At 39.8% G+C, this 220,694-nt stretch overlaps 2 protein-coding genes across 13 annotated transcripts; both read left to right on the top strand.

Moving 5' to 3' along the window:
* The first annotated feature begins 24,947 nt into the window (after positions 1-24,947).
* On the top strand, positions 24,948-192,314 carry ankhd1 (ankyrin repeat and KH domain containing 1). 12 transcript variants are annotated; one of them, XM_080201530.1, is made up of 35 exons: positions 24,948-25,397; positions 62,064-62,217; positions 84,634-84,657; positions 103,121-103,235; positions 105,848-105,995; positions 108,013-108,160; positions 108,255-108,488; positions 109,441-109,535; positions 110,048-110,285; positions 111,248-111,439; positions 112,493-112,602; positions 112,883-112,970; positions 117,158-117,285; positions 117,416-117,559; positions 126,809-126,911; positions 133,988-134,731; positions 142,755-142,903; positions 144,403-144,514; positions 146,797-146,942; positions 148,952-149,094; positions 149,822-150,035; positions 156,595-156,770; positions 156,875-157,037; positions 163,697-163,792; positions 164,526-164,642; positions 164,951-165,116; positions 165,199-165,649; positions 165,747-165,902; positions 172,374-172,538; positions 176,468-178,110; positions 179,955-180,146; positions 181,981-182,235; positions 182,349-182,524; positions 187,051-187,218; positions 191,794-192,314. In XM_080201530.1, exons 1-35 carry the CDS (start codon positions 25,212-25,214, stop codon positions 191,851-191,853), a joined length of 7,599 nt encoding a protein of 2,532 aa, XP_080057656.1. In that variant the 5' UTR covers positions 24,948-25,211; the 3' UTR covers positions 191,854-192,314. The 12 variants fall into 12 exon arrangements, with proteins under 12 accessions (XP_080057656.1, XP_080057654.1, XP_080057662.1 ...); XM_080201528.1 differs by having other exon boundaries at positions 103,112-103,235; XM_080201536.1 differs by lacking the exon at positions 84,634-84,657 and having other exon boundaries at positions 103,079-103,235; positions 142,758-142,903; positions 172,389-172,538.
* Positions 192,315-199,304: 6,990 nt separating this feature from the next.
* LOC145351838 (eukaryotic translation initiation factor 4E-binding protein 3-like) lies at positions 199,305-216,876 on the top strand. Its single transcript, XM_080201524.1, has 3 exons — positions 199,305-199,674; positions 205,596-205,772; positions 216,202-216,876. Exons 1-3 carry the CDS (start codon positions 199,545-199,547, stop codon positions 216,231-216,233), a joined length of 339 nt encoding a protein of 112 aa, XP_080057650.1. The 5' UTR covers positions 199,305-199,544; the 3' UTR covers positions 216,234-216,876.
* Positions 216,877-220,694: the final 3,818 nt, after the last annotated feature.

Below are 220,694 nucleotides of genomic sequence, written 5' to 3'. Positions count from 1 at the left end.
CTCACTTTTAAAATTCTCACCTTTGCTTTCAAATCCATCCATGGCCTTGCCCTTTCCTAACTCTGTAATCTCTTCCAGCATGACAAGCTCCCAAGGTGTGTGCATTCCTTACATTTTGGCCGCCTGAGCAGCCCTGATTTTAATTGCTCCACTTTAGATGCCTTAAGTTTTGGAATTCCCTTTTGAAATCTTGCCGATTCTTTGCCATGCTTTCCAACTTAAACACTGTCCTTAAAATCTTTGACCAACCCTTGAATTACCTGCCCTAACATCACATATGAGGTTTGGTGTTATTTTCTCTTCTATAATACTTCAGTGAAGCATCTTGGGATGTTTTATCACATTGAAGACGAAGTGTACAAATGCATGTTGTTACCGTTGTTGTAGATTTATTAGCATGTTATGAGGGATGAAGGTTTGCATTTATAAAGTGACAGTTGAGAACTGGGGATTTTCTTTCACCAGAACTAAGAAGCTGACCTGATAGAAGTCTTCAAGCTTAAAAAGGGTTAGAATAAAATAAGTAGAACATGTTGTTTCCAATATGGTTTTGAGGGAGCACAAATTAAAGTGGAAGGACAAAAAATATTCTTCCAAGGTGGATGGATTGAATATGGAGTTCACTGCCACAACTGGTTGGTGCATCAGAGTGTAAATTATTTTAAAAGGAATTAATTGTGTTTTTCTCAGGAGGAAAAGTTTGCAAGTGTAAGACAGAGTGTGGAGCAAATGTAACTGTATAGAACATAGAACAGTACTGTTCAGTAAAAGCCCTGCGGCCCTCGATGTTGTGCTGAGCAATGTCCAAACCCAAGATCAAGCTATCCCACTCCCTATCATTCTGGAGTGCTCCGTGTGCCTGTCCAATAACCGCTTGAAAGTTCCTAAAGTGTCTGACTCCAGTATCACATCAAGCAGTGCATTCTACACCCCAACCACTCGCTGCGTAAAGAACCTACCTCGGACATCCCTCCTATATCTCCCACCATGAACATTATAGTTATGCCCCCTAGTAACAGCTACATCCACCCGAGGAAATAGTCTCTGCTCTATTTATTCCCCTCATTATCTTATAAACCTCTATTAAGTCATCTCTCATCCTCCTCCGCTCTAAAGACAAGAGGCCCAGCTTCCTCAACCTTTCCCATAAGACCCTCCAAACCAGGCAGCATCCTCGTAAATCTCCTCCACACTCTCTCTAACACGACCCGACTAGCTGGCTTATGGAAAGGGGCAGTGGCACAGACCATGGCTTGTTTGTCAGTGATGTAACATGCTGTGTACGCTGTGTAATGCAATATTAGCCATGTGCATTTTACTTGTCAACTTGTAGGAATCGGAATCCTTTGACAGGACAGAAAGCATATCTTTCTCTCCAGCATGATATCTAAGTTGAATTTAAGTACAATTGTAGATTTGTTGTTCTGAATAATTTGTCAGTTATGTTATTGATACTAATTTAAAAGATTTTGAAATTGTTAACGTTTTTTAAATTGTTTGGCATGAATCATGGTTGTTTACATCTACATCTGAAGATTTTCAGTTTGATTAAGCTAAATATTAAATTGTGTTTGTTTCAACAGAATCATTAATTTATTGTGGTTAACTCTTGTGTTACTGTTTGTCACTCAAACAATGCTATTGCAAGGCAAGAAAAAGCTTGATAGTAGGGCTTTATATGGATCTATGTGACTGGGATTAAATGCGTTTTAATCTTGTTCCTGATTTGCATTCTTGATTTAATCAAATTAATAAAAACACCTATTGTTAATTTGTTTACATGCTTTGCTTAAAGCTTATGCTTAACATGCAAGAAGCTTATCACCATCCAAGACAAAGCAGCCAGCTTCATCAACACTCCATCCACCACCTTAAACATTCACTTCCTCCACTACCAACATACAGTGGCAACAGTATTTACCATCTATAATATGCATTTCAGCAACTCACCAAGTTCCCTTCAATAGCATCATGCAAACTGTATCCTTTACCACCTGGAAGGAAAAGGGCAATAAATGCATAGAATCACCAGCACCTGCAAGTACCCATCCTTACTTGGAACTGTATGGTGGCTTCTTTACCATTGCTAGGTCAATATCCTGGAAGTTCCTCCCTCACAGTGTTATGAGTATAGCTACATCACATGGACAGCAGTGGTTCATGAAGGAAGCACACCACCAGTTTCTTAAGGGCAATTAGTGGCCTTGTCAGCAATGCCCACATCCCGTGAACAAATTTTTTAAAATGTTAGAACTAAATCTGGCATTTAAAAATTAATATGTAACAACTTTATAGAGGTAGTTTTTCATTTTACCAAAAAATTCATCTTTCTCTTACCTCTCCCTTTCTGCTTCTGTTAACAGTCCTGGAGTGAAAAAATGGTGGGGAGGAAAAACATTCTGCATATTAGAAACTTTACTAACAATAAAAAAACCCCTGGAAGTTGCTGTATAAATTTACATATTCATCTGTTCAAATTAAAGATTACAGTCTTGCAACAATGGAAATGGGTTGTTGAACCAATTTTTCAGTGGATTGATTGAGGGGCAGATTTATCCAACTAAGTGTAGTCTCTACAAATTTCGGAGCCCTGCAGATCCGCCATCTGTAAATTCTACTGAGAGTTGGTAGTAAGTCTTTTCCAAATCCAGCAACAATACAGTGTCATTGAAGTTTAACCTTTGGCGGCTATCATTTTTTTCAGATAGGAATGGAATAAATAGTGGTTTTGTGAAAATCTGATTGCTGTGTGTATTAATCAAAATAAGGTGTGGGAAGAACCGCAAAATAGGGTTTCTTAACTTAAACACTGGAACACTTTATTATAGGTGTACACTGTCCCACAGTCAGAACCTGGAGTGCTTAACCATGTTCCACGCTGGGAGAAGCTAGCCCCGCTTCAGGAGTCACATAACTCACACTCTTAAAGGGCAGTGTGCACCCTAATCCCCAACATCGCACCATTAATTTAAGCTAAATTAACTTTTCATGCTAATGAAAACTGGAATGTCTAATAGCAGTCTCACATACTCATCCTTCAAAACAGCCCATTGTGAAAAGAAGTGCTGCAGTTTCATGTTGTTTTTACAAGATAAAATAAATCATTAGCCCTACCTGAATATGCTTCACTCCTTTTGCTCTCATGCCGGCAACAGTTCCTGTCATTGCTCCAAAATCTATGTAATAGATAAAACAATAATGGTAATATTAATAAAGTTGAAATATATGCTTTTTCTATTCTGCGGTCTTCTGCTTGCAATATATTCTATTTAATTCCTCGTGCCTTAAGAAATGGTGCCTGTATATTTGTACCCCATTTCAGATAGTTGTACCAGAGATAATGGTGGTGGAATCAGAGCTACGATGAAATAAAGAATTTTTATCTAAGATTTTGCTTGTTATAAAATGTTTTTTTTTCATCATACATGTTACGAGTTTCTAGGTATTTTCTTGAGTTCAACATCACTCTTGCTGTAAGCAGATACCATATTCCCTATGAGGATTTATCTTTGCTACACAATATCAAGTCGTAGTATAGCATAACTTGAGGCATGACAATTAAACTTTTTAGAAATGAACTGGATATTATAATTTTGCACATCCATGTGTTCTTCTCCAATCCTTCATAAGATGGACTAATTAACATCTTAGTTGATGGAGACAAGATACAAGTTGCTTTATGCATGGCAATGAGTAAAAACTAACAGATAAAGAAAATCTCACTTTTTACAACTTGTGAGATATAATAAAACATCAAAATATGCCAGATAAATGTCATGTATGTTAAAATGATTTAAAAGCACCAACCACTCATAAGGGATTGGATAAAGACAATGTAGTTCATTTATTGACACAAAACACAACAGAAGGATAAAGATCAAAGATCTCAGAGCTGCCCGTGAATTTTCTATTCCAAAATAAGTGAAACTGAATCTGAATCACATGACATACTTCCTTTCTAGTGATGTTATGCTACAATCTCTTAAACATATTTATACCATCCCCCTTTCTCTTTAAAGGTATCCTTCCCCCCTTACAAAGAACAATATCTATTGAAAATACATGTTCATGTTTAGTTACCATTACCTAAGACTAGTGAATCTCTGAGCCTCTAAAGCATTGAAGTAATCTGCTGGTACACCCAGGTCTTATGATGGTAATCTTTTCTGTAGCTTTCTTTAATTGTTCACAGTGAACTGTGGGATGATCATCTTGGATGTTGTTTGTGATTGCGTTTGGGATCTTATTCCAAATGTAATAGGACAGCACAGTGGTTGAGATACTGGAATGGTTATGCCTCACCATTGTGCCTTTATATATAATGACTTCACAGAACCTTAGTGCTGAGCACATTGTTGCCAACTTGGCTAGTTGAAACATACCTTCTGTAAGATCCCGGATGCAAACTTGTTCCAACTATAAACTTGGCAATTCTGTACCATGCATATTGTATATTTTCTCTTGTAGTTTTAACACTTTCTTTCTAGCTTCTGAAAGAGTAGACTGAGTAAAAGTAGGTAAGTTGCTATCCACTACTGCCAAACAAGGGCTCTGCCAGTGATGGAAACGTTGTACTTAAAGATTTCAATCTCAGACATAACATTGCAATATGTACGTCTTGTTTGATCTGTCTACATTTGAGAATTAGGGATTTCATCATGCAAAGCATTTGTTCCGCTAGGCTGTTAAGGGCTGCATGGTGGCACAGTGCTTAGCATTGCTGCCTCACAGTGCCAGGGACCAGGATTCGATTCCCGGCTTCGGTCACTGTCTGTGTGGAGTCTGCACATTCTCCCCGTGTCTGTGTGGGTTTACTCCAGGTGCTCCAGTTTCCTCCCACAATATGAAAGACGTGCTAAATTCTCTCTCTGTGTACTCGAACAGGAGCTGGAGTGTGGCAACTAGGGTTTGTCACAGTAACTTCATTGTAGTGTTAATCTAAGCCTACATGTGACTAATAAATAAACTTTAGTTATAGGATGGGGCTCAGTTCAGCTCAGTTGGCTAGACAACTAGTTTGTGATGCAGAGCAATGCCAATAGCACAGATTCAATTCCTATACCAGCTCAGGTTATTCATGAAAGCATGATTTCTCAACTTTGCCCCTCACCTGAGATGTGCTGATGCTTAGGTTAAATCACCACCAGTCAGCTCCCCACTCCCTCCGCCCCCAAAAGGGAAGAGCTGCCTATGGTCATGAAGGCCACCTTGGGTGGAAGGCTGCCAGTCAAGGTCATTCAGCCTCTGATTTTCAGGTAAGTGCTCTCCAAGGCAGCCTTCACAACACACGACAATGCAGAATCGCTGAGCAGAAACTGACAGCCAAGTTCCACACACATGAGGACGGCCTCAACCGGGATCTTGGGTTCATATCACACTATCTGCAACCCCCACAACTTGCCTGGGCTTGCCAAATTTCATCAACCATCCTAGCTGGAGACAATTCACACCTCTTTAAGCTGTGCTTAACCCTCTCTCCACTCACATTGTCTGCACCTATAAAGACTTGATTACCTGTTAAGATCGCATTCTAATCATTATCTTGTAATTGAGTTTGTGTCTCTATATGCCCTATTTGTGAAACAAATCCTGCACTCTCCTGATGAACGAGCAGTGCTCTGAAAGCTTGTGCTACCAAATAAACCTGTTGGACTTTAACCTAGTGTTGAGACTACTTACTCCACAAATATCCTGAAATGGCTTACCAATAAATTATTGACCATTATCCATAATAATCTCTCTCGGCACACCAAATAAACTGAAGAGTGTGCATGACAAATGTGCTTGACGTTTTGTGAAATTGTTGGATAATGAGGTGCTTGGTAAAGTAGCCAATGATGACGATGAAGTTAGTATCATGGACGTGAAAGAGGTCAGATGCAATTTTGGACCAAGGATGGGTAGGAACTTCCTGTGGAATCAATGGCTCTTTTGGCATTTGCCCTTGACACAGCTCACACCTATTGATAACAACTTCAATGCCATTCTTCACACATGGCACATCGACTGTCTCTCTTGCACGTTCTATTCTCTGATTATGTTCATATGTGAATGGTGAAGTTGAAGAATATTGAGTTGCAAAGATTCTGGTATGATGATAACCTGTCTGTCTTTAAAAATTACTCCCCGGGAGATGCCTACCACGGTCCAGTAAAGGCATGCTGAATTGAATCAGGCCATCCTTCAACTATGTTGTCGATCCAATGATATATCTTTTGATTCTGCTGGGTTAGGGAATCTGTTAAGAGCATCCAATGTGACCATCAGGTTACCTGGCTTGTACTTGACCCCACAGTCATAACCTTAACCTTTATAAAGAGATATTGCAATCATGGGTTTTCCACTAATCATCTCCAGTGGCATATGGTCAGTTTCTAACACAAATATTTTGCCAAAGAGAGAGACATGAAAGTGTATGATTCTAAACACTAGAGCTCATGTTTCCCGTTGGAGTAATCAGACTGTGTTACAGGTAGAGATTTTGAACAAAGTGCAATTAGTTTACCTTTTTGTCATGTGCGTGCTCCCAGACCTTTCTGTAAGGCATCTATCTCCAAAGTATTTGACTCCTTAGGATTGTAAAACTGCAATGACGATGTTGTTTCAGTGCTTCAAAGTGTTATTAATGGTCTTCATGCCAGAGGAAAGGCACATCTTTTCTCAATAATTCCCTTAAAATGGACAGTTTTTGAGTAAAATTGGGAATGTTTGGAGACAGGAAATTAAAGAGGCCTAGACACCTTCAAAGATTGTCCATACTTTGAAGAGTTGGCATGGCTTTATTGTCCTTTATTTTACTTGAATTCAGATATGTCCTAGCACTGGAATAAACAGAACCAAATAAATTGATCTGCTGCGCATTGATGATGCATTTCAGCTTGTTGAATACCAATCCGTCATTACGTGTTGCTTGCATTAATAAATGCAGATTATGGTCATGTTCTTGTTTTGTTCTACCCACAGTGTCAATGTCATTGATGACACTGATGCATCCTGGCACAGAAAGAATGGTCAGGTCAAGGCAACTTGCATGTGGAGATTTCACCAACTTTTGCTCAGATTTGTTGTTAGTCCACAGATTGATCAGTATCCCCAGCCAGTTCAAACTGGCCTCAGGAGCTAGAATAAATTGCAGAAAAAGCAAAGTCATGTTCTTTGGAAACTGTGCCAACTAGTCCTTTCTCCCTTCATTATTAGGTCAGGTCACTTGAAGATGCTGGGAATATGGTTCAGAGAAGCTAGGGTGTGCACCAAAGACTAGGAGACTGTGGGTGGAATTTTATCACAATGCTCACCTCAGAATTGGGGCGCCAGCGGATCCAGAATGGATTTATCTGTTGGCCTTGGATGCGATTTTACGAGCCTTGCCCGAGAGAGGTTGTAAATACCGGCCTGTATTACTAAAGTAAAATTAAAATTGGGTATGTAGGAGAAATACATGCCTCTTCATTGCAGTTAAGAACATGATCATCAGGTATGAGGTGCTTTTGATGTTGTTGTATATGAGGCAGGTCTGCCCTATATCTATTCATGTCACAATAGCCACTGAGCCATCTTCCATTTTATCTGAAATATGAAGATTGGCTGTGTCCAATGGGATACTTCACAAATCCTGAAATAAAGTGAGAAAAGACATTGTCAATGTTGCCCTCATCCCAATGGCCATCTTCATCAAGCTTCACATGTGCCTTGACCATCAATCCCACAAATATCACAATGCGCTGATGTTCCATAAGTAGAAGGATAGGAGAACATATGAAGGAATACGATGCAAATTAAGTTGCCCACAAAGTTGTCCCTAGTCTCCCATCAGCAACAACATTCGATCTCCATGTAGATTAAATTACTCAGTTTGGTAGATCTTATGCTGAAAGCTGGGCCACAATTTCCTTTTTGGTCTCACAAGATATAGGGAATGCCTAATCAGCTGCTATAGTGGATGATTTTTCAGAAGAATTCCAATTAGAGCTTGTCATTTTTGAGGAGATGTTACATAAAAGAAAACTGACTAAGAACCAGAATTGCCTGTTTTCCACAATGCCACCAAATGTTTATGCATACTCTGATGTACTTATTTGGCAATGATTGTGAGAACCTGGTTTTCATACTCTGGGTGGTCAGTTACAGAGCTGTGGCATCTACCACAACAACATCTGTCCCTACGAAGCATCATAGAATTGGCAAATTCAAGGATAGGAATTGGCAACTCTGGTCTGAAATATGGTTATATCTCCTTACTGGCACACTGCAATGCTGACCTGTCAGTATCGTACTGTGGCACTGCACAGAGGATAATCCTCCTCACAAGTACTTGATGCAAAACTAGCATGATTTCAGAACCAATTAAACAGGCTTGTGTTCTCAACTAAACAACTGCAATTTCATGTTTGCATCTAAGGTTCTCTTTCCCTTATTTTTCCTGCTATTACCTAAATCCCCCTGGTTTCAGTCAAAGCAAAGATTTCAAATAGGTTGAGATGCTTTTCATGGTTTATTAAAGTGTGGTACCCCTAATGTGGCACTCATCCTTTAATTACCTCCATCTCATTAAAGTGAACTAATATACAATTCTCCTCTGCCACCATAAAATGCTCCATAGATTCATGGAGTCTGTGCCCATGTTATGAATGGTCATGTAAAGTTACACTGGAAAATTCAGTATTATAAACAAATGATTTTTCAGACAAGATTGTCTTCAGTTCTTAATCATTTAGAACTGACTTATAAAAGAAAACAAAATCAGCAGTTGGTCTTCAGTTATTAACTGGGAACAGTTTTGACATGGGGCTGTTAGCTCGGTTAGTAATGGCATGCTGCTTGACGACAGTGTGGGTTTAATCCCTGTACTGACTAAGCTAGCTCTCGGACCTTGCATCTTCTCCATGCCCCATTGTAAAATCATGGCATCACTGAGCCATGATTAGCAATCCTTGGATAGTGAGGGTGCCACATGAAGAGAGATAGTTTTGATGTTGAGTGCTAGTGTGAAATGATTGATATTAACATCTCAATTGAAATAAAAATTGGGAGTGATGTAGCATCAGTAAATGATCTCCTGTTTTCCATGATTATTCAAACTTAATATGGAGTCATAGCTTTTCAAAATCTTCAGATAAATGGTGGATAATTTCACAGTCATTTTTATCATTTGGATTATTTTTGGTGCAGAATAGCTGTTGCATTTACCTGAATAATACCAGCCACTGCAATCCTAATATTGCCTCTCTTTCTGTTCCTGAGGAGGAAAAGAGATTCTGGGGTGTTAAACTATTTGAATCCAAAGTGCTTGCTGTTAGAAGTGTATTGTAAATAGCTTCTTTTGAAAAATGGGTAGCCAATAGTTTTGTTTGGTTTCATGAAGTTTGGCCTGAAAATGGGAGAGTAGCACACCTACCTGTTTCAAGCTAGAGGCTACTCAAATGTATACCTGTTTGCAAGTTTCAAACTCCTTGAGAACATTGACCAGAAACATCTAAAGAACTCTTGACTGAGTTATAGCAGCCTTCTATCTCCAATGTTACAGCAATGAGGGTGCGCCTTCCTGGAATACTAGAGTAGGTAAAAGAACACTTAAGACAGGCACTAAAGGTTGACAACAAAAACTGTTAATAATGTGTGGGCATATGTGTAAGATTGAAAACTAATAATCTTTTAAAACATTTCTGTATGCGGAGAGTACCACATGGTAGGTTATTGCATAAAGTTAAATCTCATGGGATCCAGGGTGAGGTATCTAAATGGATACAAAATTGGCTTCTGGGGGTGGTTGTACAGAATTGTTTTTCAAACTGGAGGCCTGTGATCAACAGTGTGCCTCAGGGATCAGTGCTGGGTCCACTGTTATTTGTCATTTATATTAATGATTTGGATGAGAATATAGAGGGCATGGTTAGTAAGTTTTCAGATGTCACCAAGATTTGTGGTATAGCTGACAGTGAAGAAAGGTATCTCCAATTGCAATGGGATCTTGATTCATTGGGCCAGTGAGCTGACGAATGGCAGATGGAGTTTAATTTAGACAAATGTGAGGTGATGCATTTTGGTAGATTGAACCAGGGCAACTGAGTACCATTCCTCAGTTAATGGTAGGGCATTGGGGAGAGTTACAGAACAAAGAGATCTAGGGGTACATGTTCATAGCTACTTGAAAGTGGAGTCACAGGTGGACGGAGTGATAAAGAAGACATTCAACATGCTTGGTTTCATTTGTCAGAACATTGAATGCAGGAGTTGGGACGTCTTGTTGAAGTTGTACAAGACATTGGTAAGACCACACTTGGAATACTTTGTGCAACTCTGATCACCCAATTATATAAAGGATATTATTAAACTAGAAACAGTGCAGAAAAGATTTACTACAATGCTACCGGGACTTGATGAATTGAGTTATAAAAAGAGGCTGAATAGACTGGGACATTTTTCTCTGATGCATAGGAGGCTGAGGGGTGACCTTATAGAGGTCTATAAAATAATGAGGGGCATAGACAAGGTAGATAATCAATATCTTTTCCTAAAGGTAGGGGAGTCTAAAACTAGAGGGCATTGCGTCCAACGAGGGGCATACACGCGATGGGTCGTACTTGGGTTGCTCTTGGTTGTTCGAGATTGGCCTAGTGCTTCATGTCGTTAGCGTGTGCCTAAACTGGACCAGATACTGGGCAAGACGACAGCTCAATGACTATCGCAGACACATGGATTTGGGCCGGTGTCTGTGGGAGTTTGCGCATTCTCCCCGTGCTTGCGTGGGTTTTCTCCGGGTGCTCCGGTTTCCTCCCACACCCCAAAGATGTGCTGTTAGGCTGATTGGCAGGAATAAATTGTCCCTAAATCAGTTTCCCTCAATCTGGATGGCCATAAAACATTAGACAAGGGTTGTGGGTGGAGAGGGGGACTGGTGGTGTTGAGATGGCGGTGCGGGCTCGTTGGGCCGAAGGGCCTGTTTCCTGGGCTGTTTTCGTTCTTTGTTCTTTCTTTAAGGTGAGAGGGGAGAGATACAAAAGTGTCCAGAGGGGCAATTTTTTCACACAGAGGGTGGTGAGTGTCTGGAACAAGCTACCAAAGGTAGTAGTAGAGGCGGGTACAATTTTATCTTTTAAAAAGCATTTAGTTACATGGATACGATGGATAAAGAGGGATACAGGCCAAATGCGGGCAATTAGGATTAGCTTAGGGTTTTTTTTAAAAAGGGCAGCATTGCCAAGTTGGGCTGAAGGGCCTGTTTCCATGCTGTAAACTATGACTCTAGGACCAAATGAAGTCACCATAGCCCCAGATGACAAGAGAGTGTTCATCCCTTTGAGGGGAGAGAGCTGATTGGTGGTGATTTGACCTGAGGATCACCAAATCTCGGGGGGAGGGGGGCGGTGGGGAGGAGGGTTAAAGTTAAGAAGGCAGTCCTTCATAAATAACCTCAGCCTATATGGGAATTGAACCTGCACTGTTGGTGTCACTCTGCAACACTAACCACTGTCCAGCCAACCAAACTAAACTGACCCCCAAAAGAATCATGACTTGAGGGCTCCATTAGCCTGCCCATCAAGAGATCTGTTTGAGCCATGACCAGGATTTTCAGGAAGTTATATTCTCCAGCATGTGTGTTCCTGAGAGGAGCCAGGGGATATTCCTTGTCGCCAAGAATCCAACCTCTCTTGCTTGCTGTTCAGAAACAAAGATTGAGGGGGAAATGGGGCATTCCATAATATAAAATTGCCATGGTGGCTGCCATGGAAGTGGGCATAGATCTACATGGTATAAGGGTGATCACATGTCAGTTACACATTGAGCAGAACTCCAGTTCTCCATGGATGAAGTGACGAAAATATTTTCTTTAGCACCCAAAACATCAGCCAGCTGCTTAATGCAAAATGAACAGCAGACCCATTGACGTCATGGATCTCTGCTGTGGCATCCTGTTGGGCCTCCTGTGGTAGTTGGCTTCAGTTCTTGATGAAGGAGGTGACACAACCATATTTTAGCCCCTCTGGAGGAGTGAAGCTTTCTAATGCACTGTTGCTTAGGATTTCTTTCGGATGGTACAATTTCTCGTAAGCAAAGTTCTTTCTATGGCTCTCTCTTCTGCTACTGCACTGTTTTCTCCTTCTTCCAGCTTCAAACTCTGGTCCTTCTTTGGCTCAAGTGAAATTCCCAGAAGTACCCTCATGAAGAAGAGTACAATGGAGAAGCTCTTTAAGTGTTCAGGATTTTCTACAGTGGCTCCAAGCATTTTCACAACTTAACTATGAGTAAAACATCATCACCTCATACAAACAAAATGTCTCAAAAACTTTCTTAAGGTTTACTTGTCAGCAGCGTAGGATTCTTTTAAATAATGGCCATTATTATTAATTTTAAACATGGCCACATCATGATTTGTAGTACCCAGAAGTTGTGGGTGAGAGCAGGAACCGATGATAGCAACAGACTGAGATGAAAATAGGATCATGGGTCATAAATACATCATTTGATTCCGATTTGCATTTATTAATGAGGCTCCCATCTGTTTCCAGCAGGGTGCTTTGACCTAGATCAAAGTGCACCTGAAAATCTGAGTAAGCAGAAACAAAGCAGTAAGCTGAACCTGGAACATACATGTTATATTTGTCTCGCTACCATATTACTTTTTATTGTGAAATAGGGCTAGAGGGACATGAAAATTGTTCCCAATAATTTTATAAGACTTGAATGTTTCGGTTGCAGTTCTAACGGATTATTTGAAAAGGCAACAACTATGCATAAAATGGTTGCTACAATGAGGTTTGATTTCCTCTGGTACATTATTTAGTACAAGCATACACATTTGCAGAAAATTGCTACTTTAACCATTTATTAATACCTGCTTTCAGTATTGAATACAATACAAAGGGTATAGTTACATGAATAACGGCACTGGAAGAAATTAAATCTCAAGGTATCATGCTCCTGGATTATGCATTCAACTCTGGATTGGGGTTTGAATCAATGCCTCTCTAATTCAGAAGACTGAGTGCCACCATGGAGCCATGGTGACTATTATTAACTTCTTCCGTGCAGTTTTCCATGTTTGTATTCACTCTGTAAATTCAAAATGCTAAACATATGCCAACATATGAAAGAAAAACTTAAGTGAATGCATAGGCTGTAACCTTTGAGAGATCTGCTGTGTGTTTCCAGCATTTTCTGTTTTCATATCAGAATTCTAGTGTATGCGGTCTTTTATTTTCTCACCTTTATTATTGACTATATATAAAGGGCCTGAATCATTCAAAATTAACTACTGTGCTCAATCTGAATTATTGAATGATGGAAGAAATATATAGCACAGAAGAAACATGTCGTACCTGTGTTTGCTCTTTAAAAGATCGATCGTGCTTAGTCCCACATCCAAACCTTTTCTCTGTAATACTGTAAGTTCCTTATCCTCAAATATCTACTTAGCATAGCATACACCTTGGACTCTGTCAGGATCATGCAGCTACAGAGTTCATTACAGCCTTGGTCCAAACATGAACAAAAGAGCTAGTTTCCAAAGATGAGGTGAGGGTGACTGCCCTTGACATCAAGACAGCATTTGACCAAGTGTGACCAAGTGTGACCAAGGAAGCCCTAGCAAAATTGAAGTCAATGGAATTAAGCAGGAAAGCTGTCCCACCAGTTGGCTGCTGTTGCATTAAGCAAGATAGGAAGATAGGCATGGTAGTTTGATGATAATCATCTCAGAACCAGGATATCATTCAGGAGTTCTGCAGGACATTGTCCTAGGACCAACTGTCTTCAGCTGAGACATTACCAATCTGCCCACTATCATAATGTCAGAAGTTGGGTTGCTCATTGGTGATTGCAAAGTGTTCAGTTCCATTCTCCACTGTTCAGATAATGAAGCAGTCTATGTCCGTATGCAAAAAGATCAGGAAAATATTTCAACTTGGGCTAAGTTGTAAATACCATCAGTGACATACAAATCATAGGTACTAATCACCTCAGAGAAGAGTATAATCATCTCCCCATGACATTCAATTGCATAAGCATCGTTGAATCCCTGACCATCAACAATCTAGAGTCACATTTACAAAGGTGGAAAGAAAGACATGCATTTATATAGTGACGATTTTCTGTCTGTTTATAAGAACATAAGAAATAGGAGCAGGAGTAGGCCATCTAACCCTTCGAGCCTGCCCCGCCAATCAATAAGATCATGGCTGATCTGAAGTGGCTCAGTTCCATTTTCCTGCTTTCTCCCCATAACCCCTAATTCCCTTGTCTGTCAAAAACCTATCTACCCGTGTCTTAAATACATTTAACGAGGTAGCCTCCACCACTTCAACGGGCAGAGAATTCCAAAGATTCAGCACCCTTTGAGTGAAGAAGTTCCTCCTCACTCTGTTCTAAACTGCCCTCCCCTTATCTTTAGGCTGTGCCCTCTAGTCCTGCTGTCCTTTCTGAGCGGGAAGAATCTCTCTACCTCTACCCTATCCATCCCTTTCATTATCTTACACGTCTCTATAAGATCCCCCCTCATCCTTCTAAACTCCAATGAGTACAGACCCAGTCTATTTAGTCTCTCTTCATAGTCTAACCCCCTCATCTCCGGTATCAGCCTAGTGAACCTCCTCTGCACTCCCTCCAAGGCCAAAATATCCTTGCGCAAGTGCGGCGACCAAAACTGCACACAGTACCCCAGCTGCGGCCTCACCAGTGCCCTGTACAGTTGCAGCAAGACCTCCCTGCTTTTATATTCTATCCCCCTCGCTATAAAGGCCAGCATCCCATTCGCCTTCTTGATCACCTGCAGACTGGGTTTTTGCGACTCATGCACAAGGACCCCCAGGTCCCTCTGCCAATAGAGCATCTCCTCCACAGGTTTCCCAGTGGTATGAAGTGCAGTCAATGGGAAATCTCATTGACATCATGGGGGAACCAAAAGATCCTGCCACTGGGTGCCACCTTCTGCCACAAGATGCCATGTGAGGACCAGAAAATCTTCCCTCCCAGTGTTTTTCCAAGATTGCCAGAAGTCTCAAAGTGCTTTAGAACCAAATTGGTACCTTTTGAAGTGTTATCATTGTGTAATGTAGGAAATGCAGCAACCAATTAGCATACAGAAAACTCCCCTGTGCATGGGAAAAGATCGACCTCAATAATGATTTCAACAACAATAATATCAATACTGGATTTAAAAAGAAGTTGTGGCCGAGAGTTAAGCATGCTGGGATTTTGGTCAAGCTATAGTCAAAAACAGACACAAGCCATAAAATAGCTTTGAGCCGTGATCTGGTGTGTGAGCTGTGACCTGTCACTTCCTCTGTTGGCCAAATATGGGAAGTTGTTTAACTTGAGTTAGACTTGATGACGTCAATAGAGGATAGAGCAATGTGTCTTAGGTGCAGTCTTGGATGAGTGATATGGAATCATTTACAAGTAACTCCTTTGGCTGAACAAATAATGTGATCGGTTTCTGGTTACACCATTGACTGAATGCCAGGGAACTTCTTGAAAGATTAGGACAGTATGAGGATAAAGGCACACGTTTTATCCCTTTGTCTTCAGCAATAACTCCGATCAACTGTTGCATCAGTGCCCTAAAGAACAGAATCTACATCAGAACCTGGCCAGTTTGTTCTAAACCAGATAGTATCTGTTTTCAGTTAAAGATTTAGAATTAATGTCCAATTAAAGAGTTAATGTTCAGTGAAGAGTTAATGTTCAGTAAAATAGTTAACATTCTGTAAAAGAGTTAAAGTGTTGCAATTGTTGTAAGTTTGAGTTTGGTACCTAAAGTGTTAAATAAATGGAAGTTTGTTTAAGTGAATCTGAGTTGACTCTTGGCTTTTGGTTTGTCATATAAAACTGAGTGCTTGAAAAGACTTTAAGCTAGTAGCCAGATAACACCCCAAACAGCAATGTGATAAAAACCAGATAATCTGTTCTTGGGATATTGATTGAGGGATAAGTATTGAAATATTGACCCATCTTCCGAGGTAGGAAACAAACATTTGGCGAGCTTAGGCCTAGAGTTTGGTCAGCCCCTCTTGCAGCTGATATAATGACTAGCATTGAATGAAGTTTGAGAATGGGTTCAATTGTCTGTCCTGTTAGAATATGTAACAAGGCAAGAGAGATTTAACTGCAATGGAGAAAATAACTTTAAAATGCTGTAAGCAGCAGAAAAGCAGGATTATCATATTAACAACATAACAAACAATGGGTACTGTAATGGTTCACTGAAATTTCCAACAGTGTTTATCCCCAGAGTTGGCAATTGGTTGGTAAGTCATGACGGAAGAAAAGATGTCCAAGAGTGCAAGACCATTAGATGAGACAATATTTAGGCCTGCTCTGTGCAGCCAAACTGTTTAAAGTGTGTCTGCTTAAAAACATTCAATTATAAAGTTTATTCACAATTTTTGTGAATGTTTATTGAGATTTTTCAATAAAATTGCTGTACATCAAAAAAGAACTGCACAGGGTCAACTCACTACAGAAAAACAGTATAGCCAATGTAGATATAGAACAAAGTAGGATCAACATGAATGGTGGTACTAACAATGAGCGTACAATAGCAGAGTCAATTGCAGCAGTAATCAGAATTTAAAGTTAATCCCAGGACTGCAAGCATTTTAGCATCATCACGATGGTTATAAAGGTCAGTCCTGTACTCTCTGGGTTAAAATGCAAATGTGTCCTAATAAATTTGGTCTCTGTGTGAACAGTGCACTGGGTACATGTGCGCCTTGTGTGACATTAAGTCATTCAAACCAGAAAACACCATTTTCAATCTGCGCAGAATTAGTTGAACTCAGTTAGACTTGAAATCAGGATGTTACAATTGGTGATTAAGGAGGGAGATTTTTTAAAAAGTCAAGTTTGCACAACTGATCATTATGGTCTCTATTCGTGCTATAAATTGCACGTATGGATATTGAGGAAAATAGAATTAGGCTCAGGTGCTATAGCCTCCACATTTAAACGGACTGCAGATAGTCTTTGTTCCAACTACTTGGGAGAGGCACCGATGTCTGCCAACAACAGTCAGCTGTTTCAGCAGATAAAAGTATGAGGAGAAACTATCCAACTCTACTACATTTCATATCCAGGAAACAACAAATTAAATTTCTTCCTGACAACTTGTGAATTCCAGAGTGGTACAGTTGAAGCTGCCTAGGAACGCAATGATCAGCAATCACAGTGGAATCATTCAGTTTATATGGTGACTTGTTTCTTGAATAAACATGATGTTTCTTGATCATCTCTCCAAAAGAGTCATAACCGTAATCAGTTATGGACTATAAATGAAAAATAGACACTACTTTTAAGGTGTGTTAAATGAGGGTTTGTTCTGACCTTCTGAGGTAACATTTAGCTCTTAGCAGAACAAATTGAAGAGAGAAAAATGCTTTACATATAAGCCCTTCAAAAATGTTATGGTAATCTTACTTTTGAATGCAGAAAGTAGCAAACCTATGACTGTTATATGATACATTTTGAGGAACAAAACAATGTTTTAGTTCTGTAGACAGCTTCTAATGTACAAAAGGGTCTTATAGTAAATAAGCCAAAGACATAAAGCTCTTCCTATACTAACCAAATAAAGTATGCACAAGAGGTTCCCAGTCCTCATAACATCAGAACCATCCCAAAGTGGTTTAAAGAAACTAATCACTTTGAAGTCCAGTGACTGTTCCTGGATATTGCACACACCAAGAATTTATATTTCTTTAAGGACCAGGAAATCTGAAGTGTTGTGAAGTGGACTGGCTGACTTCCACAGCAGGTTCTTCAATTTGAACCTCTTGTGAATCTGAGTTGGGAACAGATGCTAACATTTTTAAGGCTTGTGTATATGGATATTATACTTTATATGCTTAATTCTTTAATAGAAACTTCAACATTTTAACTGTGTTTTACCACGTTTACTATCATAGAACATAGAACATAGAACATTACAGCGCAGAACAGGCCCTTCGGCCCACGATGTTGCGCCGACCAGTTTTTTAAAAAAAAACACACTGACCCACTAATCTAAACCAATCCCTTTTCGTCCATAAACCTATCCACAGATCTCTTAAACGCCCCCAAACTAGGCGCATTTACAACCGCAGCAGGCAGGGCATTCCAATCCCTCACCACCCTCTGGGTAAAGAACCTACCCCTGACATCCATCCTATAACTACCCCCCCTTAATTTAAAGCCATGCCCCCTCGTGCTAGCTTTCTCCATCCGAGGAAAAAGGCTATCACTATCCACCCGATCTAAACCTCTAATCATCTTATATGTTTCAATAAGATCCCCTCCTAGCCTCCTTCTTTCCAGCGAAAACAACCCCAAATCCCTCAGTCTCTCCTCAGGATCTGTTTGTGTGAGTCAAAGTCAGGAATAGTCTTAAATGGCTGGCCAATCAAACAATATTTTTGGGTTAAGAATGTGAAACATCAGTGAGCACTGTCTGAAGATTCTATTTTTCTGCTCCATCTTTCCTATCTAAAAAAAATCTTGTGATGATCACATCAACGGCAAAATTTGGAACAAGTTTTTCATCGGTCTCACGAAATCCATACACATCCTCTTCATATTGATCGAATAAAATCAGAAGCCCAGATTGAGTAAGAGCAAAGGGAAATCCTGAATGCTGCAGATGAAACATTTCCCCCCAAAAAAATCTCATTTTCTCCCTTGAAAAAAATGTCTCCCAATTCTGTTCTCAGATCTCACCAAGACCTTATTCTGTTACTGCCACAGCCAGGTGCACAAATGGCATACACCTTTATGTTCCTAAAGGTCATATATCTTTATCTTTCTTCCCTTCTCTTTAGGTCCAAACCCAATCGCTGCACAATGCCACTAAGTCACTCTTGTGCTGGAGATAAAGATGCTTTGTTATGCTATTCTTTTACACTTTGATAGTGTAACTCGCTACACACAGTATTCAGTACAAGGCTATGTGATTGTAACGTGATCCAAGCTCTAGTTATTTTTGTACTAACCATGAATCAAGCATTTATATTGCACTTGACAGGCCAGGGGCATGCCTTCCTCCAGATCAAGGTTTGTGGGGCGGAGGTCCTGTCTACCAGCAGCATTACTGAATAGTTGTGCCACTGAGGAGGTAGTGGCTTTCTCTCTCACATAGTCTGTTGAAATGACGAAGATATTAGCCATAGAGCCTGTAGCAAGATGTGCACAGAGGGCCCGATTTTACCATTGCATTGCACCCAATTTCGGCGCAAAAACTTGGTAAAGTTGGGTGTGAGGTGAGTAGCACGATCCGTCCCTGCCTCTGCACCGGTTCCTCCTTTACCAAGGCCCGAAAATGGCCACGGTCAGGGCTTTGCCCGAAGTGGGCACGAGGGCCATTTAAATGTATCTGCATGCATTTAAATTGACTTAATGGGCTGCATGCCCAACATTATCGGTACCTCCCTCTTTACAACTGCATTTGTCCATCCGGAATCAGTGCGAAATAGACATGTTTGATGTAAGTCTGATTTGGCTGCTCGATCAGTGAGGGTTAGTGAGGAGTTAAGTGCAGAGCGTCCAATGGCTCTCTGCTTGAGATTGGGGGGAGAGGGGGAGAAGGTAGGCCCAACAGCTCTCTGCTTGAGATTGGTAGGGTGTGGGGGGGAGACAGGTCAGATGGTTCTCTGCTTGAGATCGGTGCGGGGGAGGGAGGTCCGCTGTCACTCTGTCTGTAATCAGTGGGGATGAAAGAGATCCATTTCCATTCTGCTTGTGATCAGTGGGGGGAAGGGGGCTCTGCTGCCATTCTGCATGTGATCAGTGGGAGCGAAGGGGGACCGCTGCCACTCTGCCTACGATTGGTGGGGGAGAAGAGGGGGAGGGGCTTGTGATCAGTCTGGATGGCAGGGGGATAAGGCAGTCGGTAATGTTGTGGGAATGGGGCAATGTCTGGGGTGCTGGGGGGGGGGCATTATCCAGCCCGGGAGGGATGTGGTAGCGCAGCAGCATTCTATCATGTTTTTTCTGCGCATGTGCAGTTGGAAGCGCCCATTGGAGCATGTTAAGACCCGCCTACTGGCTTGCGCAGCACGATGCAGATTCGCTGATATTTTTGCAGGCAGAGTGCATACGGGGGCACCTCAGAACGGATCTAAAACACTCCCAGTTTCAAGTACACCCAGCACTTAGAATCAAAATGGTAAAATAGGGTCCAGAGTCTTTTCACGTGAGGAGGTGTGTATGCTGCAACTACCACATGTATCTGGCTGATAAGGAGACTGTCCCCCTCTTAGCACCAGCCGTAAGCGTATTGTAAGGATTTACAGGTTTATAATCAACATGTTTGGCCAGATTATGAATGCATCTTCCATGGCCATCAAGTCCTTGATTTGGACTCGAACTTGGAACTTCTGGCTCACACTATGTTACGCACTTAAAACCACCCATGGAGGCAGTGGCTGCTGCTGGTCTGACACCCTAGGATAAGGAATGGATGCAGGCCACAGCTGAGTGATTATGGGAGGGGGTTCATTGGATGGGGATTGCAGGGTGGGGCTGTGGGGTTTAGGGGGTTAGCAGAAAGATCAGGTGGCTGGCTGTCAGTGAGCTTCTCTGTTCCTGATACTAATCAGGCACTGAGTGCCTTTTCACCACCACCACCCTGCCTCTGGCAACCTGCTGTTCCCCCCCTTCTTCAATGACCTGAGAGACAGCAAGCAATCCTACAGAGGACTGCTTCTGTATTACCTGCATAGGGAACACCTCATTGAATTAATATCAGCAGTGGCATGATGAGGCTCTTTTATGAGGCATTAGTTGCTCAATTATGGGCTTCATTTGGATGTGGCAAGGGAAGGCCAATCCACAATGAACTTAATCAGCAGCGTTCCCATCTGACACCCTCCTGTTTGATTAAATGCCCGCCCCACCTCCAAACTCCCACAGGGAAGAATATTAAATTCCACCTATATTACCATAAACTTTGGGTTAGCTAAGGAAAAAACAAGGAACAATCCAGAATAAAAATAATTAATTGTTGGAGGGCAAATTTCAGTGGGGCGAAAATAGACCTGGTCGCCATACTATCGGAAGGATGTTGATGCATTGGAAATGATGCAGAAGAGATTTACTAGGCTGCTGACTTGGTGGGCCAAAGGGCCTGTCCCTGTGCTGTACGGTTCGTTGTTCTTTGAAAATAGACCTGGCGCAGATAAATCAAATCAAAAACTGGTAGGCAAAATTGCAACAGACAATTGGCTGCCTTTAAAGAGATAGGATTTCCAGGATAAGGGTGTGCATGATAGATGTCAGGATTAAAAATACAAATGAGAACCAGCTGAATACAGAAAGATTGAAGGGAAAATGAGAAAAGAAATAAGAGAAGCAAAGACAGAGTATGAGAAGAGACAAGCAGTTAACATAAAAGGGAATAAAAAAATCTCCTTTGGGGTGTGAAAAGTAAAAAGGCAATAAAAGGAATAGTTTTTCCATTAAAGACCAAAAAGGGGATTTAAGCATGGAGGGAGAGGCCATGTTTGTGATACCAAATGACTACTTTCCACCTGCCTTTTTGTCAAGGAAGAAGTTGCTACCTAAGTCATTGTGAGATGGGAGGCAGTTGAGAACCTGGATGAGCTACAAATCATTGATAAAGAGGAGAAAAAAGACTGGTTGTACTTCAAAATGAAAAGCCACCAGAACCAGATTAGATGTATCCCAGAATACTGAAAGAATGGTGGAGATAGCAGAGGCATTGGCCATAATCTGCCAATCCTCCTTAGATGCTGCGATGACAGCAAAGGACCAGGACATTTCAATTATTGCAAAAAATATTGTAAGGATAAGTCCAAGACTACAGGCCAGTCAGTTTAACTTTGATGGTGAAAAAAATTATCAAAATAATAATCTTGGTCAAGATTAACAGTCACTTGGACAAATGTGACTTAGTGAAAGAAAGCTGGCACACATTTGTTAAATACAAATTATGTTTGACTAACTTGGTGAATTTGTGGATGAGGTAAGATAGAAGGCTAATGTGGCTGTTGTAGTGTACAAGGACTTCCAAAGAGGCATTTAATAAAGGACCACAAAATAGGCTAGTCAGTAAAGTTAAAGTCAATGGAATAAAAGGGACAGTGGCAACATGGATAGGAAACAACAGTGGTGGTAAATCAGTGAATCATTGTGTCTACAGGTTTGTAGTGGGATTTCCCCAGGGGTCAGTATTAGCACCATCTCTTTTCTTGATCTCTGTTAATGATCTTGACTTGAGTGTGCAAGGTACAACTCAGACCTTACAAAATTTAGAAGTATTGTTGAACTTTTACGAAGATAGTGATTGGCTTCAAGAGGACATAGATAGGATGATGGAATGGGTGGATAAATGGCAGATGAAATTTAATAAAGAGAAGTGTGAAGTGAAACATTTTGAAATGAAGAATGAGCAGAGGCAATATGAAATAAAAGTTACAATTCTCAAGCATTAGTTGGTGGGAAGTGGGTGGCCAGTGGCAGAACAAACAGAAAAATTTAGTGTATGTACAAATCATTCAAGGTGGCAGGGCAGATTGAGAAAGCAGTGAAGCCATATGGGGCCCTGGGCTTTATAAATAGTGAGAGTACAAGAGCAAGAATGTTATGGTGAACCTTTATGAAACACTGTTTTAACCTCAACTGGAGCACTGTGTCCAATTCTGGGCACCAAACTTTGGAAGGATTAAAGAGAGGGTGGAAAGGATATACAAAATTAGTTCCAGCGATGAGGTACTTCAGTAACTTGGAAAGATTGGAAAACTGTTCTCCTTAGAGAAGTTTTAGAGGAGATTTGATATAAGTATTCAAGATCATGAGGTGTCTGGATAGGGTAGATAGGGAGAAATTGTTCTCATTGGTGGAAAATTTGAGAACGAGAAAACATTGATTTAAGATTAATAGCAAAGAACCAAAACCATCATGAGGAAAAAACATTTTAACATAATGAGTTGCTATAGGGTAAGGAATACACTGTTGAGAATGTGGTGGAAGCAGATTTAAATATGACTCTTAAAAGGAATAGAATAATTATCTGAATAGGAGAAAATGGAGGGCTACAGGGAAATGATGGGGAGTTGGACTCCTGTAGTGAACTGAGGTGGAAAAATGGGTTGAATGGCCTCCTTCGGTGCTGTATGTATTCTATGAATTCCATATCATAGAATCCCTTTTGAGTCTGCACTAACTCTCTGAAAGAGCATCTTACCCAGACCCATCTCCCATAACCCTGTGTTTTTACCATGGCTAATCCACCTAACCTACACACCTTTGGACACTAAGGGGCAATTTAGCATGGGTAATCCACCTTATCTGCACATTTTGGACGCTCACAATGTCCTGTGTTAAGCTTCTCTTCCCCTCTATTCTTAATCTCTTATATTTAATCTTGCATCTGTGATTTTCTCCACTTCCCCAATTCTTGAACCCTAATATTGGAAAGTTTATTTCTTTCACTCTGTTATGTTTTATCATTTCAAACACATCGACCAAATTGCCATGTAACTTGCAACATTCTATCAAATAATTCCAGTCTTTCAAGTCTTCATTCCTATTAATTTTTCTTCCTGCCAAGTATGCTGATGAACCTGTACTGTATCCCTCCAAAACCACAAAATCTAGCCGATAATGTGGAGCTCAATGCTGCACAAAATAATCCAACTGAAGTCTTATTATGCTTCTGTTGCTTTTATATTTGATCCCCTGTGAAAAAACCTAGAATTCCATCGGCTGTTTTTACTGTCTTGTCAAACTAAGGTTAAATTAAATCCCACCAAGGCATGCACCTCCTTATTGCTGTAATCTGCTCCAGCTTTACAACCCTCCGAGAATCTTTGCTCCTCCAATTCTGGCCTCTTGTGTATTCCCTATTTGTTTGCCGTTCCCTTTAGACGTGTTGCCTTCAGTTGTTTAGGCCCTGAGTTGGAGAATTATTTTCCCAAACTGCTAATCACCCGCCCCTCTCTTCTCCTTTAAGACGCTCCTTAAAACCTACCTCATTGATCAAAGTTTTGGTTATTTGTTCTAATATTTGTTTTTGGTTATTTTTTGTTTGGTAAGACTCCAGTGCACCCTCTGAATTTTAGCCATGTTCAAGGCACTATCTAGATGCAGCTGCTATCTTAAATGTTCTCTGAACCCAGGCACTCAAATTTGCTCTACCACAACACTAAGCCTGCTTCTATTTGGATAAGCCTAGGGCCCTTGCAACCTGACAGCAGCATAACTTTGCATTTGATAAAGAGAACTAAAGTGCTGGATGTTTGCAGATTTCTTTTTAAAGAGACTTCTAGACTGACTTTTTTCCTTATGGTGATCACCTGTAAAGTCAACGTCAGCAGGGGCTGCGTATGACAGGTATGAAGGAGATGTCTGGGTGGATAAATAAATGTAAAAGATTCCTTTCAGGTAGGACTTCCTCCTGTGGCGCATTTCAGAGCAGCTTCGAAGCATGTAATTTGGGGCGGTGGGGAAGATGCGCTATTATGGAATAGCTTTTGATGATCGATATGGAAAAATGAGCCTTCAGGTTTGGATCTGTGTATGTGTGGACAGCACAAGTGCTGCTCATGTGAGAAGCAATGGGCTCTGAAGAAGGGCAATGACAAAATGGTGAAAGTTTTTTTTAAAAAAAGACTGATTAAGATGCCCAAGAGAAAGACAGTAAGTGAGATGATGATGAAGTGGACAGGTAGAAGTCCCAGCTGTGTAAATGAATCTTTGTCCCACACACAAGGCCTGCCCCCCCCCCCCCCCCCCCCGTATCCGGGTCCTTTTCCGAGGAGACATCGCCAACCTAACCTGATCCGAGCCCCCGCCAGCCCTTGTGATTGACAGCGGCGGTGGCCAATCAGCGCCCGGTCTCGGCGCCGTGACGCCGAACTCCGGCACGTCGGCCTCGCTCGCCTACCAATCGGCATCGAGCGGTTGGGGTGGGGCGGGGCGGCCGGGGCCGGATGTGCACCTATCAAGTTAGTCGGAGCAAGCGCACAGAAGTTAATGGTTCGGGTGGACTAATATTGGCGGGGCCTAGTCTGTCTGGTGAGGCGCGGTGGCTTTCGCTGTTCGTCGCCCCGAGTCAAACTTCGCATCGCGCGGGTTGGGTTGGGGGTGGGGGAAAGAGAGAAGAGAAGAGAGGAGATAGGGGGGAAGGGGAAAAAAAAATCCGAAACGACGCCGAAAACCCCGCACGGCTTCTTATAAAGTCAGACTCGGAGGCGCCCACGACACGGTAAGGATAGAGGGCCAAGAATATGCAGAATGAAGTGATAGCGGAGAACCGAGCGCTGGACACGATGACAGACGGCTTCGAAGACGAGATAGACTCCGTGACCGCCGCCGTCAGCACTAAAGTTCGTATTTTGGAGCCGACACCCGGGGATCGCCTGGATTTCAAGCTGGCTGTGCTCTCCGGCAGCGAAGAGGATGAGGTTTCTGAGGTAAAGTGACCCTCACTACACCATCGTCACTCGCGGAGCCCTTTTTTTTAAAGCAATCATTTTTATAAGCTGTTAATACGCGGGGAGGGGGGGGGATTCATTCCTCTTCGTTCCCCTCCCCCTCCCGACCAACCACCCCGCAATCACCTTTCCTCCATCGAATAGGTGGGCCCGTCAGCTGTGGTGGTGGTGCGCGCACAGATCCGGGTCTGAATGCGTACTACGAGGCCGAGGCTCGGGCGGCTGAAACGGTAGGCCGGAGATTTCGAGTTTGGGGGGGGGGGGTGGGAACAGAGGAGAGAAGAGAAAGAGGAGCCGGAGGGCAGAGTGCGCTTGCGCGGCGGCTGCCTGGCATGCTGGGAAGTGTAGTTTTGACTGTTGGTTCGGCAGTTTGAAAGGAATCGGTGGGGAAGGGGGCCCGGACTACAACTCCCAGCCAGCCGCGCGGCTCCCCTCCTCCCCGCTGCCTCGGGTTTTTTTTGGAATCCAGAAACTAGTTCTGGCCTGAATTGTCCTGAAGCCATTAGCCCCCCCCCCCCCCCCCCCCCCAGCCACTGTGTACATATGTGGATTAATACAGGTTGAACCGTACAGGGCCGCCGTGCCAAACGTTTCCCACAGTGTGTTAAACGCATCGAATAAGCAAGCTGCGATCAGCCGCATGATATGTTAACTCAGTATTTTTTTCTCAGCCCCATTTTCTGTAAATGTTTTTCTTGCGCACATCTGGCTACAAACGAAGTTGGAACGTGCCATGTTGTTCCCATTTGCCCTCAGAACCGCCTAACAACATAAAGGGAAATGGGCATAGTAGGCCTCGAGCTCCTAAAGGCTGTTTTCCCCCTCATTCGCACAAATCTAGTCTTTCGGGCCTTGTCACATGATGTAACCTCCGAGACGAAATATGGTTCTAGTTTGTGTCTCTCTCATAGTTCCAGCTTGATTTTGATGTTATTACCAGATCAGCCTGACAAGCCAGGTTTCACTGGGGAGGCGCATTTGGAGTGTTTGTCTGTGGCAAGTGGAATGTCTCTTCCATCTGATGGCACAGATAAAGCCAGTTCTATTTTTTCAGGTTTCTCAGCCTATTTTTTGGTTTGGACCAGGAAATTTTTAACGGTGTTTTAGATTTTGGTGCAAGTATGATATTGTAAGGCAGCACAGTGCTGTTTTTAGTCTGCAAGCGCGCACATTCATTTGCAGAGATGATCAAATTATTTCAATTTTCAGAATGGATGTGTGAAAATTATAGCACAAAGAAATGTCACAGTTTGTCTTTAAGTTAAACTCTGGAAGTTATATTTTTACAGTTGACAGATTCAGGTGCTATAACCTAAAGATGACAAAAGTTAAAACTAACTTTTGGTTGGTGACAACTTATCAACAGTTACAGAAGTATTGTGACATTGAAAATGAGGAGTTACTAGGTGCAGAGGCTAAAGGACAAATTATGCCTTAAAGTACACAGGGACAAAATTAAATTAGCTGGCCTGTTCATATGTCCTTGACTGAATTATGCTGAAATTGGGTTGCAGGAAAGGGGCGGGGGGGGGGGGGGGGGTCACAAAATTGGTTATTGTACATTCACATAAAATTGTATATAGTAGTTAGATGACTATGCGATAAGTTATGTAGAAAATGATTTGTTACTAGGAATTACTTGAAAATTTGATCAGTTTTGCTGCCAGCACAATTTGGATTACTCTTATTAATGTGATTATCGTAATCAGATAAACAATTTATTTTCATTTTTTTTAACAAATCCTGTTTGTATTATGAAGGTACCAACTAGTTGAATTTCCTTAATGACCAATAGCTCTCTTGTTTCCTGTTGATGTGATTTCTTTTTTATTGAGCTGAATAATGTTGGCACATAATTGAGCCATGTCACACCAAGGCATGATTGGCCCTTTCGCTTTGCACTTAGTGATTCCTCATTCCCAATGTCACAATACTTCTGTAACTGTTGATAAGTTTATTCACTTCCTCACTTTCACCTCATAGTTTTACTTAAGACAGAAAAACATTCAGATGTTCTCACCCTGCTTTGATATGAAATTGCCTTATATTGACTCCATCAAGACCAGGTTGTGTACCTGCTGCACAGCCACTTTAGCTATCACTAGATGAACACATCATGTAATTTTCATTTTTTTCTGCCAAAGTCTGTCAACTCATTTCTCCTGCCACCACACCGTTTAACAATAACTGCAAGGAGCTAATGGACTCTTTGGTGTGAAAATTGAGAGAATTTGTTCAGCTGTTTCGTTTACTACTACACCCTCCTCACCAAGTCAAACTTTTTTCCTCGACCTGAATTTGTGCATTGATCCAATCCCACTGAACTAATGTTTTATTGTCATATACTGTCTCTGTCCCTTTTCAAAATAGCTTTACATCATCTGTTTATAAAAGAAAACATTTGCCCTTGTAAACTACTTCCCCTCTGACTACTTTTCCTCTCTGAAGCTCTTGAATGTGTTGTTATCCAAATTACATAACCATGTTACCTACATTGCTAGGTTAGAACCTCATCACTCAGGTTTCTGTCCCTGGGCAGCATTAAACAGTTCTAACCAAAGTCAAAATGATACGTTGCAGTTCCATTGAATGTTATCCTGCTTCAGTTTTATTTTACAATCTTTGGTATGGTTGGTCATGCCATTCTGCTTCACATATCTTTCCTTATTCAGCTCAGTGGAACTATATTAATTGGCTACACTCAGCTATCCAATCATAGCTAGAAAGGCTCTAGAAATGATCCTGTTCTTTCTGGAACTCCCAATGATCTGTCCTTGACTCCTTCTTTCCTCAGTAATATTCTGCTTCTTCGTTACTGTTTGGAAAGAGTTAGCTCAAGGTGGCACTGCTACCTCACCATGTCAGGGTCCTGGCTTCGATTCTGGCCTTGGGTGATTATGGAGTTTGCATGTTTTCTCCATGTCTGTGTGAGTGTTCTGGTTACCTCCAGAATGTGCAGATTACGTGGATTGGCCATGCTAATTTGCCCCTTAGTGTCCGAGGATGTGCAGGTTAGGCGAATTAGCCATGGTAAATGTGTGGGCTTATGGGGATAGGGTGGAGGAGGCTGAGCCTGTGTGTGAAGCTCTTTTGTGGAGTTGGTGCAGATTTGGTGGATAGAATGTCCTCCTTTTGCACAGCACAGGATTCTGTGTTTTTATATGCAGACTTTAAATCTACTGGATCACTTCTCTTGACCCTTCCACTGTTTCTATGTTGAGAATTGTCCACCAGTTTTTAATTTTCTGCAATTTACTTTAATTAAATGTTGGGAAGACCTAAACCATTACCTTTGCATCCTTGGTAATAATTCTGCAATATCCCACCCCTTCCCTAACTTCCTGACTAGGATATTTACATCCTTAGTGTCCTATTTGGCCCTGAGCTGAGTTTTAAACTCTATTATCCTCTCCATCATACACTGTCTCTCTCTTGACCTGCATGATATAATCTGTGTGTCTCTGTCAGAACATTCTACTGCTGAAGACCTTGTCTAAACTGTTGTCACTTCCAGACTTGACTGTCTAGTTCTGTGTTGACCTTCCTCCCATTGTCCGTGATGTGTAATCTTCAGCTCCTTGATGCTGCACCAACTACCATTTGCCCTTCTTGACCTCTCCTTGCTGATCTATGTTGGCTTCTAGACTCCAATGTGTTAGAGAATAGGAATTTTATATTTTAAATCTCTGCATGGTGTTACACACACACATGCGTGCACACTTGCCCTCACTTAATTAGCAGTGTGGACAAAATATGCTTTAGTACACAAATTATTTTCATAAGTGCCTCCACATCTTTCTTCTGTAAGATCTACCTTTTTTGCAAAAGCTGTTGACTCTGTTACTTAATATCTCCTTTTCCCCAGTGTCCATTTTCTTTGTTTAATCCTGCTGTGAAGTGCCTTGGGATTCTTTGCTTGCTTTAAATTTGCAATATGATTGAGTTATTTGTATAAGTGCACTTTCCAGCAGAGGAACACGATAGCTGTCAGCAGCAGATATGTTGACCAGTTGATGCTCTGATAAGATCAGACTGAATAAATCTGGAACCATCTGGACTTTTGTCTTGGTATCAATGACCCTTTAAGTTATTTGGAGAAATCTACATTTTTTTTTCCCCCTGCTATTTGTAAATCTCCATTCCACCTAGTATTTGGTGGCAGTTTTGGTGGCGTGATAGCACTCAGAATTCTAGCCCTGTTGCTGTGCAGATGAGTGTTCTGTTCAGTCCTATGGCGACTGCTCCTGGTCTTCAAAATATTTGTGGTGTTAATAATAGAGCAGGTTTTTAAGTGACTGGCAAGGGAATTTTTATATTCTGTGCAATCATTGATCTTTCAGCTAGCCTAGTACTTGAAGCTTGGCTAGAATAGTACAGCACTTCATTGAAATTACACCATTTGGGCTATTTTGAGAGTTTTTGGTACACTGTAGATATGAGATATTTTGGGGCAAAATTGCAATATTCAGTATTGACACATGGTTTCATTACCACTGCTTTCACCAAGACAACTGATTGTTGACTTGAAACTTGGTCACCCCTGTCCTTTACTTGCCTGTGCTGTATAATCCCAGGCTTTTTTCCCCTGTACTGGCTCTCTGTTTGAATTCAAAATCTTGCCTACAAATTGACAACTTCATCTGCGTTATCTGTTTCATTCCATATTCCGGTCTGAACTCTGATTTTGCAAATCTGTATCACCATATATCATCCTTCACTCAATCATTGGTGACAGACCTTACAGCTAATATGTTCTGAACTCCTGAGTCCATTTCCTGGATCCATGTCTTATCATGTTCTTAATCTTGATTGCTGTCCATTCCTACTTTCTATTCTTGTAGTTCCAAGAATCTTCATTCAGATCTGGCCTTTTGCGCTCCATCATTGTCCATGCTTGCAACTAATTAAGCCATGCACTCTTGAATTCTCTCCCTAGAGCACTCTTTTTCTCTCCGCTTCCAGCTTCTTTTAAAGGCTCTTGTTAAAATACCTCTGATTAACAGTGGCACAGTGGTTAGCACTGCTGCATCACAGTGCCAGGGACATGGGTTCAATTTCAGCCTTGGGTCACTGTGTAATTTGCACACTCTCCCTGTATCTGTGGAATTCCTCCAGTTTCCTGCCACGGGGTAAATATGTGGGGTTACAGGGATAGGGCTTGAGCGGGATTGTTGTCAGAGCATGCTTGATGGGCTGAATAGCTCCCTATTGCACTGTAGGGAGTTTGATTCTCAGCTTTGAATCACCCATTCTTTGACTGGGTGTCCCTTTTTGTTTTTCTCCGATGTGAAATATATTTACATTGGGTGCTATACTAGTGCAGTTGTTTCTGGCACAGCACTTAGGGGCACATCTATGTTAAAAGAGCTTATGCTTGTGACTGGGACCCATTCAAGCCTTAACCTGAAGACAGCTTCATTGGTGTAATCTGCATTATTTGCTTGAAAGTCATCTCTTCCTTTAAAGATGACATGTCTTCTTTAAAAAATGTTTTGGAGTTATTGGTGTTGGACTGGGGTGGACAAGATGAGAGGTCCCACGACACCAGGTTATAGTCCAACAGGTATATTTGAAATCTCAAGCTTTCAAAGTGATGCTCCTTTGCTAGGTGAAGTAGAGCAAGGTGTGTAGTTGTGCTGGGCAATTTCTATATGGTTCTGTCTCCCAATGATGTAATTCGATGTCATTTGTTCAGGGAAAACTCTGGTTCTTTCTCTTGATGTAATAGAATGCCATCTATCCTAGTTTGTCAATCAGTCATTTAGTTTTGTTTTTGTTAGCATTAAATTACAAAGAGTCAGGATAGATAAAATGAGTGGGTGAAACAGTGGCAGAAGGATACCATTTATGCCAAAAAAGAATTGACAAGTAGTCTAAAGAGGGTTAAGAATCCATGTGTACACATAACTAAAATCTAGTAGTCAGATCCAAAAAGTAATCTACAAGCTAATGGAATGTCAGCTCAAGCTTACAAGGCTCTGATTAGATCATGTTTGGAGTATTGTGTGCAATTCTGGGCACTGCACCATAGGAAGAATATATTGGGCTTGGACAGAGTTCTGTGTAGATTCACCAGAAATTTACTTGGGCTCCAAGGGATAAATGATACATAAACTGAAATTGAATCTCTTTGGCTAGAGGTGGTAATGGGGTGATTGGCAGCACAGTGGTTAGCACTGCTGCCTCAAAACACCAGCTTCCCAGGTTGGTTCACTGTCTGTGCAGAGCTTGCATATTCTCCCCATGTTTCCTTGGGTTTCCTCCGGGTGCTCCAGTTTCCTCCCTCAGTCCAAAGATATGCAGGTTAGGTGGACTGGCAATGCTAAATTGTGCCTTACTATCAGGGGGACTCACCAGGGTAAATGAATGGGGTTGCGGGGGGGTAGGGCCTGAGTGGGTTGTGGTTGGTGCAAACTTGATGGGCCGAACGGCCACCTTCTGCATTGTAGGATTCTACGATTTGAAGGTTGGATAGGCTTAGGTTATTTTCTTTGAAGCAGAGGAGGCTGAAGGGGGACCTGATTGAGGGATATGGATAGAAAATAGTTGTTCTGATTAATTGAAGGATCAATAATGAGTGGGCATAATTTTAAGGTGAGTGACGAGGGATTCAGAGGCGATTTGAGAAAATTTCATATCACCTTGAAGGTGGTGGGAGTCTGGAATGCACCGACTAGGAGGGTGGTAGTAGAGGTGGGAAACCTCAATCTTTAAAAAGTACAATGATGAGCACTTGAAATGTCGTAATATTCAGGTGCTGGCGAGTGGGATTTGTGTAGTTTTGTCAGTGTGGACTTGATGGGCTGAAGACCTCTTCTGTATTATGTGACTCCATGATTATGAAGGGGTGATTTGATTGAGGTGTTTAGGGTTTTGAAAGGAATTGGTAACTTACGTGAAAATAAACATTTGCTGATGGGGGATTCGAGAATAAGGGGTTTTGACCATAAAATCTGAGCCAGGTCAAGCAGGAGATAAATTAGGGAACGCTCCTCCACATGGTGTGGCATTGGGCTTCATTTATACGGAGAAGCAAATGTTAGCCCGGTTAATTTTAAATCTGAAATTGGTAGGTTTTTGCCCATGTGGGACTGAAGAAACATGGAGCCCAGGCAGGTGAATGGAGTTAAGATAGATAAATCAACTGTGATTTCGTTGAATGGCAAACATATTTCTTTTACATAGTGAATAAAAATGTAGCACTAATCCATTGAGACTAAGTTCCTACTTTGATTTTTGGTGCTACTTTAGTTACTATGCAGGGAGAAATGTTTTGATTATACCTCTAAGCTTGAGGTGTAAAATTAGTCAAGAATTTTAGTAAAAATTAAATAAAAGTAGCTCCTGTTGGAAAGCGAATATCCAACTGAAAAGCAGATTGACCTTGGCTTTGAAATAGCTTGCCAATACTCTTTTTTTGTATTCAAAATGTAAGTATTGGTTGAGAGACTTGTGGGGAAATACCCTAGCAGGAGTTGACCAGCTTGATGAGGGGAGACAAATACAAAGTTATCTGAAGTATGAGCAGGAGATTTTTCTGATGGGATGGATACTTGATCAAAATCTTACGTACACATTTAATTTCACAATCAATCATATTAAAGGTCATTTAGTTTCCTTCAGATAATGCTGAAATCTACTGCTTTCTTCTTTATACCTGCTCTGCTACACAAATACTGGGACTGAGCAGAGGATGAACTGCTATGATTTCCCTGGCTGGCCTATTTGAACATAATGTACTTCGTTCACCTTAGAGCAAACTTGTGCAGGCCTGATACGTAAATACACTGTTGCAGTCAATCGTGCAACCACCCTGACGTTCCTGGTTTAAACTTCAGTTTTTTCTCCTAATTATCTACATCTGTCATAGTGCTGGGAATTTGCAATTGACCAGCCCACTAGGCAACATAAGGTGTGTGTGTGTGGGGTTTGCTGCTGGGACAATCAAGGCATCCTACTCTTGACTTATAAAATTATTCCAATAATTATTGCTTTAGGGAGAAATTCAGTGGTAGAGAAACAGTCTTGGTTCCTTTTCCTGTCCATTGCCTGTGACCCAAGTTAAACTATCTCAATTTAATCCACCCACATGGAGCTTAATTTCAATGTTAAATAGTCATTGTGAGCCTATGTCTGAATATATCTCCTTTGTTTAGACAGCCCAACAGGACTGCTTTGAGGGAAGTCCAAATACAAATGTTGGACAAGACTCTGACATGTTTGATGTTGTATTTATATTACAGCTCTAAGTTCAGTGGTGCTTCATTTTAAGTGAGGTATCCTCAGAGTATCATTTGGTTTTTCATACAGCATTGATGGAGGCAGTACCAGTGTGAATATACTGAAATAGGCTACCATTTTGCTGGCTGCAGGTGGAATGAGTTCTCCATTTAGTGGCCAGAACATTTGAAGTCACAGTTGTGATTTTTAAACTGTGATTCATGGCACAAAACTGTTAGTAGAACGCATGATTCTGCTTATAAACCATCTGCAGCATGTGGGAGTTTATGGAGGGTATTGTGATTTTGAGCAACCATGTCTGAAGTATGTTCCTTGCAGCTTTATAAGACCCTAGTCAGACCCCACTTGGAGTACTGTGTGCAGTTCTGGTAGCCTCATTACAAGAAAGACGTGGAAGCTATTGGAAGGTTGCAGAGGAGATTTACAAGGATGTTGCCTGGTTTGGGTGGCATGCCTTGAGGATAAGTTGAGGGAACTTTTCTCCCCGGAGAAACGAAGGATGAGAGGTGACCTGATAGAGGTTTATAAGATGTTGAGAGGTATAGATTGGGTGGATTCTTGGAGGTTATTTCCCAGGGCTGAAATGGTTGCTACGAGAGGACACAGGTTTAAGGTGCTGGGGAGCAGGTACAGAGGAGATGTTTTTCACTCAGAGGGTGGTGGGTGAGTGAAATCGGCTGCCATCGGTGGTGGTGGAGGCAGATTTGTTGGGGTCTTTTAAGAGACTTCTGGATGAGTACATGGGATTTAATAGGATTGAGGGTTATAGGTAGGCCTAGTAGGTAAGGATATGATCAGTGCAACTTGTGGGCCGAAGGGCCTATTTGTGCTGTAGTTTTTCTGTGTTCTATGTTCCTGTGTTTCAAAATGTCAGTCCCCACTTTGAGCAGGAATCCAAGGTTCAGACATTGCAGGCATCTGGAAGTGAGTTATCTATACACTTTGCTTGAAGATGGACTTACTCCCCTTAAGCTGGCAAGTGGTATGGATCTGGTTTGCAGTCATGGACAGGATGATGTGACAGTGAGTCAGTTAGGTAAGAGGGCCATAATGCAGAGCTGGAGAAGCCTTAGCTTATCGAGCCGTTGCCCTGGTTTGGCCCTCTCTCTGGGAGAGGTCAAGTTTTGTGGGGTAACTAAGCTATCTGACTGTGATAGAGGAGGCTGTCAACTTGTTGGGGGTTCCAAAGGAATGTCGTTGTACTGATTACAATATGGATCAGGTACTAATCTGCACAGTGTTGAAACAATCAGTGCTGAATATGTGCATCTGAGTGGTATGAGAGATCAGGGTTTTGGTACTGGCACTAGTACAGAGGAAAGAGGGAGCTGTCCTGTTATGACAGATTCTGCTTAAACTGTAGTGACTAGTGTCCTGGCAAGTCGATTAACTAAGGTTGTAGATAGGCCTTTCAACAAAAGATATCTGGCTAGTGCTGGGGAGAGGTGGGGGTGGTATTCAGGTAAGGGGAGATTTATAAATCTACTGTGAAAAAGCAAGACCTCAGAGCAGGACAGCGGCATGAGTAAAGATAAGTGGATGTTAACAGGAAGGGACAGAGTTTAATTAATAGTACATCAGGGACTAAGGTCAAATCTGCAAAAAAAATGGAATCCAACGTGCTTTATCTAGATGCATGAATTATTTCTAATATTGATGAATGAAAGTCGCAAAAAGAGATGGATAGGTGTGACCCAGTGGCTGTTAGAGACTGGGTTGCAAAATGACCAAGTTGGGACCTAAATATTCCAGAGTATTTGACACTTTGCATGTCGTTTCAAAGGAGTGGTGTGGGAAGCCCTGACGAAGGATAAATAGGGATGAAGATTGTAGCTTGGAAATCCAGGAAGTAGAATCAATATGGGTGCAGATAGAAAATTATATGGTTCAGAAAGAGTAGTATGCAGGCCTTCTGAAAGTAACCATACTGTCGGACAAATTATCAACGAAGAAATGAGAGGAGCTTGTGCAATATTTCATATTTTGCAATAAATATGCATTTTATTTATTAAGAATTCCATCTGAAAAATTATTCCTGAGTCATTAAGGAAGTTATTGATATTGCTAGATTAGAAGTTTGTAATGTTGCCCAGGAGAAGTGAGCCTGATGATTGGGAGTGTTATGGACACGAGCAGAGGTGAGATTTGTTAGAGGGAGAAAATAGAATGAGTAAACTAGCAAGAAATATAAAAAAATTATAAAAAGGAAGCAAAAGTGAGTGTCGACCTCCTCGGGGCTGACACAGGAAAGAATATAAAGGGGAATAAGTAAACAAACATGAAGTGAATATTTTGTATTTATCTTTAAAATAGAAGTCAAAAACCATAGAAGTATTGCAAACCAAGAGGGGAACTTAAAACAATATTATTAAAGAAAAATACTGGAGATATGGGACCAAAAGTTAACAAAAGCCTTGGACCTGATAATCTACATTTGAAGAGTCTGGAAGAGGTGGCTATAAAGTGGATCCACTGGTTGTGAACTTCCAAAATTCCTGATGTTTTGGAACTGTATCAATGGATTGGAAGCTCGCAAATGTAACACTGCTATTTGATGAGGAAGGGGAAGAGTAAACAAGGAATTAGAGGCTTTACATCAGTTATTAGGAAGGTATTGGAATCCTAAATTGTGGTAGGTGGGTTTTAGAAAATCAGACGATTTATTAGTGTCAGTGTGACTTTATGAAACAAATTGAGTTTGACAAATGTTAGTATTTTAGAATGTAATTGGCAAGGCAGATGTTTGGAAGTCTGGATTTTTAAAAGACATTTAATAAGGTGCCATATGAAAGGCATGGTAAGAGCTCATGAGTTTAGGGATACTATATTAACCCAGGCTAAAGGACAGGAAACAGTAGAAATAAGCGAGTCAATTTCAGGTAGAACAGGCTGTTATTATTAGGTGCCACAAGGATCAGTGCAGGGGCCCCAATTTTCAAACTATAACAATCTGTCATTGATATCCTATTTACATAAATTGGACAAGCAGCAAATCAAATCCATTGAGAAAAAGTTAGCTTAGTATGGTGTACTTTTATTTATGGCTGAAGTGATCAAACTGCGAGTCAGTTTCTTTCACAGGGGTCACATGAAGTGATTATTGGAAGTCTTTGTAGTTTGTATTTGGCTCTTGTTGCCTAGCCACTGATTGTCATGATGACACCCACTGACCCACAGTTGATGACATAATTCCCCAATGTCAGCTAGTGCTTCGCAGGTGCAATAATCAATGTTTAGGGCTTTGATGTCACATTTGCAAGTATCCTTGAAGGGAACTGGTGTTCTGACTCTGGGTACCTTATCCTAGGATTTTCTGGCATGTGTCATTCACCTTCAATACTACAAACCTTCCTGAGCCAGCAGAACTGCCTCTGCTTGATGAATGGGAGATTTGCCTTTGAAAAGACTACCACATTCATGATCATTGAGTTGTCCAAAATGTGCAAACAGATGAAAGCTGTGCACTTCCTTTCTTGATAGCTGCAAGTTGTTGATGTTTCACAGCCATAAAAGTTGCAGAGAACACAGGCCTCAAACTAACATCTTTGGTTGTGTGTCAGGTTGATTTTCACCATGCACCTCATGAGTTGATCAAAGATGGTGGCTATTTTCTCAATGATGATGTATTAAGTTGTAATCAAGATAGCAAAGTAGCAGAATTTGCAATCCTTTTCCAATTATGTTATTTAGAGTGAGCAAAAATGGAGCTATGGAACCCTGACCCATGACCATGGGTTTCTAGATGCTGGTAGTAAGGAAGAGGCTTAGATTGTCTTTATGATGTAGATAATCGTAAAATTTGATTGTACAAAGTTAAGTAGGGCAGTAAGCTTGAGGAGAATAAAAAGAGCAAGATTTCAATTGTGTAAATAAATGAGCTCTAAGTTGGTGTGTTGGCCCATCTGCTTTTGTGGGGAAAACGTAGTTTATTGGGATAATGGCTGGTTTAAGAACTAGGTTGTCCTAGGATGTGATTTCTTGCAAAGCACCTTGCTCCCAGTGACTTGATCATGTGATCAAATTGCCTGGCATATAAGCAACAGAATAACAATGTCAACTATAGGTAAGTAGATTGTGATGTGATTCTGTTCTCAAACAGTTGAGTTTTAAGTTTTAGGACAAGCTGGCTGCAGAAGAAAACATCTCTTTCGAATAAAGGTCGGTTGAAATTGTGTTGGTTAGAACTGTTTAAGTGAAGAACACTTAACAGTGAGCTGAATTTCTGGGAGAGCCAAGCTGAGAAAAACGCAAAAATCCAGAATTAAAGAATATTAAATGAGAGTTAAGATCCAAGATGTCAATGCTTAAGATGGTAGAGATGCATGTGTTGAATGGGGAATTGATAACGGTAGATTGGTGGGAAAATATTTGCAGGGACAGCCTTGGTAAGCCTTGGGTGCAGCACAAAATGTGATTTCAGACATTCAGTTTAAGTATCAATGTTCATTGTACTTCTAATATAGTTGGCATGTGTTTATTGAGTTTGTGTAGTAAAATTCTTTTGATTTAAATTGTGAACTTTGTGGCTTCGTTCTTCTAGTACCTTCTAAATACTGAGGTTTTCAGATTCTGAAAATAACTAAACTTGTTATTGCTCTCTACTGAGATCGTAACTGCCTGGGCTGGAGAGATTTAATTATGAAGAGATATTTGATAGACTATGGTTGTTTTCCTTGGTGCAGAGAGATTGAGGTGGGACATGATTGCGAAGTGTAAGATTATGAAAGGCATAGAGTAGACAGGAAGAAACTTTTCCCATGGTTGGAGTAATCAGTGACTAGGTGGCATAGATTTCAGCTGAGGGGCAGGAGGTTTAGAGGGGAATTTAAAGGAAATCTTCTCCACTCATAATGGCCATGTGGCCTTTATTGCAATGGGTCTGATCACAAAAGTAAGGAAATCTTGCTGCACTTGTTCAGAACTTTGGTGAGACCACATAGGAAATAATGTGAACTGTTTTGATCTAAGGATATACTTGCTTGGAGGAAGTACAATGAAGATTGACTAGATTAATGCCTGGGATGAGAGAATGAGGAGAAATTATTTTACTCAATTTCCATTGAATCACTATAGTGCAGAAGGAGGCAATTTAGTCCATTGGGTCTGCGCTGCACCTCTGGCGGAGTGTCCTACCATGTCCCCTCATGGGCTCCTGACCCAAAGCCCTACTGCTATTTTATAGTCGTTTGCCTGGTATTGCTTACAGTTGCCAGGAGTAGGCACTAATTGTTGCCAACCTTCAGTTATGTGCAAAAATATATTTCTGGCAAGTGTGGATGCTATGAGTTAAGAATTAGGATCAACTCTTTTAACCTCATGATCAAGTAGTTAGTACCTACATCCATTTATGGGGAATGATTTGGATTAGGTTCTGCATAGTTTCAGACACTGTCAGAAGTGTGAAATTTCACCTTGAAAGGTGTGGGGAAAAGTGGGGGGTGAGCACATTGCTATGAATAAAATGCTATGGTTCCCATTTCCTATCACTGCTCTTGCTACTAGGAGGCATGCTTTTATAACTTAGATTTGGGTATACAAGGGACAGTTTCAAAATTTGCAGAGCTCGAGACTTGGAAGTGTTGTGAATTGTGAGGAGGATAGTGATAGACTTTGAGGGCATAGACTGGAATGGGAAGGCCCAAGACTGATTACATTTAATGCAGTGAAATATGAAATTTTTTGATGAAAAAGTGGGTGGAAGAACTGAGACCTTGGTGTATGCTCAAATTGTTGATGGTGGCAGGGGCAGTTGAGAAAGCAGAAGTATATGGCTTGCTGCCTGGGCTTTATAAAGAGGCATAGAGCACAAAAGCAAATAAGATGTGGTGCACCTCTGTAAACACTGGTCTGAATTGTTGTACCAATTCTGGACACACTTTAGCAAGGATGTAAAGGCATTAGAGAGAGTGCAGAAAAAGATTTGAGAGAATGACCAGAGACTTTTGGAGTGGCACAGTGGTTAGAACTGCTGCGATGCTGGTTTGGACACTGGTTTGATTCCGGCCTTGGGTGACTGCATAGAGGTTGTGCATTCTTCCCATGCATATGTGGATTCCTCCCTGGTTTCCTCCCACAGACCAAAGATGTGCAAGTTAGGTAAATTGGCTATGGTAAATGCACAGAGTTTCAAGCGTGTGTTTGGGGGAGGGAGCTTCTTGATTTAATGCCAGATCTGTTTATACTTCCCAAAAACAATTTGACTTCCTTATTCTTAAGGTGGGATTGAGACTTCAAATCCATATTTCATCACTTCAGTTTGGTACCATTATCGAAGTAGGGATATCACAGGTCAGTGATTCTAAACTTCAGTGGTAAGCAAACTATTAGAAAAAAGAGGGATAAAATTAATCCCCATTTGGAGGTATACATTAATCAAAGATAGTCAGCATGGCTTTGTTAAAGGGAGATCATGTCTCTCAAATTTGATTGAATTTTTCAAGCTGAATATGTGTGTAGATGAGGGTAGTGCAGTAATGTAGCCTACATGGACTTGAAAGTAAGGCTTTCGTCAAGGTCCCAAATGGGAGGTTGATGAGGAAGGTAAGAGCCCATGAATCCAATGCAATTTGGCAAACTGGATCCAAAATTTCTTTAGTGGCAGAGACAGAAGGGGATGGTTGAAAGTCGTTTTGTGACTGGAAGCATGTGAGCAGTGGTGTTCTGCAGGGATCAGTGCTGAGTCCCTTGTTTGTAGATTACATTAGTGATCTGGATGTGAATGTAAGAGGTATGATAAGTAAATTTGCAGATGACACAAACATTGGTGTGGTAAATAGTGAAGAACAAAGCCTTAGATTACAGGATGATATAAATGGGCTGGATAGATGGACAGAACAGTCGCAAATAGAATTTAATGCTGAAAAGTTAGAGGTAATGCATTTTGGGAGGACTAATAACAAGGGAATATACAATGAACAGTTGGACTTTAGGAAGTTCAGAGGATCAGTGGGACCTTGGTTTGTGGACCATAGAGATCTGAAGTCAAGAGGAGAGGTAGGTAAGGTGATTAAGAAAGCATATGGGATATTACCTTTATTAATCGAGGCATTGAAAACGAGCAGGGAGATTATGTTGGAGCTATATAAAAATTGTTGGTTAGGCCACAGTTGGAATACTGTGTGCAATTCTGGTCACCAGACTATGAGAAGGAAAGTGCACTAGAGAAAGTGGTGAGGAGATTTGCTGGAGTGTTATGGCTATCAAGAGACTAGATAGGCTGGAGTTTTCCTTTGAGAGAAAGCTGAGGGAGGACCTGATTGAGGTGAACATAACAGGGGCATAGGGTGGATAGAAAGGAACTTTTCCTCTCAGTAAAAGAGTCAATAACCAGTCGGCACAGATTTGAGTTACGGGGCAGGGGGTTTGTCGGAGTTGGGAAAACTTTTTCACCCAGAAGGTGATGGGAATCTGGAACTCAGTGCCTGAAAGGGTGGTAGAAGCTGAAACTCTCTGAATTTATGAGCATATGAAATGCCATCAAAGCTACAGGCCAAATGCTGAAAAATGGAATTCGAATAGATATGCATTTGATGGCTAGCGTGGACACAGTGGGCTGAAGGGTTTTTTCCATGCTATAAAACTCTGCTGACTCATAGCATAACTGAGTCATGAGAACAGATCAAGATGTAACACTTAAACTAAATTAATGCAAAATTAACATTTAAATACTTGGTACTGTGAATTCCCAAGTGCCTCCATTGTAATACTGGTATAATTGTATTTGATTCTTGGGGGGCCTTGCGTTCAAACATTTTCATATTCAACTAGTACATGCGACATTGTGTTAAATGCATGTGGTCCAGGGTGTTTTCAAAAGAAAGGACAGAAATTAAATGCATGCACACGTTAACCAGTGAACAGCTGTGAAGATTTGAAACATCGGTGCAATTGTGAAAGAGGAAATTCTTTGGAAGCTTGTGGATAATATTGACTAGTAAAATTACAATATGGTAACTGCTAAATTTTATTTTCACTCTGTTACTACCATAGTGCATATAAGATGGCCTTTTCTTTCAGTCACTTCCATTTCTCTCTCGTGGTTGGGTAAAGTACAAAGCTCAGTAGCTTGTTTAAATACATGAATGACTCAGACTAAATTGAGTCCATAATGGTATAATGAGTATAAATATGATGGAATACAGGATATTTATTTAGAAAAACTTATTTTACTAAGTTTTTCTTCGAGAAACATTGACGACTTATAGATAGTTTGATAGATGCAGGCTGTCCTTTGGTACATTGTCCAAATGGGTTTTTTGGAGTATAAACCTGGGCAATGAGCCCTCTGGATCATGAAGACAGTGGCGGGGGGGGGGGGGGGGTGATATTCTTGCCATGTGCATGTTTTGTCTGTTGTCATTGCATAGCTGACAATAACAAAATTCTAGTGTGCCTTTAATTGAATAAGATATCCTAACACCCTTCATAGGGTTGTTGTAAAATTTGACATCAAGCCACATTCAAAAATGTTCGAGCTGATGATTGGCCAGTTTTAAGGTGCGCCTTTAAGGGGGAAAGAAAGATGGAGAGGTTCAGGGAGGGAATTCCACAAATTAGGGCCTTGACAGGAGTGTGAATGTAATTCATTTTCCCTCATAAACTGGTGTCTCTCCAAAGTAACTACTGTAATGAATGTTTCCATCTTGGGTAGGCATTGATGATGCATAGATTGGAGCTAGATTCTCAAGTTTTGAATTTTCTTAGTCTTTGCAACTTTATGCATTACAGATTGAGGGCATAAAACTTGCGTACTTTTGAGGTTTTGCTGATTGCAAACAATAACTCCTGAAGGATTTGTCAGATTTTATATTTCAATAGTGTTTCTTATTTGGACAAAGCTCTGATATAGAGTAAATAAATACTATCATATTTATAAAATGTTTGCTGCTGGGAACAATGTGATTTGAAGATTTGTTCCCTATAGGACCATTTTGTGATGTTGCTCTAGGTGCTTCAGTGTGAACAGTGAGAACTGATGAGACCCAAGCCTTAATCTGAAAACTTTGGAGAATTGTGCTACTGGCTGGAGAGTACTCAGTCAATAGGATACTTTTCAATACTATTACCAAAGCACAGATCAGGTCAGTAAATGTGAGCCCTACTTTTTACAGTGGAGATACTGGATATCTAAAATAGTGTGAAACATCATTTAACAATTGCATGCATTTCCTTTGGTTGTTCCTCAGTATGAAGCATTGCAAAAGGAGTGTAAAATAAGAACATGCATTAATAGGGTGTTTTTAAAAAATTCTCATGATGTCTTAAACTGTATGAATAGCAGGAGAGGTGATGGATGAGTGGTATTAGGGCAGTACAGTGGTTAGCACTGCTGCCTCTCAGCGCCAGAGACCCACGTTTGATTCCCAGCTCGGGTTGCTGTCTATGTGGAGTTTGCCCATTCTCCCTGTGGCCTGCATGGGCTTCCTCCAAGTGCTCCATTTTCCCCCCTCAGTCCAAAGATGTGCGAGTTAGGTGCATTGGCATGCTAAATTCTCCCTGTGTACCTGAACAGGCACTGGAGTATCGTGACTAGAGGATTTTCACATAACTTCATTGCATGTAAATGTAAGCCTACTTGTGACTAATAAATAAACTTACCTTAAATTATCACTAGCCTATTAATCTAGAAATTCAGCTAATGTTCTAGGAACCTGTGTTCAAATCCCACCAGGGCGGATGGTGGAATTTGAATTCAATAAAAAATATCTGGAATTACGAATCTGCTGATGACCATGAAACCGTTGCTGATTGTCAGAAAAATCTATCTGGTTCACTAATGTCATTTATGGAAGGAAATCTGCCATTTGTACCTTACCTGGTCTGGTCTATGTGTAAGTGTAGAGCCACAGCAATGTGGTTGACTCAACTGCCTCATGGGCAACTAGGGATGGATAGTAAATACTGGCCTGTCAGTGATGCCCTTGTCCCATGATTGAATTTTTAAAAAAATGTACTGTTGGCTATTTTGTGCCATCAATTGAATGATCAGTTTTTTCTTTGGTTTTGGCTGAGATGAATGGACCAGGACATTGGAAGAAATCCTTCTGAATATTTGAACACACTTGAGCAAGGCATAGGGTTTATTGTGTAATTTAAAAGATGATATCTCTGAAAACGAGCTGTCAGCATTACAGCTTACAATTCCTGAAGAGGAGCTTCCACAGTCTTAGCTAAAGGCAAAAGTACTACCAGCTACTCCAAGCTAACACCAGATGTGGCAGTAAAATACTTTAAGTTTTATTACAATTTGAACTACATGTATTTAATGCTTTCTATTAATGTATTAAGAATTTTGCCCCTAGAGGCATTCTTTTGTCATTAAAGTTTTGCAGATCTTCAGTTTTTTTAATTGATGGCAACATTAATTGCTTCGGAATGAGTATGAGATGTATGCATTTGTTCAAATTGTAGAGTATTTGCATCACAGTCAAAAATAAAGGTACTGAGCAGTAAGTGTTCTGCTTGGCTATTCTGATGTACATTCACTGAAAGCAAGTCCACATAAATGGTTGTCACTTACAATTTAAATCAATGTTAAACATCCAGCAGACACTATTTTTGGATTGGATTTCTAATAGCCGCAAACATTGTATTTTATTATGCGATTGAACCATCTATCATTAGTAATAATCTGACTCACTAACTGAAATTTGCAAGCTGTTTTCTTGATCCTGAATAAAAGTAGATAAAGTGCAACTGATAAAAGTAAAATTGTTACAATAGTTATGAAGGCCTGTTTTTAAACTCAGGAGATTTTGGACAACAGAACAAACTTGGGGTGCTGGGAAAATTGAGTTGATGAGGAAAGGAGGAGGAGGAAGGAGCCTTTGAATCTGGTTGATTAAACTGATATTAAGCTATATAGGGAGGGTCCTTGAAGTTGATTGCTGCTTCCAATTGGCCTTGGGAAGGAATAGAATTAGAGTTGATTTTGTTGGTTTATCTCCAGTAGAAAAAGTGCTTAGGTCTGCACTGGATAAGCATAGTGACGACTGTATAGGCCCAGCCATTAAATAGCTTGTGACTATTTACTGCATAGGTTCATTTCTGAATAATACCCTAACATGAGTCATAGCTTTGAGAAAGGAAGGCATAAAATTGGGGAAGTGAATCGGGGAAGGGAGTGGGAATTCATTCCCAGCCCCTTAGGCTGGACCAGTATCTAACAAACTGCTTGTGTTACTGAATCTTGCTATTGTTGTGCTCTGTGTGTTACTTTGATAGTAGATGACTGCTTTGAAGTAAATAAAACTTGAGACTGCTCTGGAATTTGGAAAAGTTGAGTTCATCCAATTTGGTTTCTTGATTTCGTAAGTGGAAATGCCTCTACACATTGTAGAATACAAAGGTCAGGTAATAATGGCTCTGATTTTTTTTTTTGTTTATTGATATCTTGCAATCAGTGGCAACTCAAATCTCAGTAAACTGAAGTGAGGGACCATGGCTAGTTACTTCCAGACATGGCAAATCTCATGTCAACAAATGTTGAAATTATGGCTAACAAACTGGTCATAATGGTTCCCAAATATATAGAGGAATGTCAATTCGAGTAGTCAGGAGTCTATTTCAGAAATTCTTAAATGTTGAGATCAAAACTGCACTGAACCAGGGAGCAGATACCATTACATAAGAACATAAGAAATAGGAGCAGGAGTAGGCCATCTAGCCTTTCGAGCCTGCCCCACCATTCAATAAGATCATGGCTGATCTATCGTGGCTCAGTTCCACATTCCCGCCCTCTCCACATAACCCTTAATCCCCTCTCTTATCAAAAACCCATCAACCTGCGTCTTAAAAATATTTAGCGAGGTAGCCTCCACCACTTCAACGGGCAGAGAATTCCAGAGATTCACCACACTTCGAGTGGAGAAGTTCTTCCTCAACTCCATTCTAAACCGCCCCCCCTTTATCTTGAGGCTGTGCCCCCTAGTCCTACTGTCCTTTCTGAGCGGGAAGAGTCTCTCCACCTCTATCCTATCCATCCCATTCATCATCTTATACGTCTCAATGAGATCTCCCCTCATTCTTCTAAACTCTAACGAGTACAAGCCCAGTTTATTCACCCTCTCCTCATAGCTCAACCCCCTCAACTCCGGCATCAGCCTAGTAAACCTCCTCTGCACTCCCTCCAAGGCCAAAATATCCTTGCGTAAGTATGGCGCCCAAAACTGCACACAGTACTCCAGCTGCAGCCTCACCAATGCCCTATATAGCCGCAGCAAGACCTCCCTACTTTTATATTCAATCCCCCTCGCTATGAAGGCCAGCATCCCATTTGCCTTCCTGACCACCTGCTGCACCTGCAAGCTGGGTTTTTGCGACTCATGCACAAGGACCCCGAGGTCCCTCTGCACCGTCGCCTGCTGCAGTTTTTCGCCACGTAAGTAATAATCCTTCGTACCATTATTCCTACCAAAGTGGACCACCTTGCACTTGCCAACATTAAATTCCATTTGCCAGTTCCTGGCCCATTTGCCCAGCCTATCTAGATCCTTCTGCAGACTCTCCACATCCTCTGCGCAATTTGCTGTTCCCCCACTCTTGGTGTCATCAGCAAATTTCGACACCATACACTCGGTTCCCTCCTCCAGATCATCCATATAAATGGTAAATAGCTGAGGCCCCAGCACCGACCCCTGGGGCACTCCACTAGTCACCAACCGCCAATCCGAATAGCACCCATTGACCCCCACTGTCTGCCTCCTATTTGACAACCAATCCTCTATCCACGCTACCACCCTACCCCCAACTCCATGTCCCCTGACCTTCTGCAGTAACCTCTTGTGAGGTACCTTGTCAAACGCCTTCTGAAAATCAAGAAAGACCACATCCACTGGCTCTCCTCTATCCACCGCCCTAGACACATCCTCATAGAACTCCAGTAAATTTGTCAGACACGACTTCCCTTTAACGAAACCGTGCTGCGTCTGCTCTATCAAGCAATTCCCCTCAAGATGCCTCGCTATTTCCTCCTTGATGACAGATTCTAACATTTTACCTACAACAGACGTTAAACTAACTGGCCTATAATTCCTTGCCTTTTGCCTGGCACCCTTCTTAAACAACGGCGTAACGTTAGCCGTTTTCCAATCTTCCGGCACTTCCCCGGAATCCAGCGACGTTTGGAAAATAACCACGAAGGCATCCGCTATCACCTCCGCCATTTCTTTCAGAACCCTCGGATGCGTTCCATCCGGTCCTGGGGACTTGTCCACTATCAGCCCCTCCAGTCTATCGAGCACCGCCTCTCTAGTAACAATAATGTCATTGAGACCCTCCAGTCCTACCACCTTTCCATCTCTAACACCCGGCAAATTATTCACATCCTCCTCCGTGAAGACCGAAACAAAAAAGTTATTCAAGGCCTCAGCCATTTCCCCATCCCCTACCACTAAGTCCCCCTTCTCATCCTCTAAGGGTCCAACCCTAGCCAGCCTCTTCCTTTTTATATATTTATAAAAATTCTCGCTATCCTTTTTTATATTAAGCGCTAGCCCAGCTTCATAGTTTCTCCTACCCTTCTTTATCAAATTCTTTGTCAATCTTTGACATTTAAACCTCTCCCAATCCTCTTCTCGCCCACTACTCTTAGCTACTCTAAACGCCTCCGCTTTTAATTTAACACTTTCCTTCACCTCCTTCGTTATCCATGGCTTATTACCTGTTGAGGTTAAAACTATTTAAATACATCACTGGGCCAGTACATGAAGCTTGCCTACTGTGGCTGTTCTCAGACTGTAGTATTTACATGTTAATATTTACAGTTAATATTGTGGGCATTGTTTGAGTATCAATGGTTAATTCCTTTTAGTTTCTCTTTTGCTGTTCAGTGTTTACTTATGCATATTTTTGTTCTTTTTTCTGAATGCTGTGCTTATCGACCATGAAGGTCATTGATGCTACAAATTTCTGTTCGAGGATTATCAGTCAAGTTTTCTTTGTGTCCAAGGAAGTGTCTCAGCTGCAAGGCCAAGCCTGTTCCACGAGTGTGACCGTTTTTTTCCTCGCCAATCATTGTGCTCTGAGTTTGACAGTTAAGGGAAGAATTACAGGCAGTTTATGATGTCATCTATCCTCAGTAAAAAGTGGATTTTGACTTTTCAGATTCAATTAATGCAGGATTCTTGCAGCCATCCAAAAGGTGATTTATTCCATCAGTCTGGTCTAAATATTGAAGTGGAGATGCTGGCATTGGACTGGGGTAAACACAGTAAGAAGCCTCTCAACAACAGGTTAAAGTCCAACAGGTTTATTGGTTGCAAAAACCACTAGCTTTCGAAGCGCTACTCCTTCACCAAGCATGGCACTCACCTGATGGGGCAGCGCTCCGAAAGCTAGTGGCTTTGCTACCAAAAATTGGACTTTAACCTGGTGTTGTATGACTTCTTACTAAATATTGAATCCAGATATTAGGTATAGCTAATCTACTGCCTCCTCCTCCTGTTTATGGAAATTGTAAATTCTTACACATTCCAACCTTTAACTTCTCGCACTACCTTTAGAGGTTGAGACAATAGAAGTGAAATTAGCAGGACATTGAGAATGAAGTTGCTTTGAAAACAACCTAGGGTGCTTATGTTTGTGCCAATAAGTATGAATAACCCCTACCAGCAATCGTATGAGACTCTTATCAGCAATGGGTCGGGCAAGAGAGAATGGGATTTGTCATTGGTATATTGTGAGAATGGGTGGCAATCTAGTGCGTTCAAACCCTAGCATTCCCCCCCCCCCCCCCCCCCCCACCCGCAGCTCAGTGACTGCATTTGTATACTGTCAAGTGTATTCACTGCAGCATTTAGGAGAGGAATTTTTGTTTCTTTTACTCTCCCCATTATATTAAGTTCCATTATGAATGAAGTCAGCAAGTTTCACACAATGTGATCAAATTTGTCAGCTTTTGTTTAGTACAAATACAAATTGAATTTGTATAGCACCCTGAAAGTAATAAAATGTTCCAAAGAATTTGCAGGAGTGTTAACAAACCGATGAGATGTTAGGAAAGATGACCAAAAGCTTTTTTTTTCAGGTTTCAAGGCTCCTCTTGGAGAGTGAAGTGGGGATGCAAAGAGATTTGGGGAGGAAATTCCAGATCTTAGGCAATTGAAGGCAGGGCTGTTAATGGTGGGCTGATGATATTGGTAATGGGCTCAAGGCTTTAAATTGGAGGAATGTTGATTTGGAAGATAGGGCTACATAGTTAGAGATTAAACTGTTCATTCGGCTTAGACAGCTGATTGATTACCAGTGTTTAAACTGAGTCTCTTTCAGTCCTTATTTATCTAATTCTACCAGCATAACCCATTCCCTTCTCCTCATTTGCCTATCTATCTTTCCTTTAAATGTATCTATGCTGTTTGTCTCAACTACTTCCTGTTTTAGTGTACTCCGCACTTTCTGGAGGAGGTTACGGTGATGGAAAGGGACAAGGGAAATGAAAACAAGGGTGGTGATTTTTTTAAATCAAGGTGTTGCTGGAAGACAGGAAACTAGGAAAGGTGGAGGAGTAGCTTTGTTAATTAACTGGCATTGGGATAATAGTGAGCAAACACCTTGGTTCTGGAGATCAAGATGTTGAATCGGTTCGGGTAGAGATGAGAAATAGTAACAATAAGAATTCACTTGTGGGAACGGTTTATAGACCCTGTAGCTGTTAACACAGCATATTAGGATGGGTACACAAGAAATACTGGGGGCTGTGAGTGAGGTATAGCGATAAAATCATCCATGATTAATCTACATAGATTAGACAAACAAATTGGCAAATGTAGCTTGGATGATGAGTTCATAGTCTATTTCTGGAATAATTTCTTCGAGCAGTATGTTCCAATACGAAATAGAGAGAAGACTGTTAGATCTGTTAATGTGTAATGAGCCAAGGTTAATTAATTATCTTGTAGTGAGGATGCTCCCTGGTAGCAGTGATCATATGATTGAGTTTCACATTCAGTTTGAGGGAGAGAAGGGTGAGTCTAAGACAAATGTTTTAAACTTAAATAAGGACAATTATGACAGCAAGAAGGCAGCTGGCTAAAATGAACTAGGAAATTAAATTAAGGAACAGGTCATTGGAGATGTTTTGGCAGACTTTTAAAGAGACATTTCAGAATACTCAAAATATACTTCCCAGTGAATGCAACTTGGAGAAGGATGCATCATCCATGGTGAACTGAGGAAGTTTAAACGTAATATTCATTTGAAATAAAGCATATAATTCTACAAAAGTGAGTGACAAGTGAAAACATTGAGCAGGATATAAAGAGCAGCAAAGAATGACGAAGATTAATGAGGAAGAAATTAGAGTATGAGAGGAAATTAACTAGACATACAGAAATCTCTCCAAGTATTAAAGGAAAACAGTAAGTAAAGCAGGTGCTTTAGATATGAGAATGAGGAATCACTTATGGAAAATAGGAAATGGCAGATGAATTGAATTTTGCATTCAGCTTCATTGTAAAATATATAAATAACACACAAATAATTGTGAATCAGGAAGTAAAAGGGAGACTGAAACCTAAAACAATCAGTCACTGAGAAAAGGTTTAAAAAAAATTTAGAATTAAAAGCTGACAAATCCCTATGTCCTGATGGACTTCATTCTCAAGTCTTAAAAGAAGTGGCTGCTGAGATAGTAGATTCATTGGATTTAGTTTTACAAAATCCCATAGATTCTAGAAAGATACCATCAGATTAGGAAATAGCAAATGTGACTCCTCTATTCAAAGGTGGTAGAAACACAAACTAGGAAACTGCAAGCCAGTTAACATCTGTCACAGGCAAATTACTGTAATCAATTATTGAGGTGATGGAGGGACATGTTTTTGTGAAAGATTGGCTAATTCATTGGCTAATTCATTGGCTAATTCATTGGCTAATTCATTGGCTAATTCATTGGCTAATTCATTGGCTAATTCATTGGCTAATTCATTGGCTAATTCATTGGCTAATTCATTGGCTAATTCATTGGCTAATTCATTGGCTAATTCCAAGCATTGTGAAACCAGAGCGGCCTGTGGATGTGCTGTACTTAGATTCCCCGAGGGCGTTTGACAAGGCGCAATATCAAAGGTTACTACCCAAAATAGGAACTTGTAGTGTAGGGGTGTGACATATTGGCAGGGATGGAGGATTGATTAACTAGCTGGGAACAAGTGTTCACATAAATGGGCCATTTTGGTTTGACAGGATGTGATGAGTGGAGTACCACAGAGGTTGAGGCTGGAGCCTCAACTAGTTACAAATTATAGCAATGATTTGGCTGAAGGAACTGAATGCTAAATTTGCTGATGGCATGAAGAAAAGTTGGAGACCAAGTTGTGATGAGGACATGAGGAATTTGCAATGGGGTATAGGTTAATTGAGTGAATAGGTAAAGGTTTGGCAATTGGAATACAACATGGAAAATTGTGAACTTGTCCACTTTGGCCAGAAGAATAGAAAAGCAGCTTATTTAAATGGAGAGAGATTGTAGAATTCTGCTGGAAAAAAGTATCTGGGCTTACTCATGCATGAATTACAAAAAGTTAGAGCAAGTGATTAGGAAGGCAGATTGAATGTCATTTATTGCAAGGGAACAGAATATAAAAGTGGGGATGTTTTGCTACAGTTGTACAAGGCACTGATGAGACCACATCTGGAGTATTGTGTACAGTTTTGGTGTCCTTATTTAAGAATGGATTTAAATATTAGAAACAGTTCAGAGAAGGTTCACTTGACTAGGACTTGCAATGGGGTGGTTATCTCATGAGGAAAAAGTTATACAGGCTGGCACTGTATCCACTGAAGTTTAGAAGAATGAGTGGAACATAAGATCCTGAGGGGAATTGACAAGGTGAATATTGAAAAGGTGTTCTAGTCTCCCACGAGGAGAAACTAGGGGACATTTAAAAATAGGCGGCCTCCTATTTAAGAGTGGGCCAGGGTGGTAGAGACAAGATCATTGAATATTGCTGAGGTAGGTGATTCTTGACTGACAAGGAGTCGAAGTTTATTTGGGATAGGCAGAATGTGGAGTTGAGGCCACAGTCTGACCAGACATGGTTTCATTAAGTGGCAGAGCAAGCTCGATTATGTTTCCATGTGTTGCTGGACTGGCGATCAGCCCTTGTATGTCTGAGAACAAAGGGTCATGGGTGAGTTGGACTTGGTGTGAGTACAAGGGAGTAGCTCACAATGTAAGGTTGCTGTGACCATTATAAGAACTCTTGCATCCTTTACAGGATGTGATGCATATGGAGCACATTTGGCCATGAACATTCCATCATGCATAATCTGCAATGAAAATGGGGTTGGATTTTGGCTTCACAGCATGGATTATCCATTGCAGTGGATGTGTGTACTCTCAACTTGTTGACTGTAAACTTTATTTTCCTTGTTGGCAAAGGCAGAGGAAGTCATAATTAAACAGATCTTGAGCTTCTGAGTGTATGAGTAGTGTATGTGGCACAATATGAAATACAGTAATTTTGCACTTAACATCCAAATTTATTCTTTATCAGCGTGATGATAAGCGAAACAAGATTACTTGAGTCAGATTTTCCCATAAGATTTAACTGATAAATTGGAGTTAAGTTCCACATTGTGCCTATCCCAGTTCCCAGTGAGTCTTTCTCTCCCTTATCTCTATTACATGGATGTAGAAACAGTGAAGTTATACTGTGGTACTATTGGACATTTGGAGTGAACACTCACATGAAGTCTCACAACACCAGGTTAAAAGTCCAACAGGTTTGTTTGGTAGCAAAAGCCTCTAGCTTTCGGAGCGCTGCTCCGTTGTCAAGTACATGGGAGTTCTGCTCACAAACAGGGCATAAAGACAGAAACTTTGGAATGTGAGTCTTTACAGGTGATCAAGTCTTAAATGTACAATGTGAGTGGAGACAGCATTAAGTACAGGTTAAAGAGATGTGTATTATCTCCAGACAGGACAGTTAGTGAGATTTTGCAGGTCCAGGCTATCTATCCCCACACCCCCACTTCTTGCCTTCAAACAACTGCACAATCTCAAACTACCCAGCCTTCAGGAGAACAGTAACCACGACACGACATGACGCAACCCTGCTACAGCAACCTGTGCAAGACGTGCCGGATCATCGACACGGATGCCATCACCTCACGTGAGAACACCATCCACCAGATACACAGTACGTATCCTTGCAACTCGACCAACGTTGTCTACCTGATATGCTGCAGGAGAGGATGTCCCAAGGCATGGTACATTGGGGAGACCATGCAGACGCTACAACAATGGATGAATGAACATCGCTTGACAATCACCAGGCAAGAGTGTTCTCTTCCTGTTGGGAACACTTCAGTGGTCACGGGCATTTGGCCTCTGATCTTTGGGTAAATGTTCTCCAAGGCAGCCTTCAGGGCACATGACAATGCAGAGTCACTGAGCAGAGACTGATAGTCAAATTCTGCACACATGAGGGCGGCTTCAATTGGGGTCTCTCACTATCTGTAACCGCCACGACTTGGCTGGGCTTGTGAAATGTCACCAACTGTCCTGGTTGGAGACAATACACATATTTATAATCTGTGCTTAATGCTCTCTCCACTCATTGTACCTTTTAAGACTTCTTTATCTGTAAAGACGTGCATTCCAGCCATTCTTTTGTAAATTGAGTTTGTATCTTTATATGCCCTGTTTGCAAACAGAACTCCCACTTACCTGACAAAGGAGCAGCGCTCTGAAAGCTAGTGGATTTTGCTAAATACCTGTTGGGTTTTAACCTGGTGTTGAGACTTCTTACGGTGTTTGCCCAGTCCAATGCTGGCATCTCCACATCATTTGAAGTGAGGCAGGAGAGAGACAGAATCAGGGCTGATCTAGGAATCACCCAAGCCTGAGGATGTGATCAAATCTGACAATGCAGTTCCATTGATCACGTGATGCCCAACTCCTCCAGTGATGTAAACTAGTTCCAACCTAGTAAAACTTCAGTTCTTAAATCTTTGACAAATGTCTATTGGCAACACCTATAGCTAAATCCCTTTGGTATGACATTCCAATAATCCTGTCCTATTACAGATACTCATATCAAGGGTGTCATTTCCTTTGGATTAGATTATTGAGTCACAACATCTATCCATTTAGGATCTTTACATTCATGAAAGCTGCTGAAAAGTGAACCTGATTCCTGTCTGGAATTTGAACAAACTGTGACTGTTTGAGCTCATGTTTTTTGGCAAGCATTTTTGTGCTGAAGTTGAATTGTTTGCACTTAGCTCAGCATTTAAAATTAACAACTTAATTCTTCAGTGATGGATCTAATACATCTTGTTTAACATATAACCCTGTCTGCTATGGCTCAATGATTTTTTTAGTTCACTTATTTCTAGAATCATGGCACCAACGCTTTAATTGTAGATGCAATTTAAAATTATTTGTTAATCTAGTCAATTTTTCTTCTAAGAATAACATCCTCGAACCCATTATTAAACGTGGCTTAGTAATTGAAAAGCACGTATCTCATTGCCTGGCCAGGGGCATTGGAATCCCTCTTTTTATTACAACCTGATGGCCATTTCACAAGGTTTTGATTCATACTAACTGTGGGGCAGGTAAAGGAGGGCAATTTGCATGCTTGAACAAAAGCAATGATCTACCTCCTAGTAAGCAACTCTGCAGAGATTTAAGTTGATGTACACATTTTAAATCTTTGCATTGTCTCCAGATTCTGCATTACTTTTTAGTCCTGTTTGAATAATGGCTATTAGATGAGTTTACTTCGAATAAGGCCTTCCACATTCAGTAAATATAGCTTCACTCCATTGCACACCTGTTTGCTGCTCACAGTTCTTTTGCCTTTCAATTTTCTTCCATCTCTCTCTCTTTTTCTGAAGGTTTGGGCATAGTGAGTACCATCTACAATATGCACTGCAGTAACTTGTCAAGGCTTCTTCGACAATGCCTTCCAAACTTATGACCTCCTACTATCTAGAAGAACAAGGACAACAGATACTTGGGAACATTGCTCCCTGCAGGTTTCCCTCCAAGTCATAAATCATCATGATTTGGAGCTGTATTTCAGCTCCTTCATTGTCATTGCATCAAAATATTAGAACTCCTTCCGTAATAGCACTGTCAGTGTATCCACACCACATGGACTCCGATGGTTCAAGAAACAGCTCATCACCATTGTTTCATGATTTATTTAGAGATGGGCAATAAATGCTGGTCTAGCCTGCACTCTTTCCTCCCATTAAGAAATAAAAAGATATTATGTTGAATATAAATTTGTTTGACTGAATGTATCTCCTCTGATTTGAATCCACATGTGCTTGTCTGCCAGTGGAAACAAGATGTGATGTTTTTCTTTCCTAACCTGGCCAAGGAGTTAGCTGCAGCATCCCTACTGCTGCTCCAGTTCACTTTGGGGGGTGGGGCGGTGGGGGGTGGTGGTGGTGTTGGTTGGTTGCATTTATAATGCATTTTGCAACATTAGGATGTCCCAAAGTGATTTGTAGCCAGTGAAGTACTTTTGAAGTGTACTCACTGCTGTAATGGAAGAAACACTGCAATGAGTTTGTGTGCAATAAATTTCCACAAACAGCAATATGATAGTGATTAGATATGTTTATGGTGTTCATTTAAGGGATAAATATATACGTATTGGCAAGGACATGGGATAACTTTCCTGCTCTTTAAGATAGTGACGAGGGTTCTTTTACATCCCCTGCAAGGGCAAATGGGGATTTGGTTTAACATCTCACCCTGCATGACTGCAGCACTGCATTACTTGATTTCTGTGCTTGAGCCTTGGAATGGAACTTGAACCCACAATCTTCTGTCCCAGCAACAAGATGTTACCAACTGAGTCACAGCTATGGCTTTGTTGCATATTAAATAAATTCTCTAAACCATCTTCAAAGGCATATGTCACTTGGACCCATTTTCTGATGGATGTTCAGAAACTTTTAACAAGTTGAGTTTTTAGATATGTCTGTAATATGAAGCAATTGTCTCTGCTTTTGCTGTTTACCCTGTGAAGGACCAGAATTGCTGACTTTGCATAGTGTATGTAGTGTAGGTCAAAGTTCTTAATGAAAATTTTCATTGGAACTGATGAAAAATTACATGCAAAAGGAAAATGTTAATTTATCTTTCTCTTTCAGATCCTGACTGACATTGTGCATTTCCAGCATTGAGTTTTTGCTTCTAGTATTTCAGTGGGTTTCTAGGCCAGTACAAGTAGGTTTTGAAAATTGTTTGCAATGGACTTCAGAGCCATAGGTCCAGGTATGGTATTTGTAAGAAAAGTACTAATTTATCTGTTTTCTATTAAGTTTACTTTCCATTTTTCTTTTGAGTGGTCTGCAAATGATGGTAGCATGAACAAATATTAAATTAGGCCCCAATTTTGTGTCCCTGGACCATAACATTATCTACTTTTCATGCATGCTGGAATATTCAGTCCCTCATCTTGTAAACTTGTACCTTTGTGCTTTCTTGCTTGCTTAGCTGTTTTTCCCCATGAAAGCACACACCTTGCCCTGCCTCACTCCCTCAATCTAATTTACAAAAATGGCAATCCAGAATGCTTTTCAGATGTATTAAGACCAAGAAAGGTGCTATGTAAATGCAATCTGTTTCTACTCCCCACTTCCTTCACCTGCTTGCTCTCATTTTCCTAGTGCTCACTTTCTTTATCTTCACTGGTCCAGTACATGAATGTATTTCAACTCATGCTTTGGCTCCTGCCTGAGATTGATTTTCTCAGTCTGATTTCCTGGGCCCCCCTCTCGCATATGCAAACTCTATTGTGTTAGCTTGCAGTTTCTTTACTTTTTCTTTGTGCATGCAATCATGTGCATGCACACTCCTGGTTTCTCTTGATTGAATTCCCTTTGTTTGCCAGCTCTTACTTTTATGCGTCTGTCCTCTATCTCTAACCGTCATGCTCATTTTGTTTTCTCTTGATCGTTTGTCTCCTCTTTTCTCTGACCCTATCGCATTCTTGCTTCCACTAGTGATCTGTCTCTCCTTTATGTGCATGCATAACTCCTCCACTACTTTTGTGCATGTTGTCCTTTTTCTGTTTCTTATTCTGTGACCTTTCAGTAAATCCATCATAAAATTGGAGACAGCTTAATGAGTGGCTTCTAGGAATGGATGCCAGAAATGTTGCTAATTGGGTTTGATTGTACACAACATTGATTTGACTGGAGCATGGTGGTGTCATGTTTAGGCCTCAATCTTGTATGCATCTTTAGAGATCTCTTTGGTCACTTGTAGCAGGGTCAAGCATTATTAACGGATTTCTGGTTTGTTCTGTCATAGATAAAGTAGTTACTCTACATCCAAGTGCTTTTCACTAATAAAGGTTAAAGCAGTATTGTTGGCTCTCTTCAGGAGTGCACCTAATCAAAATTTGATGTTTGTTTGCTTTAGTACTGGTTTTCTCCTGTAGTTTGGGTTTGATTGTAGATTTGAGAACAAAGTTGGGTTCTGAAGCATAGTACTTTGTAAAGGTGACGATGGTGTGAGCTTACTTTACTGTGGGAGCCTACATTGTTATCAAAATTATTTTAATACACTGTGTAGATCAGGCTTTTCTCTCATATACTTGATCTCTGCCAGAGTTAAGGTTTTTGTGCAGCACTAACAGATTGATCTGTCTCCCTTGAATGTGTTTTAATTTGAAGTCCCTCTTCCAATAATTTGTGCTCCATTTTGCTGCCTCCTCTGTCCAATACACTATTACATACTCCTCTTTCACCTCACCACAGTGATCAATCACTCTCTTCATTGACAATCTTTAATGTGTGGTTACCATGGTTTCGCTTCTGCTTCTTTGCCAGTGTATCTCCAGCAGTGGCTTTTCCTTTCTTCTGTATTGCAAATGTTGCCCTTGCTGCTATTCTCCTTTTCTTGCTTATGCCTTGTGGAAACTTCATGTACAGATATGGGGCCCAGTTTCTATAAGTGAGTGCTCAATTGCATTTGAATTCTTCCCATAGAGTGCCCAGAATTACTTTGTTTTTGTAGTTTAAAAAATAATTTTTAGAAATTCACAATTTCCTCATTGCTTCTGTTTGCAATAGCCGCTGAATCGATAACAATATTTTTTGTGGTTGTCTCTCTATAAATTGCCTCCTCTTTAATCATTACACAGTGCACCCTCTGCTTCTCCAGGCCCCTCTAACATCTTCTCTTCTGTTTTCCCCCCAGCCCCCTCCATTTTCTTTCCCTTCCTGCCTTTAATTTGTGCATCTAAATGAAGATTCTAGTGAGATGTTTCAGGTCAAGGACAGTTGCAAGTAAAACCTTATAGATAGCTTATTAGCTGGGTAAACTCTGCTTAATGCTTACCATAATTCCAGAGTGTCTCATGCTTAAGATCTTCAGTGCAGTAATTCTTGTTTAATTGTATATGCCTTCTGTGGATTTGTAACAGGTCACAGACCATCATCTGTCACTTGAAGTACAGATGTTTCTCTTGAAGTTCCAGTATCATTGTCTCCACTGGACTTCATATATATTATACCTCTTAAATGCATCTGCTACAGCAATATAGTAACTGAGAATGAAATGTTTGCAAAAAGAAAAATGTGTATACACACTTGAGACTATGGATGGTTTGCAGTACTAATCTGTAGTTTTGGCTTCAGTGGGCTGATGTAATGAGCTTAAAATTGGACAAAAATCTCCGCGTACCTGCTTTATACTCCAAAGTATGACCGCAACTCTTGACTGTTTGTAAGGCAATCAGAGCAAAATTAATAAGGCCTCTAAATGTCCTTTTTTTTAAATTCCCTGAATCCTTGCTTTTGTATCTGAGGTACTTGAAACACCAAAGCAGTGGTAATATTGAGCTAGTACAAGGCCTGAGACAGAAATTGAGTGTCTTAGAATCACAGAATCCTACAGTGTAGAAGAAGGCCATTGAGTCTATACCACCTACAATCCCACCCAGGGCCAATCCCCATAACCCTATGCATTTACCCTAGCTAGTCCTCCTGACACTAAGGGCACTTTAGCAGCGCCCATCCACCTAACCTAAACATCTTTGGACTGTGGGAGGAAAACCAAGCAGACACAGAGAATATGCAAACTCCACACGAACAGTGGTCCAAGTCTAGAATTGAACCCAAGTTCTTGATGCTGAGAGGAAGCAGTGCTAACCACTGTGCCACCCCTTGTGAATCATTATAGGAAGATGTTGAGTAGTGGGAAATCATAGAGAATACATACAAGATGTTACAAGGGATGAGACATTGCAGTTGTGCAAAACAATGTGAAATTTGGGCTTCAACTTTTACTGGAGTGGAGAAAATTGAAGGGTGACCTGATGCACGTCTTTAAGATTTTGAAAGATTATGGTAAGGTGATAGTCATTTTGTTTCACTTGGTTGGGGAAATGGCAACAGTAACATGATCATAAAGAATGAAAGGGAAAATTGGAATTTTAAAAAATTTCTGCCACAGGCTTTGTTGAAGCAGAGTTTTTAAATAATTTTGAAGCTGAATGGTCGTTTGGAAAGTGAATTTCAAAGATGTAGACAGCCAGCAGGATAGTGCTATTAATCAATGGCTCATGAAGAAATACACTAGAGTTGAATTTCTGTCCCAAAAGTCTGTTCCAGGAATTGTTGGCCATAGTGACCATATTCACCTGCAGTATGATTGCTAGAGGGCATCATACACAGGTGGTTAGTGCCTCTGATTAATGAAAACCCTTTCCTAACATGTTATCAAAACAATTAATTGCTATGGTCAATTTTATAGTCATACTGGTGAGAACTAAAGAATAAACAACTTGCTCAAGAATGCCTAAAATATCGTAAGAAAAAAATGGAGCAAAGTTAGTTTGGAGTGAGTTTTATACATTTTATTTTTCTTGTGAATCTTAAACAATTCCTGATTTTTATGGCTCAGTAACAACCTTAGTACATTTACTCACTTAATTGTTTGAGAAGTTAGACTTTGTGGTACCCACAAATCTAATTCCTTTACCAATGATATGGAGCGCTCCCAGAGTGAAGTATCTTCCATTTAGTTTGTTTTTTTTCCCCTTCTGGCAAAGAATATTTGGCTGCAATTAATGGTAGTGCAAAGTCTTCCCTTAAACAAATGCACCAGCACAGCCTATATAGCTTCACTTCCCTGTTGAAGTATAATTTGGAAAGGTTATAAGGTGCTCTCAACTTTAGTGATCTAGAGTTCAGATTGCAGAAGAGCAATGACAATGAACTTGATTCCCTTATCCTGTGTGGGGCATGTGTATTCAGGTCTCTGTCTGTAGTTTCTTTATGCCAAGAACATAAAATGGAAAATATTTTGTTTTGACTGCCCAGGAAAAGCACAGGGGTGATTTGATAATCAGTCTTATTCAGAATCTTCGAAAACCAATTGGCTTGGGTTACACCTGAAACTCCTTGCATAAGTTTGCTATCTCCCAAAACAAAATGCATATTGTGCATAGCATTCTGCAATTAAATTGTGGAATTTCTAATGTTAAAGATTTATTGTCTTGTTTGATATATGTCCTCTTTCCCCTTTTCATAAAACATGGAAGGTAATAGTGAGTATCATGTTGGGTACTCTTGACACTTTGAAGAGATGTGTTAAGGAGTTATGTATAGTGGGGTAAATAAGGGAAATAGGAAGTGGGAAAGTATATTTGTAAGTTGAAGTAAGAGATGCAACAAAATGGGAGAGTGGGGAGAAGAATGAGTGAGCAAGTTAAAGGAATAGGAAAGGATCTACAATCCCCAGAAATGCAGCTGTCGTATGACAGCGAAAGGACCAACCAACACTCAGCATCTGACAACAGAGGGGAAAAAAAAGAGACAGCATTAAGAGGTTAGAAAAGAACAGAAAATCAGAGGAACAACCGAGAGACAGCAACAACAACACAAAGACAGCAGAGCCAGGTAAGCAAGAAAGCATATTCTTAGACTTAACAACCACGGCACCATGGGAGATCTGCCAGTATTAATGTTTTTTCCCCACCTTCTCTGAAGGCACTGACTTTTGCTATGGTAAACCTCCACAAACACCAGCAGTATTTTGGTACCTCAGCAGTATATGAGCCTAAAACGTGTCAGCAAGCTTTTTAATTATAGATGCTCTTATAGCTGAGCCTTGTCCTGTTCTCAACAGATGTTGACATTCACGTTTTCCAGCTGGAGGTACTGGATAGCAATCAGGAATGGGAATCCTGGATGATTTTTCTCTTTCCTCCCCTATTGAGGCCAAATGTAGTATACTTACTGCTGCTTCAGTTGAGATCAGCGAACTCGGTACATCCAGAGAATGGACCTTCAGGTTTGTAAAAGCAATGCTTTTACTCAGTAGGCTGTTGTGTTGGGGGTAGTGATCATATCCATTTTGGTATTGTTGGTGTAGAGCAGTGCATAACCACCATACTATCATTGATTTACCTTGCTGAGAATGTATAGAGTTTCTATTTATTTTAGTTATAAGGATGAAAAAAAAACAGCTTCGTGTCCTTCAAATTATAAGTGAAGAATGTGAAATGTGATAAAAGGACAAAAATGAATTGAAGGTTAAATGTAACAGGGAAACGTATGTTTTTCAACCAAGTTGATGAGCTCTCTACTCTCATCTATGAAGGGGTGGATCCAAATTTTTCTGTATTCTGGTTATACTGCAAAGTAATGTACTGGTCATAATGCAAACTAATGTACCATAAGCTTCGTGAGCATCTTTGAAGTTCTCCGTCTCATTGCCCTTGCCTTCAACATCCTGTGTATGACAGCATTATCTGGTTGACAATTTTATTTGCTAGTCTTTGATCTTGCTTTTCAGTAAACAATACCCCTATCCACAGCTATTACATATTCCCCTGGAACTGAAATGGTTCCTTTACTGGATTTAATCTAAAATAGCAATGATTTATAGACGGTAAGTGATGTGTTCAAACATGGCTGGTTATAACAAAGCATTCTGTATCTACACCAGTACAGTTTTACAGTTCAAAGGGGAGATGGCACTGGAAGGAGCAATTGTCATAAATTGTTGTCAGTATGTAAATATAATTTGCATTTCAAACTTTCAAATAACTTCAACACTTCACTGACCCAGTGTACAGAGCAGCAAGGTTGCAGCATTTTTTTAAACTAAGGTTCTGCAGTCTTTAATTGAGCTTCCATCATAAAATTTTAATTGGCCGAAATGTTTTGTTAATGCTGTAATTAAGCATGCAGAATATGAATAGCATACTACTGGTATGATGTGCAATCTCAGGTTTGTTCAATCGTACAGGGGCATAACATCCTCTAAAGCTCTGTGTATAATTTGTGTAACCTTTGTTGCTTTTTAATTTTCATTCCCATTCTTACTTTCCTGGGAGTTTGTCCTGTTTGAGAAGCAAATTCATTGTTGGAAGAAGGAAGTATTGTGTTGCATCTTTAACGTAGAATTGTAATCTTTTTCAGGTTGAATCGTTTATTTTGGACCAGGAAGATCTGGATAATCCAATGCTAAAAACGGCATCTGAATTACTGTTATCAAGTGCTGCAGATGGAACAGATCTACGAACAGTGGACCCAGAAACACAAGCTAGATTAGAAGCCTTGCTTGAAGCAGCAGGTATTCTTTTCAGTCTGATTGTAACTTAACATGCAAGAAATTAACATGCAACTTCATTTTTTCCAACAGAATTAAATTTCACATTGGTGCAGTTGTGGATTTTCAGAATATAAATTATGCCCATGTTCCAATGCCTCGCCCACAAATACTTAATATATAGATTATAAATTAATCTCAGTCAATAGATTGGGCTGAGTAACTTGGGTATAGGTCTTTTGAAGAATTAACAAACTAAGTAAGCTGATCAATAAAATATTTTATTAATTTAAGGATTGAATTTTAATTTGAGTCTAATCAGACACCTAATAAAAATTGCTGAGATTTGTAAGTAGTGATGGGGAGGTCAAGCTAACTGACAATTTGAATGGCATGAAGTTTACATTTGTAAGGGCTATATCCTTAAAAATAATATAAGTAGTATTTTCGGTAAGGAAAATAAATAGCCTGTTACTTGAGATGGGAGGGTGAAACTCTACGCCTTTTAATAGTTTAGCATGCTTCTGTGATGGATACATAATGCTGTGTACAAAGCCACATTCTGATATCACATTGTGGATATTGCTTTCTCGCAGGCAGTGGGAAATTCTGCTGAGAATCAGATCAAAAAGTGTAAATTTATTTGGTTCAAACACCATTACATCCTGTTAAAATAATACATTTTGATCTCTAACAAACTGCCAATCTTCTTGTAAATGTTTCATCACTTTGTGCAAAAATTAGACTACAGTAAGTCCTCACTTTAAGTCACCTTGCTTAATGTTTTGCTTTAACATCGCTTATTCTTTAGGGTCTGTTTTTCCAATTTCTGTTGCCATTTTCACTTTTCAGTTATTAGTAAAAGCCCCCACCCCTTTCATTCTGGGCCAGCTGCTGCTGCTATCACCAGAGACTTTGGGGAGGATTGGGCAGGCCAAGTGAACAGGGAAGGAGGGGCGAGCAGATGGTTAAGCTGGGTTTCAGGAGGCTGTGGGTGAGACTCAAGCTATGCTTTTTGTGGCTTGTTTGGGTGATCTAATGCTATCTAATTGATTAAATATATTTGTTATATTTAGCAATTTGTATTATTTTGTAAGTTTCCAGCTAGAAATGCACAGGTTGCATATGTACAATAAAATATTTTAATTTATGTATTAGTTTTTTCGGACAAGAAAGATCTGAAGGAATCCAACTCTGGCTTTAATATTGATTCCTATCTAGGTCCGTGATTCAAATAGAGATGTTCCACTTAAAATTGGGGTTTTCAGGAGTCCAACTACAACTTTAAATGACTTATCAAATTGATCTTCACTTTTATATTTCTCCCCATTCAATTCAGTGGCAAACTATATGAATTTGGAAGTGTATTTGTACCTGACTGCGTATAGGATGTGTTATCTGAGCTGATTACTCTTATTCACGTCGTTGTCGCCATGGAGATCGTGAATTTTGTTTGTCATGCTATAAACACCCTCTTTGTTTAGAACTGATTTTTATGATTAGTTATTTGTTTTTAACCAAATTATGACAGTTGAACAGGCAATAGTGAACCCATCAGCAAGATCACTATATTGTAATTTTCCCAAAATAAAGGATCATAAAATGGTTTTGACACAGGAAACCTTTTAGCTCTGTATCTATACCTGCTGTCCGCAAGAGACTGAAAAATTGAATTGAAGAATCCAGAACGAATTGTTCTGAAAAAATAAGAGTTCCATGGAGTAAAAACAGTAATTTGCTGATTAAGTTTGTATTTACAACTGATTAATGTAAATTCTAAATGGAACGACCTGTTCCCAGATCCATCAGGTAAGAAATGAGAACAGTCCAGTTGGTGTCTCAAACCTGCTGGGGTGAAGAATTCCAAGATCGACAACATTTTGAGTGAAGAAATGTCTCTTAATCTCAGGCTAAAATTGGCCTATGTTTTGAGACTATGACTTCAAGTTCTAGATTCCACAGCCAGGGGAATCAAATTCCTAGCATCTGCCTCCAGGCCCCTGAGAATTGTGTTTGTGTGATTACCTTTCACTCTCAAATTCTTCCATTGGTCTGATCTATTCAACCTTTCCACATGAGGCATTCCTTTCATCTCAGGAATCAGTCTAGTTAATCTTTGCACTTTATCTGAGATAAGTATATCCTCCTGAAGAGGTATGCCAGATTAGACATTGAGGTGATTTTCCCTGGCTAGGGAATCTGGAACAAGAAGCATAGTCTAAGGATAAGGTGTCAATCATTTACAATTGAGATAGAGCTTCTTCACTGAGGGTTGTGATTATTTGGAATTCTCTACATCAGAGCGCTGTGGATACTTTGTCATGGGGTACATTCAAGACCGAGGCTGTTTTTTTTTATCTGTCTGAATCAAGGAATATGAAGCAGGTGGAAAAGTGGGGTTCAGAGGAAAATCCACCGTGCTCGTATTGAATTGTGGAGCAGGCTTGAGGGGCCAAATTGTCTATTTCCTGCATTCTTATGTTGCTTCAGTCAGGAGCCAAAATGGTGCACACTACCAAGGCTCTGTACAATTGATTTATAACTACTTTCCTTTTACATTGCTTCTCTGTATCAATCCCCAAATAGATACTTAGATACTTGGCGTTGGCCCTCCATTTGCTGCAACATTTCTGCAGCTTTGCAGATTTACTCAATTGAATCCTCATCATCACCTTCAATATCCTAGTCCCTATTTTAAAAAAAACTCTCTCTGCTATGACTCTTATCTCCACTCCTTTGAGTCCAAAAGACTTAGCGAACAAATGGTTTAGCCATCCAATGTCATATTTGGCAACACCACATAATATCAGCAGGTCCTGCTGTTGTCTGTTTAAAACTGGGGCAGCATGGCAGCACAGTGGTTAGCACTGCTGCCTCAGTGCCAGGGCCTGGTTTCGATTCAGCTTTGGGTGGCTGTGGGGAGTTTGCATATTCTCCCTGCAGTTGCTTGGGTTTTCTCTGGGCACACTGGTTTCCTCCCACACTCCAAAGAAATGCAGATTAATTTCATTGGCCATGCTAAATTGCCTCTGAGGTTCTGATCTAAAGTTGTTGCACTCATTATTGAGTCCAGAAGGCTCTAGGCTGCTGAATTGAAAGATCAGGTACTGCAGCATCTGCCCTTTCGCCCCATTGTCCAAGGCCCCATGCGCTCCATCTAAGTGAAACTGCAACATACTTGTACTTCTTTGAGCTTACGAAACTGTACTTAGAATTTTAGAATCCCTACAGTGCAGAAAGAGGCCATTAGGCCCATCAAGTCTGTACTGACTCTGACAGAAAACATTACCCACACCCTTTCCATCACCCTATCTCTGTAACTCTACATTTACCATGGCTGATCCCCCTAATCTACCCATTCTAGGACACTAAGGGGCCATTCTCCTTAACCTGCTCAACTTTGAACTATGGGAGGAAACCAGAGCAGCACAAGAGGAAACTCATGCAGAAACTGGGAGAATATGCAAACTCCTGTCATCCAAGACCCAAAATGAACCAGACCCTGCTGCTAGGAGGCAGCAGTGCTGAACACTGTGCCACTTTGTTGTCCACTTGCTGTTCATGATGTGATTTCCTCCCCATTGAGGAGACCAAACGCAAACTGGGTAACCTCCATTAAGTCCACAAGCATTACCCTGAATTTTAGTTGAGGCCTTTTCTACCCATGGCCTGCTACGCTGTTCCATTGAAGATCAGTGCAAGCTCGAGGAGAAGCACTTCATCTAACAGAACATAACAGCACAGTACAGGCCCTTCAGCCTTTGATGTTGCACTGACCAGTGAAACCAATCTAAAGCCCATCTAACTTATAGTATTCCAATATTATTTGTGTGTTTATCTAGTGACCATTTAAGTGCCCTTAATGTTGGCGAATCCACTACTGTTGCAGGCAGGGCATTCCACGCTCTTACTACTTTGAGTAAAGAACCCATCTCTGACATTTGTCCTATATCTATCACCCCTCAATTTAAAACAATGTCCCCTTGTGCTAGCCATCTCCATCCAAGGAAAAAGGTCCACGCTGTCTAATCCTTTGATCATCTTATATGCCTCTAAGTCACCTCTTAACCTTTCTAATGAAAATGGCCTCAAGTCCCTCAGTCTTTCTTAAGACTTCCCCATCATATCAGGCAACATTCTGGTAAATCTCCTCTGCACCCTTTCCAGTGCTTCCACATCCTTTCTATAATGCGGTGACCAGAACTGTACTCAATGCTCCAAGTGTGGCCGCATGAGGGTTTTGTACAGCTGCAACATGACCTCATGGCTCCAAAACTCAATCCCTCTACCAATAAAAGCTAACACACCATACGCCGTCTTAACAATCCTATCAGTCTGGGTGTCAACCTTCAGGGATCTGTGCACATGGACACCGAGATCTCTCTGCTCAACCACACTACGATTAGCCTAGTACTCTGTATGAATCACTTCACACTTTTCTGCATTAAACGCCATTTGCCACCTCTCAGCCCAGCTCTGCAGCTCATCAATGTCCCTCTGTAACCTGCAACATCCTTCTCCACTGTCCACAACTCCACCGATTTTAGTGTCATCCGCAAATTTACTAACCCATCCTTCTATGCCCTCATCCAGGTCATTTATAAAAAGACAAACAGCAGTAGCCCCTAAACAGACCCTTGCAGTACACCATTAGTAACTGAACTCCAGGATGAACATTTCCTATCAACCACCACCCTCTGTCTTCTTGCAGCCAGCCAATTTCTGATCCCAACTGCTAAATCACCCTCAATCCCATGCTTCTGTATCTTCTGCAATAGCTTATCGTGGGGAACCTTATCAAACGCTTTACTGAAATCCATGTACACCATCAACTGCTTTACCCTCATCCACTTCTTTGATCACCTTCTCAAAGAACTCAGTAAGGTTTGTGAGGCACAAGCTCCCTTCACAAAACTGTGTTGACTATCCCTAATCAAATTATTCCTTTCTAGATGATAAATCCTATCTCTTACAATCCTTTCCAAAATTTTGCCCACAACAGAAATAAGGCTCACTGGTCTATAATTACCAGGATCATCTTTCCAATCCGTGTTAATATGTTACTCCTAGTCCCATGAGTGCTAATTTTGTTCATTCTTGTTGAATGCATTTTGAAAATCCAAGTATACTGAATCCATTGGTTTTCGTATTCACCCTACTAGTTATACCCTCAAAGAAAACCTGACCGATTTACTGAACCTGGTTTGTTTCATAAATCCCTGACACTGCTTTATCAATCATATGATTTTCTAAGTGCCCTGTTACCCTGTCTCCAGTGATAGATTCCAGTATTTTGCCTAATGCTATAACTGTCCTGTAGTTTCAGTTTTTCCTTTCCCAACTTGTGTTTGTGAGACTATGTTGCTATTTTCCAAAGAACAGAAACTTTTCTCGAACTTAAGGCATTTCAAAATCTATCCATCCACTTTCCTTGCAGTTGCTCTTTTAAACACTAGAATGCAGGCTATTGGTCAGGACCCATGTGGGAGACTGGCTGTTGGGATCCAAGGAAGTTTGATAAATTGGATCCAGAATTGGCTGAGTGACAGGAAGCATTGGGAGATGTTTGAGGGGCTTTTTTGGACTGGAAGACTGTGTCTATTGGGTCCCTCAGAGACCAGATGTGGGGGCTTTGCTGTTTGTGGTTTATATAAATGATTTAGACAAATGTAGCAGGGTTCTGTAAGTTTGCAGATGATATGAAAATTGGTAGGGTGGCAAGTAGTGAGGAGGATGACCTTGGATTACAGGAAGGTATAAATGGGCTGATCAATGGCAAATGGAATTCAATCTGGTTAAATGTGAAGTGATGCACTTGAGCAGGATGATACAATAGACTATATTATGAACATGTTACCTCTTAAGTTCCACATTTTGGTTAGACTCTTGGATTGCCACTTTCTGGAATGTTTTTGTCTTCTACATGGAGACCAATATACAATAATTGTTGAATACCTCTGCCATTTCCTTGATCCCATTATGATTTTACCTCTGCCCATGAAGGACCTGTTCTTAAATTTGCTAATCACATTCCTTTTTAGATACCTGTAGAAGCATTTACAAAAAAATTCGGTGGGCATTGCTAATCTGATATAAAAACAGAAAATGCTGCAAAACTTAGCAGGTCAGACAGTATCTATGGAGAGAGAGGGAAAAATGATGCTTCAGCCGATTACCTTTCATCATTAGTGAGAAAAGTTCAAAATGAGATGGGTTTTAAACAAGTGAAATGGGGGTGAGGATGTGAAAAGAGCAAAAGGGAAAGTGTATTAGGATGTAAAAGCAGGAGAAATTAAATGGCCGAAAGTGTTAGTGGTGCAGAGCCAAAGAGTGTTAATGAGCCAAGTTATTTTAAATAAAGGATAGATGAGTCCAGAAGAAGTAGGGATTTTAAAATATATTTGTTCATAGGATGTGGGTGTAGCAGGCTAGGCCAACATTTATTTCCCAACTAATTGCCTTTGAGAAGGTGGTGACGTGCCACGCTACCTTTTAAGTGTTGCAGTCAGTGTGTTGCAGAAGCACCCATTGTGCTATGTTAGGAAGAGAATTCCAGGGTTTTGACCCAGTGACGAGAAACAAGACCAAAATAGTTCACGTCAGGATGGTGCATGGCTTGGAGGGGAACTTGGCAGGTGATACGATTCCTTTGCATCTGTTGCACTTGTCCTTCTAGGCCTTGGAGGTTACGTGTTTAAGAAATGCTATTGAAGGATCTTGAGTGAATTGCTGCAGCACATCTTATACATGGGACATACTGCTGCCACTGCGTCAATGGCCTGTTGCTGGAGCTGCAGTCATTCAGGCAAGTGGCGACGATTCCCTCACGCTCCTTCCTGACTTCTGCCTTGTAGATGGTAGACAGGCTCTGGAAAGTCAGGAGGTGAGTCCCTGTCCACAGAATTTCCAGTTTCTGAACGGCTCTTCTAGCTGCTGTATTTATATGGCTTGTCCAGTTCAGCTTTTGGTCCTGGTAAAACTTCAGGATGTTAATAATGAGGATTCAGTGATGATAATGCCAGGAGGAAATGGTAAGATCGTTTCTTGTTGAGGATGGTCATTATCTGCTACTTGGAGTGAATTTTACTTTCCACATATAACCCCAAGCCTGCATATTGTCCAAGGCTTGCTGCAAATGGATGTGAGCTGCTTCAGTATCTGAGTCATTACAGATGGTGGTGAACATAGTGCAAACATCCCCACTTCTAACCAGCTTATGAAAAGAAGGTCATTGATGAAACAACTGAAGATAGTTGGGCCTAGGATGCAACCCTGAGGAACTTGTGCAGCGATGTCCTGAGACTCAGATGTTTGACCTCCAACAACCATCTTGCTTTATGCTAGGTATGACTTCAATCATTGGAGAATTTTCTGCAATACCAGTTCACTTCAGATTTGCTAGAGTTCCTTGATGCCAAGGTCAGTTATTCTCTCCTCACTTCTGGAGTTTAGCTCTTTTTGTCTGTTTTGACCAAGGCTGCAATGAGGTCAGGAGCCGAGTAACCCTGGCTAAATCCAAACCGAACGACTGAGCAGATTATTACTGAGTACCACGTGATAGCACTGATGCTTTCATCACTTTGATTGAGGGTATACTAATGGGGCAGCTATTGGCCAGTTGGATTTGTCCTGTAGGCCAAGCTTGGATAACTTATCAGGTAGCTGCTAGTGTTATGGCTAATTCTGGAGCACAAGACTTCAGTTCTATTGTTGGAATGTTGTCAGGGTTGTCGATTTTTGCATTATCCACTGCAGTCAGTTGTTTATCATGTGGAATGAATCAAAATGGCTGAAGGCTGGCATCTGTGATGGGGTAATCAGAAGCAGGCAGAGATGGATCACCCACCGGGTACTCCGTCCACTCGGCTTGGCATGCTATTGTTGTACCTGTCCCCCAAGTCGATGCCAGGTAGTCCGTCTGGTTTAATTTCTTTTGCAATTTGTTGCAGTTTGAATCAACCGAGTGGACTTGCTAATCCATATAAGAATGAATCACGTTGACCAGATAAGGACGGTAGATCTCCTCCTCTAAAGGACATTAGTGAACTGGATGGATTTTTATGACGACCATTAGTGGTTTTGGTAAACTTTACACTTTTAATTCCAGGTTTAATAAATTAATTTAAATTCCACAAGCTGTTGTGGTAAGATTTACCACAGGGGACCCACATCCCAAGAGCGTTAGCTTGGGCCTGTGGATTATTAGTCCAGTGACATTACCAATATGCCACTATCTCCCCAGAGAATAGCAGAATAATGAGCAACTGCCACCCAAAAGCAAAACCTATTAAGAAAGGGGAAACACAATACAGATGGAGGTCAGTATTGAGTCCAGAAGGTGCTAAAGTGTCCAATCAAAAGGTGTAGAACTATTTTTTGACCTTGTAATATTTTCAAAAAGCTGAACAAGACTAAAAACAGAATTTAGCCTAGGAACACAATGGGAATTTAAAATAACAGGTGACCACAAGCTTGTTGACTGAATGGAAGTGCCCTGAAAGCACATGGTCTCCCTAGTGAACAGCAGACCTCAGATTTTGCAATCTGTTTTTATGTCCCCTAGTTTACTTTCATTCCCTCTTCTAGTTCTTATCAATGACTTAATCATCTCTGGATTCTTAAATCTTCTCAACCCTCTGATTTGCTACCCCCCTTGAAACATTATAAGCTGTTTTGTTTAATCTAATATCTTAATTTCTTTTGAGTCATACCTGGACATAACATCAGAAGTAAGAGTAAGAATGGATGATTTTGTCGCTTGTGACTGCCCTGCCATTCAGTAAGATCATCTGAGCAGTCTTGAGGGATCAAGTGGCCCACTGCTCCTAATTCATATGTTTTGGATGACTGATCTGATGTTTCGTTCATTTTCCTGCCAGTTACCCCCACCCCATAACTTTTGACTCTCTTGTCAAAAATCTGTCTAATCCAGCCTTGAATATATTCAGTAACTGACCTTTATTACTCTCTGGGGAAGTTGCAAAGAGTAACAACACAGAAGAAATTCTTTGCCATCGTGGTATTAAATGGAAGGCGTCTTATTTATAAACTGTTCTGTAGTTCTAGATTCCCTCATGAGGGGAAATGACCTAAATTACCCTGTCAAGACCCCTTGGAATCTTGTATTTCAATAAGATGATCTCATTCTTCTATACCCCGGTGAATATAAGACCACTTTCCTGTGTGTTTTTTTTAATTTTTAAGTAGTGTATATTTGTTGCAAATTATGAATTTGATGTAATTCTGCCAACTTCTGTACTTACATAGTTTGATTTGTTCAGAATTAAGACTCGAGTTTTGGATTTAACTCGATCGTACCCAAACTTGATTTTTATCTTATGATCACTATTTCTTAGAGGTCCTCACTAGTAAATTAACTCACTGTTTCTCATTGCACATTATTAGATCTAAATAGCATGTTGCAAATAGTTATTTCCTCAACATACTAAATGTTAATTTTATTTATAAAAGAACATTCTTAGGAAATTATATGGATTCCATGAGCTCTTTGACCATACTAATAATTGCAAATTTGACTTGCCTGGTTTTTATGAAAATTTAAGTGCTCCATAATTGGATTCCAGGTACTGATTATTAATCAACAGTGTTTTCCATCTGTTTGTTCTATTCACCTTGTGGTGAAAGAAGGAGCATTTCTCCTCGCCTTGTTTAAGGCATAACATAGTTTTGTAAGTATTTTCTAGATTGGAGTTGGAAATTGGTTTTAGAGTAAGGTTTCAAGACCAAGAGCTGTTTTCTATGTAGCTCAAGATAATCCATTCCTTTTTTTGTGCAAGGGGTGAAAACATTTTCTCTTGCTTCTCACAATTGGCTCTGTTTCTCTTTTCAATATATTTCAATTGCTCCACACAAACTACCTTCCATCTACTAGGTTTCTGTTAATGGAATAATTACAGCTCCATATTTTGAATTTTTTTTTTGGTGTTGCTGCTGCCTTTCAAAATAATTGAATGATGATGCCAGATGGAAAATTGTTCATTATTTTTGTGTGGCACTGAAACTTTAAAAAGTATCTAATTTTATTAATTTGACAAATTACATTTAGGTGCATATTGTGGTTCTAAATGACCAATGTCTAAAGTGAAACTTGGGGTAGCAATTTAATTCAATCGCTGATATTCACTTGAAATATGCACTAATAGATGAGGACAAACGTCAAGTAACACGAAGTTATTGGTTCTGTCCAGTTAACAGTTGGAAAAAAAACGCCCTTTTCAAATTAACCAAAAATGAATGTGTTAAATGATGAGGTATGCTTTGAAATCACAGGTGGATCTCTATCTACCATAGTAAAAACATCGTTCAACTCTTCCTATGGCTATCTCTGTTAGTGGTAATGTAATACCCGGAGGAATATTTTCAGAATGGGAATGGGTGTGTTTGGTCTCGAGTCATTTAGTTGCATGGTATGGTTGCTTGGCCATGATCTTTGGGAATGGAATTTCCATGTATAGTTCAGTGGAATGAATTTGTTGGAGGTGTGACACTGTAATGTGACTGGTTTGTTTCTCTATTTAAAAATATATTTCACATTCACTGGAATTGGGCAAATGAGAATAAAATGGTTGAGTTGTGCTTGTAGTAAACACTAGAGGTGGTAGTATAAGATAAGTTGCTGTCTTAACCCTCAGGCTTTGGGATTCTCAGTCCTTTTTAAGACATTATTTTCATGAGATGCAAATAACTCAAGTTACTAAATGCTTTCACAAAGTGACAGAACCACTTTTACATTAAAATATTTTAAACATTTTTCGTTGAAAATACGGTTTGGTCATTTAGGTAACCCAGCTTTTAAGGAATGTGAAGGGAAGATGTATAATTGTAGCTTGTGTACTGTGTCCATATGTGGAATCGCTATTTCTACTTAATGAAAGAATGTAATCTCTTGGATTATGCTGTGAAGGCCCTCATAAATACTCTTTGTGACGAGTCAATTCTACATTGCCGAGCGTTAATGTAATATCTAACATTTTTGAATTTGAGTTTGTTCTTGCCCTCCGCACCATATTTTTCAGTGGCTTAGTAACATGTAAGTGATAGGGATGGTATTTTTAGTAATGGCACTTTGAAAGCTACAGTTTCTCTGGAAAAAGTGGTGGAAGGCTACCACTTTGAACTGTTGCAATCTGTGGAATGAAGGTGCTCCCACAGTATGCAGTTGGTCCAGGGTCGATGAACGAATGGCAATAAATATCCAATTCTAGATGTTGGCTTTGTATAAGCAGGGGGTACTGATGCCAGAGCTGGTATTGTCCCCAAAACAATGCTGTGCTCCTCTTGGCAATTGATGTTAGAGGAAGAAGATGCTCAGTTAGCTTGTTGAGTATGACAGTGCATTCCATAAATCATACCCAATGTAGCCACAGTGCATTAGTGAAAGATGGATAGTGAGTCCAATGGTTTGAATATCAATCAAGTGAATTGCAGTCTCGTTTGTGGTGCCAAGCATCTTGAGTATTATCGTGAATGTCTTTTTCAGGTGTGCTCAGCACAAAGGCAGATTCTTGACTCTTGGCTGTTTCTCTTGACAGTTTTTGCCACTGATTGTCATTGTCTTCTGTTGTTGGGCAGCGTGAAGAGGCAAGTGTATTTCAGCTGGAACATGAATCAAACCTGTTGTGGTTATTCTGAACTGCATTTAGCAAGCCATTATTGAAGCGATCTAAAAAGACAGTACCTAATGGGCAGTTGCGCTTTAGATTATCTCATAATGTAACTTGCACCAAGTTCCATTTATTTATCACCTTTTGCGCTTAGTGGCATAAACTCCTGCTTCTGCCTCTTAATTTAAAAATTCTCATCCTTGTTTTCAAATCCCTCCCCAGCTTTTGCGATCTCTCTTCCTCCAGTTCTGATGTTTCCCATGTCTTTGATTTTAATCATTCTGATGGTTGTTGCTTCAGTTACCTTGACTCTGAACTCTAGAATTCCTTTGCTGAGCCCCTCTGCCCTGCTACCCCTCTCCTTTTTAAAATCTATCTCTTTGTCCTGATACCTCAAAATAGCCTCTGTCGGATTTTGTTGGATAACACCTTTGTGAAGGCAAAGCAGTCTGCCAGTTTGACAACTTGTACACCATCTTAACCTCTTGCTGTAATGTGCACTATTTAGATGACATAGTGCAGCAATTCACCAATACTTCAGTAGTGCCTCTGCAACCTTCAAGGAAAAATAGGGTCCATTGGAGCAAAAATGTCACAAAATTCCCTTCCACATTTCATACACCAGTCTGACTTTGTATATGGCCATTCCTTTGTTGCTGAGTCAAAATCTTGGAACTCCCTACCCCACTGCTGTAGGAGAGTACCCTCAATTCGTAATTGCAGTATTTCAAGAAGATGACATGCAAACATCTTGGCAACTTAGCAATAGATGAGAAGTGCTGATCATATTTGTAACACCGTTCCCTGAGAGTTCATTTAAAACAAGAATCGAGGGGGAATTTCTTGAGTTTGGTTTGTTTTGAAATCGTTATGGTCATTGTTCCCACTGACTTCTGTTTGTTGTGTGTAGCTAGATTGTTGCACTGTGGTCCCTTTAAGATTAACTTGTACATATAAAGGGATTCATAGCGAGGGGGATTGAATTTCATAGCGAGGGGGATTGAACATAAAAGTAGGGAGGTCTTGCTGCAGCTGTATAGGGCATTGGTGAGGCCGCAGCTGGAGTACTGTGTGCAGTTTTGGGCGCCGCACCTGCACAAGGATATTTTGGCCCTGGAGGGAGTGCAGAGGAGGTTTACTAGGCTGATACCGGAGTTGAGGGGATTGAGCTATGAGGAGAGGCTGAATAAACTAGGCTTGTACTCGTTACAGTTTAGAAGAATGAGGGGAGATCTCATTGAGACGTATAAGATGATGAATGGGATGGATAGGATAGAGGTGGAGAGACTCTTCCCGCTCAAAAAAGGACAGTAGGACTAGGGGGCACAGCCTCAAGATAAGGGGGAGGCAGTTTAGAACAGAGTTGAGGAGGAACTTCTTCACTCAAAGGGTGGTGAATCTCTGGAATTCTCTGCCCGTTGAAGTGGTGGAGGCTGCCTCGCTAAATATTTTTAAGAAGCGGGTTGATGGGTTCTTGATAAGAGAGGTGATTAAGGGTTATGGGGAGAGGGCGGGAAAGTGGAACTGAGCCACGACAGATCAGCCATGATCTTATTGAATGGCGGGGCAGGCTGGAAGAGCTAGATGGCCTACTCCTGCTCCTATTTCTTATGTTCTTATGCTTGTGCTGGGACGTTTTGATCCCTGCATAGCCTCACTCCACGGCTTAGAGGGAATGCTGGGAATTACCTCATGTAAATTTTAGTTGTACCTATCAACCCAAATCTGGATATCATCCCATTCTGGCTGTAGACTGGCATAGGCGTGACTGATATTGGTAAATATGTAAATTTTAATTTTTTAAATATACAATCTTGCAATGTTAATGTGCGTTCAACAACTGTTCACTAATGTAATGCTTTTGCTAAATTCCAGTTTGTTTTCTCATACATGGCTTTCCTTGAATTCTTCCCCCATTTCGTAACGCGTTCTAATCGTTAACTTTTTTTATTGAAACTTTATTTTTTACTTGGAAAGCTGTAAATTGTAGTTGGTGTTAATTTGATTGTCAACTGCAAGCATGTTGGGAAAAAAAGCTCTGGAGCTATAACTGAAGTTTTTGGAAACTTACCAGCTGCTTTCATCAGCTTTGTACATATGGCACAAGTAACACCACATGCATCTCAACTATTTCACACAAGTCAAACTCACTGTGGAATATGAATTCTGTTTCAGGAGTTTAATTATATCTGCTCATTCCTTTGCTCTGTATTGTCTCTTCGTCACTGCTACCACTTCTAAGACAAAGGAGAAACTATATCCACCAAGGAAATTATATATAGTGGCTCTATGCTAAAACTTAGTTTATTGCTTTGGACATCAATAGTTTATAAGTAGTTTCAATTGCAGTAGTTTAAAATCAGAGTTTCAGCTAATCTTGTAAAGTGAATTGAGACATTGTAGTATGACTCTTTGTGACTTTGTGTGGAAGATTGAAGAAATTTGAAATCGTGGCATGCACTTCTCATTTGGATTTTTATGGAGAATAATGATTTGTGGCTTTTCCAATAATGAAAAGTAAAGTATGATGATGGGCATCTGTCATGAAGTGTAGAAACTTAGCAGTACAATTAGAGTACTTGCTTTCAAATTTAGGTTGTCAGTGATTTTTTTTTTGTTATGCAACATGGTCTAAAGTATTGGTGGCAGGGACAGTTTGTGGTGCAAAATTAAATTTCACACTGGAGCCCTATTGTATAACATTGAAGTACTTTGGTTTTTCTGTAAGTTTTTGATATTTGAGCTTGATAAGTCACCTCAGGTGGTTGAGCTGGGTATTGTACTGTTCTACACAAAGTAATTTCCTCAGCATTTTTCTCTTCTCATTTTGAAAATAATTCTTGACAGTGGAAGGCTGGTCTAAGTTTTTGAAAAACTTGAAACAAGTTGAGCAGAGATTAAGATAAACAGATTTTTGTGGTGCAAGTTAAAAGAATATTGCACTGTATTTTGTCTATAGGTTTATAACCTCTGCTTATGTTAGGGCAAGTAGCTGTTTTTTCCAGCTTTTTAAAAACTTCTTCAGATGTATGATTTCAGAGACAGGTGCTAATTAATCTTGTGCTTTAAAAAAATGACAGCATGCCCATTCTTTTGAAATACAAAGCTCTAGACTGCAAACTTTGGACCAAGTTGTATCCTTGGAGTGGATTTTTTCCCCCAAAAAATGAATTGTTTTTAGAATGAGTTTGTTGGAAGAAAGTAATCAGGAACTGCTAGAAGTAACTGCAATTCTTCACTTTCCTGCTTGCCTTTAGCATGGAGAATTTCAGGAGTTTTCAGGAACCCAAATACAAGTCCTTGGAATCTTGTGTTTCTCAGTTATTAAATTGAGAACACTCCATGGAGCAAGCATTTCAAATCTTGGTTCAAACTCGCAGGTTGAAACTAATCTGGCACTAATACTGTACAATTTATCAACATTTTCTAAAGCAAGCCAGGCTTCAGAACTCTGGGATCTTTAATGATTTCCCATGGGTAATTCAAAATTTAGCCTGTATTTTGATTTTTGCAAAAGACTTTTGAAGTGTTGCACACAGTGAATAGGAAGTCAAATTGATTGCATTTATGAAGGCAGAAATTGATTATTAATGGTAGGAACTCTGTGTGGGGTCCGGTTACCAATAATGTGGGTAAAGCTATTGGAATGCAGGTGTTTGGTTTGCAGTGTGACTGATGTGTGGACAGATATAGAGTGATGTATGTGGGTTCTAATGATTCCAAGTATGCTTCCGGCTGCAGTGCAAGAGACTGACCTGGACTCATTTGTAAAGGACAAATGTGTTCCAAATAAGGAGAAAATGAAGGGGGTTTTAAAATGTTTGGTAGTTAAGGATAAAATGAGATATGCAATGATTGCCTATTAAAAGCCTCTGATATGTTGTATTGCCTATTTTGCAGATTTTGGTTTTCTTAAATTGGAATAGAAGTAAGTCATTTAATCTCTTGAGTCAGTTCTGCCATTCAGCTTGATCATTGCTGACCTGCCACATAACTCCATCTGCATTTGCCTTGTATTCCTCGTTTTTTTAAAAACAAATTTATTAATCTCTAATTTAAAATTAACAGTTGATACAGTATAAATTGCTGTTTGCAGAAAAGAACTCCAAATTTGTTAGCATCCTTTGTCTGTGGGAGCACTCCTGAAACGTCTGGTTCTAATTTTCAGATTGTCCCCATGATTCCCCATCTATTTTTTTGCTCCTCAATGTCCCTGCGGAGGAGATAGATGCTTAAAGAAGTCTTTACCCTTCTCAGCCTTCTGGGTCAGTTCTTTATCACTCATTTATGAGATTGGGGCATCGTTGGTTTGACCAGCATTTGTTGCCCTTGAGAAGGTGGTGATGAACTGCCTTCTTGAACTGCTGTGGTCCCTGAGGTGTAGGTATACCCACAGTGCTGTTAGGGAGTGTATTCCAGGATTTTGACCCAATGACAGTGAAGGAACGGCAATATGTTTCCATGTCAAGATGGTGAGTGACTCGAAGGGGAATTCCAGGTGGCTCGTTCTTGTAAATGGTCTTGGATTGCCACGATGCTGACTAAGGAACCTTGGTGACCTCCTGTAGTACGTTTGTTTTAGTGTCACAAATAGGCTTGCGTTAACACTGCAATGAAGTTACTGTGAAAACCTCTGTTCGGGTACGCTGAAAGAGAATTTAGCAGGCCAGTGCACCTAACGAGCATGTCTTTCAGACTGCGGGAGGAAACTGGAGCATTTGAAGGAAACCCATGCATACATGGGGAGAACACGCAGACTCTGCACAGACAGTTAACCAAGCTGGGAATTGAACCCAGGTCCCTGGAGTTGAGGCAACAGTGCCATTTGCTTTGCCATGGTACACATGGCTGTCACTGTTGGTCAGTGATGGACAGTTTGAATGCTTGTGGAAGGGGTAGCAATTAAGCATGCTGCTTTGTCCTGGATGGTGTTGTGCTTTGTGTTGTTGGAGATGCACTCATCCAAGCAAGTGGAGAAGATTCCATACACTCTAGGCTTCTCTCTTGCAGACGGTAGTCAGGAAGTGAGTTACTCGTCACAGGATTCCTAATCTTTGACCAGCTTGGTGGCCACAGTATTTATATGGCTAGTTTAGTTTCTCATTGATTCGGTGATTGTCATGCTACTGAATGTCAATGAATGTTACTTGCCACTTGTCAGCCCAAGCCTGGATATTGTCTAGTCTTGCTGCATTTGGACATGGATTAACTAATGATCGACTAATTCAAATTATCCCTCCTCAAAAGGATCAACTTCACCTGAAAATGTTCTCATTGTTCACTTGGTTGTACTTTTCCTTGCCGCACAAATCTGTCCATCTCCATTTGGGCCAATAAATGTGCTGTTACTCTCTGGCACTGCTGCCATGACAGGGAAAAGATAAACCTGTCAAATTAATGGCAATTTCACGCGGTTTTCATTCATAACATTGCTGTATTACAAGTTGGAACCAGCGGTTTCTTGCTCACATTTCATTATTGCCCGTTCTGTTAAGATTTTTAATGTTGGCATCTAGATTTGACTACCGAGAAATACTGTTGCTTAGAATTTTAGAATGATGTGCCCAAAAAGTAGTAGGAAAAAATTTAAAATGAATTCTGTTGAAAGAAATAACTGAATTTATCAACTTAAATAGTGAAGTGGCAAAATTTAGGTATTTTCAAGTTGTGTGCATCAAGTTCACTGATTTTTGCAACCACTGATTTTTTTTTTATAGGGATTTGAGCGAAAACCTATAGTGGATCAGATATAATACCAATATTTTCCGAACAATGAGGGAGCTGATTTTATTTAATTGGCACCCAAATTCAAGATGGGTATTATTATGGTGTTTATTCTGAGAGTCACATGATTAGTGAGTTTGATATTCATCTCGTCTTACATATTCATGCTCTACAATAAGTGAAATGGGCCCTTTTAATTGTTGAATTTGTTTTGATGGTTTGACTCAGGTAGCTCAGTTTGCTCAAAGTGGAAAATTAATGTGCTTATTCCTGATTTGATGATTAACTCTTCAGAATGATCGTTCTTAAAATGATTGTCTTTCTTCCAAAATACAAATTTTAAGAAAGTAAGGTGTAATGACAATCTGGTTCATAGAACTACCATAAGGACTTCAAACACTAAGTGAAAGATTATTTGTATTATTTGAATTGGTAGCAAGAAATGCAAACTGAAGATGAACAAAGTTAAAATTATGAAACAAAAATTGTTTTAAACAAAATCTGCTCCTCGCTATGGACAGTATTCCCTGTTCAGTTCATCTTGTTTAATTTCCTAGTTGACAATTGTATGGTACGTAATACATAATGCCACAAGGTCAACTAATAATTTTTGAACCAGTACATGTGTTAAGAGTCCATTGGCACTTTTTGGGGAGGTAAATCTACCTAAAGATTTATAAGATGTTGAGAGGTATAGATTGGGTGGCTTCTCAGAGGCTGTTTCCCAGGGCTGAAATGGTTGCTACGAGAGGACACAGGTTTAAGGTGCTGGGGAGTAGGTACAGAGGAGATGTCAGGGGTAAGTTTTTCACTGAAGGTGGTGGGTGAGTGGAACCGGCTGCTGTCGGTGGTGGTGGAGGCAAACTCGTTGGGGTCTTTTAAGAGACTTCTGGATGAGTAAATGGGATTTAAAGGGATTGAGGGTTATGGGTAGGGCTGGTAGGTGGGGATATGATCAGCGCAACTTGTGGGCCGAAGGGCCTGTTTGTGCTGTGGTGTTCTGTGTTCTAAATGGTTTGCTGGAAATAGCCTAAGTAGATGATTTAAGAAAGAACTAAATAACTGTTTATACGATGCCATTCAGAAACCTCAAAATTCCTAAAAGCACTTCATTTTAGTGTTTTTGTAACAGTGAAAACACTTCAATGTTGAAAAACTAGGCAGAAATAAGTGGGAAGGAGTAGGCAGAGAAATGGGTTAGAATTGGATAGCTAAAGTTTAAATGCTGGCAAAGGTACAATTTGGCTAAATGGTAGCCTCCTGTGCAGCAGCATCTTTGTACAAGGATATAAAAATATAATGATGGCTATACTTTTTCAGTAGTTTCTATAAAGCCATTAAATTGAGAATTTTCTATCCTGTAAACACATTATCTTCTCTTGTATCATCCTTCAAAAATGAGAAGTGATAACTATACTTGGGCTACTGTCAATGAGCCTATTTTGCTCAAAATTGCTGATTTCATAAGCTGCCATCGCAGTCATAACCTCAGGCCAGGAATGCCTCTGCCTCAAGTCCCAGACTTCGCTGTTGCCAGGTAACAGAAGGCTATCTTTACTTCAGCCTTTTTCTTGCATACTGCCCCACCTTTCAGTTTGTTCAGTGCTGCTCCTCGCTATGGACAGTATTCCCTGTTCAGTTCATCTTGTTTAATTTCCTAGTTGACAATTGTATGGTACGTAATACATAATGCCACAAGGTCAACTAATAATTTTTGAACCAGTACATGTGTTAAGAGTCCATTGGCACTTTTTGGGGAGGTAACAATTTATAACTGAGACTTGGCAGAAAGTGGCAATTGGATAATGTTAAAAGCCTCATTGAATTTTAAGACTCATTGAATTAATTGGAAGTTAGCTGCTTGCATTGATGATGATTTTGCTGGTTTAAAAAAAGGGCAGGATGAGAAAGGGCCAAAAACTAGGAAGTTATTCTGGGTCTATTTTACATTATTCACAAACAAGAAACAAACACTAATTTTAAAGAGGTATAACTTGCTAATGTGCAGCTTTGTATTTGGAGAAAGATTGTTTAACAACTTGTATTTATATATGTACCTTTTTAATGCATTAGAATATCCCAAAATGCTTTGCAAGAGGCATGAGGCAAAGGAGCATTGAACTAGAGAAGATGGCATGGATGGTCAAATTGGATCAAAGTGGGATTTAAGGAGGAGTCAAAGGCTGTTAATGGGCTTGGTGGATCAGGACAGAGGTGATTGCAAGAATGAGTTTTTTGGCTGTGACTCTCGAAGTATGAACAAAATCTTCAAGGAGATTAATTATTTCTTGGCGAGGCAGAGAGAATTCATGGTTTTGTCAATTTCACCCAGCCTTTTGAAAGGAACGGGTCAGGGTCCCTGCGTGCACGCACACACGCTCCCCGCACCCCCTCCCCCCCCCCCCCCCCCCTCTGCCTGCAGAGGAGTATTGATACATTTAAGGCTTTGTTATTGGATGAGAGTAGAAAATCTTATTTAGAGTTGGTCCCTGAGCAGGAATGAATCTTAACAACTAAAATAGGATTTAAATATATTGACCTAAAGAAGTTAGAATTTTAATTGTAGGTTGTTGCGATGCTGCTAACCACTTCAATAGTTTACAGAACTAAATGGAAATAGGATTTCGGTCTTGTGGATAGAATTAACTCGTATACAATGGGAGAGATGGGAAGGAAACTAGAGTTGCAAAGGCTTGGGGAGGGTTTGGTGCGGTGGGAATGTGGAAGGATGGGACAGTACTTGACTAGATTAAGAAAAGTAAAAATTAAGGGGGCAGAAAGAAAAGTTAAAAGCACAGAGCATGTGGCCTAGTACTTGATGTGATCTTGCCAAATTTGACAGGTATTTGGTAGTTTTAAAGTCTATGCATTTTACTTGTCTTGTAGCCAACTCCTAGTCTATCTTAGAAAATTCTCTGCTAGATGGCGGCTTGAAGTAATGTGAATGATTTGTTCAACTGCTCAGGCAGTGTGCTTTGGTGCTGCTTTCAGCCAAGCTGTTGTGAAAGTGTAGAGCCATTTTCACAAATTTGGTATTGTTCTGTTTTGTTGTTGAGTTTGACTGAGCAAGACATTGGGCCTTGAACAGCTTGGAGAAAAGAAAAAAAATCACCTGCTTAGGAACTTTCGATAGTAGTCATGATGTGGGTATGCCGGCGTTGGACTGGCGTAAACACAGTAAAAAGTCTGACAACACCAGGTTTTAATCCAACAAATAAATTGGTTGGATTAAAACCTGGTGTTGTCAGACTTTTTACTAGGAACTTTCGACCAGCCAACACTTCAAATCTGCTCTTGACTCATCATTGTTGAATCATTTAAGAATATAGGTGTGAGAACTTCATCTCATTAGCCTGCAAGGTTTATCTCCCTGATAGGGTCATGAATGATATTTGCCTTTGACATTGATTGTAAATCTTGTTTCAAGTCAGCAAGACTTAAAGGAAATATATAATCTTAACATTTTAGAGATAGTGAGGAGAAGGAAATTGCTTCAACATCGGTGAATTTTGCACATTTAAGTCATTCATGAATAATATTATCAGGCATACATTTCAAATCTTAACGGTGTTTATTTTAGGCACATTATGGCCATGTAAGGCCATCATTTATGTAATTGCATAGTCTGGATCCATTTCTGCTCTTAAATCTATAACTCCAACGGGTTTAAAATTAAAAGGCTTTTTAAAAATACATTATTGAACTTCTAAGTAAATAGCAAATATTACCTGTCGGTGTAATATTGCTTATTCCAGTTGAGAAAATACTTTGATTTGTTATATAAGTTTGCCCATTTAATGAATTAAACAAGATTCAGTTGCTACTCATTGACATATTTGAAGATTCTGCTTCAAAGGAATAAATTCAAAAGGAAATTGGTTCTCATCATCTTTTTCCGCATTGAGTAATCATTTCAATTTCATTGTTCTTGTGAATGAATTGCTACTGATATGAGGACTTAGTATGCATTTACATTTTTGAATGATTTGTTCAGAAGTTTTTTGCTCAAACTTTGGGCATGACAGGGGAGAAAGCTGCACTGGGAATTAGTAATGCTAATTTAAATTTCTGAATCATATCTCGTGAGATGCATGTTTTTCATTAGTCCTGATTCAACTATGAATCTCAAACCCTTGGGTCACAGTTATCCATTGCCAGAATTTTGAATCTTTTTACGGGACAATTGCAACATAACCATTACTATATAGTATTTTCAGAGTTTTAAAATTTGAACATGTGTCCATCACTTAATATATTTTCTTCAGATCTATGACATGATCAGTTTCCATTGTGTTAAAAGGTGTACTGTAGGTGGCCATTACTGTGTTTTTTCTCAATTTTTCTCTAATGCTGAAAGAGGTAGGACTTCACTTCAACTATTTCTTTCTCTAAATATTAAAAAACAACTTTAGACTTTTTACTTTTAAGTCTTATAGCCACTTGGTTCTGCTCCACAAAAATCATTGTATATGCTCAGTAATTTTAAACCAGATTTGATCAAATTTGTGATGGACAATGCTGTGATTAATATCCTGGCATGTGGCTGATGTAATTTATTTAAAATTCGGCATTTCCAACATGTGCTACTTTGATTTTTATAAGCACCAAGTTTTTCTCTTTAAATTGGACAAATCATCTAAAGAATTATCTTCTCCTGAATCAGTCACAAGCTGGAAAAATTAAGTTTTCAAAAACAGAACAACTATGATTTGACTGAAAATGGATTTTCAGGTGGAGGAAGATTTAACTATAATTGTGATGCTAAATTGGAGCGCATATTGAGTCTTCAGCAGAACATAAGAATAATGTATTAATGTAGGACCATAGAGATGATTCAAAACTTGGAAGCATTGGCACACTTGTACTGCTCCCGAATAAGCCCCAAAGTGGATCCTTTGGATCTTCAGCTGAATGCCCCATTAGTGAGAGTGTAGTAATTTGTTTCACTAACAGAACAGATCAGAATCAGATTCTTTCCTTGGCCTATCAGCCTGTACAAATTCTTCTGCACTACATATTTTCTAAAATAAGGAGTTTAGGTTAAATATTTGAAGTCATTCTACTTATTTTTTTTCTTTTTCCTCTCCTGAAGATTCAGAATGGGAAGAGATATATGGTATGTGTATATTTATGGTCTGTTTGCCCATTGCCTTGATTTTTGTGTTTGCTGTTTGTGTGAAGATGGTGGTTTTATAGTTTTTTTGCCCCCAGTGCATTCACTTTCTGTTGCATGTTTTATGGCATTCAAAACAGTATGCGAAGCACAGTACAATTCTAAATTCGAGATGTATGAGAAATGAGTCACTAGTAGCATGTGCTTTTAAAGCCAAGCTATTTTCAAGTTTGAGGTAATATCATTTTAATATGGAAGTAAATTCCTTCATTTTATATTCCCCTCGTAGTTTTCAACTTTGATCACAATAAATATCTGGTCAGTGGCAGAATTCTTTTGACTTCCTGGATGAATGATTTGAGACAATATTCAAGGAGGTTCTATGATTGCATAATACACACTGTTTTGCTGTACCATGATGTTCAGAAGCATCTGAATTGATATAAAGTGCATGTTACTTTCTTTTAGTTGGACAGCAAGCAAGATAATCTGTTTGCTTAATGCAATTATCTTAAAGCCATGCTTTTAGAGAAAAATACTCCAGTTTGGAGTTGAAGGTTTTACCATGTACCGCATGTTTTGACTCTATTTTTAGAAAATAGAACTTTTCAATGGCTTGTGCTGCAGATACTTTTAATCTGAGCTCTAGCTTGTTAGGTGGCATTATAAACGCTTGTGGCACTTCAAAATGTAACTTCCTTGGCGTGCAAGTGTTTGAATTATTCCTGTGGCATGGTGGGTTGGGCATAAGTTATGCTGTTCTAAACATGCCTCTATGGTAGGACTATACATCACTGAAGCATGTCTTTTGAACACAAAAAAGAATGCAAATGTAAATGGTTTTGTTTTGATTTCATTATTTTAGTTTCCTCCTTGTCTGCTCCCTTCTACTTGCTCATTTTTCCCTTTCATAATATTTGGCATTTTTGTTGGTTTTTCTGTGTAGTTTATATTGCTAGCTCTGGCACACCATGAGTAAATCTAGGTGGTACCTTTTTTAATTGAAGTGAACACATTTATTTTTCTTGTTCCACTGATCAGGTGCAATTTAACATTGCTTATTTAGTTCCTCCTTGAGTTTGTGAAGTATAGGAATTTCAAATCCTTGGTTATCAGTTGCGATTCATTTGGAATAATTTAATTTGACTTATTATTGTCACATGTATTAACATACTGTGAAAAGTATTGTTTGTTGTGTGCTACACAGACAAAACATACCTTTCATGGAGAAGGAAACGAGTGCAGAAAGTAGTGTTCAGTCATAGCTAGGGTGTAGAGAAAGATCAACTTAATGCAAGGTAAGTCCATTCAAAAGTCTAACAGCAGCAGGGAAGAAGCTGTTTTTGAGTCGATTGGTACGTGATCTCATACTTTTGTATCTTTTTCCCAACGGAAGAAGGTGGGAGAATATCTGGGGTGCTTGGGGTCCTTAATTATGCTGGCTGCTTTGCTGAAGCAGTGGGAAGTGTATGAGAGTCAATGGATGGGAGGCTGGTTTGCATGATGGATTGGGCTACCTTTACAATCTTTTGTAGTTCCTTGCAGACCACAGTGATCTTTATCCACCAAAGTTGATGCGTTATCATCAGACTTGAGATTTCTGGGTAATTTGAATCAAATATTATTTCAGATGGGAGATGCAAAATTGTAACTATATGGCTGGAAAATTATTGCAGTAGTCATTAAATGTTGATATCGAAGAAATGGCATTCCAAAATTTGTTGTTCAGAAGCCATCAAGCAGTGTGGTGTAGAGCACTGGACTTTTTGAGAGGCACTGTTGAACTGCTTTAATACCTGTTGTACACTGCCTGTAGAATGGTTTCCTTTTCAGTATCTATTTTGAGTCATAAAGGTCTACAGCACAGAAAATGCCTTCAGCCCATTGCGCCGAAGTCATCCAAAAACAACCACCTAACTATTCTGATCCCATTTTCCAATGCTTGGCCCATAGCCTTTTAGGACTTGGTGTCACGAGTGTACATCTAAATGCTATTTGAATTTATGGAGGTCTCTGCTTCACCACTTGGGCAGTGAATTCCAGACTCCCACCATCTTCTCAGTTTTTCCTCAGATCCCTTCTAAATCTCCTAACCCTTAAATCTGTGCCCCTGGTCAATGATCCCTCCCCCAAGGGGAAATGTTTTTGCCTGTCTGTCTATGGCCCTCATAATTTTATACATCTCAGTATGTCCCTCAATCTCCTCTGCTCCAAGGAAAACAACCCAAGTCTATCCAATCTCTCTTCATTACTAAAACCCTCCAGCCAGGCAACATCCTGCACTCTTTCGAGTGTTATTACGTTCCTCCAATAATGTAGATTCCAGAAATGCACAGATTACTTTAGCTGTGGCCTAACCAATGTTTTGTACAGTTCCAGCATAACCGCCCTACTCTCAAATTCTCTGCCTCTGCTAATGAAGACCAATATACCGTATGCATTCTTAACCATTTTATCCATCTTTCTTGCTACCTTAGGGAACCGGAGTACATGTGCACCAAGGTCCCTCCGATCCTCTCTGCTTCTGAGGTTCCTGCCATTCATTATTCCCTTGTCTTGTTTGCTCTGCCCAAGTGCATCACCTCACACTTACATGAATTGAATTTCATTCGCCACTGATCAGCCCATCAATATCCTACAGTGATCAAAGACTATCCTCTTTGCTACTTAGCACCCTACGAATTTTTGTTATCCACAAACTTACTGATCAACCCTCCTACGTTCAAGACTAAATCATTCGTAGAAACCACAACAGCAGGGGTCCCAACATTGGTCCCTGTGTGACCCCACAGGACTCAGGCTTCCAGTCACAAAGCAATCGTCACCTTCTGCTTCCTGCCACTCAGCCAATTCTGGATCCAGTCTGTCAAATTTCCTTGAGCTCTGTCAATTCCTACTTAGAAATTGTTGAAGTTATTTCTTTGACTAACTTTCATTTTTTTTTTGAAAATTCATATAAAGCTCTGCTTAAATACTGTTAAGAGACCAGTGCATATCTGTCGGTCCCAAAGGTGCAATGTAAACTTGAGTCCTGCATTGCATTTTCTTTAAAATGTGGTTTGATAAAAGTATGTTTATTGTGGTACGCAGTATGTTTTGTTGTCATTGGTGAGGGTTGGTCGTTTGGGGATCCATTTCACCACCACCACCGCCCCCCATATTTTTTCCTCAGGTTAAAGACTGGGCTGTTAAGAGACTGTCTGCGGTTTCATGAAAGCTTGCAGTAAGGACCTTTTACATTGTGAATCTAAATTAACCTACAAAGAATCAATAGATGGAAGTGCCCTGTGGAAACAACCTCAATATTTGTTAACTGTAAATTAAACTTGCATGTAGTTATATTTATTTTTAAGATTTTATTAGCTGGCATCCATAGATCCAAATTGTTGTTTGGTTTAACCATCAATTTTATCCTTGTTCACATTCCCAAAAAATTGATTGGGAAAGGGAAGCAGAAAATTGAAGCAATAGTGTAAGTTAATGATGAAACCTATTTTAATCACATTAAAGCTTCCCCCTAAAATATTACTTGGGAGAACAGTCCTTAAGTAACATGGTGTCAAATCATCTACAGTTTCGTCACGTTTGTTAATATAATTCATGTTGATTCATAACCTTAAGTTGCTTGCTTTCTTGACATTACAACAGTGCCTATACTCAATTATTTTAGTTTTGACGCTCTTTGGGGTGTCTCAAAGACAGGAAAGATGCGTGCTGTGTTTTTATTTCTTTCTGCATTATAACAAATGCGATTGTGGTCATTTATGGCACTGGAGAAGGCTATTCGGTCCATCAAGTTTTCAGCCATCTCTTCGTGAAGCAGTCCAGCCAGTTCCATTTTCTAGCTGTATCCCCTTGGCCTACAAGTTTATTTCCTTCAAGCAACCACCCAATTTAGTTTTGAAATCAATGATCGTTTATGTTCCCATTACCTTGCAAGCATTGAATTCCAAGGCATTTCCATTTTCATTAAAAGAAAGCTCTTCCTTGCATTTCCTCTACCTTGCCCAAAACCTTACCTGTCTTTCCTAGCCCTTGTCAACGAACAGGAACAACTTTGCGTTGTCCACCATAACCAAGCACCTCTATTAAATATACCCCAATCTCCTGCCCCTAAGCAAATAATCCTAGCTTCCCCAGCTTACCCTTGTGCTTATTCCCTGTCCCTGGAACCATTCTGGTAAATCTCTGCTCTCTTTCAAGAATTCTCCTATCCTTTCTAAAATGTGTTGACCAGCACTGGATGTTGCACTCTAGTTGTGGCTTAACTAGAGCTTTATAAAGGTTTGGCACAAACCCCTGCTTTTGTACTCTGACGCCCACAGTCCCATGTGCTTTACTAACCACTTTCTCAATATGTCCTGTTGCCTTCAAAGGTCTATGTATGTACATTGAGGTTCCTCTATACCTGTGTACAGTCTTCAGAACAGTGTCATTAAATCTGCATTTCAAACAATTTTATGACAAATTAACCCTGTAGAATTTTGAATTTAGACACACACAGCTCAAATTGTACAGAAGTTGGGAATAAAGATAGTGAAGAGTTTGGTCAGTGAGTACTGCATGCCGTTTTGAACTCCCCCATCTTAAGGGTGTTAGTCAAAATATGCCTAATGTAGATCTGCCAAGATAATGTTAACATTGGGTAAACGATCGTTATGAACAGGGATCTTGCATACCAGGATTATTTCTACAGTGGTAGAGAAAGTTGATTACAGTTAATAGACATCCGTAAAATTGATACATTTTGCTGAAAGTGTTGTTTGATCCTTGAGTCATTGTGAAGTAGTTATTGATCTTTGTAAGATAAGCTGACTTGATAGTGAGCAAGGAACAAATCATATGCTGGTCATAATGTTCCTGGCTATGACGATATAAAATTTCACTTTTGGCTTGGTTTCTCCTAGATACCTAGTTTTGTGCGCTTAGCAGTATGGTGGTACCATATTACAAACATAGAATTATTTCTCTGGCAGCGAGACTTTTGTCTGCACGCTTCTGTGGAACGGTGCCTCTACCGCAGGATGGTAGAGGAGTAGATCTATAATCAGGTACTGAATAGGTGTGAAAAAAGCAGGGGAGTAATGGGGATAATGGCCACCTATGCTTCAGGTGGTCATGGGATGAATTCACTGAACCTCCGTGATAGCATACATTAGACACATCTCCAAATGAATGCCAGCAGTGTTTGGTGTCCATTAAAATGGTAATGGAAACAAACATAACTTGTTTTAGCTCAAGCATATTCCTCCTCATTTCTATTGATTGAGGTTAATTTTGTCTTGCAGCTAAAATATCAGTAATTAAAGTATTTCACATCTAGAGACAGTCCACCCATTTGTGGTGAGAAGGGAGATTTTTTTGTCTTGGTTGTAATAATATCTAAGGACATTGTGCTTGGTTTGTTTGGAATCAAGATTGAGGAGAATGGGGGGAATTTTTGTTCCTGTGCCTGAAGCTGTGCTGGGATTCCTTGCTGCAAATTGTCGATTAGAAATAGTCTTAAATCTTTGTCAGCTTTGGAACACACTGGAAAATGAAACTTCACTTTTCTCAGCAACTTCACTAGATCTGAAAATCCTTTTGCCTTGTGGTTACAGGATTTGCTTGATTGAAAGTTCAGATTTTTCAACACATCGTTTTTGATGGTGCTTTAGCTGGAAACCCCAGACTTCTTGCAACTGCTTAAAACACTCCATTTTCCTGAATAGTGTTATACAAATCCAATAAATTCTGTGTTGTACTTACCACCACCACAGAATCTTCTTTTGTGAGGTTGGTTTGCTGCCACAACCACAGCCTGTAAACAAAGGTTGGTCTTCACTGTTTCAGGGCAATCCAGCAGTCTCCAATCCCCACTCCCACCGCACCTAATGTGTCTCCCCCACAAATGTTCACTCTGGAGTCACAAAATCTGAGGGGTCACATAGGGGAGGGTGGAAGGGAGGGAAGTTGTAGCAGCCCTTGTCCTCTCAACATAAGTGGGGTTTGCAGGAAACATGTTAGTACATAATAGTAGTGTTGCAAAACAAATCTTTGTAATTCTTGAAATGTTACTAAGTTACGATATGGATGCTTTAAACATACAATGATTAAATTGATTACCATACTGCTTTTATTCCGAGTAAAACTAAATGCAACTAATAATTTTATTCAATGGCTTACTCTACCCTGAGTTCTAGAATTGTTTTGGAATCCATTATCGTTTACGTCAAGAAATTCTCAATTTGAAGCATTGGATAGGAATTGATGTTCAGTTGCTTTGAGAATATTAATTATTGTTCCTGAGAACCCTTCTTACTACAAAATAACAGATTTTTCTGTAACTTTGTCAAAATAAAATCTACTTAAATAGCAGAATGTTGCTGCATATTTTACCAAATTATTTCCAGCCCAAGAACAGCATCAGTTGACTTATTTATGGTAATTGTGTTTAGATAGTATAATTGAAAGTTGTATTGTCGATGATCCATCTGGTAGAACAGAGAATGAATAAAAAGTGATGTGTGCCCATAAAGATGTAACTGGAAGTGAATTTATTGATAGCTTAACCTCTTCATATTTTATTTTTGTCCTTTCCTATTTCAGTAAACTTTTGCTGCATACCTCCTCTCCATTCCTCTTGCGTTTAAGTGTTAAGTGTAAGATGTTATGTTGTGAATGGTGGTTTTCACCAACACTCGTGCATTCAATTCATGGTTGGCATATGTAATTCATTGTAGCAGTCTTAAATTGTTTTGTGACTGAGTTTTAGAAGACATCATAGCACTAAGCAAAGGTTTTGCTTCAGTTCTGATAGTGTTAATTTTAAGATTGCACTGCAGTTTGAATTCTGTGACTAACTTGTGTAACTAATGTGTCATGCAAACCATCATTGTAGCTTTGGACTGCTCAATTGCAAATTGATCTCTATGCCACACTAATGTCAAAAATGCAGTTTGTATGTATGCTATAAAGTTTTTAAAGGGATTGGTGCAATCTAATTCGGACCGTGATGATCATGACTTGAATAAACCTTGACCCCTCATGATCATTTTTGATATTTTGTAATTATCTGACTTGTGTTGCTGAATAAATTTGATTCAGATAAGAATGCATGCTTTCAATTGTAGAAGCTTCTTGTGCTCAAAATGTTCTTCTTATGATGAGTGAAAATTCTTAGTCCTATATATGCCACTTAACTTGTTATAAATTATCTTCAAGCTCCCAAATGCATGCTCCTCATCTGCACAACTGAATCCATAGAATAGAATCCCTACACTGCAGAAGAAAGCCATTCAGCCCATCGAGTCTGCACCAACTACAATCCCACACAAAGCCTATTCCCACAAACCCACGTTTTCCTGTTAATCCCCTGACAATTTAGCATGGCCAATCAAGCTAACCAACACACCATTGGACTGTGGGAAGAAACCAAAGCACCCAGAGGAAACCCATGCAGACACTGGGAAAATGTGCAAACTCCACACAGACACTGACCCAAGGACAGAATTGAACCTAGGCCCCTGGTGCTAAGAGGTAGCAGTGCTAACCATTGTGCTGCCTGTGTGTAAAATATTTTTGGATGTTCTAGAAGAAACCTACAAAAGGCTCATGGATCATATGTAGTCTTGTTCATTTATAGAGACTTGAATGGAAAGTAGTAAACTCTGACGCCTCTGAGCTGTTCATGTCTGGAAGAAAAAAGGGAATTAAAACTCCCCCCGACCATAGGTATTGGAGGTTAATGAGATTTACAAACAGTTACGATTTTTGTAAGGACTGAGTTTGAAAAGGAAGAAATTCAAACTTCTTATTGATAACTGAAATGGTAACAATATTTCACATTTAAAACTTTTAATGTAGCAGACAAAGCACTAAACACTCTTGTTTTAAGCAGCTTGTACTTTAAACTAAAGAACAGAATTTTTCCATTTACTTTCAATGCAATTGAAAAGCACTTTGCAGGTAGACTGTGTGCACTGTCCCTTTAGCAGTCATTCGATTTTCCTGGACAGAGTCCAATGTGATTCATAACTTCTTTAAGCTTTACTTCATTTCCTTTTCTGGTCAGGTAACTTTTAACCCCAGAACTATCTTTTCATTGTGTGGGGTTTGCCTGGTGATTCTCTGTATCTCAAACAAGGCAAATCTAGCCTCACTTTTAATTTATGACTTGGTCTTCTCAGTGCAAGCATAAGCTCCCACCTGCATTCCTGTACTGTGAACCAGATACTTGCAGTCCCTAGTTGCTTGCTGTTTCAGATCCTGGCAGACTAACTTGTCTGAAAACCTCGGATGTATTAAAAACTCTTTGATTTGAATTATTATTGTCACATGTATTGGTATACAATGAAAATATTGTTTCTTGCACTCTATACAGATAAAGCATACTGCCCATAAAGAAAGGAAGGCGTGCAGAATGTAGTGTTACAGTCACAGCTAGGGTGTATACAAAGATCAACTTAATGCAAGGTAGGGCCATTCAAAAGTCTCCCAGCAGGGAATAAACTGTTCTTGAGTTAGTCAGTACATGTCCTCAAACTTTGTCGTTTTCCCGATGGAAGAAGGTGGAAGAGAGCGTGCCTGGGGTCCTTAATTATGCTGGTGGCTATTCCGAGGCAGCAGGAAGTGTAGACAGTGTCAATGGGTGAGAGGTTGGTTTCAGTGGTGGACTGAGCTTCATTCACGACCCTTGTAGTTTCTCGTGGTCTTGAATAGAGCAGGAGCCATACCAAGCTGTGATACAACCAGAAAGAATACTTTCTATGGTGTATCTGTAAAATCTGGTGAGAGTCATAGTGGCCGTTACTAAATTTCCTTAGTCTTCTGAGAAAGTAGAGGATTTCTCAGAGGTTGGGCTTTCTTAACGATAGTGTCGGCGTCGGGGGACCAGGGCAGGTTGTTGTTGATCTAAACACCTAAAAACTTGAAACTCTCAACTATTTCTATTTCTTCCCCATTGATGTAGACAGGAGCATGTCCTCCACTGCACTTCCTGAAGTCAATGACTATTTCCTTCAGTTTGTTGACATTGAGAAAGAGATTATCATCTCACCAGTCCACGAGATTCTCTCTCATTTCTGAAATCAGTCTCATCGTTGTTTGAGATCTGACCCATTATGGTGGTGTCATCAGCAAACCTGAAAATGGAGTTGGAGGCCACTTAGTCATGGGTGTATAAGGAGTATAATAAGGGGCTGAGGACACAGCCTTGTGGGACACCGGTGTTAAGGATGATTTGTGGAGTGGTATTGTTGTCTATCCTTGCTGATTGTGATCTGAGAGTTAAGAAATTCAGGATCTGGTCGCAGAGGGAGGAGCTGAGCTCCAGGCCGTGGAGTTTGTAGATGAGTTTGGTAGGAATAATGGTGTTGAAGACTGAGCTGTAATTGATAAATAGGAGCCTGATTATAGATGTCTTCGTTATCTAGGCGTTCCAAGGTTGAGTGCAGGCCAGGGAAATGGTGTCTGCTGTGGACCTATTGCAGCATTAGGCTAACTGTAGTGGATCCAGGCAATCTGGCAGGCAAGAATTGATTCATGCCATGACTGACGTTTTGAAGCACTTTCAAAGTCATTAAGGCATGCTACTTGGCTTTTCTTTGATACTGGGGTGATGGTCGTTGCCTTGAGGAAGATAGGGACACCACATTGTTGTGAAGAGAGGTTGAAAATGTCTGCAAGTACCCCTGCCAGCTATGCTGTATTTATTTCCCATACCTAATAATCCTTGAGTGGTGAGCTATCTTTTTAAACTGTTGCAGACCACGTGGTCTAGATATTCCCACCATGCTGTTGGGAAGGAAGTTCCAGGATTTTGATCCAGCAACAGTGAAGGAACGACAATATAGTTCCAAGTCAGGATGGCGTGTGACTTGAAGAACTTGCAGATGGTGGTGTTCCCACGTGACTACTGCTCTGGTTCTTCTAGATGCTAGTGGTCATGGGTTTGAAAAGTGCAGCGAAAGGAGCCTTGGGGTTGAGCTTTTACTAGTGTCACAAGTAGGCTTACATTAATATTGCAATGAAGTTACTTTGAAAATTCCCCACTCCCCACACTCTGGTGCCTGTTTGGATACACTGAGGGAGAATTTAGCATGGCTAACGGACCATCCAAACATGCCTTTCGGACTGTGGGAGGAAACTGGTGGAAACTGACGCAGACATGAGTGCGCAGCCTCTGCACAGTGACCCAAACTGGGAATTGAACCTGGGTCCCTGGCACTGAGGCAGTGTGGTAATCACTGTGCCACCATGCCACCTTCCTTGCAGTATTTCCCAAATGACAACTTGTATGGTGTTCTGGCATTTCAAAAAGACAGACGTTTTGTTTTACATGGATGTCTGGCCATTTCATATTTTATTACTTGTGGTACAAAGATTGTTCTGCATAATTAGGCTTGTATAGTTACTCAAGTATTTAGCTTAAGATCTGTTAATTTGTCAGTGAATCCAAGCAATGGCTGTGGTGTCTTACCTCCCTGCCATCTACGGGCTCAAGAAAAGGTCCTCATGCTCACTTTGAGTTTTGCTGGGGATATTAATTTACCTAGTCTGTTTACTTGAGTACTTGTTTCAAGAATGATTTTAATACCATTGAGCCACTTTTGGTCCAGAGGTTTTATTCTCTTGGCAGCACCTGTCTTCAAAGATTTTTTTAAAGGAAACAAAGCTGCTCGTCTGCATTTTTAAGCTTTTACACAACCTCACCAATGCCTGGCAGTTGCCATGCTCAACCAGCTAGTGTGTTAGCTGATCATCACATAATTTACAAAATTTAAACATGCAGCTTGTAGGCAAATATTTAAATTTGAGGATGAGGGATGATGGACGTGATTAGCCTACAGTCATGCCTGTTAAGTTTCCCTATCTTCTGTCTTCTCTAAGCCTTGTGGAGTAAACATCCTCTTGGAGGGAACGGGGAAGTATTTGATTGGATTGATCAAACTTCGCACAGTCACCCAATATCTTGGGATAAGTTGGCTATTAAGGATAGAATAATATACTATTCAGGCCAAACTTATGAACTCTGCAAAGCATTTCAGTGCCAGTCCTGAAGTCCTATTTTCTATGATTTCTGTGAAAGCTAGTCCCACTGCAGCATATCCTTTAAATGTTCCTAATCTCTCCAAGTACATGTCCACAAGGACATCTCTAGCCTCCTTGGACCCCTTCCCATTCAAATCCTGTGCAGTTTTATCTTCTGGCTTGTTTGCTGACTTATATTGTCAGTGCGCCTCCCTCTTTGTCTTTAAAATCATTCATTATACCTCCTTTTTTAAAGTTTTTTTTAAGAAAAACTTGCTTGCCAACTCTCGGCTATCTCAAATCTTCTTCCTTCTCTAAAATCTTTGAACATGTTGTTACTTTTCAACATAGTGTCATGGGGAGATGGACACAATCTGATTCTTTTCAACGCAGTTTCAGCCTTTACACTACCAAAGTAATCCTCATTATCATCAACGATATCCTCTGTGGCTGTAATTTGAGGTGGATGATCTTTCTTTGTCTTAAACTTTGAGATGTTTCATATGGTTGACTACATCATTCTGTTATCCTTTTTCTCTATTCCAGTTGCATGGAATGACCTCACCTGCTTTTACTCCTATTCAGATGTACCTGTAATCCCTGGAACATGGATGTCACTGGCTGGCTTGGCAATGGCTTCTCTCCCCCTAAATCTCATCACTTACGTAGTTTCCAAAGTCCTTTCCTTTACAACCCCTGACTCTTCTTGCCTATATCCTGCCTGTGGGCACTACCATTTATAGATGTGGTGCAGCTTATACACATATGCAGTTGGCACCCTGCTCTAATAGTCCTTGGCTTCTTGATTCCCTCTGTGCTGTCAATTAGTCCAACATTTGGTGTGAAATGAGGCTTTTACTTTGGATTTCAACAGGTCTTTATAACCTTCTGGATTCCTGTATCCTCCAAGACATCATCTCTGACTCTTTAGGCATCATCACACTGTCCCTTCAAGTGAGCTTTGTTTCCATGCACTTGGAATTTCTTGGCCAATTTCTGCTTCTCCACCCTTCACTTCTTTAAAAGTACCCCCGAACCACATCCTGCTGTCCAATTTCTCAATGAATTGTTGTTTGCAGTTGCTAAATTTCTTGATACCAAAGGTACTACACGAGGCTGCTTGCCCGCCATGCCTATTATGTTAAGTACGCTTGCTGCTTATGGAAGAGTTTCAGGTGATTTATGATGCTTTCAAAGTGGAAGTCTGGCATGTAGCTATATAAAACAGTATTACATAAGCCCATTTGGCTTCATAATTTTGGATTTCCATACACAAATATCAAGAAATATTAGACGTTTTTAAAATGAGCAATATAGATGTAAGTAGATTAAAAGGGAGAGCACAAAGTGAAGTTGATAGTTAACAAAATTGAAGCATTTTCCCACCGAGAATTAAAAACATTTGAATGAATTGAGTATTGATGTATTTAGTGAACTGATTTCTATTGTACAATTTTATACATTCATAGTATGGAGTGGTGGTGATTAAGGGAATCAATGGAGAGAATATGAATATATGCCATGAGCATCCTGATTATATGTAAAATGTAGTAATTGCTGTATTATTATTATTTTCGGTTCTCAAATTCGACATTATAAATTGTCTGAAAATCAGCTGCATTTATATTTTTAGATTAGTGCCTGTACCAAGATAAATTTTAGTAGCATGGCTCTGGCAGTGTTTGAGGGTCTTAGCAGTAATCAGTCAAAATTACATTTGTGAAAAGCAGAGTTTGAAATGTGGAAGTAATTTACTCTTGTTCAGTGCAAATTTTACAGGGTGACTGGTAGTGTTGACTTGCATTCAGATGGGATACATTTCACACCTACCCTTAGTTCAGCTGTTCTCTTGGTTTTTTTTATTAGTTGCTGAAGTGAAACTACTAACATTTAGAGAAACAAATGTTAGAAGACATTAACCAAAGGCTTTGGTGGGAAACCACATGCCCTTGCAACTGGGGTTTAGCTGTTGCCACGAACTCAACATTTGCTGCGGTTAATTTCTATCATCTGGTAGGTGTTCATTGCTAGGCACTTGTCTGAATGCCATCCAGGCTGTGATGCGTGTGGGGACCGACTGCTTCATTATCTAAGAAATTGCAGTTGAGACTGAACATTGTGCAATCAGGCAACATCCCCACTTTGACCTAATGCTGGAGGAAAAGTTGATAAGCAGATAAAGATGATTGGGCCTAGAACATTCTTCTGAGGAACTCCTGCAACAATGTCCTGGGGCAGTGCTCATTGGCCTGGAATGTGAAAAATAAGCTTCAATGGCTATGACCCCAGTCTGGAGAGTTATTCCCTGATTCCGAGTGACTTCAATTTTACAAGGACTCCTTCATGCTGCACTTTTATCAAATGGTGCCTTAATGTTGGGAGCAGTCACTCTTACCTGCACTCTGGAATTCAACCCTTTTTGTCAATGTTTGAGTGAGGCTGGGACAAAGTGATTCTGGTGAAACCCGTGTTGCATTTTGATGCAGAAGTCATTGCTGATATAAATGCCACTTAATTGCACTGTTGCTTCCAACACTTCCTGATTGAGAGTAGACTGGGTGATAATTGGCCAGATTGAGTTTGTCCCTTTTGTGGAAAGGACATAACTAAGCCATTTTCCATTTTCTTGGGTAGGTATCATTGTAGATAGACTGGAAAGATTGACTCATCATGTGGCTAATTCTGCAGAACAAGTCTTTAGTGTTCTAGCCAGAATGTTGTCATGGCATATAGCCTTTGCTATATTTGTTGTACTGGGCCATTTTTGATATCATGTAGACTAATTGAATTGACTGAAGGCTGCTTTTCTGATAACGTGGATCTCTGGAGTTGGCAGAGATGGATCACCTTCTCAGAATTCTTTGCTCAAGGTGGTTGCAAACAATTCAGTCTTGTACTCAAATGCTGAGTTCTGCTGTCATTGAAGAAGAGGATGTTCATGGAGCTTTCTCCCAGTGTTTATTTGCTCACTCCCACTCAGTGGACATGTGATGGGCTTTACTTGGTTCAGCCAATAACGTATTCCTTCTGCTATGAAGCTTTGTTTCAGCAGCTTGGAGTCTAGGAATCCTACAGTAAGAAACTCCTGACTTCACAATCTACATGGTACAGGTTAGAAGTGTGATGAATGAGCACAGCTCCAACAAAACCTTGAAGGTTGACACCATCCAGGACAAAACAACTCACTTGATTGGTGCCCCATCCCCAAACATGCACTCCCTCCACCACTGACACAGTGGCAGCAGTGTGTACCATCCATAAGATTTACTGCAGGAACTCACTAAGGCTCCTTATCCCCTTTTAAACCCATGACCATTTCCATCTAAAAAATCAGGGGCAACAGAGACATGGAAACATTACCACCTGGAAGTTCCCTTCCAAGCTGCTCTCAATCCTTCACTGTCGCTGGGTAAAATCCTGGAACTCCCTCCTCAACAGCACTGTGGGTATACCAACACCACCACATTCTTGAAAGCAATTGGAGATGGGCAGTAAATGCTGGCATAGCCAGCAAAGCTCACATCTCAAATTTTTTTTAAAAAAGTTGCAAAGCAAATTGTGTTTGAGTGCGTCTTGCTGCTGATCCATTGTGCCTCATTGATGCCTAGCTTTTAAGCTGAGATCTTTTCCGAATCTGTCCCATTTAGCATACTGATAGTGCCATACAATATGATAGAGGGATTTTGCAGTGCAAAGCTGAGACTTTCTCTCCTGCTGCCGTAATAGATGCATTTGCAACAAGGAATATTAGTGAGGATGAGGTTGGGTTTCTTGTGTTGGTTCTCACCACCTGCTGTAGTCCCCACTGTGCAGTGATGCCAATAAGTGCAAAATACTGCAAATCTGAAATAAGAGCTAAATGATCCCTATCATGTGGCCTGAATACTGGTGGCTAAATAAACAGTGGGAGGAAGAAACTTCATTAATATCCTTGTTCTCGGTGATATGTCCTTCAGATGTGGCTGGCTTGATCGGTTGTTGTATTTTTGAGCCACTCTTGGTGATGGACATTGAGATCTTTTGTTGCCTTCAGTGCTTCTTCCAAGTGGTGTTCAACATGGAATATTCACAAATGGCAGTAGATGGTCAGCCTTGCTAGCCCATTTTTGACCTGGTGCCATTGGACTTCAGGTCTAGAGTCATTGTTGAAGAATCCCAGACCCCTACCTTCAGATTGTATACCATTGTGTCACCACATCCAGTGGAATAGTATGAACTGTAGTTTGACTGATTGGTGGAACAGTTCTCCCAATTTTGGCATTACTCCCCAGATGTAAGTGAGGGTATTTATCAGGGAGGCTATGCCTTTACCAATCCAGTGCCTCAGTCAATCCTGAGTGATTCACCAGGTTTTATTCTTATTAAACTTCTTTATAGAAAGTTGAATTGTCTGGTCAGCCATTTTCAGAGGGCAATTTGAGCCAACTACATTGTTGATCTGGAGTCACATAGGCCACACTAGATAACCATGACATATTTGCTTCCCTAAAGGGCATTAGTGAACCAGTGGTTTCATGAGCCAGTTAGGCCTGCAATGCTCCATACTATTGATCGGCCAGCTGGTTTGGTCAATGGGACTAAAGGAGAGGACTGGAGAAGCTTCCGAAGCTGATGGGCTAGGATTCTTCACACACTGTCTCCATATATCCCTGTAAGTTGCATTCCTCATGAATGGGAATCATGCTTTTCCCAACCACCAGCTTTTGACTTTTTCAATTAGTAGTCATTGGCCCAATAATTGCTGTCAGAATAATGTTGAGATGAATAGTCTTCGTTATTTAGGTGCAGGAACATAGCGATGTCCAGCAAGGACAGGTGCAAGAACAAACACAAAAATATGATGCTGTGACATTGGCTTGATGAAAATTGGTTTTTGCTGTCTGGTTCCCTATAAAATTGCATAGTGGCATGTATTTCCTGTACTTAACAGTACATATGAAGTAAATGCACCACAGAATTTTAAATCTGAGTATCCTTATAATCCTTTGCAGTATCATTACTGACACTCAACTTCTCTGGCACTAAAAATGTGTTAATAAAAGTCTCAATCCTTCAGTTTTTGACTGTTGAAAACAAGAATTAAAACTTGTTATTTCTTTCTCTTTGCCTTCAACTTTTAACAAACTGATTTAATGTTAAATTCACCATTCTAACTTCTTCCTAGTTCAGACCTTGCGCAGTTCATTTCACAATCTTTCAACCCCCTTAGTTAAGAAGATGCACTTGCCTGCACTGTTTAGTCAAGATATGAGATAAACTTGAGAAAGTGCCATGTCATTTCCACCTTGGACTTCCAGCAATGGGGAAGGCCAAGTCGGTAACTAATGGCAAGTGCTGTTGAGTGACTTACAGGAATTTTGGGCTTGTTTTTATTTTGATAACTATAGTGGTACTGCTTTACAAAAATTATCATTGACAACTTTGATATTACATCAGCATTGTAGCAAAATTGTCGATTTCTGATCACAGCCAACTTCAAAAGGGTATTTTTGTGGTAACTTCATATTATATGTATTTTGTATGTATAAATATGTTTACTAACTTTCAAAAGGAAAAATATTCAAAGTAATTTCACCCAGTTTCCTTGTTACCAACTCTCCTGCTGGAAAGTTTCTCTCCATTAGCTCTATTAACATTTTTCATAATTTTAAAATCTTTAAATCTCTTGTCGCCTTATCCTGACTTGGCTAATCGTTAACTAATGGAAAAGTGTGGTTAATTCACATCCTTTATGTTTGAATGATGGGTCTCTCACCCAAGTAACAATGTAATTAATGCAAATGATGAAGAAACAGGATAAATTGTGCAGCAACCTTCGAATTTCTTCATTTAACTACATGAACCATGTTGCACTATCTGTAACCCCCGTGACTTGCCTGGGTTTGCAAAACCTCACTTACTCTACTGTCTGGAGACAATACACATCTCTTTAACCTGTGATCAGTGCTCCTTCCACTCACATTGTCAGCCACTTCAGGTCTTGAACAGCAGGTTAGGTATAAGGATTCGCATTCCAATCAGTAATCTCTAAACTGTCTGTGCTTTATATGCTCTGTCTGAGGCCAGAACACTCCATTCACCTGACGAAGGGACTAACCCCGAAAGCTTGAGTCTATTATCAAATAAATCGGTCGGACTAAAACCTGGTGTTGTCAGACTTTGGACTGGCGTAAACACAGTAAAATGCTGGCATACCCACATCTTATCTGTTTCAGCCAGTGTTCTATTTATAATCCTGGCCAACAGGCAGGTGGGTTTAAAAAATACACCTGGAGGTTGCTGGGACTTAGCACCACCGTTTGACAACCATGGTTTAATGCCCCTCAGGAGCAATATTTTGCGGTATCTTAGTAATATCTCTTTCATGCGTCCTCACATTTTCTTTCTGGATACAAGTCAAAAACTCACTCCAGGTTTCCAGTGCAGTTTAATGTTGCTGTGAAGCGAAAATCACTTTGCAACAATGTAAATGTTAAAGTAATGAAGCATCTTACTATTACATTATACTATTTCAAACCTGAAAGTGCTTTCTGTTCACAAGTGAATGCTTAAAGGGTGATCTTTAACATCCTTTGCAAAGGATGCAAGAATGCAAAGTTAAAACAGTTGCCTACCATCAAATCAATGGGCTGTATTAGATACAAAGCTGGAAATAACTTGAGGAAAAACAAGGATCAGCACAGGTGTAGCAGCTGGGAAAGTTTCTCGAGTGAAACTAACTTTTTTATAGTTCCCTAAAAATATATTTTTAAACACTTAACAGAGCTACTTGCTTTGTAGTATGGAAGAAAGCATGTTAGTTCACCAGGTGTCCAAACATTTTGAAAGAGGCTTGTTTGAAACTGCTGAAGGTTAATTCAAATTTAGTCCCAGGGCTGCTTTTGAATAAATGATCTGTGATTTGCATGCCTTGAAATTTTAATTTCAAGTTGCATAATTCATGATCCAGCACCAAAGGCAACCTTTCTTAGTTGGCTATATTTCTGACAAATTTAAACAGTGTACTTTTCATATTGGTTCAAAAAGAACAGGAAGGGGTACAAAATTATGTTCAAGATTCAGATCTAATTTTTGCTTTTTAATAATTGTATCAACCTGTGATGTACATTTGTATTGGGCAGGGTAGAAATTGAAAACTTGACAATTTTTTAAAAAGCTTGTAATAGTAATGAGACAAGGCAGGAAAGGAAGCTGCTGTCTTCAGAAGCATCTGGCTTAATATATATTCCAATCCCTTAATCAGAAATGTCAAGTTATTTTAGTTGTATCTTATTTTAAATTGCATGTTTAGTATGAAATGAAGCTCACTAACCTTATTTGTGCATGAACTGCATTTAATGTATGGCTGTTATGTTTGTGTCTTTGCATTTTCGCCTGCAACACTCCTACTAACTGTGATGAATCAAAACAAAAGGAATTGGTAAATTATCCACTGCTGATGGTAAAGCCTTCGCAGATCCTGAGGTACTCCGAAGACTGACTTCTTCTGTTAGCTGTGCGTTGGATGAAGCTGCTGCTGCCTTGACCCGAATGAGAGCAGAGAATACTTTAAATGCAGGACAAGCAGACAAGTATGTGTTTCTTTTTATTTATGCATTTGTGTGGGGGGTGCGGGGGGGAGGTTGAAACTGGAAAGGATGATTTTTCAGCAAAACATTTAGTATACAATGCCTCAACTTTAAAACTTTATTCTGTGATTTTGGGATTTTCATTTCAAGTGATTGTATTCTCTGATTCTTTCCATGAATTTATAATAACTGAATCAATTAAATTATGTTCTCACTAGGCAAGTTGCTTTGACACAATGATTTTACTCTTGTGTCCTTTAGTGAAAATCCCAATTAGTGGTCTTTGTATCTAGTGTCCAATTATATTCTACTTTGTATAGTCATTGCATGGCTTAAAAGCACCAGAACAACTAATATGACGATGTTTGACTATTTTAAGTTTATGCATCTCAGCAGACATACATAAAAAGTACTTACGTTTGTTCATATTAACCCTTAGACTGGTCACGTTAAAAAAAACATCTTAACTGGCTAAGGTTTTGTTAGGGCACAGTGGTTGCTAATTTTAGTCAGTTATAGTCAAAATACTAAACTGATTTTAAAACCAGGATTGTTTTCTGTCTTGGATGTTAATGGTTGAATACACAGAACAAGTATAGAATGCCAACAGTGTGAGCCCAGAGCATAGACAATATATTGAATAGATATGTGATTTAGAAGGACTTGTAAAGTTAAAAATGTTGGGAAGGGATTTTAGGGTGGAAGGTGAATCTAATCTTGTACCTGATTGTTGGAGAGAAAATGCTCATTTTATATTAAAAAAACAGAAGTATAGGTGCTTGGGTATATCCTTTAATAGTGAAGGCACAGAAAATTAGATGTACGCCTTAGATTTTGTGGGTTGAGTCAGAAAGCCACTTAACTGCTTTTCCTGATTCTCAGAAACTGGAAAGGATGAGCTCAGAAAAATGAGAGGGATTTCATTGAAAAAGATAAAATTCTGACAGGGCTGAACAAATTGAATGCAGAGGTAATATTTCCTCTGGCTTGAGGTATCTGGAGCAAAGGTTTGTCGACTCAGGATATGGGGGATGCCATTTAGGATTTCAGTGAGGAGAAACTTCTTCATGGTGGTAAACCTGTAGAATTCGCTACAGCTTTCTAGACACTAATATTTGAGATATAGAATCATAGAAGTGCAGAAGGCGGCTGTTTGGCCTGTTGAATCTGCATTGACTCTGAATACCTTAACCAGGTCTCTCTCTCTCTCTCTCTCTCTCTCCCCCTCCCCCCAATTAACCTACACATCTTTGGATGCTAAGAAGCAATTTAGCAAGGCCAATTCACCGAACCTGCTCAACTTGGAGCTCCCAGGGTAAACCCACGCAGACACTAGGAAAATGTGCAAACTCCTTAATCACTCAAGACTAGAATTGAGCCTGGCCTCCTGGTGCTTTGAGGCAGCTGTGCCAACCACTGTCCGGGGGAGAGTGGGAATATGACACTGAGGTTGAGGATCTCAATGGACCTATACCACCACTTTTTTTATGTTTCTCTTCTGACGACACTAGGCAATGATTTATGATTTCAGTGGATAGTCACAGCATAAATTCTGCTCTATTATAGAATAAATTAATCACTAAACCAAAAGCTGTACTTTTAAACTGACAGAACTCAAGAATAGAGCTCTGACAACACAGGTGAATGCCACTTAATAAAAATTTTATTCACTTGATCACTGCATAACAATTGCCCTGGCAATAGCCTTGATGAATTTCTGCATTTGTATATGCACTGCATACTCTCTTATGCCAGGCAGTGTTGCTTAGATCCTGATAGTGAAATTCTGTGACTGCACTATTTTTATATTCCAGTGAATCTAATTAATGTTTCATTGTTTTATTTGTGGGATATTGTGCATAAAGAGATTGTCAAGCTAAACTGTCATGATGAATTAACCCAGGAATCCACAAACAAGGAAAGCTGAGACATTTGGAATCTAGGAAGTGTTTTTTTTTCACCTTCCACTGCCAGAGGAAATGAACTTCAATTTATGGCAATCCATCCATCCATCTTGTAAATTACTACCTGTTGATGCTCATTGAGAATGTGTGCCAGTTCCCTAATCCAGGATTGGGCCCAAGCAGCAGCTGGTCTTCATAGGATTGTTATTACTGTACCATTTGTGGAATTTTTATTGTTGCACCATTGGCCTTTAAGATGTGGTGGTTTTAATATAGTTGACACTGTAACATATTGTGGTTGACAGATCACTATCATGACTAATTTTAATGTTGCAATTTTCTTTTATTTACTCCTTGTACATGTGCCATCCTCTGACTGATTTTAATGTTTTCCTTTTTGGCAAATGTTTACATTCAATATAATTTAAAAGGCTGAGGTTTTAAACTGGTAAATCATACTTTTTATTAACCAGTAGAATAATTAACTAAAGAGCAATTTATGCAGAAAACCCATGGCATCAGTAGCTATGATTAGTAGTGAATATTTTAAGATCAAATGTCTTGTTTCAGGTTTTTGAGCCACACTTGCCAGATACAGATGTTTTTTTTACACTTCAGCTAAAGTTCAAAAATAAAACCTATGGAGTACGTATTTCTATTAAATTTGATGACCTGTAAGAATAAGTTATTTAAATTTGTTTCCTGATTTAGCCGAAGCTTAGCAGAAGCATGCTCAGATGGAGATGTAAATGCGGTCCGAAAACTGCTAGATGAAGGACGAAGTGTAAACGAGCATACAGAAGAGGGTGAAAGTCTCCTTTGCTTAGCATGCTCTGCCGGCTACTATGAGCTGGCACAAGTAAGTATTGAGTAACCCAATTGTTTTACAATAAACAAACGTACAAAATTTCTCCTTCCTGCTACACAGTACTGCATTCAAGCCACAAAGATTTTCATTTATCCATATTTCTGTAGCATTTTGGATTGAGTAATATGAAAATGAATTGTTTGGCCATGTGGCCACTACATAGCTACATGAGCCTATTGGCAGTATTTCACTTAGATTTGTGTACAGTCTGTATTTCTCTATTGTGGTAACTAATCTTAGTTGACATTAAGACAGCACTCTATAATTTTGTCTGTATATATCTGTGTACAGTATATAGTTGCTCAAGTCTTGTAAAGGTTTTTTGATCAGTCCTGAGTAAGTATTAAGATTTGCTCTTAAACTTTACATGCATGATATTAACATGTGCCAGTTGCTTTTATGAATTCTGGTTGCAACCTGGAAGAAATTCCAGTGATTAGTCGATCCCAGAAATATAGACAACTTAAATGTGCAAACATATTGGCGATGTATTATTCTCCTTCTTGCCTTAGATGGCAGGATGGGGAGTTGTGGGGTTGACAAAGGAGGAGACTGAACCATGCTCAGTACAGTGGATTGAATAAACTTTATCAGTATATCTGAACAAGAACTATCAAAATGTACTTCATCATTATATTAAAATCTTTTTTTGTTGTACGTACAACAGTTTTACTAGAATGGTGTTGATTTTAAGTTTATGGAGACAGGTGGTGAATTTGTATCTGATCTTCCCTGTTTGCCAATTTTTATTACCATTTCAATTGTAAATCCCTTGGATTAAAACACGCAGAAATGTAAAAGTAAAACTTGTAGTTGTAAGGTTCTGTTGAGAATTGGTGGAATAAACAAACAGCAGTCCCAGTGCACATTTGTATAATAAGCCCATGTTAAGCTATTGTGGATACCATATGTTATTAATTCCTCTAAAATTAATTGTGGGCATAACAGATTAATTTTGGCAAATCCTCAAAACCAAAGCAATGTCTATTGCTGCAAAATTGCACCTTTTTGTTTTTACTGGGTGCTGTGATCACTTAACAGACATGCAATATAATCAGGTGAAAGATTGCTATTGCAATATATGTTGAAAATAATTCCATGATTTGGGAATGATTGCAGGAGAAAACCGTTTTAATCAAGTAGGTATATGGTGACCAAGGAGACAGATACGGATTAAGTGAAGGACTATGATGAAGAGGAAGATAGAGAAATCAGCTCATTAAAGTGCACACTAAAATCACTGAGGTTGAGGAGTTCCTTGGTTTGCAGTTAAGTAATGAAGGAAAGAAATGTTAACATAAAGATAGTGAGGTGGAGATGTAGTAAATGAGAATCTAGAAGGAGAGGTGGTTGAAAATTAGATGTACAAACATGGAAAGATTAACTGAACAGTATGAAGAGGAGCCAAAATAAAAACTAACAATGCTGCAGGACCACTGTGGTTTAGGTGGGAGATATGGTGTAATGTGGTGAAGGAGTGACAGCCGTGAGCAGGAAGGTTAACCTTTTGTGAGCCGAGTTTCATTAGGGCTTGGATATCTGTGCACGTGAGAATGAATATATGATTGAGGATGCTGAGAATATACTTTTAGGTGATATAGGGGTATAGACAGCAAGAGGTTGGACTTATTGCAGTCTGAGGAGCTTTAGAAAGGCTGCAAGAGAAGGAAACCCTTTCCCTAAGCTGATCAACCAGATCATATATGATATTCTGTTCTTGTACATAAATAGAATTCCATGACTCCTCCAAAAGTCAGGAAATTGGATGTGCAACATTATAGTGTAAATCCAGAGAGCCATATACGAAATTTAGCATTGGTAACAAGTCTCATGAGAGAACAAACTCAACTGTGGGAATGGCCTGATCTTTCCCCAGTGACGGGTCAATCAGGAGCCATTGATGATATGCCCCTTGCTTAAGTTCTGAGCTACCAATTGAAGCTTTAATTTGTTTTGCTGAATAGAAAATCTACCCTTTTTGAGCTCCTGTTAATTTCACTTTATTCAGGTTTTGCTTGCGGTGCATGCTAACGTTGAAGATCGTGGCATCAAGGGAGATATTACTCCATTGATGGCAGCAGCCAGTGGAGGCTACGTAGACATAGTAAAACTGCTACTGGCCCATGATGCCGATGTAAATGCTCAGTCTTCAACTGGTAAGTTGTTTTCAACTGGTACGGTATTTAGTTATCTAATCTTGGTTTCTGTGTGAAGTGAGATGACACTTTATACTTTTTAATTTCTTTTTAGGAAACACAGCACTAACTTATGCCTGTGCTGGCGGGTTTGTTGACGTTGTAAAAGTACTTCTGAAAGCAGGAGCCAATATTGAGGATCACAATGAAAATGGTCATACTCCTCTGATGGAAGCAGCAAGTGCTGGCCATGTGGAGGTTGCACGGGTGCTTTTAGAATATGGAGCTGGAATCAATACCCATTCGAATGAGTTCAAGGAAAGTGCACTTACACTGGCATGTTACAAAGGTATGGATTTAACATTTCATAAGCTATGAAACATGTTCTTTGAATGTTGAAAACATTGAATTTAGTTTAGATATTTTCTAAGTGGTTAAAACTAAAGCAATTAGTCATGTGATGTTTGGTTTTTCTAAGCAGATTTAGTTGAGATATCCTTAGTTATAGCAAGGTAAAGAGAAATCATAACTTGAAAAACTAGTCTGCTCAGGGCAATTGGAATAATGCATAATTTTTATAGCAAAATTTGAAACCAGGAGTATTAAGAGTTGCAATATAGTTCCACCATAGGACTTTGAAAACTTGTGGTGCTGTTTACCTATATTAAGTGTTTTTAACACTAGTAATATAAAGGCTTTCAACATCAGCCCTTCAAAGCACAATACCATTTTCTTTCAGCCACATTGGTGTATTGTGCAATTATTATCTTTTCTCCCCTTCTCAAAAAAAAAAGTAAGCTTTTGAAAACTGAGAGCTTTGAAATATAAGTCTTGTTTGTATGAGGTGCTTCCACAGCAAAATAAATACTTGGACCTCCTCCAAGATTTGCACCTCTATATTCTGCTATATGACCAATGCTTCCTTTGTTTCCTTTTTCATGTTCCATAAAACCACATAAAGGACCCTTGTTGTCCTCGAGCCTTTTCTGAGTAAAAATTCACTTAGATCATGATTAATCTTCTGCTTCAACTCTATCCACTCCATATCTCTTGATTTCCTCAGAATTCAAAAATTTAATGATCTTAGCCTTGAATATACTCAACAACTGAGCAAATTACAAATCTCTGGAAAATTCTAAAGAATTCAAAGAATTGAGCAATGCACCATTTTATAATCAAACTTATGCAGAGAGCAAGTGCGTACCTCGTTTTCTGAAAAAAAAACTGATGTTTTAAATACACTTGCAAGTTGACACACATCAGATTTTTCTGTTAATATTCTGAATGACCTGTGTATTTAGGGCATTTGGAAATGGTGCGGTTTCTTCTTGAAGCTGGTGCTGATCAGGAGCACAAAACAGATGAAATGCATACAGCTTTAATGGAAGCATGTATGGTAAGTGTTTTTGTGAATCTCATCTTTCCTGTTCCTCCTCAAATTGCTGCACCTTTTGGATCTCAGCTTGTTACATTTTGCCTCATGCAATAAATGCAATGTTAACTGTTTTGAACACAACACTTAGTACATTTAATCACAAAATGTAGATTGTCAACCACTTGATGTCTGAGACGAACATGCCATTCAAACTCAAGAGTTCAAAACACAGGGATGAGAAAACTATACAATTTTCAAAACTGTTTTTACACAGTAACTTGATTTGTTTTTGATTGCATGTTCATGAATATTTCTACAGAAATCTGAAGATTTTTAAGTTAAACAATGAGTTTGGATTGTATGAAAAACCAGTGTGATGATCAGTGTTCACTGTTGTATTAACTTTGAATACAAAATTGAATGTCAGCAATAAAATAAAGCAAGGCTGGATTTGCATTTGATTTGTTTTCTATTTAAAAACAAAGTACCAGTATTCTAACATTAAAGTGCTGATAATTGACTTTATTGAATAGGACGGCCATGTTGAAGTAGCTCGGCTCCTTTTAGACAGTGGTGCACAAGTAAATATGCCAGCTGATTCTTTTGAGTCTCCATTAACTCTTGCTGCTTGTGGTGGTCACGTGGAGTTAGCAGCTTTGCTTATAGAACGAGGAGCAAACTTAGAAGAAGTAAATGATGAAGGATATACACCATTGATGGAAGCTTCACGAGAAGGTCATGAGGAAATGGTGGCTTTGCTGCTTGCTCAGGGTATGTAATGTCCCGATATTTAACTTTACACTGAACAAGGATTCATTGATATAGCATTGCACTGGAAGAATTGTCTATTTACTGACTATGTTGTGTGAATATAGCTATCTAGAGAAACTTGTATTATTTTGCTCTTAATTTAGCATTATCTTTTAGTATTTGAGCAGAGTAAATAAGAGCTGAAGAAATTAGGCTTCTATTCAGAGGGTCATTGGTGTACCTGTTCTTCATTAACATCCCATCACCCTTATGTTATCAGAAGATAGAAAATTACAATCAGCAATAGCTGTTGTGCTGATAGCCTGACCACAAGGTTTTACAGTGCATCTTATGGCTGGCCATGAGCTGTCTATTGTCTGTTTTATCTTGGATGGTTTCAGACAGATGAAATAAAATTGAAACTATTTTAAATGAGAGAATTTTTTAGCATTTGTCTCAAAATCAAGAGTTCCTTTTAAAAAAAAAATCTTCAGACAATTCAAAAAAAAATTGTATTTGAACTGACTAGCTTTATCTTTTCTTCCATATCTGATGGGGTTTATTCTGGTTCCCTTAAGCTGAATCATTTTCTGTCAGAGGATGGTTTTAACTATTCTAGGCACTAGTAGAAAGTGAGAAACAATGACTTAGCCCCATGCATGGCATGACTAAAAAAAACTGCTGAATTGAAATAGACAAAAATACTTTTTATTTGTCTAATCTTTTATTCTCCCCATTGAGTTTCCTCTATGTCTCCAGTCACACTTCATGCCAGTGATTACACATTGCATTGGAATTCCTTGGACAATGTCAGCAATTTTGGTTGTAGGTCAGCTAGCTTTTATTTAGTATTTGTTACCAAGTTCCATAATGAAGTTGCCAAACAAAAGCTATTATCATACAGTAATAAATAATTAAAATTGTAGGGGTCCAGTTGAGGAAACTGTTCATTAATTATAAATTGCTGCCTGGACTACTTATAGGAGCCAATATAAATGCACAGACAGAAGAAACCCAAGAGACGGCCCTGACTCTAGCTTGCTGTGGAGGCTTCTTGGAAGTTGCAGACTTTTTAATAAAGGCAGGAGCTGACATTGAATTGGGTTGTTCAACACCATTGATGGAGGCTGCTCAAGAAGGTCATCTTGAATTGGTCAAATATTTACTTGCAGCAGGTGTGTTCCTGATTTTTATAGTGATTATTTACCCAGTGTCTAATATCCCAAATAAGGTTTTACTGTTTTACTTTAGAATCCAGAAGAATTGTGTAGCTTAGAAGTGTAAAAGTACTGTCAAGTTAGTGCAGTATACAACTTTATATATCATGAGCAATATAGTATGCACCCTTGTCTCTCCACATAATCTAGTTGCACAATACAACCAGCTATTATAGAGTAATGTAATTAATTAAATCAAATTTCAGTTACAAGATAGAAAATTCAATTCTGCATTAATGAGTAGGTTTGTAATGAGATCCTTTAATAGTGAGTATTTATTAATTAGTACTTTTAGCCTGTTCACCTATGCTGCAAGCAGCCCACAAAATAATAGTGCTTGGGTAAACACTTAACTGGATTACCAATAATTGCAGACAAAATACAAACATATTTTTTTAATTTTTACTGCTTTGTTGCTTATTTTGGCAATCTTTTTGGATTTATTTTCCTACTTCTACAATTTTGATTAGATAAATCTAATGTTTAATCCAAACATGCACACACACTTAATATGGGCACTCATTTTGATCATTGTAAGTTATGGATTCACAGATGAACAAGAATTCCTTGCAGTAAATTAATTATCTTTTTGTCACTTCGGAAGGAGTTCAGTCACAATCACGATGTATTTAACATGGGAAGGAATGTGTATTAATTATTACTGGTGCTAACCAACTCTGAAAATTCTATTAGAGGGGTAATGGATGGAGGACCATCAATTTCTAGCATAAAACATTGTGTAGTTTTTGAAGGCCTATCAGATGTCAAATCTAATTTGTGGAACCAAACACTTTAAGCCTTGCATCTGAAACAGAAATTGCACCTGCATTTACAAATGTTTCACTTTAATTACTGCTTAAATTATTTTGTGCGTTACAGTAATTATTCATTTAAAAACATGTTGCATTTCTAAATGAAGTGATAAAGTATTTACAGGATAGTCTTACCAGACGTTTTAAACATCCAAAATGTTTTTAGTATCACATGTTATATTTGAATTGTCTTTATTAGGAGCAAATGTGCATGCCACTACAGCTACAGGAGATACAGCCTTAACATATGCCTGTGAAAACGGGCATACTGATGTTGCTGATGTTCTCTTACAAGCAGGAGCTGATTTGGTAAGAATTGCTATATTCTGTGACAATGTTGTAGGGTTTGGCCAATGGGGAGATGTGATTGTGATCATTTAGTTGACTACAATTGGCAAATCTCTGCAAATATTATAAATAACTTTCAAATAAAATATTTTTATTGCAAGGTTAAATTACAAATGTGGTAGGATCTGTATAGTTATGTTTAATGGAATTTTGAAGTTTGCTTATTGGAATTAGCATTCTACAATTAGCATTCTAGTTTTTGAACACTTCTGAGGTTCCAAAGCTGTCATCCTTTTTTTAGGAACATGAATCTGAAGGTGGGAGGACGCCTTTAATGAAAGCTGCGAGAGCTGGCCATTTGTGCACAGTACAGTTCCTCATCAGTAAAGGTGAGACTTTGTGTTCATCCCACAGGATGTTCCAAACTTTCCCCAATATAAAATTTTGAGTTTAAAATTGTGATCTATGATGGGCAGTTTTTCTCTTAACCATACTTTGATCAATCGCTGGTGGATTTGGTGGATGAAGTGTGGAGTGTGTGGAGGACGAGTGTGCATGGGCACGAATTTTATTAATCTGGAGTAGTTGTTACAGGGCAGCTGCATTCAAGCATTGTGAAATACCCTGTTGCTATTAATTGTTTTGAATAATTTCATTGTCTTGTCTTTTTGGCTGGCCTAACCCTCAGTAGCTGACAAGTCTGCAAAGCCTGAAACATGGGTCCTAAGTCCCTTGTAGCCAGTGACTGGTGTGACTGTCCCATTTGATTTTCCCCCCTTGATGCCTTCCTCTTCCTACCCCACTCCACGACCCTACTAAATCCGGTGGATGTGAGACATTTCAATTTCTGATGATGCATGTAAGCAGAGATCATAATGAGGAGTAGGTCTTGTGATTATGTCTATTCAAATGCTCTATCTCCTGTCCCATAAAACAATTGGTGGCGATAATGAACAGCAGAAGAGTCCATAGCATCCCTACAATGCAGTAGGAGACCATTCAGCTCAGCGATCTGCACTGATTCTCTGAAAGAGCACTCTGCCTAGGTCCATTCCCCTCCCCTATCCCCATAACCCATGCGTTGTTCATGGTCAGACCATCTAATCTACACATCTTTGGACACTAAGGGGCAATTTAACATGACCAATCTGCCTAACCTGCACATCTTTGGACTGTGGGAGAAAGCTGAAACACCTGGAGAAAACCCATGCAGATGGGGAGAATGTGAAAACTCCACATAGTCATCCAAAGCTGGAATTGAACCTTGGTTGTTGATGCTTCAAGGTAACAGTCCTAACCACTGAAGATGAGAGTCCAACGATGGAGTTAGTCTGGCTGGAAGTTGGAGGTGGTGGTTAAAAAGCTGGAATGACATTGAAGGGACACCACTTGTTGGTGGCAAGACAGTGGTTGCTGAAGGAAGAAAACTGCAGACAGTAAGGGGAGCTGAACAGAGTATCCTGTGGCATAGGGGTTGGTGTCAGAGGTAGTATGGGAGGGTAGTTGGTGATGGGAGGATATAAAGTGGAGGAAGAAAAACAAAGGGAGCATAACAAAGTTAATTTGACAGGAGGAATGGGGACCAGGGTGGGCAGCATGGAACATGGGTGAACAGAAAAGAAAGACATGGAAAGTAATAGAAAGAAGGGTGGTATACCCTTGGAGAATGGATGAGGAGGATATGAGAAAGGTGAAACAAATGAGATGGGTATGGTATGTGAATGTGATTTGAAGATTTATTGTTCCAATAAAGATGCTGTTGACATTGCAGATAATTTATGGACCTCTCCTTGTACCATAAAAGAAATAAATAGGCTGAGTGAGATTACTCCCCTACTGGTGATGAAAAGTACAAGACAGGACATACCATTTTTTTCTGGGTTACCATTTTTGTTTTCCATCACAACTGAGGCACCAGGACAAACATGTTTTCGCAATAAAATTACTGGGATGTTAGAAATAGGCTATGTGTGCAATAACCCTATTGGCACGACTTAAAACCCATGTTGTGAGCAACAAGCTGATCTATTTGGGCATGTATTGTTGTTGGAGCACAGCATTCTAACAAAATACTGGTAATCTGGGTCAGGAGAATTAAAGTTTTTGGATGAATTTTAAATCCAGTATACACTTGTAAAGGGTGCTTTGGAGCTGGAGGCGGCAAAGTGCTGCAGGAGAGACGCTCAGTGGAAATATGTGTTTTTTTTGGAGTCAATTTGATTATGAAACGTGGGTGACTTCTATCTGAACAACTTTGAATTCTTGAAGACATATTATCAATGGACATATTCTGCTCATCCCCAAAACAATGCAGGTTATTTAAAATATACAGCTGCCTGATGAAGATTGCAAAGCAAATGCCTCCCATTCCCAGTGAAAAGTAACCAGAAATGACTGTGCCTAGAGGTTTTATATATCTGTGACGGATAAGATGTAGTATTATTGTCCCAGAAATTGTTATAATTCTTAGTTGACTTTGCTTTCCAAGAGGTATGGGATTTTGAAGTGTTACAGCTGGTGAAATCACAAGCAAATTATCCTATATGTAGGAAAACCTGTAGTCCAACTCTTTTGTAACCTTATTCAATGCTGTCTCAGATCCTTTTGATTTCTTGCCCATTTTCCTGTCCCTTGAATGTCAAAAATATTGAGTAGATTTTTGCAATGCATTTTTTAAAAAAAGCTGATTTTTATCAATGAAAAATTCAGGAAATGCTGAGAGAATTGCAGCTGAAACAGTGTGATCATGGAATATTATATGTTCCTGATCACTGGATTTGACAAGAATAATCCATTTCGTTGACATCCTTGAAGCAGCTGTTGTTGTAAAGATCACAAAATCCTCAATAGGAATAGGCCATTCAGCCTACTGGAACTGACCTGCTATTTAATAAGATCATGGCTGATCTGCTATGTGGCCTTAACCACACTTTCCTGCTTGCCCCATAACCCTTGACTCTGCTAATCAAAAATCAGTCTAAAACAGCCTTGAATATGTTCAATTCCCCATCCTCTGCTGCACTATGGGAAGAAATAACAATTGTGAAAGAAAAACTTTCACCATATCTTAAATGGAAGATACTTTGAATGTTTCAATAAGATAATCTCTTGTTCTTAATTGAGTGTAGGTCCATCCTGCTCAATTTTCCCTCGACAACCATTTTGTATCAGGAATCAGCTTAATGAACATTCTTTAAACTGTTTCTCATGCAAGTATATCCCTTAAGTAAGACCACCAAAGCTATACTCTGGTCTCACTAATATCTTGTACAGTTGTAGGAGGACTTCCCCCTGTTTTATTCTCCATTCCCTAGCTATAAAGGCCAACATTCCGTTTACCTTCCTAATTGTACTACCTGTATGGTAACTTTCTGTGATTCATGTAGAAGGCCATCCGGATCCCTTTTATAGTGCAGCATTGTATAATTTGTCTCCATTTAAATAATTTGCTGCTTATCTATTCTTCCTTCAAAGTGGTTAATCTGTTCCTACATTTTACTCCATCTGTTAAATCTTTGCCCATTTACTTAACCTATCCATAGCTCTTTGCAATCTCCTCCTCACAACTTGCTCTCCTACCTATCTTTGGATTGTCAGGAAATTCAGCTACAACAGTCAGTTCCTTCATCAAGTTCATTAACATGGATCATAAATAGTTGAGGCTCCAGCACTGATCTGTGTGACACTCTTCGAGATACAGTATGCCAAGTTGAAAGTGAAGCATTTCTGAAATGATCTGCCATCTACACTTAAGTATCACCCCCAACAGCATGTATCCTATCTAGTGTGGTATCCTTTTAAGTAACACTTGATCAAATGCATTTTGGAAATCCAAATATTCTATTTTTACTGAGTTTCCTTTTATCCATCCTACTTTTTGCATCCTCAAAAATCCTGTAAACAAATTTTTCAAGTACTATTTCCCTTTAACAAAGCCATAGTGAATTTTCCTAATTGTATTATAATTTTAAGTTTTAAAGTTTATTTATTAGTGTTACAAATAAACTTACATTAACACTGCAATGAAATAACTTCATTGCATTTTCACAGTAATGTAAAATTTCCTAGTCGCAACTCACAGAATTTAGCATGGCCGATGCACCTAACCAGCATGTCTTTGGGACTGAGGAAACCGGAGCACTGGAAGGAAACCCGTGCAGACGTGGGGGAGAAGTTGCGGGTTCCCCACAGACAGTGACCCAAGCTGGGAATTGAACTTGGGTCCCTGGAGCTCTGAGGCAGCATTACACTGTGTCCTACTACTACCACCTTAACAATGGATTGCAGCCTACCTTTTGAAGTAATAATAATACGTTTATCAAGTGTTATTCACCTCAAAAACTGCTGAGGAGGAGTATATAGATGTAGTTTTACCTTTCTCCATCTTGCCTATTCCAGAAAAATATATGTATTTTTAATTGAAAGTTGCTTTAGAGAATAGCTGTGGCATTAGAAGTTATTGCGTGCATACTAAATTATGTTTAAGGTATTACTGGAATTGATGCAAAATATGTGCAGATTGTGTATTCAGCCACAAATGTTCCACATGAACCAGGTTCTAACTTTGTCTTTGCAGGGGCAAATGTAAACAGGGCTACAGCTAACAATGATCATACAGTGGTCTCTTTAGCATGTGCTGGAGGGCACCTTGCTGTTGTTGAACTCCTTTTGGCACATGGCGCAGATCCTACACATCGATTAAAGGTATTTAAATTCTCCTTCACAAGATCTATTTTTAAAGAACTAAACTGTACAGCAATTTGACATAGCAAATATCCTTTTAGAAAATTTATTTTATGAAAAACAAGAGCTGGCTTAATTTTGTGTTTCTTAGGATGGTTCCACTATGCTCATTGAAGCTGCTAAAGGGGGGCATACAAATGTGGTTTCGTACTTATTAGACTACCCAAACAACATCTTGCCTGTACCGGGATCAGATGTGGCTCAGCTCACGCCACCTTCACACGACCAGTCTCAGGTGAGTTTACCAATTACTTGCAACCTGCTGCACCTCATTAAAATTTAAACCACTAACTTTAGTCAGACTGATAGGACAGCTAGCTTATCTGCTTTTTAAGCAGGTGCTAATAAAAATGCAAACTTGAAGCAAGGAAATTTTGTTCATGTTATCTTGTGGGGTGTAAGTCTGAGCAAATTTTGTTTTTTCTGATTTTATATATTTCATTTTAACATGCTATGTAAGTTCTATTTACAAAACTCATGTCCACATGAAACAAAGTTGCGCATGATTTGAGAAATCACAAATTGCAATTGTCACACATTGAACAAGACTAAAACTTTTACATCATCTTATATGCTTTTAAAATTTTTAATATCAGCTACAGCCTGCATTCCTTTTATTTTTTAAATGATAGAATTTAAAAGCTGAAATTCATCAGGTATATTGGCATAAAGTCTCCCTAATGTGGTTCCTAATTAAGTTACAATCAGCGCTAGTCATGCACATTAGAATTTGAATTTATTTTTCAGCTTGTTTTAATTTCCTAAACTCAGTCTTCTGGTAGCACCCCTGCTAAACTGATTACATTTACTGAATCCCATAACTGTTCCGGTTTCCTTCAGAGTTTCAGATCCCTGTCTTCTCTTTCTGACACAATACTGCGCTCCTTCTCTTAAGTCCTGTGTATTTTTATGTCTGTGCCCCTGAATCGCTGTCACTAAGCAACAGTAAAGTTTTCTCTTTTTCTCCCTCACTGAATTATCAACCCTATAACTTCAGAGGTTGTAAAATCTCAAAAGTGTGTTTTTAAATATATTTATAGATATATGTAATATATTTAATATATATTACATAAAACCCAAATGACCTGACTTTTCAGTCACTTATTACAGTTCATGAACAGAACTTAAAACGGAAAAAAAACTTCCTTAACACACAAATATATATAAATTAAGCATTGTTCATAAAAGGGACTGTGATGCCAAAGAATAACTGACATTAGAATATTACAAAGAATGAGGGACCTGAATTATGTGCAGAAACTGGGGAAATCTCCTTTGTAGTAAAATAGGTTAATAGGTATAAGCAGCTGTGATATGTAAGAAGAAACTGTTTACATCTGCAGGACACTGAGTAACTAGAGGACATACCTCAACTGGCAGAAAATGTAGAGTGCTGTGGGAAAACATTTTTGTGTATTGAGTTAAATCTGAAATGCACTTCCTGAGAGAGTGGTGCACAGAGTTGGAAGCGTTGCTATCAAGTAGCATAACTTGCTTATGGATGCTGAGTTGGGTTCCTCCAAGGTCATTCAGCTTATGACCTCATTCCAGCATTGGTTCAAATGTGGACAAAAGAGCTGAACTTCGTAGGTAAGGTGAGAGTGATTCCCCTTGATATCAAGGCAGCATTTGACTGAAGGTGGCATCAAAACTGAAGTGGAAAGGGGCAGTGCGTGGGGGGTGAAAATGACATGGGGGACTCCACCTAGCACAAAAGAAGATGGTTGTGATTGTTGGTGGTCAATCATCTCAGTTCTAGAATATCACAGCAAGAGTTCCTCAGGGTGGTATCCTAGGCCCAGGCATCTTCAATTACTTTATCAATGACCTTCCAATAACTTTTGTTGCTGTTTAGATCAGAAACTCAAGTGTTCGATGGAGCCTGTCTGGTTTTGCATCTTGAATTGGTTAGGGTAAACAATAGGTTTCACTTCAGGTATGACCCATTAGGGAGCTTTTATCTAACAAAATTTATTTAAGAATATTACCAATAATTTCTATCAATTACAAACAATACCAAAACAACCATAATACTGTATAATCCTTAACAAATATAGATACTGTCCCAATCAAACAAATCCCTTAGACAAGACCCTTCAAACCGGTTTGATAAGCATAGACTAATGCTCGCGTGATACTGGAATTGAGTCCTTTGGGTTAAGTCTGCAGTTCTCTGGATAGACTTAGAACAGTTTGAAGTCAGAACAGCTTCCCAGAACACCGGGGACTCTTAGCAAGCCACCAACAGCAGATTCTCCCCTTCAGAAAGGCTAGACCTTTCAGATGACCAGAATTTCCAAAATCGGGGAGAGAGAAACACTTGCAGTTTAATGTCCCTTCTAAAACCTCAATCCTGCAGCTCAGAACTGCAAATGAAAGAGCTCCTGTCACCTGATATGCCGACCAGTTCTTCTGACAAAGAAGAACCACAAAAGTTCTCAATAAAAATAAACCCCCGTTTCAGTAGCTTAAGGAGCAATAAAAGGACATCTGGTAGATAGCTAGACAGAAATGACAAACATTGAAGCTGAAAGCTCCAGAGATCATGATTTTATAAAAAAAAACTTAAAGGTACACTAATGTCACACTTTCAAAAAGATATTTGAATTTGGATGACCATCTTAAGGTCTCATGACACAATTACAAGTTTGAAGATTTACTGTAAAAATCAAGCTAAAAGCAGCAGTAACTGAGCGCGTTTTTTAAAATAATTTGTAATCTTAAGAGGCTTCCCCATTTAAGTTTTAAAATGGCCAGAAATCCCTGTCACGTTTATACTTTACACAGTCCCTTAAATGGGACTATTCCCCAGAACTAATCCAAAGCTGCTATTGAATCCTGATGCCCATTTCCATTTTTCTTTCCCAGCTGGGAGACGTCTAATCCCAGAACTGACTTCCACTGAGGGATACACTAGAGATTGTTTTACTAAGGCAGTAAAACTTCTAGCCTGTTTTAAATCCTCGCATCACAGTCTCCCCACTTTGTGTGTGAGCTCCCATCTGTGCTCTGTGTCATGAACTGTAGGGTCAATATTTTCTTTGCTTCAGGTGCAGGATAAACAAAGAACAAAGAACAACCCAGCACAGGAAACAGGCCCTTCGGCCCAACAAGCCCGCACCGCCGCATCACCCTACACCTATTCTACCCTGCGTATCTACGAATAGAACCCCTGACTTAGCCAGATTCGGGGGAGAATAGTGTCAATTTGGTAAAACCAATCAGCCTAAGAGCACATCTTTGGGATGTGGGAGGAAACCAGAGCGCCTGGAGGAAACCCACGCAACCACAGGGAGAATGCACAAACTCCCACAGACACAGGCCCAAATCCATGTATCTGCACAGCTAGCAGTGCTAGTCACCGAGCTGTTGCGGCGCCCGTCTACCGGTCCAGGATCAAGCACACACACCGACACGAAGTACTAGGCCACTCCCGGAACCTCCAGGAGCAGCCCACGCACGACCCACCGTGTGCATGCCCCTCGTTTGACAACGAGGTGGACCTTCACCTGCAGAGTGAAAAGACAAAAACGTTAATCACAAGCCTGCCTTTCCGGTGTCTCCCGAGGTTCTAACCCTTATTCAATAACCCTTACCATAACCCTCCATCCTCGTTTCACTCATGTGCCTATCTAACTGAACCTTAAACGAGTCCAATGTTCCCGCCTCCACCACCCCACTCGGTAGCGCGTTCCATACCCCCACTACTCTCTGCGTAAAGAACCTTCCTCTCATATCCAAATTATACCTCTCCCCCCTCACCCTTAAATCATGTCCTCTTGTATTCGTAACCAATCTAGGGAGCAGTCTCTCACTATTGACCCTGTCTATTCCCTTCAGTATCTTATATACCTCTATCAGGATTGGCTGCTAATTTTTCTGTTTTCCTCCTGTCTCTCCATTCAGTAAAAAGTCTGACAACACCAGGTTTTAGTCCAACCGATTTATTTGATAGTAAACTCTCAAGCTTTCTATCAAATAAATAGGTTGGTCTAAAACCTGGTGTTGTCAGACTTCTTACTGTGTTTACCCCAGTCCAATGCCAGCACATCCACATCGTGACGTGTCTCCATTGATGCAGACTGACTTAGAGTCAGAGTTTTATAGCACAAAAAGAGGCCCCTCATATCTGCACTGGTCATCAAGCACCTATTTATTCGATCCCATTTTGTAGCATCTTGTCCAAAGCCTTATGCTGTGGCATTTCAAGTACTTATCTAAATGCTTCTGAAATGTTGAGGGTTCATACCTCTACCACCCTTTCAGGTAAAGTCTCTCACCATCCTTTTGGTGAAAACATTTTTCTTCAATTCTCCAATAAATCACCTTAACTCAAGTCGGTCCTCCTTGCTATTGACCCCTTTGCTAAGGAGAAAAGTTTCTTCCTATCTCGCCTATCCATATCCTTAATTTGGTACACCTTTGAGGTCCCCTCAGCCTTCTCTGTTCTTAAGAAAAACAACTCCAACCTCGCCAGTTCCTCTTCATAGCTGAAATGCTCCAGCCCCGGCAACATCCTGTTGAGTCTCCTCTGCACCCTTTTTCGTGCAATCACATCCTTCCTATGGTGTTGCCATCAGGACTGCACACTTGTGGTCTAACGAGCATTTTATACAGCTCCATCATAACCTCTCTGCTCTTTTTATTAGCCAAGGCATAGAATATAGACAAGTATATCATATGCCTTTTTAATCACTGTATCCTGTTGCCTTCAGGGATTTTTGGATGTGCATCCCAAGGTCCCTCTGGTCTTCTGTGCTTCCCAACATCCTACTGTTTATTGTGAATTCCCTTGTTTTGTTATGCATCAGCTCACTCTTTTCAGAGTTAAATTCCATTTACCGCCATTCTGCCTATTTGATCGTGTTCTGCTTATATCATCCTGTCCAAGGCTTTCCTCCTTGACCCCTCCCCACATACCCCAACATTCATGCCTTGATCATTAATGTACACTGCAGATAATAAATGATTTCAGCACTGATCCCTGTGGTACACCACCTGGACACCAGGCACAAAAACAACCTTGAACTGTTACCCTCTGCCTCTTGCCACTAAGCCAATTTTGGATCCAGTTTGGCAAAGTGTCCTGGATCACGTGGGCTCTTATCCGCTTGATCATGTGGGACCTTGTTCGAAGCTTTACTGACGTTCATGCATCCAGAGGAAATGCATATGCAAATTCCACACAGGCAGTCACCCAAGCCCAGAATTGAATCCCGGTCACTGGCACTGAGGCAGCAGTGCTAACCACTGTACCATCGTGCCTCCCTCGTTTGGACATGGGGATTTATCCATTTAAGTCTGCAAGTCTCTAAAGATTGTGATATTTTAAGGAATTCTACAACTTGATACTACAGTGGCTTGCTCTGAACTTTTTCCCTTTTCACAGTCTACCTGCTAGGCAACATGTATCATGTGGAACTTCTGACCAGATAGAAATACTAATTAACTGTTTTCTTGACTGCCTCCCTCCCCAACTCCATTCTGTCTTTGAATTATTTAAATAAATAAAGTCAGCACAAAAGTTCTTCCCATGGGGATATTAGCATATTTTTCAGTAAGGCTCTTGATTTGGGCCTATAGCAACCAAGCTGCAGGGACTTGTCAGGCAAAACTCAAAGCAGGCCACGTAAACTCCTTCATTTCTTAAGTGGCAATGCTAAACATTAACTTAGCTTTTGTAACAAATGATTAAAGAAATTTTGAAGGTAGAAAGCTGAAAATTCATAAACTAATCAAACCTCAAGGATAAAGCCACTAAATGAATTCCATCTGCAATATTAGATGCTTGGAAAGCTATACCAGAGGCAATATTACACTTAAAAATTCATTATAAGGCAAATAGTACCTGCATACCAGCAATGAACTAATGTGATTTCTATATACAAGCAGGATGATAAGTCAAAGGAACTAGACAGTTGAACATCAGCGGTAGGAAAATGGAATTATTACTCAAAGATGTAATTGGATTAATATTTCTAGTTTCTGGATGTTTTTCAGAGTGGTTAGCATGTTCAAACATGAAGGTCATGCTTGACCAATCTGAACTTGTATGAAGAAGTAATAGAAAGGGTAGATAAGGTTATTGTTCAAACAAGTGTCTGGATTTCCAAAAGCCCTTTAAGGTATGGAACTTAGTTGATTCTAGATCAAAGCATGTGGAATCAGAGAATAACTGGATAACAAACTGGCTACAGAACAACAGTGGAGGTCAGTAGCAATTACTCATTGGCAAAAAGTGGTGTTCAACAAGGATTAGTCCTTGGACCATTATTGTTCACTATTTTCTTAAATGTTTTGGAACTGAGAAAACAATTTCAATATTTGCAGGTGATATCAAATTAAGGGTTAATACAGAAAGTTCAGCAGTGTGGACGTAAAGAGGATATTTCCACTTCCAGTAGTAAGGATCATAGATATGAGTCACTAATAAGCTTGAGAGGAAATTTTTTGCCCAGAAAATAGTTAGAATGTGGAACTCCTCAGGAGGTAAGTTGTATATGTGTATTTGAGGGGAGTCCAGATACTCTCACAATTGAATGTAGTGTTAGGGTATATTGATGTGGTTAGATGGAGAAGGATAGAAGGAGACTTATGTAGAGCATAAACTTGTAGGGCCAAATGGGCTGGTGTGTGCTGCAAGTAATATGTAATGTCTGTTCAGTTGTTGAATAGTCTTATCAGAGGTGGAGGAATCAAGACCATGACTCTTTCCACCCCCAGCCAGGCCCTCTGTTGTCTTGTATGATGTATTGCATTGTGTATCTTTATTTGGAAAGAACAGACAGATGACAGTTGAGGCTTGTAGTTGATTATGATTGATCAGCTGTTAGTTGTGGCGATGTGCATGAGGTGCAAGTATGGAATTTACTGTCCGATTAAGGAGTTGCACAGAGGTGCACGCTGCAGGATTGGGTGATAGAGCAGCTCTCATAGCAAGTATGGTCAGAAGTGCCTATTCTCAGTTTTGTTTTCAGAGTTGTGTGGCAATATCCTGGCTGGTGGACAAGGAAACTTATCTTTCCAGCTCTAAGTAGGTCATTAAATTGCTTCCTATACTTTGTGAACTGGTTGAAAAAGATTATCCAATGCCATCTCCCTCCAGACTGGCAGGAAGTTTAAACCATTATTTTGAATTCTGTTCTTTTCCTGACCCATTTTAAAACTCCAGTGTCATAAACATAGTGTATGAGAATAGATTAGGGACTTTGATAAATGGGAATGCCAATGTCATAAACATAATAAAAAGGTACTCAAAGGAAGCTTGGTTTATTCATGGGATGTGGGCATTGTTGACAAGACTAGCATTTGTTGCCTACCCCTAATTGAACCTGAATTGAGTGGCTTGCCCCACTATTTCAGAGGGCAGTTAAGAGTCAACCACGTTGAGTCTGGAGATGCATGTAGCTGGAACAGGTAAGGATGGCAGATTTCCTTTCCTAAAGGACATTAATGAACCAGATGGGTAATCACAGTGGTGGAAGTAATAGAAAAATTTGGTAGGATTTAAACAGAGATACCTAAAAAGTTGACATTGCTCCAAGTAAAAGTCACCTGGCTCAGTTGAAATGCACTTGTGTGATGAGGGAAGTGTATGTTGAAATCATGGAGGCTTTGGCCAGAATTTTCAAATTGTCGGGTATGAGAGCAGTGCAAAGGACTATAAGAATGCAAAGGTTATGCCCCTGTTCAAAAAGGGTAGAGGCATAAACCCAGCAACTACGTACTATTGTACCTTATGTCGGTGGGAAATCTTTAGGTTTGATAAACCAAGACTAAATTAATATGGCAAATAAACCTAAATGATGAATTTGTTAAGCCAAATGGTAATTGTTAGGTAAATGTTCTAAAATATATAGCAGTAAATAAACAGAGGAAAACATTTAAAACACTTCAAAACATTCAACAAAACTATGTTCTATTGAAAAACAACCTTGTTAAAAAAGACCCATCCATGGCTCACTTGAAGTTGAAGATAGTATTAGATTTTAAAAAGTGTATTAGATTTTAAAAAGTAACTTAGAAGAGGCTTAAAATGTTTGAGAGAACAGTAACAAGTCTGAGGATTGGCAGTGTTTTAGAAGCCAATAAAGGGTCACCAAAAAGTTGATAAAGGGAAAAATTGAATGAGAATACATTGGTCAGAAATATGAAAACAGGTTGTAAGAACTTTTGTAAGTATGTAAAAGGGAAGAGATTAGCTAATGTAAATATTGGTTGGAAGCAGAAATGGAAGAAATTATCATGGTAATAAGAAAATGGCAGAGACCAAAAGAGAGAATGCTGGAAAATCTCAGGAGGTCTGGTAGCAGAGAAAAGAGCTGACGCTTCGAGTCCAGATGACTCCTTGTCAAAGCTCAATTTGCTCAATGTCTCTGCCAAATGGCTGAAATATGAAGAAATTCATGTAATCATGAAGGAAAAGTACTGAAGAAATTTAGGGCAAAAATCTGAAAAGTCCCCAAAACCTAGTGACCTACACCCTACAGTTCTAAAAGATTTTACTGCAAAAATAGTGATTGCACCAGCTGTGATTTTGAAAAATTCCTTTGATTCTGGAACACTCCCATAGGATTGCAAGTTGGCAAATGCAATGTGGCTTTTCAATAAAGGAGGGAGATATAATGGGGAACTGCAAGCTTTTTATCCTGGTGTCAGTTGTTAGGGCAATGTTGGAATCTACTTTTAAGGAAATCTTAGTGCACTTAGAAAAGCATAGTATGATTAGAACTCATCAACATGGCTTTATTTAAAGGAAAGTCTGATTTGACAGTATTAGATTTTTAAAAAATGTAACTTGTAGGAAAAATAATGGAGAACCACTAGATGTGGAATATATGGCTTTCCAAATGGTATTCAACAAAGTGCCACAAAAAAATGCTAGACGGTTCAAACATAAGGGATCTCTTGCGTTATGAATAATAGAGTACAAAAGGAAAAGGGCTGTGCTAAACTTTTTATGAATCTGGTTAAGTGCTATCTGGAAAACTGTCCAATCCTGAACACCATACATGAGAACGACAGAGGAAATTTCCAAAAATAGTAGCAGTGATTGAGGAGTACATAGGCTGGAGAAATGGGCTTGCTGTTTTACAGCAGAGACAGAGAAGATTTAGTCAAGGTGTTCAAAAACATGCAGTGGCAGAAGGGTCAATAATACCTCAAATTTAAGTTAATTAGCAAAAAAAAACCAGAAGGGAGATGAGTTTTTTTCTACTCTATTGTTGCGAACTAGAATGTATTGCGTGTAGGATGCTCAAAGCAGACTCAATAGCAACTCGAAACGAAATACTTGAAGGGGAAAAATGTGCAGGGCTAGGAACAACATTAGATTGGTCTTTTTATTGAAATTGAGGCTTTGGTAAACATTAGAATTTTACTTTGAAAGAAAATTTTATGTGAAGTTGGGCATCACTTACAGGAGTATAAGTTTGTGATTGTTGTGCTCTTAATTTGCAATTGAATTGTTGATTTTTTTTTTCAGGTTCCCAGAGTACCAGTGCAAGCACTCGCAATGGTAGTTCCACCCCAGGAACCTGACCAGTCTCCAGCAAATGTTGGAGCTACGCTTTCTGTCATTAATAAAGGTGAGGGTCTCTTGTTTTCTTATTAGTTGAGGGAGGAAGTTGATGTGTTTTTCTGTGGATTTTAAGTGTATAGTTTCCTTCCCAATTACCATCCCTTAGGGGCCTGAGTCTCAAACAACACTGAAGGAACCATGAAGGAACATGTAGGAATTGTACCTAACAATTCATTTGATTTCATAAATTAAGCACATGATTTCATTTGAGGCAAGTTTAATTCCTAATTTTATTTTTGCATAGATTATTTAGGATTTGTTGAGTGTAACTCAGTTCAAACACTACTTGTGCCCTTTGAAAGTCAAGATTTTCTGCCTCTTATGGTTTTGATCACTTTTCATAGATGGTCACCTAGCTAATGGCAGGGAACTGGTTTAGGTAGGTTTTGTGTGTAATTCCTAAAGCTGGAGTTCTAGGGTGAAAATTTTCATGGTCGTGGCAATCTGTTAGAAAATGCCAATTTACTTTGCTTTTTGAGGTGAGAGAATAGGGAATATTTTGTTTGAGAGAGACATACCATTGATATTTTAGCATGTAGTCATGATTTCTATTTATGAGGGCTTCAACTGAGACCAGAAAGCTGTTTAAGAAAAAAACTTGATGTTACTCATGTCTCTGAAATGGTTCTTAAGGCCATTACAGCATGTACATTGGCTGCTTGGGTGGCCCACGGAGTAAGCAAAATATTGGTCTTGAGAAATGTGTAGTGTAGTTGATTGTATGTGAAGCTACAATGTGCTAAAGCTGAGAGAAATTGCATTCCTAGATCATTTTAACTTAGTGCCTCACACAGTCCCCATGAGGAAGCTGGAAGCTGAGAGAGTACATAAGATGTGTACTCCAAATCCAAGATCCATAATAAAGGTAGTTAAGAAATTCACTGAACTACTTTGCCTAATAAGGAGTCAAGTATAATCACTATTGCCCATTTCATGCAGTGTCACCATCAATGTTTTGTAAAATGACTTGAGTGCTTTCCAAGAATTGCTGTGCCTTCCAGGCATTGCTGAAAGAATTAGTTTACCATTATAAAGATGATCTCTTGTGATATTGGTGAATTTGTGAATTTATCTGGGGATACAATCTGCTTTACTTAAACAATGTTGAACCATGGGTCAACCAACACCTTTTATATTAGCAGATATCTCAAGAGCAGTATTACAACTGAGGTTTGGCCCTATTTGCTCTTTGATATAAATACTGGGCTCATTGATGTCAAATTGATCAGGTCTATGGGGAGGAAAAGTATTGAACATTGGATCTAATGACCTCAAAATCCCATGCCTAATAAAGCTTATGGATGCTTGAGGTATGTCCTGAAAATTTGTCATGTTTTCACCCCCTACTTGTGCAAAAGAAGGATTTCCTTTGGTTCACTTGAGAAATCCAGATCCCATAGGTGGATTTGTGGCATAAAGGGGACATAGTTACTTCAAGGAATTTTTGTCTAACGTTAAGTACTTTGGAGGTGGAATAATTCTTGTTGCACAAAGGATTTCTGCCAAAACTGTTAAATGAAGGCCTAGATTTAGCAGTTGATGAGGAAGTCTGGTACATAATATTGGATTTAGATATGTACAAGATCAAAAATGGTATGTATGTTGCCAGCTGTCCTACATATTTCCTTCCACATGCTGAAAGCAAGTGACTGTGGCTAAGGAGGAAACTGAGACCTCCATCTTCAATACCTTTCTCAAAATCCATTTGTTCAACCAAACTGTAATCATCTCTATCATCTTGGCTCAGTCATTTTTCTTTGACCACCTGTGAGCTTTGGAACATTTCATCACATTGAAGATTCTATAAAATATAAGGTTCTGTTGATGATAGGAAATGCATTTTTGTATGTCCAAAACTTGTAGTGAGGCAAGCAGTTAACACTGAAGTTATGCACCTCAAATTGAGGTATGGTGCTCATGCTATAATCAGGCAAACAGTGGCATTACATTCAGTTTTACTGTTCACCATGCTGTTCCCTGGTGTCAGCTGAATTGTAGGGAGTTATCAAGACTGCACTTGTCAGTTAGTGCTCAAGCAAAGACGATCCTCCTTGGGAAGGTTTTATGGATGTCTTTGTTTCTGATGTGATGATCCTTGTGGTGGAAAAATAGAAAAGGATCAAGTGTCCATTCCTGATTTAGTAATTCAATACCTGGAGTCTAATAGATTTCCAGTTGGCATAGCTGATGCTTGACCAACAAGCTTAGCTGCTGAGAGGCCTGTTTTGGAGGTGGGCAGCAATTCAGTTTTACATAGCACAATATAAAAAGTTGCCGCCTTTGGGTAGTAACCCTAACTTGACAGCTGGAGGAAACTTACCATGCTCTGTCCTGGTAAGATATGCAGCACTGGCATAATTAAGCTCCGGCACAATGTTTAGGCTAAGAGGAAAGATTGGGAGGGTCTTCAAAAGTCTCGGTATTTAGGCCATTATAGCGTTTCCCTGCAATGTTCAGCTATATCATGTGAAAAGAAACTACTCGTGTGGATTCCTTAATAGCATGATTTAGAGCTGTTACCTTGGTAGTGGGTTTCAGTGTATATCAGGGTACACAACCATTAAAAAAAATTGGAAATTTTCAGTTTGATTTAGTCTTAGAAATATTATATTTTATGACACAACTCTCAAATGTGGTCTAATGTGTATCTCAGTATTTTTAAGGATTTAAAACCAGATAAAAGATTATTTTAAAAGTGAGTTGAGTGAGAAACATACAAAAAAGAGTGGATTTAACATTTACTAGAGTTATTATTCCTAATGCTAGCTACTTATTATTTTGGAATGCTTTCATATCTGAATTCATATTAAACTTTGCAGTAATAAGCTATACTTCTCTATGTATGAAGATAACCAATAACTAGGGGCTCCTTAGTTAAAGGAAAGCTGAAGACACTGCAGCAATTCTGTTGGTGATCTGAATGACCTCCAATCATCTGAAGGGATTGTTCAGTGGCTCCATGCTAACTTAAGCGCTTGCTTTTGTAGGCGAGAATGGTGATTAGTGTATGAAGTATTTTTGCAGGTGTACGGCTGGAATTGTAAGCAAACGTGTGGCATGTGAGATCAACTACTGCAGTGCCTGCTGACTAACGGCAGGAGGTCTGCTATTGCAAAATTCTGTAATCAGAATTTTTTTCTGGAAGGAGAAACCAATGCTGCCACAAATTTTCAAATGATTAGAACAATGATAATTGAGGCTCCATTGTAATGCACTACTCTATCTAGCCTAACTTTTTAAAAAATATCTTTATGTAACTTATTGTTAACAAATACCTGCTGGGATTGAAATCAACCAAAAGAGTTGTCCTTTTCAAGATGACTGTTTTAGACTCTCAACAGGCTGATGCCTGCAGCTGCCTTTATTGCGAAGTACATAATTTTAAACTAGATTAATTAGCAGTGTAGGAATGCATTTAACTGTTGCAAAAAGTAACCTTTTTACATTAAAAGAATTCTCAAGTAATTGAAATATTTTGTTAGTGTCTGTACAAGCAACTTGTACAGACTAAGTTGCTTAGTCTGTACAACTAATGGTCCAGACTTCAATAAAGAACTTCTTAATGCTTTCTGCTTAAAGCATGTCTATCTATATAAATTATATTTTAAGACTTGGATCGCAAACTTCGCTACTTCCGTTTTGTTGTACTAATATTGTTAGTGTTGCCATTTCTCTAGGTGCAGCAACCCCAATCAGGACCCAGTTTCAAAAAAAAACGTGGACAGGTTTTGCTGATCCCAGCAGGTTTAGTTAAGGATTGTCAGCTGCTTCATGAGATCTGTGCTTTGGAATTGGTAAAACTATTAGAGTAATAGAACAACAAGAAAGCAGATGTTGAAGTCATAAGCAGTGATCAACATATTGCCCTTTCAATGTTAATTTAGGATACCCAATTTTTAAACAATGGAATAGAAGCATTATCACCAGCATCCTGTTAGTCACAGCCTTTTCTCAATTGCTTGAAATAAATTTAGCTAAATATATAAATATAAAAATAAATCCAGAATTGTTTAGAAAATCCTGATCTTGGTCAAAATTATGAATAACATTACTAATTTACCTGTGTAAATTTTCCTTGCATCTAGTTTTTGATGCATAATATGCAGGTGACTGCATAATTTTAAAATATTTTTAAAAAGATTGAGACATTGGAAATGAGCTGTTGTATTTTCATCAACTTGCTAAATCAACTTGCTTACAATTTTAAAATGACTTTAATATCGGTACTAATACAATGAACTAACTGGCCACCATCTACTGTGCCACTCTTCATTAGCCAATTTCAGTCCCTTTTTTGGATTATTACATGATTGACATTAAATGTTATATGCTAGAATAAAAATAAAACAAATTATTAGCTAACACTTACTATTGCCCTGTTGTTGAATTAGTTTTACAAAAATGCAGCTAATATTGAAAAAATATATTGACAGTAAAATTAATATTACTGAAAAAATTAAGTAATTCCAGTCGATAACTGAGCTACTGGACTATTATCTAATCTTTTAGTTGTAAAAAGTTTGTTTTTTGTTTAAGACATCCAGTTTTCATCACAATATAGCATTGCTCCAAAATTAAAATGCAATTTTTCTGTGAAAGGCCACTTTGTTATATAATCAAGGGATGTCTGGATGAGAATTGCAATTCAGATTTGTTTTGGATCACAGTTCAAGGGGTGTTTTCATGAAAAATGATATGCCAATCCTTTTTGTCATTTGTGTAAACACAGCATAGAAGTCATCACATTTGTATGTACTGTTGCGGCAAATGATGTAGTGTTCTTTTTGCCAGATGCTTTCACTTGAGGATGGTGTCTTGTAAAACAGAACACTTTCATCTTCTGAAGAAGCAAAATTCCACAAAGTTGCTTGCTTTGGGTCATTGAGGGTAGCTAGTTGTTAATTGGCCACATGCTGGTATTAGGTCTTACAAACCCAGTGTAAATAGGCATTGCGTGTCCTTGTTTAAAAGTAGCTATTTTAAAATGTTTAAAAATCCCTTTTTTCAGGCAGCAGAATCTTGTGTGCTGTCCTGCTTTTTGCTTTGACACTGATTAAAACTTATCAGAAAAATGAGATTTAAAAGTTTGAAGATTTCCTTCTCCTGGAGCATACAAGGGTAGTTAATGGATTGTTTAAATTTCCAACAGACCAATATACTTAGGTTTTGAATTTGAGAACTAAGACCGAAGCTTCAGTATCCTCCTTGTTTTCTTTGGTTTGCTGTTTGTAATACGTTTTGGCTGTTTTCAGACTGTCCATGATGGGCCTGCTCACTGTTGGGTGCATTCTTCGTCCTCCTTACCCCACCAAAAAAAAACACTTTTCAGAAATTAGGCTCAAGAAGCATCTTTAATTTTTATTACTGACTAAAGGTCTTTCATCTTGGGATAATTTTTAGTGTGTTCAATTTTATGCCTTTTCTGAAGTGTTTATTCTGGATTATATTTTAATGAGTTCAGGTTCCATCTGCAGTCTTGTCCCTGCAGTGGCTCTCTCTGAACATACATTTATGGTGTGCCTTTAGCTTAGCTAAAGCACCCAAGGTGCTTCACAGGAGCATTGTGAAACAGAATTTGACAGTCAGGTAAGGAAATGTAGGGACAGGTGATTTTTTTAAAAGCAATAGATTTTAAGGAGCTTGTTAAAGGAGAAGGGAGAGAGACAAAGAAGTTTAGGGAAGCAGTTTCAGAGCCTGCAGCTCAAGGAATGGTGGAACGATCAGAAACATTGGAATTGGAGGATTGTTGGGTTAAAGTGGTGCTGAGATGGAAACTGGTGAGGTCATTGAAGCATTCTATAACAATTTTAAAGTAGTGGTGTTGCTGGATCAAGAAGCAATGAAGGGCATTGAGCACGTGATGGGTGAAAGGGATAGATGTTGAGATGTGATATGGATAGAAGTAGATATGTCAATACACTTTTAATTTGAGACCTATTAAAGATGAGTTTAATCCTGCCTATACCCAGTGACCCTTGTTGGGAAATAATAATCAGGAATGGCAATTCTGTCTACATTTCCTTGCCCTGGCCCCAAGATCATAGCCTTCCTGCTGTTCCAGCTGAGATCAACTAAAAGACTATAAGCTTTTTGTTCAGTATCACCAGGAGTTTTATTGGATGAAACTGTGGAATCATCAAGGGAAATTCACCTGTCAACTTGAAATAGCCTTTTGTGAAAAATTAATTTGGAAACCTTAAATATTTGCGTATTCAAAGTTCGTTAGCATCTTGTTCTTTGTGGTGTCAGCATATGGAGAATGCTGAGAGGTTATAGTATTCAAAATACATGCATGATTTCTGTTGTACAATTCTTTAAAAAGAGATCTGGAGAAACATGGAACAATTTTTTGAAATGTTACAAACATGAATCAATTATTGTAATTATACAATTGTTAATGTGGTTTACCAAGTATCATTCAAAATGAAAAATAGATTGGGGAATTTTAAGTATTACCATTGGAAAATTTTGACCAAAGTTCCTTCAGATAGCCATTTTCAGTTGTATCCTGTAACATTTAATCTAGGTCTTTAACAGAAGTGGTCCAAGTGTAAATGATCTAAATATGATTCGGAAAATTTGAATTTTTACAGTTGAATTATTTGGCAACTTCTTCAGTTGTCCTGTGAGCCACTTAAGTTCGATTCAGATATTTCTTGCTCCCAAATATTATAAACTTCAATAGATGTAGCATTCGAACATGGGAATGCACAATTGCTTAGATTAGAATATTATAATACTTATTTTTAAAGATGTCTTAATGTTGGTTAGCCATCTTGCTATTTTTGTATCTCTGCCCTATATCCAAGCTTAACATTTTCTAGAAATACCATGAAGGAGATACTATTTAATGTAATTTTTTTCCTTTCCCTCTTCCTCTCTGACAAAAAAACATGACATAATTTCAGATAACCCTACAAAAGTGATATCTGGAATACAAATACTTCATTAGATTAAACAAAGCAAATGTAGAATAGTTTATGTTCAGTGCTAGACTGAATAAAAGCCACAAAGTTTACACTGGTTTCACATGGGTAAGTAATTTTTGCATGGCATTTTTTCAAACATTTTTCGTGTGCTTAGGTACATCCAAGCAGAAGTCCAGTCCCCTGCAGGTAGCGGAACAGGATGTCCAGCCCTTCCACGAGTACCAGCCTTTAGAATGCATTGTGGAAGAGACGGAAGGCAAGCTGACAGAGCTGGGACAAAGAATTAACGCAATTGAGAAGGCACAATTGAAGTCACTAGAGTTGATTCAGGGAGACACTTTAACCAAAGACAAGATAGAAGAACTAAAAAAGAGCAGAGAAGAGCAAGTCCAGAAGAAGAAAAAGATTTTGAAAGAGCTGCAAAAAGTTGAAAGGGAATTGCAGCTGAAAACTCAGCAGCAGTTTACCAAAGAGTACTTGGAAGCCAAGGGTCAACAGCAGACACTTCAGCTCCAGCAACAACAGCAGCAGCAATGCCCACAAGGAGGACTGTTCCCCCAGGTGGGGACTGGTGACTGTCTGCCAGAGGAAGACTTTTCAAAGTTGCCTCAGGTGGACACCATCTTGCACAGAGATGGCCAGCAGCAGCCACCTGCAACCCAAATGGGGTTTGTTCCTATCCAACCTTTAGCAACACAAGTGTCTCCAAACTTTACTAGTTCTGTTTATCCTATCACTAACGTACCTGATCTACAGAGAGTAATTGTGAACCAGCCTTTGTTAGGACAGGCACAACTTGCTGGACTTGGACAGGGACTCTTAGCTCAAGCACCTGATGGATTAATGGTTGCAACTCCAGCACAGACGCTAACTGACACTCTTGATGACATCATGGCAGGTGGGTTAAGAATTGGTCAACTTTACCTTTTACTTTTGCTCACATCTACTAGCTTTTAGGTACAAATGGACTTTTTGTTAGATCCATTGAGACACTGAACTATACATTTAACAGCACACTAATGCTTTAATCAAACTGTTGCAATAGCAAGGCTGTTTAAGCCAACTGACTAATGCCATACCTTTTTCAAATAGTTCTTGATTTTTAAAATGCATATGTTGGAAGTGCAGAGAAGCTAATCATCTGAAAGAGAAAATAAGACTAATGTTTTAACTATTCATCACAACTAAAGAGCCCTTCTGAGAACCAAATCTCAACTGTTAACTTTTTTCTATCAGATGCTTGTTAACTTGCTGTGCATTGTCAGCAGTTTTATTTCAAATTTCCAGATTTCATGTGATTTATAATTTTTCATTGACACTTTTATAAGATGAAAAATAAAGTGGGTTTGAAATCACAAACATTAACTTGAAAATGCAATCAGCTTATTTTTGCTAAAAAATGGACATGTTTTGCCATTCACATAAATGCATGGGGCAGGATCTCAATTTTGATTGCCCTTCTGCCCCTTTGACCTTTTTGTGGTAATTTTGTAACTGCCTATCATTTTTATTAACCATTGTCCTGCGATTGTTTAATCCACATGAAGTTGAAATAGAGTATCCTACAACTTGGACAGTTTTATTTCATGTTTTGTCACTGCAAAGCCAGTGCCTCTGAGTAATGTAATCTGGGACATATAGCTGCAGTTAAATTGGAATAAATCTGGGATTCAACTTTGAATAAGAAACAACTCCAAGGAGACTATTTCACACCTATGGCTTTGCACCAGCTTAAACCTGGCTGCCAAAAACTATTCCAGCCAACCACTAGCTTAAAAATATAGTATTTTATCTTTTAATATTATTCACCGGCTGTTTGTCTTATTGTAGAGTGAACAGTGAAGCTCATTTACTCTATAATTGCAGGTACTACCATTAAACAGTATAAATGGAGCACTTCCATTAAAAGTTAAAAATCAAAAACTATATACCAAAACTGAGCCTCTTGTTTCTTACAAAGCTGATATTCTTCAAGAACTCTTGTAAGGTATTACCATCTTCTAATCCAAATGCTTTTCTCTTAAAAATATGATCTTAAATGAATCGATTCTCTCACTTCTGAGTTAACCATTTTATGAAGGGCTAAGCAACTATGTAATGTTATAAAATGGACAAAACTTTAAAGCATTGTTTCATCAATCTGATCCTAGCCTTAAGAGTTAAGGTAGTTTGTCATTTGATGGAAGATCTCGTTTGGAAATAACAACACAGTTGTTTTTTGTCAACTGTGGCGAATACTGTGTTATGACGTTGAATTGAGAAAATGTCAGAAGTTAGCCTATCTTTTAGCAGTGGTGTGCATAAATATGAAAAATTGAATGTTTATAAAATTTTGCAGAAAGTAGATTGAAGTCAACTTGATGCTAATTGAAATTTTTAGGCCATATCTTCTAATATCACACTAATTTGAAGTGTCCAAGCAGAAAATAATTGAAATTACCACAGTAAAGTTTTCTAGATTCATAAATGTGGTTCTTTAATATCTGATTATATTTGGTATTTGAAAAAATTTTGATTCAAAATTCCAAATATTAGATTTTGTAAATGGATATTTTTCGAAAGCTGCTGAATAGTTTAGTCATAAGGAATGCAGTTTGCTTCTCAGACTTAATTGGATTTTAGTTCTAAACAGCGCACAAGACGCAATCTTACTGAATTTTTAGTGAGCTCTTAGGTGGCCGATGATAAATGTTTGTAGTTTGTTTTTGTGCTATTGCTGCAATGGTAAATTATAATAGTGGCACCTAGTGGTGGTATGATGACATTTGAGGATTTTGTTCTAAGCAAAATGTCTTTCACATCAGAATAAAAATGCAGCCAGTCACTGAGCAGAGTTAGGCCTAATCTCTTGTAATTTCATGTAGCTCTCTGCATACTACATGTGTTGTGAATCTGTTAACTTGGGCCAAAGTTGTGAGAAAATGAGTTATGATATTTTTTAAATTCTAATTGTGCCAAATAAAAGGCAATTTCCTTTTGATAGCTGAATTACGCTATTTGCAGAAACTTGGCATGGATACCAGTTACACTTAAAGTTTACTTTTTGCTGCGGCAGGAGAGGTGAGATTCCTGCTGCCCTCCTATGGAGATGAGATTATCACTTTAAAGTATTTATTCTCTTCCTTGCATTGTCCTGTACCATTCATTATCTGCAGATAGGAAAGCTGAAATCAGCAACTGCAAGTCGCACTGAAGATTCTGGGTAGGTAAAGGAGAAGACAGAATACAGCTTTTTAATTGTTCTGATTAACCAGACTTGAAATTGAATTAAATTCAAAATAAATTGATCCCTTTTTCAAAATCTATACTCTGCATTAAAACTCCCAGATCAGGTACAGCACAATCAGATTAGAATAAGCCTCCTATCATCCTGTTTGTCAGCCTTGACCACAGAAGAACACTCGTTGCTTTTAACGATGTGACACTTCCTATGCTACTGATCCAAGTTTCTTGATGAGATTGCTATATTTGGGTACAATTTTGTACTATGGTTCCTGTCCAATTTGAATTTGGACAGATGCTGCTTAAACTAATTTCACACAGGATCATTCCTGCGAACTGCAAAGGAGAATTTTTCATCCCATCAGTCTGGAGCTGGACTTGAAGTCAGTTTCTAAAGTTCAAAAACTGAGATTTTATTCACTATTAGCCCTCTTTGCCTATATCATTACTATTCAAGAGGCAAAATTAAACTAGCCTGTATTCTGGCATGTAATTGCTGTTGTGATTTGTTTTGCTGGAAAGTGCATGCTTTGATATAATTTCAGGTTAGAAGGCTCAGGTATGATTATTCCCATCATACACACGCACTTGCAGAAAAAGACTTGCATATTCTGTCCAGAATTGAGTACAAAGAATGGTCACTTAGTTGAAAATTCAGGACTCTTTGCCTGGTTTGGAGCAATGGATCCCATCCTGAATGGGAAGGGTACTGAAGGTTGTTTAATTTTGGCAATTTGTGAGAGACTCCTTTTGATCAGACTTTCAATTCTGCAGGAGGGTAATTCCCTAGCAGCACTATTATAATTTGCAGAAGACAATATCAGTTACCCAAATATAATTGCATTTTAATGCACTGACAAAGTGTGCTAGTAAAATAGTTTTTCTAATTCTTGCACAAGAAGCAAATTGGTGCTCAGAGAGGCAGAAGCTATTGATCCATTTCCAATCCTGGAATTCAAGAAAGTCTTGGTGTGTGGATCCCAAGTTGAAGATCCAGTTCTCCCCATCACCTGGCTAGAAAATTAAAAATTTTGAACACCAAAACAGATTATCTGGCCATTTGTTTTATTGTGTGGGAGAAGTTGTACAGATTGGCTGCAAAGCGTAGAAGTAACTATTTTCAATATTTAGATCAATTTAGTTAACTTTTAGACCCATTTTCTAAGAAAGATTGCAGTGCAGCTCTTGTTTAGCTTGCAAACTCAATCCCCCAGGTTAATTTTTTTTTACTATTCAGTTAAAAATTTATTGGTTTTTAATTTATTTGTTTGCCTTTTTGGAAAGGGTGATTAAGAAAAGTTTTTCCAGTCTGATAGCAATTTCTCAATAGTGCCAATAGCAGCAGCAGTTTTTAAAAAAACATTTTAAATTTCTTTCTGCACTTATTTATACTGAAGACTCTACTGAAAAACATACACAAAACTGAAACATTTTAATTCAGAAAAACTATGGAAAATATATCTTTCAAACCTCTTTTGTAACTGTATTTTATTCAGAGTTTGCAGATGGCAATGGTATTATTTTCACTTGCACTATCTAGGTGTTTTGTAAATAAACCCTGTCTTTTGACCATTTTTCCCACCAAATTGACCAGTTGTTAATCTCCAAGTGTGAGGAAATTTTATGCCCTTTTGTCCTCCTGGACTGATGTATCCAAATTTTTATTTGCTTTACTTTCACTATTGAGTTAAATATTTTGTGCACATTTATTAAGTTTGTTCTGAGGTTTTTTTGAGGATGAAGAATCCTAGTTTATTGAGATATTCCTTCGAACCTTTTTCCCTTTACCATTGGGGATCAGCCATAACAGTCTCCAGGTTACAATAACTCACATGACCATGTCAGGTGTAGTAAATGAAGGAATTTTATACTTGGCTTGAATTCTGGAAATTTACATTTAACTCATTCAGTATCCCATTACTTTGTGTTTGTATTATTTGGATATAGTCAGTGTTAAATTAACAATCCCCTTTCGATCTCTTTCAACTCATTGTTTTACTCCTCTAGTGGTATGTTCTACACAACCTATGGGGTACCATGTCTGTCTTCATTTCAAGTATGAATTACGTTGCATTTGTCTTTATTGAGTTTGATTTTTCACCCATCATCTTGGGTCCAAATTTTATTTGTAACCTCTTAACTGCCTCGTTGCTTGGTGTCATCTGCAAAAATTGCAATTACGTTTTTGAGGAAAAGGAGGGATCCTGCTTTCAGCTCTATCGTTCCATATTGTTCCCACTCTATTGTGAACTGACTCCTGTTAACTAATTCAGTTCATTGTATCCAGTCACTTAATTTGTAAAGGTGTTTTTCATGTAGTACTTTACAGTAGGCCTTTTGAAGTAGAGAACTCTGCCATACGCCTTATTTCCCTCCCCAGAGTTTGACGCAGAACAAAATTAGTTGAGAAAGGAAGGTCTCAAGTTTAGCCCTTGTCTTGTACTGAGTTCATTAATCTCAGCAAGGAAGCAATAATCTGTATAAGGCAGAGTATACATTAGCCAGGATACTAACTCTGAAGTTTGAGTACCTTGTGGAAATGCTGATCTGTACATGTGGGGCTGAGTAGTGAAGCTGCACATGGTCAGGTAACCTGCTATTTGTCCATACTTGCTGAAGCATAACATTTTAGATGACATACTGGAGACTTAACATCCTCTTAAAGGAAAGATCTTCAGCATGTGAAACCCTTTATTTTGGGAGAAAAGGGCTTCATAGCAATTGAAGTACTTTTGAAGTGTAGGCAAATACAGTAGCCAATATTCTTCATAAAGACCCCACAAACACACCTGAGATAAATGACCAGTTATCTTGCTTTTGGTGATTTTTAAGTGCAGCATTATTAGCCAGTAATATTGTTATTGTCGGGGTCATTGCCCTGATTTGGACCTTCAAGCCTGACAAAAATGGTGATTATTGGCACATTGACCACCAAGAATATCACAATCTAGCCCACTGTCTGTGCTAGTACTCTTCCAGCAGATAGTGATCAGAGTGCTTTTTTTCCTCAACTAAATAAACTACGTACTCTCTGCCCCCATCTCACCCAAAGATATGATATACTCATAGATGCTGAGGTATAATTGCAGGGATATACTTGAATTCTTAAGAATGAGGTGAAAATTTGTAGCTTTTTGGTTTGCTTAGTTCAGTAAATGTTACATCAATTTACTGTCTTATTGGGGACCCATATTTTCAATATTTAAATTGCATTATTAGGTATTCATTTATTGGAATTGTCACTCATTCGGTATAGAAGAGGCCCTTTGGCCCATAGTCGTCACTGACAAAATTACACTAAATTTACACAAATCCCACTTTGCAGCACGTGGGCTATGGCCTTGAATGTTATGACGTTAAGTGCTCATCCACGTACTACTTCCGGCCTCTCTACTGTCCCAGGCAATGCAGTTCAGAATCCTATCACCCTCCAGATAAAAAACCTTTTCCTCAAATGACCTCTAAACCGCTTGCCTCTTGCCCCTCACCATAAAATCATGCCCCCTAGTTATTAACCCTTCATCCAAGGGGAGCAGCTGCTTCCTATCCACGTTGTCTGTGTCCCCGCATTGTATACCTCAGTTGGGGCTTCTCAGCCTTCCCTGCCTTAAAGAAAACCAACCAGAGCCTATCCAGCAGCTGCTCATAGTTGCATCCCATGCAACATTCTGGTGCATCTCCTCCGCATCCCCTCCAGTACTATCACATCCTTCCTGTACTGAAGTGACCAGAATTGCGCACACTATACCAGCTGTGGCCTAACCAAAATTTTGTAATGCTTAAATATAACCTCCCCACTCTTATAATCTTGTGCCAAGACTGATAATGGCAAGTGACCCATATGCCACCTTAACTACCCTATTAACCTGTCTTGCTGCCTTCAGGGATCTTTACAATCATGTGGAAAATGACAAGCTGAGTTGCACTTATTTTGCATTTAATTTTTGTGTAGTTGTAGAGATGGTTGTCAGAGTTTTGGATTGGGTCACCAGACCACCTTCAGGAATAATATCTGGCATTGGGACAGCAACTTGAAATTTCAACAATTGCATATTGCGCCTAAGAATTATATAAATCAGTCTGCTTTGGTTGGACTTTTATTTTCAGGTGATTTGGAGGAAATGAGAGAATTTTCCCATCCAAACAATATTTCCATCTGAGAAAAACTGCATCAAAGAATTCTTGTAGTTTTTCATCCCACAAAAGTAACTGAAAAGTAACTGCATTTCATTGTTCCTAAATGATATGAATTAATTCAGCAACTGAAGAAATCTGCAACATCTGAACCTTGGCATTCCTAATGTACCACCTTTTTAATATAAGATTGTAAATGGGTACATTTGATCTTGTGGCAACTAGCTCATAAAAATGAGCTGGAGATTGTGGTTTATGAACAAAATTTGATGAACAGGCCTAATCGACAAAAAAAAGACACACCTTTTCATCGTTCTACCCATTCTAATGTCAAACTTTTTTTTCCTAAGATTAGTTATAAAACAGTTGGTGAGAAGTTGGGGTAAAGTGGAGGAGACCCTCACTGACTCGTGTCATCCCTGTGATGGTGCAGTAGAAAAGATCTGGCATTCCTAAAATGTCACAACTGTAAAAATTCAACCCCATGCCTGTATTCCTGTGGAGCAAAGAGACAATTTCTAGCAGATTTTACCTAGTTCCCACTGTATACCTCAAACCCTTGGGAATCCAGCATTGTGTTCTAACTCAGTCGTCAAGAAGGGATGAAGTCAACTTGAAGCAGTCAGGCCACCGTCTTGTACATCCAGTTTCCAAATGGAAAGGGACCAGTTCACTAAAAATTTTCAGTGGGAGCTTTTTGTTAACAATTCTCAACAAAACAAAAGTTATAAAGTGAATTTTGGCATTTGAATGGAGTCCAGGATAATTGGATGGTTGCACAAAATGAACTAATTTGGGTTTCCTTACATGAAACCACCTAGATCCTCTAAATTATTTTGCTTCCAGATTAGAGCACTTGTTTACAGGGCAGTGAATGCTGTAATTGTTTCAATTGCAGCAGCTGTAAAGACCATTTGACTGACACTTTCCTTTAATTGTGATTTTAAAAAAGTGTTTGACTTTTCAGCTTAACCAAAGAGACCTAGAGCTGAACAATTATTGTAGAACTTATGGAAGTTTTTATTAGAATACTAATATTCTTTATTTCCACCGTGCAAATTCTGTTGCTGTGTATTCAACTTTTTTGTTTCATAATTTGAAAGTCCTCAGATTTTCATGTTAGAAACTTGCTGGTTATTTCAGGAGCAAGGTTAAAAAAGTGCCATCCCTGACAGAATTTGGGTTGTAGTTCGAAGCCATTAAACATCTTGAATGGAGATTCTTCAATTTTCTGTAGTTTCTAAATATGTTGCCTCTTCATTTCAGCATGTTATGCAATACCGTTCTGTAAAATTACTGGCACAATAATGGAATAACCTTCTGAGGCACTGTTGGCCTATGTTCAATTTTTATTGAACACTTTCAATATTACATTTTAAACAATGATAGCGTCTTATTTCTTAATTATTCAATTCTGGTTTATATTTGTAAAATGCTGAAAGTGGCACTATTACAAATTATGTTCTCACTTTCCAGAATGTGCTCAGTCCTTGGTTGCATGCATCTAGCAAAATTCTATAGCTCTTTCTCATTTTGAGGAAATGACAACTGATTTTGTTTTGCAGCAGTGAGTAGTAGAATGCCTTCTGGACCGAATCCTCCTTCCCACACTACAACACCCCCTACTCCTCAGCCTCGTACTCAAACTCCCAGTCCAGTTGTTTCTCCTTCATCAATGCTGCCTCTCTATCCTTCAGTTGAAATTGACGCACAGGTAAACAATCCATAAACATGTAATAGACCACGCAATAGTAAAATCAAATTTTGAGCATTTTATGAACAATATATACAATATTTTAAATGCATTTGATGCTTGAGATGCTAAGATTTGGATGGTTATTTTACAAAATGAGTATGTCTTAACATTATGGCCAGATATCAGTAATAGGGAAAATGCTAGAATCTATTAATATTGGGGCATTTAGAAAATCTCAACATGAATGCTCAGAGCCTTCACAGAGTTACAAAAAGGAAATTGTTTAGAAAATTTCTATTTTTGGTGATGTGGGTGAGGGAGAAGCGATGGATGTAGCGTATTTGATTTTTCTTTCCAATAAGATGCCACGGAAGAGTTATTACACAAAATTGGGGCTTGGGGTAATTTATTAGCACGAATTGAGGAATGGTTAACCAACAGAGAGTAGAGTAGGAGTACTTGGGTTATTTTTGGATTGGTAGGTAGTAAGTAACCAGTAGAGCATAAGAATCAGTGCTTGGGCCTCAGCTATTTACAGTTTATATCAGTAACATGAGTGTAATGCATACAATTTTGCTGTTGATGGGAAAATGGGCTGTCATGACAATGAGATTGCTAAGGATTTAGATTAAATGTGCAACAATATGATTGATGGAGTACAGTGTGGAGAAATGTAAAATTGGAATTTTGGTTGGAATAATCAAACTGATTTTAAAAAAAATTGAAATACGTTTCAGAAGGATCTGAATGTCCTTGTACATGAACCACAAAGTTGATGTGTGTGTACGTCAAATGATTAGGAAAGAAAATGGCATGTTAGATTTGAAAGGATTGAACTTTAGTGGTAAAGTCCTTATTGCATTTGTGTATAGGGCCTTGATGAGATACCTGGACCTTTTTTGTGCAGCTTTAGCCTCCTATCCAAGGAAAGATGTACTTAGCTTGAAGTGAGTACAACAAAGATTCACTGGACTGTAATGAGAGGATTATGCTTGGAAGGAAAATTGAGTAGACTAGGCCTGTATTCCCTTGAGCGTAGGAGGATAAGAGGTGATCCAACTAAACATATAAAATTCTGAAGAAACATGATAGAATAGATGTTGGGAAGACGTTTCCCCTTGTTGGAGAGTCTAGAAGGGTCACAGACTTCGAATGTCCAGTCAACCCTTTATGACTGAGATGAGAAATTTTCTTCAAGTGCTGTGAGCCTTTATAATTCTTTGAGATTTGTGAATTCTTAGTCATAGAATATATTTAAGTCAGAGATCATCAGATTCTTAGATACTTGAGGAATCAAAGGATGTGAGAATTGTGCTGGAAGGTGTGACTTGAGACAGAAGATCAGTTATGATCCTACTGAGTGACAGGGCTATCTTGGTGGGACCCACTACTCCAATTGGCTCACTTCTCCAATTTCTTGCATTTTATGCATGTTAATGACTTTGGTAAATATTACTGCTTCTACATTATATAGTTGATTGAACTTTCATTGAACAATATCCTTTCTTTCTATGTAGACTGAGAGTAACCATGATACTGCATTAACATTGGCGTGCGCTGGGGGACACGAAGAACTTGTTTCAGTTTTAATAGCTCGTGGTGCTAACATTGAACACAGGGATAAAAAAGGTATGCATCAATTTGCCACTTAGATCAGCTTTCGTTTAATGGAGTGACATAGACAAGATCTTGAAGCTGCTGAGTTCAGTAGTGAGTATACTTTTGTAAGTATACATGCAGTCCAGCATAATGGGGAATCTTATTGGATAGTGTTGAGAAATTATGTATTGATTGCTAATTGCACACTTTACAAGGAGCTAATTGCACACTTTACAAGGATAAAGCTGGTTGATTTACACAGGTATCATTGTATCAGCTGAATGCAGCTCCATTTATCAGGAAGGTTCTTTTGCTTATGATTTAATCACCTTTTCAGTTTTTCCTCCTGCCTTAAAAATTCTTAATTATTTTTATGATTACTCCATGGGATATGAACCCGATTGTCATCAAGAAGGTGGCGGTGGTGAACCACCACCTTGAATTACTGCAGTCCATGTACTGTAGGTGCACCCACAATTCTTCTTCCTTTATCCTGTAGAAATTTAATATCTGTATGGCTTGCTACGTCATTTGAGTGCCTTCAGGAATCAACCATATTACCCTGGGTTGCATGTTTACTAGGCCAGGTAAGATTTGGGGTTAAGGTTAGGCTAACCCTAATCCTAACTGACATTAATGAACCAGGTGCATTTTTAACAAGAATCCCAGTAATTTCATGATCATTATCAATAAGACTATTTTATTCCAGATTTATTAATTAATTGAATCTAAATTCATCAACTGTCTTGATGGGATTTGTACCTAACAGTCCAGAGCAGTGGTCCAGGAGCCTGGATTACTTGTCCAGTAACATTACTATTAAGCTACTGTGTTCCCTTGTGTTGTTTAATTTTGCGTAAATGGGATGTTCATTTGGAGGATGGAAATCATGATCATGTTTTGAAGCTATGAATCTGACCACCATACTTTCCATACCAGGAAACGCATATAGGCCAAATTTGCGCGCATTTTGATACCTTTGGTCAAATGGTTTGCATCCATGCTATAAACTGATTCATACTAGTGTTTATATTCAACTTTATTTTCTTTCCAGCAAAAACAGAAAATGCTGGCAAATCTCAGCAGGTCTGTGGAAAGAAGACATTTCGAATCTGGATGAGTTTTTGTCAAGAGTTGAAGGCAATTGGAAATAGGATGAGATTTATACTGTTGTGAAAGGGATTGAAAACAGGAAAAGATTTGTTATCTTTCCACCTTACTTAATCTCACCATTTAATCATATTCTATCTCTTTCTCCCTTCCCTACGAGCATGGAACTGCCTTACAGGACTGCACAGAATGAATTTTTTAATTCACCAATCAGTGGTCAGCACACATGATGACTTCCAGATATTCTGTGTATTACTAAAGGCCAGTGTCTCTGGAAGTAATCACCACTTTCTTATCTATATGTAGTTTGGGGATGGGTTTGTTCCTGAAATTTCGAGATTAAAATACTGTATCAATTCTATCTATATTACACCTCATCCAACCTTTGAGACAGAGAGCCATTTTCATCATTGCACTGCTAAGCAAATCTTGGCATTGTGCTTTGGGAAGTCCAGAGTTTAGTATAACTAATTAGCTAGTTGATAAAATTCACATTCGAGCGTCTCTTTGTATGGAGACTAACCAAATGAGTGAGTGTAAACTTCATTACTAATTGGTTGATGAGGATTATGGAATATTCTATATATTAATGGACAATTATATGCAAAGTTCAAATGTGAATTTAAAATCCCTGTAAGATTTCAGCATTTTCATTCAAACAAATTGGACATAATACAGACATAATTTAGGGGCCATCTCTGACCAAAGGTCATTGAGAGTTGAAACATTGGGTATATTCTTTCTGCACAGATGCTGTCAGATCTGCTGAGGTTTTCCAACATTTTTGTTTTTGTGTTAGGAGTCATTATTGTTCATTAACCTGCCCTTAATTAAGGCAACAGTTAGCAAAAAGCTGCTTCCCAGGTTGAGATGAGATGACCAATACAAGACATTGGACTATGTTATTTGCGCACCTAGGTGTTGAATCTTGTGGAACGTTTACTCTCAGAAATTATCGAATGACATCCAGAAGTTTGTTTTTTTTAGTCGCGAGAAAGTCAAAAGAGGATCAATGTTAAAACAAGTCCTATAGCAACCCAGCAAAGATCTCTTGTTTGTATTCACTTGGTGCTTTCCACCATGGGGATGTTAAAATCAAGAATTCAGAGTACAGATGCAATTTTATTGATTGCTGTAATGTTACATGTTGATCATTAGATTCATTTAAATTTAACGTGCTTGTCTATCTTCCTTCCTGTTAGGTTTTACGCCACTTATTTTGGCTGCTACAGCTGGTCATGTTGGGGTTGTAGAAATTCTATTAGACAAAGGTGCAGATATTGAAGCACAATCTGAACGCACCAAGGATACGCCATTGTCATTGGCTTGTTCTGGAGGAAGACAAGAGGTGAAAGACCTTTCCGTTAACTGTTCTGTTAACTGTCCGTACCCAGTTTACTTGAATGAGCATGCACTGTGCGGTTTCAGAACAAACACTAGCTTAAATTGCTCAGTAGAAGCTCGTAATCTGGGCACAGACATAACTCGGGTAGTTTACAAGGGAGCAGGGAGATGCTGTCTCACCACCCCCCGAAACAATATCAGTATGGCGCGACACATTGTAACATTACTAACACTGCATTCTGTATCAAACCAGGGTGGGCCTCATTCAACTAATAGACATTCATAAGAGGGAGAGGGTAGATTTGAACATGGTAGCTGTGTTAGAAGGACATGCCAAGACGATCAATCAAATTATCAGGGAAAAATTAGAGGATGATGACCGACAACAGAGCTGGATTTTATGCAGTGCATATGGACAGTGGATGATAGAACAGCTAAGGGAAAATCTAGAGCAGGTACGCAGTGGGCATGTTCTGTCTTGGATTAGTGATGAACAGATGGAACACCTGTTTATGGGTAAGAAACTCCCCAAGTTATCTGGCTGCCATTTTATTAATATATAGTCTGTAGTTTTTTAATGAAGGCACCACCAAGATTTTAAATTATCTATTAAATTTTTTAAAAATTCATTTGTCAAAAGTAGGACCTTTCAGATTTTTTGTTGAGCTGACTAAAGCAGTGGATTTAGAATTATTTATATAGTCTTCAAGAAGACATTTGACAGTGTTCCTGATCGACTTGGCTAAGTTTGAAGCCTGTGGAATTATGACAAATTATTGATCTGATTAAGAAATTGGTTCAGCAGCAGGAAGCAGAATGTCAGGATAATGGGCAGGTATCATAATTTGCAGGATGCTGTTAAGAGTGTGCTGTATGGATCTTTGAGACTCAACCATTCACTATATTTCTAAATGACTTGGAAGATGGCCGATAACTACACGTCCAAATTTGCTGATGAGACAAAGATGAGTATAGGTGGAAGCCTAAAATTAATTACTTGATAGATTAAGTGGGCAAATGGGTTTCAAGGCACATGTGAAATTTCTTCAACAAAAAAAGAACAGGGTACTTGGTAAATGTGAAATGTCCATCTATGTTGATCATGAAAATGTTGTGAACAGGCCAAGAAGAAAACCAAAAAGGCTAATAGAATGCTGGCCGTTATATAGATCTGTAGAGGATGACAATATAAGAAGGCAGAAATTGTGCTTCAGTTATACAAAGCCCTGGTTAGACTACACTTATAATTAGAGCAGTTCTGGGCTATATTTGTCTTCAAAAGATTTTAGCCTACGTTTATGAGCATGGTACTTGAACTCCAAGATTATACAAACTAGGGTTGATGGTCTTTGGAAATTAGAAATTGAAGGATCGTTGGATTGAATTTTCCATGCGATTAAGGGAAATAGGGTAGATGAAAACAAATGTTTGCTGATTGGGAGTCTAGGACTTGGTGCCATGATCTAAAAATTGGAGCCAGAACTTTCAGTAGTGAAATTAGGAAACATTTTTACACCAAGGTGCAAATGTGAAATACTCTTACACAAATAACATTTGATGTTCAGGTATAATTTGTGATTATAATTTTAGCCTGTAATTGACTTTTGTTCAAAGTTATAAAGGGATGTATGGAACCAATTCACAGATCAGTCATCTCATTGAATGATGAAACAGGCTTGATGAGTTAAATCTCCCAATGTTACTAAATTCAGTAAGCTAATTCTCTTGTGTATATTTTATGTAGTTTCATCAAAGCATAGTTTCAGTGGTTTGTTGCAGCACTACTCATTGGTCAGCTTTTGTCAGGGCATTAATATCAGAACAATACTAAATTTCAGAGCAAATAAAACCATGTAATTTAAATTTAGCATTTCGTGTGAGCCTTGTCTGCGCAAAATCCTATTAAGTATAGGGTTATTGCAGAATGATCGTATGTGCGGTGGTTGATAAAGTTTTCATTATTTCCATTTCAAATTAATACCTGAAACTTGTTTTGCATATTTCTTGATTTAGGTGGTGGAGTTGCTGTTGGCTCGTGGTGCGAACAAAGAGCATCGCAATGTTTCAGACTATACACCTCTCAGTCTTGCTGCCTCTGGTGGCTATGTTAACATCATAAAGATTCTTTTGAATGCTGGAGCAGAAATTAATTCCAGGTATTACACATGTTAAATGGCTTCATGAAGATGTAGGGAGAATACCCAGAAATGATCCATGTTGTCTTTTGACTGTCAACTAGATTCATTCCTGGCTCTTGTTCATTAGCCCTCATTTGGATGTTGATCTGTTATTTCAAGCTTACATCTCAACAACATTGACCTCAATCCATCTATTCTTTCCTAACCATGCAAGTGTTTTCCCCAAAAATTAATAAAATGAACATTGCAGTATCCAGATTCAATAGGTCTGAGTTTACTAAAACTTGCCCAGTTAGCTAGTCGTCTTATTTCTTAGAGCAAAATAATTTTGACCTTAAGTTGCTGGAAGTGCCAGTTGGAAATGACCACAGTGAGGGCATTAGGGCACCTGGGGCATTGGTGACCAAAAATGTATCTCCTTAACCGATGAGATTCAAAGATTGAGAAATAAACAATAAAGATTGGAGGAAGGCTAACTAGAGGTGAGTGAATTCAATCTCAGATCATATACAAAAGAAAGTAAAGGCGAGAGAAATATTGGATTGCGTGTACAAGAGAAAGTGGTTTTTAAAAAATTAACATTTTTAAAATTAAAAGCCATTCGCAGCCAGTAGGAATAAAACTACTCTTTTTTCTCGCTAGTTAGAAACCATGTTCAGTCATTCCTATGTGCAATATTGTCTGTATCACAATGTAATTTAAACAAAAACTTTGTAAAATTCATAAAATGTTTATTCTGTTGCAGGACGGGAAGCAAATTGGGAATTTCTCCTCTGATGTTAGCTGCTATGAATGGTCATGTGGCGTCAGTGAAACTGTTGCTTGATATGGGCTCTGACATCAATGCCCAGATTGAGACCAATAGAAACACTGCCCTTACTCTGGCCTGTTTCCAAGGCCGAGCAGAAGTTGTCAGTTTGCTGTTGGATAGAAAGGCAAATGTTGAGCACAGAGCAAAGGTTCGTTAAATTTCTTTAACTATTAAAACATAAATGTGTAAAAGATCACTCAGGTTTAAACGTAAGTAGTAGTAAAAGAACAATGTTTTAGCAAAACATTTGACTTCAGTACTCCCCTCATTCATTCATTTATTTGAGCTACGTGCAGCACAGGTTGAACATATTAGATACATAGGGGTTTACAGCATGGAAACAGGCCCTTTGGCCCAGCTGGTCTGTGTCGCTTTTTTTAAATTTCAAAGCTAACCCCAATTACCCACATTTGGCCCATATCCCTCTATACCCATCTTACCCAGGTAACTATCTAAATGCTTTTTAAAAGACAAAATTGTATCCGCCTCTACTACTACCTCTGGCAGCTTGTTCCAGATGCTCACCATCCTCTGAGGAAAAAAATTGCCCTGCTGGACATGTGTATGTCTCTCCTCTCACCTTAAACTTCTGCCACTCTAGTTTTAGATTCCCCTACTTTTGGAAAAAGATATTGACTATCCAGCTGATCTGTGCCCCTCATTATCTTATAGACCTCTATAAGATCATCCCTTGGCCTCTTACACTCCAGAGGAAAAGAATCCCAGTCTATCCAGCCTCTCCTTTTAACTCCATTAAGTCCTGGTGGCATCCTAGTAAATCTTTTCTCCACTCTTTCTAGGTTAATAATATCCATTCTATAATAGGATGACCAGAACTGCATGCAACATTCTAAGTGTGGCTTTACTAATGTCTTGTACAAATTCCAACTCCTTTATTCAGTATTCTGACCGATGAAACCAAGCATGCTGAATGCCTTCTTCACCACTCTGTCCACCTGTGACTTCACTTCCAAGGAGCTATGAACCTGTACCCCTAGATCTTTGTTCTATAACTCTCCCCAGTGCCCTTCCATTAATTGAGTACTCATTTGATTAAAGTAGTTTCTTCTTACTTTGGGAATAACTGCAGTAATTTTTTGTGCATGCAATTCCCTCCCAGTGTTGCGCTTTGTTTTATTACAGTTATTATGTCACATTGTTTATGCAGCACTTGAATTTGCTTGCATTAGTTTTATTGCAGTGATAGTTTAGGCTTCCTCACTTGTACTACTAGACCATTACATAGTTGTAGGATATGTAGTTACCTCTGGTTGAAGTGGATCACTGTCTTAAGTTATAATTCCATATCTGCCTGTGTTTTAAGCATTCTCTGTGGACATTTTATTTTCCCACACTCCTCTAGTCCTAATCCTCTTCTCGTTTAAAGCTGGGGTCTCTAGCTGGAGTAGCAGGGAGAACACATTTTGTTTCTCAACAGTGCTAGAGGGAAGAAATTTGAAAATTAAGGAAAGCAAGCAGAAATGGAACAGAACTAAATGAAACTCTGAGGTGGGACAAAGAAGAAATCAGAACTATAAGGAACACCTACTTGGAATGAAACATAAAATAAAGCAGTACTTCAATATAAATGCCAAAAGTGGAGGTAGCAGCAATAACTTTCATTTATATAGCACCTTTTAATGTAACAAAACCTCCATGCCACTTCACAGGAACATTATAAATTCGTATGTCACTGAGTCACATGTGATAGGTCAGGTGATCAAAAACCTGGTCAAATAGAGATTTAAGAAATATCTTAGAGGAAAGTGGGAGGAAAAGATATAAGGAGGGAGTGTCGTAGCTTGGGGCCTTGGCAACTTGGTAAAGTAATTATGATTTGGGAATGTACAAGAGGTCAAAATTAAAGGAGCTCAGACTCATGGAGAGACTTGAAAAAGTTGAGAATTTTGAAATCATGGTATTGCTTGACTAGGATCAGTGTAGGTTAATAACACTTAAGCTATAGAGGAATGGGAGTTGCTTCGAATTGAGACATGGGCAGCAGGGTTTAGGCTAACCCAAGTTTACAGAAGGTAGAATGTACAGAGGGTAGATCAGCCAGGAATGTGGTGGAATAATTGAGTCTAGAGTTAACAAAAACAGGCAGGGAGGTTTCAGCAGTTGATGAACTGTGACAGGTGAAGTTCATCAGTGTTAGAGGTGGGAATAGATGGTATTAGTCAATACGTAGTCAGAAACTCATCTCTGGATTAAAAGTAATAAGGTTATGGACAGAATAGCATAATCTTAAAATGTTGCCAAAGTGAAGGATAGAGTTAGTTGAGAATGGAGTTTGGAATGGGGAATGAAAACAATGGCTTCTGTCTTCACAATGCGTCAGTTAGGGGAAATTTCTGCTTATCCGCTGCTAGATATCTGATCATTAAGCAACAATGAAGGTGCTGAATGAATTAAAGCTGAATGCCATTAGTGTAATGTGAATATACATGTACCTCTGCTGCCGGTGCCTCCAGTTGCCAAGGCCCAAAGTTCTGGGACTCCCTCCCTATACCTTTCCACGTCACTTTAAGACGCTCCTTAAAATATATCTATTTACCAAATTTTTGATCATCTAATATCTCATGGCTCAGTGACATACTTCATTTTATAATGCTTCTGTGAAGTACCACTTCACAGGAGCATTATGAAATAAAGTGCTACGAAGCATTCGGAACAAAGTGAATGAGCTGGTGGCACAGATCAGCACAAATGGATATGATCTGGTGGCTGTTACGGAAACGTGGTTGCAGGGTGACAGGGACTGGGAGCTGAATGTCCAGGGGTATCAAGTGTTTAGGAAGGAAAGGGGGGAGGGGTAGCTCTGCTGATTAAGGATAGTATCAGGGTGGTAGTAAGGGAAGATATAGGTGCCAGAGAGCAGAATGTGGAATTGTTGTGGGTGGAGATAAGTAACAGCAAGGGGAGGAAGATGCTGGTGGGTGTGGTCTCCAGGCCCCAAATAATGACCTGGAGGTGGGGTGGGCTATAAACACACAAATAAATGATGCGTGTAGAAATGGAACAGCAATAATTATGGGGGATTTCAATCTACATATTGATTGGTCGACCCATGTTGGACGCAGTGGGCTTGAGGAAGAGTTCATGGAATGCTGCTGGGATAGTTTCCTTGAACAGTGTGTGCTGGAGCCGACGAGGGAGCGAGTTATCTTAGATCTTGTGTTATGTAATGAGGCAGGTAGAATTAGGGACCTTGTTGTGAGGGATCCTCTTGGGAAGAGTGATCATTGTATGGTTGAGTTTTTGATGCAGATGGAGGATGAGAAAGTAGGATCCTGGACCTGTGTCCTCTGAACAGAGGGGAGTACGATAGGATGAGAGGGGAATTGGCAAATGTAGATTGGGCGTGCAGATTGGACAGTAGGACTGCTGAGGAACAGTGGAGGATCTTTAAGGAGATCGACCTTGGTGCTCAGCAGAAATTTATTCCGATGGTAAAGAAGGATCGTAGGAGAAGGGATAATCAGCCGTGGTTAACGAAGGAAATAGAGTATTAAATTAAAAGCTGATGCGTTGAGTGGCTAAAAGTAGTGGGCGAGTAGAGGATTGGGAGAGGTTTAAAAATCAACAAAGAATGACGAAGTTGATAAAGAAAGGAAGGATAGACTATGAAGCTAAACAAGCGCTAAATATAAAAAAGATAGTAAGAGTTTTTCTAAATATATAAAGAGGAGGAGGCTGGCCAGGGTGAATGTTGGACCCTTAGAGGATGAGAGGGGGGATTTAGTGGTGGGGGATGAGGAAATGGCTGAGGCCTTTAAGTTTTTTGCTTCGGTCTTCACGGAGGAGGATGCAAATAGTTTGCCGGGTATTAAAGATAGAAGGATGGTAGGAGTTGAGGGCCTGAATGCGATCACTGTCACTAGAGAGGTAGTGCTCGACAGACTAGTGGGACTGATGGTGGACAAGTCCCCAGGACCGGATGGAATGCATCCCAGGATTCTGAAGGAAATGGCGGAGGTGATAGTGGATGCCTTAGTGATTATTTTCCAAACCTCGCTGGATTCCGGGGAAGTGCCGGAAGATTGGAAAACGACTAATGTTACGCCGCTGTTTAAAAAGGGTAGCAGGCAAAAGGCAGGGAATTATAGGCCGGTTAGTTTAACGTCTGTTGTAGGAAAAATGCTTGAATCCGTCATCAAAGAAGAAATAGCGAGGCATCTTGAGAAGAATTGTTTGATGGAGCAGACGCAACACGGTTTCATTAAGGGGAAGTCGTGTCTGACGAATTCATTGGAATTCTGAGGATGTGTCTAGTGCGGTGGACAGAGAGGAACCGGTGGATGTGGTGTTTCTTGATCTTTCAGAAGGCGTTTGATAAGGTGCCGCACAAAAGGTTGTTACAGAAGGTTAGGGGGCATGGGGTTGGGGGTAAGGTGTTAGCGTGGATAGAGGATTGGCTGTCAAATAGGCAGAGAGTAGGTGTCAATGGGTGCTATTCGGATTGGCGGTCGGTGACTCGTGGAGTGCTGCAGGGATCAGTGCTGGGGCCTCAGCTGTTTACCATTTATATAGATCTGGAGGAGGGAGCTGAGTGTAGGGTGTCGAAATTTGCTGATGACACAAAGATAAGTGGAAAAGCAAATTGTGCGGAGGGTGTGGAAAGTCTGCAGAGGGATCTAGATAGGCTGAGCAAGTGGGCGAGGACGTGGCAGAAGGAATACAATGTTGGCAAGTGTGAGGTTATCCACTTCGGCAGGAATAATAATAGGAGGGACTACTATTTAAAGGGCGAAAAGCTGCAGCGTGCTACGGTGCAGAGGGACCTGGGGGTCCTTGTGCATGTCGCAAAAACCCAGCCTACAGGTGCAGCAGGTGATCAGGAAGGCAAATGGGATGTTGGCCTTCATAGCGAGGGGGATTGAATATAAAAGTAGGGAGGTCTTGCTGCAACTGTATAGGGCACTGGTGAGGCCGCAGCTGGAGTACTGTGTGCAGTTTTGGTCGCCTCACTTGCGCAAGGATATTTTGGCCTTGGAAGGAGTGCAGAGGAGGTTCACTAGGCTGATACCGGAGTTGAGGGGGTTGAACTATGAAGAGAGGCTGAATAGACTGGGCTTGTACTCGGAGTTTAGAAGGATGACGGGGTATCTTATTGAGACGTATAAGATGATGAAGGGGATGGATAGGGTAGAGGTGGAGAGGTTCTTCCTGATCAAAGGACAGCAGGACTAGAGGGCACAGCCTCAAGATAAGGGGAGGGGGCAGTTCAGAACGGAGTTGAGGAGGAACTTCTTCACTCAAAGGGTGGTGAATCTCTGGAATTCTCTGCCTGTTGAAGTGGTGGAGGCTACCTCGCTAAATATATTTAAGATGCGGGTAGATAGGTTTTTGGTGGCTGAGGGGATTAAGGGTTATGGGAAGAAAGCGGGAAAGTGGAACTGAGCCACTTCAGATCAGCCATGATCTCATTGAATGACGGGGCAGGCTTGAGGGGCTAGATGGCCTACTCCTGCTCCTATTTCTTATGTTCTTATTATGCTACGGAGGTTTCATTGTGCTGAAGATGGAATAGGTTGTTGCTAATCTTACTCCTGGCTTTTATATTTTAAGTACTGCTCTAGTTTTGTTTAATCTTTTACTCGTGAGTATGCTGGGACCAGAAGATAATCACCAGTGTGGACCTCATGCCCCAGAAGGTCGAGAAGTTGATAGAAATGTAGTCCCAACAGTGGGAGGGTCTGGAGAAGATGCGAGACAAAGTACCCATGGGTTGTTAGGCAGTTTTCCAAATGGCCCTGTCAAAACCACCTCCCCTTAATCCAGTTGTTTTGAACTTTGTAAAATCTTATTTTGTAAAGTCTGCACAAGCTAAACTACTTATGGAATATTGTTGGTAGGTTGTGGTTAAGTGACCCAATCTGGATGGATTTAACTGAACCTTTAATGTCATACACACTGCCGTTCATATTTTCATTAGAGATGTTGACTTAATTCAGTGCTGAAGAACTTTCACTGGGTGTGACAAGTTTGCATTGGCAGTTTTCAATAAACTTGTGTACAAAGTAATCTATAAAAGGAAAAGCTGAAAATGTTTGCCTTTTTGTACATATCCTGCTTGAACATTGCATATTAATAAATATCTTTGGTTAACAAACTCCAATGAAACACTGAAGAAATGCTGCATCATTTGAAGTGCCATTTTTAACCTGTGATAAAGTACCTGTCCGCCACTTCAGGTGGACGTTAACAGTCAATTGTATGGCACGACTCAAGATAATTGGGGGGCTCTGGTGCTTGGCCAAAATTCCTTTCTGATTCAATACTACGTAAATAAGTAAATTGATCATTTATCTTGCTCGTGGAACGTTGCTATTGTAGAATGTCCGCTGTGCTTGTCTACAACAAGTCAGAAAACTTGAAGCACAAATGTGAATTATTTAAGGTGGTAGATTTAATGACTGTTTTTATGGCGTCTAGGATAGGATCGCGTGTATTCTATTTTGTGAAACATGTTAAATATTTAGGGATTATTCTAAAATCCTTCACACTGGATAATGTCATAGAATCCCTACAGTACAGCAGGAGGCCATTTGGCCCATCAAGCCTGCACCAATAACAATCTCACCCAGACCCTGTAACCCAACATATTTACTAACCCATCTGAAACTAGGGTCAATTTAGCATGGTCAATCAACCTAACTTGCACATCTTTGGATAAATGAGCAATTTAATCTGTTCCTATTTAGACTGGTCTTACGCCCTTAATGGAAGCTGCCTCTGGAGGATATGCTGAGGTGGGGAGGGTTCTGCTTGACAAAGGTGCTGATGTCAATGCACCACCTGTGCCTTCATCACGTGATACAGCTTTAACCATTGCAGCAGATAAAGGTCACTATAAATTTTGTGAACTGCTAATAAACAGGTATTTAATTTTGGTTATATTTTACATAAATTAATCCCTAATGATTTTAAGATCCTGTAAATGTAGAGTCAAAAATGAATGATTTTTTTGCTTGCATTATGCAGAGGGGCACACATTGATGTTCGCAACAAAAAAGGTAACACACCTTTATGGCTGGCAGCAAATGGTGGGCACTTCGATGTGGTCCAGTTATTGGTGCAGGCTGGCGCTGATGTGGATGCAGCAGACAACAGGAAAATCACACCTCTGATGGCAGCTTTCCGCAAGGTAAGTTCTTGGTCTGTTCAGCCCCCCCTCCCATGTTTTGACTGTTTTTTGTAAAATAAAAATGCATACATTAAGACCAGCATAACCACGTCAAAACGCTCTCTTGATGCCTCTGTAAAAATGTTAATTTGAGTTATTTCTACAGGTCGGGGAGGGAGGGTTGTGAGGGTGGTCAGATTTCTTCTCCATATTGAGTCTTCTTGCTACTGTCTTTTTAAACATTAATTTAGAGAATGTGGACACTGCTGGCAACGCCAGCATTTATTGCCCATCCCTAGTTGCCCTTAGGATGATGGTGAACTCCCTTCTTAAACCGCTGCAGCCCCTGAGGTGTAGGTACACCAGAGATAACTTTAGGGGGGATTTCCAGGAATTTGACCCAGAGACAGTGAAGGAATGGCGAAAAATTTCCAAGTCAGGATGGTAAGTAACTTGGCGGAGAACGTCCAGGTGATAATGTTCCCAAGTGTCTGCCACTCTTGTCCTTCTGGATAGTAGTAATCATGGCTTTGGAAGGTGCTGCTGAAAGAATGTTAGCGACTTCCTGCAGTGCATAGATGGTACACATGGGTGCCATGTTCTTCAGTGGTGGAGAGATTGAATGTTTGTGGAAAATGTAGCAATCATGTGGGCTGCTTTGTCCTGGATGGAGTCAAGCTCCTTGCGTGTTGTTGTAGCTGCACTCATCCAGGCAAGTAGCAAATATTTCAATACACTCCTGACTTGTACCTTGTAGAATTACCACTGGATTCCTAGCCTTTCACCTGCCCTGGTAGCCACAGTATTTGTGTGACTAGTCCAGTTCAATTTCTGGTCAATGATAACACCCTCCAGGATGCTGCTAGTAGGAATTCAGGAATAGTAATGCTATTGAATGTCAAGGGGTGATGGCTAGATCCTCTTGTTGGGGATGACTATTGCTTGGTGTGAATGTTACATGCCATTTCTCAGCTTGAGTGTGGATATTGTCCGGGTCTTGCTGCATTGGGACATGTATTTCAGTATCTGAGGAATTGTGAATGATACTGAACACTCAGCAAACATCTCCACTTATGGTGAGAAGTATATTTATGAAGCAGTTGAAGATGGTTGGGCCCAGGACGCTACCCTGAGGAGTTCTTGCAGTGACTCCTTGGAGCTTGATCTCCAGTCACCGCAACCACCTTCCTTTGTGCCAGATATATCTCCAAGCAGCAGAGTGTTTTCCTTCTGATTTCCGTTGACTCCAGTTTTGCCATACTCTGCCAGCTGCTGCCCTGATGTCAAGGGCAGTCACTCAGCTCCAGATCCCTTACAGCCTTGGTTCAAACATGGACAAAAGAGCAGAATGCCAGTGGTGAGGTAAGAGTGACTCCAGCAAAATCCAAATGGAGCGTCCATGAGCGTGTTATTGCTGAGTAAGTGCTGTTTGATAATACTATTGATGCCCCCTTCCATCACTTTACTGATGATCAAGAGCAGACTGATGGGGCAATAATTAACCAGGCTGAATTTGATCTATTTCTGGCGTAAAGGGCACATCTGGACAAGTTTCCGCATTGCTGAGCAGATACCTGTGTTGTGGCTGTACTGGAATAGCTTGGCTAGGGCTATGGTACATTCTGGAGGACAGCTTCAGTACTATTGCTGGAATATTATTGGAATATTTGCAGTATCCAGTGCTTTCAGCCTTTTTCTGATATCACCTGGGGTAAATTGAATTGGCTGATAACTAACGTCATGCTGGGGATCTCCAGGAGAGACTGATTTGGATCATTCTCTTGGCATTTCTGGCTGAATATTGTTGTGAATGCTTCGTATCTTTTGCACTGATGTGCTGATCTCTATCATTGAGGGTTGGGATATTTGTGGAGCCGCCTCCTCCGATGAGTTGTGTAATTGTCATTCACTATTTACGGCTGGGTGCAGCAGGACTGCAGAGCTGAGATCTGATCCGTTGGTTGTGTGGTCACTTAACTCCGTCAATTACTTGCTGCTTATGCTGTGGCACCCAAATAGTCCTGTGGTGTAGTTTCACCAGGTTGTTATCTCATTTTTAGGTATGCTTGTGTTGCTCCTGGCATGTCCATCTGCGCTCTTTATTAAACCAATGTTGATCCTCTGTCTTGTTGGTAATGGTAGAAAGGGCAATGTGCAATACATTTACTGTGCAATGTGGTTGCAGATTGTAGTTGAATGCAATTCTGTTGCTGCTGATTGTCCACTGCACCTCATGGATGCCCAGTTTTAAGGTGCTAGATCTGTCCAAAGTCTATCCCATCTAGCATGGTGATAGTGCCACACAACATGTTGGAGGTCTGTGAAGATTGAATTTTGTCTCCACAAGGACTATGCAATGGTTATTGCTATTAATACTGTCATTGATAGATGCATCTGCCAAAGGCAGGTTGGTGAGGATGAGGTCAAGTATGTTTTTCCTTCGTGATGGTTCTCTTGTCACTTGCTGCAGTCCCAGTCTAGCAGCTAAGTTCTTTAGAACCTGGCCATATCAGTCTGTTGTGGTACTCCAAACCATTCTTGTTGATGGACATTGAAATCCCCCCAACCAAAGTACTTTGTTTCATCTAGGTGGTTTCCAACATGGAGTACTGATTCATCAGCTGAAGGTGGACAGTATAGAGTACAACTGGGAGGCTTCTTTGCAGTTGTTTGACTTGATGCCATGAGACTTCTTTTAGGTCCAGGTTCGATGCTGAGAATTCCCAGAACAACTCCCTCTCAACCGGATACCACTGCTACCACATCAGCTGGTCTGCCTTGCCAATGAGATGTATCCAGGAACAGTGACGGTATTGTCTGGGACATTGTGTAACATTCTGTGAGTTTGACTACATCAGGCTGTTCCTTAATTAGTTTGAGAGACTGAAGGTTGGCGAACGAAGCCCAGTCATCATGCAAACCAGCTTCCCATCCATTAACTCCACTGACACTTTCGCACTACCTCAGAAAAGCAGCCAGCATAATCAAAGACCCCAAGCATCCTGGGCATACTCTCTTCCACCACCTTCCATTGGGAAAAAGATACAAAAGTCTGAGATCACGTACCAACTGACTTAAGAACAGCTTCTTCCCTGCTGCCATCAGGTTTGAATGGACCTGTCTCGTATTGAGTTGATCTTTGTCTACACCCTAGCTATGACTGTAACACTACATTCTGCACCCTCTCCTGTGTACACCCTGCTTTGTACAGTGCACAATACTTTTCGCTGTATACTAATACGTGTAACGATAAATCAAGTCAAAGACAGCACTCGCAATTTTGGCATAAGCCACCAAATCTTAGTAAGAAGGACTTTACAAGGTCAACAGGGTTGCATTTTGCCATTGTCGTTCCTGGTGCCTAGGTCGATGCCAGGTAGTCCATCTGGTTTCATTCCTTTTTGTTCCATTTTGTAGCCGTTTAATAAACTGAGTGGTTTGCTAGGTCATTTTGGAGAGTATTTAAGAGTCAACTACATTGCTGTTGGTCTGGAATCATATGTAGACCAAACTAGGTAAGGATGGCAGGTTTCCTTCCCTAAAAGACATCAGTGAACCAGATGGGTTTTTATGACAATCATTTTATGGTCATTGTTAGACTTTTAATTCCAGATATTTTCTTTGCAAGGATGACATGGATTCTCACCATGATTCCCACTGTTCACTAATTAAAGTGAAAGACAGGACTCCGACTTGCCTCAACTGATCTTAAGTTAGCCTAACTAGCAAAAACACCGTAATGTAGTTTAATTGTACGTGGAAGAAGGTACTTTTGTGTCTATGATTGCTATGTGCAAACAAGATTCGGGAGAGGGCCATTTAGTCCTTCAAAGCAGCTGCTCTGTCATTTTAATAAGATCATGGCTGATCTGATTGTAGCCTCAAATCTGTATTCCGCCTCAGACTCTGGCTCGGGCTCTGGCTCCCGCTGCAGAAGAGTTCCAAGACTTGGGACCTACAGAGAAAAACGTTCATAGAACCATCGAACCCTACAGTGCAGAAAGAGGCCCTTCGGCCCATGGAGTCTGCACCGACCACAATCTCACCCAGGCCCTACCCCCATATCCCTACATATTTTACCCACTAATCCCTGGAACTTACACATCTCAGGACACTAAGGGGCAATTTTTTTTAGCATGGCCAATCAACCTAACCCACACAGCTTTGGACTGTGGGAGGAAACCGGAGGAAACCCACGCAGACACAAGAATGTGCAAACTCCACAGACAGTGACCCAAGCTGGGAATCAAACCCAGGTCTCTGGAGCTGTGAAGCAGCAGTGCTACCCATTGTGCTACCGTGCCGCCCATACCTTGTCTCTGTTTTAAATGAACAATTCCTTATTTAAATAGTGACCTCTTATTCTCCCTTCTCCCACGAGAGAAAACACCCTTTCCACCTCTACTTGCCAACTAGTCAGCATCCTCTTTTGCAGTATAAATTGTTGTTCCCTTTGAAATTGGTAGCCTTGCCTATCAAGACCCCCTCAGGGTGCATGGAGTTATGAGCTAACAGTATTGGGCAGAACTATGTAACCTGAGTTGTGGAAATCCACCAGAAGTATGAGTGACACATCTTTGTATCTCATGTCAGTTGTAGGAAATTGGTAGTAACGCATTCTTTAGTCCTGAACTCTTTGTATGTGCACTTGTGTCTTTATTCCATACATTTCCATTCCTCTGCCCCCATCTTATTGGCCTGTAAAATTTTTCTCGAGTGAAACAAATCAACACATGATTGTAGAGGCAGACTTTTCCAGTATTCACTGATAATGAAAGATATATAGCAATGCTAGAGATAGTCAAGACATGATTTTGAGGAAGGATGCACTATCTTGATTGTAAAATTATTAGACCTGAGGGAATTTTTCACAAGGTATTGACAAATGACAGTTCAAGGTAAACCAGTTTCAATATTACCTCTAAGTTATTGCTGTGTAGTAGTTCTCACATGGACAGTCTTGGGTTAACTGCCTGAATAGTCTTAAAAATAATTTAACTTGCATGAACAACTGACTATGACCTGGTGCCAGAGAGCTTTCTTTGGTCTTGTACTTGGATCATTCTTTTAGTACTGTTTCTTTGTTGTGCATTTGCTGCAACTACTCTTGTACTTGTGCCTAGTGAAGATGGAGCTGCATGGTTTCTCAGAAGAGATAAACATAGTGGTTTTTCTCATTTGGTTGGTGGTTTAATCATTTCTCTGCAAAGCCATAATTTACATTTTAAGAGAAACACCATGCTAGATGACTTCACTTTACAGTATTTTTGCTGTTTGGTTGTTCAGATTACAAGCTTTTCATGTTGTACTCATCAGGGACACAAGAATACCAAATCTCAAAAGGAAAAAACAATTTAAACTGGATGAAAAGAGGATGTTGATAAATGGATTCTAGTACATTGCCATGGAGAATGCACCAGTAAACAGTTTAACAACTAAGCTTTTTTCCTAAATTCAAACCAGGCAAATCAACTCTGGTCAAGCCACGTATGAAGGCCATACATCCCAATGACTGGGAGATCAGATGTCCCTTTGGCTGTTCACAAGCTAGCCATTTCATGCTGCTACTTTGCAGTAGCAACATGAGTGGTATTCCCCACTAATAAAATGGTGCCATCAAGCCAAAAAGACCTTCTGGCTACCACACAAATGAGTAATGTGGTTTACAAATTTCAGTGCCTGTGAGGTTACAAGCACGTGAAGGCTGTATGCCCCAACATCTGGGGAAACTTTAAAAAAAGACAGCACGTCCCATCGGCTGTTCACCATAAACAAAATGCTGATCGGCCTATGCTTGCAAAACTGAGAACACTGTTTCAACAACAGATGTGATCCTTGATTGGCCAAAATTTGAACTGCATGAACAACCAATTTAAAATTCAGTTGGGCTTCCAGTGTGGATTACATATGTGTGCTAGAAGTTAAATAGTGTGCTAGAAGTCCTTTGCAAATAAAAAGAAAATATCCAAGCATTGCACCTTTTTTAACTTGAAAGCTTGGGGGACAGCCATTCCTTGGTTCATACTCCATGGCAATGCCTTGACCCAAGTCGATTTGCCTGAGTTGTATTAAGCAAAAGATTGGCAGTTTAACTGCATTCTTTGTAGCAATGCATCGATCAATAAAAGTCTATTTGCCAACTAATCAGCATCCTCTTTTGCAGTATAAATTGTTGTTCCCTTTTGGTATTGGTAGTGTTGTCTGTTCTAAGCGTCTAAAGTGCAACAGCATGTCTGTTGTTTCAGCAATATTTTTACCATATGATAGCATACCGTGCAGACCACCACAAAAAAAAATCACCAGCGTAACATGGCTGTCGTGCATTAAGAATCTGGGGCAATCACTTGGGATCTGAGGTGAATTGAAGCAAGTGCTCTAATGTTTACAATTGGTTCTTTTGATTTGCTTTTCCATTTCTGAGCCTCCTTGTATCTTTAAAATATTCATACCAAATCTTAGTGTACGTGTAAATTAAATGACGTCCAAAAGGTTGACCGTGTTTAAGGTCATTTAACTTTGTAAATATCTCAATGACACTTAGCAGATAAAAATGGCACGATGAACCAGTTCATGACATTAGGAAGCCCTAAAGGCTAGCTTACAGTAAATTTTTACAAATCATTGTCATTTTAAGCATGCATTTTTCAAGCCTAATAATGTTGAATTGTACTTTTTTTCAGGGTCATGTGAAAGTTGTGCAGTACTTGGTGAAGGAGGTGAACCAATTTCCATCTGATATTGAGTGTATGAGATACATAGCAACCATTACTGACAAAGTGAGTATACTCTTGTGTTGTGTAGGTTTCACTTGTTCTCCATTACAACGTTTTTCAACTCTTGGGTTTATTTTCAGTGTGCAGACACTTGGGTTTACTCCTACCTTCCCACCTGTTTTGAACTGGAATTTTCAATATTGGAATCTATGATGATCTGGAGCTGAACCCATTTCAAAGGCACAAAGGGGTTTAATCAAAACCAGTGAGTTGCTGGATGAATAGATGGATTTTGGGTTGTGAAGGTGGTTGAGATTATTTTGAATTTCTGTTTTAAACAAAAAAGGTCTCCAGGTGCTTCGTAGGAGCATCCTGAGGATCTCTCTTCTCAGCCAGGATGAAATAGTTTTCAACATCACCATGATATTTGACCCCTAACTGAGATTCTGAATCCATGTTTTCTCCACAAAAAAGTCTGTATTTCTTGCCTCGGTCCATCTGCTGTTGAAATCCTCAGAGTGGATAAATATGATTTGCATTCCATTCATGTTGAGGCTGAACCTGGGATGTTCTGATTTGGCTAAGCTTACTTAACTGTTGTCCTGTTCCTGTAAAGAATAATACTTGTACATCGGAACAGTTGTTTTTCCTAATGTAAAACATAAATGGTTTATTTAATATCTTATGAAATAGTGAATGGAGTTTTTTCTCCCAGATTATTCTTCACTTGCAATCTGTTTTTCTACATTCCAATATTTAACACAATGTTTTTAAAGTTGATTACTATTCGTTCTAGGAATTACTTAAGAAATGTCACCAGTGCATGGAAACAATAGTTAAAGCAAAAGACCAGCAAGCTGCTGAAGCAAACAAAAATGCAAGCATTCTTCTTAAAGAGCTGGACTTGGAGAAGGTGAGAGTTCATTCTGAATATCTTAAAAATTATCACCATGTGATGTTTGGAGCCCATCTTCTAGGGTGGTCTTTGTTCTTTCAATATAGTCTCATCTTCCACAAGAATGGATTTGCTTGCATCATTACTTTTTAATGTAATGAAGAAAAGGGTGAATATTAGTTTTGTAATTGTAACTTGAACATTTGGTTTTAATATGGATATCTCAAAAATTGGAACTTTGTTTTGTTGCACTTGTGTTTCCATTGTTAATTTTGTTAAATTTACCTGTTTTGATCTTTACATAATTGTTTCTACCTTTGTTATAGTCAAGGGAAGAAAGTCGAAAATTGGCTCTTGCAGCAAAAAGAGAGAAAAGAAAGGAGAAAAGAAAGAAGAAGAAAGAAGAACAAAAGCGAAAACAGGAGGAGGAAGAAGCCAGAGTTAAGGAAAATTCAGAAAAGCAACAAACTCCAGAAAAGGATAGGTTTGAAGGTAAGTAATTTTAATTGTCAGTTGTAAATATAATTATTGATGTTTTTCAAGCAATCAAGCTAATAGTTTCTGTTTTCCACAGATGACGAGGTTGTGCCGATAGAGCCTCCCAGTGCAACTACAACTACCACCATTGGGATTTCTGCAACTTCAGCCACCTTTACTAATGCTTATGGGAAAAAGAGAGCCAATGTTGTAACCACACCAAGTACTAACAGAAAAAACAAGAAAAACAAAACTAAAGATTCTTCTCAGAGTGTTCAAATAATTCTAGAAGATCAGCATATGTCTATAGCGCAACAGAAGGCAGATAAAAATAAAATAAATGGGGAACCGAGAGGCGGTGGTGCAGGAGGGAACAGTGATTCTGATAATGTTGACAGTACAGACTGCAATAGTGAGTGCAGCAGTGGTGGTAAAAGCCAAGATCTCAATGTAATTGCTGACTTCCACAACTTTAGTGACCAGAAATTATATCCTCCAAGAAACGAAAAATCTAATACTTCCATCTCAGAGACTCAGAATCACCCAAGGTAAGAATAATGTATGCTGGCACTGATTATTGTTCAGTACTAATGTTATGTTTCTATTGGCATTTTCTCCAATTTATGATATGTGCTTATCGTATAGATTGCACGATGTCACGAATGAAGCAAATTCTAGCTCACTGTCTACAACTCACAAGTCTACTTCACTGCCGTTGTCCTCCCCAAATGGAAAGATGAATCTAACCAGTCCTAAGCGTGGCCAGAAGAGGGAAGATGGCTGGAAAGAAGTTGTGCGAAGGTAACTAAAGAATTTTTATGAATTACTGTTCTATATATGTTAATTGTATCATTACATTACTAACGATTAAAAAGTCATACTCCACACTCCTTTTTAAAGAAAACACCAAGGAATCAAAATCTAATTAATAATGCATGTTTTTGGTGACAAAATTTAAGGGATATTTCAACCATGAAATATCAAATTTTTTTCTATTATTTGAAAGATGCAACATGTATCCCTATGCTCTTCAGGTATTGCTGATCTAATTTTCCAAAGGAAAACTTATTATCAGGATTTTAAACTCTGCAAAATATTTTATTTTTTAATACACTATGGCTTCGAATCATAGAACCCCTGCAGTGCAGAAGCCATTTGGCTCATTGAGTCGGCACTGACAACAATCCTACCCAAGCCTTATACCCATAACACTGCAAATCTCCTGACACTAGGGGGCAATTTAATATGGCCAGTCAACCTAATTTGCATATCAAGTGTGGGAGGAAACCAGACCACCCAGAGGAAACCCACACAGACGTGGGAAGAAAGGGCATCCTCCACACCCCAGAAACCTCTGCAAACTTCAGTACTAAACCCTGGTCTCTGGCACTGTAAAGCAGCAGAGCTAACTGCTATGGGCCAACGTACTTGCATTTACAAAGGGAATATTGTTAGAATGCTATCAAGCTATCTGAATGGTGAACAGTAAGAATTTTGTATTCCTTTGCAATGTAAATTTTATGCAGGTTTGCAAAACTTAGTCCATAAAGCCTTTGGTAGTATGCTGTGCAAAGATCCACCTAATGAGTGCCAGATTTTGCAAAGGTTCCAGCAAATTGGAAAATGGTAAACATAACACATCCATTCATGAAAGGAGACAGGCAGGAAGCTAAAGGCCTGTCAGATGAATAGCTGTCATTGGGAAATTGCTAGAATCCATTATTAAGGAGGTTATAGCAGGATACTGAAAATCCATAACGTGATCAAGCAGAATCAATATGATTTTATGAAAGGAATTTTTTTTTGAGTTCTTTTGAGGAAGAAACAGACAAGATGGATAAAGGGAAACCTGTAAATGTGGTGTACCTTGGATTTCCAAAAGGCATTTGACAAAGTGCCATATCAAAGGCTACAAGTCAAGATAAGCGTGCGTGGCATGAGGGCTAACATATTAACTTGGATAAAAGAACAGGAAGGAGGGTTAAATGGGTCTTTTTCAGGTTGGTAAGCTGTAACTGGGGGACTGCTTAAGAGATTGGTGTTGAGGCCTCAACTATTTACATTCTGTATCAGATCATTGGATAAAGGGACCAAATGCATTAAGCAAAATGTGCTGATGACACCAAGATAGATAGGAAAGTAAGTTGTTAAAGGAGGTAGAGATCCTGTAATGGAATATAGATAGTGGTCAAATTTGATAAATGGAGTATAATGTCTGAAAGTGTGAACTTGTCCACTTTTTGGCAAGAAGAATAGAAAAGCAGTATGCAATTTAACTGGAAAGAGATTGCAGAACTCAGTGGGATAGGTGGATCCAGGTGTCCTTGTATGAATCTCAAGGTTAGTATGTGGCTACAGCAAGTGATTGCAAAAGTAAATTAAATGTTGCGTTTATTGCAAGGGGGATGGAATATAAAAATAGGGGAGGTTTTGCTGTAGCTGTACTGGGCCTTGGTGATTCCATATTTGGAGTAGGATGAACAGTTTTAGTCCCATTTTAAGAAGGATAGAATTGAATTAGAAGCATTTTAGAAAAGATTCAGGTGACTCATTCCTTGGATGAGGGAAGGAAAACTTGAACAGGTTGGGTCTATATCAATTGGTGTTTAGAAGAATTAGTGGTGATTCAATTGAAACATGCAAGATCCTGAGGAGAATTGACTAGTTGAATACCAGGAGGATGTTTCGATTTGTGGAGATACTAGAATTGGGAACCCTATTTAAGAATAAGATGTCTCACTTTTAAGACCAATGAGGAAAATTTCTTTCTATAAGGTTGTTGGTCTGTGGGATCTCCTGCCACAGAAACAGTGGAGGCTGGGGCATTGAATTTATTCAAGGCTAATTGGTAGACAAGGGAGCTGAGGGTTATGGGGGACAGACAAGAATGTGAAGCTGAGAACACAACAAAGCTAGCTGTGGTCTTATTGAATGACAGAGTAGAGCCAAAGGGCTGAATGTTCTATTCCTCCCAAGTCCTTTGTGTTCTTGCCTGTTGGGGAATGTTGCTGTTTTCCAGTGGGAATTGGTCTGTTTGGTGGTGTTCCTGCACCTTTTATGTTATTGAAGTAGAGTGATGGGGTAATAATTTATGTAGGTCATCGAATGCTTTTCCTGGCTTGCAAATAGCTGTTATCTTGATGTGGAGATGCCAGTGTTGGACTGGGGTAAACACAGTAAGAAGTCACATGACACCAGCTTAAAGTCCAACAGGTTTATTTGGTAGCAAAAGCCACTAGCTTTTGGGCCTCTGACTGTTTGTCAGGTGAGTGGAGAGTTCTGATCACAAATGGGGAATGGAAAGACACACACTTAGTTTACAGGATACTGATTAGAATAAGAACATAAGAACATAAGAAATAGGAGCAGGAGTAGGCCATCTAGCCCTTCGAGCCTGCCCCGCCATTCAATAAGATCATGGCTGATCTGTCGTGGCTCAGTTCCACTTTCCCGCCCTCTCCCCATAACCCTTAATCCCTTCTCTTATCAAAAACCCATCAACCCGCTTCTTAAAAATATTTAGCGAGGCAGCCTCCACCACTTCAACGGGCAGAGAATTCCAGAGATTCACCACCCTTTGACTGAAGAAGTTCCTCCTCAACTCCGTTCTAAACCGCCTCCCCTTTATCTTGAGGCTGTGCCCCCTAGTCCTACTGTCTTTTTTGAGCGGGAAGAGTCTCTCCACCTCTATCCTATCCATCCCATTCATCATCTTATACGTCTCAATGAGATCTCCCCTCATTCTTCTAAACTCTAACGAGTACAAGCCTAGTTTATTCAGCCTCTCCTCATAGCTCAATCCCCTCAACTCCGGTATCAGCCTAGTAAACCTCCTCTGCACTCCCTCCAGGGCCAAAATATCCTTGTGCAGGTGCGGCGCCCAAAACTGCACACAGTACTCCAGCTGCGGCCTCACCAATGCCCTATACAGCTGCAGCAAGACCTCCCTACTTTTATATTCAATCCCCCTCGCTATGAAGGCCAGCATCCCATTCGCCTTCCTGACCACCTGCTGCACCTGCAAGCTGGGTTTTTGCGACTCATGCACAAGGACCCCGAGGTCCCTCTGCACCGTCGCCTGTTGCAGTTTTTCGCCACGTAAGTAATAGTCCTTCCTACCATTCTTCCTACCAAAGTGGACCACCTCACACTTGCCAACATTAAATTCCATTTGCCATTTCCTGGCCCATTCGCCCAGCCTATCTAGATCCTTCTGCAGACTCTCCACACCCTCCGCACAATTTGCCGTTCCCCCAATCTTGGTGTCATCAGCAAATTTCGACACCCTGCACTCGGTTCCCTCCTCCAGATCATCTATATAAATGGTAAATAGCTGAGGCCCCAGCACCGACCCCTGGGGCACCCCACTAGTCACCATCCGCCAATCCGAATAGCACCCATTGACCCCCACTCTCTGCCTCCTATTTGACAACCAATCCTCTATCCACGCTAACACCCTACCCCCAACTCCATGTCCCCTGACCTTTTGCAATAACCTCTTGTGAGGTACCTTGTCAAACGCCTTCTGAAAATCCAGAAAGACCACATCCACCGGCTCTCCTCTATCCACTGCCCTAGACACATCCTCATAGAACTCCAGTAAATTTGTCAGACACGACTTCCCTTTAATGAAACCGTGTTGCGTCCGCCCTATCAAGCAATTCCCTTCAAGATGCCTCGCAATTTCCTGCTTAATGATGGATTCTAACATTTTACCTACCACAGACGTTAAAGTAACCGGCCTATAATTCCCCGCCTTTTGCCTGGCACCCTTCTTAAACAACGGCGTAACATTAGCCGTTTTCCAATCTTCCGGCACTTCCCCAGAATCCAGCGACGTCTGGAAAATAACCACCAAGGCATCCACTATCACCTCCGCCATTTCTTTCAGAACCCTCGGATGCATTCCATCCGGTCCTGGGGACTTGTCCACAATCAGCCCCTCCAGTCTGTCGAGCACCACCTCTCTAGTAACAGTAATGTCATTAAGACCCTCCATTCCTACCACCTTTCCATCGCTAACACCCGGCAAATTATTCACGTCCTCCTCCGTGAAGACAGAAACAAAAAAGTTATTCAAGACCTTCGCCATATCCCCATCCCCTACCACTAGCTCCCCTTTCTCATCCTCTAAAGGACCAACGTTCACCCTAGCCAGCCTCTTCCTTTTTATATATTTATAAAAACTCTTGCTATCCTTTTTTATATTAAGTGCTAGCCCAGCCTCATAGCTTCTCCTACCCTCCTTTATCAACTTCTTTGTCAATCTTTGTTGACATTTAAACCTTTCCCAATCCTCTTCTCGCCCACTGCTCTTAGCTACTCTAAATTCCTCCGCTTTTAATTTAACACTTTCCTTCACCTCCTTCGTTATCCACGGCTTATTACCTCTCTTCCTACTGTCCTTTTTAACCATCGGAATAAATTTCTGCTGAGCACCAAGAAAGATCTCCTTAAAGATCCTCCACTGCTCCTCAGCAGACCTACCTTCCAACACATTCCCCCAGTCCACATTCGCCAATTCTTCTCTCATCCTACCATACTCCCCTCTATTCAAACAAAGGACGCGCGTCCGGGAACCCACTTTCTCCTCCTCCATCTGCACCAGAAACTCCACCATACAATGATCACTCTCTCCAAGAGGATCCTTCACCGCAAGGTCCCTAATTCTGCGAGTTTTTACAGCTAATCAAGCCTTAAAGGTGCAGACAATGGGAGATAGCATTAAGCATAGGTTAAAGAGATGCGTATTGTCTCCGGGCAGGACAGTAAATGAGATTTTGCAAGCCGAGGCAAGTCATGGGGGATACAAATAGTGTGACATGAACCCAAGATCCCGGTTGAGGCCGTCCTGGTGTGTGGAACTTGGCTGTCAATTTCTGCTCAGCAACTCTGCACTGTCGTGTGTCGTGAAGGTTGCCTTGGAGAATGCTTACCCGAAGATCTGATTCGACCTCTGGTCTTACGCCAGTCCGTTCTGTGCTTACTCCAGTCCAATGCTGGGACCTCCACATCAGTGTTGAGAGACAGGGCTATTTTTATCGTCTGTTTGTATTTCCTGCTACCCGGTGTCTTTGAATTTATTAGGAGCTGTAAGTGATGTCATTGATTTTAGCCTGCTGTTTTGTGGTTCTTGCCCAGTTTCATGTAGGAGTTTCCACACTTTTTGGTTTGTGTGAGAGGTTAGTCTTCTCTGCTGTTTCCCACCATCTTCCTCAAATACTCTAAAACAGTGCAGTTAGCACATTGGGAGGCCTTCGTTTTCCCTTTATTCTTCAATGGAGGTTCACTTTTCAGGGTCCAGCATGGGATGGAAGTTTTTCTGAAGCTCTGGAGAGTGGCAGGGGGCAGAGGCTATTTCTAAAATTTATGACCATCGGTCTCACTTGCCTTTTGCAGAGAAAAGTTGCTGAAATTGTGATATTCATGACACAAGGTAAAATGCTGTGGCATTGCAATCTCTAATGATCCCCTCCTTCAGTGTGAGATGGCTGAACCTTACAATACTGCAACAAGCTCATCTTAATGAGTTTGAACAACCAGTAGTTCCTAAGCCAGTCTTGCATTCAAAGAGCTGAAATTTGAGTAAACAATATTTGATTTGTTCCCATTTGGAATTTTTTTGAAAATGCTGCACAAACGTGCAAATCAAAATTAAGCTTTGGATATATATTGGGTTGCCCACAAATTGGATAAATAGCTTTGTCTACTATATAATAGATCTGTACCATCTATCAAACAGACTTCCATTAAGATGGATTGAAAAATCAGAGGTCAATTGAAAGATTGGATATTTAGAAGCCAATTTATGCTGTGGATGTTTCTTTCATCATATTAGCACTATCTACAAATGGCTTACTAAAGCAATTGTCTTGAACCAGAGATGCTAATTTGGTCCAGCTCCACTCCTTTAATCTTTGAGTTAGCTGGTCTTGAACGTGGCATCAGTAAAGGTGCCAGAAATTGGCCTTTGCTCCCTGACTTGGGATTAAAATTGGCCAGGATTTCCATTCCTGGTTTGCCTGATTTAAAAAAAAATTGTGGGGTCATTGTATAATGCATAGCTTATTATGATGTGTTCTATGTTTGAATACGCTGGTGTTTGTGATTCAGGTTTACATGTGAAGAATTTGTTACCAAATCACTGCAGGTGCCTTTTGCACCATATCCCAGCAAATGTTAATGTCTTTGAGATAAGAGGGGGTGGGATTTGTATGTGGAAAATGCAAAATTGAAATAATATATATTGAGAATTTTATGATTTTTATATAGAGTTGCTTTAACCAGGTCAAAGAAATTGTCTGTACCAGCGTCGGTTGTTTCAAGGATAATGGGAAGAGGGGGATGCAATATAACTGCCATCCAAGATGTTACTGGTGCACACATTGATGTTGACAAGCAAAAAGACAAGAATGGAGAAAGAATGATCACAATAAGGTAACGAAACCTTTAAATAAGAATGACAAATTTAAAGGAGAAGGTCATTTGGGTTGTTCCAGCTGTTAAACGGTACACTTGAGAAAAGCCAAATAGTTTTCCTAATCGAAAAGACCAACGTGATGCACCTGACCCATCCTTAACCCATTTTTATTTCTTTTGAATGGATTAGCTATAGTTCTGGTTCTTCATTCAAGTGACTCCGGCTGATTGTAAACAAGGACTCCTTAACATTTTCATTAAAAACAAGCAGAGCTTTAGCATGCTTTTGATTAGCTGGTGAATTAGCAACCCAAATGTGGTGTAGTGAGTTGTGAAACTAAATATGATAAACTTAATTATTTTGTGCACCAGCACCAGAAAAAATGATATGAAGAGTGATTAGAACCATAGAACCCTATAGTGCAGAAAGAAGCCCTTCGGCCCATCAAGTCTGCACCGACCGCAATCCGACCCAGGCCCTACCCCAATATCCCTAACATATTTTATCTGCTAATCCCTCTAACCTAAGCATCCTAGTACACTAAGGGACAATTTTAGCATGGTCAGTCAACCTAACCCGCACATCTTTGGTCTGTGGGAGGAAACTGGAGCATCTGGAGGAAACCCATGCAGACACAAGAATGTACAAACTCCACACAGACAGTGATCCAAGCCAGGAATTGAACCCAGGTCCCTGGAGCTGTGAAGCAGCAGTGCTAACCACTGTGCTACTGTGCTGCCCTTGTTGATTTGTTGTAAAAATCTTGATAGTTTCTTTCAGGGAATGAAACTTGTGTGTCTCTCTGTGTTCTGGTCTACATGTGACTGTAATCCTATGCTACATGGTTGACTCTTTATTACTGTCACAAGTAGGCTTACATTAACACTGCAATGAAGTTACTATGAAAATCCCCTAGCTGCCACACACTAGCACCTCTTCGGGTACACTGAGGGAGAATTTAGCATAGCCGGTGCACCTAACCAGCACATCTTTCGGACTGTGGGAGGAAACTGGAGCACCTGGAGGAAACCCACAGAATGTGCAGACTCCACACAGTGTGACACAAGGCGGGAATTGAACCTGGGTCCCTGACGCTGTGAGGCAGCAGTGCTAACCATTGCACCACCGAGCTGCCCCTAATGCTCTCTGTAGTGGCCCAGCAAGCCAGTTGTAAAATCAATCACTTTCCCGCTGTCACTATCTCACGACAGCTATTGAAGTGCAATAGATACAGCCTTTATCACCAAGAGCAAATGGAAAGATCTTCGCATAAAAGTTGCTCAAACTGACCTCAGTAGACTGAATTAAATGTTTATTCCCCCTCAGAATTTTGAGTACTTTTTGGTTTTGCATTAAAAATGAGAAGCATAATGTTCAGACTTGCCCGCACTGAGACATTTAAAGTCAATTCTTTATTCGTTAGATTTTTTTCTTCTGAGCCCTCTAACACAATGCTATTTTTAAGTTTGATCTCCAAATTGCTATTTTCTATGTTCTTGCTACTAAGCCATTATTTACAATGGTTTTTCCGTTTTTGGGAATTAATATTTTCTTGTGTGGCGTCAGATATGAACACAGTGGTCTACCTTATCTAATTCTTTCATCAAGAAGGTATGGCTGAAAAAGTTTCTGCATAAGAGTTTCAATTAACCAACCAAATAAGTTTGTCTACATGTTGGGACTGATCACGATTGTTTCCATTCTGTTTATGCAGTGAAGTTTTCAGACTTGGTCATTGAACTTGAATAACATTCCAAACCTTATCCAGGCATTTACTTGTCATTATCATGTGTATTGTGATTATGCGCAAGCGCTGATTTGATTTCCCTTGGTCTCTCATTTAAGAAAAATAATTGTTTGAATACGAGTTGTGTCCAATCATAAGCGTTTTCCAATACTCATAGGATTAAAACAAATATAAGATAATGAAGGGGATATAAAGGGTAGAGGTAGAGAAATTTTTCCCGCTTAGAAAGGATAGCAGGACTAGAGGGCACAGCCTCAAAATAAGGGGGTACAGTTTAGATCAGAGTTGAGGAGGAACTTCTTCACTCAAAGGGTGGTGAATCTCTGGAATTCTCTGCCCGTTGAAGTGGTGGAGGCTACCTCGCTGAATATATTTAAGTCAAAGGTAGATAGGTTTCTGATAGGGGTATTAAGGGTTATGGGGAGAAAGCGGGAAAGTGGAACTGACCCACTTCAGATCAGCCATGATCTTATTGAATGGCGGGGCAGGCTTGAAGGGCTAGATGGCCTACTCCTGCTCCTATTTCTTATGTTCTTATGTTTTATGTCCTTATTGACACAAAGGTATAATTAATCTCACGCACTCATGTATTACATAAGAACATAAGAAATAGGAGCAGGAGTGGGCCATCTAGCCCTTCGAGCCTGCCCCGCCATTCAATAAGATCATGGCTGGTCTGTCGTGGCTCAGTTCCATATTCCCGCCCCCTCCCCATAACCCTTAATCTCCTCGCTTATCAAAAACCCATCAACCCGCGTCTTAAAAATACTTAGCGAGGCAGCCTCCACCACCTCAACGGGCAGAGAATTCCAGAGATTCACCACCCTTTCAGTGAAGAAGTTCCTCCTTAACTCCGTTCTAAATCGCACCCCCCCCCCTTTATCTTGAGGCTGTGCCCCCTAGTCCTACTGTCCTTTCTGAGCAGGAAGAGTCTCTCCACCTCTATCCTATCCATCCCATTCATCATCTTATACGTCTCAATGAGATCTCCCCTCATTCTTCATACTCTAACGAGTACAAGCCTAGTTTATTCAGCCTCTCCTCATAGCTCAACCCCCTCAACTCCGGTATCAGCCTAGTAAACCTCCTCTGCACTCCCTCCAAGGCCAAAATATCCTTGCGTAAGTACGGCGACCAAAACTGCAGTGATGGTCAGATCTGATTAAATGCAAATTTTATTATTTAACATCTTCCTTATATGCATTAGAAAATTGAAATCTACTAATTTTGTTGAACAATTGTTCTCCATGCAATTGAACTAGCTGAAAGATATGTTATTCAGTTAACCACACAAAAGCTTAATGTGAATTTAAGAGGTACGTATGACAAATTTTCTTTGGGATTTATCAATAGGCCAAATTTTTAATTTTTAGATCAGAATCTTAAAATTGCTACATTTGGCATTCTTGAATGATTCTGAAGGTCCCTCAATTCTGAGAGGAATCCAGTTTGTATGGAAACATTTTAGTTTCAGCATTCTAGCTGAAAAGAGATGGGAGGGTGGGATTATATTGGGAATAGTGTTTGCCTGATGGAAAGATTTGGGTTGGGCTGAAAGAAAGTGGCCCTGAAATCAATGCAACTCTGATTCTTGCTTCACAAAGGGCTGTAGCTTGCTGGCTTCAGGCTAGGCATATAGTATGGTGATAGTTTACAAGAATTAAAATGGCTGAGTGAAATTTACACAGCTTTGGTTAATTATTTTTAGAATTACTGGATTAAGGTTTCCTTGAATTAGTTTCAATCCCTAACTTGAATATTTATTCAATCCAGATCTAAAATATGACATTGATAATAAAATCAAAGCTTGTTGGTCACAAAAATATTGCAAATTTGCTATGCAATGTGCCTTTCTCAGTAATGCCGTTTATAGCATACAGACATTCAACATTCAGCAGGTGCTGTCAGACCTGCTGAGACTTTCCAGATTTTGTTTTTCAGATTCCAGCATCTGCAGTATATTGCTTTTATCTTGGCTGGAGGTGTTGTTAGTCCAGGCCTAATAGAGAGTTTTAATGTTACTGATTATGCTTTTTTTTGTGGAACAGCATCTGGAATATCTACTGTGATTTGATGAATGGTCAGTTGTACTTTGGATTGAATAAGTATTGAGTCTGCAGATTTTCACTGCAAACGTAAATAAACAAATTCAAAGAAAATTTTATCTCATTGTGAAACTTTACATTGTACTAATTTCAGAGGAGGCACAGAATCAACAAGGCATGCAGTGCAGCTCATCAACGCACTAATTCAGGATCCTGCAAAGGAACTGGAGGATTTGATCCCTCGGAATCATATTAAAAGCGTCGCAGCTAACACAAGAATGGGGTCCACAGCTGCCACAACCACAGCTAGCACCACAACTGCCGGACACCGAATAACCGTTTCAATGATGTCTTCCTCTGCAACAGCTTCGCTGTCGACCTCATCATCCACATCATTACAATCCATTAACAAACCTGGTAAAAACATTGTGTCAAGCAATATGCGTCCTACGTTTTCAGTTTCACTTCCTTTGGCTTATTCACATCCGCAGTTAGCACACGCTTTGCTAGCTGCTCAAACTATCCAGCAGATTCGACACCCTCGGTTACCCATGGCACACTTTGGAGGAACCTTCTCTCCATCACCGAACACTTGGGGTCCTTTCCCAGTAAGACCTGTAAGTCCTGGAAGCGCCAACAGTTCACCAAAACATAATACAACTCGTCTCAACCAGGGTAGTAATACTATTCATCCCAACACTGGTAATTCCGCTTCTATCAATTCACCTTCTGTGGCTGTGAGTTCTCCAACTTTCACCACACAATCTGTGTGTGTGACGAGCAGCCCAACTCCATCGTCGGTTAGAAAGCAGCTCTTCACGTCGGTCAATAAAACCAATGTCATGATATCAGTGACTTCAGCTGTGACCAGCAATTCCTGCTCACTGCCCACAAATTCAACTGTACCAGTGAGCAATGGGCAGCCTCCTACTCCACCACCCCCTCCACCACTTGTACAGCCACCTCAGCAATCCATGTCACTGACGAAGAATGAACCATTCGCCACCTCCGCTGCGAAGGAAGAAGTGGCTACTGTAGAACAGCCTGCAGGAAGCCAGTGTGCACATTCAAACGTCTGCAACAGCACTTCAGTCAACAATAATTCTGGGGCTATAGGAATACAACCGACTTCTTCACTGCCCAGCGTTCTGCCGCAAATTCCATGCCGTAGTTCCTCTGATATTCGACCTTCATTACCGAAGCCTTACATTTCAAATACAGATCATGGATTAGTGGCCCCGAGCAGTCTAGCATCTGCTCGCCCTGTTACTATGTCGGCTTGTCCTAATGTTCAGACCAACAACACTTTACCTCAGTTAGCTGCAGCCTCTCCTCAAGTATCTCACAGAATACAGCCTGGTGCTCCTTTCTATCCCCTAGTACAGCAAGAGCCACAGTCTGTTTTTGTCCCAAACCCAGTTCCAATGGTTTCTACCCAAGACCCTATGAAGCAGCATGGTGTTCCTTCTCCGATGCAGCTTTCATCTGCACTTGGTATGCTGAATGTTTCGCAGATCCACGCAAATCCAGGAAGCAAATCCTTGCCTCCAAATTTTGGCTCAGCAGCCCTCTTCAGCCCTTTCAACAGTTTCTTCGACAATACCCAGGTATCTGCAAATCACGTATGGGGAAGTTGTCCACTGCCTTCACGGCCAACACAAGATCCAACATTTAGTGGACATTCCAACTACATGGGCAGTTCTGTACTTGGACAATTGGATGCAGTACTTCCACATGATAACTCCAAGGCTCCAGGTTTCAGACCACCTTCGCAAAGGGTGACATCAAGCCCCACAGGTGAGATGGACAGATGATTATTTTAATATATTTTGTGTATTAGTTTTGAAAATTGTGATTTAAACCATTCATTTGAACAATATTGTGTGGCAACTCTTTAAAAATTCCAAACCTTAGCCAAATTGCTTGCTTTTTCTGCATTCCCCTTTCCTTCTCTTATCCTACCCCTTTTCCAGGGGTTTCTCACTTACTGATTAAACCATTAAGACAGGGCAGTTTTGAGACGGAGACTGGAGGAACAATTTTGTTTTTCCCTGCATCTCTTTCTCCACCCTTGCCTCTTCCCCCAACATCAACCTCCTCATGAGACGGTTTGTCTGGTTTCCTTGTCCTTAATGTCCTGCTGAAGGACCCATTTATTGTTATATAATTGAGGAGTTTTAATCAGTAACAATGCTAGTGGCTTATTGTAATTCTCAGGAATTGGCAAAGGATCTGTTATTTGGAATCCTCCAGTTGTTGAGCTACATTAAAATTGGATTGCCTATTTCAAGATTGTAGAAATATTATTCAATGTCCATCCCTCACTCCACTCTACTCGACAATGGGGAAGTGGTGAGGGGGCTGCATGCTAACACTGAGCATTAACATCACCTCAGCAATTTGCACTTTACTAGGTCTTAAACTAGCTACAGATTGTTTGCTCCTCATTAACCACAAAGTTCCCTTTGAAAATGGGTACTCTTATCATTCTCCATAATTGCGACTCGTGTCAGTAGATGATCTCATTCTCAGCTTTTTGGCTAAGATCAAGAGTCAGACCAAGCCCAAGATTGGGTGCAGTGCCTCATCTTGTCAGCTTGGATCTTGTTTATTCCTTTTTATTGGATTCAGTTGGATTTTGAATTTAGTTTTTGGAGCAAAGAAGAATGGATTTGAGTATAACCTGGTCCATTCTGAGCATTGACTTTATAACATTAAGGATGGAGTAAAAAAAAGGATCAAATCCTTCCAGTATTAAGAAAGTTGAAAATAACCCAAATAAAGTTATGCAGTTTTGAAAAATGGCTTGTGACCTCAATGTTAGACTTTAGACATGCAAACGACCTTTTGAAGGGATGCAACCTTCTCAATGATCCCATACTAAATTATAAAAACCTGTTGCAGAACCTCGAATTATAGTCCTTGATTTTAGAATGTTGAGTGATAATCTAACATATTTAAAATACATTAGATATCAAAGAATCATATATGGTTTTATTTCTGCTAGGATAATCTAAAAACAAGGGCCACAATCCTAAAGCTGTATTAATTGGGAGAGCAGTCAGGAAGCACATTTTCACATGGTGTATTGGAAATCTGGAACTTATTCCTCCTCAATACTGTGAATACTGGGGCAATTGAATTTTTTTTTTGGTTAAGGTCAAAGAATATGAAGAAAAGGCAGGTAAATAGAGTTCAGATACAGATCAGCCATGATCTCGTAAAATGTTGGAACAGACTGGAGGGGCTGAAGAGCCCATTCTGTCTTTATTAGGTAATGACCATGGGACATTTTTCTTAGATTAGAATAACTGGAGCTTACTGACATGGTCTGTTTGTGGCATGCCAAAAACAGCTCAAGTTTTAGAGTAAAATAATATTTTAGAAATACATTTTTAAATTAGTTAATTTACAATGACATGCATGTCTGTGCTTGCATTTTAGTTTTTTTTTGAAACACTGCAACAATAGTTTACTACCCTTTTTTGCAACGAGACTTCGGTGAGCGCTACTCTCACTTAGTTTGGATTATTACCCCTTTAATAAAGAGAGAAATGTACAAGTTATAGATAAGTCACTTTTTATAATGTGCATTTCTCAAATATTCCATTACATGTGATTTTTTAAAAATGTTTTTGAAGGAATGTCTGCTATGGACCCATCAGGCAATGCCATTTCTTCCTCTTCCACCCCATTGACGAGTTTTGCTCCAAGTATGTCTGGAACTCAGGTGTATGTACAAGGACCAGCCCCTGTAGGAATGCCTGCTCCTAGCTTCAGCAGACAACATTTTTCCCCACACCCTTGGAGTTCAACAACTGCTCCAGCTACATGTATGTACAAGCCAATCCTTTCTATATTTTAGTTGCGTTTTTGGGGGTGGGAGGTTATGCTCCTTAGATTAGGATCCACTACTTGTTAAATGCATTAAAATACCATTTTAGGAAATTTTAATAGGTCCAATTTTCCAAATGTAGCAATAAAATTATGGTGCACATTTTGCAAAACCAAATATTGGAAAAGAGGCATCATCAAATATTATTAGCCCTGAGAATTCGGAAACAGTCAGTGGTCCTTGTGGAAATATTGCTTTCAAAAATGTTTTTCTTGTACGTGAGACCAGTTAAGTTTGATTAATTATCCAATTACATCAGAAAAGTTATATGAATACATCTCTAATGTTCTAAATGCCCCCTGTATGGTGTGAATAAATGCCTGTCGGCAAATTAATCTTAGTAGTATAGGTGATATTTGCATCCAGTTCATTTACAGTGAAAACTAAGTCTCTTGCAAACTTCAGCCAATTCCTTGCTTACCTTTCTTTGTTTTCTGAGTGCCAAATGCTTATCCCGCAGAATACATTATGTTGCACTTCCATGCAAGTGTCTAAAGCCATGGGTTTATATATTGGTGAGTTCTAGACCAATTTAGCAATATGTATTTGGAGTGCACGTGGCCAATTGTTTGTGCCCAACTTGGAGGAAGCTATTGAGTAATAGCTATTGTCCTGCAATGACATTCTGTAAAATGCATTTTTAACTTCCATCAGTATTTAGGATGAGGGGGATGGCCAATAACATTAAGATTCAATCTAGCTAGTATGAAAATTGATTGCTGATCTCAAAACAACTTGTATTTGCGTATGGTGCCTTAAATGTAATAAAAATGTCCTAAACTGCTTCATGAGAGCACCATCAGCAAAGGTACAAGAAATTGATGGGTGTCTTTCCATTTTTGAAAGAAGACCGAGTTGAAACGCACTTGAAAAGTTATACTTGAGTAGCTTTACTTTCAGCTTAGCTCTGTTGTCAGACACTGGCTGCTCAATGCCTCAGACTTGCATTTGTATGAAGAGACTTGTTTGGCAAAACTCAAGTCAGTTTTACTGAAATCAGAAATTTTGATTTTGGGGATTTCCTTACATTTTCTGGGTTCCTTCCTGAAAACAAATCTTGTATAAAAGCACATTAAAGTAAATGAACTCAATCCATAAAATATTTCCCCAGTTGCACTGCAATTGATGTGATTGCCCCTCAGCTTCTTTGTTCCCTTAGATATTAGTTAAAGATATCTTCTCTTGTCCACAAACGTATTTTAAAGATTTGTAGTCCACTTTATGCTAATTAGTTTAATTTTCCCTAACGTTGGAGGAGTTTAATACATTACATATTTAAAGGTAGTGTCCATTGCAAATTGCATTAACACAGCACTGATGCTCAGAATATAGAACTAGACATGACTTGCATAAATACGTTTTTGGAATTTCTTTCATTAACAATGACGTTTGCATGTCTAAGTAAGCTTTCTTCACAATATTTTGACTGCTATTTAAATGAAGTGCAGAAACATTTCTGACCAACATTTAAATGAAGTCTTGTTGGAGTCTCCATCTCTAGACCGGTTACTTTGAGTTTTTGCTTTCTCAAACTAAAAATAGGAATCAAAAACAGAAGTTTAAATATGATGCTGTCCTTCACTTTTAATTTGTGAACAGCAAGCAACAAAAGTTTCACGTTGGATTTTTTTCACTGTACGTGGTTCAAAATTTAAAGCTACAAATTATTGAGCACTGCAATTAAGAATTATACTGTTATATACGATGCTGTTTTGACAATTGTTGGATGTAATTTATGGGGATCATAATTTTTGTGCATCATTTCCACACAGGTGAGTCCCCTCCATCAGTGTCTTCTGGAGCTTCTTCACCCTTATCTGCTGCTTCTGCACCTCCTTCCTTGGGCCAACCAAAATCGAGTAACGCAAATCAGGATCGTAAGGTACCACCACCAATTGGAACAGAAAGATCAGCTCGTATTAGGCAGACTGGATCAATGACTCCACTTTCCACTATGGTGGGTAGTAACCTGACAACTCCTGTTGGACAAGGAGGGATCTGGTCCTTTGGTGTCAGCAATAATTCAGGTGAGGAGTTATTAATTATGGTGTTGGAAGGATGTGTAAGGAGTGTATCTGACAGGGCTACGTTTTAAAGCTACAAAATCTTGTCATTATCTTAGAATGCGTTTCTCTTTCAGATGGCATATCTGGCTGGTCCCAAGGTGTGATGGGTGGTCACTTAATGCACCAATCTATGTCAGACCCAGCTTCATTTTCACAACATCAGACATTGGAAAGAGATGATACTGGAATAGTGGCACCGTCAAACACCTTTCATCAGCCAGTGCCAAGCAACTTCATGGATTATAACAAGGTTAGTGAAAAGTTTGATTTTTTTTTATAAAAAAAAGAGCGTGACCATCAGGCAGCAGTAATTTGTACATAATCAAAATGTGCAATGAATAAAGACACCAAATAAGTGAAACTAAAACGAAATACTGGAAATACCAAGATCTGGTAGCTTTTGTGAAGAGACAGTCTTTTCGGATTTATGACTTGAACGTTCATCAGCTTGAATCATTGACTGTTTCTCTCCATAGATGTTGCCAGGCCTATTGAGTACTTTTGCTTTTTAGCACTGAATTGGTGTTTATTTTTTTCACACCTTCAGCATGGTTTGGATAAAAACCTGTGCAAATGTTCTTGTTGGAGGCTTGCGTTATTCATAACTGATTTCATACAAGCACTGTTTCAAAATAGTTTTTAAGTAGGCTTTGATTCTAAACTTCAGTTGCTTCAAATTGCAAACCATTATAGAATAGCTAACCGCCTTCAGTTTTTACTCTATGTAAATGTGGCAATGGCCATCAAAACATGACACTTTTTTAAATTTTAAAAAATTAATGTGATGAAATAGCTCAAGGTGCTTCAGAGGAGCATAATCATAACAATTGACATGAAGCCAATATAGGATATGAGAATGGATAAGCTAGGTCAGAGATAGCAATTTAAGGACTTCTTGGGCAGCATGGCAGCACAGTGTTTAATGCTGCTACTTCACAGCTCCAGGGACCTGGGTTCGACTCCTGGCTTGGGTCATTTGTCTGTGTGGAGTTTGCACATTCTCCTTGTGTCTGCATGGGTTTCTTCCCACAGTCCAAAGATGTGCAGGTTAGGTTGATTGGCCATGCTAAAATTGCCCATTAGTGTGAGATGCCTAAGTTAGAGGGTTTAGCGGGTAAATATGTGGGGGTAGGGCCTGGGTGGGATTGTGGTCAGTGCAGGCTCGATGGGCCTAATGGCCTCTTTCTGCGTTGTAGAGTTTATGATTTTATGATTGCTTTCAAGGAGTTTGCAAAATGCTGTTGGAGGTAACTTTGGGGATATTTCCTCCCCCAAGGGACTCAAAATGCAATTGGGGAGTGATGCAGAATACGAAGAAGTGGTCAGAGTGTGACATGAATAGACTTTGTGAGCTAACAAAGTGGAGGATCTGACTGAATGTGTAGGAAAATTTATATAGAGGGTGAAGTTAAGGAAGAACGGTGAACTGTTGAGAATGGGCAAAATGAGTTCAGATGATGCTTAAGATCTCCTAGCATGAAAAATCTCTTGATAGATTGAATGAGGAAAGCAAGAAAATATCTTGGTGAAAAGAAAGAATCAATTTTAAACAGAGTGGAACAAGGTGAGCTGCTCAAAACAGAAGTTATCAAAAGTAGAGCAATGATTAAAGATGGTATTTAGTGCTAAGGGCCACAATATCAACATGGCAGTTTGAATGGGACAATTGGCGGAAGATATAGTCAGGCATGGAGACTTCGGTGAATGGTAAGGTATTACCATCTGAGCCAAGTTTTCATCAAGGTCGTATCAAAGCAGTCATTAATAATATCATACAGCAAGGGCTATGTTTGCAACTAAACTAACATTCTGGAGGGAGATGCAGAGAAGAGCAATGACTGTTGGAACCACTGGTAGAGAAAGTCCAAGGGACCAGTGGTGGGAGGAATGAGTAGGAGGGAAGGAGCTTGGCAACATTAGCTCCCAGCTTCATCTCAAAATGATGCAAGTTATCCAGTCTTTTCCACATGAGTCTCCTATATTTGAATTTCAGTTTTGTTAAAACTTTTCTTTGAACTAAGAAAGGAAACTACCATAAATAGAAAAAAGTTAATTGCTAAATGTCAACATAACAAAAGTGCAAAACACCTTTTAAAATTTCTGAAGCTAATCTCACAAGTTCAACAGATTAAGTTTTCTAATAAAAATTAGAAAAATTTACGGCACGGAGGTCAGTGATTTATTATGTCAGTGCTGGCCGGAGAAGAATTTTGCACCCGAATTTCACCTTCCAGCTCTTATTGTATATTCCTATAGATTATGGCACCTCACTAACCATATCCATATGTTTCATCAGATGTGATGATGATTTCCGCTTCCATCACCCTTTACAGGCAGGGAGTTCCAGATCCCCACCACCCCCAGGTGGATAAAAATACTCCTCCATTCAACCTCCAGTCCTTCTACCAATTAATTTAGTTCTGTGCCCCCCGGTTATTCATGTCTCAGCTAATGGAATTAGGCTATTCCCTCTCTGTAGACACCATAATTTTGTACTATCCATTTAAACGTCATCTTAGTCCCCTGTGTATCAAATAAAAACAAACCCAGCCTCTTTAAACTATCCTCATAGCTACAGTTCTCCATTCCTTACACATCCTTGTAAATTTCTTTTGTGCCCTCCTTTTAGGACAGTCACATTCTTGTAATGCAGTGACCAAACAGTATGCAATACTCTTCGCTGCGGTCTAACTAGTTTTTTATACAATTTCAGCATAACTTCCCTACTTTTATGTTCTAGGCCTTGGTTAATAAAGGCCATCCCATATGCCTTGATCACCTTTTCCACCTTTCTGACCTTCTCAAGGATCCATGTAGGCATGCAGTCCACGGCCCCTTTGCTCTAACATAGTTTCCCAACTTTTCCAGCCACGGAACCCTTTTGAGCCTTTGAGCACTGATGGAACCCTTAATGAATGTTCCTATTATGTTGAAGAGCTGAACCACAAAGTTGTTTTTGCACAATAGGTACAAACATACAAAACAATATTGACGTTTTTCTATTTCTCATTTGCATTTTTTATTACAACTTCTCATTTAACAAATATTTAGTGACAAAATAATAAATCTTAATGGGAAGAGTCATGCTATTGTTTTGTTCATAAATTTAGTTAATATTAGTAATGTTGCTAGAGTTAGATTCACAGGCGCACGCACCCACCCAAAATAAAGCACACACTCCTCCCCCTCCCCCTCTCTGTCACATGTCCATACCCACATTCATCCTCCTCTGCTCCTCACCTGCCTCTCCCTATCCCCAGGCCTGCTCCTCTGTTATGCATCCCCCCACCCCACCAACCTCTCACTTTGTCACCCACCCTCCCCAGCCTCTTGCTGTGTCGCACTCTCGCCCTCCCCTTTGACCCTTGCTGCAGCCAGCCTAACTGCATTGCCTGCTCTGCTGTCCATTTGTCTTTGCTGTTGCCCTGACTTTGCTGATTTTTGCCTCTATTTCCAGTTCATTCAATCAGGGGTTGTTTTCTCAGTGCATTGGTTACTGATAAATTGACTAGTGCACCTATCAGTAGCCAACCCACTGAAATATTCCTTTGACTGGACAGTCTGGAAGGACAGTTTTTATTTCAAATTTAAAACAGCCAGACATACCACAAAATCCCTGGATGGGAAACGCCGGTCTAAATCATTTTCAAGCCTACACTTCGCAGAATCCTACTATTTATTGTGTGTTCCTTTACCTTGCCGCCTTCATGCACTACTTCACACTTCTGCAGATTAAATTCCATTTTGCATTCTTCTGCCCACTTAGTCAGTTGATTAGATTATTTTGCAGCAGTCTCAGGCTTCCTCTATTGCAATCTAATTTTGCCAAATTGCGTTTGGCTTGATTTAAAAACTGACCATTCCTCAGTTTAATGCTTTTAATTTTGGTCTGCCTTTGATTTTTTTCCCCAGAAAAAAAGGATGGTCAATCTTGACAGCCTTATTTGAACTGTAACATTCAAGTTTATGCTTAAAACAATAGACTACTGCCTTGTAACGCCGCAAGAACAACTGGTCCAATCTAAGCATCCCGAAAAATGTGGCATTCTTCAGTCATTTAGAATAATTGTTTGTTAGTGCAGAATCTACTTTTCTTGCGTATTTGGATATATTATTTGATCACTTCATTGTGAAGCAGCACAAAACATGCATTGAGTGCAGGTCATATGTTTCCTAAATTAGATGGAATGGCTGATTCTAATGCTGTCGATGCAGTCTTTTTAATGTATCAATAAACTGCAATTTTTAACAGCATTGTTAGCCCTGTTTTTTGAATTAAAATGAATAAGTAATCAGTAAGAATTTTTTTCTCCCTTAATTTGAAAACTCATTTTTTTTGTGGTTTGAATTTGTGAACTCCCTCTATTAATCCAGTGGTTTAATATGGTTCCACAGTTGAATATTTTTTGATTACAATCCATGTACTTCATTGAGAAAGACAAAGCATGCAGCACAAGAGATCATTTTCTTGAATACTGACATTGTGTAGAAAAAAATGCAGTCTTTAACCTGGGTGGTTATGTTTGATTTGTCTAAATTTAGTAATTAAGTATCAATTGATTAAGTGTACAGTGGTTTGGTCATGAACATCAATTAAATAAAGGCTTCATCTCCTCCAGTTACTGAACTTTGATGTACTAATAAGTAAACTGCTACCTAAATGTGAAAACAATCATTGGATGCTGCCGTTGAAATGATATTATTATGTTATAAAACCAGAAAAAAAAAACCTGTGGCTGTTTCATGAAATCTTAAATTATTCTATTTCCATTTTAGCAGGGCTTGCCACTTTCCATGTATGGGAATGCTATGATTCCTCCACATCCACAGTTGGCCGATGGTCCAGGGGCTCCTCTTTTTAATGGACTTCATGCTACAGATCCTGCCTGGAATCCTATGATAAAGGTTGTCACAAACTCCTCTGAGAATGCTGATCCCCAACAGGTGAGAATAAAAATGAACTTTTGAGCTGTCTTAACATGGGGTTTAGAGCTCTTAAGTCTATAACAGGATCACGTAAGTAAAGTTGATTTAAACGTGTGTAACCAACATTGTGCATCAGCTTTCTGCTCTAAGGTACTTTAGTTGTCACTGCCATACAGCTGTACGTTCATCCTCCAATCTGCCTTTTCATCAATTAACAGCACCCAAGACACAATTAGGAATGAACAAAGAACAGTACAGCACAAGAACAGGACCTTCAGCCCTCCAAGCCTGCGCCAATCATGTTTACCTATCTAAACCAACCACTTACATCCCTCTATTCTTTGTTTGTTCACGTCTGTCAAGATAAGTCTTAAATGTAGCTAATATAACTGCCTCAATAACCTCCCTTGGCATTGCATTGCAAGCCCCCAACACCCTCTTTAAAAAAAAACTTTTCCCACGTATCTTCACTGAACCTTCCCCCCCCGCCCCCAGTTATCTTGAACTTGTGCCCCCTTGTAATAGTCATTTCTGCCCTGGAAAAAAGCTTCCAATTGTTCACCCTACCTACATCCCTCATAATTTTACAAACTTCCATTAGGTTGTCCCCCAGCCTCTGTTTTTCCAGAGAGAACAATCCCAGTTTGTTCAATCTCTGCTCATAGCTAATACCGTCCATACCAGGCAACATCCTGGTAAATCTTCTCTGCACTCTCTCCAAAGCTTCTGCGTCCTTCTGGTAGTGTGGTGACCAGAATTGGAGACAGTATTCCAAATGTGGCCTAATCAACGTTTTATGCAACTGTAACATAATGAGCCAACTTTTGAACTCAGTGCCCTGTCCGATGAAGGCAGACATGCCATATACTTTCTTCACCACCTTTTCTACCTGTGCTGCCACTTTTAAGGATCTGTGGATCTGTACTCCTAGATCCAATATGATGAAATTTGGAATTTGCTTCCACATTCAGTTTCCTTTATCGTCAATATGTTCGCTTTGTGGTTCCAGTCAGTTTGCATTTTGCAAATTTTTTTTCATCTTGTGTCACATAGTCACCTTTGTGTATGAGTTCTTTCCATAAATCTCTCCTATACAATTACATAGTTTAGTTAACATCCCAGTTGATATTACTTGATGGGAGGATTCCAGAGTGAACCCTAGATCAAAATATCAGAACTTTTACTTAAAAAACCTGGAGGAACAAAGTCACAGGACTGCTGATTAGTTTTAATAACAAGGAAAACATCTAAAAGTTGGATTATACTCCTTTACTCCCCTCTCGTGGCGAAAAACTGCAGCAGGTGACGGTGCAGAGGGACCTCGGGGTCCTTGTGCATGAGTGGCAAAAACCCAGCCTGCAGGTGCAGCAGGTGGTCAGGAAGGCTAATGGGATGCTGGCCTTCATAGCGAGGGGGATTGAATATAAAAGTAGGGAGGTCTTGCTGCAGCTGTATGGGGCATTGGTGAGGCCGCAGCTGGAGTACTGTGTGCAGTTTTGGTTGCCGTACTTACGCAAGGATATTTTGGCCTTGGAGGGAGTGCAGAGAAAGTTTACTAGGCTGATACTGGAGTTGAGGGGGTTGAGCTATGAGGAGAGGCTGAATAAACTAGGCTTGTACTCGTTAGAGTTTAGAAGAATGAGGGGAGATCTCATTGAGACGTATAAGATGATGATTGGGATGGATAGGATAGAGGTGGAGAGACTCTTCCTGCTCAGAAAGGACAGTAGGACTAGGGGGCACAGCCTCAAGATAAAGGTGGGGGGGAGGGGAGGTTTAGAACGGAGTTGAGGAGGAACTTCTTCACTCAAAGGGTGGTGAATCTCTGGAATTCTCTGCCTGTTGAAGTGGTGGAGGCTGCCTCGCTAAATATTTTTAAGACGCGGGTTGATGGGTATTTGATAAGAGAGGGGATTAAGGGTTATGGGGAGAGGGTGGGAATGTGGAACTGAGCCACGACAGATCAGCCATGATCTTATTGAATGGCAGGGCAGGCTCGAAGGGCTAGATGGCCTACTCCTGCTCCTATTTCTTATGTTCTCGTCACAAATGTGTAGCGCTTTCAAAGCTAACATCCCACTCTGAAACCAAATGGCTGCCACTGAAATGATCTTCTGTGGATTTCTCCTTAAATTTTCCCAGATGATTGTCACAAGTATTTACAAACTCCAATATCTAAGATGCTTTAAAATCTTTCAGTCAATGCTTTCCATCAGTTGTTTTCATTAAGAATCCACCCCAGGTTTTCCAGTTTTCTTGCCAAACAAAGCATCTGTATCTTTAACCAGGAATCCAGCACCAAGTTTTCCACCTCCTTTCAGGTTTTCTTTTGTCTTAAGTACTTTTACACAAACCCTAAGACTAGCCACTGATTTCCACAATTGTTTCAACTCACATCGCACAGGCTGGATTAAAATCTCTCAAATCTTGAAATCACTTCAGCTATCTTTCTGACATCTCTCTAGCCAACTTCTTGTCAGCTCCATCTGTCTTTATTGAACATTTCTCTGTTCTAGTACCTGTTTCCTCCGTTAGCAGCCTCCTCCCTGGAAATTTCACTTCATTTCATTAGTTTAATTAACTAGCTGTTCAAGTCCCCTGCACTGTTTTCTTACCATTATTCTTTACTTTTATTCTTTTATGGCTTTTATTCTCACAAAGCTGAGATGTTCCCTCTTTAGCCTTCTATAAGCAACCACTATGAATTCAGCCAAAACTCCACTTGAGAAACCTCCCTGGGTTATTAAGCAGTCTTTGTACTTCTCTCAACTTGTTTACTTTTCACACCATAACCCCTTCTATGCACAATAGAAACACAAACTAAGTGGGCCAAGCCCCCACAAATGCAAACATTGTCGTCTAGTTTGAACCTAACTATAGGTTTATCCTTCCTTACACAGCAACACTAAGCTAAACCCACTTAAATATTAGAAATAAGATATGATTTTAACAATACAAATATAGATCACTGAAAACTTGCATCTGCTTTTCCGTCACTGTTCCTCAACTTTTGCAAGCAGTGTCACTTTCACATATACACTGACAATCATTCTGTGTTACTTTGCGATATTCGAAAGTTGTTGACTTGCTTGGGTGAGCTGAAATTTGCCTTGTAATTTGTAAAATGTATTGAAATTGTTTGTTTACTCATTTTATTTACATCACTGGCAGTGTTGGTGTATCCATTGGGATCATCATTTGGGTATCTCAACATATGCACCATTGGTTGGTAATCATGGACTAGAATAAGTGTATCAGGACAACATTTGCTTAAGTCATGATGCAGCTGTTGCTCTGGATAATACATACAGCAGTGAACATTCATTGAATGGTAATATTGGGTTGTTTAGATGGTGCGGGTAAGAATAAAACAAATAAAAGTTTAAAGAAAAACAGAAGTTCAGTGGCAAGAAAGGCAGCAAAATTTAACTGACTCAAAAAAAGCTCCAAATTATGAATTAAGCACATAACCATCTTTTCTGTTGATGGAATTACTTAACTTGCTCTTCTGGGAGCCTTTGAATCTTAATATGTTAGGTGAATTAATGTTTCATGACATCTAAAGATTTAAAGTCACATGTAAAGCGATTTGCAAAAGAAGCAAATGTGTTGCACGGAACAAACTTTTCCACACAACTAGTGATTCCGATTTGGGATGCCGTGCCTGGAACTGTGGTGAAGGCAGGTTCAATTTCGGCATTAGATGAGTAGTTAAATAATAAACAAGGTGTAGGGGTATGGGAAGAAGACGGGAACAGCTCTACTTACACCTTTGCCTGGAGAGCCAGAGCAGACAACGATGGGCCAAATGGCTGCCTCCTGCCCCATAAAATTCTGTGATATAAAAATAAAAAATGCCTGAACTACTCAGCATGTCTGGCAGCATCGGTGGAGAGAGAAATAATAGTTAAAGTTTCAAGTAGATGACCTCTACATAGAGACTAAATGTTGGTTGGGTTACAGCTTTTGGAACAATTCCATTCAGTTTGCAGTCATGACTCTATGCTTCTAGTTGCCTGTCACTTAAATTCTCCGCCCACTCCCACTCTGATCCCTCTGCCCTTCATGCTATTCCACTGAAATGTAAGGAACAAACTTCACCTTTCCATTTGACACATCACAGCTTTCTGAACTCAACATTTCAGATTAAACCCTTTGCCTTCATTTTAGGGTTTTTTAATTTTTATTTTGGATGACAACTGTTGATGGTGGTTCTGCATTTTCCCATTTACACCTCCTCTAGTCGTATCTTTTATTTGTTTATTTGTCCCATTCCTACCTGCTCTTTACCTTGTGTGTCATTCCTTATTCTCTCCAATCTTCCATCAAATTACAGACCTTCTCTTGTGTCCCTTTCTCAGCCCCCCTGCTTTAAACCTGTTATATCTCTAACTTCTTCCAGTTCTGATGAAAGGTCATCAACCTGAAACAGAACTCCATTTCTCCCTCTACAGATGCTGTCAGTTTTGCTGAGTTTTCCAGCATCTACAATAATTTGCTTTTGTATGAGTGTTCTGAGGTGCTTACTTGCATGTTTCTCCAACAGGATTGTATATTCATAAATAAACATTCAGTTTTAATGACATTTTGCAGGTGTGGCCTGGAACCTGGGCGCCACATATTGGTAACGTGCATCTGAACCATGTCAACTAGAGGACGCAAGCATGCCCACAAATTCCTGACATGTCTTTCTGAGATTGAAACTAGATTGATCTGGGAAGAAATTAACAGGACAAAACTTTTCTGATGTGCCTAACTGAAATTCTGTGTGGGCTGTTACGCATGAACTTAATTGATTTACCACTGTCTATGAACAAAGTGATCACCTGCATAGCAGGTTCGGTTCTCTGGTTAGTTTAGCCATTTTGACTTAAGACTTGGGACAAACTATTCTTGTGCTGCTGGCTAAACAGTACTGTAAACTGCTTGTATGCAGCCGAGGACTAGGTAATTATGTGAATTAATCCAGATGTTTTAGAGTGGTAAATACATGTATAATTGTTTACATACTAAAAAGGGTTAAAACAAGAGTAAATTTCATGTCGTATAGTGGCTCTACTTTATGTAGCCTGTATTAATGTGAAATATTTACCTTAATATTCAATAAAAATGAACAGTACCTCATTTTTAGCGTCTTTTATTCCTGGTGATTAATTATTTGAGTTCATCAAGTTATAACTTGTGTTTCAAATTGCAGTTTATAAATACAGCTTGATTTTGTTTTAAATCACAACAGTGGCATTCGAGATATTTTGGTTGATTATTTTGCACAGTTGTGCATGCGCGCCCAGGCTACTCGTATTAACAGCACACTTATCACACCCACAATTGGTCTCAGTGAAAGAAATAGCAGTATTGATCCCAAAAGGGAAAATGCTGGAAAATCTCAGGTCTGGCAGCATTTGTAAGGAGAGAAAAGAGCTGACGTTTCGAGTCTGGATGACCCTTTGTCAAACCACTGACATTCCGAGTCCAGATGACCCTTTGTCAAACCTCTGACAAAGGGCCATCTGGACTTGAAACGTCAGTTCTTTTCTCTCCTTACAGATGCTGCCAGACCTGCTGAGATTTTCCAGCATTTTCTCTTTTGGTTTCAGATTCCAGCATCTGCAGTAATTTGCTTTTAGCAGTATTGACCATTAGAGCAGACAGATTGGTTAATTTCTCTGGAAGCAAAATTGTCAGGCTGGATTATACTTCATGATACAGTATCATGAATTAGTTAAAATAATCACTGGGAAATCTAAGACTTGGTGTTTTTTGTGTATTTTTGATAAAACTATATTTTGGAACTATGCTGCAGTGTTCCAGCTACTTGCACATCTATAAGCAGCCAGTTTCTGGTAATTATCACTCATTCTGTTTGCCAAGCCAATTTTTCTTCCAAAGAGCTTGAATTTGATTAACATATTTCAGCAAGTACATTTTTAGGTTTGTATATGGCTTTGTGCAAAATCTTGATTGAACAATTTAAATATTCTTTACAAATTCATTATCTGTAGCAAATGGTCAGAGCCATATCTACTATTTACGGCCTTCAAGTTTCATCAAATCTTATAAGAAAGCATAAGGTATTCTGTATTCAGTTGCAAGGCTGGAATGGTATATAAAGTCTTCTGTGAACTTACAAGAATTGTTAGTATATGTCATTTGCCTTAATAAAAGAATATAAGTACATCAGTTCAGAATCTAATTTGACACCAGAATAGATTATAGCTAGATTTAAGTACGAAGAGTGAGTTTTTTAGTCTATTTCTTTCCGTCTTTGGGAATGAGTAGTATTACACTGGGCCATTTTTTAAGGATATTTTCAAAGCACTGGACCACAGTGTTGAGAGGAAAATATTAATTCTTCCAGTTTTCACACTTAATATCCTCATTCTGGATGACTGGAGTGAACATCATGTGAGAATAAAACGCAATCACTGAAAATCGCATTGGAGTTGGCAGACATTGAGATCAACATAAATGATGTTGATAGCAACTGAAGCAGAGTATGACTTATTTCTCACTGCAGTTTCCCAGATTCTCTGCAGCAGAATGATGTCCGTTCCATAAGACTAAAGAGGCCTTCCTGTCCAATTCTGGGAGGTAAGTAAAATGCATTTGCTCAAATTCTTTTGTCATTTGAAACTCTCAGATTTGCAGAATGAAGCTTTAGAAATTTAGTATCGGTGTAAATGGTCTGGGCTTTGCACCAACACTATTGGTATGGTGTGAATTGAATATCAGGTTTAATTGATAATATTAAACTCGGACTCAAGAATCAGGCCAAATTTACATTTTTTGAGTACGTTCACACCGTAAAAGGAAATAATTTGCGTTTATAGAGCACCTTTCAGGACCTCATGATGTGCCATTTTACAACCAATAACACATGCTTCTAAAGCTTGGTTACTTATAGGAAATGAGGCAGTCAATTTGCGCGCACAAAGGTAAACAGTAAATGAAATAAGCAACCAACTGTTTTTTTTGTCATCTGGAGGATAATTGTTGGCCAGGGCACTAAAGCATCTTTCCGCTCTTCAAATAGTGCGTTGGGATCTTTTGCTTTTACCCAAGTATTTAGTTGTTTATCATCCCACAACACCATTGACAATGCAGCACTCTCTAAATGCTAAATTATGTGCTGAAGTTTCTGAATCAGGGCTTGAACCTCTGTAATTAGAATACATACTCCAAGGGCAATTAAAACAAGCTTCTTCCCATACAAAATATTGATTATGCCCAGAAAGAGACCATGTTATTATGCTACTGCTGTAGCATAGTAAAAATGTAATGAATATAATATTTTATCTGATTGTTTTGGGGACTCTCTAATTCAAACAATGGAGGAATGAAGTGGGTATGCATTCTGCTTTGATTTCTGCCTGACAGCAATCTTGGGTGGTTTGGTTACCAAAGGAGAAGGGATAGGGGTGGTCCTGATTGAGACTGCAAGGTGCAAAATATTCACATCTGGAAACAAACGTGTGAGCCACTGTGCTAACTGGACAGACTTTCAGTCTCCCAAGTATTTGGATAGTTGTATTTTCATAGCAAAAGAGGTGTCTCATGGAGACAAAGATGATGGTGGCCAGAACAGAGAAATCTCAGCAAGTTACCAGGCAGAATGCTAGAAGAATGGTCTTTGGTTGAAGAGGCGCATCCTGTGGTAATCTAAAGACTGGAAGATTTGCCCTGATGAAGCTGGGTGGAGAAGTCATTGAGTGGGCTTTACTGCTGGTAATTGGTTTTGAAAACTGAAGTGCCTTTTGATTGTCACTTGAGGTTATGACTTGACTGGGTGATGTGACGAGTGATACCTAGCACAAATGCAGTTGGTCATGGTTGTTGGAGGACAATCATCACAATCCCACAACATCACTGCAGGAGTTTCTCAGGATTGTATCTTGAGCCCAACAATCTTTAGTTGCTTCATCAGTTAATCACAAAGTCAAGTGGGAATGTTCACTGCACCATGTTCAGTTCCATTTTTGACTTCTCAGGTGCTGAAGCAGTCTCTGTCAATACGCAGTAAGACCTGGACAATACTTGAGTTTGGGCTTATGAGCAGAAGTAACATACATGCCACAAGTGTCAGGCAATGTCCATGCCCAATAAGAGATTCAAATCATTTCCCTCCACAACATAAACGTTATTATCGCTGAATCCCTCATTTATCTGGGGGTTACTTTTTGACTAAAAATTGAATTGTACCACTAAATAAATACTGTGGCTATAAGAGCAGATCAGACACTAAGAATTTTGCAGAGAGTAACTCACCACCCAACTTCACATTGCCAGACCACCATCTATTGGTGTCATGGGCAGAATAAACGTGGTCTCTTTCTGGGCATAATCAATATTTTGTATGGGAAGAAGCTTGTTTTAATTGCCCTTGGAGTATGTATTCTAATTACATAATTCAGCAAGCTTTCATGAGTTTAAATTAACAGATTCTCTTACCCTGAATTAATGACACATCACTCGAATCCAATCATGCATAGGAAGATTGGATACAGATAATTGTGCACTTCTACAAGTTGCAGTTACCTCGATCTCTGATTTATGATTCCCAGTCACTCAAATGGCAGCCCTGTGGTTTCCTCAATGGATTTGATTCAAAGTTGAAGGGAGGGTCTTGAGAAATGAAGAATTAACAGCAAGTTGTGAGGTTTCTTATGGTCTAATATATAGATGGTGAACTTTGAAACCAGACACTGTTAAATACTTTAGTTAAATACTTACTACTTGATTTCTCAGGTAATGTTAGAGTCTGGTTCTCAGACTTGATGTTCAGATGATCTACTAGGTCTGGGGGTAATTGGGGATGCAGTCCCTGAAACCAGTTTTGGTCGCAAGACTGCTAACTTAACATTTTGAGGCCCATCCAGTCTAGTTTGGATGGAAGAACCATTGTGATATAATGGGAACTTTCAATATTCTCTTCTGTCCAGTACTAAACAGAGACTGGAGTCTGGCAACTCCCTAGTCTTTAAGTGGTGACCTTTTAAAAAATGAGATATGAATTCCACAAATGGCAGAGAGAGTGTCTCTCTCATGTCCATTCTTAATTAAATATTTACTGGAGAGTTGACACTTTCTGCAGTTTGAATGCCAGAGGTCGCATGATTTGCCGCAACCATCTTAGCTTGTTTGCATCCAATTTTAAAAGGTGTTGACTGAAAGTTCATGATATGACTAGCCTTTACAGGACATACATAGGCACAAATCAGGATTGTGTAGGAACATTCTCCAGTTGCTAGGGTGAATACAGCTTCCACAACACTCAAAAGGCTTGACACCATCTAGGACAGAACAGCCTGCTTGATTGGCATCCCATTCTCCAACATTAACCCGTACTTCCTCCACCTTGGCCACAATACCATATTCCTAATGTCCTGCAGCACCTCGTCAAAGTTCCTTCAATAGTACCTGGAAGTCCTACCATCTAGGAGGACAACAAGGGCACCAGATGTAAGGGAACACTACCACTTGCAAGTTTCTCTCCGAGGCACATACCACTTGGAGCTACATCCCCATTCCTTCATTGTTGTGCCAAACTCCTGCAACACTCTTCCTAACAGCACTGTGGGTGTACCTTTAGATTACAGTGGACACAATCAGCTTATCAAGGGCAATTCGGGATGCGTAACAAATCCTGGACTTGCCAGTGTCATCCATATCATTTGAAAATAATATTAAATAGATACTGGAATTATTTTATTATTGGTCTCTACAGTGATTGTGTTAGTAGCCTGAATCTAGAGTCTATGGGGGAGATAATCTTATTCCACTTTGTTTTGGAGCTTGCTTGCATCTAGACATCTAATTTTACATGAGACACATTTATCATGACAGTAAGCTGAAACTGCTTAGTGCAAAAGCTACAGTTGGTATGTAGGCAACCATTTGGGAATATAAATTGCAACTGGTAGTGAAATTAAAGGCTTGTGTTACAAGGGTATAAGGTTGCAGACTGGATTAAAATGCCCTAAAATGTGAGTGTATCCTGCAGTGGGATCTTTCCATTTATCCATATCTCATGGTCTTGCGCTTTCCTGTTGAGTTGTTTGCATTGTTTGTTGGCCTGTTGGCTAAGATCAAGCCCGAGAGAGGCACAGTGCTTTATCTTATGGGTGGCTCAGTGGTTGGCACTGCTGCTTCACAGTGCCAGGGATTTGGGTTTGATTCCTGGCTTGGGTCACTAAGTCTGTACGTTCTCCCTGTGTCTATGTGGGTTTCCTCCAGGTGCTCTGGTTTCCTCCCAAAATTTGAAAGACCTGCTGGTTAGGTGCATTGACCAGTACAGGTGCTGGAGTCAAAAACAAAGAAAGAACAACATAGCGCGGGAAACTGGCCCTTCAGCCCAACGAGCCTGCGCCACCATTTTAGAATGATTCCCTCCTCTACCCATGACCTTTATCTACACCTATTGGGGAAGGTTGAGGGAAGACTAATTTGGTGACAATTTGTTACACCAATCAGCCTAAGAGCATGTTTTTGGGATGTGGGAGGAAACTGGAGCACCCGGAGAAAACCCACGTAATCACGGGGAGAATGTGCAAACTCCTGCAGACACCGGCCCAAATCCATGTATCTGCACAGCAAACAGTGATAGTCACTGAGCTGTCATGTTGCCTGTCAGGTGGTCCAGTCTGAGCGTACACTAATGACGTGAAGCTCTAGGCAACTCTCGAAGCAACATCCAAGAGTTACCACTGTTCACTTTATCTATACTCTTCATAATCTTATAAACCTCTATTAGATCTCCCCTCATTCTCTGCCTTTCTAAGGAGAACAGCCCCATTTGCTCAATCTTTCCTTGTAGTTCAGTCCTTCCATACCAGGCAACATCCTAGTAAACCACCTCTGCACTGTCTCCAGGGTCTCCATGTCCTTCTGGTAGTAAGGCGACCAGAACTGGACGCAGTACTCCAAATGCAGGCAAACCAACGTTCTATACAACTGCAACATTAGACACCGGCTTTTATACTCTATACCCCTCCCTATAAAGGCAAGCATACCATAGGCTGCCTTCGTCACTTTCTCCACCTGTACTGCCACTTTCAAGGACTTACGTACTTGTACCCTGAGGTCCCTCTGCATTTCTATACTTTTAATAGACCTACCATTTATCGTGGAACTCCCCCTTACATTATTTCTTACAAAATGCATCACCTCGCATTTATCTGGATTAAATTCCATCTGCCATTTCTCTGCCCAACATACCAGCCTATCTATATCCTGCTGTATTGCCTGACACTGCTCCTCACTATCAGCAAGTCCAGCCATCTTTGTATCATCTGCAAACTTACTGATCACACCACTTACTCCCTCTTCCAAGTCATTTATGTATGTTACAAATAACAAAGGTCCCAGTATTGAGCCCTGCGGTGTCTGGCGATGAATTTCATAGCAACTTCACTGCAGTGTTAATGTAAGCCTTACTTGCAACTAATGAACTTTATCTTGTTTGTATTTCTTGTGGGGACCATGAATTGGATTCAATTTGAATTTGGTTTTTGGAGCAAGCAAGGAATGGATTTTGGTCCGTTCTGAGTATTGGCTTTGTAACTTTGTAAGAAAGGAGTAAAATAAAATCCTATTTCAACGGGGAATGAATAATATACGGAAAACATTGCATGAGATTGCCTTCCTTGTGTGCTTAAAGGAAAACGTAGGCCTTCATCTTGAAGGATCCTCTTCCAATAAGCAGTCGATCTCTTTCCAAGCTCTAGCTCCTCGGCCGCTATGGTCCAGCTGTTGGCCGCGACGCCCAAGCCTGATCACAGGATCATCTTCACCTGGTGGGAGGGGGGATCGCAAAAAGGGACTGCGTGCATGTGCATATTTGAATTTTTTTTAAAATTGCGTATGCAGATGTAAAATATTGGACGAGTTGATTAACTGTTGGGTTGGAAGGCGTCGTTACTGTTTCGCTGAAGAGCAAGTTCGCATGGAAGTGTTTTGCTAAATATTCGTGCATTTAATTTAGGACACACCACGTGAGCAGCTGAAGGCAGTTCTCGGAACTGTTTTTTTGCGCGCCCACACACACACACACACACACAGACTGTAATCCCAAAGCTGCTGCCTGTCAATCGGCGTCATGTCCGCTCTTTATCTGTAAATCGAGCTGCACGTGGTTTGTCCCTGGTTGGCAGCAACTCGGATCCCGGAGCTGGGCAGCCCCCACTGCGCCTTGCAGGTTCTTCACTGCGGGAACCCTCTGCAAGCTGTCCCTCTTCTGCTAAAGTCGTTCATTTTATCTTTTTTTTTCGCGTTTTTTTCTCTCTCTCTCGTTGCATTTTTTTCCCAGAGCGGGGAGAGAGGGAGAAAAAATATCCCAAAAGGTTGCCATGTCTGCAAACTGCCATCAGAACAAAAGCTGCCCGATTCCAACCAAAGTTCTGCTGAAGGATCTGTCCCAGCTGCCTGACTTGTACAGCAGTACGCCGGGCGGCACCTTGTTTTCTACCACTCCTGGAGGTAATGTAACAAATGTCCATGCAGGGCTGCCCTTGCGTTCAGCTAGATGTTGCTGCCACTTCTGTAAATGTTCACGGAGAGTTTTGAGACCCGTGTTTACGTCAGGAGTTTCTTTTTTTATATAAAATTCTACCCTAATATATCACTGTACAGGGAGGGTGGCAGGGCTGACGCTTCACCAGCACTGTTTTGGGTGCAGCTCAGTCTGTGCAGTGAAGGTAGAATTCAGCGTTTATAAGTTGAGGATTGGTGTAACTTCAGCGATGTCCTGTTGATTTGATCCGGGGTTGGTTTGCATGCTCTGGCTGGAACTCGCATCGCCCCATTGCTGCACGTCGCTTTGAATCACAGAATGCAGAGTCAGTTCCGCGGACGTAAATATTTTGAAGCAGGAGGCGAACTTTGTTTATTTGGGAGATGAGGTCTGCAGCTGTAGAGCTGGAGAGAAGCACGTCCTTCATCGCCGTATGGAAGCATACCAAGAACGTTTAACTTAGTTAAACGTGTCTTTTGCAATTTTTAATTTAATGCCCCTTCTCCCACTCGCTGCACTCTTCTTATTCGACCGTAGGGAAAAATCCTGGAAGCAATGACTGACTGAACATTAGGAGGGAAGTCAGTTTCACTTTTTGAACGCTTCCGATATTTAGTTTTGGAGCGACACTGGTAGAAGCCAGGGCATCAGTGTATGAACATGTAAATGGAACAGTAATCATTCTGTTCAGTGTCAGTTAAAGATTAGGTAGATCGATTGAATTTTGATCATCAGGCTTCATTCTGAATGGGGGCTAGAAACACTACACCTTAATTAAATACAGTTTATTACCTATGTCAACTGGTGGGATATATCTGAATTAGGTAAACTGCTGGATATAATCACTGCAATAGGTACAATCAGTTGAAGTACTTTGTTGTCACTATATTGCTATTCCAAGTTCGATTGCATTGTCAAGGGTGGATTCAACAATTTTCAAATACCTTGCAGTAATCTTTGCATTGTGCAAATTTTGCAAATGGCTAGAGGTTTGAGACTTGCATTGGTATGATGGCTTGATGGTGCAAGTTAGATCCATGCAAAACCAGTCTGGGGCAATACTTCATTCCATTTATCCCTTGAAGACAGCAAATTTAAATTACAGTGCTGAGTTTCACTGCAGTAGTTAATCAGAGATATGTGCCTTATTGAACAGTTTCAAACATGCCTCTCATATGGTGGCACAGTGATTAGCACTGCTGCCTCATAGAGCCAGGGATCAGGGTTCGATTCCCAGCTTGGGTCACTGTGTGGAATCTGCACGTTCTCCCTGTATGGATTTCCTCGGGTGCTCTGGTTTCCTCCCACATGTTGGTTACATTCACTGGCCGTGCTAAATTCTCCCACAGTGCACCCAAACTGGTGCTGGACTGTGGTGACTAGGGGATTTTCACAGTACCTCAGTGCAGTGTTAATGTAAGCCTACTTGCAACACTAATAAACTTTAAAAAAAACTTACAGGTTTTTATTAGATTTAGATTATATGAGCCTCCAAGATTTATCTGTGCGTAATCCACTTGTACAAAAAAGGTGCCGCAGGAGACTGAGAATAACTACAGTCCTGATGTAATCCAGTTAATTGAATTTAATGTTGCCGTATGTATGAGAACATGGGCAAACTATAGCTTTATTTAGTTTGAAGTTCATACTAATGGAAGGGTGTAGAGGGTACAATGCAGATTCATGGTAAAATACAAATATATGAAATATTGGAGCTTTTTCATTAGGTCAAGACAAATTATAGTAATACATATGTTTATGACCGAACAGATAAGAGTTTCTAATCATTGGATGATGACTTAGACAAGGGGATGAATGTACTGTTGCGAAGTTTGCAGTTTGACACAAATAGGTAGGAAGACAAATGGTGAGGCTGACACAAAGAAGCCTACAGAGGGCTATAGACAGGTTTTGTGAGTGGACAAAACCTTGGCAGATGGAATATAATGTAGGAAAAAGTAGAGTTATGGAGTATAAAAATAAAACAGTGAAGTCTTGCTAAAACTATACAAAGCACTAATTAGACCACACCTGGAGTACTGTTAACGGTTTTGGTCTCCTTACCCAAGGAATGATATACTGACATTGGAGACAGTCCAGAGAAGATTTACTAGGCTGATCATGGCTATGGAGGGATTTTAAGGAGTGATTGAGTAGAATTAGGCTATACTTGTTAGAATTAGAAGAATCAGAGGTGACCTTATTGAGACACATAGGATTCGCAGGGGCTTTACAGGATAGATGCTGAGAGATTGTTTCCCCTTGTGGCAGAGTCTCGGACCAGAGGGCATAATCTCAGAGTAAGGGGTCACCTGTTTGAGACCAAGATGAGGAGGAATAATTTCTAAGGATAGTGAGCCCTATATCAATTCAACAGAACATTGCTGGGTCATTATGTATGTTCAAGGCTGAAGTGGATATATTTTTAATCAGTAAGGGAATCCAGAGTTATGGGGATAAAGCGGGAAAGTAGAGTTGTCACATCAGATCAGTTATGATCTCACTGATGAAGTAGACTCAATGGGCCTAATGGCCTACTTCTGCTGCCTGTGTCTTATGGTCATCAAGGATCTAGAATGAAGAGGCATAGACACAAACATGACATATAGAAAACAGATTTAAAAACCTAATTTATTCAGGAGTTTTGGACTGGATTTCACAACTAGATTTAGTGGTAAAGGCAGCAATGATGCCAGCATTACAAATTACACTGGAATGTGGGAGAAAGTGCAGATAAATGCAATATACTTGGAGGATAAATCAGGTTTGGTCAAATTCTTATTCTATAACTTCCAACTATATTATATGTTACCATCATATTGGCCTTTTGCAATTTTTACTTTTTTCAGTCATTATTGTGGGAGAGAGATAAAAATGAGAAGGGAAGATTTTAATTTATACAGTATCTTCCATATTCTCAGGATGTCCCACAGCTGTTTGCAGGCAATAGTGTACTATGTACACTGTTGTAATGTAAAGAAATAATAAGTTAATTTGATTCAAGTAGATTTGGTTGAGATGTACAAACCAGGAGGAAACTAATTTACTCCAATTTTTATTAAGTGCAATTGATATGCAAGGTTAACTCTCCTCAATTTAAAACAAAAAAACTGGCACAAAAAAGTGAAGTCACATAATTTGACACAAGTTAATGATCTAAGAAATTTTGCAACTTGTGGTTTCTCTGACATGCATATAGATCAAACCTCAACTTGAACACTGCTCCAGCCACTGATCCAACTTGCAACAGAAAAGTTTTTTTTTGATTTTAAAACCTTGTCTATACAGGAACCATTATGGTGGCTGGGTTAACATAAGCACAAACCTGCATTAAATTTGTATCAAGGAGAGTATTTAACTCTGAAATATCTGTGCAAATAGGATCCTGGGAACTATTTTGTTGTAACATTCAGTGGATATATTCAATGTTATATTTCTTGTGTTGTAATTTCATTTGGGAAAAAAATGTCCAACTTAAATGTGTATCTGTGGGGAGATGACTAGTTTACAGGATGTTCACTTCTGGTTTTCCATTGCAGTTTCTAACCTCTTAAAAATGCAGATATTCTGATAATCACACTGACTGAAATTATAGTAATGAAATCATCATGGTTGATTTATTTTGTATGCATTTACTTTTGGACTATTTATGTAGCTTTCAGGAAAATGTTCAGTAATTCTATCAAACTGGAAATTCAAAGATTGCAAAGATTAATTGTGTACCCATTTAAAATTATTGAACCAATAACAGTTGCAAGTGTAAATTTTAGGATAATTGTGACATTATTTACCATTGACTGATTTTCTATTTTTCTTGTCCAGTAGTGACTGATAGCAGTAAATTGGGATGTTATTCTGTTCTAATGTAAGGAAAATTACAGCATTGGAGCTTTTGGCATTTTGTAGTCCCAACTTTCACTTATTACCTTAAGATTAACTGTTCACCAGCTATCACAAATTATAAGCTTGTAGTTAGAGCCTGCTGCAGGACTATCATGGGTCTGTGAAAATAGAACCTTTTGCCTTAAATTATTGTTTCACTTGCATTACTTATGTGGCGTTGCCAGTGTTGAACTGGAATAGGCACAGTAGGAAGTCTCAACACCAGATTAAAGTCCAACAGGTTTATTTGGTAGCACAAGCTTTTGGAGTGTCGCTCCTTCTTCGGGTGAGTGGATTCTGCACGTGGACTCAACTGATGAAAGAGCAGCGTTCCGAAAGCTCATGCTACCACATAAACCTGTTGGATTTTAACCTAGTGTGGTGAGATTTCTTGCATTGTAATGCATAATTGCACTTTGCAAAAGAAGTGTATATGGAAGTGCAGGTAATTAATGTTTTGGGAATCCATGTATCTTGACAAAAGGTTTTTAAAGTTGCGGTGTTAGACAGTTCCGAGCAATGTTAAGTTCCCATCTTGTTAGTTTATGCAGACCCACCCTAAAGCGCCTGTTTGTTTAGTTCCTTCATTTGTTCAAAATGTGAATTATGTGACTTGGATTATAACATGTGGCTGCAGGAACACCCTATTCAAAACTCACGCTTGGAAATCATGGATACATGCAGATAAGGTATATCTCATGAGCTGCACTGATGACACAAGCACTTTGTGTTCTTGTTTCTCCCCCCCCTCCTATTGAATGTAATGAAATTAGATTGTGTAACCTGCGCAGACTGAAGTAACAACAAGGTGGTTGCTGTAAGGTCGTGGACAGGCTAAGCATGTGAAAACTTTTTATATCATATAATTTGTTTGTAATTTTAAATCAGTCACAAATTAGATATTTAAAAAGATTTACTTAAGGGGTTATACATGTGCACTCACTTAATAGTTAGCAACCCAAGTGAGTTTCTTAAAAGTCATGTGATAAGGAATAACAGCTGAAGAATGGATCTTTTCATGTTAGTTGGCAGTTTAATCATTCAACTACATTTTACAACACACATCAATGTGATCTTTGCCAGATTTTTTTTAAAAAGTCTCTCAGTGAAAATTAAAGGGCATTAGTTTCATGTACACTTCAGGTAAGCTTAGGGTCCAATGTTAAGACCTGCGTCAAAACATAAATTTCATCACATGTGGCTGACAAAAGCTCTACACAGTTCCTCTGGTGTTTCTACCCCTTCAAATTAAATAAAAAGTTTGCTAAATTATTTTTCAGATACACAGTGCTGAATGAAAGTGTAGCACAAAATCCCTGACAGGGCTGTGTAGGTGTCAGTGCAGTGTTAACTTCCTGATGTTCCATGCTACCTCTTGAAGTTATTGGCCCACATTGAGCCAGTGTTTCAGTTCAGAATTATAGCACTGGGCAGAGGGCTGAACTTACCTCATTGTACAGTGCCACACTCGTATTCTGGTCCACTGCTCTCATCATCTCTTTGCATTGCAAACAGGATACAGAACTTTAGGTTTACAACAAACTTTTTTTTACACTTTTTGGACGTTTAATGGCAATTTTTAATTGTGAGAATAAATTGGTTAAGCTGGGGTTGTTTAATTCCAATGAGAGAGGATGGAGAGGAGATTTGACAAGTGTTCAAAATTGCAAAGGGGCTGGGCAGTGTAGAAGGAGAAATCATCTCCATTAGTAGAAGGGTCAGTAGGCAGAAAGGATTAATTCAGGTGATTTGCAAAAGAACCAAAGATGACTATTATTAGCATCAATGTCTTTGAGCCAGGAATGAAATAATCTATAGGAATTTCACCTCATAATCCAGGCTTATAGATAAGGAATGACTCTTTGGTCATGGGGTGAGATGGTCAGGGAACGTTGTCGAGACAAGTGTTAATAAGAAAATATAGTCTGCATCACCAGTATTGTCTGAATTAGTGAACAAAATTGGAAAATAAAAAATCTAAATACTATCACCATTTGTTTTCCAGGTACACGGATTGTCTATGGCCGCAAATTCTTGCTGGATTGCAGAAATTCTCCACTTGCCAGGACACCACCATCCTATCTTCCTCAGATCCCAGGTGTAACAATGCCTCAACACTCAACCCTAGCTAAAGTTGAAGAACTAAAAGAACTTGAAGCAGAGACAGAGAAAGAAACTCCAGGTTAGAATGAATATTGTAAAAAGGTGCAAGAAAACCCAAATAATTCAACTTTGAGTTTTAGAAGGAAGAAGTCGAAGCCCATTTTTTAAAATGTCTGATTAGTTTAGAAAACATTTCTCCTGATCAGTTCTTTAATTGCAATATTTAAAAATCTTATTGATCTTTATTAGAAGAGCAACATGATTTTGGGAGGAACAAAACAACCAAAGGCCTGAGAAAAATTAATCTCATCCATACATCCAGGCAAATTAAAGTGCATTTTTCAGACTGTTTACAAGATAAATTTAGATGAAGGTTGTCCTTCAGTTAATTTGATTTTATTACCCTAGAACACCAGTTCTTTTGTCTTCCTATGACATTGAGTTAAATAATTCCAATGCGCTTGTCTCAAGACAGTCTTCTGGCAATCCATTTCAGCTATTATTCATGTGTAACAAATGATTCCTTTTAACCGAGAACCCACACCCTTTTGTTTTGCAGTCCTTCCAAATTTGAAAGGATTGCTTTGAGTTTCCTGATCCTATTGAATATCTTTTTGGGTTCCTCAGTATCACCTCTTCATGAGGCTGAAGAATCCTAGCTTATGTTCCTCTAAACCTGTTGTCTGTGATCAGCCTGCTTTCCCCCTCCTTATGATCCCCAAGGAGGCCAACGAACCAAATTTATTGAATGACTCCTAACGAGTATCCCAGAGACAAGATTTCACTTTTTATATCTTTCACAATTAAACCAAAATCAACATGATTTAACAGACCTGTAATGGCTGATATATATTACAGATTATTATATTATAAATAGGAAATATGACAAAGATGGATCTCACAGATTTACTGGGCAACCCACTCTGCATATGCGATACTAATTTCAATGGCATTTGAAGCTCTGAACTTGAGTCGAATCCAACTTCTTCAAAGATTTAGCCACTAATTTTCCATCGACAGCTAATTTCAATGGCATTTGAAGCTCTGAACTTGAGTCGAATCCAACTTCTTCAAAGATTTAGCCACTAATTTTCCATTGACAGCAGCTCCCAACCAACTCAAATACCATGGGCACACCCTTTATCAAAATGGTGCACGTCTACAGAGCCTATTCATGATAGTTCTGATGGTGTGGATTCACCAGAGTTGCCGTACCTGAACCCTCAGTAACAGCTCTGTGACTGTATGACCCTTTTAAAAATAACTGAAGCAGTGGCAGTGACCTTATTTTCCTTTATCTCCACCCAAATCCAGTTTGTGTCCACATTTTTCCACCATGGCTCAGTCTCATGAGCTGTCGTTTACACTGGCTGGAATCACACGGGAAAGGTGAGTGCGCTTTTACAGAGGCTGGACCAATGCCTTGTCAGCTGTGAAGCCTAACGATCCCTGGTTTTCCCCCTTCCTCCTCGAATGAAAACATTGGGTGGTGCAGAATGCTGAATGCAGGTCAGAGTGAGGCCTAGAGTTTCCAGTGGGACTCACTCCTTTGTGTATCATGGGAAACAGGAGCACTACCCAGACACAAGTGTGCATGATAGCGCAGGAGCTGTGCCAGTCCCTTCCTGATCATCTGCTCTACGTTTTCAGGCATCTCGGCAGACTTCACTCTTGGCTGCCAGGACTGGGAAGTGATCCTGCAGTTTGTCAGTGGGACCAGCCACGCTCCCACTTAGCCTTTGCAAACTCTGGATTCCATTACACTGTGTGGAGAGTCCCTTTTAATTGATATGATCAAAACACTAGGTAGTACCTATCTGAAGGCAGGTGGAGATAATATTTTAGCATCTCTTTTTCTGCAAACAATATATTTCCAAAACAAATGAAGGTATTTCAGCAAAATTTGGCATATAGAGTAGGATATGATAAAAGGAGGAACTGATCTGTTTTTAGCAAAAATACAGACTCTGATCATTTTTTTGTTAAAGGATCTGGTAGCATTGGGAGATGGGGCAAATTGACTATTCTTTTAGAATGTTGTGGATTGTTGTCATTAGAATGTTGCTGATTGTTTCAGAACCTTGTGGATTGTCTCAGTTATTGCGGTAGGATTTGTCACAACTGTCAAACTGAGCCGGTTGTTGGACTTGAGTAGACCTGACCAATAATGATGAGCATGAAACTATCATAGATGGTTGTAAAAACCTATCTGGTTCACTACTGCCCTTCGGAGGGGGAAATCTGCCATCCCCTACTTGGTATGACATACACGTGCTTCCAAACCTATAACAATGTGATTGGCCCTTAACTACCATTTGAAGTGGCCTAGCAAGCCACTCAGTTCAAGGACAAGTAGGGGTGGGCAATAGGTGCTGGCCTTTCCAAGGACACATGCATCTCACCAAAGATTAAAATAAGCAGCCTCTGTGAGATGGAAGCTCTTAATAGTTTTTTTTCAACTTTGTAGTTACAGAACATCATTGAGGCAGTGAAAAGCCTCATAGAAGAACTGCATAATTATAATAGTATTGAGTCAACATAGCACGGTGGCGATATGCACTCTACTGAGCACCCTCCTCACTTTATGCTTGTTCATATGTGAACATGCTGGCAAGACCAATATTTATTGCTCATCCATACTGGCCCTTGAGAAAGTGATGGTGAGCTGTTGCCTTGAATAGCTCTGGTCCATGTGTAAAGGTGCATCCACAATGCTGTTAGGGAGGGAGATCCAGGATTTTAACAGTAAAGGAAAGGATATGTATTTCCAAATCAGAATAGCACATGGTTTGGTGGGAACTTCCAGGTGGTGATATTCTCATGTATCTGCTGTCCTCATTCTTCTTGGGAAATAGTAGTCACGAATATAGAAGGTACTGTGGAACGAGCTTTGATGTTCCTGCCCTGCATCTTATAGATGGTATGCAGTGCTGCCACTGTGCAGTCGTGGTGGAAAGAGTGAATGTTTAAGGTACTGGATAGAGTGCTGATCAAGTGGGCTGCTTTGTCCTCAGTTTTGGCTTGACAAGGTCATTACACAGCTTCAGCTGGACATTTGGGATTTTGAGCCACATGTGGAAGATCACAATACTTCATTGTTTGATTTTAGTTTCAAAGTTAGGTCAAGGAATGAAGTTTATATAATCAGTGTCAGGATCCCAAACATTATGTTTGAGGTATAGCTGGCATTCGGCACCAAGTGAGTGATTAGTAAGAACTACCGTAAAGGTCACATTGTAAGCTAAATGACTATGAAATCAGTTCTAATTTTAGCATGATCTAAAACTCTAAGCGTGATGAAGTTGCAAAGGGAAGCCTTTGGATTGTCATGAGAAAGGCCTGACTATGGGGAGGAACTTGTAGCTTTATTTCCAGTACAAAAGAACCCCAGTATGCAGCATTGGATAATCGGTACTTTTATCACAATATCTAACAGATAATAATGGATATTTAGCCCAGAAAGCTGCCACTTTGGGAAGATAATTCCATGAAATGTGTAGGTGCCACCCCTCTTGCCTTCTGCCTTATCTTTTGATAGTTTTTATCCTGGTCAAATAGCACACTGTGTGCTGGAAAATAAATGTAAAACCATTGGGCATTATTGAATCAGTGCCTTCAAATAATGGTATATATTCACAGTATATTCAGTGGTAATGCTAGTACACAGCACTGGAACTCTAGTGTTTACAACACAATCCAATTGCAAAATGAGTTAGACAATTGATTAAAAAAAAAATTGCAATAATACATTTAACTTCATATATTAGAATGTGCCAAGCACAAAGCAGCACATAGCACCAGTCCTATGCAAGTTACTTCTTTACCTTTTAAATAGGGCACATTTACTAAGTGTTAATCAATAACAGCTAGTCTTTATTATTAACCTGTTTTGACAGTTATAAGTTTGCTCGGGTACTTAAATTACAGATGTACCCAAAGCTGATTCTTGACTATGTAAAATTACATACATAAGAACAGCACGATGAAATACAGGTGTGGATTTTCACCAGGCTACTACAGCTATTGAAATATCTATAATTGGCAGCTGATCACAGTGCCAGTTTACTCATGGCTGACAAGTTAAATACCTGTCCCTTAATCCTATTTTAACGTCTCTTTTACCTGTCACAACCTGGAGAAATGGGTCTTTAAGACTTTTTTAAAAGCTTATTTATTAGTGTCTCAAGTAGGCTTACGTTAACACTGCAATGAAGTTACTGTGAAAATTCCCCAGTAGCCACACTCTGGCGCCTGTTTGCGTACACGGAGAGTTTAGCACGGCCAATGCACCTAACTGACGTGTCTTTCGGACTGTGGGAGGAAACCGCAGCACCCAGAGGAAACCCACGCAGATAGGGGGAGAATGTGCAAACTCCACACAGACACTGAGCCAAGTCGGGAATCGAACCCGGGTCCCTGGTGCTGTGAGGCAGCAGTGCTAACCACTGTGCCACCATGCCACCCTATAGAGATGAGATGTTTTTGGGATGAAAGGTGAAAATGCTAGAGCAGGTCAGATTATTACTGCAGTTTTAGAATTTGTATCATTTCAACCATTGAAAGAAAGCAAAGACTGAAGCATGCTCAGCATTGCATCTTCTGCTTAATCCAGAGGGAGGAAAATGCTTATTTATGATCTCATATGAATTGCCTCAGTTGAATGAGGATTCTTCATAATGTGCTCATGATCTATTTTCTTGTGCAAAAAGCAAACGGGTACAATTGAAAATTGCAGATAATAGCTGAGGGATTTATGTGCAAATAATTAAATCCAGTGAATAATTAGCATAACTGGACATTTAAATTGCTATGCAAGTTATTGATTCCACTTTTATCAAAAATATATGCAGATGTAGTTGTAACTGTTGGCACAAAGACACAAATATTTTTAGCAATTGTTATCGTGCTTCTCCAAAAGGTTTGGTGTGAAGTGTTCATTGACTCTCCAATTGCTCTGGTGATCCTGGTCCCTTAGTTGATTGCTCCTTGGGGAGGCAGACAGGTGGGAGAAATCTGTTTCATAAATAGACATTCCATACAAGACTTTGCTCCAAGCATAGCTCCAGTCAGCATTGACAACACTCAGCCATCTCCACTCTTAGAGTCTGAAAGAGCGCTGAGAGAAATAATAGGAGGATGGACTCCTGTCAGAACTAACAAAATACTATTGTTAGATTCAAAGCTGCCACATGTTGAAAATTTAGCTGCATGTGATGCTGATCTACAGTCTTAAGGATGTGATGAACACAAATACAAACTTAGCTTATGGTCACACACTGATTTCAAGCCACTGAACAATGAAACAATTTATATATATCACAAGAACAATATAAAACTAAATTTAGCAACAATTGACATTGAGATATTGAGGCAAACGACCAAAAGCTTGGTCATTGCGCTCGACCTTAAAGAAAGAAAGGGAAGTAAGAAAGCAGAGAGGATTAGGGAGAAAGCTCCAGAGCTTGGGTTCTTGGTCCAGCCACTGGATCTTCAAGAAGCCAGAATTAATGGGGGGGGGGGTTTGCAGATACGTCAGGGGCTATGAGACTGACAGAGGTTACAGCAGAGGAAGGGGTGAGGCCTTGTAGGGATTTGAAAATAAGGATGAGAATTTTAAATTAAGACTTTGGTTACTGAGCACAGGGCTGATGGGTGAGCAGGTCTTGGAATGAGTTTTTACATAAACGGTTTCAGATTATGTCAAGTTTGTAGAGTGTAGAATTTGGGAGGCAGGCCAGGACTGTTTTGGAATAGTCAAATCTAGAGCTAACACAGCACGAATGAGGTATTCAGCAGCAGATGACCTAAGGCAGGTGGAGTTGAGTGATGTTAGAGGTAGAAATAGGCAGTCTTAGTGATGGTGCAGATATGTGATCGGAAGCTTAATTCGGAATCGGATACAATATCAAAGTTATGAACAATTGGATTCAGCCTTTCAGGGGAACAGAGTTTGTCAGGACTGAAGACAATTTCTTTCAGCTTTTCAATATTTGGAGGAAATTTCTGCTCATCCAGTAATGGGTGTCAGCAAGGATGTCACAGCATTGTCATTGTAAAGATTTGCACCATTCATGTGAAAACCCTGGTAAAATAGAACCAAATGAATGCATGCATTGGTTACCTAATCTGACAATCTAGAGACAGTGGCGGATTTGATGAAGTGGTGGTGAGTGAGAGCTGCGTGTTGGCAGTCCACGTGTGATAACTGATGCTGTTTTTTTTTCAATGATGCCATCAAGAGGCAGCATGTAGATGAAAATTAGGAGGAGGAGGAATAGATTCTTGGAAGACACCTGAGGCAAAGGTGTGGGAATGCGAAAACGTGATGCTTTGACTATGATTGGATAGATAAGAACGCAGCCAGGCTTGAGCAGTCCTAACTAGCCGACTGAGGACAGTGTGGAAACGTAGGAAAGAAACTAGAGAAGACTGAGCATTAAGGGCGAGGACAAGGGGGACCCTTGGAGGAAGTTTGGCCCGGTAGCTAGAGGAAGGGAGGGAGAGGCAGAAGCAGCCCGATGCTGAAAATATTGTCCTTTTTCCCTCTGCTACTAGTCATGGGGAGGTGATGGCCAAGTGGTGTCATTGCTGGATGATTAATCCAGGAGCTCAGCTAATGTTCTGGGGACCCAAGTTCGAATCCTACCATGGCAGATTGTGGAATTTGAATTCAATATATATCTGGAATTAAGAATCTAGTGCTGACCATGAAACCATTGCTGATTGTCGGAAAACCCCATCTAGTTTACTAATGTCCTTTAGGGAAGAAAATGTGCCATCCTTACCTGGTCATATGACTTCAGAGCCACAGCAATATGGTTAACTCTCAACTGACCTCGGGCAACTAAGGATGGGAAATAAATGCTGGTCAGCCATGTCCCACAAATAAAAAGAAGAAATAGTTCTGTATATATTCTGTATATTTAGCAAGAAAGTTCATATGTTTAAAATGAAACATGTTGACAGTCATCTTTAAAAGCTGTGGCGCGGCATACTTCAGTCACACCTTTAGCTATTTGTAGTTTTTACACTCATGACTGTCACATGAATTGAATGATTCCATATGACCTGGAATCTTGTTTTGAAGTTCTTGGTTCACAGAGTCATGGGGAAAGGTTAAAGTCTGAAGGCTGATATTTATAGTGGGTGTGTGATCTGGAGCCTGTACAGTAAACATTTCAGAGCTGCTCATTGTACCTGAGATGAAGTTAAAATTTAACAGATCTGTGCAGGCAACTGGGACTTTACTACTGCTACTTTACCTGGTTCTGCAAATGGCTGCTTTGCTTCAATGGGAAGTTGATACACCAAGAATAACAACTTATAATTTATATAGCACCGTTAACACAGTAAACTATCCCAAGGTACTTCACAGGAGCACTCTAAAGCAAAACTCAACACCTCTCCACATAAGGAATGTTAAAACAGATTGCTGGAAGCTTGGTCAAAGAGATAGATCTTTATGAGCATCTTGAAGAAGGAGAGGGAGGTGGTGAGCTAAAGAGGAATAGGGAAAGGATTCCAGAGTTTAGGACCTTTGGCAACAGAAGCCACCCGTAGTAGACTGATTAAAATCAGATGCTCAAGAGTCTAGAATTAGAGGAGTGCAGATATTTTGTAGGCTGAAGGGAAATGTAGATCTTTAGGGCCTTAGCAACTAAAGGCATGACTACCAATGGTGGAACATTGAAAACTGGTAACACTAAGAAACTAGAATTGGAGAAACACTAAAATCTTGAAGGGCTGTAGGGCTGATGGAGATTACCAAAAAATGGAGGAGCAAGATCATGGGAGGATTTGTAAACCAGTTTGAAATTTTGAAACCAAGGCATTGCTGAACCAACATCCAGTGTAGGACAGGGATGACCTCAAATCTGTAGAGGGTAGAACGTGGAAGCTGGCCAGGAGTGTCTTGGAATAGTCAGATCTACAGGTATCAAAGGCACGGATAAGAGTTTTAGCAGAAAATGAGCTGAGGCAAGGGCAGAGCTGGGTGATGAAACTAAGATGCCACTAAGTGGCCAGAAACACAGCTTGGATCAGATATGACACCAAGGTTGCAAACAGCCTGTTCTTAACATCAGACATTTGCTAGGGGTCAGGGTTAGGTCAGGGACTAGAGAGTAGATTTTGTGGTAGAAACTGAAGATAACGAGGGAAGTGTCCCCATTATTTCTTGGAGGAAATTTCTGCTCATCCAGTACTGGATGTCAGGCAAGCAATCTGACAAGTTAAAGAAAGTGGAGGGGTTGAGAGAGGTGGTTTCAGGTAAGCTGGTGTTGTCAGCGTGCATGTGGAAGCTGATGCTTGTGCTTTAGGATGAGGTTGCCTATTGGCAGTGTGTCGAGAAATAGGTGTCCAAAAACACATCCTTGGGGACACTAAAGGATCACGTAGGATCCTCTGGTGTCCTGGGGAGGAGTGGGAAGAGAAGCCATTGCTGGTGATTCTCGTGACGGGAATATATATGGATGGAAGCAGCTGGCTGGGCGACAGTAGCGAGGCACTCAAGCAGGGTGGAGTGGTCAGTAGTGTGAAAAGCTGCAGACAGGTTAAGGAGGGATTGTTTATCCTTGTCACAAACATTTGTGACATTGTTGAGAACCATTACAGTGCTGAGACAGGAACAGAAATTTGAAGGAATCCAAACATGGAATGGGGGAAAGATGGACATTGATTTGGAAGATGGCAGAAGAAAAAATCTTATTTTATGTAAACTTGATATTTATTTGACCAGTCCTTACTATCATCCATCTGCTGCTTTCCTAGAAAGGTAACAATTTAAAACTATTATTCTTACAGAAGCGATGATTTTAAAACAGTATTTATAGAATCCCAACAGTGCAGGAGGAGGCCATTTGGCCCATCCAGCCTGCACCAACAACAATCCCACCCAGCCCCCAAAACCCCACATATTTACCCTGCTAATCCCCTTAACCTACACATCTTGGGGCAATTTAACACGGCCAATCAACCTAACGTTCACATCTTTGGACTTTGGGAGGAAACCGGAACACCTGGAGGAAACCCATGCAGACATTGGGAGAATGTGCAGACTCCAGACAGCCAGTCACCTGAGGCTAGAATTGAACCTGGGTCCCTGGGAGGCAATCTTGCTAACCAGTGTGCCGTGTTCAGTAATTTGCCAGACATACAACTTTTCATGAGCTGATTTTCTTTTCAGGATGACAGGAATGTCTTTCTTGAACAGATAAAACACAACACTTTGTGGAAGGAATCTGATTTTTTTTAAAAATAGTGTTACTGCCAAATCTTTCCAATCCATGATAAAAATGAAGAACACTCAGCACAATAGTTTTAACATTTCTGTAGACAGCCCTCAGTGGCTCAAAAGGCAACTATACACCCCAGATCGGTACTGAGTCATAGAGACTGGGAACTTCCTGATCGATTCCCTATGTGTTGGTTAGGAGGAACCAGAGTGTGGTTGACCTCGGTGTCCTCAGGATAGGGTAGGAGGAGAAATTGGCTGGGTTTCCCATTCCTGATTGGCTGTGTCGCAATGTGCAGGGGTGTGGACATTAATAGCTTCCTGGCAATTGCTTTGAAGGATCAACATGAAGAGCAGCACAAGGGAGAAGATACCAGAGGGTGATCAATTTCAGTGCAACTAACTCAACAGGAGTAACTCAGGCAGGAGAGAAAGAAACATAACTGAGGGCAGAAGATAAAAAGTACACCTAATTTATTTTCTCTAAAGTATTGGAATTATGCTGAGCGTACCTGATATGTTTAAAAACTGTTGCGGTGCCTTTTGTGTTCTTGAACTCTCATCTAATCAAAAGCTGATGTTTTGCAGTTGGTAATTTCAGTTTGCTGGATGGGATTTAACTTATAATTGTGTTATCCACAAATTAATTGATTTTAGTGAACTTTTAAGACATTCCTGAGGCAAAACCTTTTCAGGTCCCGAGGGTTCTTCGTTCTGATATCCAGTAGACAGTTAATAAAATGAAAGCCATTGCCAGTTGCTATTTTAATTAAGGACATGATGCTACCGCTTACATTTTTGCTGGTTGATAAACATGTTGTTCCGTGTGCTGTGGAGATTTCATTTAGGCAATGAGCTGATGCCTGGAATAGAATGTGCTTCCAGTGTGCAAAATCTAATATGTTATTCCAACAAGATATTATGTTTAAAAAAAATTGAGAATGCGTTATTTGAACTTCTAAAGTTAAGTTCAACCATTTACAGAGATGGAGATATAATTGCTGTCCCTTTTACCTGAAAAAAAAACTGATTAGCGACAAATGCCACTTGTAGAAATGCAGTCTGGAAAGTTAGCGCATTATGATATTTGGAAGAAGAGGCAAAGGGAATAAAAACAGTGACAAGTCAATTTAATGCAGCCCACCATTGTGTCACTTTGGATGCACAGCCCTCTTCCTCATTTTAAATATTTGAGTCCATGAAGGAATGCTTAAGGCTTGACCAAGAGACTTCCAACCCAGAGCAGTGTACTAATCTTTATCTTTTCAATTTCTAGCTGACGATGCTCAGTTTGAAATGGATATTTAAGCTCCCTCCTGGAAGAAGAGGATTGTTCTCTTGACAGAAACACTTGTGTTTATTGAGGAGCAATAGATGATCCCGACAAGTTGTGAAGCTGATGCCTTCCAGCAGTGGAAGTGTAATTCTTTGTACATTCAGTGATTTTACACTAAATTGGTGCTTGGTTTTTTTCATGCTGTTTTTTCTGCAGGGAGGGGTTTTGTAAAATTTGTCCTTAAAAATTTTAATGGTTTACTACTTTAATCCAGGTACAGTGGTTATCTTGGTCTTTAATTCCAATTTACTGGCTTTACAAGTTCGTAATTGACTGTAAAGGAGCCTGTGGCCCAGATGTTGCAGCAATGAAATTGATGACATGCACGGAATAGTGTCGATCCCATCATTCGGAACCTACCCCATATTTTTCTGTGGTTTTTATTAGAATTTGCTGAGGGGGAGGGTGGCATGGCAGTGAATCAAAGCAGCCCAGCCAGTGGACAACACATTGATCTGCTGTTAATGGTGCAGTTTCTTTGTTAAGGGGGTAATAGAAGTGCTGAACTCCGTCAGGATACTACATTATTACCTCCTCGTTATAACCGAGATTCTGATGTAAACTATGTTTAATGCACATGAACCTGTAAATAAATAAATAAAGAACGAACTTGCATCCTGTGTGGCACCTTTCACAATCTCAGGACCATCTTTAAATGCTTTGCACCCAACCAAATATTTTTAGAAACACGTAACATAGGAAGCTCATTTGTAATAAATTAATTCCTGTCTCACTGGATCCTACTGTATTAGTGGCTTGGCGAAGGGTCCTTCATAGTGGGTGGTTCAGTTGCCAGATAACTTATGGGTTCCTTGATGGAACAGTAAGATTCTCTAATGTGTCAGTTGCCATCTCTCCATGCCTACGTCCTGTTAAATTACCATACTAATCGGGTACCCATCCAAATCAAGCATTTGGATTCGCTAAAAGCTTTTTTACACACCAGCAGCTTGAGAATTAAAACCAATCAAATTCGATCAATGTTGGTGATATTAATCATCAGAATTGGAGAGCATGTTCGGTTTTATTTTGCCAGCTTGTAAAACTATTAATTTTTAAAACTTTCATTTATATAGGTCATCTCATGGCCACTGCATTTTACAGTCACTGAAGTACTTGCCATGCATAGTTATAGTAATAAAGTTAACATGGCAGTCATTTTGCACACAAGGAGATAATGACTTGATATTGTTGTGTTAATTTGAGGGATAAATATTGACCAGGGCACTGGGGAGAACTCCCTGCTCCTCTTCAAGATACTGCCATGGAATCTTTTGAATTCTCCTTGATTTAGTGTCTGGTCTGAAAGACGTTGCCTCAACAATGCAGTGCTTACCTCCTTCCCTCAGTAATACTGGAATGCCAGCGTTGATTTCTTGATTCTGAGACTGGAACACACAACCCAGTACTACAAGACTACTACCAACTGAATCACAGCTGATAATGTAGTTTGTTACTGTTGGGTTATGATGAAAGGGGTCAGAATCCTGTAATTGTATTTTAAAGTTGAGTGTAAGTAAGTGTAAATTTTAGACTCTGTTGCTGGACTTAAATTAATAAACCATTAATGGATTATTAATGAAGGCTGGCATGAGGGTTGGCTGGGGTCAGTAAGAACATTCAAATCAGCAAATATATTTAACATGTCATTTACAAGCAATTGATGCACAAGGAAATGAGTAAATTACACCACTGCCAGGCCAGCAACACATTTACCTTTTTGTCTTATGTGGCAGCAAAATACGCAGGAAAACTGCAGTCATCATTGACTTAGAAGGGGCCAGTACTATGACAATTACAATGCAACTGTTCTTTGTCGTGGATACCTGCAAGAACACACCCAGAGTCCCAGAAGTGAATGGAGAGGCATCGTAAGTGGTGTAAATTGCTAACTCCGTAATTTGCTCTTTGTTTTGCAACTTTCCTGGGTCTCTATATTAGTGCAAGTCCCAAGGGAAATCTGGGCCAATGCCACCGCTGAGAAACATTGTCTATGACCCAGTAACTGGACAGTGCTGGTAAGTTGATAGTGGTTGATAGGTGAGAAAAAAGTTTTACCATGCACCTGTTCAGTAAAAAAAAAGCAATTTGTCGCCCATTTAATCAATCTAACCTTCAAATTGTCACTTGCTGTATTTCTTACCCAATCTGAAAATCATGAGGTATTTAAGAAATTCTACACTACACTGTTGGACTCCTGGCTAAGAATACCAATATCTGGCCAAGGAAGGATTTCACTTAACGCTGCCAGATTGTTGGAGGTAGGGGTTATATTACACTGCACAAGAAGCTGGGCAAGTCTTGGCATGAATGTTCAACTGTTTCCAAAAAGGCTTGTACAACAGTTGCTGATATTTTTAAGGAGGTCCTGTAGAGTGCTGGCTTTCATGAAGAAAGATCCTAGGTGTCAATCGAGCTTAATTTCATTCAGTGTAAGAATTGCTAACCAGCTGGTTTTTTGGGTACTTCATGGCAATAGAGATTTAACAGCTAGTTGTTAAGAGGCGGCTGGTACAGTTGTGCTTATTTTGAGAATATGAAATTGCACAAATTTGTATTGATATGCTTATGGACATTTATACAAATGTTTTATTTGCTAATATTGTTCAGGTACATTTTCATGTCCCAATATGACAACTTTGTTCACATGTTAGAGCACAGTTTTCTTCCCATATAACAGCACACATACAGCAAGTCAGAGATATTTAACCTTCCTCAATTGGTGTTGATTAATATCACTTGTCAGGTCTCCACCCATACGTATGTTTGTTCATGTTTTATAGTTTCAATTGGAGCTATATGCAGATCATAAAGGTACTGCTATATGGGCACTGAGTTTCTGAAGCTCTGTCTTTTCCAACTCTGTCCAACTTGCTCCATCTGTTTTTTCAGTGTGATCCCGGAAGCAAGCATTAGCCCTCAGATGACAGAGTTAACAGTTTGAACCCAGCCCTTAATTTTTCAAACACACCCGGACTCTTGGCCAGGCACAAGAAGCCTTAAAATTTGATAACTTCAAAAAACGCATATGGGAGTAACAAAATTGAATTAAACTAAGCAAGTTGTCTCCAATGCAGAAAGCGCACATACATTGTGCTGGCTGCTAATTTAAATGATTGCAGCTTGAGCTAACCTCATCATTGAGTGGCTGCTTGCCTGAGCAGGAGGGCAGAATTAAGAGAGGCTGACATGAGTTCAAACTAGCCTGCCCTGTTTAAAGCCAGCCTACCCCTCTGAAAGGGAGAGGTGCATCTTGGTTGAAGCAGCTGGTAGAATCATTCTACCTGGGAACGGCACGTGGCTGGGAGTTTCCATTCTTGCACTTGGGCTGTTACAGGATGTGGAGAGCAGGAGATACATGGTCCTACCAGAGGAGAATCTCCAGACAAACTTTACAAAGACAGTGAGAATCTGAGGCAGTCAGTGCCAGAAATTTAAAGGTATCATGCGAGAAGTAAATGTCAGTAATTGTATCCATGAATGCCATATTGCAGCAACTTTACCATTGGCCTCAGCCTCTGTTCAAATCACCTCTCACCTATCGCTTGTGTCACCACGTGCCCATCGTTTGAATCAAATATTTGGCCCATCGAGTCTGGCTAGTCCTCCTGACGCTAAGGGACAATTTAGCATGGCCAATCCACTTAATGTGCACATCTTTGGACTGAGAGAGGAAACCAGAGGAAACACATGTGAACACAGGGAGAATGTGCAAACTCCACGCAGACAGTGACCCAAGCCAGGAATCAAACCTGGATCCTAGTGCTGTGAGGCAGCAATGCTAACCATTGTGCCACCCCTTTATTCTCTCTTGCAACACAAGATGGGGGAGACTCTTCAACAGCCCTAACTGAAACCATGGTTAGAGGGGGACTGGAACCATCGAAGATGATAGTATGCCCACAGTGAACCCTTCTTGCATCTCACTTCCCAGGCCTCACACAAGCTTGATTGGAGCTGCATACTGTATGAGTGTATAGCACCCCCTTCCCCCACCCGCCCCACATATACAGTCCCTGCCTTCCACCCACCACAGGCCCAATCCCTATCCATCTCTTTGCAGATGTGCAAGAACTGCGGATTGGCCAGTTTATGATGGAGGAACAGCAGCAGGAAGGCAGTTACGAAAGGACAATACCATCGCTTGCTCTCATATTCGCAGCCACCAGCTCAGATATAGGCATTGCACTTGCATAAGTGTACAGCTTATCTACACGTGGTCAGATCCTGGCCAGAATGTCAGCTTACTGAAAACGTACAGAAGGCTAACACACCAAGAAATGCTTGGTGTATTAACAGGCCTCTCAGCCTATGGTTAATGTCAAGGAGCATACCACAGTTTGGCACGAACTTGACACAGTTTTATGCAGAACGTGAAGCCCATCCTCTCCCATGTGGATGTGGTGGCCAACTCTGTTAGCACGCCATGATAG

Source organism: Carcharhinus amblyrhynchos, chromosome 13, assembly GCF_965287045.1.
Source record: "Carcharhinus amblyrhynchos chromosome 13, sCarAmb.v2.hapA, whole genome shotgun sequence".
Lineage (NCBI taxonomy): Eukaryota > Metazoa > Chordata > Chondrichthyes > Carcharhiniformes > Carcharhinidae > Carcharhinus > Carcharhinus amblyrhynchos.
Note: the sequence above shows the minus strand (reverse complement) of the source record. Positions and strands in the feature narration are given on the sequence as shown.

Coding starts and splice junctions, on each gene's coding strand:
- ankhd1 (XM_080201525.1), top strand. CDS start 25,212: ATGCAGAATGAAGTGATAGCGGAGAACCGAGCGCTGGACACGATGACA. Junction 144,515..146,796: donor TGAACACAGGGATAAAAAAG/GTATGCATCAAT, acceptor CCTTCCTGTTAG/GTTTTACGCCACTTATTTTG. Junction 146,943..148,951: donor GTTCTGGAGGAAGACAAGAG/GTGAAAGACCTT, acceptor TTCTTGATTTAG/GTGGTGGAGTTGCTGTTGGC.
- LOC145351838 (XM_080201524.1), top strand. CDS start 199,545: ATGTCTGCAAACTGCCATCAGAACAAAAGCTGCCCGATTCCAACCAAA. Junction 199,675..205,595: donor GTTTTCTACCACTCCTGGAG/GTAATGTAACAA, acceptor TTTGTTTTCCAG/GTACACGGATTGTCTATGGC. Junction 205,773..216,201: donor GACAGAGAAAGAAACTCCAG/GTTAGAATGAAT, acceptor TTCAATTTCTAG/CTGACGATGCTCAGTTTGAA.